Here is a 288,358-nt window from a genome sequence, read left to right as displayed (position 1 = left end):
TGTGATGGAAGGTTATTTCACAATCTAAAGATCATTAGCCATTTCCAAAGTCAAGGTGACTGGCACATGTTTTTCAGTCAAGGTCTGAGATTTGACACAATCACCGCGGTCTCCTCCCACCTAAGATCCACAGTCCACACCTTTCCGAATTCTTTTAAATGAGCGCGAAAATTATGTTGAATTCCAAGGTGCAATAAATTATCGTCTGTCAAATTCCTGCTGTTTTTCTGATTTCCATATTAGCAGGAAAGCAGTGATTGGTAAAGCCGTGTACATCTGGAGTATAGACCGACACCAGCTCGTGGATTCCGACACGTATGTTATTTGAACATTTGACCTTTTCGTCGCTCGATACCAACATTGCTTTTTCTCATAAATCTCATATTTAATCCTTTGAAAAATTTAAGGTTTTATCACTATTCTAATGTTTTTAAAATCACCGGAGTCCCATTAAGTTCATGCAAGACACCCCCGTTCTGCATTGTCTGTACCCGACCAAAACTCTGGAATCTCGCTCTCACTTAATTACTGTCTTACGACCAAACAAAATTGTTATTTTTCAATATATTTTGTAAATTCCTGGTGTACTTTTGTCTTTTAGACAATTTTTGAGAATCAAACAAAGATGCCTCGCTGCCTTTGGCATCGATAACACCTGAGTTATGAAATACGTTTCAGTAAACTATATTTGGAAAGAATAGATCTTCCCGTTTAATAAATATTGGTGTGGTTTTTTTTTTAACCAAATTAGACGGGAAGACGAAGTACAAGAGAGAAAGAGTAAGAATAATAACATGAATTTAAAAACCAAGACATGGTTAGAACAACATTTTTTTGTTGTCATATGTCGGAAATTGTCATTATCTAATCAGAATAATCCGGTTAATATCTTACTGATCGAACACGTTACACGTGTCAACAATTTAGATAATTAATGAACAAATAAAGGAATTATATTATAAAAATAAAAGTTTAAACGCTCATCAATATACTAGATAAAGTTAATCATCCTTTAAATAAAAAAAAATAAGCGTCGCGCTAAAACTGCTAACCCACCGACCCCCAAGTTCACGAAGTTTCCGCTATATCTAGACACCCAATGGTATCTGATATGAAAAATCATACTAAGTATCGGGTGTAGCCCAAAGAAGTAAGGCATTTAAAAGGAATCGGGATCCAGGGGGGCACAGCCGGCCCGTGCCCCCCTTTTGAGAGGCACAATGAAAATTTGTAATGTAAAAATGCTGTTAAAACAAGTGTTTGAAAGTTAAAAGCTCTTTTTTCCCCCTTTTTTTGGCTTGTCAAATTTTTTCGTGGCGAAATCCCCCTTTTTTTTGTTAAAACCCTTATTTATTATTTTTACTTGTCAAATTTTTCCTCGGGGAAAATGTGCCCCCCCCCCCCAACCCTCCTTTCGAAAAATCCTTGATCCGCCCCTGATTGGGGCATTATATAAAATAAGAATACGAGCGGGTGAAAGAGTAAACTGTTATTGGCTTGTAACATAATTTTTATTTGTTGGGCGATTCCTTTGATCTTGCTATAAGAAATATCTTTTTTTTAAAGCATATTATAGTCAAAACGAGGTCAACTGCACCGCTTAAAAAAAAAAAGGTTTCATATTTTTATTGTGGGGAGGGGGACCTAGGTCCCTACCATGAACTATCAAAATATATTTTTCCGATAAAATTGGCAATGTTGAATCTAAATCGAAGTTTCCTGTCTCTGTATAGGCCCTTATCATAATATGAGACAATGAACTGTGATTATTGATGCCATGAACTTTCCTTTTCTAAGAAATGACAGATTTTATTGTGTCGCAGATGGGAATTGAGACTAGCCAATGCAAGTTTCATTTTTTCCCATTTGTTTCAGGAAAGGAACACAGCTCAAATGCCCCCAAATATCAGCGTACACAAACAATGGCTAATGATCATGGCCACAATAGACAAAAGATTAATGAAAATGATACGTGCTGCAATGTGCTACAAAACACATCAAAAAGAAAAGTACCATGACAAGAACAGAAACACATTGTTGGTTACTAACGGCAAAAAACCCGCTCCATTAAGAAAAGCGTTTGCAATGTAGGCCTAATTTGCTTCGTAAAATAATTCGTTTTAAGTATGCGTTTTATTTTTTCAAATCAAATAAAATCACAAAATTTACAGATAATTGGGAGCCATTAAAAACAAATTCAAAAGAAAAAGAAATTATGAACTGAATGTTGAAATAAGTTTAGCCAAGAGGATGTTTCTATGGCGATGGACCTGTGTGAAGAAACAGAAGCAATAACTTTGTAAACATTATTGTTGGAAATAATGAAAAGCTGGGAATATGAGTCTTAAAGGGAGTGAGGGAGTGGGAGTGTGAGTGTGGTTGGGTATTATGAGAGGTATAGTATTGCATTGTATTTATTCTCTAGTAATGGAAAACTTGCAAAATACAAAAATCGGTTATAATCTACCGTACAAAAAAAACAAGTTTTAAAAATGAACATAGAATGAATGGCTGGATGGCCAACAGAGTGGGTGTTGCATGAAACTTGCGATCAATTGCAAGTCTATTTTAGGTCCTGAAATCGATCATATGTCTTACAATTAATTGAAAGTTCGTAATTGATTGCTGATCTGCTCCCTGAAACAAGGAGTGTAATCTGATTTGCTACAGCTAACGTTGATCTATCAGTTGTAAAATTGCAACAGAATATTTGCAATTGATTGCAAATATTTTCTTGCAACACCCCCCTTAGAGTGGTAATTATTACCACTCTGTTCTGCCTAGGGGTCCAAAACATAGATAAATGCAAATGATGAACAAACATATTGGTGTCACAAGCTGGATGAAGTTGAGAAAGAGGAGTACGGATACCCCTTAACCCGGTCTAAATAGGCAGTAAAATGCCTAAATCCAGGACCTAATCGCTGCTAAAACAATATAATTTTTATCGCAGACTGTCAAAGGAAAAAAAACTGTCTACATTCAGATTGAGTAAATCGGATGTTACGGTTAGATTGCTGATATTCATTCTTCCTGTTTTAAAGTGCACCAATTCGCTGAGCTAAGCGATCATTTTCAAAACTCCAATCCGTGGCGTAATTAAACATATCTCTATTCCGCAATAATGAGCGCCTTGACTCGCTTTCTTTGTTTTGTTTGTTTCTGGTTTTAATTGATTGCGAAACTCTGGCAAGATGGTTAATTGCTGTTGGAGAGTTCATGGAGGAACTGGATGGAGATAGCCCATGTCCGGCAAACTTTTAACCCCATCAGCAGGAAAAAATGGACGCGGACGATAACGATTTATGCAGATGACCTTCTCCGCCTTCTTCATGCACATTTTAAAATTTTATGTTCTTTCTTCGATCGTATCGTCATAACATGGGAGGGGTGGTGCCGAAAAAAATTGACATTCCATCATAAATGGAATAGGAAATTGTATATACCACTAGAGATTTCGCTTTATTTATTTCCACATATGAAATCATTGAAATATAGGCCTGTACAAAGCTATATACAAATACAGATACACTCAAAAAAAAGTTTACCTAATATTGGGTAAAATGGGAACATGCATGTTTGTTGGGTAAAAAGATACCAAATATTTTGTAAATTTTATGCAATGTTGCGTTGAAATTTACCCTTCAAACATGCATTTTGCCCAATATTGAGGGAAAAATTACCCAGCAAACATGCATGCTCCCTTTCTACCCAATATTGGGTATAATTTTTACTCTCTGTTTGTATGGTTTAAGGAAAGGAGAGGGCCCGATAGAAGTGTGTGGCATTTGCCCAGTTGAAATTAATACATCGAAAATCACGAATGATTGATTTCAGAAAGTCTGTGTAAATACCAGTCTAAATCATGATAGTGTTTATACATGGGATGTGGGTAGGCCTCCATAAAATAATGAACGGATGGTGATGGGGCATAAAATGATGCATGGGTACATATTTTATTTCCAGGTATTTTATTCTAAAGTCTTAATAATGATGCACCGAAGGATTTAAAACCCCGGATTTTTATTCCGGGGAGGCACGTGGGGTGGGGACATATCCATCATCTATGAAGAGTGACATTGAAAAGATGAAACCTTTCTAATTTTGGAGCTGGCAATGATATGATGCTTTGGATGAAGTTTGAAATATGCAAGTCGGGTATTTTTTATTCGAGTTAGGGGTGCCCCCGCCCCCCCCCCCCCCGCCCCCCCCCCCCTGTTGCAACCACAGCCTTGGACGCAAACCTTATCGTCTGATTCAATCAAATAGAAAAACTGCTGGTATTGCAAGTGAGAATGAATTAATTAAGAATCACACCCGTCAAATTAAAGATTAATTAACAATATTTTTTTATTACTTTAGCTGAATATTACCAAGCTGTAAATTCTGGAGCAAACTATGATATATTCAAATTTTATTTTTAGTTTTTGTGAGAAGGAGCTGGGGGCGGTTAAAAATTCACAAAGCGAAAATAACAAAATAGTAAAATACGCTGATGGTAAATGCGAGAACACACACTTCTCGAATTGGAAATACCTATTACCTATTCCCCTAATCCATTCATAATCAACATTTAATCGGGTGTCCTTCCCCTGATATACATGTCTGTGTCATTAATTCCCGATTCTATAATCTAATGTTTCCTTTATTTCCGTGTGCCTTTATCAGTTGCATGATACTTCCAAATCAGATAACCCCGTTGAATAAATGAGACAAGTCGATGTATAATAAAACCTTTTTGGGTTCAGTCTTATGGTTAGTCATAATTATTGGTATTATACGGGGTGTATAATAATGGTGATGAACAAGCCTACATGAATGAATGGACTAATAAACAGATGAATGATTACATTGATTCACAATGAAACGAATAATAAACTTAGTATAAAAAATAGTAATATTAATAATAATGATATAACATAATAACAATCATGATGATGTGTTGCTACTACTTCTGCTACTGGCACTACAACAGCAACAAGAACATTATCATATTAATAATAACAATAATGATGATAATAATAAAATGATAACAATAATTTTAACAATAAAAAAATTGATAAAGTAGACATATAAAATATAAAAACTAAGATTATAAATATATATAATTATTCAGAAAACACACGAATGAACAATCACAACAAAGCCATTTTGATTCAAGAACGAAGAAAAAACTTTCCCATTTTGAACTTATAACCCTTACCTTGATATGAAATATTCTAAATTGTTTAGATTGAAGCAGAAAGGCCAAATCAAATTTTATTTACAAATGCGGTGAATTTATTTTGGCGTTTCATGGACACTCTCGTTGCAGTAAAAGAAAAATCTAGCTCCATCAATTTTTGAAGAATGGTCTGCACGAGCCTTTGTATATGGGAGTAATTCAATGCCAAACAAAAGTTACACCGGAAAACTCTACTCTCATTGTTCCAAAGTATGTGTATTCAGTTGGAATGATACCGATTCGCTCTTTGATTGATAACATTCTCCAGTCAAACATTTGTAGATGTATATTCAGAGTAGACTTTCGAATATCAACTTAACTGGAGGGGCCGGAAGATAAATATATTATATCCATTACCAAAATAATGATGTTGCAAGCGCCAACGGATCCCGGCAACGGATCAGTAATGATGCCAAAGTTTGAACGTGATAGTGATGGTGGTGGTGGTGGTAGTAGTAGTAGTAGTAGTAGTAGTAGCAGTAGTAGTAGTAGTAGTAGTAGTAGTAGTAGTATTAGTAGTAGTAGTAGTAGCAGTAGTAGTAGTAGTAGTAGTAGTAGTAGTAGTAGTAGTAGTAGTAGTAGTAGTGGTAGTAATAGTAGTAGTAGTAGTAGTAGTAGTAATAGTAGAAGTAATATAAGTATTACCATTATTAATAGTAGTAGTAATAGTAGTAGTAGTCGTAGTCGTAGTCGTAGTAGTAGTAGTAGTAGTAGTAGTAGTAGTAGTAGTAGTAATAGGCCAGTAGTAGCAGTAGTACTATAGTAATAGTAGTAGAAGTAGTAGTAGTAGTAATATTAGTAGTATACATGTTGTAATAGTAATATTAGTAGGAGTGGTAGTAATAGTAGCAGTAGAAGTAGTAGTAGTAGTAGTAGTAGGCTAGTAGTAGCAGTAGTAGTATAGTAGTATATGTAGTAATAGTCGTATAGGAGTAGTAGAAGTAGAATTAGTAGTAGTAGTAGTAGTAGTAGTAGTAGTAGTAGTAGTAGTAGTAGTAGTAGTAGTAGAAGTAGTAGTAGTAGTAGTAGTAGTAGTAGTAGTAGTAGTAGTAGTAGTAGTAGTAGTAGTAGTAGTAGTAATATTCTTACTTTTACTGGACAACTTGTTTAGCAAAGGAGTTTCCACAATATCTTTTATGGAAATAAACCAAGAAATTAACATTTGCAAATAATTTGTACCACATATATTCACAGCTGAATAGTATACGATAATACACCATAACTTTTTAATTCCCATATTGTTGTTTAAGAAATTTTCACATTTGATCAACTATTCTTTTATAATTCCTTCAAATGAAGTTAAGTTATGTAATGATGATGATGGAGCATTATGTAAACCAGGTTATGTATGTAATCTTATACAATTTTCAACTACAAACCTTCCGAATAATCCCCTGTTGTATATAGTTTGCGTGAGAAAACAAGTTTACCACAAGGTTAACAAAAACATGGCGCATGCCTTGATCTTGATAATGAAATTAATTTGATTGGACTGAAGCCCTAACATAACAATTTCAGACGAAGGTAAATGGTAATCCCCGAATATGTATTGTTCTTGTGTCTGAAAGTCGTCAGATACAGCATTTTGTTGTTGACTTGCAATATACTTTTCAAGAACGGAGGCTCGATGTTGGAAATTCTCCCCCCCCCCCCCCCCCCGTTTCTAAACCACTCTAGATTTAAAGAGAAATCGGAATATCATGCAGGCTTGTTATTCATGGTCGATATTGTTTGAAATATTGTTTATAAAGAGTTATTATATGGAGTTATTCTTATCATTTTATCTATGTATTTATATTCACTAATTTATGAATTTATCGAGGGAGGGGTGGGGAGTTGGTACTGAGGGGTAAGCAAGAATAATGGGGTAGGGGGTAGGGCCGTGGGGGTAATGGGGGGAGTAGGGTCGTGGGTAACACAACCAAGTCAGGATGACACAACCATGCCAAAGGAAGGAAATGAATTTTAGAGACGAGCTGTCAAACTTCTTAACATGTGATTTTTTTGCAAAAGGGTAGCATTCGGGATTTAGAAACCCCTCATCTCACCCCTGCTGGTTTGCCTTTCCGCAGGAATACTATGTAACCCTCATATGGGGAGGCCTACCCCCCCCCCTCCTTCCCCCTCATGTAAAGGGATGGTCCTGGCTGAAAATATCTATATCTAAAAAGATAGTGTGAAATTCAAAGAGCAGCATGCTGAAAATTTCATCAAAATCGGATAATAAATAACGAAGTTATTGAATTTTTAAGTTTATCCATATTTTGTGAAAACAGTTATATGCACATCGTCATGAATATTCATAAGGTGGACTGATGATGTCACATCCCCACTTTCATTTTTCTTATGTTATTGCATGAAATCATAAGTGTTTCATTTTTCATACATGTGTAAATTATGTGTCTCCATTATGATGATATATGGCAATAAATGACTAATGCACTTATCCAGTTGTCAATCCAATTGTTTTAGTTCTTGGTAGAGAAATTAGGAATAAACCTTATTTCATATAATAAAATATGAAAGAACAAGTGGAGATATGACATCATCATCCCACCTAATGAATATTCATAAAGACATGCCTAGAACTGTTTCACCGGAATAATGCAAATCTTTATAAATCAACAACTGTGTTATTTGTTATCCAATTTTGATCAAATTTTCAGCATTTTTCTTTGTGAATTGTACTCTATTTATTGAGACATAAATATTTCCAACCTGGACCATCCCTTTAATTGCGAGAAAGGTCTTCGTTTGCTATGTTTTTTTGGGGTTGGGTCCTGGAATAGGTTCTTGGGGATTTCTCTAAGTTTGTCATGACTACGATAAAATAGGGCCATGTATATAATATAATCTCTATTACACCTGGAGATTTTCATGCTTGTTTTATTTTTATAATTGTTTCTTAGGGCTGACCTGGACATTGACTTCAACTCTACATTACATAAAATAATACAGAATGTACAAGCCAATGAACTATTAACAGTCTTGACGTATTTTTGCGTCATACTCCCCCCACGAGAATTTCAATGATGATAATAATAATAATGATGATAATAATAGAAATAATAATAATAATATTAACAACAACAATAACAATATTAATATTAGCAATAATAATAATATTAATAATAAATAAATAAGAAGAAGAAAAAGAAGAAGAAGAAGTAGTAGAAAAAGAAACCTCTGTATTTTCACATCAAACAGAAATAAGCTCTCTCATTTGCACACCGCGCATGTTTTGCATTAAAGTTGCATGAACATGGTGGAAATAAGCAATGATTAAAAATTACATATTATATTTTACCTCCTATTTTGAAAAGTTTTCAATGGTATCTGAATTTTTTTCCTCAAAATCAACTTGTTCGTAAGTTGGGTTTGACCTACAAAAAACACGATTTGTCGATGTCCCTTTTAGCCATGGCCTTATGTGGTTAAAGCGGTTCCCAAAGACCAGTCTCTATTTTGTTTTACTTTTCCGTTTTATTTCCAAAACCAGACAAAATGATCATCAATGTCATTAATATATGACATATATTTTTATTGGATGAAAAGGTGGTTCAGATGCTGAGCTAGGATCCGCTAAACCGATTATAATAATAATAATCATAATAATAATAATTTTATAATAATGATAATGATAGTAGTAGAAATAATAATAATGATAATAGCAATGACAAAAATAATACTAATAATGATAATAACAGTACTACTACTAATAATAATGATAAACAATAATATTGATAGTAAAAATAATAGTACATATAACGCGCTTTATACTGACTTTCAAAGCGGCAGATCATGAAAACGAAAGATAAGAAGCAATACTTGCAAATAAATATAATTAATGTATGACAATCGAATGTTTTTTTTTCTTGAAAATGGTATATTGTATCATTTATTTCAATAACAGTCATAGACAATCTAAACAATATCAAAACCACTGCGATCATGACACATATTAAAGACCTATCATAATGTTAAACCATCTTTCCCGAAATTAAATTATCTAAACAAAACAATGTTTTGAGGGCTGGGAAGTAGGGGTTGTCATATGGACTTGCGTAAATGGTCAAACTTTAATCTTTCCTTTGCAGAACACTTGGCCGAAATATTTCAGGATATGCTTAAGAGTGAAAAGTTGGAGAGCCCCAACAGGGGGTTTACACAGGTCAATTTGATTTGTGAGAAGGTTTCGGTGTGGTAATTTACCAAAGCTTCGAAAAGGGCACCCTATAGTTAAGCACTTAGTAGTATACCCCTGTGTACAAATCGAAATGATATATTGCTCCACATCATGGCTACAAAATATCAGCGTACAGTGGTTCTCCAAAGGTATTTGTGAATGTAAGGTATTCTTGTCGAGTTGTTTCCCCATGACTATAATGAATCAAGATATATAAACAAGTAATATGTATCGAATTAGACAGTACATCAGCGTTATCTAATAGGTTTCTCTCCATAATGACATATAGATTTTATAAGATGACTTGTATGACATGGCAAGATAAAATATCTCACCATTTCGACAAGCAGGGCCCCATTGCATAAGAGTTACATAAAAGTTACCATGATGGTAACTTTGCCATCCATTAGTAACTACCATGATAACGATGGTCAACAGCCAATCAAAATCAAGGAGTTCATTAAAGTTACCATTATATGACAGAGTTACTAATAATGATAACTTTTATGCAACGGAGCCCAGATTGCAATGTAAAGCTTTAGAATACATCAAATCAAAGAACGATAAAACAGTATGACTAGTCGATCTTCGTTCTATTTGAACTTAATAAAGAAAAAAAGCAAACAATAAACGAGCAGAGAATGAATACAGAAACTTGTTCATTAAAGTTTAGAACAAGGTCAGGTTGTGACACAATGATTGCAAAGAAATATATTCATCTATAAATACCACATGATATTAGTATGAAGAGCTGGCGTCTGTCCAACTGCCATTCAAAAAAAAATCGTTTGATGTAATGTGTTCGACGTCATGCAGGTTACAGTTCTCGTCAATAAGTGATGCATTCTCCTCCAAGTCCAAAATAAATACATTATGCTGCATCGCGTTCTTGAAAATATTACATTTTCATGACTAATACTCCACATTTTTATTACAGTGTTACAGTTTGTGTCGTAATCTAAGAGGAAATAAGAAACTATATATAGAAATTATATCTGCAAACAAGTTTGCAAAGAGAGAGAGAGAGAAGAAAAATGAAAATGGATGTTCAATTCTGCATAAACAAGTACAAGTCAAATATGAATGCATCTACATGTATATAGTACCCTAACTAATCTGTGAATTGTATTAATGTCCGCTGACTAAAACAACATGAGAGCAGTAAATTTAGGCCTAATAGTAACAATTTTCTTCTTTAAAATTGCCTTTTATTCATGCTAGTCACTAAATGGTTTCAACATTGTAACCCTGTTGACACGACTTGCTCCTCATTTGAATTATAAACATTTATGTTAATGTTTCCCAATCTCATTTTGTGTTCAGATCATAATGCGAAAAAAAATTACATTTTGTTGTGCTCAGTTTTGTAGAAGTTGTATGTTCGTGTGGGGATAACGAGACAAAATACTACAAGAAAGGAGTCAAATGATGAAGTCAGTCGGGAGAACTTAAGTGGGAGAGGAAAGAGAATGGAAGAGAGAGTTTGGAACTTTGAATGTATACTGTCGAAACCCAGGAATAATTTTAAAGGGATGGCCCAGGCTAAAAAATATTTATATCTAGATAAATAGAGTAAAATTCACCGAAAATGTCATCAAAATCAGATAACAAATAACAAAGAATTTTAAAGATTTGCATTATTACGGTGAAACCCTTCTAGGCATGTCTTCATGAATATTCATTAGGTGGGCTGATGATGTCATATCCCCACTTGTTCTTTTGTATTTTATTATATGAAATTACATTTATTCAAAATTTTCGACCAAGAACTAAAACAATTGAATTGACAACTGATTAAGTGCATTGGTTTTTTTTATTGCCACAACTTATTTCATCATAATGGAGACACACCATTTACACATGTATGAAAAAATGAAAGAATTATGATTTCATGTGATAACATAAGAAAAAGGAAAGTGGGGATGTGACGTCATCAGCCCACTTAATAAATATTCATAATGATGTGCATATGACTGTTTTCACAAAATATTGATAACATTTTAAATTCAATAACTTTCTTATTAGTTATCCGATTTTGATGAAATTTTTAGCATTGTGCTCTATGAATTTTACTCTATTTATTTAGATATAAATATTTTCAGCGCGGACCATCCCTTTAAGAGTGACAATAGTGTACCACACATATCACAGATTGTGCCGATTGAATTCCACATCGCAGATTGCCATGATTGCATGAAACTTTTTTTCCAGTTTTATCACTGATCACCGTTATATTTTCTACATAATTTCCAAAGGGTTATTAAGCTTCAGATTACCTCGTCTCATTTAATAATCAAATCGAATCAAATATTATTGTTAGAAACAATTGAACAAGGTTTGCACCTTTTCTATGCAGGAGACTGTTTGTGACCAGGAAAATGTCTTTGGTCATTGTTTATGCTCCTTTCACCACGTTAACATACATGGCATAATTTTGATTAAGTTTCGACGCAAATAACGTTTGGTATTGATGGATGTGTGGAAGTGGGTTCGGTTGTGGCGAAGTGGTTTATTTTGATGTGGGGGTGGGCATATATTTTTATAAGATCAAGGGAGTAATGCAGGTGTGGGAGAAGGGTTGGATGTTCACGAGGAGGTTAGGGGGTATGGTTTGATGTGTGAGTAGGAGTAAGGATGGGTGTGTTTTGTTGATGTAGGGTTGAATGTGGGTGTGGCTCTAGGGTGTGATGTGTATGAGTAAGGTTAGGGTGTGTGCGTGTGTGTGTGTGGGGGGTCTAGGGTTGAATGTGGATATGGGAGTAGCTGTACGGTTTGATATTAATGAGGGAGTGGATGGAGGAGTACAGTGGGTGTGAGTGTCAATGTAGGGGTTGGAGTTGATGACAGCATAAGGGTGGGTGTGGATGTAGGGTTAGATGTTGATGTGGAGTAAGGGTGTATGTGGGTATGAGTGTAGGCCTGAGGTTTAATGTTGATGAAAGAGTAAAGGGTGGGTGTAGTGTTGGGTGTTGATGAGGAGGTGAGGGGTATGGTTTGATGAGTGTGTAGAAGTAAGGGTGGGTGTAGGGTTTGATGTTTAATGGGGAGTATGGGTGGAAGTGGGTGTAGGGTTTCAAGAGGGGGTGGATAAAGTATGGTTGGTGTGGGTGTGATAGGGGTTGAAGTTGGTGAGGGGATAAGGTTTGGTGTAGGTGTAAGGTTGTATGATAATGAGGGAGTAAGGGCGGGTGTGTGTGTTGGTGGGTGTAGGGTTGAATGTGGATGTGGGTGTAAGTGTGGGTGTAGCTGTAATGTTTGATAGTGATAGAGGGGGAGTATGGGTGGAAATGGGTGTAGGGTTTGATGTTAATGAGGGAGTGGATGCAGGAGTGATATGGGTGCGGATGTAGGGGTTAAAGTTGATGACGGAATACGTGTGAGTGTGGGTGTACAATGTAGGGTTTGATGTTGACGTGGAGTAAGGGTGTATGATGAGTGTGGGCATAAGGTTTAATGTTGATGAAGAAGTAAGAAGTGGATGTGGGTTTAGTGTTGGATGTTGATTAGGAGGTGAGGGGGTATGGTTTGATGAGTGTGTAGAAGTAAGGGATGGAGTACGGTGGGTGTGGGTTGGATTAAGGGGTTAAAGTTGATGAGGGAAAATAAAGGTGGGTGTAGGGTTCGGTGTCGATGGGGAGTGAGGTTTGGTGAGGGTGTAAGGTTTTATGGTGATGAGGGAGTTAGGGCGTGTGTGTGAGGGAGTGTGGATGTTCGTGTAGCTGTAGGGTTTGGTATTGATGGGGAGTATGGGTAAAAGTGGGTGAAGGTTTCGATGTTGATGAGGGAGTGGATGGAGGAGTACGGTGTGTGTGGGTGTAAGGGCTCGATGTTCATGGGAGACAAGGTTTGGTGTGGATGTAAGGTTTTATGTTAATGAGGGAGTAAGGTTGTATGTAGGTGTGGGTGTAGGGTCAGATGTTGATGAGGAGGTAAGGGGATATGGTTTTGATGTGTGTGTAGGAGTAAGGGTGTGTGTGTGTGGGTGTAGGGTTTGATGTTAATGAGGGAATTGATGGAGGAGTACTATGGGTGTGAGTGTGGATGTGGGGGTTGAAGTTGATGAGGGAATAAGGGTGGGTGTGGGTGAGAGGCTCGATGTTGATGGGGAGAAAGGTTTATTCCGGGGGGTTAGTGTGGGTGTAAGGTTTTATGTTATTATTATTATTATTTATTCGACCAAAATAGTACATACACATTACATCAGAAAAAAATGAAGGAGTAAGTGGTTATGAGTGTAAGGCTTGATGTTGACGAATGAGTCAGTGTGGATGTAGGGTTGATGTTGATGAGAGTATGGTTGAAAATGGGTGTAGGGATTGATGTTGATGAGGGAGTGGATAGAGGAGTACGGTGGGTGTCGGTGTGGGTGTATGGTTATGTGTCGATGAGGGAATAAGGGTGGTGTTGGCGTAGGGTTCGATGTTGATGGGGGAGGTAAGGCGTATGGTTTGATATGGGTGTAGAAGGGTGTTTGTGTGGCTGTAGGGTTTGATGTTAATGAGGGAGCGGAGGGAGGAGTAAGGTATATGTGGGTGTGAGTGCAAGGTCTAATATCGATGAAGGAGTAAGGGTGGATGTTGGTGTGCATGGATGTAGGCTAGCTTTGATGTTGATGAGGAGTATGGGTGGAAGTGGGTGTAGGGTTTGATGTTGATGAGGGAGTGAAGAGAGGAGTACGGTTCGTGTGTGTGTGGGTGTAGAGTTAGATGTGGATGAGGGAGTACGGGTGGGTATGGCTGTGGGTGTAGGTGTAGGTTTGGGTGTGGATGTGGGAGTAAGGGCGGGTGTTGGTGTGTGTGTAGGGTTGCATGTGGATGAGGGAGAACGGGTGGGTATGGCTGTCGGTGTAGGTTTGGATGTGGATGAGGGTGTAAGGGCGGGTGTTGGTGTGTGTGTAGGGTTGCATGTGGATGAGGGAGTACGGGTGGGTATGGCTGTCGGTGTAGGTTTGGATGTGGATGAGGGTGTAAGGGCGGGTGTTGGTGTGTGTGTAGGGTTGCATGTGGATGAGGGAGTACGGGTGGGTATGGCTGTCGGTGTAGGTTTGGATGTGGATGAGGGTGTAAGGGCGGGTGTTGGTGTGTGTGTAGGGTTGCATGTGGATGAGGGAGTAAGGGCGGGTATGACTGTCGGTGCAGTTTTGGATGTGGATGAGGGAGTAAGGGCGGGTGTTGGTGTGTGTGTAGGGTTGCATGTGGATGAGGGAGTAAGGGCGGGTATGACTGTCGGTGCAGGTTTGGATGTGGATGAGGGAGTAAGGGCGGGTATGACTGTCGGTGTAGGTTTGGATGTGGATGAGGGTGTAAGGGCGGGTGTTGGTGTGTGTGTAGGGTTGCATGTGGATGATGGAGTAAGGGCGGGTATGGCTGTCGGTGTAGGTTTGGATGTGGATGAGGGTGTAAGGGCGGGTGTTGGTGTGTGTGTATGGTTGAATGTGGATGAGGGAGTAAGGGCGGGTATGACTGTCGGTGCAGGTTTGGATGTGGATGAGGGAGTAAGGGCGGGTGTTGGTGTGTGTGTATGGTTGCATGTGGATGAGGGAGTACGGGTGGGTATGACTGTCGGTGCAGGTTTGGATGTGGATGAGGGAGTAAGGGCGGGTATGACTGTCGGTGTAGGTTTGGATGTGGATGAGGGAGTAAGGGCGGGTGTTGGTGTGTGTGTAGGGTTGCATGTGGATGAGGGAGTACGGGTGGGTATGGCTGTCGGTGTAGGTTTGGATGTGGATGAGGGTGTGAGGGCGGGTGTTGGTGTGTGTGTAGGGTTGCATGTGGATGAGGGAGTAAGGGCGGGTATGACTGTCGGTGTAGGTTTGGATGTGGGTGAGGGTGTAAGGGCGGGTGTTGGTGTGCGTGTGTGTGTAGGTTTGGATGTGGATGCGGATGAGGGTGTAGGTTTGGATGTGGATGGAGGTGTAAGGGCGGGTGTGGGTTTGGATGTGGATGAGGGAGTAGGTCTAAGTGTCGATGTGGATCTGGATGGACGGTTTGATGTGTTCAGGGAGTAAGGGTGGATGTGAAAAGTAGATGTGAGTGCGAATGAGGTAGTAGATGTGGGCGTGGGTATAGAGTAAAGGTGGGTGTGGATAAAAGATGGTTTGTGTGTAGTGATCGAGAGAGTAAGAAAGGATGTGGTTAGAATGTGGGTGAGATGGGGGAATAAGAGTGTAGGCCTTTCGGATATAGATGGATGGAATATAGTGTACATAGATTTCGCTGTGGTTGAGGATGGCCGTGGGTGAAAAAGTATGGATGCCTGTGGTGTGGGTGTAATGCTGTGTTTGCGGGTGTGCATTGGATGTGGTTGGTCAGAAGGAAGAGCATGTGGGTGAGGATGTGAGGGTGTGTGTGTGTTGATGTTTATAAGGGGCAAATGAGAGTGAATAGTCAGTCAGTTTTGAATGAGATGAGGGATTTAGTAAGGGTACGGATGTAGTGTTAAGGAAGACTGGTGTAAATGTGGGACTGTATTTGATTTGAGAAGGGCACGATCTTCGGGTGTAAAGTGTGTGTGTGTGTGCGTGTAGCGTTAAAGGGGGGTACTCCGGGCCGAAAACAGTTATATAGAATGAAATTCACCGAGTAAAACGCTGCATTTTTTTACAAACAAAATGGATAAAAAAAAATAAGTTATTGAATTTTAAACTTAGCATTACTTTGTGATAACATTTATATGCACGCCGTCATGAATATTCAATAGGTGGGCTGATGATATTCTTTCCCCACCTCTTTCTTCCTATGTTATTAGATGAAATCTGAAGTAATGAAACAATTTATCAAAAGAATAAGTCGGGATATGACATCATCAGCTGGCTCATTGCATTTTCATGAATATGTGCATATAACTATTACAACGAAATAATGTCAAACTTTGAAATGTCACAATTTTTTTTAATTCCTTTTCCGATTTTAATGAATTTTTCAGCGTTTTGATTCTCTGATTTTACTCTTTCATATTATTTTCACTGTAGAGTATCCCTTTAAAAATATGATTTAACAACAACGAACATGTTTTATTCGCCCATGTAAAGTCTAAAATAACTTACGAACAACTTCACGCAGCATTTACTGCAAAATTTACCTAGACAAGAATAAGGACCACATAAATATTACAATCTTAATCTGGGTATTATGTTGACAAATCTACCATATGTATCGAGTTTAGTGAGCAATTATCGGCATCAGAGTGGGGTCGCCCGATACGCGGTCGGACAGCGGTGATTTCTTCCCGTGCTTGTGCCCACCAAATGAATAGCCCACATTCCAACAAATAGTCAATGTCATGTACTTGAATTTAAAGGTACACCTCAATTGTTTGTTGTATTACACTGTTTGAGAATTATGGGATGAGTGATCTGGGGGGTTTTTTTCTTGAAAAGTGGCACCCAAAGAATCCAGTAATACATTTCCGAGAACGAGATATTTTGATAGGTTAGGTCAACCAATTTTGAAACTTTAGTAAAATAAAGTAAAATCAAGGCTTTACTCAAATCAAATTGTGATAGTTATTACCACTTAGTCTAGTTAAAAAAAACCAAATCATCTATAAACACCACTTTGGCTAAACCAACTACCGTTTGGCCAAACTATAACTTGGTCTAATAACGATGAATAGTTTTCAATGACAAGAGGCCTGTATACCTAGTTTTTCATTTAGTTTCCAAATAATTTATCTAGTTGCTATTTGGTTTATTACCAGTTAGTGTGCTAATTAAGACTCGTAACCAATTTTATATCAAAATAACGTCCGACGTGACATTTAGACCAAATGGTCATTTTAAACGGAGAATTGAGTAGTACATGAATATTCCACGGGGGGGGGGGGGCTAGATCGTTAGAAAATGAATTCATGTTTGAAGGAGGAAATAAGATTCTAGCCAGGGCTCATTTTTTATTAAAGGGGTACTCCAGCTCGATAACACGATATGAACATTTGATCAAAATCGGACAAGGATTAACGAGTTATGAAAATTTGCAGATTTGCATTTTTTCGGTGATATAGTTCTATGCATGTCTTCATGAATATTCTATGAGCAAATTGTTGATACCGCGTCCACACCTGTTATTTTGTATTTTATTATATGAAATTGTGTTTATCCATATTTTTCCTCCAATAGTTTAAAACATTTGGATGCATAGATATGCATTGCTGCAACTTATTTCATTACAAGGGAGACATATCATACACACTATGAAAATATGAAATAATGAAGATTTCATAAAGAAAAAGGAAAGTGGGGATAGAGCATCATCAGCCCACCTAATGAATATTCATGACGATGTGCATATAACTGCATAAAAATGTGCACAAAATTTTACGGAACTTTAAAATTCAATAACGTCCTTATTTGTGATCAGAAATTTTCAGCATTTTGCTCTGTTAATTTTGCTCTATTTGTTTAGATATAATCACTCTCAGCCCGGAGTATCACTTTAAGAACTTCCATGGTTACAGGGCTCAAAATAAAACACAATCTAGATTGCTATAATCATAATAAAATAACTAATATTACATTTTTATATAACGCCTTTAGCATGTTTAGTGCAAGTTTCCAGAATGGCAAGGGGAGGTCGGGACCGTGAATATTTTACTATAGTATTAATGCTACCAGGGTAAATCAAAATAACACTTCCTACGTAAGATTTATACATGTACATCTTACTCCGAAACGTCTTCTTGGCATCAATAGGAGATCCTCTTCTTATAGAACTACTTGTAGACTTTTGCACTGTCTTTGCACCTACCATGCGAAAACAGCATGCAAAATCAGAAATTGAGGAATTTATCGAGATCTCTGGTTTGCATATGATATCGTATTTTTTCAACTGAAAAGGAAGGTGTATTCCTTAGAAAAAAGAACGAAAAACGAAAATATTCTCTCATCAAAAAGACCTTTCAATATGTAAACAAACTTATATCGCATTTCAAACTGACAATGAGCATAGACCTATTATAGTATGAGCATAGACGGCTAACTAGAAAGTATCATGGATGGCATGTTTGACATGAGATGCCTCCGTCCCTTGTGATATACCCAAAAAAAAGAGAAATTCCCATTAAAAGAATCAATGCATAGGGCCAAATACAAAACCAGTAGGGGCCTATAAAACAAGATTTAACATGAGAAATCTAATTTTAATGCCTATGAACTCAGAGTGTGAGGTCTACGCTTAGGGAATCGGAATGAAAAATGAAATAATACCAGCTTAATATTTAGTACACGCTACAGTTTTGAGGACTTGACTTTGGCTTCCGGTCAGTTAAACCTCAGTCACCCCCAGGTCAATGTCGAACTCATTTGAAGTATCAACCTTCATAAAAACAATTCGCCGGATGAAATTCCACCATTTAACATAATTCTTCGATGATTTATTACAGTGAGATTTCAAATGGCCATCTGTAATCAGTTGCACGTTTATATGAAGGCAAAGAGAGGGCATGAAGTTCCATCGATGGTGCGGAAGACTGTCTTTACAAAACCGGAATGTGAAGAGCTGTGCACCAATCGGTACTCATAATTAGGCCTATATGAGTAATCATATATACAATCACATAGTCATTATAGAGTTATAGCACAATATACTACTGTTTAGACTTGGTGATCTGTGGAAATAATTCTGTTTTGGTCAGCCTTGATCCCTCGTTCGGTGATGTATCAATTTCCGCTCTCAAACTGAACAAACTTCCCGAATATTGCAGGTGTTAGTAGATTAATGGGTTTCCAATCCAACCTCATCGGCACAGGTCGAACACTAACTTGTACCTAAACAATTGTCTATCAATTGTTTTGACCCCACCCCTTCAAAATACAGTAATGAATTTAAGATTTTGTTTCTTTGTTTGTTTTTCCACATGTTTTATCGTTTCCCAGTGTTGTAAAATACATAAGCTGGTATAAAACATTTTCAGAGATTGTTAAAAAAAAATGAGTCGAGTACCCCTGCAATTCTAACTAGGCCAATTTAACAACTTAGTCTTTTGTAGAAAACCACTAAAGTTATGGCTTATCGAAGACTTTATAAAGGTATGGAAATTACGTATGAGTAATTGTCATAACGTTATTTTATTTATTTGTTCATTTCGTAAAATCTTTCGGCATTGGTCCCTTTGATGTTGGTGCGATACTTTCGTCTCGAATGGAACTATGAGGTTGATTTGCATCAATGAACAAGGCAGACAACATTCCTGGTGATGATTGATAGAGTCTAGTCCGACGCCAAGGTGTACGATAATCCACAGTAGCCCGTAGGGTCGACAAGGAGGGAGACAGTCCGAGGAAGAGCGGGCTAAACCAAACCGACCAGGCGGAGAGTCTCGCTGCTTGGGGCATAATTAGTCTGCCTAGTCAGCACCACACTCTTCAAACCGAACGTCGCTTGTCCAGTCCCTTCTCCATTTGTGAACAAGATATATTATTGTTCTTCTATGGTGTTACGGGATGGATTTACCATAGAGACTGGCCAGAAAGGCTAGTCACTCCAGCATAAACTATGAACAGACATGAGCAGATGTCAATGCTATGAAGAGAAACAACTGCAGATACCCACGGGGAATACTTTCTCCCATAGCTAACTTTTCCTGACATGTTTCATTAGTTGGAATAGGGGTACTAGAGTTATCATAACTTTTTTCCTTATCCCATTTGTTATAATTTAAAGCAAATTGAAGACATTCAATCCTTTAACCTGTGACTTAATCGTCATCGCTGTAGAAAATGTCATGTATAGTAAAGTGCAAGTGTTTATCTTGTATATTTATAACTTCCCTCCCTGTTTGGAGTACAAACACCCCTCTAACTAATTGGACGAGTCACATCCTGTTTCATGAATCGCTGAGCTGTCGCACAGAGCGCAAGGTTGGCTGGAGTGGATGTGAAAATTTGTGATAGCAATCAGTGTAAGTGCTCTCTCTGGTCGACAAGTAGCCCTGAAAGGAGGAGTGGGAAAAGGACCGGGTCGAGTGCTGTTGCCTGTTCATCCCAACGGAGTTCTTACTCGTAATCTCGGTGCGCAGGTGTGGTGTTCTACTCAGCCCAGCCCCTCCACCATCTCCGTTCAAACAGCCTGTGTATGTGTGTGAGTGTATCGAGGGAAGGAAAAAAAGTTGAGAGGCTTGCGTGGGCCCCTCCTGTGGAAGAGCTTGCCTAACGGAAGGGCATTGCAGTCCGAAGCTTGGCCGCAATCGAGTACGGGTTGCGTGTTGTCAGCTTTCGGAGGCATAACACCGGGACCAGTTTGAGCCCACTTTTGGAGAGCTAACCCCAATCTAATTGGAACTAGCCCGATTCGCGCTCACCATTGGTGTGTCTTCCAAGTGGCCGTTGAACTTCTGGGTCAATTAGAGCTCTAATTCTAAATCTCCTCATGTCGTAGCTTGAGCATTACTTGGACTAACGCCAAGACTAGAGACAATCATGGATCGGACTATGGGCGTCAGCCTATATTTATTGAAGGAACTGAAAACCAGGGTAGCACTTGTTCTTATTCTAGCAACGCTAGCAGAATGTATAAAGGTTCCATTACCGTTAGGTAAGATCAATTACATGTTTATGGTATGTTTATATACCTTTTTATTGATCGTCCTGTCATATATAATGTTAGTAGTATCTTTTATCCATTGAAGTATATAACATGAGCGGCGATGGAAGCTGAGTGGTAACCTCAGTAATACAGGCGGGAAGTCTCGTGTAATTGGTTCGCCGCGTCATCAGTTTTTTCTCTTCGTACGCTCGCTACATCAGCAGCAAGCCAGGCGGGTGCCCGTTGCCTTGACTCACTGCGGTGAGAGCGAGAGAGAAGAAAAGATTGGACCAGGTCATGGATTTTCCGTAAAAAAGTCACTTTGTCATGGTAACTTTGCGATGATAACATCTCCATCATGGAGAACTACAAACTCAAAGTAAATACTATTCCTCAGAAATGGCTACATTGTTTAAACGTATGAAACATGACTGTAAAAAGAGAAAATACATTTTCATCATTATTATCTTGTAGCAAAAAGCACTTATCAGTGTGTAGAAAGATCTTGAGTGAATCAATCTCTTATCCTGGATTTTATGACGCGTCAGCTGTTTTCTTAAAAACTGTTTATGGTTATTAATGTGTCAAATTAAAGGTCATTAAAATGCTGCCTTTCGTGGGATATGAATATTGGGCTATTTCAGAGGATATGCGGAAATACGCTACAAACCTATGGCTTTATGTAGTTTTTGAAGGAGGGAGGATCAGGAAATATCCGTAAAATCGCGGGATGGGGCATGGTAAAATGGTAGGGGATGCATTGGTAATTAAGGTATGTGTTTACGCAGCTTTAATTCAAATCCCAGCCTCAGTGGCGTATGGGTAACAACCGGTTAAAGACTTGGTAAACATACCGCCCCACCCGATGAAAAGTGAGATGTGACGTGCGGCTAGGTAGATTGGCAGCGCCTTTATCAGAAACATGTGTGGAGCGATCGTCTGGGGTTTTGGATGGTATACACAATGTCATCCATTCTGGGATCTATCATTTAACCCTTGAGTGTCTGAAATTAGTTATTGAACGGTGGGAAGTATGCCTAGAATTGTTTTTATGTCATTATGTCCCGCATTATGTATAACTAGGTCAATTGAATTCTAACTCTTATGAGAAAGCGTGATCAAATTGAATCATGGGAAATTTGTTTTTACTTTCATGCTCCTTGGTATGATACTGCGCGGAACATCTTATGACTTTGAGATTTAGGCAATTAGGGAACGTATAGAGATACTAAGTTCCACAAAAGAGTATACATCAATATGGTATCCGAAATGTGGTAACCGTACTGTAAGAATCCAGATTTGATGCAAGAGGATGGGGAAGTTTGTATTCAGGGTGCATTTGTTCAAACAGTTATCTTGCTATGTTTTATGAATCGAGTCGCAAAGGACTTTATCCACGGCATTTCGCAAATGAACATACCCCCGTCTTTCACAAGAGAGAGAGATAAGAATAATTTTCAATCCCAAAATAAGTCAAAGATTAGTCGGTTTTTCGTTCATTCAAGCAAAACTTCACGAAGAAAATTAGAAAAATGAAATAAGTCAAGGTTGTATTTACTCGGGAATCTAAGATAATTATTCTGATAATTCATTCATGATGTGTTAATTTCATGGCAGGTATGTACTCGGGATTCGAAGCTGTGTTAAAAAGTATAGCCTTTAGGATATGAAAACCATTCTTTTGCAAAGTACACCATGATGTGATTTCGTGTCTTGTTTGTCAGTGAGAACAAGCTGGTAGATGATTGTCTATGTGAACACTGTTCATATGTACTTACCCTTACGATGGGTGTTCCTGTATTCCCTGTGACCTTTCACCTCTGTCTAAGTGCAAGTTCATCCCTCGCTTGTTCTTCCATGCTATTCTCATATTTTCCTCAGATGAAAACCTAAGCCAGGAGCTTTGAAATGAACATGTGTGAGGATATGTCAACCCTGCAAGTGCAAGTCAGAACCAAGAAATAACATTTAATCACCCATTTTTACATTTGACATCTGCTTTCAAGCTGTCCCCAAAAAATCCTTTACGGCTCCAGTCCTCTCACAGATTTTTGCCTAATTAGTTGCTGATTACTTGTAAATTGTAATGACTGACTGTGAATTGTGTAACCAATTATCGCATTTTAGCCGGAAATTAACTGTGGAACTATAACATCACTCTGTCGAAGGGTTCATGGAAATCATTCGTTTAATCGGTCTAATTTCTTTCGCCATTTCTCGAATCCTGATTATGTTGTAATAATAATAATGCTTATTGAGTGTATGATTTGTTTTTAATGAAAATGAACGTTATTAGGTAGGGTACAATATGGCCGTTTGAAGTCGTGAACAATTGGCATACTTACTATTGTTATAAATGTTCATACTTGCTCAGTTTTGCTATATTTCAGTCAAAGGGTAGTTCCAAAATATTTTTTTTTATATCTTTCTTTTTTTCTCGTAAAGATATAGGGCGTACATGTTGGAATGTCAAAGTATTTCTTGTATTGCTTTCATTGGATTTTAGGTGAAAGTTCAATTTTGAAGACAAAATGACTTGTTCAAGTTGTACGAATTGTCCGGAAACTCCCTGTTCACTGTGCAAGCTATAGGACTGTTTGCATCCCCAAAGAATCTGTTATTTACTCTGCGATATCAGCACCATGCAATCACATTCACCACTTTATGATTTTAGATACCTCTCTAATTGACTTTTTTCAATGGCATGAAATCTTTGTATACCAATAGATTGTGTGGAAAGTATACAGGGGAAAGACTAGAATTAAAGATACAGACCCTAGGTCAGGTCAGAACCACCACATGCGGTCTACATTTTTATCAAATTTTCTTGTAGATGTAGTCTATGCACCAAACTTGAAGCATTTTCCATGTCTCATTGGCGCAAAGGTGGCCCAAGAAATATGAAAATTCCTATTAGTATTCTATCAGTATCCAATACAAAACAAACATTAAAGGGTATTCAAATTGTGACATTTTCATTAGAAATGGTAGAAATGTAAAATTTTGTTATTCATAATCGTTAATAAAACATAACCCTAGTTGAATTACAGTTGTCGCATAATCTCTATCAAACCTTATCATTCAGTAATGTTTTATTTCAACATGGATCATTAAAACAGCATCTGCAATATTGGAAATAATTGACAAGAATTCAGTAGCCTTTTATATGCCAAACATGGCGAGGTAAAAAGCCGCATCTGCCACGTTGCTTGATGCTGCCTGAATTCTTGCGATCTGTGATTGGCCCGTCCTGCATTGCACAAGAATGTTACCCCTTCTTACATGTGTTACAGCGTGTACCGATGTAGCTAGGGTCCTCACAGCAGGGCCGTAATTGAGAGTTGGGTCTTCACATTAAAGAGACAGTTGCCAGTTGCATGCCCACTTCCACCACTGTATAAGAACAAAGACGGGTAGGACGTGTAGAAGGTTTCCACCGGGTATAAAGATGCAATCTCTGCAAACTGTCCCGTCCAATTTATCAAGGAATTACTTATGGGAGACGAGTTGTGATCTGTGCAACAGAAGACGAATGCCTTCGATAATATACCCAGTTAGGAATGCGATTTCCTGCTCAGGTTTAGGCTAGAAATACACACACTATACTAGTTTTTGTTCACTTTAATTGGAGAGCATGAATGTAATTTTTCGCATATTAAATTGGTTGCATTGTGAAGCAGAATTTATAAACATGAATTCGCATAGTCATTAAAATGATTAAAGGAAACTACGACATTAGTAATTTTCATGGGACATTTTAACAGTTTTGGTCAGATTGCTTTTTCCTCATTCTGATGAAACAGTAATGCCAACGAAACCGACTGTAGAACAACTTAGTATCAGTTGGTTTGACTTCTTTTCGTTTTGTGTAAATGAACAGTTTTAATGAACGTACGTTTTAACGATATAAGTGATCCTATTAATATAAGATTGATATTACAATAATGTCTTTATCCTATAATGGGACCCCATTGGTAAATAAGCCACCAAACTTTCATCGGTTATCCTGTCAAGGTATTCTTCCCACTTATTGTATCTTTAATGTTGTGATATTCTTGGCGCATATCTCTTAATACAATGTTTCTAAGCGCTGCATAATATTACAGTTGCCGCGGAACAGTTTTGAAAGGGGGGGGGCTGAGCCACAAGTAGGAAGGGGGGCTGACCATGCAAAATATCACAATGAGATGGCAATTTTTATGTTTTTGTACATGGTTTTGGAAAAAAAAGTGCCCCGTCCCCCGGTTCCTCGGCCCCTGTATTACTATTATATTTCATGTAATATATTTATTATGTAATTATTTGATAATGGAAAGGCCTTACAGAATGTCGTTATAATACAATGGAATACAGTACGATTCTGAGCTCCGCCTGGTCCGAAACTCCATTACTTGCTGTGTTTTTTTGTCAAAGTCAGCAAGTTTACCCATTAATCATCTCGTTATGTAACCAACCATTTAAAACAATCATGGATGAAGGATGATCTTTTAAAAGGAAATATGAAGTTCCGATTGTCTAAATCAGCAAACTTTGTCTCGTCATTAGTTTTAACGGATAGACAAATCTATGCTTACTAAGTCAACCATTAAACCTTATCTGACCGGACAGAACAGTTTCCTGTTGCCTGCATGTAGGCCTACTATGTTGGAAATCTATATCTTTGAAGTTTGACAGTGAAATGAAATTTTAGAGGGAAAATGGGTTAAATTAAGAATTCAAACAAAAATACTCCAATTATCATAATTATGAAACGTACCTTGTTTTGGGGAAAAATCTTGTGATGGGGTTCTGAATATTATATGTAGGCCCCTACGTCATAAGCCACTCGCTTGCCTACACTCTCAAAACAAATCAGTCAAAATGACTAGTTAATCGGGTCACTGGGTGCAACTGTTATTCTAGTTATATTTGACTATTTTCTAGTCGTATTTTGCCAGAACAGAGTTATTTCTGACTAGAATATACGTCAGAAAGGTGACTAGACACATCAATTGCACCCAGCTGACTAGTGATCTAGTCAATTTGACTGATTTGTATGTGTATTTTCAGCGCGATCGGCGCTTCCGACGACCGGGAAGTTCACCCTGGCGACAAGTTGATTTTAAAAAAAGGAGAAAGTTTAGAGAAATATATTGGCGAAGCCGTGAAGATTTGATTAAGATCCATCAAAGAAGAAGAGTTTTATGGATTTTAAAACTTTTTAATTTGTGACGTCATATGCTATCAGCTCCCCCATATTATATTCCATAAATTGAATTGTTTAACGGAACACGGTGACTTGAAATATATTTCTTTCAAAATGGGGTATGAAATGATTTGTCTGGTACTATATATGTACATATCCACTGCGAATATAAATTCAAACAAACTTATTATCAGAGTGAACTACCCCTTTAAGAAGATGGGCCAAAAAAGGGCCCCTCCCAGTTTTGTTACCCTTCAAAATGATAAGCCAGTCGTTTTAAAGAGGGGATAACAAAACTGGATTCTATGTACGTGTGCAAAAAATCTTGTCAAGTCAAAGGGGTTCAGTCATTCATCACCTTTTCACTCAGTTGTACAAATCTGTTTATATTTCCCCGCTATGATTTTATTACGGTTTTAGCCAAACACGGGGAACCATGGAAAGGGAATGGGTAAATATATAACATTCAGTGGGAGAGTCGGAAGAAGAGAAGGCAATTTTAAATTCCCTAGTTGCATCTGAAGTAACGTGTGGTCTTGACATAATCTACGATTTCCGGTTGGGAACATTATTTCCCGCGATTTATTCATGAAACCTCCGAAAAGAACACAGTGATAGGCCTTTTATGCACACTGTCATCAAAGGCAGAAGTAGGTACCTTTCTGCCCCCACCCACCCCACCCGAGGTATTAGTATGGACGAGGGCGTCTGGACTTTTCAAGGGTAACATCTAATTATAATGGACGATCAAAATGATTTGTATGATTATACTACATTATTTATTTAATAAATTACCATCCTTATCTTCAAACCATGACCTATCAATAGAACTAGTGATCAGCAAACTTTCCTGTCAGCTAAAATAATTGATTGGTCACGTGAAAAATTTCATCCAGTCATTTGATTAGGATGCTCATCACCGTTCTATGATAATTTATATAACATATAAACATACACCGACTTTGTCGTCGAAAGGTTGCTTTCTTTTAAAGGAGAATGAAACTCTTGGAGCAAGTTAGCTTTTGTGAAAGCAGAAAAATCAAAGAATAAGATCAACAAAAGTTTGAGTAAAATAGGACTAGCAATAGAAGAATTATGAGCATTTAAATGTTGAGATCACTAATGCTATGGAGATCCTCCCATTGGCAACGCATCCAAGATCTATGATATCACAGATGAACAACTCTCCCCTTTTGGACACTGAAAATATACCCCAAAACATCTCTTTTTGCTCATTCTAATCATATGACAAGCGATTCATCCATGATATAATGTTGTGAAACCTCTGTACTTGTCCTCTCATAAAGAGAACACATCACCTTGTGATAGATTCTATAAAAGTGATAATATAAGTGAAATAAGTACTAAAGCAATGAGGGAGTTGTACGTGTGTGACATCACAGATCTTGGTCGCATTGCCAATGGGAGGATCTACATGGCATTAGTGATCTCAATATTCAAATGCTCATAACTTTCTTATTATTCATTCAATCTTCCTCAAACTTTCAACAATATGTTTCTTAGATTTTTCTCTTTGATATGGATTCAGCTGGTTTCAAGGGTTTCATTCTCCTTTAAGTCTCACTTAACAAAAATCTTAAGCCATCCAGGGTTGTTACACTCTAAAAAAGAAACAAACAAATAAAGAGAAGGGGGACGGAAAAGAGCTGAAGAGTGACATCGTTGTTCAATATTGAACGCCGTTTCCCCTCGGTCCTTTTAAAGGGGGAAGTTTTAGAAATACCAGAAAAAACATTGGTGAAGGTTTGAGAAAAATACACCAAAGATTAAGAAAGTTATTAGACAATTTTAGTGTAGCTTTTCTTTTCATGTAATTAGTAGATTTGTCAGGAAGGTGTGTGGGGGATAAGAAAAATAATACTTAGAAAGGGGGCTTAATATTCTGAAATGTGAAATCGATATCCTTACAGTTGAAAAGCGACGACAAAATACCGCACATACACTTCTGTGAGATTGGTAAGTTAGATGATATTCCCATAGGTTTATTTCCAATTCGTTTAATGCCAATTCGTCCAATTGCCAACTCGTCTTCTCTCATTTGGTCTACCATCACCCACCACATTGGTCTACTCTCATTTAGTCTAATGCCATTCCGTCAAATAACCAGTTGGCGCAATAGCCATTTAGTCCATAAACCATTTGGTCTAACTAAACTTAAGTGTTAATTGTGCAAAATGAATGAAAAAAAATGGGTATTTGACCAACTGGTTATTAGACGAAATGGTAATAGACGAACTGGTGATTAGGCGAAGTGATGATTGGACCAAATGGTTGTTAGACGAAATGTTGATGGACGGAATGGAATTAGACTAAATGAAGGTAGACCATGTGGTGAGTGGACGAGTTGGCAGTGGACGAATTGGCAATTTACCTTCCCATATAGGCCCTAATTCAAATTATGGTCAGTTGTGCAGGATTTTTATCAGATGGAAATTTGAATATGTAAACATTAAACAGTCACCCGAAAACCCAACCATTAGTCGCCAGGGAAGGTTCTCTGTAAATATTTAAAACAATAATTTGGTCTTTAAAAAGTAAAAATGGGAAATCTGAAAGAGTAGTTCTTCTTTGTACTGTATTCTGTATATATTTGAAGTTGTGAAGTTAAATAAAAGACGTGTTACCGGAGTTGTTTGAACCTTTTATCCCCGGACATCTTGGAATTGTTTGCGTTGCAGAGTGTTCGCATCTCATGTTGTCGTGAGTGAATCCCGAAGTTATTATTTGAACTCACATTCAATCGAGTACTTGTTTATGATTGGGTAATTGATAATCAATTTTGACAAGTTATATTTCATTTTAAAGTTTATAATGTGCTTCATCAAGCTCAATAAAATCTCAAAATTCATTTTGGACGACTCATAGTTGGTTTTGGCAAGATGGCATGTCACATATTTCGTTTATTCGCATGCTTTTGATCAGTAGGGAATCTATTTCTCGAATATTTCCTTGTTATACTAGGAAATGAATAAAGATTAGAGTGCAATAATAAAATACATTTTTTGTTTGCAATTCATTGTCAGTTTCAAAACTCTGACGTTATGAATAAGGTTATCTATTGTATACAATCCCCACATTTCCTTCTAAGGCAGAAGCTAAATACCTATATTATATTACACAAAGTCAGAGCTAATCGTCATTCACTGACATCGAAATTGCCCTAAAATCATCATAATAAGCATTTTACATAAATACATTCCTGATAGCGCAATCCTTTAATGAACCCTTGCGGATGACGATGATATAAATTATTATTTTCAGAGAAAGTTTTTTTTTTGCATAGAAATCTGTTTTGAAAAATCAATTTTGCAACCAATATGTGCTATTATCCTTTGGTTGGAACATATGTCACTGAAATACCTTGATAGTATGGATTTCACCCTCTCTATCCCATCATTGAATTTGATATTTACTAGTTCGTTTCGCAATGATTGAATAATGGGCGAAAACACTCTTTCCAACTTGCGAAATTTTACCATTCAATCCCGGAGTGTAACACTTTAATGGAGAGGTCCACCTTTGTACATTTTGAGAAAATGTACACTTGGATCTTGGAGCATTTTAATGGTGAATTTTTTAACTTTGGAGACCAGAAGGGGGTACAAGTACAAACTTTGTAAGAAAGCTGCTCTCTATTAAAGGTACCGAAGAACGGAAGTATTCACATAGTGCTTGGACCTTTCTATCTCAGAGTTGAAGTTTGAGCCTATATTTTTTTGTCCAACATGGCGAGCATCCCCACGATTTCATCATAGAGGTTTCCGAACCATTACCTAACCTTCATGCACATGGTTTTATCTTGTCATGTACCTAAAAAAGAGAGTTTCCATCAAAACATTTAGTGCACCATTTCTTATTGGGTTGTTCGATAAAGGTGGTGTTTCCGATAGATAAAGGTTTAATACATGTGCTTAAGCGTAATATGATTAGTTTAAAGGCCTAAATGGCTTATAATGCTATATAATTCACGGTATACATAATGCTAAAATACATTAGTACTCGCATTAGTACTTGATTCGTTGTCCTATGTTTTCTGCTGAATATTACAGTATATTACAATCAAGTTGTTGCGATGGACAAGTGCATCTGGTGCAGAAAATAATTCAAGATTAACTGAATAGCATATAGGCCTATTGTGTAGCTCAATGACAGTTACAAAGCTAAATCAGGAATGTTTCTTGTCTAGACATTTGGAAGAAGGTTCGGGCCCTCCGGAACAAGAAACATACTGACTCGCTCAGTAACCAAAATCCATTGAAATCATCGCACGCAGAGCAGCGAAATTCGCAACAAAGCAGAAATATGAACAGGATCAGAAGACACTTTCTTCATCTTCACGTAGTTTTCCTTATCGGAATTCTGTCTTGTCTGAAAATTTTCTATTATTATTAGTCTTTCTATCGAGACACACATTCTATTTGAATCAATATGGGCTTGCATTTAAAACAGTTAAACGTGGTGATCGATCTGCAAAAGAATATACTTACTGCAACAACGGTTTCGTTGGTACAGATGACAGGAGTAAACTGGTACGCTGTCTCACAATCTAGCACAATTCAGAATACCGACAATTCTCTTGATCTGTACATGGACCTACAACGGTCTGTACAGTATTTTCTTACAGATTATTACACGATAGTAGTGTCTGAGTAAAAGGGAACTGTTTCTGAAATAAGAGACTAGATCATTTTGGGGGGTGAGGGCGCGCGAGGGCCACGGGGCCACCTGGGGCGCTTAGGCTGACCTTCCAGGGCACTCGGGGGGAAAACCCGCTGGGAAAACTCCGTAACCTTTTTAGGTAGACCTTGTGAGGAATTTTTTTTCTGCCATGTACTCCTGCAAAATTAAGGAATGGAACCTTCACCCCATTTCCCAGCGCTGTTTTGCGTATATAAAATGCCTTTACAACATGTGTACTGCGCCTACGCTATCCTACCAAGTAAGAAAACATGTAGGTGAACCTCCAGTAGTACATTATACTCCAGTCACGGTGTAGTCCACTGGATAACGGACACACAAACATGTTTGGTGAAGATTCATGTTATATCTATAATAGAAACCAATTTCTAGATTTTCCACAAGCTGGAAACATTGAGGATCAACATGTCCATGTATTATTACAAATGTTTTGAAAACATATATTTCTTAAAGTTTTCGGAGGTATGAATGTCCCTATATCTTTATAACAATAAATCTTGGACACCACTGAATATTCAACGAATAGTTTTTCTGGACCAGGGTCACACATTTGTATATGAAAAATCTAGAAAGTATGGAAGATTTATAGAGAGTTGCATGATTATTTACATCCTTAAGTTCCAGGCATTACATATCAATGATTATGATATGGGCCGAAATCGGCAACCTCCTAACTCGGACGGTTTGGTGTCATATGTGCACTTTATTGTCTTTGTACAGGTAGACATCAATGAAAAATATTGTGATAATTCAACGTTTCATCATTCCTAGTCGTACGAGTACGTTTTATGAGAATATATTAGAGAATGCATTTCGTGTGAATGTGAATAGTAGGCCTACGTTTGCTTCCAGTACAATATGAATTAGTCCAAATTGCTCTGCTACTTTGGATAAATTGATGATTCATGAATAGGTTTTTAGTTTTAATTTCACTTGGCTTTTGTGGATTCCAGGAAACCTGACAGTTATGGTCTGTGTTCAATCTTCTCGGCGTTGCTCCATGCAGTCGTGCGACTCTATCCTCCCACCCTCATATCACGCACGACCAAAGCCATGTCACCATACCCTAGACCCCGGAGTTCACATCTACAATTGATGGTATCCTTCGAAACAAACTCGAACCAGACATGAGCCCTCGATGAGTACATCATATTTTCATATGAGTGAGAGCATCGTGACTAACGGGCTGATCGTTTCCGAGGAGAACAACTGCAACTTGTTATTCGTAATTGTATTGCCCCTTCAGTCGTAATGATTTTTGACAGAGAAAATACTTCGGTCATTATTGTTATCGACGCATTATTTAGTTTTAATTGTTGGAGGAGACCATAGTGTAACCCTAGCAATTAGCGTGTTGCCCCCATGTTGTTTTCTAAAGACATGAGTATTTTAAAGGGGGATGGCTGAGGAGTGATTAAACCTTCATCAGATCAAGGATTACTGTCGTTAGCGTCTAAGGACAACAATCAATGCAGATTTAAAACCAACCACTGTATTACCAATCTACCACCCGTTCCATAGTAATACATATACAGTTCTGGACTCTGACAGTCTGACTGACAAATATTTGTCGAGAATTCTTCACATTTCCTCTTGCCCTAAAACAGGTAAATTTGATGGCGTTTGATTACGAAAGTACATTCTTCATGATCGTTTAGCTTCAGTACCATCTGCGGCAAGTTGAGAAAAAGTCAACTAATCGAACAAAATGGTGTGATGAACATGACAAAGATTCAGATATTATAGAACAGGGAAAATTGGTGCATGGGATTGAGGACCTACATGGGAGGATAGTCATAGATATAGGGACTGTAGACTATGTAGTCAGGGACAAGGACTACAAGTGGGAACCGTCTTGAAACCATCGAAACTTCTCGAATGTATGTAACGTAAGGTTAAATGGTTCCTAAAGTCGAGCCTAAGAAATCATTCGTCAACTGTGCCGGCGAGAAAAAAAATGAATTGAATATTTTGCTGCTGTCAGCGTTGTTAATTGGCAGCCATCTGGTGCCTTACCACATTGCTGTAGGAGGATAAACGGCCAATAACCACGCCCCTTTTGCCCATCCTACCAGTCCGGATGTTGAAAACAGTAGAACAGTTTACCAATTACATGGGTATGGATAATGCTATGGCAGTATAAATTGCAATTGAAGTGCTTTAAAAGCGAAAGCAGACAAATCATAACCCAATATTTCGGCATATTTTACGACCATTCATGTGCTTTAATGAGGCTGATGAGAATCTGACAGGACATGAATTTAACCAAGAATGTTTGAAGTCCTTTCGACCAATGGAGCAAAATGATTCATTTATTAAAATTTGAACTAACTGAAATTACCGAGAGAAGGCTTCGTAAGTTTGATAGGAATGCCAAAGTTTTCTTGAACATTAACTTTGATGCTTTTAATACGGGTGGGACTTGTCCGAGTAGGCATACATTTGACTCATGCTTGAGTTGCTCATAACTTAATTCCACATTAACCACGTTGTTTCAGATTATGGCATAAAATGTGTGCACAGTGCTTTCTTTTCTACAGTTAAGGGTGAACTGAACTTGAAATAAATTGAAACGTAATTGGTTTTCAAGAACCTAAAACTCACTTAGCTGTATTAATTTCCGTTCACAGAATTTAAGTCATTGGTCTATTAAACCAGCTAACTGATATACTTTTACTCCATGTCAGTAGTTGGTATGAACTGTGTAATCCTGCCTTAGAAAACAAGAACAGCTAAACGCACACAAAAGATCCTGATACTTCAGAGATGTCATTTACCGAATCACTGTTTGCCCCCATTAACCAAGAAGACATCAAATTATCGGCAAATGAAAATTGACTTTCATGTTCTCGATTCTCTTAATTTAAGGAAACGGAAGAACTTTCTTTGCAAACATTTCATGGCTATGTCTGTGTGATTTGTATTAAATTTTGAGTCAATATGTGTAACGGTGTAGCGTCAATATGTAACGATTGCAAATATATAAACGATATACATTTTGTAAGATGGGGAAATAGGCTTGCAAAATCATTCTGTTTCCCAGTGCTTATTGGTAGATGAGCTCCTATTCTCAGTGCAAACAAAATGTGCAATTTGTTATTTATTTCTCTCTGTTAATCCTGGTCTTCTACCTCTCGCCTCTCGCTAGGATGTGTGGTAGGTTTCTTCCATGTTATTCAGATGTGGCTTAATGTCAAATAGCCGATACAGATCGAGACCTCAGTTTAGATAGGGGTAATGCAATTTGTTCTTGTTCACAATGAGCTGAGTGGTTGCCAAGTTTGAAAATTAGATTTCAGCAGGATTCAGGCAAGTGTATATAAATAAATCATACAGAGGTAAACACGGGTTTTCCAGAACTTACGAAGCACGATGCCTCTTCCCATGTTGTAGCCTTTGAGTTTCTGTTATGAGTTTTTATTTGCCTTTGTCATATCGCAGTAAAACGTGTGGTGTTCATCGAGGTGTACACCAGAGAACACATAAGTGTTACATTTGTGATGTTAACTCATTTGGTTGCTCTTTTAACACTTTTCCAGTACTTGGTGTTATCTTCAAATCCAAGGGTGTTATTTTAACACCTTAGCGTGTGGTATTGTATGGACACCCATAGGTGTTAGATTTAACACCCCAATTTTTATAGCCGTTTTGTTTACACATTTGGATAACTATCTAAGGTAGATAGGAAGTAAGTGACACAGAATCACAGATCGATAATCACGCTTATCAAAATGACATATAAACTCGCAAAGAAAACGAAATAGTTGTCCTATGGATCACTTCAGAAGTTTGAAATAAGTCTTATTGTGAGTTTGATTTTCGACAAAATGACAAAAAAAAACCACTAGCCCCGGGGTCTCCACTCCAGTACACCATAGTTCACAGGACTGGACTTCTGAAATACTTGATAGCATGGCACAAAATATAGAATCAACCCACACATTTGCGTAAACACCCGATCTTTAACACGCGCATTTTATCTCACATACACACACACACCAACACATTAACGACACTCACCCACGCACATGTCAGTAAACAGTATCAACTCACGCTCACTGTCAATGCATTCCTCACTTTTAGGAAAACACAAACATGTCATTTTAACCATAAACAATTGTTGTCTGTACTGTATTGTGCGTGAGAGTGTTGTGTATACTACATAAATCTATAAAAGCAACGTACCACGCACTGTACTGTGGGAAAGCGATCATTGCCAAATTTGGTTCGCAGATTGACCCCTTTCTTTCAATGCTAATGAATGAATAAAAGCCGAGGTCGGAAGTGTTTGACATTGCGAGAGACAAGGGAGTATAATTGAAATCAAATCTGTGCACCTCTGTTAATTTTGTATTGCAAGCACAGGTCAGGGAGTATGGTCTAGACTAGAGTATGCACAATGATCAGCAATATTCATAGAGCAAAAATGATATATCAAATATTGAAGAGCAGCAGATAATTTGATAAATAGAATTTGAATTGAATCAAACTGATAAAAAAAATCTAAGAAAATGATCTCTAAAAGTTTTAGAGAAGATTTTGATTACACTATGAAGGAAGATGAAACAGTTGCACTTGTACCATCCATATTTTATTTGCAATTCGACTAGGATGTGTGATGTCACACATGAACACAAACTACTTCTCTACATACCGAAGTCAAATATCCTAGGATTACAGAAATCTATTCCATTTGATGTTTGTTTTGCATATATTCTTGTGTGAAATAATGTCTCGAGTTGGGTCGATTTTTGCATAATCTGTACTGTATTTTGCTCACATTGTCCCTTTTGTCACGTTGTGTTGTAGGTCCATGGGGAAGATAAATCTAAAGGGTAGATCACCACTTAATTGTAACTTACTATTAGGATAAAAATGGACTTTCGATAGAGGTCAAACATTTAATGACTTTATGATTTCATTTTATTTTGAAATATTTTTGTTGCCTGGATCATTCTGAGTTTCTTCTTGTAAGGGTCATTTTCTTCAGGCCTCAGGGTAATTGCTTGAACTTCAGTCGAATCCCCCGATAGTGCAATTGTGAAAATTGAGAATTTAACACCCGCTCTGGTAATCATTGACTTTGACACTTTCCTTGACGCGGTGTGTATAGAAACAAAGATGCCCTTGATAACCTAAAAGTTCAGGCAAGTGTCACAATTTAATGGGTCAAAAGTAACCAAAAGTATTATGAAAAAAAAAAATGCAAAAGTACAAATTTATGATTCTCAAAATGTTGTTTTCATCATCATGAACCCTTTCGTAACGGCATTGAGTCTTTGATATTCGATTACCGTTTACATTTGAGAAATTAATTGCCCTGAAGAAGAAGAAGAAGAAACACTGATAAATCGATTCTTTCCATGAAAGAACGTGGCAGTTGATGAAGGCTGTTGGCAAAATTGGTGTTCCATTTAAAGGGGTACTCCAGGCTAAAGTTAATATGATTTGAACAGATAAAGAAAAATCAGACAAATGAAACAGTGAAAGTTTGATCATAATCGGACAAGGAATAACAAAGTTATGACATTTTAGAAATTTGCATCTTCCGGTGAAACAGTTTAGGGCATGTTTTCATAATTATTCAATAAGCAAATTGATGATGTCATGTCCCCACTTGTTCTTTTGTATTTTATTGTATTAAGTTAGGTTTATTCAATTTTGTTCCTACAAGAACTAAAAAAAATAGATTGATAACATAAAGAAAAAGGAAAGCGGGGATGTTACATCATCAGCCCACCTAATGAATATTCATGACGACGTGCGTATAATTGTTTTCACAATATTGCTTAACTTTAAAGTTCAATAACTTTGTTATCCGATTTTGATGAAATTTTCGGCATTTTGCCCTGTGAATTTTACTCTATATATTAAGATATATATATTTTCAGCCCGGAGCATCCCTTTAAATATATATATATGTATGTGTGTATGTGTTGATAATCTCCACATATTGACTGGATATCCCTCTTCGCACAAAGTGGGGGATCTTTTGAAGGGGTTAGGAGGCGACTGTAGGAAGCAACAATGATATCTCCGAAGAAGTGGAGGGATCAGCTAAGACAGAATAATAGGTATGGTGTCTATTGTGAAAAAGGCGTATTGAAATGGTCACCAGGTGGGTGTAATCAAAGTCACTGCTCTTACAGTTGTAATAATTTTGCTGAACTTTTGCTTTTTGTGATTTTTGTCTCTCAATCACCTACCATGGAGTTCTGAGATAGTATCTCCATGCACCCTTTTTTTATCTTGGACCCACTATGTTTTTTTTTTAATCTAGAGCCTACTACAAGTACCACCTTGTGATAACAACTCGTGTTACATCATTCTGTACAACCTAAGATTTTATTTTTGGATCAACCCCCAAACCAACACAAATCCTAATGCATTTTGTATGCATTTTCATTTCTTAATCAGTATTAAGTAGGTTCACGTTAGAACCATCATGGGTTGGTTCATGGACCTACTAGGTCCATGGTTGGTTGAACAAATTCTGAGAGTATATACCTTTCGTCATTTCTACAGATTTTCGCTTCACATCACAGGAGATTTGTAAAGAATCTCTAAAGATAAAACTGTGAAATTGTCGTGAACCTTTACACCGGGATGCTGATTTGTGGAAACTAGACATTACTAGAATTAAACTCTACATCGATTCGAACCCAGACGACCACATGTCTACTTAGCCCCAGGTCCCAATTCCATCTGGCGTGACCCCAATTATAAAAAAGGAGGATTGTGAAATTGAAGAAGTTATTTTAGCAATTCATGTGTCCAAATCCTCCATACAGGCATACATGGTAGGTCTATATAGGTTCATAAATAATACTTAAAGGAAACCCACAGGCAAAGCATAATCGTCCACGGTTCAGACAGACTGTTGGTAAATTTGAAAGGAATATTTTGATAATGATGTCGTCATTTCTATTTTCTTATCCGATTTTACCTTAATTTCAGCATGATTTTCTTTTGTTTGTGTCGGTGCAGAGAGTATTGGATGTAAAGGTAAAAACCAAATAGACCTTTTGTTGAGACTTGTGAGAGGCATAGTATCCAAGTCCTTTTTGGAAGCGCATAGAGACGCTTTAATCATAATGTGATAATTGTTGAGTATTATTATTGTCATTGTTGCTGCAATCATTATTGTTATGTTAGAGACCAATTTCGTAATTTACTTGGAGGGCTATCGATTCATGAACTGAAGTGGTACTGGTAACACGCAATTTTCTTTTAGTGTACTTCAGATAAAACCTATTGATATTCTCGTTTCACTCTGGCCATCACGGGGTGATGGCCAGATCACCCCGCAAAGTTCTAATTCATCAATAGTTCCAGGGTTTTGCAGTAGGCCTAAATGCCTTAGCTATTTAGTAATTGGGAAGATGTACGCCCCAATCATGAAAATCATTTGCCCTCTCCCCCTCGATAAAATACAGGAAATGGTCATGTCATGCCATGAGCCTCTTTGGTCAGCCCACGCCTCCGGTTCTCCCTTTCTCGACATTCCCGGGGCTAGTAGAGAAGGCTTCAGACGAAACTTAACCTTGTGCAGTAATTTGCTTGGTCATCACTAACAAAAGTAATACATTAGGCTGCAACTGGCAGTCAAACCCGTCAAGGTTAAATCCAGCGCCGACGTGGCCAATAATAATGTTACTCTTGTCGGTCCTTGCTCTTATTTTGACTTTGTGATCTCGAGTCTCGACGACGTGCACTACGTTCATTACATGGGTGCTGCATCTCATGGTCACCCCAGCCATTTCACGAGCAGGATACCACGTGATGAGTGGTTTGGCGCCATCGCAATGTTAGATAATGCACTGCGATGCATGCACGTTATAAGTCCTTCTCAGCTTCAGTCCCGGTTCTAGTCTAAATCTGGGCGTATGTGGTCATGGGGATTAACAGTTTATGTATCGCATGTGTTTGGTAGGTCACAGTAGATATGTGAGGTGTCCACTGATTCACTTTCTCAAACAGTTAATTAACGGACTTCTCAGCGATCTGCATTTGGAGTTCAAACACAGGAGTACAGAAACAACAAACAACCACGACCTCCAGATGTAACCTGGTCCTTGTTCGGTCAGACCCACATCCGCTCACCTTGCTGAGCATACACTGTCTTTTAAGTCCGTTTTACTAATTCTGTATCATATAAATACTTGTTTAATGGGATGGATAGGCCCATGGACCTATTACAATTGTAATAGGTCCATGATAGGCCCTACGTGTCAATACATAATCTACGTTGTAATTTGATACCCGCGCCGAGAATATTTGAAAAATCACAAACTTTCGATAATAAGTAGGCCTATATGACAAATTGGAAAGTTATTCTGACACCAAGCAAGTTACCAATTGGTTATTTCTTTGGGATCCAATTCTTCAAACCACCATGGCTTTCTTGAGTTCGCTCAGAATACTGTTAACTGTTTTAGCAGCGCAGTTGACAGAATCTCTTGGGACGAATGGGGTTCACATGTAGGGCCTACACCTGAGAAAACCACATGGTTTTGGCCTGGATGGAAGAAAAGAATCATACGGTTAGCGAACAACGATTGAACGCAATGATGGCCTTGATCCGAGAGTTTATTTCTAGCAGGTTGGGTCAAATTGTCTTGATTTAGATACATTCTGTACATTTTCGCATCGGATCAATCAGCACAAGATGGTCATCACCTCCATACCTCTTTGAACCTCTCATCTGATTACACTTCAGAAATCCATATTTTTCCCCGAGGGTCCTTATTCTCAACGAGTTTAGTCGTTTATATTCCAACCACGTCTGCTTGACGTGTTATCAAGGAGGCTAGTAGGTGTAGATCATGTTTGGTCTTAGCCTTCAGACAAGGCCCTGTACCTGAGTGATATGATGTGTATTAAAAAAGAAAAAAGTCGCGACTAGTAAGAAGACACTATTTATCGCCAAAACAGGGTAAAAGCGCCAGTTGCTTTAACTGGACAGATTAGTAGGGTCATACCTGATACGATAGGTTAGTAATGTCCGAGTCCCTGCATGGTTGACGCTGAAAATTGTATTTTTTTATCAATGTCACGAACCTTTAAAATTTTCAACGTATATTTTGGTATTGGCAATGCCGTTGACGTCGGAGAAAAAATGATGTCACTATTCGTAGCGACCTGGTTACAGGTCGAGAAAATGATAAGTTGGGGCGTCGTATGCAGCCCTTGTTGTGATGCGGATGTACATGTATGCGTACTTCTGGACCAAGCTTCCAAATACAATCTTTTATTAGTTTAAGCCCTGTATTTTCAGAGTCGTAGCTTACGTAATGAAAGTACTAGCCTAAAGTAGGGAAGGGGATGCATTTGTATTTTATGTTTGAAGTCGATACTCGGACGATGATGCATCTCACCACCTTTTTTTTGCCGTGTTAAAGGGATGCTCCAGGCTGAAAATATTTATATCTGAATAAATAGAATAAAATATCACAGAGCAAAATGCCGAAAATTTTGCAATATTTTGTGAAAACAGTTATAATGAATATTCATTAGGTGGGCTGATGACGTCACATCCCACTTTCCTTATTCTTATGTTATTACGTGAAATCATTTTTTTTAAGTATTTCATACATTTGTGAATAATATGTCTCCCTTATAATGAAATAAGCTGTTTTGTTTGTCTAATTTTTCTTTATATGTTCAAATCATATTTATTTCAGCGTGGAGTATCCCTTTAAGCGTTTACCAATGTATGCTTCCATACTGAAATCTGAATCCAGACACCTGAAATTATGGGCCCAAAACGGGCTTGTTCAAGTGAAAAAAAAATGTTACCTTATTAAATGAGCAAAGAGTGCATGCCTTCGTTGTCATCATGATGAGTAAAGATAGCACGTGTAGTCGTTTCTGGGGCAGGACAAGTTCTATTGGAGGTAATTTAAAACTGTTAAAACGCTTTAAAATGGTGTAAACCTAACGATAAACCTCGAATGCGCTGAGTAAGTAAATAGTCTACGTTGACCCGTGTGACCTGTATGACAAGACCGCCTTTTGGATAGGTATAGGGCCTATGAATGTGCCGTCATATGTTCCTTTAGTTTCTGGATTAAAAAACTTATGACCACCACTGCGGCGTGTTTGATGTTTTGAGGTCCTCCCATTTTTAATTTATTGTGATTTTGTTTCGAAAGTCGAAACATCTCACATTTTTAATTTTAGGAAGAGTAAACAGGGAAGTGTGATGCCTGTTTTGCCTTTATGAAACCAGCACATTATTCAATATTCATGAAGACATGCAGAGAACGATTTCACCAAAATAATGGAAGTCTTAAAAATGTCATAATTTTATCATACTTTGATGAAATTTTCAGTGTTTTGTTTGCTTGATTTTTCTTTTAAAAATATTGAATATTCATGAAGACATGCAGAGAACGCTTTACCCAAAATATTGGAAATCTTTAAAATGTCATAAATTGATACCTTTATGAAATTTTCAGTGTTTTGTTTGCTTGATTTTTCTTAATATATATGTTCAAATAATGTTATTTTCAGCCTGGAGTACGAGAGGATATACAGGATATAATTATCTGGGGGAGCCGATGAATGATTACTCATTTTCCCTGCCAGACAAGACGACGAACGATTCCTACATGTTAGGGTCATCTGAAAACGGGTTTTAACTTTTGTATTTGTTCTGCCTTTTTCTATTCGAAATGGCTTTCCGTTGGGGAGATCTTCACGCCTATGAAAAATATTCTAATATTTGAAGTCTTTAAATTGCACTTGTTTGGTTAGCATTTTCAAGGGGCGCAGCATATTTTGATATCGGGTGCAGCAAACAGGCCCTACCTGCGTATTCTCTCAAACAACGTTAAGTGTTGTACCCTTGAGAAATAAACAATCCTCTAGGCTGGACCTTTTAAGATATTTCCAGAATTATTTTCCAGAAATTTCCCCACCCTTGTTTTGGGCATATCCAGCTCCAAAGCTTATTTGTTATATCTCTTCAGTCTTCATACACGTGCAGTGTTGGGTCGGTTCATCTACACGTATTTCCAGTGATCATTACTTGATTTCATACCAAGGCAGTGTAAAGTGTGTTCTGGAGTCAGATGATATATGATTTCGCACCTTACTATTGGTATTATATTTTTAAGTACCGTTTTCATGTAAACGGAGAATGAATGGACCCACAAGTTTAAACATGGAGCTATTACAGATGGTTTAAAAACCCAGATAACAACAGAAGCAGACCATAGTTACCCTTCCCTACACTATTTGTGTATTTTCCAGCAAAAGACTCCGTTCTGTTTGTCAACGAGTATAAAGAATGGCTTCATGAATGGGCGGCATTTCCATTCTTCGTGACTTCTAACTGGATATCTCAGTTTCAAAAGTTGGCCATTGGTTCTAGATAAGTATTTCTATGAAATATAATATTCCAAGAGTCAAATATGGTTTGAATATGTAAGCCCTTTAATATGATTTTTCGATTTCCATATAGCTCTGAAATATTGATGCCTATCGGGCGATGCGGACTAACCAATATCCGTTTTTAGAATAGGCCTTTAGAGCTTTCAAAAAAGGCGTATAGTCCCCCCCCCCCTCTGCATATGACGCATATCGCGTGCAACATGCTCTTTTCATATCAATTCTATTATATCAAGAATCAAAATAGGCCTCCTTATCGCTCCAAAACGATCTGTCTTCTTCGGTGGAGTAATGGTCATAGTAATCTATTACAGATTCGTGCATGAGGGTGAACTGTAAAAAATATTGGGTAAAATTTTTACCACCAAGAGGGTAATTATGTGTCCAACCAATTTGGGGCAGTATTTTACCCGATGCCGGAAGTATATTGTTCAGTAAGGTTTAAAAATAAGCAGCAATTTCTTTAGAATGGGCAAAGATTTTCATCACACTGGATAAATAAAAATGCCCCAAAGAATTGCACAATGTTGGCATGGAGCACTTTTACCCAATATTTTTTAGAGTGGTAAAAAAGACAAAGGGTTTGGATCTAACATTCCAGCTATTTTTTAGGTCACAGCTTAGACTGTAAATGCATCAAAGAGGCAGGTATTTGCAGTGGACCATATTTTTTTAATTAATCAATGCTTTCCCCATAAAATGAAAAGAACTTGAAAAGTCATTGCTTCATCATCTTTACTTACAGTATATATACAACAGGAGACTTTAACAACTTATTTCCCGATCAACTAACATCCCCCTTTTTTAATGTCAAATACATTACCCGGTAAGGATTTTCTAGAGGTCTAATAAATCTGGTAGAAGTATACACAAAAGAGATATAATGTGATGGACCGTTTTGGCTTTTGACAGTAAGGTGTTACGGACTTTAGGGAATTGGGATATCCCAGATGAGAGTGTTCTTTGGAAGTCGGATTCATTTGATGATGTCGGAACGTTGTTGATAAGTTCAAGGTGCAACTGAGAGTGCGCGAGTCGATCTTATCTCTCCCGTGACAAGTTAAGGGAAGCAGGTTACATAGATGAAGCCATCATTAGATCCTCCAATACCGAGTTAGAAACAATTACCGGACTCCATGCTGTAAAACACTAATGCAATAAACATTAACATGGGTTCAAGGATTGGTCAATCTGTGTTTTGCCGCAGTACCAAAAAAAGCGGGGAAATGAGTGATATCTGTTTCTATCGTTGGAAAATCTCACCTGTGGCACAATTTACAAAAATGACTCTATGAAAAGACTTGCGAGGGGACTCCGTAATCCTCAGAAATTTCGATGCTCGAGCCCTTATGTTTGTACATTCGACTTATTTATATTTAATTCGAATTTTTCATTGTAACGTATCATTCGATTTAATTAATGAAATCTCCACTGCCTAATGATGGTCTTCACCTTACTCATGAGATAAGGACCAAAAAGTGACAATCATTTGTTTATTTTGGGGACGAACTAGGTCATATATAACGAACTAGGTCATATATATGTAGTATACATAAGTTAAGATCCATTTTTTACCGAATAAAAGGGCAAACCTGGAAAAAAAAGTATCGCTGGTATAGACTAGAGTGAGTTTATCAACCTAGTTTGAAAATTAGTTGAGATTTTCTTCATCCCCAAACCAATACTGATTTCTTTTCGTCTCGGTCTATATCCCATTCAAGATTTGTGCAAGGAAAACGACGACACATGACCAAATGAATATTAGCATGGATAGTGAAACTGACAAAGGATTCTAGCCATCCGGATCAATAAGTAAGCCTGTGTGTCGAATTGAAAATCCCTTTGATCACCGGGGAAAACCAGTGGCACAAACTTAAGTCATGCTAGTCCATGCTACTTTAAGAAATGAATGCTGATCTGCGATTTATCAGATAAGATAACACATATTGGCCCCCTTTAGCCTACAATATCATATAAATCAACATTCATCAAAGCTCATGGCTAAAGTCATACTGTCAAAATGAAATGAATAGTCGTATACAAACATACATCTTAAAGGAGAATGAAACTCTTGGAGCAAGTTAGCTTTTGTGAAAGCAGAAAAATCAAAGAAACATATTGTTGAAAGTTTGAGGAAGATTGAATGAATAATAAGAAAGTTATGAGCATTTGAATATTGAGATCACTAATGCCATGTAGTTCCTCCCATTGGCAATGCGACCAAGATCTGTGATGTCACACACGTACAACTCCCTCATTACTTTAGTACTTATTTCACTTAGATTCTCACTTTTATAGAGTCTATCACAAGGTGAGGTGTTCTCTTAATGAGAGGACAAGTACAGAGGTTTCACAACATTATATCATTGATGAATCGTTTGTCATATGATAGGAATGAGCAAAAATAGATGTTTTGGGGTATATTTTCAGTGTCCAAAAGGGGAGAGTTGTTCATCTGTGACATCATAGATCTTGGTCGCATTGCCAATGGGAGGATCTCCATAGCATTAGTGATCTCGACATTCAAATGCTCATAACTCTTTTATTGCTAGTCCTATTTTACTCAAACTTTTGTTGATCTTATTCTTTGATTTTTCTGCTTTCACAAAAGCTAACTTGCTCCAAGAGTTTCATTCTCCTTTAAGAAAATTTGGGAACGGAGCTTTTTCCACAGAGGATCTCGGCACGGTTTTGCCTTCTTTTTATGGAGACAATATTTTGTGATAATAAATTGCATTTAAATACAAACACCTTTACAGAAGTACTATGCCGCGTTCTTGCAAAAGGATCAATATTTTGTTTGTAGGCCAATAGGCCTTAGGATCAACCCTGAACATTCTATCAATTTACCTTTTTTTTCTCATTTTCTTAAAGAAAACTTGAACATTGAGACTACAATTAGTAATACAGAAAAGCGCTCACAGCTCTGAATCCCGACTGAGATTACACAATGATCTATTGTACAGAATTAAGAAAACGAAGGTGTAGCATTACTTAAGACGTACAAATTTTGAACGAAATTTATCTTACTCATTCTATAATATGGAGCTGAAGATAAGTAGTGGCATAGTGTAGCGCAAATAATATAGCCATGTGGCTGTAGCATAAACATACATCACTTTACACGATAACGGTAACCATGGTAATGGGTAACATGGTAGCCTGTAAAAGGTTGAGGGCGATTCCATGCTAGAATAATCAGCAATTTTCAAATTTTTAAACTTGCTGTCGAAACAAACGAGACACTTCTTTCAATTGAATTTGTGGTAATAATAAAGAACTACTAGGTAGTCTTGTGAAAAAAATGACAACCAACAAAAGAATGAGATACAGAGATGGCCCGTACGACACTCAAAATTGTCACGTATAATTCACCCATGGACAACACATTTTTGTTGGTGGTCATGTTATCTCAAGGTTACCCAGTACCAGTAATATTTTATTATTACCAAAAACAAATTCAAGTTCCCTGTTTGTTTGGACAGCAAGTTGAAAAATGTGCCCTTCGAGAATCGCGCCTGTGCTTTAAAATTTCATACAACGTACTTATGGATTATCTATAGCCAAGAAAAATGCCCTAAACTTGGTATAATAATGAGCATGATGAGCAGGCCTACATGCATATAAGCTTGTCATTTGTGTGATTAAAAAAGAGAACACTTCTGTTGCTCTAGAATTTTCAAGAGACTAGAGCAGGCTGCTCTAGTTCTGATACTTGTCTCAAACGCACCATGAGACAATGAATTCGTATATCAGCAGGTGTCGATATAGAAGTCATTTTTATGCACCTTGTCAATTGTCTGCTGCGTTTGCTTAGCAGGAATCATACTAGAAGAGTGCTATATGCTTTTCCCGCATTCCCCAATACTTTGTCTATAAAGAAATTTGAGGATGTGTAATGAAAAGCTGATTGCGCCATCCTTGTGGGAAAGACGCAACTTTTGACAGCAGTCACTACAAGAAAGTTTCTCTGGTTTTCACGTCGATATGGCCCGTGGTTTTCCTCTATTTGCCATGTTCAGCCCGATTCTTCTTCATGATACTTTTCACTATTGATGTCGGGTTCATGTGAAGTTATGCGAATCTCTTCCCCGAGGATGCAGTCGCACTACCTAACCCGATGCCAATCCGATCATAGATATTACGCTGTGTCTAATCGCTAAGCCATTGGTCGGTTAGATGTTGGTGGCGTTGGGTGTGACTGTGACATCGTAAGTTCACACCGGCACTCGATATTCACCTTACTTTGGCTCAGAACCCATTTGCGGGGGCGGTGTTACATGTGGCGGCGAGCATGTTGCCCGATACCAGATGGACGAATGCCTGGCAACACAAGTTTTGAGTAAATTGACATCCTTGAACTTCCTGCTTCCATGGTTGACCTGACAGTTCAATAGCAAATTAGTGTGAACACTGTGTACTCGATTAACTTCCAAGATCTCAGTATATAGCCGTTGCAATGGCTAGCTATCACCTATTCACCGGTTCATCCTGCCATGCGTGAATTCGAGCTTTTCCTCATGGTGTCACGCTGGAAATAGCAAACACATGAACGTCGAGATTCGTTTGTTTCGCCTCCAAAACGAAACCAGTTGTTTCGAACTAAGGTCAACCGATTTACTCCTGCTTTTCGCGCTTAAACTGTTGATCGTTAGTGAATAGAATAGTATGATACCATTATCGCCCATCTTCCTCTAAAATCGAATTTCTTCTCGCTAAGGTCAGCGGATACACATGAAATTCCAGAGTCTTCTTAATATTATTGAAAAACTTATTTTTACACTTAGTATCGAGGAATGTTAGTATATTGAGATCTGTCATATTCTGACGGAATAGACTTACACAAGTATGAAATATTCAATTTTTAGTAGGTTTAAACGTCCATTAGTAGTCTGCCTCTAACGAATCTACAGGCGGACACAGATGGAGCCACTTTCTTCCCCCCCAACTCTCAATGCGTGTCGGATATCTCTCGTTAAGGTGCCCCAACCGCAATATGCTGTGTAGTGTTGCCGATTTAAGAATTCTGAGTCATTTTAACAAAGAGCAATGCCTTTAAAGTATCAGCTGTAGACTGTGTCTGGCGAAGATGCAGGGGATGAAATTGTAAGTGACAATGAAAAGCCACGATAAACAGGTGTTTAAATGACCGGTTTTTAAGGCCATAAATGCTAATCGATGGGTGGTATGTACCGTATAAATACCCTCACTATAGGAAGTTATACAATGCATTGGTGGTGAACATGAATTTTCACCCTGTACGGTTGCAAACCGCCACTTTTGGATTTGGATCTGTACTTCTAAACTCCTCATCTATTTAACCTGGGGATTATTTAGGACTTTCAACATTGCAATTTTGTTTGAAAATGCGAAACTTGGGTTGTTTCGCGTCCGTCAATTTGTGTTTGCATTTAAAGCCTGAAAACAGCAATTTGATTATTTATCATGAAGCTACATTACATATGCAGCAAATATGAGCTAAGGTATAAATCCATGGTATGAAACGTTGGCATCGTATGCAATGTTCTAAATTCGGGATAGCCCAGGACCCGTACTGTAAAGTGATTGCCTTTCCAGGTCTAGTCAATTCAAGCCATGGAACTACAGGGACTCAGGGAGAGAGACAAGGCTAAATGATATGCTGTCACTAATCACAAGTTCATCTTCTCCACGATGATTAACAATCCATCTTTGATATAAAGTATGGTGATTAACCAGCCAGTGATGGTTAATCATTATACTGTTCACACACGGACCTAATGTCACAGACACACCAACGAAGACGGTTCCAAACAGACGTATGGTATGTCATTTGGATACTATAATAGCTTTTTTTTGTTCTGGACACGGTCTTGCGGGTGTAAATTCAGCATTAGTTATATCGTTTAGTTTCCCTTTTTTTACTCAGAGTGAAATTTCAAAAGGAAAGATGTTTTAGCTTCAAATAAATTGCCTTTCTGCCATTTAAAATATATTTTAAAAATTGTCCTTTTCAACAATAGTTTATTGCAGTGGTATTGTACTTCTTGTGGGACAAACGAACCTGTATATTTTTCCAATATTAAAGTTCTCTAGACAAGTACTGTCATGGGTTGATTCATATGCGCCCTTCGATCAGTCAGACGTTAGAAATGGAAGACCCCGTTTTTTGAAGAAAAAAAATGTGCAAGTCTATGGGCACAAACACCTTATTGGTATTAAAAAAACACAAAATAGGAGTAATCAAGTGGCAAGATGAGGCCCAGAGAAAATAATAAGATCTGCAGCACCTACCAAGTCCCTAAACAGGTTCACCCTGACACCGGTCTCACCAGTCGGGTTATGACGATCATATGTAGTCGCATCCTTACAATGTAAAGTATGAAGGGGAAATAGAGACAGTTAGATCGTGTATTTGACCATTTCGTTTGTTTAAGCCGGTCATATGCTATATAGCCAGTGGCCTGGTACATTCATGCACACGTGGTGAAAGAGTTTAAGGTGCAACGACGTCCGAGAAGTGGAGTGTCGTGCGTTATGGATGGTGGCGCCGCTGCTGCAGCTTGCACTCGCGAATCTTCAGTAGATGGTAAGATACCGACGTATGTTGAATCTTGGAAATTCTACCGTCTTGAAAATGTCCTAGCTATTTTTTTTTTCTGAATTCCGATATGTTGCAGGTGGGATACAAGTAATAGGATAAGTTCATTGAATATCATTAAAGAAATTAATTAACCGTAAACAGGAATCAAAAACACACTTGCCTCCCATAGAGTGTGTTTCCCATTATGAACTGATTGACGAGAAGGTTTTTCAATTATTATGCCTGTGCCTTTTATTTTTAACCCTCGCCTTAACCATTTGTAAGACTTGATTCTTTCATTTGATTGTGTTAAATTAAATAGACGTTTGATGAGTCTTTTCTTCATTAATATTTCAATATTTCATGTGCTATTAAGCATAGCATGTGATTAAAATGGTACAATATTTGGAGATTTCTATACTCATTTTGTTTTATTGAAAAAGTGTGGGACATCCGACCACTTGGATTCTGTTCAAAAGAATGTCCAAAAGATTTGCTAAAGAAAACAAAGGTATGCTTATGATAGTATGCCTATTCAAGGAGGTTTCTGGAAAAGATATTTCTTCACGAAAGATAGTAACTTTTTATATCTCAACTTTTTTTAATCCCCGTTTTGGCCCTAATTGGTATAGCGTATTTGAATACAATTTTCAACTCGGCAATTCAAATTATTATTATTTTTTTTATACAGTCAATAGTATGTTTTTGAAATATGACAAATTATGTGGGTCCTTTTTTTTTACTTTGCTTTTTTGAGTTCGGTAGGCCCATGCGTACTGCATGATCTGAACACAATTTTCTGCACGTTTGATACACTGGGAAGAAACATCGAGTATATGCACGACCCCGGCGAAGAGAGGTCAACTCAACAGTTATTAAGTTTTAATAAAATATGGAAGTATTGTTTTTAGTTCATAGAGTGTACCCCAGAATAGAAATGTGCATTTCTAATGATAGACCCTGTTCATTTTGAACATTTGCCCATGCACGTAGGCCTACATGTTTAGAAAATGCAGGTGAAATTTTCGACGGTATGCAAAATTGCTAACCCCAAGGGCAGAGTGTGATCCACGCCCACATTCACTCCCATTCATACGCTAATTTTGCTCGTTCAGACACGTATGTGATCCCAACCAAACATTTGTGTAAAGTCTGTCTACAATTCCAGACGAAGACATTAATTTCATGATGAAACACCGACACTCGTGAGGTGGTGATCCCTAGGTCATGTGAAGTTTATATCTCCCAATTCAATTTATAATCTCCCCTGTAAAGTTCATCTTGAAGTGAACTGAAGGGGTGCGCGCGGGCCTTTTGTGACTCCAGACTTATTCATAATTTATTCACCCTACATATTCAGTTCCCCTTTACACTTTCAGGAGAGCGTTCACTTTACATTCGCCTTCTGACAAGTTGTCAGATCATTTCGTTCATTTTAGATTGGCTGAAAAGCAAAGGTATCTGCATGACCGTTAGTAAGGTATCTGTGGGGGTATACCCACGAAACTCAGCGAAACCAGCCCTCTTCGCTCCGAGGGGTGTTAAAGCATCCAAACGGGTCAAATACCAGACAAATCATTTCACGAAACGCCCCCCCCCCCCTTACGAACTTGCTTTCTCATCGATATTGTTTCTAGCGTTTACACAAGGAACAATCAAAGGAAAACTATTATGTGTATAATGTGCAAGTATGACTTGAATGACGTTTCGACATTTTAATAATTTGTTAATTATAATGTGATACGAAAACACAAGTGAAATATAACTTTTTAAGGAGAACCAACTACATTAAAAATTCCAGAATTCATAATTACTTGAAGATAAGTAAATCGATATGCAAATGCTATTATGCTACACAAAGTCTACAGAAGCAGTGCATTGTATATTTGCTTACGGTTGTCTCATCTTTCTGTAAACGCCTTTAATCAAGAGTACTTTGCTCTCCAGGGGTAGCTAATTGCACATCGGGGGCGAGTGATACTCTCACTTTCACCCTCAATTGGGTTACCCTCCCACCTTTAGACCGAAACCCGAGACCCCAGCCAGCCGCATATACCACGTATATGTACCTTGTATACGACAGCGAATTGGCCCGACATTTTTGCACTGGGCGAGTCGAAGAGTGGTGCTGGGCATGGAGAGTATCTGTAATGAATTTCTTCTGTTTCCAACGGCATTTCTCTTATTTCCGTGTGACGGAAAACATCATCATTCTTAACTTTGAAATTATGCGAACTTGTCTATATACACCCAATCCCATATTGTTCCCGAGACTTAGTGACCCATCTTAGTCGTGTAATTTAATTTCCTTTTTTTCACTAAGTTTGTTTCTCTCGTGAAAACCATTTTTTTTTTCAATTTAAAAATCACAATTTTTTTTACATTGCCGAAACCCTCTTAAACTATGAATTTTATGACGTACCATGTTGGGGTTTCAAACAACAAACACAACGGCCCACTTACTCCGAGTTCACCCCTCCCTTCTCTCTTTCTCTCTTTTTCTCTCTCTCTCTCCATCTCTATCATACACCCTCACATTACACACGCACACCCTCTTCTCCCTTTCCGTCTCATTACACACGTTCAGCCACCTACACTTTAAAATACCAAGGAGCTTCTGTTTGAAGCTCCTTTTAGCCCCTTGAAAATACACACACGCTCATTCTCCATCTTTTAATAAGCTGCCACACTCCCCCATCACACCCACCCACACACACTCGTCCCACATCTCGTAAGTAGAAACACACTTCTCATCCACACTTTTCGTATGGTCTCTCTCTTCTACTTCCTTCCCTTCGCGGTATTTGACGTCACCCGTAAACACAGACGCAGTCAAAACTCAAAAGTTAGACGGAAACTCTGTCTGATGATATTTTCGTGATGAGAAAATCTGTCTTCACAAACTGGCCATGAAATCCAGAAACTTCGTTCATCGGTATTGGGCCGAGCAAAGATCTTCCAAGACAATTCTTCAGTTCATCCAGACGATAGCAGATCAATTTAAAGGCACCCGCACACCTTACGACTGGTCCACGATACGATTTTGGAACAAATTAGCATTTTGCTTATATTCTGAAAATTTGAATGAAAAAGTATCTTTCTCTGTGATGTGCAGATAAACTGTAAGAATAATAACATAAAAATTTTGGATGCTGTAAGGTGTGTGGTAGCCTAAATATTTCTCGAACTAATTTTTGTTGCAATATCGAACGAGCGGAAAGTGACTTGCTATGGGGCTAAAGAGTACTTCAAAATTTCAACGGATATTCCGCTTTGTTTTTCTTTTTAGCGCCCCTGAACAAGAACCCAAACAATAACTCATCCCGGATTTGAATGTGCGGTCAAAACGCAGACACAAACAGTTTATTTTTAGAGACAACTCATGTTCGACCTTCAAACTATTATCATTTTTATCGCAGTAGGAAAATTGACGTTTAATGTCGATTCGAAACTACAGACTTTTGACAGCTCATTTTTTATGGCCTTATGGAGAATGCGTCATCAATAATTTCGTCAGAGTTTATTTTGTTTTCACTTTAGTTATATCATGAAAATTAACCGTCTTTATTGTATTAATGCACTCATCATCGCTTATTTTAGAATTATTCACTTTTACCCACTTTTCCAACTCCTCTATCTTACACGAAAATGTCTATATCCCACACGACTGTTATGATATGCCTTGTGTAAGCATTAATGGTAAAATTTTAGAGCTCCAATCGACTTAATGCGCGTCACTAAATAGTTCAACTCAGCCATGGTTTCAATGCTTAGAGCTTTAAAGGAGGGTCTTGGTTTGCGTCAGCAAGTAGGCCCAACCCTGACCGAGAGTGAAGTACAGCGGTCGTAATGTCGGTACCATAATTATGGGGATGCCTAACTGGCTCTTGAACCTTTGTCCTTGTCGCCTCGCCTGGTTGCCTTTCATCAGCCTACCATGGCAGTTATTTCTGTCCTCCGGGAGTGGGGTTATTCCAGGAATTACCGTTTCCCAGACGGTGTTGAAATTGATTTTAGGTGTAACATTGATAGTCCTCTCCCGCAGGGTTTACAGATTTACCACTGACTTCAGATTCATTGCTTTGATGTGGGTAAGGATATGCCGTTTATGTTCACGACCTCACAATTGAACTATAGACATAGGTTCTAGGACAACTCCCCTGGTGATTGGCAAGTTGTGTTGGAAGACGCGCACTGTGGGGCAGCCACTACAAGAAGAGATGTGATGTAACAGAACGTTTGTTGAGGAATCTTAAACAGATAAGCTGTGCTTCCTGGCTGATTGCTTGTTACGCCAGAGGAGTCGCATGCTACTACCGACATTGTTTAATTAAAAAAAAAACATATTCACACTAATTAAATTGGATTGTAAACGTGATGGTTTGACGACCATACGACCCAGTTATTGAGTCAGGGACCATAACATAACATTAGAATATATATATATGTATAACCTCAAGATTGAAATATTCTAAATTAAAAAAAACATGCAGGGTTGGACGTCTAGAGTAAATTCAACATCAAGCACAACACGCAGACTCAAAATTCACCTTTCCCAATCATAAATAAACACCCAGGCGAACCACCACCTACACCCTGACCCTCTTTCTCGTCATACACCCACCCACACACCCATACACACAATACAGCATTTTAGGTTTTTTTACTTTACTTAATTTACGAATAGGTTATAGCCAATTTCGGCGTATTCAGAACTTCTATTATGCTTACGAGGCACGATCAACTTCACGAAAACCACAAGACGTTATCTACACCGGCCTTATGACGATATTACTTGTGGCAGCTCCTCATTTTCAATTGCACAGCACATTCCTGAGTGCCGCTGACCGCTAAACTGTTGGTCCCATCAGAGAGTAATAAAGGGGATGTTCATGTTGTATATTACATTTTTACTGAAATTAATTTTTTGAAAATCATAAGCAAATGCGGCCTCTATACATATATATAATAAAATGAAATATTTCATTTGAAGGTTGAAACTGGTAAATTATCCCTCAAAACTTATCGAAAATATGATTTATCGAAAGCACTGCGGTAAAGATTTTATGTCCGTTGTCTTCATCGCAGTATACTGTTAATCGCGAGATACAAAACGGATAAGTTTTGTATGTTATTGTTGTTATTGTAGGGGGGATCACCTTGATCGCTAACGAGGCTCTTATGTGTGTGACGCGTCATGTGTGGCCAACGATTGGGCCCCGTAACAGAAAGCTTAGCAATTGATCATGGCGCTGATTTCTACGATTGGTTGCATTGATTGTTGTGTATGATTAATCATAGATATCAGCCTTATGATCAATTGCAAAGCTTTATGTTACAGGGACCAGGGTTGAAGATACGCGACCCTGTCTTAATGGAGAAACTTACATCAGGGGCCCATAACACAAATATTAACAATTGCTTTTGGCGCTGATTTATAATTGGTTGCATTGTCTATTGGGTATGATCAATCGTGAAGTCAGTCCCACGATCGATCGACAAGTTTAATATCACTAGGATCTCAATTCATGCAAAGAACCAGAAAAACTTAAGCAATTCAGGTTTTGAGGGTAACTATTCACAAACCTTCTCTAGGTGCCTATTGTGGATAATAATATTCCATGTTTTTGATACGTAAATATTATTGTCAATGAAGTAGTTGTCAGTGATTTTTTTTACAGACTCAAGGGAAGGGAATAAAGGTTTGCGTAAAATGGTAAGCCACCTTGTCAGCCGATATCCTACTTTGTGGCTTAGGAACTTCCTTGATATCAGTCTTGTTCGTGTCCGGTGGAAATACACCAAGTTATTTTGGCCCAAATTGGAATTATCTTGCAGACGGGACTTATTTTCCTTCACTCAGTAAGGTGTATATCCGTATTGATATAGGTCATTCACGTTGTGCTCTTCCTTGGCCCAGAAAAAAAATGGGGGGAAAAAAACCAAGACATTGTACACATTCTCCCTTTTTTCTAACCTTTTCAGGGTGCTACATAACTTTTTAGAAGCACTTGGCCAGTCGGGCAATAAATCATTCAAATAGTTGGAATATAATTGCCCTAAAATCTATTTCACTTTCCCGAAAAATCCTTGAAAAAAAAGTTTTAACCTCTTCAAAGGAAAGTTTTGCGGTTTTGTAAACCATTGACCTTCTTCTCTCTTTTGACTTGAACTGATCTACCTGCCATGACCAAACTTAGGGTCAATATCATATCATATCGACCCTAATTATGGTTATTCTACTGTCAGAATTTTGCTTGCCCAATTCGGGCAAGTAGTTTTGTTCTTTACTTCAAAACACTGGCCCGACTCTAACTTTTACTTGCCCCGGGTAATCGGGGAAGTGCTTATGTAGCACCCTGTCTTTTTATGTTAAATATATTTTGTCATTATCATTCTTCTGTTATTCGTATGCCATTTACAGTGAACATGAACGTTTGTGAAATATTACAGAAGTGGGGACCAATATATCTTCTTCACTTTTCTCCTCCCCCCATAACTTTAAAGATCACGGTGGCGGTCATCCCCTAACCCCCCTCCCCCATCCTCAGCAACAATCCTGGTATATGGATCATGTAATGGCGTCGTTAGATCATAGAGCTGTAATAGCTCTATGGTTAGATGGATCAAAATATAGAATAGCGTTTACAGAATTCTTACTTTCCTTTGACTACAGGTACCGTGGATTTAATAGGCGAAAATGCGCTGGATTTGCAACAGATAGCAACGCAAGAATCGAGAGGTATATCCAGAGTTACCGGCCGATGTGAAGAAAGACCAGTTGATTATAATCAAGATCCACCTACGAGTAGGACTGATACTGGATACAGAGTACAAGAAGTTTCTCTCACCCGCGGGGCAAACGAATTATTCGGAGGTAAGTACCTTTTTATTTACCGTGATCACAGTAGGCGGTGCTGCACCATCCCGAGTTTGCTCAATCTCGAGATTTTAGCCCGATCAGCCCTCTTCGCGATTAATCTCGAGATTCAAGAAACCCCGTCTGCACCATCCCACGAAGAGCGATTCCTGCTCGAGCGAGGCAACAAGCCCGATATTACGAGCATGCGCACTTTCGGATCTTGGAGTTTCAACGGCCCGCGCTTTTGAATAACTTCCCGCGATATGCAAGCAATGTACTCCTTTCACTAGCACTTTCGCCGAATTCAACCGGTGTTATGCAACAATCCTCTCAGCTCAGCGAGTGAAGAAGTGATGTATTCTTCGTTAAATATGATGGCGGAGTAGGAGGCAACGACAGAGAGAGAGAGGGGGAGAGAAGGAGGAAAGAAATGCTATTTGCTCACATTTTGCGAAGGAAGACAACACTGCTGTCAGTGTTGTTATTGAATATGACCATCGTCGATAAGCGCCTCCCCCTTCGGTCTGGTCTCTCCCAAAATCCATTCACTGGCCGGTGGGACACCATCGTTGCTTATGAACGCTATTCGCATGTATAAAGTTGACTTCCGCACGTGTTTATGTTTTGACCAAGGCGGAAGTGGAACGCGAATTGCATTATGGACTGACGTCATGAATAAATTACCCCGAGTCCAATCTCGAGTGCGTCTGCACCGACGAATTAGCGGGATAATTCGTAAAATAGCGCGCTATTTTGCAAATAAACCCGAGTTGACTTGGGATTGCAATCTCGAGATTAATCCTACGAACTAGCGCGATAATTGCGTCTGCACCGCCAACTATCTCGAGATTTTTCAGATCGGGATAATTTGCCGGATCAGAAATAGCGCGCTAATTTGAAAACTCGGGATGGTGCAGACGGCCCTAGTGGTGTGGTGTCGCAATAGGGAGTTTACGATTTGCTAACGAGTAGCAGTACGAATGTCCTTTCGAATGTGCACTCACTAAATCAACGTGAATCCGAGTTCAGGGAGCATTAACTATAAACTCTGTCATATCTGGGGTGGAGCTCAAAAAGAAGACTGAAAGCACTTATTTAACTGGCCTATGCAATTAGCTAGCTGTGTTATGTCAGTACGTAAATATGTATCCCTGAAGCCAACTCCCCTCAACGTCAATCTTCAGAAATTTCCATAAGAGCCACCACCAAAACTGAACTGGTCTTTACCCCGGTTCTTAAAATGCTTCCCTTGCTATTCTTTGCTCCTTAAGTGTTTTTGTTAAATTATGCCACTGATCACCTGTATGATTACTCTTAAAATAGTGAACTTCAACTTTTTGCCTCAGTGAACTGCGCTTTTTATCAAAAAAAAATATTGTGGCCGTCAGTAAAAAAAATGTGTTAAATTACCAGCCTTCTGCATGAAAAGTATAGGCCTAAAATTGTTCTCTACATGTATAATTATCACGAAAGTACTTTCTCGACCAGGGGCCCGTTTCAGAATCAATCGTAGCTTAAAAATCAAACGCAGCATGATTTTCAAACAATGAAACGTGTACTCGCATTGGTTTTTGCGCTTGATTTCATGTATTGGGTTCAAACGCAACTCTTTCAGAAATGGGCCTCCAGAACTGGTGGATGTTTCATAAACCTGTTCGTAAGTAAAGAGCGACTTTAAGATCGACTGGTGATCATTTCCTATGCGCTAAATAATCACCAATGAACATTTAATGGTGAATATCATTTTCCACAGGAAAAGATCTCCAGTCGTCCTTAAAGTCACTTTTAATTTACGCTTAAACAACTTAATGAACGGCCCCCGGGTGTTCTTTTTGTAACTCTGAGTATCATCTACTTCTTTATTTCAGAATACTTTCCTGCAGACTATTCAATCCTCCTGACGTTAAAATTATTGGGAAATCCGGCAAGGAGCCAACCGCTGTTTAGTATCTATAATGAACGATTAGAAGAACTTCTTGTTGTCAATGTTGGTGGAAAAGGTCGCGTTGGAGTTCTGGGCAGCAATGGACAAATTACCAAGCACAAATTTAACATGAAACTTTTAGGCGATGGAGGGTGAGTATAATTTATCCCCAATCACAATGAAAGTATACAAAATATTGTATTGGATACAAAATGATATCGAACATAATAATGTCGGTATCGGCCAATATCCGTTTTGAATATCTTCTTATGTCTCCTAACCACTCTTGAACGATGCTGTTATTTGTACTGTATATTGCTTACTAGGTGTCCATAACAAGATATTTGCAATCGTTCGCTAAAATACCTATGACAAATCATGGCCATAGTTGCATATGCACTTTGGTTAAAATACTGACCATAAACAAATTAGAGTGGTACTTTCACGTTTTCTATTCATCGCACACCTTTATGTTATCGGCGCGGCGTCTATCTCATGCATGTGCCACGCCTACAAACCGAGCCCGATAACCTTACACAGTTTGACACATTGAACCACACATATCCTGAAATTATAATATTTTGATTACAATACTTCGATCACATTCCTTGTAATTGACAATTGCTGGATTTATAAAGCGCAACTCACCTCAACTATTTTTACCCCGGCATGAGCTCGAGCTTCCGCCTCTTTAGCAGCACTCGGTGCATTCAGGGCCAGGGACTTAATCCTGCCAGGTATTATTTACCTGAACTGGCTTGAGTATTTCATTTGACATTTTTTATTTTACTTTTTGTTTGTATAGTTGTCTTCTCGTTCTTTCTCATTGTGGTTCTTTGATATCATGATCTTGTATAAATATAGTTTAAAACGTTACTGTGAACTATCATGCAGTGATCGCGTTGGTACCATACTCGTTGATGGAGGAATCCAGTTTCGAAATGCCGTGAATCGGAAAGATACCTTGATAATCTCCCTGACCTGTCTTGACCTATTGCTATGTGTGATATTCTGCGATGTAAGTACTACCACCCTATCCATCCTTCTCTTTTAAGAAGGGGAAGGAATTTTCTCCAAACCGTGCCGATTTCACCACCTGGATCCTCGCTAATTTGTCGCTTGTATGTCGTGCGGTAAGCAAGATTTCTTGAATTTCTTCCTTGCTCGTCGAAATCTTTTCTCCAGATGTGTGGCCGCGGCGATGAACTCTGGGGTTCAAAGGTAAGCGTAAGGAATTCATGGCTCTGGATTGGTATCCAGTCCCTCGTCCCCCGATGTGCTTGTTTTTTCCGATCTCTTGAGATGCGTGCACAGATGGAAAATGTTCATCTTTAGGTTGCCTTTTGGAAGATGACTTAACCCCTTAATTTTTTTTTTTTAGAATATCGGGTCACTTTATACGCGAGGTAGAGGGCTCTCTTACGGGTGCCCACTCAAGTAGGTCATGTTTCGCTTCACGTTCTCCTTGTATTGGGAACACCTGGAAATTGTCAATGGTCACATTCTGTATCTGTGAAGTACATGACTTAAGTATTTTCCCAAATTCCAACTTTATGATAGGTATTATCTTTCATTTTAACAGGGTGGCGTTATTTCAAATCGATTTCTTGGCCTACATTTCATAGCCGCCTCCTCCTCCATTGAGGAAATGGTCTGACCATGGAGGTATTATGTGTTTAATAGCTCCATGGTCTGACAGTAAGCATTGATTTTAATTTCCTCAAATTCAAATGAATAATCGGGGCAAGGGATAACTGATTTTTACACTATTATGCCATTATCTGTTTGTATATTTTACCGTGATGGAGGAAAGGGCGCTATGGGAGTGATATTAAACTGCAATTGTAAAGGGGAGATATGGGAGGAAAGGAAAAAGTTTCGCCATAACTCAAAATAATGATAAAGTTATGGTCATTCCTGGATATTAGCTTTGTGGTATAGCTGGATAGGCACCTGTCGATTAGACACCTGTTGTCAAACATTACATGCCACCTCCCCTATGGTGCTGTCAATCGTTAAGGCCAACTTGAATTCATCAATGAACGTGATTGCCACACCCCATTCCATACCGATGCCAGAATGAGTATCAACCGGGAATAAGAGCTCAACAACAAGAATGAAAGATCACGAGAGGATAAATTGGGGAACCAGACCCAAATATTTAGTTCATTCTCGGTCTCACCATACTGGCTTTGGTGCGATTGCAAGAATTCACAGTACTAGCGTAGTAACCCCTTTGCTGACATTGATACCGCTATTGATTCATTTCTGTCATTGACGCACGGACTTGCGCTATGACAACATCCGCATCGTGATAATAAGCGTACCGTAGTATCAGAACTCGGTAGCAAATCAAAAGTCCAAGTTTCCATGTAAGCATGGACCTCCATAATGATAGTAACCGCCATGGCAAAGTTGCGAAGTCTTTTTTTCTGGGCGTGGCATAATTTGCTTGATTGAAAAGGTTACTGTTTCCTCTATTATGGCATGAGTCTTCTGGAAATGATTCCAAATGACATATGTTAATCCAGGACCAAAAGTTGAAGGCCTTATACTTAAAGTCCCCTGTGGTCTACGGTGTCCCTTCTTCTGCACCCAACCCTCCTTTAGGAAGTATCGACATTTTGTAACGGTGTCCTCTCATTATGCTCCCGTCCCCGATATTTGCACATAGATGGGTCCTTTCTGCAAACCACATTCTTACTCCATTTTCTTGGCCAGTGATTGCACACATTATTTTCTTGACTTTAAATTGCTGTAAAATTAACCTGTTTCTTAATGAAACCTGGTGGTCCATGTGCAACCCGAGACTTTGGCTTAGAACTGCAGTACATATTTCAGTGATCAGCAGGGAAGAAATGCCTGAAGTCCTGACAAATTGCCGTGCCTAGCGGTCGGATCCATGAACATTTAATTCCTGGTCTTTTTTTTTTTTTTGAACTCCGGGAGAACTGCTCATTCATTCTGATAGAAGTAAAGATCCTTGTCATGTCCGAACCCTCAAATTTTCTGTTAGCAATGAAATGATTTTAAGAGGTTTTGTTCGTGGTCCCAGTGGAGCGTGGAGACCCCTGGCTGAAATCAGGAAAAATAGGCCGACGTGAGCAAAACTGCAACCAAAGAAATAATATCCGAATGGACCTTAAAATGAGGTCAATGTCAAGCTGGATTCCATATTGATATTTCTGACATTACAGGCAGTCAAAAGGGGGCTTTGGTATGTCATATGTCTGTCTTTTCAAATGAATTATCTCGCGTTCAAGTCGTCATTGGTTTCACGCGCAAGGTTTCAAAAATAGATTGCGAGATATTGCGTTGTTGAAACACACTTTGAAGCTAGTCTGAAGGCACTTACCTTCGGTTTTCGCATGGTCCATAAAACATAGTCTGAATTAGGAGACTACATTCACACATGTGCTGTGACTGCGTGTTTGTAGTCTCCAACCAACACATGGTTGTGTTTAAGTGTCAATTTTGAGTCTGTGCCTGCATTAGTTTAAAGGGGTAATTTGAAAGTGATTTGGTATTTTGGTTTATTGATATCATAACATATTTTCATTTAAAGTAACTATTCTCTTATTTCCTGTAGTTTGTTTAGTTTTTTTTCTTGACACTTTGCAAAATGTGAAACAAAAATGTATATTTCAAGTCTGTCTGTATACCGGCCTCGTAGAAACGTTACTTGGGAGTTTTCACTCGGCGCCGTATATGTATTGAAAATGCCCGTCAAATGAAAAAGGACAGTTTGGAGTTCTTTGTCGAAAATTATGAACCGGAACAGCAGTTTCAATGCTGACGGAAAATTTAAATTTCCTTTGTTGACGGGCACTTGGCAATACATTTACTCCGTTCTTAAATCCTCTGTACTGAAAACTGATCGAAAACTCCCTAATCAATGACGCACTGTAGCTCAAGAATGTTTCTGTGGGCCCGGTACAGAAAGAAAGTTGAGCTAAGTTGCGTCAATGGGGAGTTTTCGGTAAGCGACGTCAGAGGGATTCAAGAACGGAGCACAGGTATCATCAAATTCCTGTAGTTTGTTTAGTTTTTCTCCTGTAGTTTGTGTGGGTTTCTTTTTCTTAACACCTCGCAAAATGTGAAACAAAATTGTATATTTCGAGTCTGTGTGTACCGGCCTCGTAGAAACGTCACAGACTCGGTACACAAATTTACAATTTACAGGAGTTTCATCAGCTCTGAAACGATGACGGAACTGCTGTTCCTGTTCGCCTAAATTTTTGGCAAAACTTCGTAGTTGTTCTTTGTCATTGGCGGGCATTTTCAATACATTTACACTGTTCTTGAATCCTCTGTAGGCTGTGATAAAAAAGCCACTGATACTTTAAAAGACATATCATGAAAACTAGGAGCATCAAATTGAAGCTCCTTAGTGGAAATAAAAGAAAAAAAATATGTGCCAACAAAACCCATGTTGTTTCTAACTTTCTAAAACTTCTCAGTGCTTAGATAGGATATGTTGACTGTAATAATTACAGAAGTATGTGGTAAATTTTAGAAGAATGTGTTGATTCCTTGCTGGGGAATGATATTCCCACAACTTAACTCTATTCCATTTCATTCCTCTGTTGAATGTACACAGAACAGTAGGCGGACGGATTCGCACACATCTTGCGTCGCTACACTGTGTGAGAAACGCAATGCCATTAGCTGACCTTCCTCAGTGTTTTGACCCCGAACAGATGGAAGCAGATGTAACCAACCATTGCCCAATTCAATCAAATCTGTTTGGGATAGTATTTCCCGATTCCAGCAACCTCCGAAATTTGATAAATTGTCAGAAGACACGAGAAATTTTCGACATTAAAGCGACATTTTTGCAATATTGATCAAATCAAGTGGGTTTCACCCAATAAGTGCATGCAGGAATGTAATCGGGCGAACTGTTAGATTGCTGTATGCAGGGCGGTCTTTCAAGTAAATATATCGACTCCTATTAAAAATATATCTTGTGGAGTAGGTCTGTAACTCTTTTCAGGACGATTCTGAAGGGGGAGCTGATGCTGATTATGCATAAAATCACTATTTCATAGTCATTTTCAAGTTTTTGTGAAGCCCCCAGCCCCGGCCTGCCCCACTTCCGTGGGCCCTTTACGTGCTACACCTCCATTATACTTGTTTATGCTTGTTTGAAACAAACACCAGGAGCCTAAATTTTGAAAATTGCCATCGCAGAAGCAAACATGATAAGTCAAGGGCTTACAAACCAGAAAACAACATGTATAATCGTAAATAGGTGGGCGATGAATCTGTCACGCTAGTTCTTTTTATTTTAATGGAATTGTGGGTGCCCATCCAGGGCCAATGTAATATTCCTATCATGATCAGTGAATGCTATACCTAATCGCTTAGTCCGCTAGAACCCGAAAGTGTAAACAGAACGCCCACCAACTTCACGGTGAAAATTATCCAAAGCTCCACGGTCGACGTCGTTGCTTTTGTCAAGGAATGTTTGTGACTTTTTTTCCTGCATAATCTGTGACGGAATTAGAAATATTTTAAATCGTTTAAATTGCTTAGCAGCATAATTTCTTTGGCTTTTTTAATTCAATATTAGAATGGTGTGAACTTATTTTGTAGTTCTCAATATGAAACTGGGCCCAAGATATTCCCAGAATCGCGATTGTCTGGCGGCTTAGACCTTTTTTTACTTTTTCAATGGGTGTCAGAGAGAGAGAGAGGGAACTGATTGGGGGTATTGCCCCGGAGACTACTAGAAATTTCATTCACACCAAAACTGGGCTCTGTACTTGTCATTACGAATCGTGCCTCCCTATTAAAACCATTACCAACCTAATCATCATCATCATTACCACTACAGCGGGTTCATCTTGTCTTTTATTCCCTTCATCTCAGCTGGGCTGTGTAGTCTGGTTTTGCTCTTGACTTCCAAATGATAACAAATATCCGTGGCCCTTGGCGGGGACAGCTTAGACACCCCTGCCCTTGACGGTCTAAACGGGTGGGAGACGGTGATTGTTGATGACTCGGGTAGCCCCTCGACCTCATGTACATTCCGAAATTCTGTGATGGAGCTTTCGTCTGCACCAACAACTGATAGAAATAAGTTTCATCGAGTATGGGAATATTTGATAAAGGATGTTGATGGATGGCGATGTGCTGTATTTTCGATGGATGGTGAAGGTTTATTCTGTCTGTTGATTTTACTCGTCTAATAACTAAACTCAACTAAAAAGATAAAAAGATATAGGCGTACGTGTAGGTCAGGGTGATGAAAATGGTCTACAAGTCAGAGCTTTGAGGTATTTTGTTTCCTTTGCTACAGTATAATGAATGCGTGAATTATCATATAAATGACCAGCCCAGACGACATTTTTATCAACGGAAATGGAAGAGAATATTTACACTCGCCATTGCCGTTATTCGGTATCAATATTGGGCCTACATCTTTTTATCTGCAGGCATCATGTGCATAGGATAGGGGAAGTAAGCCGTTTTTCGACAGCAGTAGCGGCGGCGTCAACCTCAATATCTTCATTGAAATATCAGCAATAACCCCTATTCCAATAGATTTTGACATATTGAATGTCAAATATAACTGGTCACTATCGAAATATTGTCGCAAGATTTAGGTCAAAGGACATTTCAGGTCAGCCAACCTATCATAGGTCAACTTGAGGCATCCGTTGAATTTGGAAGATATTTTGAAATTTTCAGAAGCATGACGAGATCCGAATGCTGAGAAAACGATAGCTCGAACAAAGCGCCATATAAATCCAGCTATTATTTACTATTTATTATTATTAGTATTTTTAATATTATTATTATTATTGTTATTATTGAATATTGATGAACAATTATCACAGTCTGGAGGGGCTCCACGGAGGGAAAGTGAAAGAAAGAGGGATGCCCCCCCCCCCCCAAAAAAAAAAAAAAAAAAAAAAAAAAAAAGTAATAATAATAATAAATAAATAAAAAATTAATAAAAAATTAATTAAAATAAGATGAAATAAATAAATAAATAAAAAGAAAAAGGTGAGAAGGAAGAGTGACCAAACGGGAAGTATGGGTCTTCTGACTCTATACTATAGTACCTTAATTATTTGATTGCAAAAAAGGAAATCTGTTATAGTCGTCACCCCCCCCCCCCCCGTAAATGTACCATGGCGCTGCCTCTGACGATACATCAGTCAATTTAAGTCAAAGGCGATTCCAGGTCAATACTTATTCCATCATGAGCATTGCAGTGGGTTTTTTATTAGAAGGAATTGATGCGTGCTCTAATTGGAAGAACACTATAGTGAATGTGGAAATCGAAAAGTCCCTAATATCCGACAATTCCAAAATAACTCGGACTGATAATAATGCTAAACATAAGTTTACGAAATATTTTTGTAAATCAATGTGATAAGGATTTGAATATATTTGAAGGTTAATGTTAATGAATGTAGACTAAGCGCAAATTTATTTGTATATTTTCTATATTGAGTGTTTCCAAATAGGCCTACTATCCCCGAGATTAGTATATTCTCGTTCAAATTTAAGAGGCCCGAGCTATATATTAAGATCCTTCTTAAATTTCAATTATCTTTTCATCTTTCGTCCGATATGCTTTTGACATTGGTAGGTCTCGTCGTTGTCCGTTATCTTGTTTTGATCTTTCAAGATTTTCATTTGGATGAAATTGATGAGACTATGCTTTTGCATTACTAATAGATAATTACCACGACCTATTCTGATATTTCTGTTCTCTGTCATTATGACTGGAACGTGAGTTAACCCAATCAAATAATTCTCTTTTTTAGATGGCATCGAGTAGCGATCAGGGTTAGCGGAAACCAGGTTTCATTGACCATCAACTGTGGTACCGCACAAAAATGGCAGATTGAGAGAAGTATCAGGCCTCTTTCGCTGGATCAGGGCGTCATTGTCTTCGGTTCAAATATCAATGGAGGAACATATTTTGATGTGAGTATTGACAATTTCAGATATGCCAAATTATTGTAGCTCACCCTTTTGCCAACATTAATAGTAATTCATTTTACAGACAATTGTTTGAGTGCTGTAAGAATTGATTTTAAAATGATGTGACTGAAAAAAAAGTTGATATGATTATACAGTGTGTATCATTTATGCCTTCGGTACACTATGTTTATGGTGAAAATTAAATGGACAAAATAGTGTTTCATGGTGGTGTGGAATAAGTGTTTTGTTTAGTGTTAGAATGAAAAATACACGGATCAACTTGTGCACCCCTTCATGTACTCCTGTATATTCTGGGAGTGATGGGAAAATATGGAAAGACAATGTATAGAATGATTTACGGCAGTGTACACATCGGGTCATGGGGGTCATAGTATTTCTGTCCTAACAAATGACGAATATGAGTTAGGGATCCAATATGACAACGGAACTAGTGGAAGAACAAATCCTAGTTGGCCAATGGTATTTCTTTCTTTTTTCTTTGTAAATAGGCCTGGCTGGTGTAGACATTCATGCACAATTATCCTTCATGGAGGAATCTACAAAATATATGTGAACAAAAATTATCATGTAGTAACTCTTGGGAGATTAAGATATTAATGTAGGGGGTGAAATTAAGATATGTTTCATGTCACTTTATATTTCACTGTTTGAAGTACTAAATGATGATTTGGGGAGCGATTTTTAATAACATGTCACAGAAACAGGGGAAAAGTGGGACCTTGTAGCCTAGATTTTGCAAAAGTCGAATCAATTTTAACCTATGCCTTTAAGAAAATGCATGGTTTGTTCCATTTCTAGCATTGTTGTATCATTGTCTTTTTCCGAATGTTAAATCCAGGTTTAATGGTAACAACATTAGAAAAAAGAAGAAATATAATGGATTCTATAGGCCTGAATATGGCTGTCATGGTTGTTTGACACATTTTATTATTATGAATAGTTATAGTATGCCAATACGATTCAGGAATATAAAAAAATATATACAATAATTAGGTTAATTAGATGAAAGTATGAAACTACATATTTACTAGTAAGAAGTGATAATGATAACGATTTTTCTGCTCTGTATATCTTCCATGTTGTATCGAATGACTGATTTTATTCAACTTGCTATAATTACCATGATAACAGTACTCAATCCCAAAGTAAATTCAGGAATACTGTGGAAGTTACCATCTGAATAGTTACTTTGGAACAGACTTATGTTATTATCTTTACATTCATGATATTTTACTTCATGACATCTAATTCGTATCATTACATTTCAATGAGGTTATCAATAATATAAGTATCGTAATTAGTATGATAGTGATAAGAACAATGACAATAATCAATAATAATTTGATGATAATAATGATAATAATGGTGATACTACTATTACAAATAATGATTATGGTAAAACATGATAGTAAAGATGATAATAATCATATGCAACATTAATACAGCACTTAAGATACATTTTTGTAAGCACTGCTGATTAATTTAATAATGAATTTATGAAAACACTCACCTATACCCCTCAAACGATTATGATTAATGTTCTAAAATGTTTTCTCCTGTATCGTAGGGTATCATTCAACAAGCTCTCATCATTCCTGACCCCACAGCTGCAGACGAGCAATGCTTAAAATTTGATCTTGATTGTGGCATGCCTGCCAATGTCTTATCGCTGGGAAAGGTAAGAATTGTGTTGTCTTATTAAAATGAAGATTTTTTTTATTTCAAAATCAGATGGAAAATAAGAAAGATCTGACTTATTAAATTCTTGCTTATTTTGAAAAAGTATATCACATCACATGCTCACATTTCTGTTCTTACTTTCTACAATAATATACAAGATATTGTCGATTCCTTATGAAAAATGTGAAATCTTGACTAGTAGCTTATTGTTGTCATGGAGATCCTCCTCCTCAAATTTGTATATATTTAAAAAAGAATATTATAGGAAATGCAGGATTGAAAAGAGAAATATAATTTATGATTATTAACAGTCATTTCCATTCTATATTTTAAACGTCATTTTGCATCAACTTATTTAGTGATCTGATTGTTGAATACTAAAAAAAAAATCTTGTAGATTGCTTTGCTCACTCTTAGAGATTTTCCAAAATGGCGCAGTTGGTAGTTGTTTTTTCTCATTATGAAGGAGGGCCATAATGTTTCATGCGTCTTTTTATACTGATTGCCTGTATTTCCTGTGCAAATGTTGAACAAATACTAGTAGCGAAACTAACTTGTTTTCTATAAATCAGGATGTCATTGGAAATAACTGCTCAAAATACATTTATCATGAATCTGTTCTATTGATTAGATATTTTATCCATCTCTTATATCTTGTTCACCCCCCCCCCCCCCCACTATTCCACTTATCCGTTTCATCTCTAGAAATTGCTGAAAATACTTATCATCACTGAATATACTTACAATGAAACTAAGTGATTTTCTACAAATCAGGATGTCGTCCGAAATAACCGCTCAAAATGCATTTGTCATGAATCTGTAATAAGTTAATCTATATTAATTAGATATTTAATCCGTCCCTTACATCTTGTAAGAACGCAGTGTTCCACAGTGTCATACAGCGTGTTCACATAGTGGACCTTGTGAAAATATTATTCACACTGTCAAAAAGTCAACACACTGTGGACACCTTGACAGTGTGACTGGTCACAGCGTGTTCACATGGCCGACTATGTGAATATGTGATTCACGCTGTTGAAATGCTCAAATTTAACAGTGTGAAGGAGATTTCACATTGTATTCCACACTGTGAACACACTTTGGCACACACTGTGGGACATTGCGTTCTTTCCAGCAGAGTATATTCCCTAAATGTGTCTGAATAAATAATGATATTGTATAATAATCATAACAAAACAAACAATTTTTTATGGATATGGAACAGGCTCCTGAGGTCACTCCTGGTGAGCAGGTCAACGGTCAAGTGGAATTTTATGATGGATCAGGAGCCTCTCAGTCCAGTGACCACTTCAGCTATCACTATGATTTTTCAGTCGTTGACCCAGCGCTGAAGGTCGTCGTTGCTGGTGAGGGTGCTGGCCCCATCAGTGCCAGTGGTGATAGGGTGAGTCAAGGCCTGACTTAGTATTCAATTCAGTGCATTGATTGACTTTGTAAATTACTTGGCTAAGCAAAATGCGTATTCCCATATTCACATCACTTCTGTGTATTTTACTTAATAGTATCAAGCAAAATACTTTGTCACATTGTGACATCATGAATTCTCAGCAAAATAATGCACATGTGCACAGAATGCATGGCTGAGCGTAATTATGTTTTTAGACTACACGCAAGCCAGGCTTAAGCCAGGTAGGGAGCTTACTCTGGTTTAACAAAAACAAAAAAAGACGTTTGAAGACCAACATGGACATCTATGTCACTTCAGCAGAATATTTAAAATATTTTTAATTCTGGCTCAATTTAAGTACTGCTTTGAGTACCACCTCAGGGCTCATTTTTTGTAGTGATAATGATAACATACAATTATAATTTAGTACATTTTTAAAGTAATTAATCACATAAAAAAGAAGGAAAACAATAGTGAATTCTAATTCATCATCGTTATAACTGTGTCCGTAATTTTCACTCCAACCTCATACTCAATTTGAGTTTCAATTTTTTTGCTTGCAGGGAAACAAAGGACAGAAAGGGGATAAAGGAGAAAGTCGAGTTGTAAGTAACTTGTTAAGATTGTTTAATATATTGTATAATACTTTATGTGTCGCACACCGAGATGGATTTTGATAATGATTATGTTTTAATATGAATTTGACACTGATGGTATGAGTGGAGTCCCTTCTTTAATTTGAGACCAAGAACTTAGCATATTGTTGTCACATGACTTTTTAAAAACAATAAACATTGAAGCATATCAGAGATGATTTGTGCAAGAATTCACGCATGAATCTTAATCAAGAATAGAGATTAGTGTCAGGACTAAATAACAACATCAAAATAAATGCTAATAAGTCAATAGTCGAATAAACATGGTCGTCATATTGCTAACCAAACTTGTCCATTTTTTGTGCAACCTGATTTTTATATTTAAATTTCAAACTCGTCTTGCTCATTATAGGTCTCATACTAGGTATCAAACCATTGAGGAATAAATGAATGTTATGAAGATGTAAATGAAGTATCATATTTCACTTGCCCTTGGAGAAAAAGGGCCATGGAAATCCTGGTTTCCTATTATATGGCACATTCTGTATAATGAGCAACTGATTGTAGACGACATGAATATAAACCTAGACGTGGAAAATAATCATAATTATAAAGATGTTTCCCAACATAAGCAAGAAAACATGCCTTATTTTTTTCTTGTCGTTCTTATTTATACAGGAGTACTACGCAGGACCAGTTGGGCCACCAGGGCCAAGGGTAAGATTTACTTTGTATGGTACAAAAAAAAAGCATTATCAGACCACTTATTATCCATGTAAAATATGAACCAGCATGTTGGACCTACGGTTAAATCAGTAATTGTAGAACGGTTATATTAATAATAATATTCATTCATTTCATTCATTTTTCAGCATTTCAATTGTAGCATAATATTGTGATTGTACCAACCCTTACCATTGACCTTTTCACGTTTTCGACCAAATTTGCGAAGTATGCTTCTCAACTGTTTCGAAAACTTTTTATAACCATTTTGTATTTCGTATATTGCTTTTCATCTCATCTCTGCCTCATATGATCATAGAGTATAATCTCATTCCCTCAAGATTGTAAACCTATAGATTGGTACATGTATGTATATATATTTAATTATCTAATAATATTTAAAAATAAAATATTTTTAACAAAAATAATATGAAAACAAATAGGGTTTGGAGAACTTTTAAATCTTTTTATAAGTGACTCTTCAGATTGGATCCTGAATGGAAAATCGGGAGAAAGAGAGAGATGAGGAAAAGATAGATGATTCAACACTGGAATTTAAACACAGATTAATGTGTTTAACCTCTTGGAATCTGTAAACTTTCCAATCCTACAATTCTGTAATTTTGATTGGCTTTGTACAGGAAGGGACTGTCAGGGTTTGAGAGGCAAAGGGTTGATGATGATGTCATACTGTAATTGTGTTTTTTTTCACAACAGGGATATGCTGGACCACCAGGACCTGATGGACCAAGAGGCACGGCAGGTCCTAAAGGAGACCGGGTGAGTATACCCATTTGATAGAACATATCCCCCTATAGGCCTACACATTTTATCCGTCACATTTTACAGTGTACACAGAATGCCTTTCTTCAATAAAAAAAAAATCAAAAGTTATTGTGAGTTGATCAGCATAGTCCATGCCTAACCCCTCTTAAAGCATGGCTCATACCTTTATGTGCTTTGGGCTTGTACCCAGCTGCAGTTTTGCGATGGTGTCTCTCACCAAATTCTTATGATTTTAAAGATAAAGGAGGTTAATTTATTTTAGGTATGATAATTTGAAAGTGATGTAAGAAATTTGTGGGAAAATATGGACTTTGTACAACAGACACTTACAATTGAAGTAAGCAGATATAGTTTGGCTAATTACAGATATGAATATAGGGATACGTTTTATGCATACTTGTTGATAAGTGATCCTTAAAATTGCCACTCTTTGCATGACTCTTGAGTAACAGTCAGCTCATCTCATTTTTTTACATAAATTTAGGGTGGTGGAGAGCTTGGTAGGTACTGTGTGTTATTTCTATCCATTTCGGTGTTCAGACACTTCCAGTTGCTTAATAATTGAAGTCTTGTGCTTGAATTCACATGTCAGGGCAGGCCGGGGCGAGATGGAGTTGACGGTGTGTCTGGTTTAAGAGGACCCCCTGGGCCAAGCTTCATTGTTCCGGTGAGATATATTTCTATCTTTGACCACACTTTATGGACAGTCAACTTTTTAAACCATAATCCAGTATTTCATATAGATCAGTTTTGTCCTTGGAATTGTTAATTTTTTCATAATTAGATGATTAAATATGCATATTATTTTTTTTCATATGATTTTGCAAACATCTTTACCAAATCCTCCAGAACATATAATGATTGAAACAAATTGAAACAAATTGAAAACAAATTGGAATTGAATATAGTGATTCAGTATAAGTGAAATATATCAATTTTTTTTCATTTCATTATTTAATGTTTGCTTAACTGAATATTATGTATAACATTTTTTATATATCATAATGGAGATAATTACATCATGATGCTTAAAGTTAATACAAAGTAAAGATTTTTGTGTAAGTACATTAATTGCTGAGTACATCATCTACTGTACTTTGGTGAATTTGTATAAAGCACAAAGAGTTATCGGTAGTATTGTTGTTTTTGTATAGAGTGCCAGTATCCTACTTTCATTTTATATATTATATGCTTACTGAGTTAACTGTGGAATGGCTGACCAAGTATTAAGTCACAATTCCAAAGTATTCTATAACACTTTATGAATTAAAAAAATTAAAAAAAATTATTATAGAACACAGATTCTGCAAAAACTATATGCCTACCTACTTAACATTGACATTATATTATCTGCACAGATATAGCCATTATAAATGTTTTATCACTGACATAGATTTTTATTGAATGTGATAAACATATATTTTGTATTTATTTTATTTATTAAGAATCAGATCAAATTACATGTTTAGCAACATTATAATACATAACACATTTGAAAATTGATATTGCACATTTCCTGAGAGTTTTGGAGTAAGAATAGTCTAGTAGAGATTCATATTTTTACTTTTTTTTCTGACTCCTCGTATTGATCATCTACTACAGTAAATAAGTACCAAGGGCGAAAACACCCTTACATGTGAAGACTTAAATACAGATACTCTGAAAAACAAGAATTGCATTGAGAATCATGGTATAGAATCAACTGTTACCATGTTACACACAGATGAGCAAGAGATGATGCAGATCATTTGTATAATTCATTGCAAAATATGAATAATGTAATCCTAAATGCTAATTGTTTTGTTTTGGGGAACTATGGGTGTTTCCTAAAGCTGTTTGTAAGTTATAATCTACCTTACAAGCGACTGGAGATCTTTTCTTGGATCTACATCAGCACCAATAAAAATCTGGTGTGTATCACTTACCACAAGATAGGATTACCAGTCATTTGTGTAGTCACTCGTATCTTACAAAAAGTTTTATGAAACACCCACCGAAACCACTTTACACAAAGATTTGTGATCAATTGCTAAACAGCAATGACCAATCAAGGTCTTCGTAACAAGAGCATTTTCTTCAATACACTTGCGATCCATTGGTAAACTTTGTGTTATGGGTCTTGGTCATAAAACCGCATCACATTGGGAAACTAATGCAGCGTTGCGATGAAATTGCAATCAAAATGTTAGGTTTCTACACTAAGTAGAATTCTTGAAATTGATAAATGGTTTTCTGTTTGAAAGAAAAAATATAAGATTTATCATTTGTAAATGGGATTTTTTTTTTTTTTGAAGGATGTTTTATTGTATTCTCTCAAATCAAAATAAACATTCACATTCCATAAGCAAGTTGTACAAACTATTTGAAACATGATTATAAATTATACAAAAAATCCATAACAAATATAATTATACAAACTATACATCAAACTTCAAAGATACTATAAATTAATACTAATGCGTTTTAGCAATTACAAAATGAAATATTAACAAGATGTATGAATGATAAGAGAGAAAAAAAAAAGATAAAAAGTGTTGTTCTACCTCCCCCCCCCCCCCCCGTCCCTAGGTTAGGAGCACCCTCCCCTTTTTATGCCTATACTCTACATGAATAATATGTGTAATCGATCACAAATGAGTTTCTTACAACTCACCCTAACTGTGTTATGGGTCTTGGTCATAAAACCGCATCACATTGGGAAACTAATGCAGCGTTGCAATAAAATTGCAATCAAAATGTTAGGTCTCTACATTAGGTAGAATTCCTGAAATTGATAAATGGTTTTCTGTCTGAAAGAAAAAATATAAGATTTATCATTTGTAAATGTGAATTTTTTTTTTTTTGAAGGATGTTTTATTGTATTCTCTCAAATCAAAATAAACATTCACATTCCATAAGCAAGTTGTACAAACTATTTGAAACATGATTATAAATTATACAATAAATCCATAACAAATATAATTATACAAACTATACATCAAACTTCAAAGATACTAGAAATTAATACTAATGCGTTTTAGCAATTACAAAATGAAATATTAACAAGATGTATGAATGATAAGAGAGAAAAAAAAAAGATAAAAAGTGTTGTTCTACCTCCCAACCCCCCCCCCCCGTCCCTAGGTTAGGAGCACCCTCCCCTTTTTATGCCTATACTCTACATGAATTTTTTTTTTTTTGTATTAAGTAGTTTTTATTGACAACTTCAATTCATATACAAAATAAAAGATATATAACAAATAGAAGTTTGATGTCTTTACAAATTGATAAATACCTTGACAACTTATGAATTTAACATCATTTTTTTTTCCTTGAATGTTACAATAAAACACAATCATATCAGACATCTTTTAAAACATAATTATAAATAACATTGATAATAATAATATGCATTAAGAATAAACTTCTACAATAAATTCAACATATTGAAATTTTTTTTTTTTTTTTTTTTTTTTTTTATAATATGTGTAATCGATCACAAATGATTTTTTTACAACTCACCCTAACCGTGAAACACGGAAATCAAAGTTCTGAGTGTTTTTTTTGTTGGCTTCAAGGCAGCAGTAATGTGAGAGCATTTACTGTAGTAAGTTTTGATTTATCATTTGTAAATGTAAGTAATATTTGCAATCGAACACAAGTGAGTTTCTTACAACTCTCACAACTTTAAAACACGGAAATCAAAGTTCTGAGTGTTTTTTTTGTTGGCTTCAAGGCAGCAGTAATGTCAGCCATGTCTGATGCAGCATCAAGCAGTAAAGGTCCAGGAAGTCAGGCCAACCTAGCAGCCATCAGGCAGGTCTTGGAGGAACAGAGGGTGGGTAACATTTCTTTATTGGCCTTACTTACACTAACTTCCCTTTGTGTCTGCCTACTCCTTTTCTTTCATCCCCTTCACTAACCTGATTGGTCTTCTCTACTCACTAATGCCCCTTTTGTCTCCTTGTTTCTAGTGTTGCTGTAGCTTGTTTGTGGTATATATTATGGTTGTTCCACTTTATGTGTTTGTCATTTTGCCTCCGACGAAGATTCTGCTAGGATCGAAAGCTTAGGCCCCTTTTTGACTTTCTAATTTACTCCATTGGCTCTCTTTTATTAGATAAGCAGTTTTCAGCAGCTTCTTTTTGCCATTTCTTTATTCCAGTTGTTTTATACATTTTTTAAAGCCACTATGGGTGATTCCACTCTATGTCATACCGGATATTTACAGTTTACATCTTTGAACATGGCATTATTTCTTTATTGACGGTTCTCCTCAAAGAGTACCAGAAGGGGAACAATTACCGAGACAAACCACAAAAAATAACAGAATGAACAAGAACGAAAAACGACAAGAATTGATTTGCCCTTATTCAGTTTCAATACAATTAGAACTTATTTGTTTTCATAGTTTGAGTTCTTTTTAAAATAAAAGGATAGTGATAGATGTGGTCAAAATTCCAAGAACGATTTTTTAAAAGTAAAAGTTACAATTAGATTGTTGGAAATTACTAATTTGGTTCCTCAATCTGTTTGCTAATCCCTCTTTGTAGTATAGCACAATTTTTTCAGAAAAAAAAAATAACAATAATGGATTCTCAGGGTATCGCTTACTGATATACAATAACTCAATTATTTTGTGTAATTAAAATAATTCTGGGAGAACAGGTTTGTACTCGGGATTTCCACATTTAAATTCAGTGACGACGTGTGTTTGAATTTGAATATGATTGAAACAGTATATACTCTGATATTTTTTTTCTGTCAGTGTTACAATCAACATCAGTTGAATATCCTATCATATTGATATCATTTACAGATAGCAATGAGAGGAGAGAGGGGTCCTCCGGGATCACATGGTTCGAATGGTCCAATGGTAAGTAAAAACTGTCTTTGTACTTTTCCAGGGGTCATGGATCATGTCATGCCAGTATGTTTTGATCGGGGCAAAGATGCCCCAAAGTGGGATAAATTTATTCCTTAAAATAGAATTCTATATATCGTTTAGTAACATGACGATTCCATCCCTTTTCAATGCTTTTCATATTTTCTTTATTATCCTTTGCCCTTTTCTTTATAAGTCTGGGGTGGGCTTCTATGTAGCAGGAGTGGTAACCTCTTCCCCCTCCCCCTGTTAATATCAAAATTCTCTGGCATTGCTCTTGATATAAATTCTCTAACTAAATTGTCTAACCCTGGTAGGCAAGGTGTAACACACTTTATTAGAATAGCTCATGTTTCATCCAATTGCACATTTTGCAGTGACGTCCACACACTTGCTCTTGCCTATACCTTGGTGAATCTTATTCTGTCCATCATTCACAGAGGTCCTCCATTTCCTTCTATCCGGTGACCAACAGTTTGAATCCATTAAAACAAGTTCAAACTTAGGGCCTGTAGGCCCTATATTGTTTCGAGGAATGTTAGGACAGGACTTGGCATTCAGCAATTTGAAATTGTTTAATTCTTGTACTTTTTTTCTTCTAGGGACCTCCTGGTCCAGATGGGCCTAAAGGAGACCCAGGTCCATTAGGAGACTTTGGTCCACGTGGTCCCGCAGGAACACCAGGTCAGCCAGGACGTTCAGGCAAAAGGGTAAGCGTAAAGTGATTCAGTTACTTTGTGGAGGTTTTCCAAAAATCTGAGCTGGAGGCCCTACATTACCACACAAGGACATGGAAAATTACCACGGGTGTTACTGTGGTAACTTACATTCCTGTGGTATTCTGTGTGGTAAATATGGGTACCACCCAGAATTACCACATAACATTTTTGTAAGGGTGAGCAGGGGGCCCTACATGCTGCCAGTGCTTATAATAACATTTCAAAGGAAACCCTGAAATTTTTCTCTGAGAAGCATCATTACTTTTTTTTCCCTCCATATATTGCTGTGTTAAATTAAGTGTACCTTGGGACCTTTATGACTACTGCAGCAATTAAGCGACCGATTAGCTCCAACAGTTCAGTTGACTCCTGTCTGATCTAAAGGTTTGCAATATGTTTACAATAATAGTTGCAAGAGAAAAACAAATTAACGTAACGTGTATTCCCTTTAAGATTCATATTCTAAGAGTCAATTTAACATAAGGTTTAGCTGGTTAAGGTAGCATTAACTATTTTAAGACAAATCTTATTTGATCTTTTATTTTGTGTAAGTTGAATATGAATAGGGTTCTTCAATTTGGTTTAAAACTCAACTTAGTTCAGTTACTTTGACATTCTGCATCTGGGGTTTCATTTTGTGTAGGTTAATAAACGTCTTTCTGTAATAATATTTAAAACTAAACGTAGTGCTGTCGCTCTACCTGGGTCAAAAAATGAGAAGGATTTTTATGATGTTTCCAGTTTGCTGCTAGAAATGTATTATACCAACACTTGAATAGTAACTTGCACTTGAAGACAATAATTCAAGACAATATATTTAAAAGGGGGAGATGAAGATAAATGCTTCAGCTACCACTTGGAACAATGCACTCCTGTTCTAAAGGTTGTAGGCTACTGTATTAGTTCGAGGTACAATGTCATATGATTCCTTCTACCACTCTCTCTAATTGATTTGATTGTTTCTTTTGGCAGGGTCGTCCTGGTAAAGATGGAGGACGAGGCCAAGCTGGTCTTCCGGGTGAGAAAGGAGATCGTGGCTATGATGGTTTGCCAGGGCTACCCGGTGTGAAAGGAGCCTTTGTAAGTCATTTAGATTTTAGATTTAGATTAATAACCTAGTGTGAAAGGGCCTCTGCAAGTCATTTAGGTTAACTTATTACCATTTCACATTTCCAAAATATAACTTCTATTACAGGTAACAGACATTGTAGCATAAGTGATGTCACATTCGATCTTCAGTAAGTAATCAGTAATTTAGCCATGTTGATACAAAATAAAGATGCTAGTTGATTTGAATACAGAAAAATGAAACTGATGGGTATTTGCAAAAAAAGAAAATGTTGTCTGGAAGGCAAGCTCCAAAACTTTATCTTACCTTAAAGCTGACTTTAAAAAAAAAATCATAGTAAGAACAGCAATGAATAGGTAGTGTTTATGAAATATCAGCAGTAGAAGTCGTTAACATCACGTCTGTGGCTTGTATGAGTTCTTGTGTATGCCCTGTATTTGATATAACAGTGTTAAAAAAAAGCAAGAGAGTAAAAGGATGTCAGTTTATTGAATGAAATGATCGAGATTATTTGATGCGATTGTCAGATCTATTCAATACATCTATGTGAATTGGTTTCTTTTCATTTTTTTTTCTCATCAGTAGGTTTGGGAGGATGCAGTATCATTGAGTTTAGAGAGGGCTGGGTGGAAGAAGATCAAGAGGATAAGAGAACTCCGGAAGAATCTATGATATATAAATATTGTCCGTTCATCTAGCTTACTGATTATTTCATAAAAAAGTGGAAAGATTAAGAGCCCTTTCTCTTCTTTCTCTCTCTTTAGGGGCGATCCGGAGACACAGGACCTCAGGGAGATACAGGACCAAAAGGAAGAGACGTAAGATTTGTTTTCTTAAAGCTTGAGCAGATATTATTCCTGTATCATCATTCGATTTGATGAAATCAAATTGCAGTGTTTGGAGATGCAGAGTGCATATATAAAAGTTGATAATGATATCCAGTGCACTATTATAATATGCAGTATTACCTCTGTGGGGAATTTTCTTTGCCTCACTCCTTTCTAACCAGCATTGGTTGTGTAGTGTAATGAAAACTGTTTTATTTTCAGTTTCACTTATTCATACACTTATGGTGGCAGCGGCGGGATGGACCCCATGCAAATCAAATGAATTGTAACACAAACTATGGGAATGTTTCATGAGAGGATATTTCATTGAATTTCCCCAACACGTGTTATAAGCTACCGCAAATAAGTCAGTGAAAAATTACTGACATAACTTTTTATGAAATGTTCCCCTGAGCCGTAGATTCTACTGGTTATGTAATGGCAAATAGCTGTCAATTCGATTGACATAAAAATCTTAGATATGGTTTACATCATATGTGATTCACATCAAAATGAAGTTAGTGTGCCATTCAAGGATATGTCCATAAACAAGCTCAATATTTCAATGGGTTTTTCATTTCACTATTTCATTATGTTTATAATAACGAATTGAATTTTTAAAAAATGAATCGAATATTTGTTACTTTAATTTAAATTTTACAATTTTTGCTGGTTTGAGTTTAAATTAAGTGGAATACAACAATATAAAAAGTGAAGGCATTGCACTTACTTGAGAACATCTTGTCCAAATATGCAAGCAACCAAACAATTTTTTCATTTGTTTCTTTTTTATGAATTTAATGTAAATATTTTACTTATTTTCATTAATAAACTTTTGTTAAAGAAGCGCCATTCTTTTTTATTTCATTGACTCAGACTTATAGATTTACATTAGCATAATAGTAAACTTTGAGTGATTAATTATTATTGAGCAATTACCTACCGAATCTTTTTTACAAACCCAGTTCAAGTTTTCTTCTCTTTAATATGACCAAATGCAATCTCCCTTGTAATTTTACATGCTCTCTCTTGTGTCTTTGTTCCTTACAGGGAGAGGAAGGTCCTTATGGAGACCCAGGACCATCTGGTCCTCCTGGAATCCGAGGGGCACCTGGTATGAGGGGGCCATCTGGACCCCAGGGTATAGCTGTAAGTATCTGCTTTTCAACCATTGTTATTGCATGTTAACATTTGCCGTGAGTGCTATTCCTACATTATTGTCAATATACATCAGCTTACTGTGAACGGAATAGGGTATTTATAAATTATTAATTTTATGATTACGAACATAGAATCTGGTAGGGGCGCTGTCATAAACACCATGAGAGATTTCTACGAAAACAATGTACTATTGTAGAACTCAATCATCTACTTGAGTAATAATTGAATAAAATAATTAATGTGAGAAATTGTATTATTTATATAGAAAAAATGTGTGATGATGGATTAATTTCACTGATTTCTGGACGTAAAATTAAAACATATTATATGTTTATTATTTTCTTCATAACAGGGACTTGAAGGAGAACCAGGCGGACCTGGACCCAAAGGCCCTGTTGGTCTTCCAGGTGTCCCTGGAGGTCCTGGACCAATGGGCAAACCTGGATCTGTGGTAAGAAGACTAGGTCTTAACTTTTTAATTTATTTTAAAGGAAATGTTTTTCTCTTGTCTAGTAGACAAAAGTCATCTTTTGCTTTTGCATTGAATCATATATGTAGTGAAAACGACTGAGAATACCGCTGTTCTTGCAGCATACTTTTATCATGAATGATTTCTAAAACATATATATATATATAGCAATTCCTATTTAGATGAAAGTGCAGTCCAAAACCTCTTTCTTTTAATGTTTGGACGTTTTCTTGATCAGTGAAAGAATCTACATATTCATCTACTTCTTTTTCACATGTATTTAAACTTCTCTACCTCATTTGTAAATCATGATCCTTTCAATTGTGTAAACTTCTCTTGTAAAAAAAATCAGTCACTTGTGTTTGTCATAAAACATGGTAATCTAGCTATTTATTATTTATTTAAAATCAACAGTATCCTGATTTCTTTCCAATATCTCTTTCTCCCATATGTTATTGGCACAATTTAGGGTGCAATGGGCCCTCAGGGACAGAGTGGGCCACCTGGTGTCCAGGGTCCTATTGGAAAGCCTGGTATCCCTGGTGTTCCTGGAACTGACGGACCTGCTGTAAGTATCCTTTCTCTTTTGTATGCTTGCAATTCTTTCTTCATGATAGCTACCACTTGGTAAATGATAAACAGGGGCTGTAGGCACCTTTTTAAAAGTCAGAGCCACATCTGTACTGCGGGAACCAAGGAAATGGCTTCTCTGTGCCATGGATGTCATCACATTCCAAATAGACAAAATAATAAGGAATGCGAGCAGAACATGAAAAGATGCATTACACCTTTATAGTGGAGTTCTTGCCAAAAGATGTTGTACTGACTTTTTATATGTTGCATGAGCGTTGAATACCCTTTGACTTCAATTAAATCTTTTATCTGAATCCGATAATGTTTTAATATTAATTATCAATTAGTAATCTGTGCTTTCTTTTCTTTTTCTTTTATTTTCAGGGACACCCGGGACAAGATGGACAGTCTGGACCAAAGGGATCCATGGTAAGATTAAACGATGATAAATAGAGTATTATTATCATTATTATTTTTATTTGGCAAAAGAACAAAACAAAATACACTTACATATGACAATTGAAAGAATGCATTCCCCTTGTAATGCCAGGGACAGAAAAAGTGAAATTAATACTTATGGCAATTGACTTCTGTCCAAGTTCCAAGGGAACAGTAACATAACAAGTAAAAACATGAAAATAGTTAAACATTGTATGACAGTGACAGTATTGGTCTAAGTCTAGTGCAAAAATGAATGTAGAACTCTGCTCTTCAAGTGCATTTAATGACGGACTCTGAACGTATAGGTAGTGAGATTGTTTTTGAAGGATTTAACTGAATTACATGAATGGGTTGTTCACGGGGAGACTTTTCCCGATGCTTGGACCAGTAAATTTGTATGTTTCTTTTCATTTTAGCAATCGAACTACAAAAGGGCTTTAAATCTTCAATGTTTTGAGTTATAGCTTATAGTACTTGAAATTTCATGTAGTGTCATGTTATTAAAGGTAATTGAAAAGACTGAGAGTGAAGTATTAATAAGACAGCCATAAAGACGAAGGGATCTTGAGTAAGTAATGTGATATTTTCCTTTATGCGAGTGTGTTTTCATGATTTTTCTCTATATTGTTTTCTATTCTAGGGTGCACCTGGTCCTATTGGTGTTCCAGGCTATACCGGTCCAATGGGAGTGAAGGGGGCTCGAGGAATCTCTGGAAGTACTGGTCAGAAGGGTGTCCCTGTAAGTACAGCCAAATTTCACCATAACATCAATTTCTCTCAATAAAATGTGTATGTAAAATGTGTGTGTGTATGTTATGTCTATTTATTTCTTGACCTTGTATATCACGCCCAGCTTGGTCTTGCACTGAGGGTTATAATCCATTTTCTTCGCTCCTTGCCCTTTATCTGTTTGGCTGAATTTTCAGAACTTCCTATTTCTTTCTCTCTCTCTCCCTCTCTCTTGATTACAGTAAAATTACTGTACACTTGTCAATCTGTAGTATAGCTTTCACGCTATTTGCCATTTTTCTGTATCTCATGCTATGTACCCCTGACACTACGCAGTTTTTCTGTCTCTGTCTCTTTCGATCACTCTCCTTTCACACCAATCCCTAGCTTTAATATTTCCTCCATCCTCATTTCTCAGTAAACTTATTGACCTCTCACTCACTCAGTAAATCTTTTTATGATCCATTTTTTTTCTGTAGGGTGGTGATGGTCTGCCAGGATTCAAGGGAGAACTTGGATTGAAAGGAGAAAGGGTAAGATGGTAATAACTATTGCACATGCTGACAAAGTCAAATTTGCATTGCTTTTAGGACTTCAGTCATAGGTTTGAAATAACGTCCACTCAGGCATGTTTTTTTTGTAAGATTTCTAGCAAGTGCAAAATCCAATACATCCATCATGGAAATAAACACTTAAAAAAGTTGCAAAATAAAAATGTAAATTAAAGATTTAAAACGAAGAGGAAAATTGCAATTATTACTTTGACATATGGTTAGGGAGGTCCACTTTCCACAAAGATATCCGTCCTTCATTTCCTACATAAAGAAAGTATGTATATATATATGTAGACAATAAAGCTATTTCTCTCTTTTTTGTTTCCAATACACTCTTAAAAAATAATGGTTGGAAAGAGGTAAATGACCCTTTCAGAGGGCTGAGGAGTAACAGGATGTTTAATAAGGGTAGAAAACACTGTCAATCCTTGGCCCTTTTGCACCCTTTTTATCTTTCCTGTTTTAAGAATGTATAAATCATTGGGATCAACACATTCATGAAATATGTTTTCTATAAATATAACACTTAAGATGAAGCTTCATGGATGTTTTGTTTTTCAATGATAGTGATTAGCACTATGAGAAATGGCACATGTGTATCTTCCTCAAGGAAATCTATTGGGATTACAGAAATCTCTTTGACATGGACAAAATATGACTTTGAAAATGCAAATAACACCCGTTCTTCCTATTAAATTAGAAAAAAAAATTTTACTTGAGTGAATATTTGACTAATGGAAGATTGAATTGCGCAGACTCTTTACAATATTGTTTTTGTCGGTTATCAAGCATTTAAGTATAAGGTAGTGTGAGAAATTAAAAATTTATGTCGTAGGCATGGTGGTTCAGTGGTAGAGTTCCTACCCCATGAAGGGTAGGTCATGGGTTCAATTCCTGCCGAGTCATTCCAAAAAGGCTTGCAAAAAGGGAACCTTCTGCCATCTTGAATTTAGATTCAGGAAGAGTGATAATAACATATACAGGAACCGCTGGAAGACCAGTTTGATAACTGAAGTGACTATTCTGGTATATTAAAACATGATTATTATTTTTGTTTTGGGGGTAGTGGTAGTACTTTTGGTATGTTCTCTTTTTTTTTACAGGGACAGCAAGGAGTTCCTGGACCTCGAGGATCTGAGGGAATCGCTGGACCAAAGGTATAGTTTATATTCTCAATCAAACTCTTAGGCCTGTATTCTGAAGTCAGGTTTAACTTAGACCATGGTCTAAGTCTGTGCTAAAATTATGGGGAGCCAAAAATTCTAACATTCTGTTTATAATGTACGTTTCTTATGTTTACTATTTTGTTTCCTTTCGCTTCCATAATGATGAAAAATAGTTCAAAATACTTCAGTTATCATTCCCAGACAATTTGAGTGTCATATGAGTGAATAAATTGGATGTGTACTGTTAGGGATTTGTGCCCCAATTGGCTCTCCATAGTTAAACCACAACTTTAAACCAGGGTTTAAATTAAACCTGAGTTCAGAATATGGGCCTTAGAAATCAAGATTACGATGATTGTGCCTAAGTAAATCTCTTCATACCACAGCTAAACTTTACTTTGATAAAATATGACTTAGAAGATGTAAAAAAACCGAGTGAATTGCATATTCTGGTCAGATATCATTTTCGATTACTTGTATATTTTATTATTGCTTTCTAAGAGCAAGTTCTTCTAAGCAGTATCCTGGTGAGCATTCTATGAGTTAATAATCAGAGATTGTCACTGACATTTGATATACATGTCATGAGCTACTGAAGTCCATGAGTTTGGTTGGCGCAAAATAAATTAGCCACACTGCATCAGGCGAATAGTGTAAGAAGAATTCTAGGCAATCATCTTTTTCATTTGATATTACTGCATCTTTTCAATGAGCAAATATTGATTTATCATCTGATACTTCCAATTAGTATATAAAGGATTGTGCAGAGTTCTAAATATCAATGTTTATTTTCATGGTAAACAAAGTTCTGAATAATAAATGTTCATTTTTTTCTCCATAGGGTGAACAAGGTATGCCTGGTGAAGCTGGACCTATCGGCACACATGGAGATCAGGTGAGTGTTGTATAGCCTCGCTCTCTATCCTTTTTTTCTCATTTTAATTCTATCATATCTTTCTCTTTCTTCTTCCTCTGGTGATCTGTTTTCCCCTTCTATATGTCCCTGACATATGTCATAGTAGCTAGGTCTGGAACAGTTTATCTCATAATCTAGACAAATATTGTTTGAAATTTATCTTAAATTATTAATTTAAAGCCACCCTCAATCGTACTATTCCATTGACATTTGCAGTTATAACAGAAAAGTAATGTAATTGTACTATAGCTGAAGTATAGGAATGTGTAAGTGTCATTATGAATCATATGCAATGTCTATGATTTTGATATTTTAAAGTAATGTTTAGACTTCTTATTCCTCACACCTTCCAGCCTAAATAATCAACCATCAGTATTGATTGAAGAAAACACATTGGAAACATGATTAATTGTTTTAAATTCACAAATTCTGTTTGAAAGAGTAAAGCATGATCCCATAATCATTGTACACACTTGCTATGACACCTTCTTATATCATTTTAGTATAGATACATTGTTGTGTTAGATTTGACATGTGAAACTGGTATTAATTTATATTTCCATTGTGAATGATTATTTCAGGGACCACCAGGCCCACCAGGCATTCCAGGTTACCCAGGAAACGTCGGTGATAAGGTAAGAACATGGAAGCAAGCTCTATGGGATCTTGATACAAGCTACTGAAATCCATGCATCTGATTGGCTGAGAGAATTGTCAATCAAAATTTCCTTTACTCAAACATATGTACTTGAACAAATTCACAAATTTATTTTAATATCAGGTTGGGTGTCACAATCCGCATATTTAAATAGTTTAAAACTTAAAATGAAATTATCGATGAATAACTCATAATGATCCATCAAAATGCAATTGGATATAATTTCCTGCAAAATCATCAGATTATTTGCAATACCACTTCTTCTGTTTAATTTTTTAATAAAAATCTTTTCGATACAAAATGTATATATCTGATAAAAATTGTATTTCAATATTTACATTGCAAATGTACAGTTCATTTGGATTATCATTTGTCATAATGGTTTGTAGTACAGATTTTCATGTTAATTGTCATATATGATATTGTGTACTTTCCTTGCAGGGAGAGTTGGGTCACAGTGGCAAGCGTGGAAGGACAGGAAGGAAAGGATCGAGGGTTAGTATTTATACACATATATAATATATATTACATATATATTATATATGTATGTGTTTCTTTGTATATAGATAATATTCATTTACAGCATAAGGAGGTATTATTACATTACATAGCTCAGAATCGAATATATTTTTTTCTCTGGATAGGGCTAACAGTGCATGAATCATGGATGAGTGACCATTACTGGAATCTCTTACAGAAAAGCCAATCAATATCATTTTTATTATTTGTGATGATCATTGTTATTTGAGCTGTGCAAAACGGCACAATATTGCGTATGAAGTTATGTATATTACCCTATATTGGTATTGCTTCAAAAATTGATTTGATTTAGAATTAATTTTTTTTCCTCATTCCTCATGATGCTAATGTTATTAAGTGATATTAATTTACCAATAGGTCGAAGTGTATAACATAATTTCTTGAAACAGCATAATTATAAAGGATTAGATTATTCAATACTTCTTTTCATGTTTCAACTGAGAGACCTAAACCTCTTTGTGTCAGCAAAGTAGAATCTGATGAGTGGGGTATTAATATATCCATATAAGTCCCACAGAAAATTTGATAATCTCATAATATTGAAGTATAAAAGGCTGATAATTTCACCACTTCATTATTTTTTCTCCTCATAGGGTCCATCTGGAATGAGGGGTCCAATTGGACCATCTGGTCCAATGGGTGGACCTGGAACTCGAGGTCCTCAGGGTATTCAGGGAGTTGCTGGTGAATATGTGAGTATGGTTTCATGTTATTAAATAATTTTTAGCTGATTTTTTTTTATTATGTTTCATATTATTTGTTTGACCAAATCATAAAGAATGTGATAAAATCAGATGATTGACACAGTTTTTTCCATCAGTAAAACAATATTTTGTATATTTATAATGCAAAAAAAAACGATAAATGGACTTAATTGTGTCTTTGTGGGGCCTCAGGTTTGATTCAAGCCTGTCAGTACTTTGTTCTGGTATTACTGATATATTTCAAAATTCAATGTCTTTGCCTATGAGCCTATTTCTTCTTTAGTAGTCTATAATCAACTTGGCCTTAATATGTAAAATTGTTAATTAACATCAAGTTATACTATAAATGCTACAAGCATCTGCAAAATGTGTCATTTGATCAGCTGAGACCTAATTCGTGTTATAATTGTTATGTGACACAAAAATTATCTCTGTCACAAACAGAACTTTGAAAAAATTGCATAGATTTAAGTACAAATTCAGATGCTTGGTAGAAGATCAATCTAGGAGTGAAATGAAATCCATATATTAATCTTGATGAAAGTACATGATTGCAGTAACTGTAACATCACTTAGGCTTTATTATGACTCCTTTCTTCAATACAGGGAGAGCAAGGAGAACGTGGACCCCCAGGACCAGTTGGAGACCAGGTGAAACAGCAGCATTACAAGTGTTTCTTTATTTTCATTCTTTATTATTAAGATTAATATAGTATTTACAATATTATTTACAATATAATATATAACAGTAATATTACATCAGAGATTAACTAACATGAATTTTAGATCCTCATCCATTGGAATATGACATTAATCAAGCCATATTAGTACATTTTGTGAACTGGGTATATCTCATAAAGTCCTAATGCAATTCACCAACAATGTCAAATCTGCAGTTTGACATTTGATGCGGTGATAATGCTGTGTTAGGTATATGATTTCAGAAGCTACACTTTTGCAACCATGTTTTCAGAATTGAGGAAACAAACTGGAATATATGTACCAGACGTAGCTACTATTAGGCCTATCTTTTTAATAATATTGGGTCAACTAGTGAGCGTCTCCATCCCACGTATTCAATAACTCATACATACACTGGAGAAAAAATTTATTATCAGTCCTAAAACTCTGGTACGAATTGCTCTTTCTGGTATGAGTGTCTCCGTCTCCAACTACATTTTCAAATGCAATAAAAATCCACTTCGTTAAGCACTTAGTGGTTTCAAGTTTGATATTTTACCATTAGTATCCCAGATTTGATTTATTGTAATTGGGCTTCATAGGAAGAGTTTAATTTAAAGATAAATACCAGTTGTGGTAATGACCTCAAATGAGTTCGAACAGAATCCAATAAAATTTTCACCCAAGTGTTTGTATGCGTGAATATAAAAAAAGTGCCAAATGACTCTGGAAGAAAATGTGTGATTGCTAATATATGAACAAAATTAGCACAAAATTCCATCAAATTTCGAGTATTTTTCGAAACAATATAAATACACTGTCCGACATATGCATTTCTGTATTAGTGATCATCAGTATTGTTGCTTTTGAGCTAAGATTTCATGATTTCACAAAGATAAGTTTACATTAATTTACCAGATCTAGATATATGATGATATTGTGACAATTAACCTTGATTTAGAAGACTTTCTCATGAAATAATTGTTTGCTGCAACTACTTTCTTTTACCTTTAAGCAGTAATAATGATAATAATTGTAACATATTTTGAATACTTCTTCCTTCCTGTGTAGGGGCCACCAGGAGCACAGGGACCTCGTGGATTCGCTGGAGGAAAAGGACCACCTGTGAGTATTTACTTGATATATTTGCTTTTGCTCAATTTGTTACTTAATCGTTCATCGCCATACATGTTTGTTCTTATTCGTACTTTTCCTCAATTTGTTGAATCTATCATTCATCACCATTTTCAGTGGAGTTCAATGTAATATGAAAGTGACTTGTATGTCATATTATCATGATTGGTTTTGAAAATTATTAATTATGAATAGGAAATGATTGATGTTGATTAGTTTCTGCTCTTTAACTGATTCTTCATTAGAAATATGAAATCAAATCATACAACTTCTACTTACATATATTTCATTGTATGTAAGTAATTTTGGGGTATGCATGACCAAACAAAAATTAAAGCCTGGTTTTCAATTTTTACATGTTCCAAACTGATACAAAAGTACAGTAAATCACTATATTTTATAGTGGAAAAGCTGTAGTATATCCTGGTTCAAACTTGTAAAGGCAATATAACTTCCTTGAAAAAAAATCTAAGAAAGAATTTGCCTTCTCAATTGAAAAAGATGGGTTTTCAATAATTTCTCAAATATTTCATCTGATTCTACCTACATTTTTAAAAGTGTTAGAAATAGGAAAATGGCAAAGACCACTGTAGCACAATTACTCATTTTCAATGAAACTCATATGATGGTGACTTAAAATATGTAGTTATCATTTGTTATTATGATGACCTTTGACCTTTGATCTACTCTTTCAGGGACCACCTGGTCAAGATGGTATGCCTGGATTCCCAGGATCTCGTGGAGAGTCTGTAAGTAGCACATTTTCTTTAAATTCTATTCATTTTTGTTTTCTCTTTCCTTCTATTTCCCCATTTTATTTTTTTACATGATGATTGTTTTCTTCCTTTTCTTCTCCTCTTCTTTTTCCCTTTTTTCTTCTTCTTCTTCATTTTCTCCTTTTTCTTCTTCTATTATTCTTCTTTCTCTTCTCCTTCCTTCTTCTTTTTCTTCTTCTTTTTTCTCCACCCCCTCCTTCCGCCCTCCTCCACCTCCTCCTTCTGCTTCTTCCCTTTCTTCTACTACAACTACTTCTTCCTTTGTCTTCATTTTCTCCTCCCCTTCTCATCTCCTGAGCTTATGACTATTAGAAAAATAGATTGTTTAAGTGCTTGAAAACAGTTTGCTTGTTTGTTACTGAGTGTCTTATTTCATAATTATGATATCACAATCGAATGTAATATGAGATATGCAAGTTAATGATATTTATGAGTCACTTCTTCATACGATAATTTTTTCAACTGTTACTTTTTAAGATGTTAATCACTGAGTTACAATTTGTGTCTTCTTTTGCAGGGACAGCTCATTCGGGTTTCTACATAGGATAATTGTTTTAATTAATACTTTTCGTTCAGTAGGAGTTTATTTCGCTATTGAAATTATTTGTTTTCTTTTCTTTAGGGTCTTGATGGAGAGGCTGGAACGCCAGGACCGGGTGGTGTAATTGGACCTCAGGTAAGGACAATTTGATATATTCATATACATTGGCCCGTAATCTAATTCAAGCTCTACGTAATGCCAAACATTTATTATATGAAATAGAAAATATATACATTTTTTTATTTGAAAGCATGAGACCTTGTTATGAATGAATCATGAGTTTGGATATAATGGCCATTCTACAAATTCTAGCTGGAGTAAAATAGTTTTCTAGTTGGAAAAACATGCAAGTATGCATTTCATTGAGAAGGTATTAAACTGATATGAGGATGCGTCATTGTGTAGCAGTTGTTACTCTCACCTTCAAATGGGAGAGTATAATGTTTGAATCACACAAGGCATTAATTCTCACTTTGCCACTCTCCACCAACAATTAATTGGATATCCAATAGGATGCAAACAACTATGTAGTATGCCTAGCAACTGAGATCTGAGCTCTTGTCGAAATGCTCCCCAGGGAGTGGAGAAAGTGCATTATTTGTGTGAGGACATGTCAGGATCCGATGAACCAGGTAATAATAATTATTCCTAAAGTACTGAGAAAACAACATATAAAGCGCTCAATAAATGTTGATTATTATTGTTATTATTATTATTATTTTGATTATGCTTGCTTTTGTTTGATAGGGTCCACCAGGAGAGCCAGGATCAACAGGACCCACAGGATTCCCTGGCCCTCCAGGTAGCCCTGGTGAGGCTGGTCTTCCTGGAAACGATGGACTTACAGGTCCACAGGTAAGACCAACTCTTTTCACTCTTCCCGTCTGCTAAGGTACACCAGGTGGATATTTCACAAAGAATTAAGTGTGGTTTAGAGTTACACTTATATCCTCAGTTGCACACAGTATAAAAGGCATCACTACTTTTGTCCAATCATGCTATGAGGACATGTGCAATAAGATTGCATGTTGCATATCATTTGCATGTCAGAATTAAAGTATGACGCTAAGTCACACTAAAATTTTTGTGAAATGCAAACCCTGCCACCCCCCCCCCAAAAAAAAAAAAAATATAGAAAGTAGTCAGCTCTGACAATTTCAGTGACATGGTTCTTTTTTTATTGGCTGAGAAGCACTGATCTCAGACTGTTTTTTTAATTTTTTTTTCGAGAGATGAGAAATAAACTGAACCTGAAAACTCAAGTTTACTCTTCAATGGAACCTTTACTGTAAACTTAAGGGATTTTCTTAGGAAAGGTGATATTTTTAGTCTGTATAATGAATTCGAAATATAAATGAATTATATAATTTGAGGAACAATGATAGAGGTCTCTGAAGATAATTGATTTTGAATGTCCAGTGGTTTACAAGCATTATTATACTATATATCATGCTTAGAACCATGATTTCACTGTATATTTCTGGCTTTATCACTGGTCACTGGTTCCGGGTCCACGTGATTCATAAGAGTGGCTGATAATAGTTTGGATATTTAAGTTTTAATTGGAAGGTTCTGTGTTCAACCATTATTGTGTTTATTTTTGAAATTGTGATTGGATTCATGATTTCACTTTACCTTTTTCATTTTATCACTGATCTTTTACAGGGTCCACCTGGTCCCGTTGGTCCACCTGGTCTCCAAGGGCCTGAAGGAACACGAGGTTTCTCAGGAGAACGTGGAATGAGAGGAGAACAGGTAAGATGCAGTCTGAAATTTTCACCAAAGGAGTATTTCATGAAGAGATCTGTCAGTGATTTATTGTTATAAGCCATGGAAATCATTGCATCTGATTGGCTAAGGGCTAATTAGTCAGTGAAAATTACTCACGAGACTCTTCATGAAGTACTCACCAGATACTATAGTTATGGTTATATGCATTAATTATTTAAGCTCCCTAGACTGTTGTGTAAAGCTATTAAGAAGCTTCTGACCTATCTTGTCAGCTCTTAGAGGGGAAGTCCTCCACAACAAATAGTTGATTTTGATATAAAGGGTACCATCGAACCAACATAATGCTGAAAATTCCGGGAAATCTGATGTAAATTAAGTTATGGCATTTCAAATTGTTGCTTATTATAAAAAAAACAGTTTTGTGTACAATACTGCGATATGCACATTATTAACCCTTTCCACGCGTACTTCGCACCAATTAATGCACACTCGGTGCCGTTCGAACTTCGCATTTCACACTCAACAAACAATGCATTGTTTCCCTACCTGAAAATAATTCAGTACAGATGGGTTCATGGTCCAGCGCACAAAGAGTTAAAAGCATTTTGGGCATTAATACTTCTTTTCATTCGAAGTTTAATTATCATTATTTTACTTGTTTCATATTTTTTAACTCTCTGTTTTGCAGGGTATTGAAGGAATGAAGGGAGAGGAGGGACCTCCTGGACCATCGGGACCACCGGTAAGTAAAAATTCAAATACTTGATCAGTTTAATTAATATGAGCATTGTTTAATTAATAAACACTCTTTAGAATCAATGTAATGTACATTATATCTGGCCATTTGCAATGGCATTTACTGCAACTCTTGTTGGATTATTTGGACATCCGGATTCATCCTATGCATTCATTACTTTGACATAAATCAAATTCCATAATTCAGCAAAGATTTTTTCCTGATTATCCAAGTGTAAACAATATACCACGTAAACATGGTATCTTATTATTTTGGAGAAAATATTGTTTCAAGGCATATACAACAGCTATTTGATTATGACAAGAAATTTCATTAATTTTGTAAGGGTTTTTTTTACTCACTAGGTATAGATGCATGTACCTATGATAGTTCAAACATTTGATATAAAATTAAATAGAAATATAGATTCATTTCACCAACATGTTTAATCAAGCTAAGTTAAACCTTTGTCTTCTAATCTTCACACTTCACAGGCAAATTTCATTCCAAATATTCCAAATATTGTGTAATTTTTTAATGCTATCTCACTAAAAAATGTTTATGGTTTTTTTTTGTGATTGTAGGGTGTTCAAGGTCAACTTGGACCCCCAGGACCACCAGGAGGTGTTGGTCTACCGGTAAGTGTACCCTTTTCTCTACTCTTTATTGTATGGTTAAACCTTCAGTTTCTTCTTTCAGGTTCTATATTAAATGTATGATTAATGTTTTACATGAAATATTACTTTCATTAACAAATTCAAGTTATTTGACCTTTTATGAATATTCATCTCCTAGAACTAATTACTTACAGTTTAAATGATCTGAAGGTTATTAGGAAGGTAAGCTGTCATTGTCAGGTTTCCTATGATATCAAATTCAGGACAATTCATTCTTGGATTAATTTATGATGTAAAGATATACCAGATTTTATTAAGTATATAAATTCAGTTTGTATTTAACTTTAACATATGAATATTCATTAGCTTACAAACCTAAATTTATGTTTAGTACGTCATAATTATAGCATAATTATGAAAATACATTAGCTTTCTGATGATTCTGCTATATTTCTGGTATTTGTTAAATTCAATTTCAATTCAAATTAATTCAAATGTATTCAAATTCAATCCAATTCAACCAACTGAATTATATTCTATTCATTTCAATTCTGATAGGGCCGACCAGGAGATCAAGGATCGATTGGACCTTCAGGAGAAAGGGGTGATGCTGTAAGTATTATTATATTAGTTGGTTATTAATTATGCAAATGATATTAAGAATTACATGTACAAAGTGCCTTTGGAGCAATTCTAGCACAGTTCTAGCCCACCCGAGGCATAACCAATGGAGTTTGGATGATTTCAAAGACAGCGAGTGTGTGTAATTATTCTAACGCAAGAACCAAATTATGTGTATTATATTTTTCATAGAATAGCGATGTGGATCATAGTATTCACTAAATCATCCTCATCTTAAAACCATAAGTGATTAATCAAACTAGTCATTACCATTAGTACCAGTCATTTGCACAGTTTCCTGTTAGCTCAAATTAGTATGAGAAGTATTAGTATAAGTGGTCAAATTATAATCATTATTTTTTTCTATGTAGCTAAAATTAAAGTTGGAATATGCAATAGCAACAAATGTTATGAATTTCTTCAGTACCATTTATTAAACTTCACTCGTATCACATGGCACTATGTCCTTGATCCAATTTCCCATATTTTTCTTTTTATTCTTTTGAATATATTCTTCCATTTGAATAAATGAATGGATTGATGAATATTAATGATATATCTTTTTATTTTGCAGGGAGAGGAGGGTCCTATGGGACCTGCTGGTCGAGATGGTCTGCCAGGTCCAAGAGTAAGTTTTCCATACTACCTGTTCATTTAGCAAGTTTTGATTGATTTTTCAGTTGTTTAAGACGTTTGTAACCAGTAAGAATTGTGAGTGGTTGAATTTCCAAGTGATTAGTGTACATTGAACTTGCTACAGAATTCTGTTGAATGCATGATTAGTGTATTTGATATTTATATTGATTTGTTCTCTGATTAATAATGAAGAAGATGATTTTGATTTTTTTTTTCTTGTTAATGAATCACTATTTTGCTTAGAAATCTTGAAACACTGAGCATGGATATTGGAACTGAAATTGATATCTGAAGTAAAAGCAACTCTAGGCATCTTTAAATTTGTTTACAACATGCTCCTTTGTTGAATGGTATTAATGTATGAATAATATCAACTGGTCTTGAGAGAAACATCAAATACATTGCCAGCAATAGGCTCATTTAAGACAGGTTGTCTTATACACATAATAATCATTTTATGCTATCCCATGTTATTTTAATGATCATAACCATTAAAGAAAAAAATAGAAATCTTGAATACATGATTTAAACATAGAATCAGCATAAAATCATTCTCTTGTCCAAACCAAACTACTGTTGTTTGATGAATTTGTCAGCATGAAATGGTCAAGCAATGATTTTCTTTTCCATACAGGGACCCCCAGGACCCATTGGTCAGCCGGGCCCACAGGGTCCTGAAGGAGAGAGGGGAGACAGTGGACCCATCGGAATCAAGGGAACAAAGGGAGAGCGAGGCGAAGGAGTGAGTCATCCTCCAAAACATTCTTCGAAAGTTTATTTTGTTTACTTATTGATCTTATCTCGCACCATTTAGTGGGATATGGTTATTTTTAGCTCTTATCAAATTAAATATTATTTTACATAGTAATATGAATTTACTATTAGCAAAGGTGCCATATCATATGCCAGCTAGTGAATGAGCTCAAACTTAATTGACTAAAGTTTGCATTCACTCAATAAGATATCCCATGTACCTTTACTCCAGGATCAGTTGGTATTTTGCAAGAATTTTATCATCATAATATATGATAGAGTCCTACTTATTTCTACTTATACTTCAAGCGTACATTATCCAATCAAAGTAGTTATAAAAATACAGAATATGATCTAAATTATGTTACAATCACACCAACAAAACAGACTCAATACCGACCAAAGTTATGTCATTGGAAATGACATAGTAGCTTTTGTCGGTCTGGAGTTCGTTTCACCAATGTGACTGTGCTATGGTGGCAGCGGTGGGATGAAATCCCAAGCAAGGATTTTCAAGTTGTTAATGGAAATCGATGTCCATAATTATGTTTCCATTTAGTACATGAGTCTAAACTGGTCCACTATAAATAACTAAAGCATAAACAAGTCCATTTAGGTGAATGGTTATATAGTTGGTACAGAAAGAAAAATCTGTGAAACTTTATCCGAATCCTGGTAACAAAGATAAATAAAGAGAGAATGAAATGGAACTTTAATTGCAATTTATGATGCTATTTTGAAGCTGAATTAATCAAAGTAAAAAGATCAATGTGAATTTAAATTATGCCAATGGATATATACTTCAAGACATCCGTAATATATTAACATGAATTATTTTTAATGATTTTTATCAGGTTTTTGTTAATGTTAACAAGCTTCTTCTTTTTAGGTTCATCCTCCAGGTATTTTAATTATCATATTTATTGTGTATGGAATAATATATTTGTCTAGTCAGCATCCTAATTATTTAAGCATATAAAGGAATATCAATTTGAACTTCATTTTGGGGGTTAAAATTCTAATTGTAGGTTACTAGTGTCAGTAAATAACATTAGCAGCTTTTTTGTCTTCTGAAAATTATGTGGTTTAAAGATCAACCATCCCAATGACTTCATGGCTTTTATTTAATTTTTCTTTAAAATCTATTCATCTCAAATGGAAAGTAAAAATCTAGAATAGGATATTCCAGCCTTAGGTGGACACTTGTCATTTCTTTGGAAAATTGTGATATATGATTTGAAATCTGAGTGGCATTAGTTTCTTGGAGTGAGACTTAATTACAGTAGATCATTAGGGCTGATCCAACCACCCGTGAATGTTGAAAAGATGAAAAGCAACCTACTAATTATGAACTTCTTTTCTTTTTAGGGTCCACCTGGTCCTCCAGGCGAAAGAGGACCCCTCGGAGAGTCAGGACCACCGGTAAGTAATTTATTCACTACCTTTATTCTCTTTCCATAACAATGCACAAAAATTAATTCCTGGCGGACTGTTTTATGAAGTTGTCACCTGTGACAAGTAGTCATTATCCGACATTCGCCATAGTATAACAGTCTGACACCTGTGCCTCTAAGCCAATTAAAAGCAAGAGAAGTGTTTACATCTAATGGATTGATCAGGTTTTCATGACTTATGAAATTATGAGATATGAGTAATGATTATTCAATCTTAAAAAAGATACATTTGTGGATATGGGAGGTCATGAAATGTATTAAATATACATCTAGGTTAATCATAATAATTTGGAGGTAGTTGTTGACTAAATATTTGAAAGTGTAGAGAGGTGTGCTAATGATAACTTTACCTGGTGAGCATAATTTCATCTTAGGAAGTTCATGCATAAAATGAGTTTGATTTGTATTCCGTTTTTGCAAGTGATATGAAAGTCTTTTTATCTGTTATGTTGTTTAGGGAGATGATGGAGAACAAGGTATCCCAGGACAGTCAGGACCCCGTGGACCGAAGGGAGAGGAAGGGTCAGCAGGAAACCCAGGTGCTCCAGGACCTATCGGTCTACAGGTAAAAACAGAATAATACAGTTCTCACTTACATATCTTATAAGAATATCCATCTATTTAGTTTGGTCTACAGATTTTTTTTCTATTTCTTAATAAGAATATCCATCTTACTAGTTATTTATCCACAGGCTCAATTTCTACAATTACCTTTCCTCAATTTCATTAATAATAATAGTAATAAATCTAATTTTACATAGCACTATATCTAACCTTATACATTTTGAACGATGAAACTTTGTAAGAAATACATAGATAAGCATTCTGACCATTTTACAATAGGAAACCTGTATAGTGTGTAATCATGACTTTATTTAATTTAAGATAAAGTTTATGTTGATATATATACCAGGTCCATGCTTCTATTCTGAACACATGTCAGGTCCATCACAAACATACAATGCATTAGCAGTATTATAATCATATTACACAGATATAACTTATTATACACAAGATATTCATTTTTTTTTTCTTAAAATTAATAAAGATCGCAGACAAGGAAGTCGCCTATCTCATTTAAGCTTTGATTGTATTCTACATTTCTGATTAATGTCATTGAAACTTTCAACAATAATATGTATTTCATCATTTCTCCTTTTATTTCCTTTGTAGGGTATGCCTGGTCCTTCAGGTAACAAGGGAGAAACAGGGGATTCCGGTCTAACCGTAAGTACTGCATTTCATCTTCTCGTAAACAGTCCTGTTTCAGTTTTAAATATATAAGTTGGAAAAAACCTTGTTCCCCTCCTTCAAATTCTTGCATAATCCCTCCACGTATGTTTGCCAGTTGTTAAGGGCTTCTATAAGCTCTATATTGATGGAACGATTGGAAGTGTTACAGGAAAACCTGCTTTTTTCTGTTCTGATGATTACATGTAGTTTTATGAAAATCAAATGAAACTTTATTTTAAACTAGTAAAAAAGCTTGCATTTTAGAGTCACATTTGATATTTTTTATTTGCCTTTCTTCCAGCATGAAAATCTGCTTATTTAGATTAAGTGTTGCTTTGGATTTATTGAAGATTCTGTGATGCATTCATGTTATTTCTTGTATCTTTGCAGGGAGCTCCAGGTCCACAGGGTGTCCCAGGTAAACGTGGATCTCCAGGAAGTCAGGTGAGTTTTCTCTTGTTGATCACATGATTTACCATGTGCCAAACCTTAAAAGCACGGCTGTGCTCTGCAGGTATGTAACTATGTGTAAAAGTTTTTCAATCAGAGGGGATTTTTAGTTATTAGTTACTCTATAGCTAACATTCCAAGCTTAAAGAGAATAGTTAACTTTGTATTTTAGGTATGCACAAGCCATGTAATTAAGTTTTTTGTTTGGTTCATAGCTGATGGGAAATAAATTGAATTTGTATCTCATGTTGATAACTCTAGGATTTGTTGTTATTGTTGTTTCATAAATAGATATTTTGAAGGCTGATAAATCTCATATTTTTGAAAAACTTTAATCCTCCTTATATCATTGATATGCTATCCTACAATTTTTGAAAGAAAGAAATAGCTCACATTCTTTATAACATTGCCAATAGGGGATAATTAGCATTCTTTGGATAATTGCAATCATTTTGCGGAATATCTTATGTACGTGTCTGACACATACGCTTTCACGTAAAATATTTGATGATTGTTTTGGTTTCAGGGTGTCGGAGGTGCACCAGGTCCTCGTGGAGACAACGGATCACCTGGATTGAAGGTAAGAATTCATATCAGTAGGGGATGTACCTTTCCATGCAGGTTGACAACTCTTCCTTGATGGCATTATGCTGTGGATTAGAATAAAAACTTACAGAAATGCTTTACTGGGAGATGAATCAAAGGCACAGAGAAGAATAAGAATTAATCAGTAGACCTAGCAGTTGCGATACCAGGAAAACTATTAGACTCATAGGAGAAAAACACAATAATAATTTATGGTGTTGAAGATACTAACGTCAACCTAACACACTTATGTCTCAGGACATATGCAAATTCGTTGACATCACCATTTTAATCGTCTTTTGTAACTCTTATATGACTTCAAATGTTGTCTAATTTGTGCAAAAGTTTTGTGCATCTGATTAATGCTACATACATCCCTCTGAAATTCATTGAGAATGTCTTCTAATGATGAATGGTAACAAGTCTACTAGTTCCATTTTTTTTTGGCTGGAAAATTTCAACAGACTTTGGAGTTCGATGATATTTATTATACCCATTCCTCAATGGCCCAAGTTTTTCCTAATGTTATAGTAATTTTAAATACCATATAAATTCCCTCCAATGATAAATGTATATCTCGTGGACCTTTAAGTATCCTTGTGAAACATATTTGGCATACGTTATTAGGAGCTCTGTTAATTTTCATATGGTTATGTGGTGTTCATTTATTCTTCTCTTTTTTCACTTTTCTAGGGAGACAAAGGAGACCCAGGTCCACCAGGAAGAACAGGCAGAGATGGACCAAGGGTAAGTTTCTGAATTCTTTACTCAAGATGGTCAAATAACCCCATCAGGGTATTATTCAAAAATCCTTTTTTCATGGAATTGAGTGTATAGTGTAATTTGTACCATCAAAAACGAGCTTCAGTTGGAGATTTATGGGAGTATTTCTTCCTTTTCCGAAATATTACCATTGGAAATGAAAATTCATCTGCAGTATTATGCAGGTACATGTCTTTCCATGGAGTTAAAAATTATCAGCCATTTGTAAAAGGAATTCAAATAATTCAAATATGTAACATGTTGATGGTGTTTGTGGGATATATGCCCATGATATACTCTAATATGTGTCATTTATCATGGCAGCGGTAGGATATATGTCTACGATTTTTTGCACCATAGGCCTACATGGATTACAAAAAATGAATTACTCAAAGGAAATCGTCTATTGAGTGAAAATTTACATTTTTGTGGCAGCGATGGGATATGAACGAAATCACCTGGGGAGTGTTTCATGAAGCAAATATCCAGTGATTTTCACTAATTTGTTCTGCACCAATCGGATGCAAGGATTTCAGTAGCTTGTAACAGTTGACAGTGAAAAATCACGATATGTTTCATGATATGCTCCTTGGAACTCATTTTGTTACCCATGGGTGGTTGACTATCCCTCAAGGTTAAGAATATACATTTTTAAAATGAAATTGTGTATGTGATATTTCAATATTTCCTATCTCTAATTTCATTTAGAACTTTACTGTCACTCAAAGAAATATAATTTTTTAATAAATATATGTATGTGATTGTTCAACATATCCTGGCTATTATTTTATTTCATAACTTTTGATTATTTCTTGTAGGGCTTCAAAGGTGATCCAGGACCAAAGGGCGAACCTGGTTCTACTGGTGTCCCCGGTAACCCAGGACCACGTGGTATTGAAGGACCAATGGGACCCAAAGGAAACCAGGTATGTGAAAACTTTCCTTCAAGTAACATAATATACATATTGAATCTGTGGTGTTTTTACAATATCATGATTTGTATGTACAGCATTTTTCCTGCTGTGTTTTTTCCTGTTGTGCAATTCATCTTCAAATCCTTGAAAACAAATTGTAGTTTTTATATCCCCATCTGATGTAACTTTATGCCTCCTCCTCCTGCTGTTGATGGGTGTTGAGTGCATCTTCCAAGAGATCGTCTAATCTCCTGTAGATAAGCAACATAGGAATTTTCCCATTGATATGCATGAAATGCTTACTATCATGTGTTTTGATCTAGAGTTATTGAATTTTCGAACAAATACCATTTGCTTCACATACTTATTTTCATTTTCTGATATTTTTTTCTTCTTGTTACAGGGTCCACTTGGATTCCCAGGAGAGCTTGGTCTGCCAGGACCAGAAGGAATACCCGTGAGTAGCTAAGACAAAATAAACTTGCATACGTGAAATGAAAAAAAAATTATGTTTCTTCCCAAAATGTCTTTGCTTAATATTTTTTCCAATGGAAGTTATGTAACTGCATGTTATTTTATATATTATTGCTTACATGTATATCTATGTAAATTATTCTTCTATTATGTAATCGTCACAATTAGTAATTCTTTCATTTATTTTTGTATTTCTATATATTCATTATGATTACTGTGTTTCATATATTTTCAATGAATGCAGAAACACCTGCAAAAAAAAAAACTCTGAAAGATGTAAAATTTCAGATTGTGATTTGGACATCTTACAAACAAATCTCTTGTTCTCACAAAGGAAAGGAAAGATGTTCACATGGCTCAAATAATTGTGCTAAATCAAACAGATTAATGGAGCAGCTTTTTCTTGCTATTGTGCTCATGCTCTCTCTCTCTCTCTCTCTCTCTCCCTCTTTCTATTGAATCTAATTGATGTTAATATTACATTATAGTATTTTTATTTACTATTTTTAAAGGAGTAGTATCAACGTTTATAGGAATGGTATATATTTCTCATTATTCTATTATTTTATCTATGTATTGTCCTGTTTGTCGTCCATTCAAGTAGGGTTTATATTTTGATGGGTTTTTTTTTTATTTTTATTTGTAGGGAGGTATTGGAGAGCCAGGAGCATCAGGATCAGATGGAGACCCAGGACCAATTGTAAGTCTTTTTTCTCATATGATGTGTAAAGCTTTGGTAACAGGTTAACAATGTGAATTACCTGAATATTATCAAGAATTCCAACCTTAAAAAGTATGTTAGCCATGGAATGATCGGCTCTCTGTGAAAATTTGATTTGGGAATTTTTTAGTTATCTAGCACCCACTCATGTTACTGTTTTTATTTCCTTATTTTAAAATGGCAATCTGAGCACTCCTTTTTTTTACAAATATGATAATATCAGAGACCTACAGACAAAGATTATATCTCAAGCCCATTCCATGCGTAAGAAGTACTAGATGTTTTATACCAAAAAGGGATAATTGACTAGATAAAGATTAAGTTAGAGAAAATATGTTTATGACCAATATTAGGCAGTTTGCAATGATAGTTTCATGGTACTAATAATAGTCATGAAAACTAGGCCTTTAATGAAGTTCACTGTAATGCTACCAATGCTGATAATGGAAGAGCCTTTTCAGTTTTTAATAAAATTTTCTTGTATTGCTATTTCTTTAGGGTCTACAAGGACTGCCAGGAGATGCAGGCAGACCAGGACCACGTGGAAGACCCGTAAGTCATTACTTTCCCTGCTTCGTGGATATATGTCCTTTTAGTTCTGCAAATTTGCATTTTTCCATATGAACTGATAAAATAAAATATCTAAGATTGCTTTCCAACAAGAAATGAAATACTGCATAACTTCAATTAACCAATTTAATAGTTATTTAGGATCTTGATATCAAGATCTGTTTAATAGTCTACCTTATTTAACTCTTTGCACGCTGAATTAATTTTGGAGGGATAATAATGTCAATCGTTTCCGTGTTATTTCTTTATTTCAAGATTTCGATATTGCACCATTGATACTTATTATTATGTAAATGTTTTTCAAGATCTATTGCCTTTTATTAGCTTATCTAATTAGAAGGTAGGGGAAAAAACTAATTATTACGATTGTTGAATTTAATTGTATGAATGTGCAAAATTGCAACATCAGCATGCAAAGGGTTAAAGAAAAATGTATCACTTCCTTCTTAATTACCAGTATTGTACTACTTTATTTCCAGTTCCTAAAGTTCTTAGGTTCTATAGGCATGTCTATTTTCTGCATTATAACTTACAACCAATAATGAAATTATATGGATTCCGTGATACCATAAAGTGTATGTAGGTAAACAATTAAAAAGAGAATTATGAAGCAATTTACTTTTTTAGAGAGATTGCAGTTCATAACAAGTACTGATAAGGTTCACCATCTGATATAAGTCAATAAATGTTTCATCACTTATAAGCACATGCATGCTCTGTAATTTTCCTTTGATACTGTGTGTGTGTATCAAATTACATTAGTTGTTTTTGTAAATACTATATATCTTTCTGTTCCAGGGCTGTCATGTGTACAAGCTATAATTATAGTGGCAACCCCTGCAATCTTTTTTTTTTATCAATATGTCATATAAAACAGCTTTGCTCATTATTTTGTTTAAATTAAAGACACGGTTTTTCAAGTGTCTCTTTGATAGAAATCAATATTTTGTTACATAACTCTGTATTTTTCATTTTATTTCGTTTATTTCCATCCCCAACAATTACAATTTGTTACGTACATTTTGACATACAAATATCAGCAATAAAACATGTTTCAACTCTCCATGTACTAAAATTATAATCAAGATTATTATTGCATGAACAGGTTGGAAATGGAAAAGGCTGCTTCTTTGTTTGGTTATGAAAAAAATGCAGAATATTAAGAAATGAAAATGAAAATTTAGTTCATTAATCACTCTGGCATGTTCCAATCTTTGTTATCAGGGTACCCCTGGTTCACAAGGTCCACCTGGAAGGGAGGGTCCAAAGGGAGATCCCGGTGAAGATGGTCCACCTGGTCTACGTGGAGATCCTGGTCCAGCTGGTGAAAATGTAAGTCCACTTTGATATTTCTGCTTCATCTTTTCAGTGTTTTGATATGATTTGATTTATTGATTCCATTTCACAGTTGTATGTAGTATGATAAACACAACATAAAGTCAATATATTATAAGACATGATATTATATGTAACATAATTATAAATTTAAGGAACGCTATTCGACAATAGAATTACTTTAGTTTGTTATTGTATTTGAAAGTAAAGTCGTCTTACCATCTTGCAAAGGCATTATTTCTTTTATATCATACCTTTTCTTCATTAACTGCTCTTATATGGAATCAGGTTCTTGCCAGTGTTTGATTTTAATTAACAAATAGCATGAAATTACATGTACATGGTGAAGTTGTCTGGTTTATACTCAGTTCATTTGCATACAGTATCGCCAAATATCATACATCTGTTCCTTTAGAATATAATTATTCCAATATTGGGGACAGGAAAATTGCCATTTAAACCCAGGTGTTCCTATTCTGTGAAAATTTCTGAATAATTCCTATTTCTAGAGCTTGTAGTAAGTAGCATTCTTATCTTTTAAAATGAACTGAAGATTGATACAGGTCTATATGAATACTCTTACATGAGTGTTTATATATTGATAAGTAATGTTTTTGCTCTCATTTATTGATTTTTTTTTGTCTTATTTTGTACAGGGTCCACAAGGTCCTCAAGGCCCGCCAGGATTGAGAGGTCTCCCTGGACCTGAGGTAAGCATAGCAATAATAATGATAAATATTTCTTATATAGCACATATCACATTATGATATATTGGTCTCAATGCGCTTCTAAAGGGCTTGGATATTATTACACAGTCTATAGCTCAATTGCCTTTCACATGTAGCGTTTCACATAAACTAGAAAAATGCAGAAAATCATTTTAGAAATTAAAAAGGGAATTGAACATGCATACTTCACAAAAAGACCTTTAGGAAAATCATTTTCTTCTTGCCTTTAATTCTCTGTCTCCTTCTTTTTGGCAGCTTGTCAAATGTCTGTGCAGCAATCCTGTTAAAAAAGCACTATTTCATAGCCTCTTTCCCGCAATCCCCATTATTTTGTCTATGATGAAACATGAGGAGCGGTAATGAAAAGCTGCTTGCAAGAAAGACCCAGCTCTGTCTTTTGAGAGGTTCCTTGAATCCCTTTCTCCTTTGTATCCATTGGTTGTGTTCATCCGCTTTATCTTTCGCCTTCTATTCTTGTTTCTAGGGCAACCCAGGAGAACCAGGACCCCCAGGAGCACCCGGAGCACAAGGTCAAGTTGTAAGTATTACCAGCCGTTATTTAGAAGATGATTTAAGTATGCTGTATAACAAATTATTGTGAAACCACCAACACAAAGACACACGTGTGGGGCTACGTGGATATGTATATATATAACTCAAAATTTGTTCATCTATGTTTGGAATTGAATTTGCTTTTATTCGTACAGGGAGGCTGGAAATGATTGGAATTTTCATTTTAGTATTCACAAGTTTGATCGTTAAAATATTGTAGGGTTTAATTTTCATAAGAACCGCTTTTACAATTTCTTTGAAAATCGTATTGCAGCAGATTGCATGCAGTTTGTGCGAGGCTTAAGGCTACTGACAATTACCTTAAAAATGGTTGGTTGTTGGCCTATAGGTTGTTCATCATTTCAATATCACAATTCCGTATTGCTCAATTTGTACCCTAACTTTTTCAGTTTCAATAAGGATTTTTTTTTCAGATGAGTTAGATGCCAACGATTTCTAAAGAACATATGGATTCTTTGCTGTTGATAAATCAGAAGCATATTAGGTCAACTTCAGGTTTCACAATGTTAAATAAATGGTTATTTTGGTGATGCTTTGTATTTTCTCTTTCTTTTTCCCCCAGGGAATCCAAGGACCTTCAGGACCCCAAGGTGACCCAGGTCCAGTTGGACCTAAGGTAAATTGATTTCAATGTCATTTTGGCCCGTAATCTGAACTCCAGATTAATTCAGATCATGGTCTAACTCTAGGCTTAAATCATGGGAAGCCACAAGTATCAATTTTTTACAGTGCTTGTATCCTAATTTAATTGTACTCTTCCTTACTTCTTTAATGATGACAACAGCCACATTTTTTTTATTCTTCCCAGAGAATTACAAATGATTAAGAATGATTTTGCTGTCAATTGAGCTGAAAAGTGAACATTAACTGTAAGAGATTTGTTGTGTTTCAAATGGTTATCCATAGTTAAACCCTGTTCTCCAACATTTTGTTCTGTTTTGTTCAAATATGTTTAAAACCTGTATTAACAGGGAGATCACGGTTTCCTGGAGGAACTGTAGAAGTTTGACCTTATAGTTTTGATATATTGTGCTATTTGATACAGGAATTATTGATTTCCAACATTTTGGTGCTAATTAATAGGGAAATATTGATCTCAAACATATTGTTCAAATATCTTTAAAATGTTTTTTTTTCTGAATTAACAGGGAGATCGCGGATTCCTTGGAAGAACAGGAGAGGTTGGAATTATGGGAGAGAAGGGAGACAAGGGAAGTCAAGGAGAATCAGGTCCAGTAGGACCTAAAGGAGACCCTGTAAGCATTTATTCAATTTCTTCAATTTCAATTCAATTTCAATTGAATTTATTTATCTCAGCACAAAAACAAGCAATACAATATAGCGTAAGAGTACACTCATGATACATATCAAACAGTAACAGAAATAAAGTGTGTAGACTGAGAGGATAACACCCAAAAAGGAGTAAACCTTATCTAAGGCTGACCCAGTCTGATTAATTTGTCAAGTACAAGTGTTGTGGCTTGGTGGATAAGCCTCTGGACTTTGAACCACAAGGTCCAGGGTTTGAATCCCACCATGGCACTCTAATCCTTTTGCAAGGCGTTAATCTTCATTTGCCACTCTCCACCCAGGTGTAGTAAATTGGTAACTGGTAGGAAGGAATTCCTTGAATGCTTGAGTGCCCGATCAGGGTAGTCATACTAAAGCCTGGGCGATAGTATGCAGCACTTAGAAACATTGTATTAAGTGCAATATAAATGTTGCATATTATTATATGATTGATTTGTTCTGTTTTTGTTTGTAGGGTTCTGAAGGTCCTCGTGGTGTCATGGGACCAGAAGGTCCACCTGGTCTTCCAGTAAGTAAACATAAAAACTAATATTCCCTCTTTTACTAATAAGATCTGCTTTTTAAATGGAGATACACAAATAATTTTTACAAATTACATTCTTTCTTAGCTTTCCTTAAAATCTCAGAATCTCTGGGTTTGAAGTACCATAGAATCAAAGCCATAGTTTGATTAAGAAAACCATTCCTGGATATTTCAATTTTCACTAGAATAATTTTTTGTTTCTAATTGTGATCTGACTTTGTCTTTTTAATGTGAAACAATACCAAATGTGATGTCATGAATACAATGTTGTAGTTACTGGTTATTATTAATGTTGTAGTGTCATCACGATAATATTCTCTATTGCTCTATAATTGTTATTTAGATTATTATTAGTACATATATTCATAGTGATAGTATTGTGGTCGTTAATATTTTATGAGAGAAGTTTTGTCTCTTGTGGAAATTGTTTAATTACTGTGTGTTGATGATTGGAAGTTTGCCTTCTTCAAATTATCTACAGAGAGTTGCTCTATCATCACAAAATATAATTGGTGTGTTCCTTCTATTTATTGACAGGGTAGAGATGGATTGCCCGGTCCCAAGGGAGAGCAAGGAGACTTTGGTATCAAGGGAGATAGGGGAGTACCGGTATGTATCATCCATCCTTTTTCATTTTAGACCCATCAATCACCCCCCCCCCCCCCACCACAATAAGTTATCCTGGCACATTTTTAATAATTGTTTCAACATAATTCATCATTATACTTTGATAAACATAAACTGTATGGCATTTCCATTCAAAAGAGCATTGATGGTGAAACAAGCATTTCACTTGGAAAATGAGCTTGCATTTATAACAGTTCAGGGGGGTTCATAATGCTGTTCATAAAGTTGTAGTAAAGTATAGTATATTATTTATTTACCGTACAAAAACAACAAAAAATACAAAATGGATGGATAGCCCATATTCAAACTTGTCAACATGACAAAAGTGTTCGTCCATGGGGTCCATAGGAATTCACGCATGACTGGTACATGTTCTTAGGTGCTAAATCAGCTACATAGAGGTGTTTCATGTGCCATAAGGAAAATGTACTATGAAATAAAGAAGCATCCTTGTGCCACTTATGGTCTTTCAACATAGGAGTAGAGCAAGGGTGACTTTCTTGATTTCAAAACAAATGTGAATCACTTAATAAGAAAAAAAAAATATGTGTTTACTTATTTTTCATGTCGATGTATTATTGTCTCAATTGTCATGTTCTTCCTTCTCCTTCTCTCCATTTACACAGGGTTCTCCTGGACAACCTGTAAGTATTTGTTGTTATCATGGGAATTTATTCCCCCCCCCCTCCCCTTCTATTTTCTCTCTGATCTCTTTCTCTCTCTTTCTTTTTTTCTCCCCCTTTATTTGGAATTTGAAGAATTAAAATTATCATGAGATACTGTATAAACTTGCCATTTAATAACAATGAATCTCTATTTGATATGTTTGGATAATTGTTATGTGATTGTACCTGTACCTCTGTTCTGTTGTAATTCAAGTGATGTACACTTGCTATGTCTGTATTTCAGATTGTTTATTTAGCATTAATTTATACAATGATGTATTAAATTATACCTTTCCATTTTCCTTTCTCTTTTATATAAACAGTAACCACAATTTGTTTAGAAATACTATGTCTGTATTTCAGATTGTTTATTTAGCATTGATTTATACATTAATGTGTTCAAATTTATCTTTCTATTTCTGTTTCTCTTTTCTATAAACAGGGACCACCAGCAACAGCAGAGGTAACATTTGATATATTTAGGCATTTTGGGTAGATTTTGTTGCTTTTCAATGGCTTAATAATGAAGATCATACTGGGATTTTTATTGCTTTTCATAAGATATTAACAATCGGGAAGATGATACTACAGTAAATATGACACCTTTACATATTTCATGATCATTTCATTAATGATTAAAATTGAATTTTTCATTTTGTAAACTTCAGGGGAGAATCATGAATGATTAATTCTTATAGAGATCCACACTTATGAAAATAGCCTTCAAGGGTCAGATGAATAAAATTCACAGGGGATTTTTGACAATTTAAACAGATTCTGGAAAAAAATAGCTTTCTTATTTTTTCATCAATTTATGCAACTCTAATTGGCTAGGTTGGTACTGCCATCAGATTCCGATGCATTTGAAATCATAACGGGGTCGGTTTGAATTATTTAATGATTTTTCTGTGCAGTATCTCCAAGCCATGTTGGACCGTGGCATGCTCACACTCCGTCCAGATATGTATCCAGACTTCGGCGCTGGATTTGGAGGTGCTGGAGCCGGTGCTTCGACAGACGGTGAACAAACCTTTGAAGCTGGCAGCAGCAACGTTCCCTTGTCCGCCTCCAGTTCCAATCCCTTTGGGGGCACCAAGAGGAGAAAGCGACAGGTGGATCCCAATGATCTACCATCAGATAATGACTTCCTGCCCATCGACGAGCTTCTGGGTAACGGTATGCAGGGTATCGATGATCTACCCGATATGCCTTTCAGATATGTGCCTGGCTTTGATGAACTCCCTCTCCCCTACGTCAAAGCCATGGAGGTCCTCTTTTCATCACTCGATCAGCTGCAGACGGATGTTGAGGGCATCAAGAAACCAAATGGAACCAAGGATAACCCTGCTCGTACCTGCAAGGATCTTCTTATGTGCCATCCGAAGACTCAAGATGGTCAGTATAGCCGATTAAGATGACCCATTGACCCCCTACTGACATCATTCATGACTGATTTCCTTATGATTACCCCTTTTCCTTCCACCCCCTTCCTAGCATCATCTTTCTCCATCACCTCTCCCCCCCCCCTTCCCCTTGCTTATGACAGGCACCCTTTCCAGTACTATTTGGTTGCAGGTTATCTGTTGATCTCAAAATATGATTTAAGTATCTTCTTTAAAACGTTCCACATAGATATCCTACAAGCACTGAACATCAAAATGTTAAATTGCATTTTTGGTGTGTGGTTATGAATATTTTCTTTGTATGATTTTTTTGACAGGTTATTACTGGATTGATCCTAATGAAGGTTGTCCTGATGACGCATTCTATGCTTTCTGTAATATGACGGCTGGCGGGGACACCTGCCTAGCCCCCGACAACACTACCAGTCATGTAAGTTAAAATAGGTGCAACTCAGTGTCCTCTATTTTTCATTCTTGTAGCCCTCAGTAAATAATTCAAAGCAGCTGCTTTAGAATTTATTCGCTAGAAGCGCTTTCCCTTTGCCAACCCCTGCTTTTAATTACATGCTGGGAAATCGCCTACAATTTATTGAAACATTGCTCAGGTCTCTTGTCATTGATCACAAAAATACCTGCAGGAGATTAATATTATGCTGATTAATTAACGCTGTATTATCATACTATTTAATGCCCATGACATTTTCTTTTAAAATGCGAAGATACTTTTAGTTATAAATGAGCTACAGTAAAGCATTTTATTTTGAACTTGAAGCATTATATTATTTAGTTATATGATTTGACAATGCCATTAGTCCGATCTTTTGGAATTTTCAATTAGTTTTGCTTGTAAAGCTTTTCATGTGTCATTTATTTGAAGATCATCTCATTAAACCTGCAATGATAGATAAAAATGTTCCCATTCTTTACAAGCTTTGCAGTTCCCTTTTACATTTTTTGTTCATGATAAAAACATTTCCAAGATGCTTGAAAGCCTTCCAATCATCTTTATGATATCTGAATAAATTCTAGTATTTGCTGTAATCTTTACTAAATTCTCAATCGAGAACTTCATATTCCTGATTATAGATATCTAGGATTATGCAAGACCTAGCCCTAAGTTTTGTTTTATCGGTTTATCGAGCTTCATGGTAATTGCTTAGAGAGCCAGCATTATTTTAGATGATATATATATCATTTTGTAATGTTGTCAAGATTTTGTATGTGTTAACAACCATTACCATTCTTGCATTTCTTCTGCTTTTTCCCCTTGCATTTGTCTTATTTATCCACAGCTGTTCTACAATTTCACGGAAGAAAATTCGGTATTTTGTACTTACAAATTCTAATATCAATGTTTTTTTAATGTTTCTTTTCATGTCTATATGTATTTGTGTCATATTGCATTCTTCAGCTATTTTTTTCTGCGCTTATTCTAAGCTTTGTTTGTTGAATGTAAAATATAAACAGTTATTGAAGTGTGATTCCAATGCTTACAGTATAACAAAGAGTAGGGAAATTCGTTCTCTATTTATTCTTTGGAATCGATGTGAAACCACCTCTTTACATCATCAAACAAAGTAAGGAAAACTCTACCAAGTTATTTTTTCCTTAATGATTTTGGGATTAAACATATTGAACCATTTATTTGTACATTGACTAATAATTCATACATTTGTTACATATGTTGTAAAACGTGTTTAATTCAAGTTAAAGTTTGAAACAACTACAACATATGACTGTCATGAACAAAGCAATTATTTAGTTTAGTTTATTAGAATATAATGTTTACCGTCATAGAAAGAATAAGGCCTTTTGATGTTGTCATCTTTAGTAAGATGTATAAGTTAATGAAACAGAGAAAGTTTCCATCCATTGACTAATTACTATCACATGTGTGATATTCACATAATTAACAAGTTATCACACATAATTGGAACAATTATTACAGTGTCTCTCTTAATAACTAACACATAGTATACAATTTTTTAAAATATATAATCAACTGTCCGTCTATTATTTCAGACCGTCTAGTTAGAAATTTTGATAACCACCATGACAACATATGACATGAAATATAATTTCGCCCAGTTCATATATCATTAAACATTCGGTACAATGTTAATATTTTCTGTTTAAAAGAAGGAAACAGAAGGAACACAAATCAGACAAAGATATATAAATGATTATGTCAAATGGCTAAAGTAGCATTTTATGCAGGTTACAACAGATGCATCACCTTCAGTAATAATTGTATTGTGAACAGTGCATTTTTTTTCTTATGCTCTTTTTTGTGTGTGCGATTTAAAATCAACGGCTGGTTTTTGCGGTATTAAGTGGCACTTTTGTTTTCATTGTTGCGAAGTTTTCTTTGTGAAATTAGTGCAATTATTAAGGTAGCATTGTAATAGATTTAAACTTGCGTCTTGTGGCAATGAAAATCTACCAAACATAGCTGTTCATCATCTTCACAGATAATAAAAATATATACAGAAAATGATTGAGAAAAAGTGATCTGCTAATTCTATAATTATCTATTTTATGTTTTATAGATTTTATAGAAAATTATTCTTAGTTCGGTCATTTGTTAGAGCAGCAATTCTGAACAGCTTTTAGTCTGGCCTAGACAATGCTTGAATGGCATTTTTATTTTTTGCTGGTTTTAGTGTTGTGTGTTCAACATATTTCTAGAATACCTTACACAATACAAAGCACTGTTCTAAGTGACATAGTTTGAGTAGTAGCTGTATTGGATGTAAAGCATTGCTTTAAAATGTAAAATACAATATGATGGGACATCCAACTGCTGCCACTAAAAGTGGCAAGACCAAAGACCTTTGGCAAATTTTCAGTTTTAAAAAAAGAAATTGTATATTTTTACCCTTATAAGAAATCCATCATTTTTTTATTTGGATTTGAAATATTGAATACATAATTTTATAAGGACTCCTTCTCTTTTAGGACCACACTTCAATATTTTTTATAAGGTTTTAGAGAGACTGCTAGGAACTCCATCATGAATTTGATATAATGAGCAACAATTTCTTGGATACATTAATTCTTTCTTAGACTAGTGTCTGTATTTTGTAAAGGGAGAAGAACATGCAGGGGGGCTTAAGCAAAAGTCTTAAGAGTTCTTAAAGTTCGTATTCATTTCACCATAATAACAATTCTTTCATTTCACGAGAATAACATTAGGAACATCCACTCTGCCTTGTCAGTAATGGTGTGACCACGGAAATTTGATAACATTTTATGTAAAAAAGAAATGTGTTATGTATGTTGATCATAATTTAGTCTAACTTGGCCAAAAGCTCCTACACTTGCACATATTTCATCTATTATGTTGATTTTTACTGTGTTTCAGTCATTTTCATAATTTTCGCCTCTGGCTATGTAGGCCATGATTGAAATGAAATGCATATGTAAGAATGAGATTTTGCAATAGAAACTTTTCTTACTAATGCACATAATTGGGCCATTCTCTGTTTTCTATTATTTTAGATCATTCTTTAATCAATTATGTATAGTATGAGGGTGAAGATATCAAAATATTTTACCAAGTGGTTGATTATTCTGATAAAGCAATGTGGATGTTCCCTTACAGGTATCTGTCCATTATTAATTCTCAAGCATGTCTGAAAACACAACAGTAATGATGTCACACGTATTTAGGATATGCATGCAATATAACTTGTAAAATATCAATACATCACAAAAAATGATATTGGCTGTGAAGTCTTGTCTTTATAGATGATGCAGAAAGATTATCTCTGAATACTTTAAAGAATGTTGAATTCATGCGCCTCCATTTTTTCACCCATTGCAGACGGATACTAAAGGATTCCGAAAAGCAGTTCCAGGAGAGTGGTTCCTGGAGAATTTACGAGGAAAAGAGGTCAGTTGATTTATCTAGGGTGTTTTAGATGGAGCGTTATGGCCCAGTGGATAAGTCTTCTGACTTTGAAACAGAGGGTCGTGGGTTCGAATCCCAGCCATGGCGTAATTTCCTTCAGCAAGAAATGTATCCACATTGTGCTGCACTCGACCCAGGTGAGATGAATGGGTACCCGGCAGGATGAATTCCTTGAATGCATGAGCGCTGAAAGGCAGTTCGAGCTAAAGCCGGGGTAATAATAACAACAACGCGCCTCAGAATAGAACATATCTAGATAGATGGCGCTGTATAAATGCCTATTATTATTATTAGATGGTTGGGAAAATGGGGTCTACCGCCAGGCCCGGATCCAGCCGGATTAGACAACACCATTTGAAGGGCCATAGTGTTTTTGCACAGTAGTCGGTCTCTCAAACTGTTGTGTCTAATTAATGAATACTTATCTCCCACGTTGATGATTACTCAAACTTTGACATATTCTTTTTTTTCTCCTCTAGCTGCTCTCTGCATATGAGGAAAAGAAATGGATTGTAAACGTATACCCAAAACAGTTCACTGGCTTGCATGCCTTCTCACTTCTTTCTCTCTTTGTAATTAGCTGAATCCAAAGTCAATATCAGACTGAACTTTCCTTTGTTCTTGGTCCCCATATTCACATATGTTCTATAGACTTCGGCCTATATGACCTTATATTTGTATTTTACCTGAAGAAGATTAAACTCAACAAGTTGGTAAACTTTACTATGAAGGTTTTAAAATCGTGGAAATTGTTTGGTGTTATGCATTGATAGAATATAAACGGCGTCATTTCAGGTGTTGGAAATTGTTTTTGTAGACATGTATATGCTTCCAGTACTGATGGAATAAAGTTCAATTCAAATCAAATTCATATTTTGTTTCAATTTCAACAGAAGTAATAAAGTTATTGTAGCATTACCATTTGGTTTATTAGGTCCCTTAATTGGACACCTCCTTTTCATTTCCATTTTCTGTATTTTTATACTGCTTTTCTTTAAAATGTCAATCTGTTAATTTGTGTATGATTTGAATTACTTTGTAAAATGTTTGAATGGAAATTAATTAAAGAATTGAATTGAAAAAATAGAACGGAGATCAGATGAGAAAAGTATACAAACATAAATTATTGCTTCATTTTTAAACAAAAGTTTATCAAAAAGTAGGATTGGCATTTAAAGACAAGTTGCTTTTATAAGTCTGTATTGTTTTGCTTAATATTTATGAATGACACATTGGTTTTTTTTTTCAGTTTGCCTATCAAGGAGGTATTGTACAGCTGACATTCCTACGTCTGCTCAGCTCCAAGGCAACGCAGCAGTTCACATACGAGTGCGTGAATAGTGTAGCGTGGTACGATGAGGCGGAAGACAGCTTCGATCAAGCCCTCAGGCTTCTTGCGGCCAACGACGAGGAGTTCACATTCGATGGCCTCAACCAACCAAAGGTCATCAAAGACGAGTGTCAGGTAGGTTGCTTGTCCTCTCAAACAAATGCTAGAAATAGGTGACAAAAGTACTCTCAACTAATGAAAGTACGCCATTTCAGTAGGTCATAACTTGGTGAAACTGAAAGTTCAGCCAGGATGAGTGTAAGATAGACCAAATGTGGCCCTTTTGCAGAAAACCTATTCTCAGATTCCTTGCTTGTGAGTACCGGTTCCCCAAATCAGAGATACCCCAAATTAAATTTCAGGTTTTATCATGTTGTTCAGCGCATATGGGGCTTTAAAGCTGATTTGCAGAGTTGTGTTTACTTAAGATATATCTATTAGTATAAGAAAGATTTAAGTTTAGAAAAAGACAATATGGCAAGTCATTGTTAACACACAAAGTGTTATCCCTACAATATTTTGTCTGCTCAAACTTTTTTCAGTTCTAATCATGACATTCGCTCAGGCAGTTCCATAAGTTAATTTCTTAGACTCCTTTTTTTTGGGGGGGTTGCTTGTCAGATTTCTTTTGAAAGAAAAATGGGCCCTTTTGAGGGCCTCCTTCCCAGAGAATTCTTGGATCCGACACTGAGTAGAGTCATGAACTGAAAAGATTTGTCCCCCGGATGTCAACCTATACAAATGCCCACCATTTTGCTAGTTTTATTCATAGGCTAATACAGGCATTTTCAATTTGTTTATCCTCCTACTATTTAACAGAGCAAGCCCTCGCGCGGTGAAACCGTCTTAGAAGTAAATACATCAAAGCTTCACCAGCTGCCAATAGCTGACTTCGCTCCTCTTGATTTCGGGAGACGCAACCAGAAGTTCGGCTACACCGTTGGATCCGCGTGTTTCAACTAGAAGTAGGGGCCAGCAACACGTGCCTGGGAATAGCAGACCCAGGACACCTCAGCACTGGGATAAAAAGCAACGATGATTTTAAAGAGATCGGTACCAAAAATCCAAGAAAAGTATGTTGCTTTGTTGAAAAGAGAGAATTTTAAAAAAGGGTTTGGTTTCATCGGTTTCAGTAGTAGACCTGCAGCTGCGCCTGGATTTCTTCCGGGTTACAACAACACTCACACCCCCTTTCATACCGAGTGATTTGTTTGTATTATTTTATATAATTGTATCATTTTTTAAGTGTAGTTGACGGATCCTGACTCCCGGACTGACAAGATAGGGTCCTTATGAAATGGTGCTATTTTCTACAGATAATTATCATCTGTATTTTTTTTTAATCTGAAGAAAAAAAATGTGATGATTTTTTTAAAGAGTTGTGAATAACATTGTATTGATATTTTTACACAAATCTTTTTTTTTCAACAGGAAAATTTTATAAAGAAAAAAAAAAAGGCTTTGTAATAGTATTTTTCAAGCTTCGTCTGTTAATAAGTAGATGTAGAAGTAGACCACATTCATAGTTATTGCTTCCTTATCCTACTAGCATTTAGTAGATCTATTTCTTTCTCTCTCTGCTTATGTGTAGATGACACGTTTTGTTTTCTTCTCGCGTTGTATATTATTACTGCTGCCAGTATCTGTGTTGGAGTTTTCATTTCTATTTTTATAGTAGTGAGGAGTAGATAGTGAGGATTGTAATTACCAGCAAATGTAGACGTTTTTAAACATGTATGATTATTTCAGGTAAAGTGGGGGAATTTTTCTATAAGTTTGTGTACTGTACAGTCATATTTAGGCACGTTTTTTTTCTAGTAAAATTTGGTGGTTTGTTGTAGGTTTACTAAGTCAGTTTTATTTTTTCTCTTTTTAAAGTAAATATAACTATCAAATATTCAGTATTTGATGTATAGCGTCTTTTTGTTTATATATCAGCCTATGTTTGAAAGAATAACTCTTGTTCTAGCTGTAAATCTTTCTGTGCCTTGCCTGACGCCGCTGCTGCTGTGTGTAATGCCTTATGCTCATTGAAAACGAATAAAAGTAAAATATATAATGAAAACTTTGGTTATAAAAAAAATGTCAGTATCTTTAGTCATCCTTTTTTGTATTAAAAAAAAATATGCCATTGTAGTGCATTATCAGTATTTCACATGATACCATAACTGTATCCAGCTGCAGTACTATAGGCAGAAACATAAAGAATTGATGTGAGCAGACATTATTCGAGAAGGCTCTACCTCCAATATAAATGACGTTATAGACTTAGCATCTACTTGAGAATTTAATTCGGATACTATCTTTGTGGGAAAAAAATAGAAACATTATTTTATGAAGTCTTCCAATACTCCTGTCCCGACATAGTCTTTGGAAGGGAAACTTGTAATTCAGAAGTTGTAAACCTTCTATGCTCAATTTGATTGGGATGTGTTGAGTCATATTTTATTACCTCATCGTTTTATTGTTTCTTTTTTTTCTGCTTGAGAATATGTTGGGGAGAATATGCATAGGAAGGTTTTTTGCCTTTCCCATGGGGAAGATTAACAATCGCATTTAAAGAATGAGTATGAACAGGATATGATTTTGGAACTGTGTTGTTTTTCTAGATGGACAAGTTTGTGAATAAATTTTTGTGACCAATAAAAGCCTTGGGAATTTTCTGCCCCCTTAATTGAACAACAATAAATGTGTGTTGGATAATGTTTTTATTCCGACTAGTATTGTTTATTAAGCCTTCTGACACAAAGATTTGCACTTCATCCCGATGTCCCTGTCCAGCCAATATCTTCTTGTTTGTTGCAAGGGTAAATTGCCAATTCGTCTACTGTCTACTCGTCCACTATTTACATGGTCTACTTTCATTTAGTCTAACGCCATTCCGTCCATCAACTTTTCGTCTAATAACCATTTGGTCCAACTTCGTCTATGACCATTTCGTCTCATAACCAGTTGGTCTAATATCCATTTCATTTTCATTCATTTTGCATAAATTAACACTTAATAGTCCAATTAGGCCAAAGGGTACATGGACTAAATGGCTATTGGACCAACTGGTTATTAGACGGAATGGCATAAGACTCAAGTCTGAAAGTAGACCATGTGGTGAGTGGACGAACTGATGGTAGACCAGATGATAGTTGACGAGTTGGCAATTGGACGAAATGGCATTAGACGAATTGGAAATAAACCATTGCAAGTGCTAAAATTACATAATTTGTGATTTCTTGCAAATCTTTGTGTCAAGGAATGCTGATGATGGTGGTGGTTATGGTGATGATGATAATGGTGATGATGATGATGGTGGTGGTGGTGGTGCATGGCGGTGATGATGCTGATAATGAGGATGAAAATGATGATGATGATGAAGATAATGAGGGTGACAATGATGGTGATGATGATGATTATAAAGATGACGTTGAAGAAGATGATGATGAATATGATAAATTACAAAACGACGGCGATGATGATGATGGTGATAATGAAGATGATGAATTACAAAATAACGACGGCGATGATGATCATGGTGATAATGAAGATGATAAATTACAAAATAACGACGGCGATGATGATGATGGTGATAATGAAGATGATAAATTACAAAATAACGACGGCGATGATGATGATGGTGGTGGTGGCGGTGATGATGCTGATAATGAGGGTGACAATGATGGTGATGATGATGATTAAGATGACGTTGAAGAAGATGATGATGAATATTAAATTACAAAACGACGGCGATGATGATGATGGTGATAATGAAGATGATAAATTACAAAAAATAACGATGGTGATGATGATGATGGTGATGATGGTGGTGGTGGCGGTGATGATGAAGATAATGAGGGTGACAATGATGGTGATGATGATGATTAAGATGACGTTGAAGAAGATGATGATGAATATTAAATTACAAAACGACGGCGATGATGATGGTGATAATGAAGATGATAAATTACAAAATAACGACGGCGATGATGATGATGGTGATAATGAAGATGATAAATTACAAAATAACGACGGCGATGATGATGATGGTGATAATGAATATGATAAATTACAAAAAATAACGATGGTGATGATGATGGTGGGATAATGATGACGATGGTGGTGATAGTGAGGATGGTGATACAACACAGGGCCGCAGAACGGTTTTGAAATTGGGGAGGCTACGTACATTCAAAAAACACAAAAACGTTTTTGTACATGGAAGAGTTAGTTCCAACATCACTTCATTCATTCATTTATTTATTCATTTTTACAACAAAATTTATAATGCAATAATTACAATAAATAAAACATAACATCAGAAAATATGAATGACATAAATATTCAAATAAACCAAACATACAGAATATACACCTGGTACAGAATATAATATTTCCAAATTGATAATAACAAAATGCAAGATATGTTGGAAAAATGGAGTGGCCCACTGAAAAGCAAAGCTTGTAAAGTGTGGCCCCTAGCTTTCAAGAACAATGGTGTTACATGTAGGCATTCTTTCTGATGATGGCAACAGTGGTTGGTTTTTTTTTATTCAAAATTCACCTAGGCCTATGTAGGTGTACTTGAAATGTTCCACAAATAGTCCGAAAACTAATAGTGTAAGTTACGTGATCCATGATGATGGTGATGACGATGATGACGATGATGATGATGAGGATGATGATGATGGTGGTGGTGGTGGTGGTGGTGGGGTGCAACCTATGAGAATAACACACGCAGCACCCTCCATAAAAGTCTCGGGGATGGTTCAGCACCCCTGCTTCCAGAGCCATTGGTCTCAGTTTGAAACTTGATGTTCCGCTATTTCAGAAAGTTTTCCTAATACGATCATTGTACAGTCCGACGATAAATTCAGGAAAATAGATTGGGCAGATAAAAGTCATGATGTCTATAATCAAATGATTTAGCAAAACTATACCACTTTTTAAATCATTTAGGTATACCCCAACCCCTCGCCGGTACGCCAATTGTGATGATAATGGCGGGGATGATCATGAATATAATGGCGATATGATAATAATTATGATAACGTTCATTATGACTGTGAAAGACAAATGGAATAAGAAAATGATAGAGCTATGGCATTTTACAACTCGACCTTTTTAGATTAGTCTTACTCTATACATGAGGATGATGATGTTACACATTTTATTTTACAGGGTAGTACATCTCAAATTCGACTATTTATGAGGCATGTGAGGAATAGAACAGTCTCTTATTATAGGCCTATATACTGTTGGGAAATGGAAATATTTTATTTATCAAATAACAAAATAAAATAAAAAAATAAGTTAGTGAGTCTTTGACATAATTGGCTCCCTCATTTGCAAGACCGCCAATTGTACTTGGCCTACTACTTTATAAAAGTATATTTGAAGAAAGAAACTTAAAGAAATTGACTCAAATGCTCTTTTTTACTTCCGAAACAGACAAACAGTCTATTTGAAAGAAATACTAAATACTATTTGAAAGAAATACTAACACATGTGTAAGCAAAACCTCTCACACAAAATATTTTCCACATCTCCTCATTTGCTCATTAAAGGGGGAATTCACAATTACATTAAATTGATTTCAATAGAAGCCAAAAAAAGAGAGGAACATATGCCTAAAAAGTTTTAGCGAAAATCCATAAGAGGATATAACGAAATTATTATTATTTTGTTGTTATTGTTGTTGTGTTTGTTTTTATTTTGTGACGTCATATGCGAGCAGTTAATTCTCCCCTTATGAGCATCTTTTTATGATGGCTACCTGCGCATTACAAATGTGTGTACTAGTAATCGATTGTTCAACATATCATTTCATAGGCCTATCGGCTTCTATTTTTACTGAAGAAAGAGAAGGAAGGAAGTAGTCGTGGGCCATTAAAAATTGAAATTTATATATATTGGGAGCTACTCGCACATGACATGACGCTAACATTTAACTTTTAAATTATCGCCAACTTATGAGTGAACCCCTCCTTTGATGAACGAATAAGACAATTCATACGAGAGCGCAATAAACTGGTATAGTATCATCAGCCAATAGCGTAATGAGCCCCCCCCCTCTAAAAAAAATGAGGGGGCAACATAATTTACGTGTAACAAAATTTCTTAAAAGTCGTGAGCGAGTGAGCAAATGTTTGTCCTTTTAAAATGACAATCTAATTTTGCGATAGGTCTATATAGTTTGAAATATTTTTTAGAAAATAATACTTCATCTGAACCTTCTTCCTTTATGTTCCCTTTTTCCTACTTTGAACTTTTGGGACCCCCCCCCCCTCCCACACACACACACTCACTCACACAACTGCAAGCCATGACAATAGCAGAACAATATATGAACAAATTAAATACAAAAGATTTACCAATTAATTGTAATTTATATATAGGCTTAATTAAAATAAAAATTTGTAAAAAACGTTTATTCATGTGTTACCATTTTAATTTTAACCGGGGGACAGGAGGGGGCTCTAGCCCCCGCACTTTTTTTCCAAAACCGTGTACAAAAACGAAAAAAATTACCACCTGATTATGATTTTTGCATGGTCAGCCCCCCCCCCCCCCCCCCACGCACGTTTTATTCAAAACCGTTCCGCGGCCCCTTTATATATATGCCTATAATTTGATTCTTTTTTTTTTTGCCTTTCATTTTGCATTTTTTATATTGAATTATAATGTTGTCCTTTATCGAGATATTGTGTGATTGTCATTAATTTTAATAAACTGCTGTAGGATGACACTTGAAAATAGAGATACATGTCACTGTAGTATTAAACAAAAGTATTGGAGTAAAAAACCCTGCACCGGCCTCAATCCAATACCAAAGCTATTTTTTTAAGCAAACACGTTGGTATCAATCATTCACAAAGCATTTTCATTTATTTGATGCAAGATAGAAGAGTTATGTATCGAAATACGCCTCGGTCAAGGGCCGTACCGGGTATCGAACCCCGGACTTTCATTGTGTAGTCGGGTACCTTAGACCACTCGGCCACGGCACCAAGCTATTTTTTTTTTTTATAATATTTTATTTTCTTCCTCTTTCAAATCAAGTTAATCACTTCGTATAAATCAAGATTTTGTACATATATACGAGACAAAGAAATATATCAATATCAATGAGATTACAAATTTTCAGAATTATTAGAAATGAAGTTAACTGCCCAATTTCTCTTACATTAAAAAAGCAGAGAAAAAGTATCATCAATCGACAAATAAAAAACAGACTTTGTAAAAGGTGACTTTTTGCACTGCAAAACAAGAGGTCTAGCGCCATCTACATTTCATAATTGGGTAGTGTCGTTTCGGTCGCTTTTTGGAGCTCATGACTGGCAAAAATTGAGATTGAGACCAAAAAAATAATCGTTTTATTTGTATATTTAAAGACTATTTGTTGAATTATTTTGTGCCAAAATAAAAGGAGGCCAACATCATGCAGGGAATGCACGAGACCGTCCCGAGTTATCATCCGGTGGAACAACAGAGATTCAATCCATACACATTCAATGGAGGGTAAGGTTACTCGTCTGTCCACTTTGTCAGTTTGTGCAGCGCTGTCCCTCCTCGCCTAGCCTCAGCTCCGGCGGCTCGCTCGCCAAGGAGGGAGCTAGGCGGTGGAGCTGCCGCGTTCATGGCAGCCAGGATCAGCTCACAATTCACATTCTGAACGCTAGGTTACTCTCTAAATTTGCGCTAATGCAGTTGGCTCTATCGTCATCCAAGTCACTGGGGACAAACTTGAGACACACCTTTATCAAAATATCAGCAATCTTTCTCTGGAATAACGCCTTCTTAAAGAGGTTTTCAAAACCAAAGTCTTTATTAAATAGAAATCTAGACTATTGTTTGCGAATTGCGGCGTGAAGCTTCTGAAGTCTGAACAGGGGCTTTCTTCCACCACACGTTTTCCTATTGACACAATAACAACTGACTCAGACACTTTTTCAAACAACAAAAAATAGTAATCTTCTTTCTTTTCTCCTGAATATTCTTCCAAGTTGAAACAAAAACACGAAATAAAACAAAATTAATCACACTAAAAACTAAATTTTAACTGCTCGTGATCCCATAGCATAGGAGGGGACTCGAATAACGATATGCTCGTCATCCGAGTCCCCTCCTGTGGGAAATTTGCAGTTAGATCTAAATAGTATTTTTAATGTGATTTTTTATTGATTTTAATGATTCTTATTATCGAGGATATTCATTTATCATCTCTAAGAAACTGTCTAAAGTGGCAGTTAAATAGTTTTTTTTTTTAATGTGATTTTTACTGATTTTAATGATTCTTAATTTCTTATTATTGGAAAGTCAAAAAGGGGGCCTAAGCTTTCGATCCTAGCAGAATCTTCGTCGGAGGCAAAATGACAAACATATAAAGTGGAACAACCATAATATAGACCACAAACAAGCTACAGCAACACTAGAAACAAGGAGACAAAAGGGGCATTAGTGAGTAGAGAAGACCAATCAGGTTAGTGAAGGGGATGAAAGAAAAGGAGTAGGCAGACACTTATTATTGAGAATATTCATTTATAAGACTGTAGGAAACTCTCCAGAAGTGGCAGAGTGGTTTTGAAGAGGAGGGAAATGCAAAATGAGGGGTAGATGAATATCAACTTGTTAATTGCCGTTTTGTATTTTAGGAGAGGGGACTTGGATCACGAGTTTCAGTAATAGTATTCCTCGTTATCCAGTGAAGTCCCCTCCTATGGGAAATTGGACAGTCTTTACACAGGAAGGGGACTCGGATCACGAGGAGTAATTAGACAGTTAATAAGTATTTTAATGTGATTTTTATTGATTTTAATGATTCTTATCGAAAATGTTCATTTATCATCTTTAGAAAAAGTGTCTAAAAGTGGCAGAGCAGAGTGGTTCTGAAAAGGAGGGAAATGAGGGGTAGATGAATATCATCGGGTTAATTGCCGTTTTATTTTAGTGGGGGGACCTGGATCATGAGGAGTAATGACACATTTTTATAGTGTTTTTAGTGCAATTCTATTGATTTTTAATAATAATTCATATAAAGAATATTCATTTATCATATCTCTAGGAAACTGTCTAAAAGTAGGAGTGGGCTATACATGTAAATGGGTGATTTTTTGTTTTATTGTGGCAACAGTTTTTTTTTGTTCCTTAGCAAGTAGCAAGCAGCTTTTATAGCTATATTGCCTTAGAGAAATATATCTTATCAAATAAAAGAAAGTTTTATAATCCATAGGGGCTATACGGTACATGTATACAATGCACTGGAGACTGGACATACACTACACTGCATACAATCATCTAATTGCTATTCATTTCATTTGATGTTTATTTTTTTATCTCTTGTATAAGACAGAAATAACCATTGTTTCCAGGGATTTATTCAACAATTTCTGAATTCTTACTATCATCCCATTCACCTAACCAGGAGGCTCCTAAAGAGTAAAAATCATTCTCTAACATGAGCTTACCTCCATGGAGCCAGGGCATGTGCCTACATGTATATCTTGTCTGTAGTGGCTGGGCTTTTTTAAAACTTTTGCCCCTGTGATTTCAACTTTCCCTATAAGAGTTCTAGCCCTAAGTCATGTTCATGTAAATGGGCTAGCATAGGCGGATCCATGGAGCCAGGGCATGTGCCTATATCTTGTCCGTAGCGGCTGGGCTTTTATTAAACTTTCGCCCCTGTGATTTCTACTTTCCCTATAAGAGTTCTAGCCCTAAGTCATGTACATGTAAATGGGCTAGCATAGGCGGATCCAGGGGGCCGCCCCCCCCCCCCCTATTGGCGGAGCAAAAGAAAAAGAAAAAAAAAAGAAGGGAAAAGAGAGAAGAAGAAAAAAGAGGAGGAAGAATGGAAGATGAATGAATAAAATAACATGAGGGGAAGACTTGGAAAAAAAAAAAAATCTTTCATGTCATATAAAATTTTCGCTCGTGCTTCACGCTCGAATTGCCTGTTCGAATGATACGTACATGTATGTAGCTTGTTCAGAAGCCTGATATACATGTAGAGCTTAAAATATCAAGTTTTTAAGTCAATAAGCAAAACGTATTTCAACATGGACATTGATCTTTTATTAATTTGCTTGATTTGCCAATTAATTTGAAAAAAAGTGCTTTGTAAAATGTCTGTTTTATTATCTGAATATCAACATTTACAGCTCACGCTGCGCGCTCGCATTATTTGATTTGTCAAGTACCTATCCTCTTCATGCATTCCATAAAGTTATAAAAAAATATATATCTTGTCAGGTCTGATTATCAAAACATATCAACTAGCGCTGCACACTAGCATTTTGATTGAGTTATGTGTTCTATAACAAACTTCTTAAAATCCCCTTTTGACAGTTTATCAATATATTCGGCTTGTAATTTGCGCTTGCACCATTTGTTAAAAATGCATCCTATTCATAATTACAAAAGTGCTTAAAATGTCAAGTTTTCAGGCCTTGATATCAATAAATTTTGTGCTCTTATTAGGCTTATAAGATTAATAAATGAGACAACATTTTTATGAATTCCTATGATAGTCAAAGTGTCCCCTTTTTTTAGAATGGAATATCGGCAAGTTTCATTTCGCGCTAAAGGAAGAGGAATAGGAAGATAGTCATCATTTTCATATGATGACGAATGTTCTTAGAATGTCCCGGTCCTAGGTCAAAATATTTGATCGCATCATTTAGGTGCAATCCCTATCCACTTCACAATTTTCCTACACAGTGCTTGAAATAGTGTATAAATTGACCCTTTTTCATCTAAACATTAAATATTTTCAGCTCACACTTCATGCTCGCATTATTGATTTTCATGATGAAAAATATATTTAGAATGCCCAGATTATTCTAAATCTAAAACATGCGCACGCATGTTTATTGAGATACGCAGATTATCCAGTTTCAGATCAGAATATCAATAACTTTCTGCTCGCATGTGATATGTAGGAAGATACCCAATTGCACAGTTTTCATGACTTACAAAGCATGATTAGAGTGTCCCTATTTAAAGGGCCCAGCCACTGACAAATCATGGGGAAATTGAATCAATACGAAATTTGCAAAAGGCCAATTGACTTGCATAATATAATCCGTCCGTCATGAGCGCCCGTCGGACTAATGCGATAAAAGTTCGGACAGCACAAATTTGACCGAACTCGTGATGGTTATTTACTTCGGATCATCGCAGTTCCAGTTTCCAACAATCCCAATTCCTAGACTCATAGCAGGTCTCTTGATTGCTAAACCAAAATAAATAACCTCTGTGAAGTTTAACATGTTTCAAAGTGAAAACACGCAGTTTACTTCTGGTTGGTTAGTCTATTAACTATTGCTCTCCGAAAGACCTCCCAGACATGCAGGCGTCTATTACATAACACCCCCAGCCATGCATCCGAGTGAAAGACTGGAATCCCTTCTCTGTTCTGAGATTTAAGCCTTGATTTACCCATGATTTGTCAATGAAAGGTCGCTTTAAGTCTAAATCTCTTTTTTTTTCCGCTCGCGCAATTGTTTGGTTAAATACCTATCCTGTCCATGATTACAAAAAATGCTTAGAATGTCAATTTTTTAGGTCAGAACGTCAAAAAAAAATTCAGCTCGCACTTCGCGCTCGCATTATTTGATAATTGAAATATGTATCGTCTTTATGGCTTACTACAAACAGTCCTTAACAGGTCCCTTTTTGATCAGGCTAGAACTTATATTAAGAACATTTGAAGTGAAATTGGGTATTAAATATGCAAATAATGTTTTTTTTTTTAATAAATTTGCATATTTTATTCATAATGAATAAAAAAAATTTAAAAAATAAGAATATTTTTTAATACTAGCTTGTAGTTTATGTGGTAAAGAATTAGCGTGCCAAATTTTGGCGTGATAGCGCAAACTGCGGCTGAGATCAGAAGGGGGGCATCATGGATTCCCCCCCCCCCCCCAGTCCTCAATACATCTCAAATAGCCCAGTCCTTTTAGGGTTAAAGCAGTCGGTGTTTACATGTATAAATTCTATTTACCTGGTTTATATTTTCTTTCATCTAGAACCATCATGGCTATGGCTGGTGATGACTATGCAATCATTGCTTCAGATACAAGGCTCAGTGAAGGTTTCTCAATACACACCAGGGATAGTCCAAAGACCTATCAATTGTGAGTACATGTTATAAAGGCCCAGACAATCTTATTTAAATCATTTTTTGTAGAATTGATTATTGGAATTCCCATTTGATCAATATTTATTTTCATGTTGCTGAAATATCCATCATTCATTGCTGAATTTGAATTTAAAAAAAAAAATTTTAATGAAAAATTATTAGAGATTGAAAAGAAGAATAGTTTAAGTTCAAACTTTGCCAGATTGAGTGGAAAATGAATTTCTACATTATCACATATGTCCACATTGCAAATTCACTGGGGCCCATTTCATAAAGGACTTCCAACTGTTGTAACTTTGCCATAATGGCAACTACCATGGTAACAGAGCTCAGCAGCCAATCAGAATCAAGGTTTCCATGGTAGTTGCCATAATGGCAAAGTTACAACAGTTGCAAGTCCTTTATGAAACGGCCCCAGATGTTAGATCTTGTAATTTTGAATCAATTTTTTAGCATTAAACAAATGATACTAATGCTTTGCAGAATATCTTCTTACATGTATATAGCTCTTCATCAAAAGTAAGGTCAAATGTAACGTATTTAATGGGGTGAAACAGGGTAGTTTGTCATTTAATGAGTGGGGGGGGGGGCTCCTAAAAGGAAAGGAAAAAGAAGGCTGATTCAATGCTAATTTGCTGTTTCAAGTTATCTTTTGCTACTGCCGAGCTTAATCAATTTTATAACATTGTCAAACTCGTACTGTTGCCAACTGCTATTTAAGATTTTAATTGTTGTTTTCCATGAATAATCTTGAAGGTGCAACTCTAAACTGATGCAGTTGTATGTACCATTTACCATTTTTAAGTCCAATAAAAACACATTCAGAGCAATCAATTAAATCCAACTATTTCATTTCAAAGTCATAGCAAGGCTGACTCATTAACTTGTTGCAAATCCAATTTTTATAATCAGTTGAATAGATTTATCGTGTAACTAATGGCTGTGATGTTTCATTTCTTCAGAACTGATGGTACTGTTTTAGGATGTGCTGGTTTCCATGGTGATGTTCTAACATTGACAAAAGTTCTTAGTGCAAGACTGAAGGTACTTATAATTTTTAAAAGATGTTGGGAATAGTGAGTGTGTGATGTCATCGGCCCACTCACTTACATTCCATTCTGTTCTAGCTTTATTTTTAAATGCCATGTCTTTCTTATTTCATATCTACTACTTTCCAAATTTTGCTTCTAGTTCTACACTTGTATGATTTATTTTACTTTTATAAGTGTGATTTTATAATATTCTGGGGAAAATATGAAGAAATTATTTTTAGGATTATTGCTTTCACGATTCTATTTAGGATTTGGAAAAAGATGAATGCTAGCTGGTACTGATTTTTTTTCTTTCCTTTTAATATTCACTCTGACAATAGATGTACGAGCATGAGCACCATAAGAAGATGTCTACCACAGCAATAGCAGCAATGCTTTCAACGATACTGTACTATCGGCGATTCTTTCCTTATTACGCCTACAACATTCTAGCCGGGCTTGATGAGCAAGGTTGGTGTTCTTATCTTTACCCAGTGGTGTGGAGGGGGAGGAGGGGGAGATTGTCACTCTGCCCAATGTTGTGGGGTTGGGTTTTGATGGGGTGTTTCTACAACAATAGCAGATAACATTATGCTATCTACACTTTACTCTACTATAGGAGATTCTTTCCATATTACACCTACAACATTCTAGCCGGGCTTGATGAGCAAGGTTGGTGTTCTTATCTTTACCCAATAATGTCGAAGGGGAGGGGGTATGATGGGGTGATTGGCACTCTGCACAATGGTGTGGGGGTGGGGTTTTGATGGGGTGTTTCTACAATATTGTTATCCACAATACTCTACTACAGCTGATTCTTTCCATATTACACCTACAACATTCTAGCCGGGCTTGATGAGTTAGGTTGGTGTTGTTATCTTTACCCAATAATGTGGAAGGGGGAGGGGGTATGATGGGGTGATTGGCACTCTGCTCAATGGTGTGGGGGTGGGGTTTTGATGGGGTGTTTCTACAATAGCAGCCATGCTATCCACAATACTCTACTACAGCTGATTCTTTCCATATTACACGTACAACATTCTAGCCAGGCTTGATGAGTTAGGTTGGTGTTGTTATCTTTACCCAATAATGTGGAAGGGGGAGGGGGTATGATGGGGTCAACGTTCTCGCCAGGTTCACTCTGACGCTTGGCGGCGCGAAGCGACGCAAGCCGCGCAGCGGCCTCGGTGCGTGCATAGCACGCACGGGGGGAGGGTTCGGGAGGGGGGTGTCCCCCCTCCCGCGCAAAGCGCAGTAGCTATCGAAAATATCAATATCGACGAGCTTAGATTGCCGCTAAATGCACCACATTTTATGTTTATTTAATGCTTCTCCGGCCACACTGCCGTAACGGTTGCGCGAATTGCGATTGAAGCAGAAAGGCAATTACTGATAACTTAAAAATTGAAGTTAATCTCATTTTATACTTACAGTTATAGATTATTAACATCGATAAATGAACTCCATACTTTCCAATGTTCAGATCGATATCGCTACATCCTTAGAAAGTGCGATTAATTTTGTGAATGCGTGTTGTTTCTTATGACAATGCCCGACTTCATCTACGGACCGCATGCGTAGCCCTTTGAGCTTGCGCTGCGTCACGCCCTTACTAAATCCAAAGATTGTTCCGACTTTATACCTCGGTCACATGTCTACGGCGGCCGTACGGCGAGTCGAAAACAGCCGTTTTAACATTTTTTGTACCAGCTGAATATAGGTGGTTTGAATAAAAATTAATAAAACGGCTGTTTTCGACTCGCTGTAGAGCAAATGTGACCGAGGTATTATTTGGAAGCCTCGGAAGTTTTCTTCTGAGGCTTCCAAATAATAGGCATCGGTATTCATGAGACGGGGTCCCCAACTTATATAATTTGCATGGTTTTTTGTTTGGTTTATTCGAAACTCACTGAAACTATAACTCTCATAAGACTTCTGTTGATGATGTTTATACTAATAATTTCCAATCGAGATTCTTTTATCACTGTCAATTATTGCTGTGTTCATTTGTATTGTTCGTTACTCACCTATAAAATAATGAATGTGCTGTGCTTCATCACGAGCGTGAGAAATATTTTTAGTCATTCGTAATACTCTAATATTACGAATTTGTTGTTCTTAACTGCGATTTAAAATGTTTTGAAAGTATAGGTTAATTGACAGGAAATAAGATTTCTATTTTTACATAATACATTATGTAGGCCTACAAATACAGCGTGTGTGAAGGAGAGGAAGAGGGGTGAGGTTGTAGGATGGTCGAAGGGAGACAGCGATAGGGGAGGGGTCGTGGCGTGGACAATGACAAGGGGATGTTGAGATCGTGTGTGTGGGATTGGTGAAGAAGTCAATATTCGAAGCGAATACATTTTTATAGACGTGTCTATACTTCTACCGATGATGACGGCCGAATAATCTTTCTTTACATGTATCTTTTGGTGAATTTAAAAAATATTTTCTTCCACCATGAGTGGGATGATCGAGGTACGTGATTCAATAAATTGCATCACAATATCACTATAGGTGTAGTTTGAAAATCACGAACAGTTTATTAAAAATGAATAAAAGAGAAAGATCTTCTTAATTTTATAGCCCCCATCCAGCGTAAACACTATGAAGAGTTTTTGAGGTCACGAAATCAGCTGATTCGCACTCAAACAACAGGTTAACAGGTCACACCTGTGGGACACATTCCAAGGGCGGGAATTCGGGGAAACCCGTTTTCAAGCACAATGATTGGCTCAACACAGAAAGTGAATACTAATTAGATCACGTGCCATCGGCTTTGGGGCGTCTCGTTCACATTCCAACTCATTTCATAAATATCATCCACTCGCAGTATAATTAGGCTAACGACGTTGTCAAGATATAACTCGTATATTAAAAGCACAATTCCGATATAAAACATAAAGACATAAGTGAACTTGAAAAATTCATCCAACGATATTCAAATTATACTAGCAACTCATTGTGGGCGTGAAAAAACGATATACATATCCGATATCCTCTAAAACGTTCACACATATCAACTTCAATAATTCGTACTTGAAACGAATATCTGTGAATGAATTGCCAATTCCACTTTGTTGAATGTGTACTTCTTTCGAAATCTATTGAATCACGTATCCCTCCCGACCCAAGGTGGATTTTCCAATCGCCATAAAGATTATGAAGCCACAATCACAGTAGACACATCCATAAATGAATATCAATTTCATTCGCTACGAACAATCCCTCCCCACAAAGTCACAAACATCCCATCATTTTGATCTACATTGCCCACGGCCACCCCCCCCCCCCCATTATTCTCTATTTTCCCTTAACACAAATTAATTTCAAATGATATTTTATTTTAAATCGTAGTTAAGCAATTGTACAACAAATTCATAAAGCATTCACTGTGATGACTAAAAACATTTCTCAGGCCCGTGACAGGTGCGCTCATTATTTAATTGGCAGGCAAAGAGTAATAAAGAACAATACAAATGAAAATACACTGTACGTATAACTCACATTCAAAAATGAGTCGTAGTGATAAAAAATGTGAATAATATTAATAAATATTATTAATTATGAAAATTATAACAGATTGAATGAATATATGAAAAAAATCAAATTAAATTAGTTTTGGATCCCATCTAATTTTGGAAGACTATCGGATCCCTGGATCAAGGATTTTGATGCCATGTGCGATTTGTATTATGAATGTGACCGTTGCGAGCGCAAGTGCAGTGGCACAGAACTTGGTAGACACGCCGTCGCGAAATTAATCAACAGTTTCAAAAGATCGATGTAGAGATCAAGACTTTGGAAATAACGGCGTAAAATCGGAATTTAAATGTGAATAAATCATTTTGATGTAAGTAAATGAGTTGGACATTATACTGTATCAATCCATTCCATTGGCTTTGTCATTATTAATGTGATCTTTGAATAGTTTTCTCAATTCGCTCTACGGCAGTGTCATCAGAAATGCATTCAATGAATTCATGTAGATGTAGCTATAAAGGCTGGGGACTGGGACGAGATGAAACTATATTTCGATCGAATTTTGATAGTAATTTTGACACACTTTATTTTTGATATAATAAGTGACAATATCAACTGAAATTCATAATAATCTAAATTACATTGCCCAAGCCAGTAACCCACGATACCCCTCTCCCCTCACTTGTTTTTGAGCGTATTTACTACCATTTTAAAGACGTCAATAATGTGAGCAATGCGATACGCAAATGCGAAGTAAACATCTTCGCGCTTCCCACAAAAGAGATTGGGCCTCGAGTCGAGGTCGTATCGTATATAGCGCACTAGTAGTAGTGAGTGAGTCAAAGAAATCCCGGGAAGAAATCGTGGACGAAATAATCGACAAGTTTATTTCAGGATCTGAAAAGCAGATTATTTTTTAAATATATTATTCAGTTTTTGTGTAGATTAACGGTTAACGGTTGGCGGATTTGCCCTGAAAATTTTCAGGGTTGGCGGCGCCCGCCAACCGTGACGCGTGGTAGCGAGAACGTTGGATGGGGTGATTGGCACTCTGAACAATGGTGTGGGGATGGGGTTATGATGGGATGTTTCTGTAACAGCAATAGCAGCCATGTTATCCACAATAGTCTACTATAGACGATTCTTTCCACATTACACCTACAACAGAAACAGAATATTCTAGCCAAGCTTGATGAACAAAGTTTGTGGTCTTATTTTTACCCGATGAAGGTGGGGAAGATTAATGGGTGGGTATGATGGAGTGTTTCTTATTTAGCCCAATTTGATTTGGGGATGGGGGTATGATAGAGTGTTTCTACAACAGATAGCAGCTATGCTATCCTCAATAATTTACTCCAGGTGATACTTTCCGTACTGTATCCAGGTCAGTTGTAAAATTCATGCATAAATTAACAGCATCTCTATGAAAACCCCCAGTTGACACAATTTTGACTTGGACTAATGTTCATTTTCTATTCTCTTCTCCATAACCATTTTGCAGGTAAAGGTTGTGTTTATAGTTTTGACCCTGTAGGTTCATATGAACGAGAGACGTACAGGGCTGCAGGTTCATCTAGCGCCCTCTTACAGCCGCTTCTGGACAACCAGGTTAGTTTTCTTACCTTGAGATTTATAACCCTTTGGTCAGCCGAACAGAATGTGTTCCTCCTCACAGAAGAATGGTCAGCCTATTCCAATTTAAGATTTCAGATTACAAATTTGTAAACTACATGTAAGGTTTTCAGCTTTTCCAAAGTTTAATATAGACTATACTTTTATGGTGTGTAAGTTGCCAATGCATTCATCAAATACAGATTTTGTATTATTTTTTTAGTAAGTGATTTTAAAATTTGATTTTCGCAATTGAATAATTTACTTTGAATTTTCGATGCATCTTCTTTATCAAGAATATTGAGAAGAATATGAAGGTCGGCATTCCATAAAATTGATGCCTCATTTCTGTTGACTTGTTCAGGGAAACATTACCAAATTTTTTTAGACATTTTCAGACCCCGAGATATATTTTCATGGATATCACTGATAATTAACATTACCATTGAATTCATGTTCAAGGATGTTTTCATCTTGGCAGCAGAGCACATCAATTAATATGATGTCATAATGATTCCATTGTAATGACATGAAGTTGTCTCACCATTTGTGAATGAGTCTTTATCGACCACTTTCAGACCCTGAGGCCGATTCTTACTGACATCACTGATTAATATCATTGCTAGTTAAGTCATACTGTTGTTTCACCATTTCTCATAGATCGGTGGCAAGAACCAGGAAGGCTGGGTGAAGGAGCCGATTCCGTTGGAGAAGGCCGTCGCACTAGTCAAAGACGTCTTCATCTCGGCAGCAGAGCGCGACATCTACACCGGCGACGGGATCGTACTTCACGTTCTTACGAAAGACGGCTGCAAGGAGGAGAGGTTCCCTCTAAGACGGGATTGATCCCTTTTCCTTCCTCTTTGTAATTACATGTATCTTGTTTGTACAGTGTAAATTTCTCAGCATACTTTTGTTTTGACTCGTACAGAATTTAGAAAATGTCACATGATGGGGGGGGGGGGGGGATGATCAGAGAGAGATCAGAATTTTAAAGTATGGGTATGCCTGTGATTTAATTCCCAATATTTGAATAACTTTTGTCAATTTGGTATTCATGGCAAGTTGTGCATGAAATATGATTTTATAGAAAATGCTCACCCTTAAGAATCAGATTATGGGAACGGGAGGAGGAGCTATACAGGCTGGCCCCGAGATCCATATCACCTGTCGCCCTCAATGATTTCCAATGCTTAACTACAGTAGAACTTGGCAGACCCTGTACAATGTATATGGGGTTTTGCAAAATCATTGTTATTAAGAAAGAGCCATGGTATTGTTTTATCTATCCTAAAAATAATAGGACCTAGTCCTAGCAATCGTGACATCAATGTTAACTTGTATAGGCCTACTGGTAAACATGTTGGTGATTTGTATTATTGATTTTGGAAATATCTTCACAAAGGCTCCACACTAACTTTTTTTCTTGGTGGCCCGATTAGTCCACCAAAATCATTAATTTCATATTTTTGGTGGCCCGCAAAGCAAATTTGGTTGCCCTATAGCCAAAGAAAGCATTACAATTAATAAAGACTTTGGTAGCCCAATCAGGCCACCAAGTGTGGGTTTTTACAGAATTTTGGTGGCCAGACTCTCATTTTTGGTTGCCCGGGCCACTGCTGATGTCGAGCCCTGTCTTCACTTTGTAATGCCATCTGAAATGTGTGCAAATAGGTCACTTAGTACATTGTACCTTGGCATTTTTCTAGTTCTGCAATCTTCTTTCTTTATATTTGCGTAAGGTTTTGGTAAATGAAATACCCTACAATGACTTTTCAGTTAATTATTTAAAGGCATTCATAGCCTTGTCCAGGATTCAAAGTCAAAATGTGATTCAGCCATTAATTCAGTTATGATTTTAATCCTTCAGGGCCCTGTCTTACAAAGAGTTGAATTGATCTGATCAACCACAACTATGGCAAGCCGGTAACGTCAGCATCTGAAATGCATGTTTATTCAAATGTTTTCTACATTGATGGTGTTTACTCATACGTTCTTCTTCTAGTCTGGTACAGTCCACCAATGACGTATTATCGTATTACCTTTTACCACTGGCGTTTTTATCATTGTTTACACATTACATTGTGCAAATATCCTGTAGGAATGTTATGACATTGATAATAATAATGTTAATAATGGACAGTTTTTGTATAGCGCATAACACATCACAAATAAGTCTCTATGCGCTTGAGAAAATAAAGGAGAGGAAGAGAAGTGTTGGTGTGTTCATTTTGTTGAGGCTACGTACAATTTCAATAAGTATGTTTTAAGAGCTGTTTTGAATTTGTTGATGGAATCGATTGTTTCCAGGGAATTTGGAGTTTGTTCCACAAAACAGGGGCTGCATGGATTTCCATGGCATTGATGTTGATTGGATCAATCGCAACTCTTTGTAAGACAGGGCCCAGGTCAGACGGGATTGGCCAGAGCTTAAATACAGGACATCAGGGTCCCGTAACACAAAGGTTAGCGATTAATCGTACTCTTGATTTTCACGATCGATTGTACATTGTAGTAAATGGAATCGATCGCAGAAAAATATTCTACGATCATTGCAAAAAGCTTTGTGTTACTGGACCCAGGTTATCTGTGGTTCCACCATTCTTTCCCAACAGGCATGGAGATGCAGTATACGTCTCAATTCTTCATTGCGAATTTACCTACTTTTAATAAATGTTCATCAACATCAGTTTATTTTAGATTGAATACTGATGTTTTTAAACATAATTGAGAAAACCACCTGGATGGCCATATTCTACTCATTAGGTAAATTTTGGCATAACTGAATGAAAAGCTTTATGAAACGACCCCCCTTGGAGTCATTTCACAAAGAGTTGAATGTGACTAAGAGTCGCCCTTAAATTTCAGTTGCACGCAGTTTATGACGCATCACCGCATTTGTCAGATCATGCGCACATCCGTGCATCCATGTTAAATAACATGTGCATGTTGCCATTAACGGTTTAAGGATGACTCTTCACACTCAACTATTTGTAAAACACCCCCCTGAACTAGTGATCCATGTTAACCAGTCGAAGGATGGAGACAGGACATGACATTTCCTAATAACATTCTAGATTATTTAATGATAATCGTTGTATGCACGGACAGAATAATAAAGAGAATAAGTGTGAAGACAAACATATTGTTCACTTTAGCTCTCATTTCAAATGTGAGAAATCAAGTAAATAAGTGTTAAAGAGAGAGGGGGACTGGAAGGGGGGCGGGGTGAATGAAAGACTAGAAGAGAAAATATGTCTGAATTTCATGGATGGAAGCTTCAGGCATTTCCAAATTATATTCTTGGATGATTATCTTTGTAATGTAAGCATGGACACAGCGGCGGATCGAGGATTTTTCGAAAGGGGGGCACATTTTCCAAGGAAAAATTTTACCCAAAATAAATCAAGGTTTCAACCAAAAATAAAGGAGATTTCGCGAACGAAAAGTTTTGACAAGAAAAAAAAAAAGGTCTTCACTTTCGAAAGGGGGGGGGGGGGGCACACTTCTGTTTTTTACATAACAAATTCTAATTGTACCTCTCAAAGGGGGGGGGGGCACAGGCCAGCTGTGCCCCCTGGATCCGCCAGTGCAGACTGATTAAAAACAAGAATTTGTGTGAAGACATGCATATTGCATTTCACAGTAGCTTTCTTTTGACAGGCGAGAAAATAACAAGAATTTTTTGCAACTGCAACGGGAACAGATTCTAAAACAGAGTAAATGCATTCAATGCAATGAACAGCTGAGAGGTCTGTCGAAAATTGGTGAACCATAACAGCAGATCGTCTTTAAGATTCAGATCTGACAAAAAGCTGCAAATATGTCGTATATCCAGAGTTGCAGACAAAATTGCTGTTTTGTTTCACATTTCGACCAAGAATGCTTTTGTCATGAAGGGCTTTTGACAATAGATTCTCTACGTTCCAGAAAGCGTCTGCATAGTGGTTGCAAAATCTACCTATTGAAGTGAAATGAATAAGAAAGAGTGAAGAAGAGAGAGGGGGTTTGGGAAATAAAAAAATCGAGAGAAATTTCTCTTTCATGGCGTTTTAAAAAGCTAGGCTTAGTCCATGACTTTTATTGACCCAGAATTCAGAACAAGGGCCTCAAGAAAGTATTGCACATTGTATACCAGTATGTTGGTTTTTTTTTCAGATATATAGATATTTATTAAACAATCTAGATCTATATACAAGTATATTTATACATATTGCAGATGACGATATAGTAAATGATAAGAAGCAAATCTTGCTTAAAGGAAACTGGACAAGTAAATATTTTCTCAAAATCTCTGACACACGTCAGCACAGTTATTCAAAATTACACGCAAAGTTAATGTTTTCATTACTTAGTGAAATCTTAATAAAATTCTTGAACCTTCTCAAGCTTTTTCTTCATTTCGTAAATGAAATTCCTCTAGAATACACCATAATTCGAGAGCAAAAGTTTAAAAAAAATTAGTTTAAGATAAATACCAGTTGTGGTAACTATCTCAAAGTGAGTTCGAACAGAATCCAATGAAATTACCTCTAAAGTGTTTGTATGTATGAATAAAAAAATATGTGCCAGATAGCTCTGGAAGAAAATGCATTATTGCTGAGAAATGATCAAGATAAGCACGGAATTCCATCAAATGTCGGGTATTTTTCGAAGCAATATTGATACACTGTCCCACATGCTTTTCTGTGCTAGTGATCATCAGAATTATCGATTTTGAGCTAAGATTTCATGATTTTACAAAGTTAAACCTGACTTTAGAATATGGCCAAAGAGTTTTATAACTGATTTTCACTGACTCATTTGCTCTGAACCAATAAGATGTAAGGATTTCAGTAGCTTAAAACAAATAGTCTGCAAAAATCACTTATCGTTCCATGAAATGCTCCCCAGTAAATGTATGAAATATACCGTTTTTTTTCTTCTTTGGCTCCCCATAATTTAAGCACAAATTTAGACTGTGGTTTAAGAAACCACAGTGCAGAACTTTTGACATGAACTTTTGACTTCATGATTTCCGAAGAGGGGAAATTCTCATCTCGTCTCGGAGCTCCTCAATGGGTGTCTCCCAATGTCTCTCAAAATAGATGTTGAGAAGCAGCTTGGACTGGGGAGCCATCTTGAACACTTTGGGGATGTAATACTGGATGAGGTCTTTGCGATCACTAAAAGAAATACGATTAGAGAAAGTTTTAAAAAAAGAATATAAGGCCAAAAAAAAAAACAGAAACAAAAGGAAAGAGAGAAGGTAAAATATGCTTTCATTTTCTGAATATTGTGTAGAAATCTATCACGAAATTGGATTGTGTAATAAAAATATCAAAATTTGTGATCCTGCTTTGCTCGCTCGCAATGGTAATAAATTTTATGCGATACGCTACATTTGGCCCCCTCATTCCGCCACTGAAATCAAGCTAGCTTGTGAAAAATCTCTTGAAAGAAAACACATTTGGAAATGTATATTTTGAAAAATTGAGTACAATTAGCACCTCCTTTTCTATCCCCATTCCCCACATTTCCCCCTCTGTCTTTTAAATTTTTTCTTTGTCCCCAGTCCTCTCTTATTATTCCTTCACCTTTTCCTTTCTCCTCTCTTCTGGTCACCCCTCTTCTTCATATTCTTCTTATCCTTCTCCCCCTTATCCTCTTCTTCTTCTCTTACTTATCCTCCTGTCTTCTTCTCATCCCGTCCTCCTCCCAACTTTTTCATGCTTTGTTGCTAATCATATAAATACAAGCACATTCAGTTGCACTTAAATTCTCTACAATAAAAAAAAATCCCATGATCATGAACAAAGATATGTACAGTACAAGAGGAACCATCACTAAATATACGCACCTGGCTGATAACCGGACCGGTCCAAAAATGGCGCCCAAGGCACACATGGGTAGTCTGGTCTGGATAACTTCAAACCATTTGATGACGACCTCCCCCATGTAGTTGGTAGGCATGTCTAGGAGTGTATGGTAGAAATCATGCACCTCTCTATACCTCTGGAGGACGTAGGCCCAGTCTGGGTCGTCCACAAAGCGTACAGGGTCTCTGGTGTCGGCCGATATTTTCTGAAGAACAATAAACACAAAGTGCGCACTTTGTTTGTTATGATGCAGTTATATGTAGGGGCACACACAGCCTAAGTCTCAAGGGGGTGGAATCTGCACCCCCCCCCCCCCCTGCCCCCCTCCATACAGCAGCTAGGTAAAAAAGCCCAGCATGGGGCCTATTTCTTAAAGAGTTACAACTGTTGTAAATGTAACTTTGCCATTATGGCAGCAGCCAATCAAAATCAAGGTCACCTTGGTAGTTGCCATAATAGCAAAGTTACAACAGTTGCACCTCTTTATGAAACAGGTCCCTGGTTAGGGTTAAGAGATAATAAATATATAATATCAATAGTGATCAGGGAAAATAAATTTTTTTATTAAAAAATAAAATGACTCCAGATTAAATTAATGACCAACAAAATTTATTCAGAAATCATTATTATTATCATTTAGTTGGCAATTTCAACAAAAATACAACACTAAAACTCAATACAATAGAAAATCAGTATGATGAAATCAGGAATGGAACATTATCAGAACAACTTCTAGAGTGCACAATTCAGCTGCCTGGGAAGGAGAGAGTAAACTGAAACATTTTAATCTGAATATTCCTCCTTCCTGACCAAGTTTGGCACTCTTGCGATAGTAGTTGGAAAACTCACATTTTTTGTCATGAAGTCGTGATATATCTTCCCAAAGGTCTGGTCAGGCAGCTGAGCAAGATAGTTCATATCCACTGTATCACTGTTGATTCGCGGCCTCTCCCTGTAAACCATATTAAAACAAGTTTACGATTAATACATGCATTTGTGGATCCAGGAGGGGGGGGGCACAGGGGATACATGTTTACACGTTACCCATTGATATTGTTGCCTCTGCTTTTTTGTGAAGACAGTGATATAGAGGTTTTTCTTTCTTGCTCTCCATTTTTATGGTGGGGGGGGGGGGGCTTGGAAGATGATAAGATTCACACTCAGATTCTGATTTCATTTGTGCCCATTGATTGACTGACTTATGATTCAGAAGAAATCTGTTCACTTTCTTCGACCATAAGGTTTGTGAATCCTGGCTCAAACCGGATAAATGAGGAATTTTCGTCAAACAGGGGGAAGGGGAAAGGAGAATGAATTGAAAACAAAGTAAGAATTTGTGGGATGAAGAGGTTCAAATGCACCTCAAGAAATATGTAGGTTAGAAAAGCCAAATGGCTTCTTGTATACCCATCCCACCTCACGGTTGAACACAAAACAGGTATACATACTCAATGTATACATGACTGATTCTAAAAATACCAAATTTGGAGGTGGTATACATGTTATAACAAAAGGATACCCCCTTCCCCTTCTGTCAATCCATACTGTAAAATACAAAGGAGATTGAAGCTATGTCATGGTTAAGTAAGCACACTAATAATTACTTCAAACATGCTATTAAAAAGCCTATTATAGTTGTCACATTTATGTTGGTTTTTAGTTTTTACTCAAGTAAGTTTTTAAAGTGAATGTATCGCCTGAATGAATGCTAACTCGTACATTACTTGAAAGGTAAAGAATTTTCAATACAGATTTTCCTGTCAAATCATTTTATGGTATTTTGGAAAAGGGGGAGTTATTGTTTTTATATTATAAAATACATTTGAATGTAAGAATGGTGAATTCATTTCCTTAAGTCTCAGGTCTATTAAAATGAATAAATCTTACTCGAGTATTTGTCTCCCTACTTCATCTTCTTGCATGAGTCTTAGAAGTCTAGGCAGGGCTACAGAACCAGTGGTTTCTCCTAAAACAGCTACCATATCTAGATATAGTGAAATTTAAGAACAGACATTAATTGAATTGAATTTAGTATGGGGTACTGCCACTTATACTCCTTTTTAAATCTAAATTATTCACAAAATAACTAAAATAATTAAGCCAGGCATATAAGTAAAAAAATCTGAGGGAATGAATTTCCCAGCGTTTGTTTAATGCAGACATTTGGACTATCTCTGCTGACACTTGACTCAATAGACCCACTTCAGTCTAGCACATTAGAGAATATATTGATAAAGTAATTTTATGTTCAGTTCAAGTTCAATCAAAGTCTATTCAAATCTACTGTCATCCTCAGATAGAGCTCCTTCCCCCTCCCCCTCTCTCTCTCTCTCTCTAATACCCCCACATAAAATCTGAAAGATATTTCAAACCATCTAACTACAGTATCAAAAATATACAAGTAGGCCTATCCAAGAGCCATTAAGAAGAAAACTGCATTCTTTAAAGTAAATTTTAAAGTCACGAGACTAATCTATTCTTTCTTCTCAGTTCACTTTATTGCCAGTCTGATTACTGCTACAATCATTCACATCAATGAAACAGACTCCAAACCGACCAATGATTTGTACTTCTTTTGTCGGTGTGGAGTCGGTTTGAGTGTGGCAGAACTCACCATGTCTGTACGGGTCATATAGAGACATGAACGCAGAGCCTGCCGTCAGTAGCACCTTCTGTAATGGAGTAGTGGGAGTGTGCTGTTCGTACAGTAAACCATCAACGTTTGGATCACTTCTCTGGCCATGGCTGCCACCAAGTGGTGTACCTGGAAAAACTGATAAGGAGAGAAAACAAAAATCCCGACAACTTTTCAACAAATTTTTTTTTTAAAGGTTGTCAAAGAAGAAAGTCCCTGCCAAGAAGTTGACACCCAAGGCGGCAACCAAGATGCCAGTAGCCAAGAAAGTGAAGGTTTTGAACCCAAAGAAACATCTGACAGGAACTACAGTGCTTCTATCTTTGTAATAAGTTACTGGTTATTAGGCCTACTGGTTATACAGCGTTCCTACATATCATATGGTAAAAAATCATTGAAATGTATTTTTTTTCCGAAAATTGGAAATGGTTTTTATTGTACCTTCGATTTATATCAATAGACAAATCATTTCACCCCTGTTCCTAAAAAAACAAAAAATATCACGAAACATTAAGAAAAATTAAATTTATGCATTTTATCTTACATAACATATGGGACAGCTGCTTATATATCACATCACATATCCAAAACTTAAAGGTCAAGTCCACCCTAGAAAAAAGTTGATTTGAAAAATAGAGAAAAATAAAAAAAGTACAATACTGAAAATATCATCAAAATCGGATGTAAAATACGAAAGTTATGACATTTTAAATTTTTGCTTATTTTTCACAAAACAGTTTTATCTATGCACAACTCGGTGATATGCAAATGAATGAGACAATGATGTACCTCACTCACTATAACTATTTCTTTTATTTTTTGTTTGAATTTAATTCTATACAATATTTCAATTTCTACAGATTTGACAATAAGGGCCAACTTGACTGAACCATAAAAGGATTTTTTTTAAATGAAATGTGCATATATGTGCAGGGATGAATGCCACTTTGTTTCATTGGAAAATAATGAGAAAATTAGAATATTTCAGATAATAAAAAATACAAAAGAAATAGTGAGTGGATGACATCATAGGTCATCTCATTTGCATACCGACCATGATATGCATATAACTATTTTGTGAAATTAAGCAAGACTTCAAAATATTAAAGACAATTCCACCCCAACAAAGAATTGATTTGAATAAAAAGAGAAAAATCTAACAAGCGTAACACTGAAAATTTCATCAAAATCTGATGTAAAATACGAAAGTCATGACATTTTAAAGTTTTGCTTAATTTCACAAAAAAGTTATATGCACATCTGGTTGGTATCCAAATGAGGGAACCAATGACATCTGTCACTCACTATTTCTTTTGTATTTTCTTATACGAAATAACAAAAATATTCCTATTTTCTCCTCATTGTCCTGCGAAACAAAGTTTTATTCCTCACTGAACATGGGGAATTACCATTGTTTAACATTTTATTGTTTAGTCAAGTTGGTCCTTATTGTCAAATCTGTAAAAATTGAAATATCGTATAATTCAAACAATAAAAAACAAAAGAAATAGCGAGGGACAACATTGATTCTTTCATTTGCATGTGACTAAATTAATTGTGCAAAATTGTGATGAAATTTCCAGCATTATGATAAATCTGATTTTCCTCTATTGATTTAAAATTTAAATCAACATTTTTTTTTTGAGGTGGACTTTCTTATTTTACATCCGATGATGAAATTTTGCCGATTTGATTTGATTTGCCGAATTTCAATCTCGTCCACTCCTTCGATCGAATGATGAGGTGTGGTGTATTGTGGGTGACCGTCGACGGCTAGTTCTCAAGGTACCCGTGCGCGAGGTTTACCGTGATTAGAGCCGTCGATCGGCAGCGCATCGATAGAACTTGATGAGCGTCACGATACGAACGCGAGCATATTATTATTGGAAAGTGCCATGGAACATGCAGCTAACAAGACAAAATAAAATAAGTTATCAAACACGAATTTATTACCAACATCTGCTCAGATTCGATATAAAAAAAAGCAAATAATACTTAGAATTTACTCATGATATGATATAAGAAGAAAAAAATCAAAAAAATTTGTTCTTACATCATTAGAATCAAGGATATCTTTGCCCGTCCGGCGCGCGTCCGGAATCATGATGTAATTTGTCGCGCATGAAAATAATTGTTTTTCGTGGAGGGGTATGCGGCAAGTGCGATGCAAAGAAAATGGTTGGTAAATATAAAATAATTTTATCATATTCATAATTTTCATAATATTTGGAATAGCAAGTGTGAAAATTTCTTGATTGTATTTCCTCTAGTTGTCATTTTTAAAGCACTGAAATAAAGGTGTCCGGTAATAGGATACACTGCCATACTAGAGTAGACCGACTGAAAAGGGGAACAGCAATAGTTACTCTTTTGCACCTTGCCCTTTGTCTATGTTTTCAGTTTGTTTTGTTTCTGCTTCATTTTTTTTTTTACTTTGTTTCCCTTATCTGCATATCAAATATGAATTCGTATGTTTTAAAGATTCAGAAAATAAAATCATTTTGGATTGGATTGAAATTGATTGAACGTTCACCGGGCCCACGCTTTTGTCCGCAAACGCACCAGCCGAAGGCGAGGCGCTAAGCAATAATTCGGCGCGAGCTTGCCGAGTAAGCTCGCGCTCAGAGAGCGGGCGAGCACAATCGGGGCCGGGGACGCGGCGGGCAGCAGCCGCGGCAGTAGGCCGTTGGCGTTGCGCGTTACTTACCCTTTCGCTGATTTTGATGTAAATTTCGAAAGATACTCCAAGTGCAATTCCTATTTTTCTTCATCCGCGTCGTCCTACTGAACCTATTGAACACAGTAGGTCTATTACAAATTGTCAAGGCCATTTATGTTTTAATAGTATGTGTTTGATGAGTGACATTCATTAAACGGACTCCAGTCTCAGTAAACTCGAAAGGTACCGGTATACAACTAAAGTTATCGATTAATATAGAGCTGTATGTAGCTCATCATTGCGCAATAACGTTTACAAGTCAAGTACTGTATGATACCATGGACCTACTAGCTAGTAGGTCCATGATGATACCAAACTTACCAATCAACCATAGAGATGTATACTAATTACGTTATTAGTATATATCTCTATGCAATCAACAGAGATAATTATATACTAATATCAAGTACCACACAATTAAAAGCAACGGGGGCCGGGAATAAAATAAATCAATTCACTTTTGAAAATAAAGGATAAGATCAAGATGGCTTTATTTCATTTTTCAATAGTAGTAGCAGGCCTACTCATGAGGAGTTTGGATTTAGGGGTCAACTTGAACATATATGCATGCAGCAGCGCTGCCCCTAGTAAATAAAAATAATAATACAAATGCCTTTCTCCAAAATCCTCCAGAAATTTAATTTTAAATGGAAACAAAAGCCTTGCAAAACATTATCGTTTTTTCCAGTTTATATATTGTCATATCTAAAACTTCACTAGGTGATATAATCATGCATAACAGGGGCGGCGATCCTGGGGGTGTGGGGGGCACGTGTACCCCCCCCCCCCCCACTTTTTGAAGCACTGAAAGTGTCCTTTTTACGCACGAAAATGCCCCCTCACGAACGTGTTCTGTGCCCCTTTCACCTGAGGAGGACCCGTTTTAGGTGCAGTGCCCTTTCTCGTATAAGTGCCAATCAATTTTTTAAAGCAAAAATGCACCCCCTTGAACGTGTTCTGTGATCCTTTCACCTTAATAGAAAGACCCGTTTTATGTGCGAGAAAGTGCCCTTGCTTATGTCCCTTGACTATATGGCCCGTTTTATGTGTGAGCAATTAAGTGCCCGGCCCTAGAAATGCCTTCTTGTAAGTGCCCTATCTCGTATCAGTGCCCCATGCACACAAACATGTTCTGTACTGCCCCTTTCACATGAGATGGATTTTAGTTAACGATCGATTGCCCCTTTGAAACAAGAAAACTATTCTAATTTTTGTTTATATGTATATGTTTATATACAAAACTTGTAAGGATAATCCTACGTGCCTTAAGCTATGTGAGTGGCAGTGGCGTAACAGGCGGGGGCAGGGGGCGTATACAGGCCCGGGGACGGAGGGGGGGGGGGGTCTTGGGTCCACACCCAATAGGAAATAAAAGAAATGATATGATACAACGTATTATGAAATGAATGGAAGCAATGAAATGTGTTATTTGCTGAATATAATGGAAAAATCGCAGCTTCTTATAAATTAACGTGATATATCTAGCCCCCTCAAAAATGTTGCCCCATTAGGCTGTAGATGAATCATTTTTATTTGTTTTAAGAGAAAAGAAAAGGTGCCTTTTTCCCCTGTGCCCCCTATAACTTTGCTCCACCACCCCTAGTGCATAAGCAAAGAGATAATTCATTTTTGTTTTCATTCAAGAAGTTAATTCATTCGGTCTTTCATATTTTCGAATAAGTCAATTGAATCAAACTAATAAACAAATAGATTATGAAAGCAAAACAAATAAAAAAAACTTAAAAATGAAGTCAAGCAGTATAGGTGCGACGCCCCTCAAATTTCTCAATTGATGAATAATGGACGTATAGCTAAATAAAACATTAAAGGGGAGAGGGGCCTGGGCTGGGACCGATTTTCTATAAGAGGGGTTCTGCTTCTATATTAAGAAAAAATTGACAAGCAAAAAACAAAACAAGAAACAAAATGACTGTAAAAAAACGCTGTTTAAAATTGAAAGCACTTTGTTTAAGCCCGTCACTCTAACAACCACTGTTTAAACTTTCTAAACAAGTTTTGTTAAAAAGTTTCAACAATTAACTTGTTTTTAGAGTGACTGACAGGCTTAAAGAATTAACGTGGTTTTTTTTGTAAGAATGAAGGTGAATTTGGTCAAACCTATTGTGATTATCGCTTATTATGTGTCAATTTGGTAATAGAAGCCTAATGATATACATTATACCATACCAACTAAATTTACAGAAGTGCTGCAATAATAGTGTAGCACGACTCATATATACTGTTCTCCCCTGTTCTTTGGCCCAAAGAGACTTTGGCAAGCATTAATCAATCAAAATAGGGGGGAAATCCATTTGAAATCTTCACAGCGAGATAAAATTTACTTAAAACCTAACTGAAATTTATGGAATCGCATTGACATTTCTGTTGATTTATTTCACTTATTTTACTTGAGCATGATTGACAATAAATTTGAATAGTTTTGACTTGACATCCACACTTCAGACGAAATGACTCCTATTCGCGATTGAAAGATACCAATTTGCTGCTGTCATATTAAAATTGTCTGCATGTTCAGTTGACTAGCTCAGTTAGTTAGGCCAGTACGTTTGACCTATTTGTGCACGAAAGTTGGGAAGGAAAATGGCAATATCCATCACCGCTCCTCGTGAAAGACGAGTTTGTGATGAATTTACAGAACCTCAACGATTAGTAACACCAGGAGCAACCATTACAGCCGACACAGATTTTATGAGGTGATGAATTAATGGACCAGTAGTAGCGACGGGAACGGCCATGACGGCATTCCCGTGCCCGTGGGTGGCCGCCGCGCTGGGCCATGTGGGGGCATGGCAAAAGTCGAAGTTCCACCGCCGGCGCAGCGGCGGAGTTCAACTTCAAGAGTAGACTAGAGCCTGAATGTGGCGAATACGCGTCGTGGACTTGTCTTGCCTTGGGGAACGGGTGTTTTTGTTTTGTTTTGTTTTTATTCTCTTTTTTTAGCCAAATATTTAAAGCAAGGCAGAAGTTTGGACGTAAGACTTTGTTTCTGAACTCGCATGACCATGTTCAATCTTCAAAATGCTACCCAACATGCCCAATTTTGATAATGATTGTAAATTAGTATTTTTCATTTTTTGTCAAAACAAATTGTGATCCATTATGATTCACCATTGTCATTGATTGGAAGAAAAAAAAATAGCCAAGCCTGTTCAAAGACATAGCAACATAATCAGTGTAATTATGTGTAACTGCACATACCCGGCCCTGAATTTGTCCAACAACAGTTCATTTGAATAAAAAGAATAAACTAGGGACTAGCTTCTAACATAATCTAAGACTAAGTTCAGAAAATAATATGGTTAGGTAGGACAACGAAAAAAACAAAATGGCATTTCTACTAAAAAAGCATTACCTATTAGCATCATTGTCAAAGACATTGCTCAAAACTTACCATAAAATTTCCTACATAGTGAAAAATAAGGCTTAATAGTTAAATGCCCTATAAAATGTGTCTGGAAATGCATTTTGGCCCATCCCCATATTAGTTTAGCCTAGGCTATAAGCTGTGTGGGCTAGTGGCTGAAAATTGGCATTTTTAAGTCTTTATGCTGACCTAGACTGTTTGAGCCTCTGTGAGCTGCCATGGAAACATGTCACATTGATAGATAAACCACTTGGCTACCAGAAAATGTGAAGATGTTGCTACCAACGTTCTCGCCAGTGTAGAACACACGCGTCGCATGCGACACACGTAAATTCCACAAGCTCTATATGCGTCACGTGCAAAACGCGAGCGACACAGGCAAAAAAATAAATTAAAAAAAATTTTAAAAAATCATAAAAAGTGGGGAAAAGTCATCGGAAATAATTGTTGCATCATTCATCATCAATCCTCAAAAGTAAAGGATGTTTCAGAATCATTTCGGCAACAGACAAACTACGATGTTATTATTGATGACCGGAAAATATCCATGCGTAGAAACTGGCGCATTTCCACTTCCAGCCGGCCGGCGAGCCAGCCAGCCAAGCCTGAGCAGCCACACTAGCGTTGCCAGCGCGCCTAGCTGAGCCGGACATGCATGCTACAATGTATGTTAGAACTGAATTGTCCGCGGTGCGACCTGGGTCCGACGTAGCCTTTCATTTTTACATGATACCGTTTTCTGATAGTTTTCAAGAAATTTTTATCATAAAATGAATTGTTCCTCATAATTTTCCCGCTAATTACTTTCTAAGTAATATTCTTAACGTTCATTCTCAATTTCTCATGTCATCTGCTGTCATGTCACAAGTTACTCACAATGAGTGTTGGCTAGCTTGCTGGAAATGGGGCTTAGGGCGACACGTGTGTGCATGAATTTGTCAAAGGAGAAAAACAAGATCCCGGGCGCGGGAGCGAGATGTAAAGTTAATGTTATTTGTTTGACGGCTAATTGCTTGTTTTTAACGTTTATTTTTCATTCTTTCATCTAAAACAGACTATAATTTATTGTATTGTTTTTTACATGTGTGTACAGTTTCTTCTATTGATTAATAATCTAGTGGCGGGGGGGGGGGGGGCATGAGACCGCATGATCGACACATCGATTAGAAATATCTAAAAATAGATTTTTTAGGTATTTCTAATCGATATGTCATGCCAATGTGTATTTGGAAAATCTCTTTTTCATGTTGATATTTGACACTGGAAAAAATAAATATGTTGAATTTATTGTAGAATTAGTTTTTATTCTTAATGCATATTATAATCATCATCAATGTTATTTATAATTATGTATTGGAAGAGCTGACATTGTGTTTTATTGTAACACTAAAGGGGAAAAATGGTGTTAAATTTATGAGTTGTCAAGGTATTTATCAATTTGTAAAGACATCAAACTTCTATTTCTTATATGTATTTTATTTTGTATATGAACTGAAGTTGTCAAATAAAAACTACCATACAAAAAAAAACTCCCCCGCCCCTAGATCCTGCATCGTACAGATCAGAAATATCCCTAAGACTTTGCAACATCTTTCTAAAGGGAATTTTAATTGCAAAATGATGAAAATGGTCAAAAACACTTTTTCGAAGTCTCAATTTTCTTTAAAAAATAAACATGGTAGAAATAAACGATAAGTGATTTTGCAATTTCCAAATTTTCCCAACTGAAAACACGTTCATGATACGTAGGTTTCATTTCCAAGTGACCAATCATTAAAGGGGGAGTTCACCCTGACAAAAAGTTTATTGTACAGATAGGAGAAAAAAAAGATAAATATTGGTGAAAGTTTGAGGAAAATCCATCAAAGATTTAAAAAGTTATTAGAATATGTATTATTATTTTTTATTTGTAAAGTCGCTGATTAAAAAAAAAAATCAATGAAATGTCCATCACCACCCAAGGCAATTGCTCGCGTGGCTCATGTTTTAAAATCACTTCAGTGGCTGCCCAAATGAGTCCCAAGAGAAACGATTTTTATCTCATGTTTACCTGATTTAATGGTTCAGCAAATCTCGACAGATTATCTCAATATGTTGTCGAGTGTCTTGATGACAGACTTGGCCCAGCTTGGTCATCCAAGGTATTACGTAATGTACCTTATAAATGTCGAAGGAGGTATCACTTGCTTTGGCTGTGAGCTTCATTTTGGTTTTCGAAGAATGATTTTATATCATAAATCATGTCGTTATCACATCAAAACTCTTTACAAATATATTATGAATCATCAACAATTTTATTAAAGACTATCATTTATATCCCGGTTTATACCTCCCTATCAAGCCGAGACGCTTCACAATCTAAGTGATCTGTTTAGTGATATGTTTGTGAATTCTGTTCTATTTTATTTACATTTCCGCTGTTGTCAGAATAAATGTGTCATTTATATTTCTTAGAGAGTTCATATATAGCGAAAGGTATATAAATATATTTCAACTCGTATAGGACCTCAAAAACAATTTTAAAACATTCCCAGGTCGATCATTCATTAATCTGAGATGTTTATGACTTCTATTTTGTTTTATTTTCTTTTCCGCCGTTGTAAGAAATTTAAGAATAATGCGTGATTTATATTTCTTCTCGGAGAACGGGAGTCCGTAACGAAAGGTATATCAAATATATTTTAACTCATTAACACTTTAAAACAATGTTAAAATGTCCTGATATATCGTTCATTAATCTGACTTCTATTCTGTTTTATAATCCTTTCCACCGTTGTCAGAATAGTGCATTTCTTAGAGAGGTCATAGCGAAAGGTATATAAATTTATTTCAACTCGATCGTTAGGACCTCAAAAACAATTTTAAAACATTCCCAAATCGATCGGTCATTAATCTGAGATGTTTATGACTTCTATTTTGTTTTATTTTCTTTTCCGCCGTTGTAAGAAATTTAAGAATAATGCGTGATTTATATTTCTTCTCGGAGAACGGGAGTCCGTGACGAAAGGTATATCAAATATATTTTAACTCATTAACACCTCAAAACAATGTTAAAATGTCCTGATATATCGTTCATTAATCTGAGATGTTTGTGACTTCTATTCTGTTTTATAATCCTTCCCGCCGTTGTCAAAATAGTGCATCATTAATATTTCTTAGAGAGGTCATAGCGAAAGGTATATAAATATATTTCATTTCGTTAGGACCTCAAAAACAATTAAAAAACATTGCCAAATCGATCGTTCATTAATCTGAGATGTTTATGACTTCTATTTTGTTTTATTTTCTTTTACGCCGTTGTAAGAAATTTAAGAATAATGCGTGATTTATATTTCTTCTCGGAGAACGGGAGTCCGTAACGAAAGGTATATCAAATATATTTTAACTCATTAACACTTCAAAACAATGTTAAAATGTCCTGATATATCGTTAATTAATCTGAGATGTTTGTGACTTCTATTCTGTTTTATAATCCTTTCCACCGTTGTCAGAATAGTGCATTTCGTAGAGAGGTCATAGCGAAAGGTATATAAATTTATTTCAACTCGTTAGGACCTCAAAAACAATTAAAAAACATTGCCAAGTCGATCGTTCATTAATCTGAGATGTTTATGACTTCTATTTTGTTTTATTTTCTTTTCCGCCGTTGTAAGAAATTTACGAATAATGCGTGATTTATATTTCTTCTCGGAGAACGGGAGTCCGTGACGAAAGGTATATCAAATATATTTTAACTCATTAACACCTCAAAACAATGTTAAAATGTCCTGATATATCGTTCATTAATCTGAGATGTTTGTGACTTCTATTCTGTTTTATAATCCTTCCCGCCGTTGTCAAAATAGTGCATCATTAATATTTCTTAGAGAGGTCATAGCGAAAGGTATATAAATATATTTCATTTCGTTAGGACCTCAAAAACAATTAAAAAACATTGCCAAACCGATCGTTCATTAATCTGAGATGTTTATGACTTCTATTTTGTTTTATTTTCTTTTCCGCCGTTGTAAGAAATTTAAGAATAATGCGTGATTTATATTTCTTCTCGGAGAACGGGAGTCCGTAACGAAAGGTATATCAAATATATTTTAACTCATTAACACTTTAAAACAATGTTAAAATGTCCTGATATATCGTTAATTAATCTGAGATGTTTGTGACTTCTATTCTGTTTTATCCTTTCCACCTTTGTCAGAATAGTGCATTTCGTAGAGAGGTCATAGCGAAAGGTACATGTATATAAATTTATTTCAACTCGTTAGGACCTCAAAAACAATTTTAAAACATTCCCAAATCGATCGGTCATTAAAGGAGAATGAAACTCTTGGAGCAAGTTAGCTTTTGTGAAAGCAGAAAAATCAAAGAATAAGATCAACAAAACTTTGAGTAAAATAGGACTAGCAATAAAAGAGTTATGAGCATTTGAATGTCGAGATCACTAATGCTATGGAGATCCTCCCATTGGCAATGCGACCAAGATCTGTGATGTCACACACGTACAACTCTCCCATTTGGACACTGAAAATATACCCCAAAACATCTCTTTTTGCTCATTCTAATCATATGACAAACGATTCATCAATGATATAATGTTGTGAAACCTCTGTACTTGTCATCTCATAAAGAGAACACCTCACCTTGTGATAGACTCTATAAAAGTGAGAATATAAGTGAAATAAGTACTAAAGTAATGAGGGAGTTGTACGTGTGTGATATCACAGATCTTGGTCGCATTGCCGTTGGGAGGATCTACATGGCACTAGTGATCTCAATATTCGAATGCTCATAACTTTCTTATTATTCATTCAATCTTCCTCAAACTTTCAACAATATGTTTCTTTGATTTTTCTCTTTGATATGGATTCAGCTGGTTTCAAGGGTTTCATTCTCCTTTAATCTGAGATGTTTATGACTTCTATTTTGTTTTATTTTCTTTTCCGCCGTTGTAAGAAATTTACGAATAATGCGTGATTTATATTTCTTCTCGGAGAGCGGGAGTCCGTATACGAAAGGTATATTAAAAATATTTGAACTCATTAACACTTCAAAACAATGTTAAAATGTCCTGATATATCGTTCATTAATCTGACTTCTATTCTGTTTTATAATCCTTTCCACCGTTGTCAGAATAGCGCATTTCTTAGAGAGGTCATAGCGAAAGGTATATAAATTTATTTCAACTCGTTCGGACCTCAAAAACAATTAAAAAACATTGCCAAGTCGATCGTTCATTAATCTGAGATGTTTATGACTTCTATTTTGTTTTATTTTCTTTTCCGCCGTTGTAAGAAATTTAAGAATAATGCGTGATATATATTTCTTCTCGGAGAACTGGAGTCCATAACGAAAGGCATATGAAATATATTTTAACTCATTAACACCTCAAAACAGTTTAAAACATATCCAGAAAAAAAAAATAGACCCCTAAATTCTGAGATAAATAACAACTTAACATTCCAATATTTTCGCCGATATCAGTTTTAGGTTGGTGTCCGCCGCCGATTAAGCAGCATTACATCATCTATTGAACTTCGCGGATCGGCAATGAAACTTGACTTTGGATCGGATCAAAGCGCAGCGCATGTGAAAATCAAAACATCACGTGCAAATTTGGCCACCGCCGATTCGGCGGGTTTCCGACACGCGTAAGAAAAATCCTGGCGAGAACGCTGGTTGCTACAGTACATTCATTGACATTTCACTACATTGTGCACTCAAAATAGAGAATGAAAATTTGAGGCAAATTCACCCATTGACTTATTTGACACATGTCTACAGCACAAATCTGGTGCCATTGCCCACCATAAATATGGCATGCTGAAAATTTCATCAAAATCAGGTGTCTTTGTTATAATGTCAATGTGGAATAAGAAATTTGTAAAATTCAAATAAAATTTCTGCTTAAATGTCACAAAACAGTTCTTAATTTATGCACATTCTGATTCCTGGTCGGGATGTAAATGCGGAAATCAATGACGTCATCACCCACTCCATAATATTTCATTGTATGAAGTATTTTCATTTTCTCATTTTAGTGTTATAGATTTATTCCTTTCTGAATATGTGGAATTATCTTTGTTATAACCTATTCTATTGTGATTTGATAATGAGTCTTAAATGTAAAATCCACCAAACATTAAATTTTGTATTTAAGCAATAAGATACAAAGATAGTGCACGAGTGAGTGACATAACTGTATAGACTATAGTCTATAGCATGTATTTCAAAAGTAAGCAAAATTTCAAAATAAAATGCCATAACTTCCAGTTTTTATGAAATTTTCACTGTTAAGCTAATATGATTATACTATTTTTATTCAAATAAATTTTTGTTAGGCTGGACTTGACTTTTAAAGTTTGAGCAGGCAAGGCCATGTTTTTGTTGAATTGTCATCCTGTACATTCGTAATATTGAACATGCGCGTAAACTTAGTGAAACAATGGCATAGAGTCAAGGGAGGGGGCAGCCCCTGGGCAGAGCCTCTAAATATTTTGTTATATAGATATAGTTTTTAGAAAAATACAAAAGGATTGTTTAACAATCAGGGTATGTGACTGCCAGAAGTTATGAAGGACACGAAATCCAACATAACATGGTTGATGAAAGTTTATTTCAATCAGAGCCGTGAAAATTTGTTGGGTGAACATGTAGGCCTATAACTTTTGGCAGTCAAACGTAGACAATAAACAATAGGATTAAAGGAGACTGAAGGAAAGCCGCCTCAAAATCAAATCTATGGAAGAGTGACAAAAATAAAAATGAAAGAGTTTGTTTTAGTTGTTATGGTTGCGCTAATAGTGCAACCACAAGGGGCGCAGGATGCTGCCGAAACCAGGCAGGGGGCAGCCTCAGCGTATGCTATCCTGAAAAAGAAGTGTGTGTACTGTATTCTCAAATCAACATTAACAAGCTATTGGACACTGTAAGAGCAACCTGCAACAGAAAAAAAAAATCTGAAATACTTTTTTTCTGTTTGCTTTTCTCATAGCTCATTTTCTTACGACAGTATTCCATGCGCTCCTTTCAATATGTACCTCAAAATGAAGTTCGTTATCGCTGTACTCTTGACTACAAGAGAGGTTTGCAGATGGCAGTTTGCTGCCAATATTCTAATTTTGTCAAAGAAATTTTTCAAAAATGTTTGGTCAATATTATTTTTACTTTTTTGCACTTTATAGGGGCCATGGAACTTATATGGAAGAAGATGAACTTATAGCATCTGTGGCAGGAGTGGTAGAGACTGTAAACAAACTCATCAGTGTCCGGCCTCTCAAAACAAGGTTCGCTATTGTCTGTTTTCTTCTCTTCTTTCAGTCATATCGCTATTAGAGAAAAGGACACAGTTTTCAACAACATGAAGTTTACTATGTAGGACTTGTTTCTTAAGTAAGGTATCCCCCTAAAAAAATATAAAGTTTTCTATACGATCCACGCAATGATAATATGTCATGAATCTATTTAATAGCTAGTGATGTATATTGATTTAATTATTCAATGTTTGCTCAATCTTATTTATCTATAATTTTAAAAAGTAAATACTTTTTGATAGACATAAACTTTGGATTGTTGTAGCAGAGTTTACTATTTATGTCTACATTAATTGACTGCAATAATGTTCTTGCTTTCTGGGCTTGATTATGAATATACATGTATTAAGTCCCAATGAAAATGGTTTATGTTGTGTATTTTATCATTGGTTGTATCGTGTATTATCGTTGGCAATCTGTTATTATTTTCAACAGATACAATGGAGAAGTCGGTGATGTCATCGTTGGAAGAATACAGGAGGTGAGTATGTAATCTTTGCATTAGATTTAAAGACTTGAAATACCATAGTTGAGTTCAGTCTCACAAAATGAATGGTTCCCCTTTATTCATATTCGTATAAAGCATTATAGATTGTTGTGAAACCCTCATGCATGATATTATCCTGTGATATTCTTATAGGTTACATGACATAAGTGTTCCTGTCAAATAGGAATATTCCTATTTTGGGGAAGAGAAAATTATTTCAACCCATCGCCAATATTTGTGTTTGGTTACTTTGAAGCAACCGTATGATTGTGTAAATATTAGCCGGCATGTTCAGCCTAGGCCTTGTTGAATAAAGGTGTTCATTTTGCATCCCAATCTGATGTGGTAATTTCTTCCTTTTTATTGTCGTGGTGTCAGCGTTAGGTTCGTTCCCTGCCACATAGGAATTTTTAGGCCAAAACTGGGTCACGCATCGACAGTTTAGGACTATAGCTGTAGTGATTTTTGCAATTTGAACTGGCTGATTCATCGCTCCATCAGCGTTAGCGACACACAGGTACTAACGCTTTGATAGCCTCACGTATAGTACGATACGATGACGCAGTCAGCGGAAGCGCCCGCACAGTTGCGCCGGTTGAGTCGGTACGAGACTCCCGAATCTTTCCTAGAGTGGAAGCGTAGTTTATTGATGGATTTGCGTTCATATACTGATTTTTCGCCTTTTCTATTTGAGGGTGTTTCATGGCAAAGGAAGTCGAAGGCAAATACCTTACGGGGTTTTGTTGATGATCCCTTTGACGTTGCTGGCGGTAAGACAGCCGCTCAGAAAGTTGTGGTTTTGGAACTCATGCTGGGGCAAATTTCAGCTTCTTGCCCGATTATCGCTAGAGGTTCTATTGTAAATAAGTCCACTTCACTTGCAGACATATGGGATCTTGTTTGCATACATTTTGGTTTCGACAGACAAATACTAGCCAAAGACAATTATCAATATCATGTTAGACACACTCACAGTCTTGATTGTTGTGAAGATGAAGATAGGTTGGATGACAATGAATTGAGACATGATGAAGGACGTGAGAAAAATAATGTTAATGAGTTCAGATGTAATGAAAGAAGTGATAAAAATAAACATGAAGACAATGATAATGAGTTGAGATTCAATGAAGGATGTGATGAAAATAAACATGAAGACAATGTGAATGATAATGAGTTGAGATGTGATGATCAAGGAGGTGATGAAAATAAACATGAAGACAATGTCAATGTGTTCACATGTAATGAAAGAAGTGATACAGATGAAGACAATGATGAGTTGAGATGTGATGAAAATAAACATGAAGTCAATGATAATGAGTTGACACGTAATGAAGAAAGTGATGAAAATAAACATGAAGACAATGTCAAGGATAATGAATTGAGCTTCGAAGGTGGTATCTCCTATCGTGAAGTTGATGACATTGCTTTGCTAGAAGATGGAAGAAGTAGTCATGACGTGTTTCATTATGAGTGTAACATTGGAGTGACAGATGTAGTTGATTGGAGTAGGCCTATTCACAATAGCGATACTTCGAGGTTTGGTGTTGAGATGGATGGGTCTATATCATTCTTGGATTTAGGTTTTCTGAACCTTGTTACACAGTATGATAGTCTTGATGATTGCGCTGCCAACAACTCAGCAGTGCATGTTGCTCGTCGTAATGATCATGGGTCTCACAATGATTTGATGTGTAATCCGGGTATTCCTCCCGATGATGATTGTTCATCGGAGCCTGATTGTTTCCAAGGTCATGAACTCACTGTTGGACTGGGATGTGATCCCCCTTCACTTGATATGTTATCAGGCACTTGCACACTTGGTGCGAGTAAAGTTCAGTTGGATTTCTGCGTTGATGTTGATAGCAATGTTCGCTATGTTGGTTCATCAGAGAGAGATGAAACGTGCAAAGACTTGTCAATTATCCCTGGCAGTACTCCTGGTTTCCAGATTGTGCCAACTTCTACTTCCATCGACGGGGCTGATAGGCTCTTACGCTCTGATACACTGTTCACTCATCACTCGCCCGAACAGTGGTGCATCCACCATTCACATACAAGCGCTCGTTTTCGATTCACACATTCGAATGATAGGCTAGCCGTTCTCGATCTCGCTATCGGCCAAACTAACAATACCGTGACCTCCGTTCGGTTCGCATGTTCGAATGATAGAATAGCCGATCTTACTATCAGCCAAGCTAGCAGTACCTCCGTTGCCATGACAACACATCAACTGCGCCTGTATATGCTCAAGCCATCGTCTCGCATTCAGTTATCTCCAGATAACCCAACTCGAGCCATTGGGCCGTATGCATAAAAACAAGCAATTGCTTGTGCTAGCCTTTTGCTTGAATCGGTATGCACACAAACAAGCAATTGCTCATAAGCAAAAGCTTTTGCTTACAAGCACAGACAATTGCTTACTACTCGTAAGCAAATGCTTACCAAACAAGCAATTGCTTAAAACCGTATGCATAAAACAAACCTTTTACTTGTCTTGATAAGCAATTGCTTGCGTTTTTTCAAGCACCTCCAGACCAGCTTGAGCTCTTGCTTACTCATGGCATTCTCGTTTAAGGAATAACCTTTCATACCGTTTCAAGCTCCATATTCCAGAGGTTATGTTGTGATTTCATATCTAATCAAATTCCTGTTATTTTAGACTTTTTACGGCAATTTTTGTCCATCGATCTACACAGAAACCCCCCCTGATGCTCTGCGCTGTTTTCCCCCTATTTGCGTAATAAAAAATACTTCTGCCAGGTCGGGAACGAAGCGTCGTTGTCCTACTGTGCGATGTTCGCACAACCGTAACGATCCTTTGTCCAACACATAAGCAATTGCTTAGGCAGTGCAAGCAAAAGGTTTCAGCACAAGCAAAAGCTTGTGCATACGAATTTAAGCAATTGCTTGAACTTGCCCTTTTGCTTGACCGGCTCTTGCTTTTGCTTAAAGCATTTGCTTATAAGCAATTGCTTGTCTTTATGCATACGGCCCATTGATCCAGGTGCTGATCGGAAGTTCACCATGGACTGCTTTGAGCAAAGTACCATCCCTGATCTACATCAGGATCCACCACATTCTCTTCAGCTTGAGGATGCCCTGGTCTCCCAAGGACGCCCCCCAGATGTCCATCTTTGCCAGCATGATGTTGCTCACTCCAACTCCTTTGTGATTGATGTCATAGCAACCACTGTCCAGGATGAGGAATTCCATTGTCCCCTAGACCGGCACCATGATGTCTCCACCTACCAGCCTGCGAGGGATGACGCCTCTGATGTGATCCCTAGCCTGGGTACAGTTCTTATGGGTACCAACATCTCGGCTCCCATGGGTCGACCCCCTGACGTTCAGCGTGTTCGCGATGTCTCCACTTCATGCAGCAGTGGACCTGCCCGAGATTGTCATCACACCACCCTCAAGATGGGCCCTACTACAGGAATTTTGATGGCCTCACTACAACTCGCCTATGGACTTTCGCGATCTTGGTTCTACACGTCCGCTGCTCTCTATAGTCCTCCAGTGATTCAGAGCAGCGTCAGTTGCCCAGACATAGGCCCAGCCATAGGTCCAGACATAGGTTCAGACATAGGCTCAGCCATAGGTCCAGGCATAGGTCCAGACATAGGTCCAGACATAGGTTCAGGCATGGGTCACTATGCACCGGATGTTACCTCACTACCCTCGGCCCCACCTTACCCCTGGCCTGTCCCCTGCATCAGTGTTTTCTAGTTCGCAGCAGCAGCCAGTTATGTCACATTGCATTCTACGCCGCAATATCTGTTGAACTATTTTTCCAGCGTTAGACTGCTGTACCTTTCATTTGGACATTCACAGTTAACTGACTATATTGATGACTAATTTCTTGTCGATTTGTATTCTTTGTCTTTATATCTTTATGACAGTGTTTTTATTGTTTATGTATCATGTTTTATCAATGCCTTGACCATATGGTCAGTTCTTATCTAACAGTTACTTAATGTTACAGTATGCCTTTAGTTGTAAGCGGATGATTTAATTTTTGTACAGTTACTTCAATTGGTTGTCGTTTTTTTGTAACTATTTGTATTATTTCTTACCAATAGCCAATTTTGTACAATGTTGTACATGCAGGTTTTTTTTGGACTTCCCACTGAACAGTGAAGTTATGCTACATTTTTTATCTGAATATTAATTGTGCTACTTCCATTTGGAGGATACTACTTGTTACACCGCATGCTTATTGAATAAGGGAATTTTTATGCTTTTGTTTGATACCGACGGTATAGATTCCTTCTCTATGCTGCGATTTTTGGAAAGTAGTTAATGGTTTTGAAAATACATGTATTTGATCACTCTTTGTGATTTCGTGATGCGGTCGCCCTTTTGTGCATAATTTTGTCGTGTTTTGCAGATTTTTTTACAACTTAATTGTTGTTATTACAGTTCCAGGTTTTTATCCTTACAGTTTACAAGGAATTTTCTTGTTTTTAGGTTATTACACATTACAGGGTGATTGGTTTATTTTTAACTTAGGAAGGGAATAGTGTATGTAGTGGTTAGGTTATGATAAGTGCATGAGATTGTTCAATGTAGATGAAGAGGTTAAAGGAGACAGTTTTAGATGACCTGGTAAATTAAGGGTTTAAATTTAGGTTGCAGTTAGCTACAATGTATGTCTTATTTTTATTATGCTTTGCTAGTTATTTAGAGGTACTTTTACAAATCATCATTTTCTTTACACAAATGAAGAGAATAACTTGTGTTTGATATTCATTAGTTTAATGGTTTGTGTAAATGTCATGGTACTGTCATATGTCATTGTGAGTAAATGTTGGTTGATATTGCAATACCTTACTGATTGAAGTGTTAATATATTTTAGTCAGCTAGCTTTTGATAAATCCTTTGTCATACATGTACTCGCTTATAATTCAATAAGAAGTTGATGAGCAAAAGAGCATTGTGTGTTTAATATTGATGTCTTTAAATTTACATGATGGTTTCATTGTGTAACTGGCACTTCAAGTTGTATATCTGAGTTATAATGCATGTATGCCTTCTTGATTTTAACATGGTAAGGTTATGTAGTTCTGCTGTTTGTCATGTTTAAGGCTATACATGCAATACGTCCTTAATTGTTTATAGTTTTATATCGGATTTCTTTTGAAGTGATTTACATGATTTTGTTCAGGAATTGATTATTGATCTACAGGTTTGATCATCTCAGAATGTTGTGCTTACATTGTTTAGTGGTGCACATTGTTTTTATAGTTTACATTCCAAAGATGAAGAAGGAAGAAAGAAGAATGTATCACGCCAATATTTGTGTTTGGTTACTTTGAAGCAACCGTATGATTGTGTAAATATTAGCCGGCATGTTCAGCCTAGGCCTTGTTGAATAAAGGTGTTCATTTTGCATCCCAATCTGATGTGGTAATTTCTCCCTTTTTATTGTCGCATGTGTTCCAATATCTGTGAAAAACTTTCATGTAGTATTGAATATGAAATTCTAGAATGTTCCTATTTCTTGAAGTTTCTCAGTATTTCTCTTCCTATTTCTTAGCTGTCACGGTTTGCAGGCATGACGTCATTTTGTCATAATCCTATGAGACACAATATATGGAAGATTTTGTTTTAAAAACCTGTTGCGTCTTATTATCCTGTGATATTCTAACAGGTTGGACAGAAGAGATAGAAGATTGCCTTCTAATACTGAATTTCATTCTCTCATATCCCAATAATTTAGACAAGAGAAATAAAAGATTGTTTTTTTTACTTGCATGATATCATACCATCAAGTTCCTAGAATTAAGCAAGAGAAATAAAAAGATTAGTTTTTAAATTCTTGCACAATTACAGAGAAAAGAGAAATAAGGATTGGTTTCTTAATTTATTGCACAATATCATTCTGATGTATATTCCCAGAATTGGCATAAGAAATAAGAGATTTTTTCTTCTTGCACAATGTTATTCTGCCATCTTCCTAGCATTTAGACAAGAAAAATAAAAGGTTGTTTTCTTCACATCTTGCACATTATCATTCTGTCATATTGCCAGCATTGAGACCAGAGAAATGAGGATTGTTTCTAAAGTTCTCGCTTGATATCACTCTGACATATTTCTATAGGTCGGACAGAAGAGATGGAAAGTAGATGTCAATTCCCGTCTTAATGCCATCTTGATGCTATCTGCCGTCAACCTTCCTGGAGGAGAGCTCAGGAAGAGATCGGCTGAGGATGAACTAAAGATGCGTCAATACCTCACTGAGGGAGATCTTATTAGCGTATCCTTTGACCAGCCTCATGTTTTTCTTTTAGATAAAAGTGACCAAATACACACTATGTAGAATGAAATTTGGTACATTGCCACTTAATTTACACCCGCTGCCTTGTATTCTCAAAACAAGTTTCAATTGTAGTATGGTACAATACCAATGTTTATGTGGATTTGTGTCCATAATCACACATATCTTATCACGTTCATTACGAAAAATTGAATTGCATGTGAGCTTTTGGCAAAGGATGGTAAAAGGGAAGCACAATAATACTAGAAATCTGCATAAACCATGAATTTGTACAATTGAAATCTCTTTTGAGAATACAAGCCGCTTTGTCTACTTTCCGTTTGATTTCGTCCCACACGGTCTAATCCTAGTTCAGCTACAAACAGTTTGTCGATGAACAGTATTGTCTAATTGCCATTTAGCCTATTTACAATTTTGGCTAATTTCCAGTAAGACTTTACATACTGTACACATTTTATTCTTATATCCATATGGTCTAACAACACCACATGGTATGTATGATTACGTGAACTGTTTATAAACCAAATTTTCATTTGACAATGTGCAAAACTTATAGACATGTGAAAATATATTTCATAGATAATGTGTGATATCTTGTCAGAAAATGGAAGAATAAAACTCCTTGACAGACACCTTACAGGCTGAGGTCCAGTCTGTATTTTCAGATGGTGCCCTCTCACTGCACACAAGGAGTCTCAAGTATGGGAAGGTAAGACCCTTTTTTTTGTACTTTCTTAGTCACAGGGTTGCCACTTTTTAGAATGAAGTCTGAATGCAAACCTTTACAACATATTTTGGCTCTAGAAATTGCCATTTTCATGATTTTGGAACCTTTTAATCAATTCAATGTGGTATCCCCGTAGTCAGTTTGATGAAATTGAAAATAATAGTGGAAAATGGCGACCAGAACAACAGAGAAGTTTATGAATACAGTATGTAATTTTCCTGGGATTACCTGAGATACACTGTACATTATTAACCTGTTCGAGGTAGACCTCAAGACTTGCTAACCAATGATGGTCAGCAAGAACCCAAGTTCTCAAATACACGCTCTGCTTGCAAAATGTGCAGAAAGTTTGAGTATGTTAGAATTGGTATATAATTGCAATCTATTCATAAACCTTCATTTTTGTCCACCCCTTCCTCTTGTCTTAAAGCTTTCCCCAATCTCAATTGCTGAAAGGTTAAGTCCACCTCAAGTAAAATGTTGACTTGACTAAATAGAAAAAATCAAACAAGTGGATCATCCAACAAAATTCATCCAAATTAAATACAATATGCTGTAAAGCGATTTGAGCCGTATATGGGAAAAGTGCTATATAAAAACTGGCTATTATTATTATTACAAGATAGTTGAGTTGGGGCATTTTCAAATCTTGCTTGTTGTCACAAAAAAGTAACATCAATGGACCATGGGCCTGTTCGTAAAGACTTAAAATATTAAATACTTGCCATTATGGTGACTACAATGATGGAAACCTTGATTTTGATTGGCTGCTGAGTGCAGTTACCATGGTAGTTACCATAATGTCAAAGTTGCTATAATAGTAATTTTTTTTAAACAGGCCCCTGGTCAGCATACATGATCCCTTTTAAGCTAGATCACTTGCAGCTCTTGGGATTGTGTAAAATACCATTCGCAAGTTCAGCACGTTTAGAACAGTATTCACTTTCTAATGAACCAAACTTTTCTTCTCTTCCTATGGCTACAGCTGGGACAGGGTATCATGGTGCGAGTGTCGCCCTCTCTCATCAAGAGACGGAAAACTCACTTCCACAACCTGACCTGCGGAGCTTCCATCATCTTGGGTAACAATGGCTATGTCTGGATCAGTAGGACACCAACAGAAGAGGAGGAAGCACCAGATGGGGGCTTCATTCAAAATCTTGAAGTAAGTTGTGTCCTTCGAAGTCCTTAAAGGTCAAGTCCACCCCAGAAAAATGTTGGTTTGAATCAATAGAGAAAAATCAGGCAAGCACAATGCTGAAAATTTCATCAAAATCGGATGTAAAATAAGAAAGTTATGACATTTAAAAGTTTCGCTTATTTTTCACAAAATAGTTATATGCACAATTTAGTCACATGCAAATGAGAGAATGGATGATGTCCCTAACTCACTATTTCTTTTGTTTTTTATTGTTTGAATTATACAATATTTCAATTTTTACAGAGTTGACAATAAGGACCAATTTGACTGATCTGTAAAATGTTAAACAATGGTAATTCCACATGTTCAGGGAGAAATAAAACTTTGTTTCACAGGACAATGGGTAGAAAATTAGAATATTTCATATAATAAAATACAAAGGAAATAGTGAGTGAGTGATGTCATCAGTTTCCTCATTTGCATACCGACCGGTATGTACATGTAACTATTTTGTGAAATTAAGCAAAACTTAAAAATATCATAACTTTCTTATTTTACATCCGATTTTGATGAAATTTTCAGTGTTGTGCTTTTTTTATTTTTCTCTTTTTATTCAAATCAACTTTTTTTGGGGTGGACTTGTCCTTTAAAGATTAAGATACATTGTATGTTTTAATCCTGACATTAGAACTGATAGGAAGAGGTGGAGACTCCAGAATCTTGAAGTAAGTTGTGTCCTTTGAAGTCCTTAAAGATTAAGATACATTGCATGTTTTAATCCTGACATTAGAACTGATAGGAAGAGGTGGAGACTCCAGAATATTGAAGTAAGTTCTGTCCTTTGAAGTCCTTAAAGATTAAGATACATTGCATGTTTTAATCCTGACATTAGAACTGATAGGAAGAGGTGGAGACTCCAGAATATTGAAGTAAGTTCTGTCCTTTGAAGTCCTGAAGGATTTAGTTATCACGTTAGGATACCATCGGAACAGGAGGAGGAGGCACCAGATGGAGGCTTCATCCAGAACTTTGAAGAAAGTTCTGTCCTTTGAAGTCCTTACAGATTGAGATATGGTCTTCATCCAGAGTCTAGATGTAAGTTCTGTCCTTTGAAGTCCCTAAGGATAGAGATATGTTTTAGTCCTGACATCAGGACTTCATGGAAGGAGGAGATGGCAACAGATGGGGGCTTCATCCAGAATCTTGATCCCTGAAGATAAGGATAATTAAATGATGTTAATGCTCAGTTTTTAGACATTATGTTTAGAAGGTCATTTGTCTGTACTAGTTTTGTTCTTGCAATGACCAAAGTTTGTTAAGTTCATTATCCCTTGCGTAAGCTTTCTCAGCAGTAAACAATGTCGATTTTAAAGGACAAGTCCATCCCAACAAAAAATTAATTTGAATAAAATAAAAAGAGAAAAATCCAACAAGCACAACACTGAAAATTTCATCAAAATCAGATGTAAAATGAAAAAGTTATGACATTTTAAAGTTTTGCTTAATTTCACAAAACAGTTATATGCACATCCTGATCGGTATGCAAATGAGGAGACTGATGACATCATCCACTCACTATTTCTTTTGTATTTTATTATGTGAAATATGAAATATTCTAATTTTCTCCTCATTGTCAAGTGAAACAACAATGAATTCTTCCCCGAGCATGTGGAATTAGCGGTCTTTATTGTCAAATCTGTAAAAAATAAAATATTTTATAATTCAAACAATAAAAAACAAAAGAAAAAGTTAGTGAGGGACATCATCGACTGTCTCATTTGCATGCCACTGATATGTGCATGTCACTGTTTTGTGAAAAAATAAGCGAAACTTTAAAATATCATAACTTGTTTTACATCCGAATTTGATGAAATTTTCGGAATTATGCTAGTTTAATTTTTCTCTATTTATTCAAATCAACATTTTTCTGGGGTGGACTTGACCTTTAATTTCCAATTTCCACCAATCTTTGCAGTGTACTTTTATTGGTATGTGTTTGTCTTCCAGCCCGTCCTTGATGAGGACCGGAGGGTGTTGGCACGGTTACGGAACTGCGTCTTAGGTCTGGCTGATCACAGGATGATGTTGTATGACACCAGTGTCATCTATACCTATAATGCCTCAGAGGAATATCCAGTAAGTTCTAATGTTACGTGTAGGCTTGTGGCATGTACACAACTATATGGGTGTATGTACACATCCATTCATCAGTCATTTTATTTATTTTTTTTTTTCATATATTAAAACATCTTTATTCAGAATAACATATTCAGATAATGTACACTTTTAGTTAGATAGAGCTCAGGACTTACATTGAGAAACTCTTGCAATCTGAGACATTTGGGTTATTTCGAACAGTTTGGAATCAGTTGGCATGGGGATGAATAGTTGTGACATCACACTTCTAAGGGGTGTCTCTCTATAAAGATTTTGAAGTCTGAATACCGGTACCGTAAACATCACACTTAAATTTCAATTTTGCATGTGTTGGTAAAGTCTGCCAATAGTATGTTTTATGCTAAAGGGTCTCAGAATGTACTTTCATTCTTCATCTCTCAGGTTGCCGATCTGCTGAACCCTGACGTCATGAAAGAAGTCATACTCTTGGTACGACAGAAGCTGAGTCAAGAAGCAACGTAACAGATCCTTCAAGAACATTCCATGGCTCAGGCATGTGCTTTGATTAGATTCTCCTGGCAGAGGCCTTCTACATGTACATCGCATGGTCTGACCAGAGACTCGGTCGAACCCTGCTACCATATGATCTGTCACTAAAGTAAAACGTATAAGACATGAAAAAGTTTCCAGGGTCAGACGCAAAAATTGATAAGGTTCTCCTGGCAGAAACCATCTACATGTACATCGCATAGTCTGACCAGAGACTAGGTTTAACTCTTCTTCTGTGCGGTCTGTCACCAAGTGAATCAGATAACACATGAAAAAAAAAGGCTCCAGGGTCAGATGCAAGGATTGACAAGATTCTCCTGGCAGAATCCTGGAGAGTTTATCATGAAGTGTCTTGTCAGTGATTTTCACTGGCAAATTTGCTCTGAGCCAATCAGATTCAAGGATTTCAGTAGCTGATAACAAAAAGTCTGTGAAAATCACTAACGATCTATTTCATGAAATGCCCTAGGGTAGGTTGCATCATGATTCATTGATCGGAGACAATTCTCCTCTCTTGTGGCTAGCCACTACAAAGCGAAGTAAAGAGGAACAGGCATATCAAAGGGAGGAATGGAGAAAGTGTACATATATGTGGGCATGTGGCTGTAATTTAACTACTGGTAAACCTTCTCAAAGAAATAAGCAAGAACCAGAACCTGATCTGACCATTAGCCAGCCATTGTCTCATGTTCTTGGTGGACTCAATTTTTTTTTAAATTACATTGAATCAGATTCCAACAAAGAGCACCTGGAACAAACGTTCAGTTTTGGTGCTTCATTGAATATATTTGAGCATGATCATGATTTTAATGCAAGAAGTGGAATTAGTATATAACTCTGATATATTTTCACACCGATTGTATCAATACAATTTCATAGAATAGTATCATCGATGATGCATGTGACACTGTGCTGATTTTGGTCACAGAAACACATTTGATTTACCAGATTGTGACTTACTGGGGATGGGGGCTACCATCCCCTCGCCCCCTCCCCAAGTCAGAGAGGTGCTTGAAATAGTCCAGTACAGAACACAAATGAAAATCTGATTAACAATCAAAATTTCATGAATAATGGTGTCGTGCCATTTTCAACAGGAAATCTCAAATGGTGTCCTTGATGTCTCTGTTGCAGTACTGGTATAATTTATTGCTGCTGTGCTGATGAAACCTTGTATCTCAAAATTTAAATATTTTGATGACAGCTCAGAATAAGCTAGATTTTTAGAGTTATAACACAGGTAGCAACCTTCTTTTGCCTCAAAAGAGTTCTTGTATCAGGAGAATGTTTTCGGGCAATATGAGACTGATATTGCTATATTTTTAAAATTCAGCCTTTTCTAAGCTGTCCTCAAAATTTCTACAAGGTTGTCTTGGCCCAGCAGCGTTATATCATATAAAGGAGACTGTAGATAGGATGGTTCATTGAATATTATAATGCAAGTACTAGAGAATGAGCTATATGGTTGTCTAGGATGATCAAGTGATAGTAATATGCATGAGTGGTGATGAGATTACCACCTGTTTATAGCAACCAAGGGATAACATAGAAGGATAATGAATAACATTATGCCTTAATTGATCAGCTTATAATCTTCAAATTCCTTCTTTGCCACATTTTTATTGTTATATTTTATGTGTATTGGGAATATACAGATTGATAATCAATATTTTACAAGTTTAAAATTTATTAATTTGAATGTGAAAAGGTGACTTTAAAACTTTGGTTTCAATCACATCGTCATTTTAAGGATTTTGGTGATCATTTTCTTTTTCTTTTTTTGCGCTATTGAAGGAAAGGTACTGATGCATTAAAATTGGCCAAGTATGTTTATTACTTTTTCTCATGTGAATTTCTTTTTTACAATATTCCATATTCATACTTGCTTTGTTTTTAATTCTAAGATATCAAATTTGCTTTACTGTAGTTTTACTTGATGATAAAATCACTGTATTATTACAGTCTGCAGATAAAAAGCACTTACAAGTTGAAAACACTGGTATGAAGTGTATGATTGAGAATATTTGTGATACCAATTTGCAAATAAAATTACTGTAAAAATACACAAAAACTGCCAACTCCTTTCTCTGACCTACTTTAAATTTGTGTAGTTCTTTGTGTAAAGAAAAAAAAACCCTCTGGATTACTCAATGTATATGCCAATTTTTTTATTCCATAGTTGGTAAGTGAGTGTATGTTTGTGTGTGTTTTGTTGTTTTACTTTTGTTGCTTGGAGGAGGGTGTGTCTTAGGGAGTGCTCCAAACAAATTATATGCATCGATTGATTAGTTTTAACTTCTACAACGAAGTTTGGATAAGACGGGCTTCCATAAGTAAAGAAAAAATACCTATTAAGTTAGACCTGTCTTGTACCTCTACCATGTCAAATTTTTGCCCAAAATAAAAACAAATGCTGCAGGGGGGGGTAAGGGCAGAAATCTCTCCCCAAAGTTAGGGGGACCAGGGGCTGGAAAATTGACAAGCAAAAAAAATGAAAAAGGTTATCACCCCAAATGTCGGGTCATTTCGACCAAAATACATGTTTTATTTTTATCTTGAATGATGTATTTCTTTCCATCATAAAAGAACAAAAATAGTAGGGGGACATTTGATATTGTGTCCCCCTTACTATTTTTGGTAGGGGGATGCATCCCCCTGTCCCCTCTGGGATTTACGCCCATGGGGGGGGGGTCATCATGCTTTTTGTAACTTCTACACAACTGGAATGTTATTGAGTGCCAAATCACATTTTTTCAATCATACAAAATTCCTGTGTTGACAAGAATTTTAGTGTAATTTTGTTGAAATTGATTTGGTCTTGGCCTTTGGGAAAATTCGTTCTTACACCTGCGGAAGTTTGGGGCTTCTTATTTAACATGACAAAATGTTTATACTCAGTTGATCTACAAGTAGTTGGTTTACTTCTCACAAAGTCTAATACCACAGTTTCTATTAAAAACCCATTTGCTCTAAATAAATTCCATGATATTGATAAACATTTGGGGAGCAATTTGCAAGTCACATTTTCAAATTCAAATATAAAGTTCCACTCCCATTTTTGAGAGCAAAACTAGGAGATATTACAAAATACCATGGAAAGGGAGGAAAGTGGAATTCAAAAATGTGGTTTGAATGGGAATGAAAACCATGGACTTTTCAAATTTTCTGGCAGAGGTACGCTTCATGAAAGATTGATCCAAGGATTCCCGGTAAAGAATGCACGTGTTTGGGAAAATCCACTGGATTTGCACTTGTTATGGTTTTGACAATGGATTGATAAATTGTTCATTATTTTAATGGCATTATCAACACATGGACTAAAGCAGACCTGTATAAATGGTAATTTGCCAGAACCTGTATTGTGGAAATCTAACACATTTGTTAGACATTCCTTCTTCACATGACTCATTTGACTACTACACATGCCTTCTTCACGTTTGATTTCTTCATTTGAAGATTTTAGTTGCGTATATGCGAAATATGGCATACCTACAGTGTTTGCCATAAAATTTGAATAGTCCATGGTTATCATCTTTGCGTACTCCATCCATGAATTCTGCATCATTATACACCCACCCCCCCCCCCCCTTTCACCATGTTCCTCATTCTCTATTCTTTAAGATTTTTAATTTTCTTCCATTTTCTCTCTTTGATACTGTATAAATCTCTCTCACACGATATTTCAGTCATCATTGCAGCCCCCCCCCGTCTCTGCTTTAAATCCAAGCATCACTAATTTAAAATTAGGGCCCTTTAAAGGTATTAATGAGACAATTTCAAGGCAAAACATGGACTGAAACGCAAGATACTCTACAGTTAAGAGGGACCTATTAAAGACTGACAAAAAGGGGGTGATTCACAAAGGTCGAGCCTGACTAAATCACATTTCAATTCCCAGTTGTGAGTGGTATATAACCAATCATTGGTCACATCAAGTTCATTGTATCAGCCAATGAGATTACAAGTTAACTAACATGTGCATGTTAACACTGATAACTTTTATTCAACCTTGAGTCTGTGTAACACCCCCCCCCCTGGTCAAGTAGAAATAGTTTCAATCAAACTATCAAATGTATTTTTATGCTCATTGTCGTAGACACGTCTTTCAACCCACTTTCTTTTTAAATGATTTAAAATTTATTAGTTGACCAGCTAGCATGTAAAAACATATTGAATGAATATTGACAATTTCAACTCAAAACAAACAAGAAAGGCAGGAGAAATTATAAATTGATAACATTTCATATTCTCAAGTATGAATTTATTCCCAGACATAGAAAATTTTCATATTGTGCAACACAAAAACATAGATAAACTTTTCAAGAAAACTAGTAAAAATATCACAAGTACATGTACATTGTGTTTACACAATATGGTCACAAAAGAAACAAAAAATATTATCTCATCTATGACATAACTTAAGACAGAACTTTTTTTTTTTTAAATTTTACTATACTCTACATCAAAGGTGTACATGTATGGCATTGAATATTAAGCCTGGCCGAAACTCCACACCATGAACAAGAAAGAAATGAACGAAGAAAGAAAATAATAAATTACAAATTATGACATCTGTTTTGGAGGTTATGGACAAACACTTAATTGTATCACTTCAATGAAAAGTTCCACTTCACATCAATTTCCCGCAGAATAAATTAATTTAGGCACACTACACCATGAAGAACATAGAAGTGAAATAAGGGAAAACTTGGATATTGGAGAATGGAATTGAGATGGTTCGGCAAGACTGAGTGCCTGCTGATTGCTTAAGATAGCAGATTAAGAGTAGTTTAAGATTGACCAATGAAGTAAACAATAGTTTCCTCCTACTTGTAGTTTCAATGTAAAGAAAGTATTGTCTAACATTTGAAGCAGTTTGTTGTAATTGGAATTGCATAACTGTGCTTAAAATCTCTCATTGAGGACATGAATAAATTTGTTTTCAAATATGGAAATCTTGAAAACTGCTGATGTTAAACCACACAAAAATTGTAATAGGTGATAATTTCAAACGACTCAAATGGTAGTCTTATTTCACCTTTTCCACCTCCTTTCTTTTTAAACAATAAAGAGGAAAAACAATTTAATGGCTCAGAAAAGGAAAAATCTCACATGGCCTTACACTCAGTATTTATAAAGAAGCAAAAAACATTGATGAAATGTGCATGTGTTTTAATTTTAAATATGATTTGGTCTTTGGGTGAAAATAGAGAGCGAGTGTAACGCCATGTGAGAATGATATCAAAATAGAAGTAATTGATTTTCTACACCGATATCATGACAGAGGCAAAAGGATTGCAAAGTCTTTGAATTCTTCATCTGTCGTCGGCAATCCTTTCGTCCCCGAAATAACAAAAGGGGGAGTTGGTTTCCCCCTGAACTATAATTGGTAATGTCACTATGGCAACAGTTCATGAGATGTTAGTAGCTGTCGCAACAACAGTCATTATTCTCACACTATAACTCGTCGTGATCTTCATCGTATTCTTCATCGGCGTCTTCGTCTCCACCGGGTGGGGGAGCCCCTGCACCGTCATATAATTTACTAACTATAGGATTAACAACAGCTTCAAGCTCTTTTTTATGCTCTTGGTATTCCTCGGTATCTGCATCAGGATTTGCATCTAGCCATTCTATTTGCTCATCGACTGCGCTCATAATGGTGTCTTTTTCATCATCTGATAATTTACCACCGAGCTTTTCTTCGTCATTGACCTGGTTTTTTAGCGAGTAGGAGTAGCTCTCAAGCTCGTTCCTTGCCTCCACCTTTTCCTTCGTCTTCTTGTCCTCCTCGGCGAACCTCTCAGCTTCATTCACCATCCTCTCGATGTCCTCTGGCGTCAGGCGGTTCTGATCGTTTGTGATGGTGATCTTTTCTTTGTTGCCGGTGCCCTTGTCTTCGGCGCTAACCCTCAGGATGCCGTTGACGTCGATCTCGAAGGTGACCTCGATCTGGGGGACGCCACGGGGTGCAGGTGGGATTCCGTTCAAATCAAACTTTCCTAGAAGATGGTTATCCTTTGTCATGGCTCTTTCACCTGAAGAAACAGCAAAGGGGTTAAATTTGTTAGAATGGTTACTGAATAGAGTACAGGATCTCTTTACCCTGTGACACTAAAGGAAACAATTCATGTGATCAATTACTATTCTTTTTCACTACACATGCACTACTGATATCAATGTTAAGATTGATGGTATCTTATATATCACAGGGCAGAGAATAAAATATCTAATCAATACATGTGGATTTTGACTTTGGAGCATTAATATTTGTGGTGTATCATTGCCAACATCTCTATACCATGGGTCACCAAATAATTCATATATTCCATACAGGTTCAAATAAATAATGGTATAGAGTACCAAAGTGTGATATCTTTCACTTTCTTTTTGTTCATTTCTGCATTTTGATGATATTTCATGATAAAACCTCCACACATAGAAGGAAATTATGTGATATGATGACATATTTCATGAAACAAATAGTTATTTTTTGCTCTTTATAAGCTACTTTATAAGCTAATCCTTGCAGCTGATTGGCTCAGAGCAAATTATGCTTCCTGAAACATTCTCGACTTAACGAACTCACCTTCAAAGACCTGGATGGTTACAGTTGGCTGGTTGTCGGCAGCTGTGGAGAAGATCTGCGATTTCTTGGTGGGTACAACGGTGTTCCTGCCGATGAGCTTTGTCATGACGCCTCCAACGGTCTCAATACCCATGGTCAGGGGGTTAACGTCAAGAAGAACAAGGTCACCTTCATAGGAAAACAGAGACACAAGATGATTAGATCACTGGGTCACAGGAGTGCACTACGTATGACCACTAAAATACAGCCATTGATCATAGATTGATTTCAAAGGCTGACTGCATGAATTTGCCAATGCAATCAAGCACGAAAATCGGTCATATGTTCAATAGTTAAGCTCTGTGTCATGGGCCCCAGTTAATAAATACATTCTATTCTTAAGTAAAGCAGGGTAATTCCATAAAATATGTATGTCCGACCCCCTATATGTGGGCACTTCATGAAATCTTCTGTGTCTTATTTCTTGTTCTTTTGAAAGTCTGTAATGTTCTCAAAGGACCATGTCTTGGTCACTTTATGAAGTGAAGTCAGACTTGAGAAAAATTGGGGTCGGACGTACAAAAAGGTTGATCATTTTATGGAATTGCCCAGCAGTGAAATCCAATCGTCATACAATGTTCATGAAACAATAAGATATTCTTTGTCAAGTGTTAGAGTCGAAGAGTTGTAATTCAAGACATTAGGTACTTAATATGATCGAGCCAAAGCATGAAGAGTTTGATAGACTGAGGGCGACATTACACCATGTGCCAAATTTAGATTAGTACCTGCACATTAGATAACTTTCATGCTGATTAATTACTCAGTGCATTTCTTTACATAAAATCTCCCCTCTTTCTTTAACACATGAGAATTTAACAGATTTATCAAAAGTGTAAAACTGATTTGGTAATCTCTTGTAACCCTACATATTCATTCCAAAGTGTTGGTGAACTTACTTGTCTCTGCTTCTCCGCTCAGCACACCACCTTGAACTGCGGCACCGTAAGCGACGGCTTCATCAGGGTTGATTCCTCGGGAGGGTTCCTTGTTGTTGAAGAACTCCTTCACCAGCTGTTGAATCTTGGGGATACGGGTGGAACCACCGACGAGTACAATCTCGTGAATTTCCTGCTTCTTTAGACCGGCATCATCCAGAACACGTTGGACTGGCTTCATGGTGGAGCGGAAGAGATCCTGAGAGACAAAAGGGAAGAGTAGAAAATGTGTGCTAAGTCACAGGACTGATGGCGTGTTTCATAAATAAAGCACTATACCGTTTGTAATTACCAGAATACACACAACTTCGATTTACTGCATTTTCAAGAAAATATATTTCCATTTCATATCTTTAGGTAAGCATGTTAAACTCTCCAAGTATTTATTCTTCCATTCACAATTTGGTTGCCACACCATTTTTCATTTGTTATATTTCTGGAAATTAAGACGTGCAAACACAAACAATGAAAAATAATTCTTCCAGGCCTATCCAATCACACTAATTTTTTTTTTTAAGAAAAAAAAATTAGCACATGCGAAAAATAGCTTACCATGTTCAATTCTTCAAATCTGGCACGGGTGAGAGTCTCTGAGAAGTCTTCGCCATCGTAGAAGGATTCAATCTCGATACGAGCCTGGTGCTGGGAACTGAGAGCCCTCTTGGCCTTCTCCACCTCACGACGGAGCTTCTGGACGGCCCTGTTGTCCTTCCTCACGTCCTTGCCCTTCTTCTTCTTGTAAAGCTTGATGAAGTGCTCCATCACGCGCTGGTCAAAGTCTTCACCGCCTGTGGTCAAAGATTTTTAAATGTGGAAAATGTCAAGTTTTCTGGCAACCTTTATGAAATTATTGCTTTTGTTTGTAATTTGCTAGAGAAAATAAGCTGCAAGAATCATTTTATCCCCCCTATGAATAATTGGCAGTGTCATATCATCTCCCATAATAAATCTTAGATTGCAATTCAAGAAATTAATGTAAGAATTCTCTTCCACTGTACATAAAAACACAAAATACTTGGAAATCTTAAATAGCACAAAAGGTCACTCATGCATGAGGTTGTGTGTAACTGGTCAACACATTCATGACATACAACCATGGATATTTATTCACCAAGTTGGTAACTTGTGAAATATCAATGAGCTTTCCTTACCAAGATGAGTGTCTCCATTGGTTGAGATAACTTCAAATACTCCATTATCGATGGTGAGGAGAGAAACGTCAAAGGTACCGCCACCAAGATCAAAAACAAGAATGTTCTTTTCTCCTTCCTTCTTGTCCATACCATAGGCAATAGCAGCAGCAGTACTGTGAGAGATTAAATAAAAAAATTAAAAAATAGGATACATTTTTCTTTCTTATCCAGCTTTTTTTTTCAGCACAATATTTAAGTCAAGCGACTCACTTCAACTATGTACAGAGAGATTTATTTCCAGAAAATAAAGCAAATCTTCAAAAATTGATAGCAAAAAATGTTTATACATGGATATCTTTGATACTTCCTCTTTTCTCTCAGTAATGCTTCAGAAAAATGTACACAACATTTAGCTTCAATTCTTTTTAACCTCATTCCCCATGTATCAAGAAACTCCCAACTCTTCAAAACATTACCTATTCAAACGTAACTTGAAACACAACTTTATTACAAATCTGAACTCACTTTATGCTTATACTGCACTCTGCGTCCTCTGGAAAAGGTGCGATATCAATCCAATCACTATTATAAGAATTAAATACTCACGGTTCGTTGATGATTCTCATAACGTTGAGACCAGAGATGACACCAGCATCTTTGGTTGCCTGGCGCTGGGCATCGTTGAAGTAAGCAGGAACGGTCACAACAGCATGGGTAACCTTCCTACCCAAGTAAGCCTCAGCAGTTTCCTGCATTGAATAAAGGCGAATAGAACATTCATAAACCCTCCAGTGTGCCTGAACTGAACAATTATTTGTGTTCAGAAGAACTCTGAAAGATACATGTACTCTTTGAAATATAATTCTCGAAGTCTGATGGATCCATGGACTTTTCTCAAGTTGCGAGCCTAGTTTTGCTAAACATTATTCATGTTCTGAAGACCTCTTTCAATCATTAACTCTTCTAGATCTCTGAAATATAAGTTTGATTGATAAATTCAGTTATGTATACATAAACTACGACAGACCTTTATATTTTTACAAGTCAATCTTCATCTAGGGCACAATTCCCTTTCTTAAGCAGGAACATTTTAATCATTCAAAAAACGAAAGAGGCAGTATTCACAATCTCTTTTCAACTGCCGCAATTAGGCTTAGCCGCAATCATCTTTTTTGTGCTACCTAAAACATACATATATACATGTGAACTACTCTAGCCTAGGGTCCTATCATAACACTTGTTATATTACATGTTTCCAATAGCAGTTTACAAAATCACTCAAATGGATTGGCCTATAGTGAACTTGTTATATTGTGCATTTGTTAATACGTATAACAAGTCTTTATGAAACAAGACCCTGATCTGTATTAGTGTCCAACTTGTCTTACCTTCATTTTGGTGAGAACCATAGCGCTGATCTCCTCTGCAGCAAAGAGCTTGGAGTCTGAGCCAATATTGACACGTACATGAGGCTTGCTGTTCTTGTTCTCAAGCTGGAGTGATTTAAAAAAAAAGGGAAAAAAAAATTTGTAACCACAATTGTGGAAATTACAAGTGCATTGATCCTCAAATTAAAATCAATTATGTGATCACAATTCTTTGCCACAGTTGTATATTGGTAAGCTATCACAGGCACGTGGAGTCATGTCATAACGATTCAGGTAAAAGCAGTTGAGTTCCAATGCTAGGGGAAAGTGCATGTTTCTCCCTCCCAAAATGCCTGCAATCAGTACCAAGTTTGTTATTCTCCGACATTTGGCGATAATGATTCTATGAAGAATTTCATTGGATGTCATGCCATCGGGAATATGCAAGATCCGACTAGCCTAGACTTTATGATTTAGCCCCCTATTCCTTATAATATTTTGAACCATGAGCCCTTACCTTGACCCACCAACCCCGGCCAAGCTTAAACAACCCTATCATGTATTTCAATACATCCAAGACATTTAAGCAAATGTTACGTCACCATCTGGGGATGGGGGGGGGGGGGGGAGAGAAGGGTGGGGTAGGTTCTCAGCTCACCTTGAAAGGGAAGTATTTGAGATCATGTTGCACAGAGCTATCATCCCAGTTCCTGCCGATCAATCTCTTGGCATCAAAGACAGTATTTTCGGGATTGCTTGTCAGCTGATTCTTGGCTGCATCTCCGATGAGACGCTCGCCTTCACTGGTGAAAGCAACGTATGAAGGTGTGATTCGGTTTCCTTGGTCGTTGGCAATGATCTCTACACGGCCATTCTTGAACACACCCACACTGTAAAGCAAGAATTGGAAAGAAATGAAAATGCATTCGTAAATAATAAGCCATATTAATCTATAAAGCTGAAAAAATAGGAAACGAATTCCAAATCAAATTACCGGTACCGTACTCAATATTTAATGCATTAAACTTTTAAAACAGAACCAGACAAGCTTTGGAGCCGATAGCATGATTTGGTGTACGTAAGGTAAATTAGACCTAATCTGATCAGAACCATACCGTTGCCTGACGAATGAAATTAACAGGTGGTTCATTAAGGGTATTTCAATCGTTAACCTTACCATGAATAGGTTGTGCCCAGGTCGATTCCGATGACAGTTCCAACTTCCTTCTTGGCATCATCATCTTCGTCAGCATTAACTGCGAGAGACGCAGAGAGTGCCACAAGGCACATGCACCAAACAAGTTTCCTCATCTTGATTTTATTTCTTTCTGTAAAACATTCAGGAGAAAAATAAGTTTAAAGTTCCGACTTTGACCCTAAGTTAATGATTTCCAAGATCGATAATGCTTTAACATTGCTATTTTAACTTAACGTTAAAAATTGATTGTTGTTTTTTGTCAACTCATATAAAATTTAAGTTAGAAGTAGTACTTTAAGTTTCATGTAAAAAAGTTAGATGTCCATCCATGTCTTGCATCTGCAGGTCATGACATGTGTCGGTCACTGAGAAACGTTAAGAAATCTTTTTACATGAGAAAACCATGGAATAGTCTCATTAATGTCAAATGAATTATTTAATGCACCCAGTGTCTACAGCTTCGAGAACGGACTGGACAAGTATTGGAGAAGTGAACCAGTGAAGTTCAACTGTTCAAGTTCGACGCTGACCCACCAGGACATGATCCGGCCAACCTAGAGAAAGAATTTGGAACTGAATACAGAGTCATAATGACTTTGTTCAGTAGGGCCTATATTCCCTCAGTCTTAGCCTAGTAACAAAAATTAATGATAGGCCTAATAGTACGTCTAGGTCTAGATCTATTCAGGCTAAGTAATATTTTATAATTCATCACTCATTTAAATGATGCATATCATGAATCTGTGAATAGGGCCTAACGTTTGAGCCTTTTTAGATGTCTACATTACTCATTAGGCTTATGAATTATAATATAGGCCCCCTAATAGGGGCCATTTGGCTTAGACGGGGGGGGGGGTGAAACAAGTCAGGAGTCCTGACAAATTTATCAGTCGAACTCAAATTATAAAGTCACGATGGACACACCCACTCTCACAAAACAGCTACAGAAATCTGCTTAAACTACTTTCTAAAACAAACTTCAATTTCGTTATCACGAAACTGCAAACATAAAGTAACATTTTAGCGCAATCAATTCGATTTGAGAACTCCTTTCTTCCCAGTCAAGACTCAAATCTCCCAGCTCACTTCTCCGACTGATCATCTCAATTCTCAATCTCATTCTGATTCTCAATCAAGTCAAAAGCACTTCCTGTTCTTCTCATTAAACATGCACAAGAAGCTTGAATTCTGAATCAAATTCAACATATTTTGTAATACAACATGATATCCAATAAATACAAATTGAAATCTGGTGTATACTTACATTTCTCAAGTATAGAACACGGTAAAAATAGACAAAAATCCTGAAAATCTCGGATATATTCACGGAGTATCACAGTGGCATACGAACAGCTGATTGCACGTAGAACGAATGATAACTTGTGTGTTAACAATTTCTAGAGTACACGTGTGTAAAATGAATAGAAAGATGCTGTTACGAGGAATCACGTTGATTTTTACGTGTGCGTAGCTGATCGTGGCCAACGCTGATTGGCCAGCTACCGGCAACATGGCCCGCCGTCATTGGTCAACTGTAGTGACACGTAAACTTAGTCAATAAGAAAAGTTGATGTCATACTATCTGACTCAACCCCATCGAAAAAAATTAGTAAAAATCAATAAAGGAAATAGAGAATGCCTCTAGAAAACTAACGTGTCCTTTCTAAAATCTGACGTGGCGTTTTAATTTCATGCACAGTTTAGTAAGCTAACACACGTCAAGTGATATTTAGGGAATTCACCTAAAAGTTCACCCCAGTTCACCCACAAATTTCAACATAGACTCAAAAGACAAAACGCTGTAAAATTTATACAATTCTGTTTACATATAACCTTGCATGCTTGAAATACTATAGTCGTTTGACAATTTAAACAATCATGCCTAATTTATCTAGAATCGAATGTTTAAAAAAATCAACTTTGTTGGTAAAGGTTTTTAACACTTGCTTAAACATGTTAAACATGTGTGAAAAATTAAAATGACATTTTTCATGTTATATACGAGCAGTTGCCCCATATGCTATCATATAAAATTTATAATGGTTCATGATGACTAAAAATTGTTTCTTTCAGGAGCGGATGTGAAATAGTTTGTTGATATAGGCCTAGCCGGGCTATTTAAAGGTCAAGTCCACCTCAGAAAAATGTTGATTTGAATCAATAGAGAAAAATCAGACAAGCACAATGCTGAAAATTTCATCAAAATCGGATGTAAAATAAGAAAGTTATGACATTTCAAAGTTTCGCTTATTTTTAACAAGATAGTTATATGAACGAGCCAGTTACATCCAAATGAGAGAGTCGATGATGTCACTCACTCACTATTTCTTTTGTTTTTTATTGTTTGAATTATACAATATTTCAATTTTTGCGAATTTGACGATTAGGACCTCCTTGCCTGTAGCATAAAATGTTCAAATAATGGAATTCCACGTGTTCAGGGAGGAATGAAACTTCATTTCACATGACAATGATGAGAAAATCAAAATATTTCATATTTCATATAGTAAAATACAAAAGAAATAGTGAGTGAGTGATGTCATCAGTTCCCTCATTTGCATACCGACCAGGATGTGCATATAACTATTTTGTGAAATTAAGCGAAATTTTAAAATGTCATAACTTTCTTATTATACATGCGATTTTGATGAAATTTTCAGTGTTATACTTGTTGGATTTTTCTCTTTTTATTCCAATCAACTTTATGTTGGGGTGGACTTGTCCTTTAAGGTAGGCCCTATAGGGTCGACAGTAAAAAAAAAACAGCTTCATGATATTCCTTTTTTTTTAATTCACGATACATCTGCTCACATGAAGTCACAAATTAAAAAAAAAGCGAAATATTATAATAACTTTTTAAATTTTTGTTGGATTTCTTTCAATTTTTCAAAACTAAGTATTTTTTTATGTAATGTATGTGGAAAGAAGGCCTATTTATGAATTCCTTGATAATAAAATTGATACTTTCTTATCCAATCGTGTGTAAAATAAAAGCATTCTGTGTTCATTCTCATTTCATTTATTTTCCATCATACATAACAAATAACTCATTCGAATATGAAAGAGTATAAACGACCATAGGCACTACATTAAATGTAGAATACTAGTAAAAAGAAAGCAAAAGAGCAATACATTTTAAAGTGGTACGACCCAATATGAAACCAAGATGTTGTGCGTAATATAGGCGTTGGCGGTACGTAGGCCCTTAACAAATTAATGAAATGCCTACATTGACATAAGAATAGAGCCAAGAAAATTTTGAAGAATTACCGGATTTCGATAGGTTCCTATTTAGGCATAAAACGCCTCTGATCCATTTAAGTGCCCATACAGATTTAAAAGTTTCAGCCCCGCCACAGGCAGAGGCGGTCACAGCCATGGGGGTAAGACGGTCTATTCTTATTTTTTCTCAATCGAACTGAGTGTTTCTATCCTCTTCACTTTTTTTCCTCCCTTGCACAATTCTAACGCTACTTGTCTCCTAATAATAATGTCTTGCCTACTAATTAAGGCCTTCATTATTAAAATATGTAGTCGCTCCTTGGTCGCCACTGGCGTACAGATGGGAGGATGCATGGGGGGGGGGGTAAGATCCTCCCTCCCCAGTGGCGTACCTAGGATTTTTCACAGGGGGGTCAAAACCGTCCGCCACAAAATTTGACAAGCAAAATAATTTGACAAGCAAACAAAAAAAAAAACAAAAAAAAAAGGTCTTCGATCACAAATAAAGGATTTTGTACCAGAAAGAAATTGACAAGCAAAAAAAAAAAAAAAAAAAAAAAAAAAAAAAAAGGTCTTCAAGCTCGTCAGGGAGGGGGGCATTGAAGGTCTTAAAGCTCGTCAGGGGAGGTAAAAAAAGGTTTTTCAAGCCCGTCAGGGGGGGCAAAGATACGTTTTTGCATGGGTTTTGACTCGTCAGGGGGGGGGGCAGAGTGCCCCCCCTGCTCCCCCCGTAGGTACGCTAGTGTCCCTCCCCCTGGCAATTTTTTCACGACCAAACAAAAGTTTACAAGAAACCGGACTCATAAATCACTCTTAAAAGATGTTTTGAATTACAACCATTACATGTAGGCATGTATAGGCCTACAATTTTGAAATTAGTGAGTCTCGATCGAGTTTATATAGCATCGATTTGCCTTTATGGATATGCCTGTAAATTCCGAAAGTTAATGCAAACTTTGGACGAATATAACTTGCGATTGACATGTAGGCATAATAAACATGATTCAAGAATTGTATTTTCTCTATCCTGAAACCCCGGCCACCACAATAAAATTCGACCCCGTAAACAATAACTGAAATAGGCCCTGTTTCAAATTTTAAGCCTCAGTAATGACAGTATGTTCCAGGAGAATTGCCCTTGTAGTCTTTTCTTTTTAAAATGGGCGGAAATCTCTCCCCAAAGGGGGAGGGGGCACATTTCCCCCGGAAAATTTAACAAGCAAAAAAAAAAAAGGTTCGACCCAAAAATGTAAGGTCATTTCGTCCAAAATAAATTTTGACAAGCAATAAAAAAAATAATAATATCACTTTCAAAGGGGGGGGGGGCACACTTCTATTACACATTTTGAATGATGTATAATAGACCACAAATAGTAGGGGGACATTTGATATTGTGCCCCCCTCCTTTCAAAATGGTAGGGGACGCGTCCCCCCTCTCCCCCCTGAGATTTCCCATGCTTTTTAATGAAAAGATCACTATACACAGCATTAAAAAAAAAAACGACACTAACAGCAAGAAAAACAAACAAACAAAGTTAACGTGTCACTTTGATATTAAAAACAGCAGACTGAGACTCGTGTAGGCCTACGGTGGAAAAATTGAAACAGATAATGAATCAGGAAAACTATATGAGCTTGCAAAGGCCTGTGCCCTTATCATGTTACGGACCCCTAACATTGTTAATTTTCGCTTTAAATATTTGGAAATACAACACCGATTGTTTAAAATAGCTCCTCCATTTGCAAAGAGGTAGAACCTGGATAGTCAAATATGTTTTGTGAATATATAAAGCAAAATTAAAAAAAAATCTTACATTTTGATAAAAAATTTGTTTGATTGATTTATCCTGCTCCCCCTGAAACAAATTGAAGTTGAATAAGTTACCGAGAGTTACAGTGGAGTCTGGACTTCTTACTACATACGTGCAGTGGCTGCATGTAGCATGTGAATTTTCCCATGTAAATGTGCCATTCATTTTTTTTTTCAAATTCAAATGCATCATTAATTTTATTTTTTCATATCTTAAACGGCCTACAATACATAGGCCTAAGGCAAGATTGATACAGAAAATAACAAAAACTAATTAAGTTAATGTGAGAAAAAAAACAAAAAATAATTGACCTATTACAGCTACATTCTGAATTTACAAAGGTATCATGGATCGTACTATCACCTATTCACTTTATTCCAATTTCTCGGGAAATTTGACTTTTTAAGTAAAAGTTTTTTTTTCTTCAAATTTGCATCTACTGAAGTTTGAGAAAAACCGGAAACGACCCATGCAGCAAAATGGATTTGCGCCATCTACGGGAAATACAAGTCCAATCAACCGCGCCATTTCACGGCCATTTTACACGTGGTGGAGCTAGGTGAGTGACGTGTGAGCACATCCCTCGTCGATTTTAGGGAGTTTTAGGAATTTTATTTCATTCGTAAATGGTTATGTTTTATGGAAGTAGCTTAATTACAAAACTCTTATTACATTTTCGCATCAAAGGGGAGTAGTTAGAAATTAAAGAAGACCCTAGCCGAGCCAAGTTAGATGGGAATCGGGATGTTTTCTGCGACTGTGTCTGTGAGTGTCACTGTGAGTGTGAGTGTTTGAGTGGTTGGGTGAAATTGAGGCTTGAGCGAAATTTTCTGATGGGACACGCATGGCCATGAGTGTGGCCCGTCATGGGTGTGGTTGTGTTGTCCAAGTTGGTTTCATGTTGCAAGTCTGTATTGGTGCTTGAATTTGATGTGTTCATTTAATAATAATAATAATAATATGCAGCTTTCTGCATTTTTTCAGTACAATAAGAATAATCATACGGTTAGGCCCCTAATAATATAATAAGATTCTCACGGTAATGTAGGAAAGTTGTCAAATTCGGAGATGTACTAAAAAAAAAAAATTGAAGATAAAATAGCAAAAAAATAAGCATAGAACTAGAAGTTAGAACCAAAACTAAAGTTAGTCTTGACTTAAGACTTTAATCTGTTCAACTTCAAGGGATGGTCCAGGCTATCTCTGTAAATCATTGTAGGCCCTAAATAGAGTAAAATTTATAGAGGAAAATGCTGAAAATTTGATCAAAATCGGATAGGCCTAGTAGTAAATAAAGTTATTGAATTTTAAAAATTTGCATTATTCCGGTGAAACGGTGAACTTCTAGGCATGTCCTTATGAATATTCATTAGGTGGGCTGATGTCATATCCCCACTTATGTATTTCATTAGGCCCTAGATGAAATTAGAGTCTAGGTTTATTAATATTAAAACATTTTCTTCCAAGAATTAAAACAATAATTGGATTGACAACTGATTGATTTAGTTATTTATTGCCGCAACTTATTTCATCATGCACATTTACACATGATGTATGAAAAAATCACTCATTCAATGAACAAGGTTATGATATAACCTTGTTCTCAGTTACATCTCCATGTGTGGCAAAATTAGGGTGGCAATCTTTGGCTTATTTTCTCTTTTTCTTTGGTTTGGTTGGGACAAATGCTTGATTTTTTTACACTGACAGTTTCCATTACACCTATTAGTCATACAACTTGGCTCTAAAGTAAATTTGATTCTTTAAATTAAGGCGCGATAGCTCGGTCGGTAGTAGAGCGGGGGTTTCGGATTCCCAAGTGGTGCGCTAGTGCCCTTTGGTAAGGCACTTATCCTCGTGCATTACCAGGTCCCTCAGAAAGGACCTGAAAGCCGTTGGTCCCCTGGTTGCTTGCTCGCAGGCATTCATGCTTAGCAGTCAGGTAAAAAAACCTTGGTATAAAAAAAAAATTGGTATAAGAGATTAAAAAACAAAAATTTTCTTGCCATATTAGTTTTTTATTACTTTCCACCAATAGAGGGTGTATACAAAAATATGCCCAAAATTCAAGTTTTTGAGCGCTCTGGTGAATACGAAAATTATTCCCAAGTTACTAATGAAAAATAAATTGCAACTCTATGGAAATTAGTAATTTTGGTCTCAAAAGTGATATTTTAATGATTTTTTTAAGTGTGTGCTCTGTACAACATTGGCATACCATAGTACCTGTAGATTCCCCACAGGCAGGATGGTTGCAGTGAGCTAGTGGAAAAAATGAAACATGATTTCATGTAATCACAAAAGGAAAAGGAAAGTGGAGAGGTGACATCAGCCCACCTGATGAATATTCATGACAATGTGCATATAACTATTTTCACAAAATATTGATAAACTTTAAAATTCAATAACTTTGTTATTTGTTATTCGATTTTGATTAAATGTTCAGCTTTTTTTTCTGTAAATTTTACTCTTTATGAAATTTCCAGTCCGGACCATCCCTTTAAACTGGGACAAACCCAATTTTCTGACCTGCACTTGATCTACTGTACTGAAAGTAATTTATTTTGACATTTCTTACAAAAAAATAGAAAAGAAGGCCAAAAGTATAGGTCTAAATTAAAAACCATATAGGGACTGCCTCACTCAGTTTTCAAAGATTCCTCCACAAGAAATCTAGGAAAGCTCATTCACCTGTCAAGTGCACTAGTCAATGTAAACATATCAGGTTTCATAACAAGGTTATTGAATGATGGGGCAAAAAGACGGTTAACTGGGGGGGGGGGGTGGGGAATTGAGGTCACTGAATCTATTTTTGATACTGAATCCCCAAAATTGCTGTCTATGTCCTGCAGGGGTAGGCCTAAGTGAAAAAGAAAACTGTTCCCATAAACAAGGACAGTCTCAATTTATCAAGACATAATTTGTCTTGGTTTATGAGGATATCCTAGGACTGTGGGACAATCCCAGTTATTGTACAAGCGCCTTGTCAGGGTTATCAGCGCCTACTGTTAATATTTTCACAAACAATTGATTTATTCTACAAATAATTTAACTTAATCGGTTAAGGGGTAGGCTAGATCTAGATCTACTTGAGGACAAGGCTGAGAGGACAAAGCTGAAAGAACAGATAGTAAAATCGGACGTACAAAGTGGAAACAATGAAAATTTAACTCTATAGTCAAAGTAATTGGACAAGGAATATGACATCTTCAAAGTTTTTATTATTTTCCTGAAACAGTTCAGATCTATGCATGTCATGAATATGCAGTGAGCATGCTGACAATGTCATATCCGCACTTATTCTTTTGTAGACCCCTATTTTATTTGAATTTTTGGTCCTCCAAGAATGAAAAAAAATTGGATTGACTAGTGAATTACATCATGTAAAATAGATCTCGGTCCAATGATCACAGCTGCAAATCCTGATGAAATTGATTTCAACTTATTTTGGCTATAAATGGATACAACTATTGTGAAATGAGTAGGACTTGGTCAAGGTCTTTTTTTAGTGTTCAAGAGTTGATGTAGGTGATGAAAACATGCACCAGATTCATGAAAATCAATGATTGTATCTGAAAAAGTTGATAGACCTGATGCATCAACAGAAGCAGGGATGTGATTGAAAAATATTTTCATAAAAGGTTGTTTTTTACATTTAAAACATTCAAAAGTAAAATTCAAATCCTTTTTTTAACCATTGAAGCATTTTTTTTGCTAAAAATAAGCATGTGCTCCCTCTTTGTTTGAAGTCATTTAAAAAGACTTGTTAAAGAAATTTATGTATTTACTATGTCATATATCTAGGGCCTAAAAAAATATTAGAAGACTACTTAATAAGAAATGTTCTTCTTTCTGCCCTGAATTCACAGATTACCTCTGCAGTTACACCGTGATCTTCCACGTTCCTACAGCATATTGAAATGTAAGTATGGCACCTGTGACAGAATTTTAGTTTTTACAACCTGATATGCTCTGGAAATGAAGGACAAAGTAGTAAAAAAAATGCTTAAATTGGGAGCATTTGAAAAATAATTGATTCTGGGAATTTATCTTTCACAAGTCTAATATTAATCCAAATGAAAGCAAATTTTTAAAAGATATGTGTTAGTAATTTACCTGTAGTCAAACCTATGTCTGTTCCGGGAGGTAACTTGTGTAGAATGACATGAGCAGTTGTAGGGCCTACTTGATATTTTACTACGTAAGCCTCCGATTGAGACTACATGTCTCATCGGGAATAATATGAGATCCCGCTGATCACGTGCGTGTCAATTCGTTGGCGCGTGTTGTGATTGAGCGGAAAAGATTTTTCACAGCGTAGAAAAATCCATAGAATTTCGCAGAAATTCTAAAACTTGGAATAATCAAACTTATTATGAAGGATTTAAAGGATAAACGTTCCGCAGGCGTGGCCGTGGAAAAGGAAAAGGACAAGAATTCCGACCGCGTAGCGGCGGAAATTTCGAGTATGGAGTTGGAAAACGTGAGTCTGGCTGACCGTGCTGCGGCGGCCAAGGGGACGACAGGATCGGAGCGCACCCGGGGAGTTCCGGCGGTGCAGAAGTCTAGCGATCGCTCGGCGGTCGCGACGGCTCGGCCGAAAACGTCTAAGTCGAAGGATGAAATTGGAATGGTGAACAATCGTCTCGACAGACTCGAAGGCTTACTTTGCCAATTTATGGAGGCTCTTCCCAATAAACAAGATGATATGGCAGGCATGGGACATGCACAGCCAGAGCGACATTTTGATCTTGGTCGCAGTGAAACAGCCTCCACCGCAAGTCATAGAGAGGGAATTATGGAAGTTGAAGATGAGAGCACAAGTGCAGAGTTGGAGTCTTGCACGGAGATGACTGAATCACTAAAAGTTCCAGCTTTTGCTGCTAAATTTGCGGTAGCATCAGACATTGGGCAACCTCTTGAGGAAGAATTGGCTAACTCTGTGAATTACTTAATGAGCCATCACTTGGAGGAAAAAGTGCTGGATGAGACCAGCAGCAAATATCCATGCCCGTCAAACTGCAGAGTCATTGACACTCCGAAAGTTAATCAGACAATTTGGGACAATTTGTCTGCCTCTGTCCGTACCAAGGATGTCAAACTTCAGAGGGTCCAAAAATCTCTTACGAGGGGCATCTCGGCTTACGTCAGTCTTCTTGATCCAAATAACATGTCCTCTGAACAACAGGATGTTTTGGCATTGTTATGCAATGCTAATTTTGAGATGAATGCCCTCCGCAAAGAACTGATAAAGCCAGATCTTAACACAAAGTTTACTCATCTTTGCAAGCCCACAAATCCAGTAACAAAGTACCTATTCGGAGATGATCTGGGCAAGCAGGTGAAAGACTTGCAAGACCAGCATAAAGCGGCAGCTGGAGTTATGAAAGGTGGTTATAAAAAACCGAAACCATCATATAGACCTTATCCAAGCCAAGGGCATGAACGTAGATATAAAGAAGCTGGTTGGACGTCGCGGACATCCTACTCTGACTCACCAGGCAGTGCATCAAGACCTTTTTTAGGCCAGCGAACCCAGTGGAGGAGAAGAGCTCCACAGGTCCCTCACACATTCACACCGACAGCAGCTCGGGAGGGACATCAAGCCCCACAGTTCAGAAAGTCCAGCCAAGGGCAGGGCAGAAAGTAGAGAAACTACCAGATTTTGACAAGGTAGGAAAGACTTCCAATCTACCTAGATCTACACAGAATTATGATTTTCCAGTCGGAGGTCGACTGAAGCTTTATGCTCATAAATGGGGAGAGCTTACATCTGATTCATTTATTTTACAAGCTGTACAGGGTTACAAGCTTGAATTTGATCCACTAAAATTTCCCCCTAGAAGGGAAAAACCCCTTCATGAGTTTAAAAGAAATTCAGAGGAAACAGCAGTGATTACAGAAGAGATAAATAAACTGCTGGAGAAAAATGTTATAGAATCATGTGATCATATAAAAGGGGAATTTATATCGAATATTTTCACAAGGCCAAAGAAAAATGGCGGCCTGCGGATCATATTAGATCTGTCAGAATTGAACAAAAGCATTTCATATTGCCATTTTAAGATGGACAATATTAGAGCAGCTCTACCCCTCATTTCTCAAGATGATTATTTAGCTTCAGTCGACCTTCGAGATGCATATTTCACGGTACCTATTCACCCTGAGTCTAGAAAATATCTGAGATTTGTATGGCAGGGAAAATTATGGCAATTTCAAGCATTACCCAATGGGCTTAGCTCGGCACCAAGGCTTTTTACAAAACTGCTTAAACCTGTCTTTGCGTCGCTCAGGGAGAAAGGCCATATTGTAATTGGATATCTAGATGACACTCTTATTATAACCAAAACTGCTAAGAAATCAGAGGCAGCAGTTAAAGCAACTACTACATTGCTTTCAGAGTTGGGTTTTATTATTCACCCTGAAAAGTCTGTTTTAGATCCTACTTGTGAGATCACCTTTCTGGGGTTCAATCTGAACACCCGAGACATGAGTGTCAGGCTTCCAAGGGAGAAGCAAGAAAACATTAAACAATCTTGTCGTGAATTGATGGGTAATCAGAATCCGCAAACTAGGAAAGTTGCAAGGGTAATTGGACAATTAGTAGCATCTTGTCCAGCTGTACAATATGGTCCTCTCTTTTACAGAGCGTTGGAGAAAGACAAGATATTTGCCCTTGCAAAGAACAAGGGACATTTTGATAGGCAAATGACACTATCAAGAGAAAGCATCTATGAATTGCAGTGGTGGATATTTAACATTGATTCGCAATTCAACCCCATGCAGAGGGCAAAACCAGATGTGGAAATTCATACAGATGCTAGTGGAAAAGGTTGGGGGGCAACAGATCTCTCCTTTTCAACAGGTGGTAGATGGAACAGTGAAGAAATGGCACTGGCCAATCAAAATAAAATCAATGTGCTAGAAACAATAGCTGTTAGCCATGGGCTGAAAGCCTTTTGCTCAGAGAAAAAGAACATTCATGTACTGGTAAGGACAGACAATACCACAGCTGTAGCATACTTGAATAATATGGGTGGCACAAAGTCGCCGGAATGTAATAGAGCAGCCATTAATATTTGGAAATGGTGTATCAATAATGACATCTGGCTTACAGCTGCTCATTTACCTGGAAGATTGAATATTGAGGCAGATCGTATGTCACGGAAATTCTCTGATAGTACAGAATGGATGTTGAATAAGAGGATATTCCAAAAAATAGAGAGTTTGGCATACCAGAAATCGATTTGTTTGCCTCCCGCCTGAATAAACAGGTTAACAGTTACATTTCTTGGAGGCCTGATCCAGAGGCCTTGGCCGTAGATGCCTTCACTGTTGATTGGGGCCAATGGGAATTTTATGCTTTCCCTCCTTTTAGTATGATACCTTTGTGTTTGCAAAAGATTCAGAAGGATAAGGCATGTGGGATATTGGTTGTACCGAACTGGCCAACACAAGTTTGGTTCCCTGTTCTTAACAGTATGCTGGTAGAGGAACCCATGCTGGTTCGAAAGAATAAAACATTATTATGTCAGCCAGTCACAGGTACCCCACATCCTTTGTATAATCACTTATCACTTTTATGTTGCAGGCTTGGAGCGGACTCTATGCCAAACAAGGCCTCACACAAAGGACAATAGATGTTATAGCAGCTTCGTGGAAAGGATCCACCAAGTCACAGTACCAGGTGTACATAAGGAAATGGAAAAAGTTTTGTGCCAAGAGACACATTAATTATTTACAAGTCAAAGTTTGTGATGTTCTTGCCTTTCTCACATTTATGTTGGACGAAGAGAAGGTTGGTTATAGCAGCCTAAATACAGCTAGAAGTGCCCTATCCACATTTCTTATTGTGGATGATGGATGCCAACCTCTTGGGTCGCATCCTCTTGTTAACAGATTTATGAAAGGAGTCTTCCATCTGAGTCCGCCTGCACCCCGGTACTCTTCTATATGGGATGTCAAAGTGGTAATGAACTATCTCAGGAAGCTATCTCCAGCTAAGGCACTTAATCTGAAGCAACTAACGCAGAAATTGACTATGTTGATAGCACTTGTTTCTGCACAAAGAGTGCAGTCTCTACATGTCATTCACCTGGACAGGATGAGGTGGAATAAATCGTCAGTTGAGATTGCGTTTGAAAATACACTGAAGCAAAATAAGCCTGGAAATACAGGACTCAATGTAACACTTAAAGCTTACCCTCCAGATAGGAGATTGTGCATAATGAACTATATGAAAGAATATGTGCAACGGACAAAGAATCTGCGGGGCATGGATAGACACTTGTTAGTAACATGTAAGAAGCCCCATCATCGTGCTACAAAGCAAACAATAGCACGTTGGATCAAGACTGTCATGCATGAGGCAGGTATCGACACAGAGTTATTTCATGCTCACTCTACGAGAGCAGCTTCTACTTCGGCAGCACAACGAAGTGAGGTACCTGTATCAGAGATTATGTCTAGAGCAGGTTGGGTGTCAGAGAAGACATTCCAAACTTTTTATTGCAAACCTTTGCAGAATACTGGTCAATTTTCGCAGGCAGTTTTGAAACATTGACTTCACAAGGTGAATTAGTCTTGAACTACATTTGTACAGGTACATGTAGGCCCATACTTTTTGGGGAGTTTTTCTGTTGTTGGATGCCTTGATAGGCTTACAGAGGTATTACTACGTACAAGTCTACAGGGCTTTGAAATCTCATATTATTCCCGATGAGACATGTAGTCTCAATCGGAGGCTTACGTAGTAAAATAGGAAGATTAAATGAGAACTTACCTGTTTGAAATTTAATCTTTATTTTATAAGTAAGTCGTAGAGAAGAGACTACATCCCTCCTCTCCCACCCTGCGACTTACATAGTTTTATTTAGGCAAGTTCTCAACATCTTCATCTTCCTATAATTCACCAGTAGCCTTGTACTGCTTTAAAGATTGACACGCACGTGATCAGCGGGATCTCATATTATTCCCGATGAGACATGTAGTCTCTTCTCTACGACTTACTTATAAAATAAAGATTAAATTTCAAACAGGTAAGTTCTCATTTAATCTTCCTATTTTGAATCAAAAGAAAGAAGTGCAGGTTATCAAGTTTTACCTGAAAACGTGCTAATGGCTTTGCATGCGGTGAAAAAAGAAATTATGCTACTATTAAAAACTTTATTCTGCTTTGAAGTTATGCATTCGATAGCTCAAAAGAGAAATATCTTGGGCATGTAGTGCAGAGTTTTTCATATTGATCAGTGAATGAGCAATACAGATGATGACAAATCTGATAGGGACAACTGATATAATCTATGATTATCAACTCAGTTAACAATGGATCGATAGGACTGATGTGTTGCTCAATTTGTTTTCTTTTTCATTTTCTCACAGTACTTACACATGTAAATGTCAATACCGGTACTTTATTTTTTTTCATATTTACAGATTTACATATTTGGCTCGGTTATGCGAGTGACACACGTGCGAGGTGAGTTTATTTATAGCAGACTATAGGCCCTACAAGATATTTCTTGGTTCAGAACCAGCTAAAATAACAAGAAAAGACATGATACTTCACGAGTAAGATGTCACAAGAAAATTTGCTTGAAATATTGAAAATTTACTTTGCTTTAAAGTTATTTCTTATTTCTGTTTCAACAAGATATTTGGCTTTTACTTTTTAGTAGCGAATTTTTTCCAAATGGGTTAGTGAATGAGCAATACAGATGATGACAAATCTGATAGGGACAACTGATATAATCTGTGATTATCAACTCAGTTAACAATGGATCGATAGGACTGATGTGTTGCTCAATTTGTTTTCTTTTTCATTTTCTCACAGTACGTCTACATGTGATGTCGATGTCCATTCATTTAATTATTCTTTTCTTATTACAGATACCATGGCTCACAGTTACCCTAGTGGCACATGTACAAGGTAGGAGGATTCTTTGCCGATCTAGACATGATAAACTTAACTAATAGTAATATCTTGATTCAGAACCATCTCAAGTTGAATGAAAACACATGCTACTTCAGAATTAAGATGTCGCAAAGAAAAGTCTGTGTATTAAAATTTGAATCTGCTTTGACATTTGAAGTTATTCATTATTTGTGTTTCAACAAAGAAAAGTGGCTATTGGTAGTGTTGATTTTTTTCCCCCGATCGGGTCGGTGAATGAGCAACACAGATGATGATAACTCCGTTTCTGTCATGGTAACTCCCGTAGGAACTCGGCAGGACAGCTTTTTGCTTGTATAATACCAAGCTGGTATACAACCAATGAATTACCTAGGAAACATTTTACGTCAAAGTTAATCAGTCATAGTGGCTGACCTTATAGACGACAGAAATTACTCTCTGGTCTTTCAATCGGAGGACTGATGCGTTGCTCAAACGATGCTTTTTATTACCTCATTAACTCATTTTACCACAATGCTTCTAGTTCTACAGGTAGATGGCTTTCATTTTATTTCATTTATTCGTTCATTACAGATACCATATCAAAGCTCCACTACATGGCATGCATCGCAGGTACATGATGATATCTTCAATTATTTCTTGGTTCAGTATCAGTTTTATGCTGCAGTTGCTTTGATTGTGTGAGTTATTGTAGTTCATGTTATACCTAGATTTCTAACTTTCAATGTACTTTATAGTCATCAAACTGACTCAGTGTAACTTAACCCTAGCCTTTAATCCTCATTATATACCTGCTTGAATAAGTGTGTCCAGGGCCTTGTCTTACAAAGAGTTGCAAGTGATCCGATTAACCTCAACTACATGTATATGGAAATCCATCAATGTCATAATTTCTTTTTCTTCAGGAAATGTGCACTATGTCCTTTGTAAACAAAGAAGAGCTTACTGAATTGTCTAGAAAACAATGAATATATGAAAATACTTAATATCTAGAAAACGTTTTGAAGAAATGGGTATTTTATATGTTGACGATGTTGGCCTTCCATAGTTGTGGTTGATTGGATCAATCGCAACCCTTTGTAAGATGGGACCCTGATGTTTATGCTTGTACTAATCGAGTGCAGTTTAAGCCTTGAAATTGATAGGAAGAATGTTCTGATTGGAAATGATGAATGCATGTATCCGCGCTTCGACTGATGGTTTCTTGCCAGTGTTGAGAATGTGCATGCTTTCTACTGATCCAATAAATATACACAAGTCATTTGTATTTTGCAATATGCCCATTGTATCTGTTCATTGCCGTCTGGGGAGGTGGCCCTTAAAAGTATTTGTGTCAAACTTTAAATGAGCTAAATATAAGACTGAAGTAATGAAATCATCATAATTATCAGTAATGTTCTTTAAACTGAAGAGTCGCATGTACTGAACACAGAATGTATGGGACTACATAGTGGTAAAAATTAAGGGGGTTCGCCAGTATCGCCCCAGAAATGCTAAAAACAGCCCTGGAAAATTCCCATTCACTGCAATGTTAAAGCTTCTCCAATGTTGTAGATTCATCCAGTATGTTGGGAAAAAATAGCCCCGAAATGATTTTTAAAAATGCCTGACAAATGTTAGAGCCCCACTATTTCAGCTGTTCGTTTCACTTGCAAGATCCGTTTCAAACACGTATATTCTAGATATAAAACTTCATTATGCACTTAGATAATCAATGCCAACATGTAAATTTATGTCACCACTTTGACCTTATACCATTTCTCAAATTAATTTTTTCTACCATTTTCAGATACGACAGAGAAATATGATCATGGATGAATAGGGTAAGCTTCATATCTTCCCCTCTCTGATACATTTGAATTCAATTAAACATATATATAATACTATTTGACATGCGAGAGCATTGCAGCATCGGGCATCATGTTACCTGTTACTGTGGTAATGAATGTGTTTCAGTGTTGCAGATATCAAACTGGTTATTGGGATAGAAATGCTTGCCCTGATCTTGGGGTTAAGAATCTTTCTCAACAACCTACATATTAATATTTTTTTATGAATAAATGCATGATCATCATTTTAGAGATGCAGCCCTTATTACAAAGGGGTCATATGTAGACAATTTACAGATGACCACAACTCACGAATTCTCGTGGGCTTGAAGATGGCTGCATCCAATAAAAAATTCATAGTCATTTGTATTTTCTCAATATGCTCATTGTATGTGTTCATTGCCGTCTGGGGAGATGGCCCATAAAAGTATTTGTGCGAAACTTACATTGCGAATAAGCGTATACTTAAAGATTATGGAATCAAAATGATCAGAAACATTTTTCTTAAACTGAAGAGTGACATGTCCTGAACACAGAAAAGCATGTAAGGGACTACATAAAGGGAAAAATTGAAGGGGTTCGGCGGTTTCGCCCCAGAAATACCCAAAAGAGCCCTGGAAAATTCCCATTTACTACAATATTAAAGCTTCTCCAATGTTGGAGATTCAGCCAGTACGTTATGAAAAGAAGCACCAGAATATAATTTTATGAAATACCTGACAAATGTTAGAGCCCCACTATTTGAGCTGTTCGTTTCACTTGGAAGATCCGTTTCAAACACACGTTTATTCTAGATCTAAAACTTCATAATGCACTTAGATAATCAATGCCAACATGTAAATTTTATGTCACCACTTTGACTTTATACCATTTCTCAAATTTTTCTACCATTTTCAGATACGACAGAGAAATATGATCATGGATGAATAGGGTAAGCTTCATATCTTTTCCCCTCTCCCCTGATACATTTAGAAATTGATAAGAAAATTATAATACTAGTTGACATGTGTGTGCATTGCAGCATCGGGCATCATGTTACCTGTTACTGTGGTAATGAATGTGTTTCAGTGTTGCAGATATTAAACCGGTTATTGGGATAGAAATGCTTGCCCTGATCTTGGGGTTTAGAATCTTTCTCAACAACCAACATACAAGTGTTTGTAAGGAATAAATGCATGATCATTTCAGAGATGCAGTCTATATTTCAGAGAGGTCATGTGTAGAAAATTTAGAGACGATGATGATGATGATGACCACAACTCACAAATTCTTGTGGGTTTGAAGATGGCTGCATAGACCTGCCTTTGCCCGAAAAAGTCAGGTGCAGTGTGGACAAGCAAAAGCTAGAAGAGGGGCAAGCACAGCGATGATGCTTGCTAAACCTCGTTCCATTGCACTTATTTCTATATAAGTATTTGCTACATGTATTTGTGTAATTTTCAATAATCTCAAACTTATCTATTAGAATAACATGAAAATCTATCACTTTATTTCTCAAAAATATGCATTTAAAGGGGGTGATTTACTTTCATTCTAGAATGCCATGTTGGTCTTAATCTAAAGATCCTTTATTTTCATTTTAATCTTCGTTTGTTCTATTGTGTTACATGTATGTGATTGATAATTGAACATTTATTTCCTAATGCTCTCAAGTTTAGTAGCAAGCTCTTTGAAAATAAACAATGCCCTAATGTTTTTCCTTTTTAATTTACAGGAAAATTTAAACAATCCCGGCAAGATCCTGACTGATGTGCATGACTGAAACACAAGTTCACTTCTGATCTCTTGTCAAGGTATCTGAATATTTTGTTGTATTATGAACTGTGTACATTTCTTGTTTGCTAAGTTATCCTGCATGAAAGCATTGGGCTTTGCAGTGTTTAAAAACAGAGTGGGTGATTAATGTGCTAAGGGTTTCCTTTGTTTAGTTTACTATCACTGTCTTTGTCTTGCACCTTGTATTCGGGTCCTGTGTCACAAAGGTTGATGATAAGACGTATGCTTGATATTCATAATTTATTGTACATCGTACTCAATGCAATCAATTGTAAAAAAAAAATGTATATGCATGATGATTAGTAAGCTTTGTGTTATGGGCCCCTGGTTTGGTAATTGTTTAACGTGTATCGGTTGCATGAAGTTTGTGGCACTTGGTTAACGTTGGAAATGATGAATGCATGTATCCGCGCTTCGACTGATGGTTTCTTGCCAGTGTTGAGAATGTGCATGCTTATTACTGATCCAATAAATGTTATTTCTAATTCTATTTACCGGTAAAAAATATATATATATATATATTTCACTGCATTGAAATACAGTATATTTTGATATTTATTTCATATGATCAGGGATATGAAATATCTGACAAATGCCCAAAGTTTTCTGATGAATTTTAACTTTCATTCCTTCATATAATCGATGTATGATCCAAAGAGTTCCATGTTATTCACATAAGTGTACTTTTGATAGCTATTAAAGTATGAAATCTCAAGTGAAATTTCTTTTTATTCTCCACAGGCAAGCTGCAACTTACATGGAACATAAACACACACTATTGAAGGATTGCTTCTTTCCAGGTAATTAGATGAATAATAAATCACATGAAATTTAATATTAGCTTGAGTCAATAGTGTGTGCCACAGTGCCTTTTACAAGTCCTTTCTGCCAGTAATCTTTTAAAAATGTGCAGTTGTATAGCTAATTGTCCCACAGATCTCTTTTTAATGTTCAGTGAAGGTTACATTTGTTAGTCCATTTGGCAATCAATTCATCAATAACTTTGCATCAATAATAACTAAAACATTGTTCTTAACCATTGAAGCTCAAGGAAAGAGCACAGTCCACAAACATAATTTAAACAAGTTGGTGACTTTTTCAGTTTCCCATGATTGTGTTGCGGATTAAAGGGGTGAAAAAAAAACAAAACAATTTTTGATGTAGATTTCTGGTCTAAGGTTACAATGATGCAACATTTAATTGTGATCTTGGAACAGTGCACCTTTATTTCATAATAAAATAATATCGTCAAATTGAACCAATACTCTATTCCAATACTTTTATTAAATAAAGACACGCACACTGCTGTGTGATGCATTATCTATGTGTGATGCATTATAATAGAACAAAGAAGTATTATGATTGTTATTATTAATGATGACCAGGCCTATGACACAGATGATGACAAATCTGATAGGGACAACTGATGTAATCTATGATTATCAACTCAGTTTAACAATGGATCGATAGGACTGATGTGTCGTTGGCTAATTGGTTTGCAATGTTAGGCTGATGTGGTATTACAGTACACAATAGAAACATATGACTCATATTTTGTCTTGATTTCATTGCTTTGCAGGTGCTGTTGGAAGAAGCAGGTATGTCAGTTGAAGTTTTATTTACCCCCAATAATATATAAATAAAATCAAGCTTCCTATGTTATGTAACTTAATACATTGCCATTTAATGGTGTTTCATATTCAAATAGTGATTTTTCATTTGATACACTGCCAATTTTATATACTCGCCCAGGTTGGCAGTCTGATTATTTTAATCGATTTATACATTCTTTAGTTTTGAATAACAGAAGTTAAGTCATGTATTGATGTAGATTTCTGGTCTAAGGTAACAATGATGCAACATTTAATTGTGATCTTGGAACAGTGCACCTTTATTTCATAATGAAAAAATATTGTCAAATTGAACCAATACTCTATTCCAATACTTTTATTAAATAGAGACATGCAAACTGCTGTGTGATGCATTATCTATGTGTGATGCATTATAAGAGAACAAAGTATTATTGTTGTTGATTATTATTAATGATGACCAGGCCTATGACACGGATGATGACAAATCTGATAGGGACAACTGATATAATCTGTGATTATCAACTCAGTTTAACAATGGATCGATAGGACTGATGTGTCGTTGGCTAATTGGTTTGCGATGTTAGGCTGATGTGGCATTACAGTACACAATAACCTATGACTCATATTTATATCTCAATTTCCTTCTTGCATTGATTGGCAGGTGCTGTTATTTGGAAGAAGCAGGTATGTCAATTGAAGTTTTTATTACCCCCCCAATAATATATAAATAAAATCAAGCTTCCTATGTGATGTAACTGAATACATCCATGACTCCATTTTTCTCGTATATCATTTTGCAATTTAATGGTGTTTCATATTCAAATAGTGATTTTTCATTTGATACACTGCCAATTTTATATACTCGCCCAGGTTGGCAGTCTGATTATAATCGATTTATACATTCTTTAGTTTTGAATAACAGAAGTTTAGTCAGGTATTGATGTTGATTTCTGGTTTAAGGTAACAATATGCAAAATTTAATTGTGATATTCGAACAGTGCACCTTTATTTCATAATAAATTAATATCGTCAAATTGAACCAATACTCTATTCCAATACTTTTATTACACACAGAGACATGCAAACTGCTGTGTGATGCATTATCTATGTGTGATGCATTATAAGAGAACAAAGTATTATTATTGTTGATTATTATTAATGATGACCAGGCCTATGACACAGATGATGACAAATCTGATAGGGACAACTGATATAATCTGTGATTATCAACTCAGTTTAACAATGGATCGATAGGACTGATGTGTCGTTGGCTAATTGGTTTGCGATGTTAGGCTGATGTGGCATTACAGTACACAATAACCTATGACTCATATTTATATCTCAATTTCCTCCTTGTTGCATTGCTTTGCAGGTGCTGTTATTTGGAAGAAGCAGGTATGTCAATTGAAGTTTTTATTACCCCCCCAATAATATATAAATAAAATCAAGCTTCCTATGTGATGTAACTGAATACATCCATGACTCGATTTTTCTCGTATATCATTTTGCAATTTAATGGTGTTGCATATTCAAATCGTGATTTTTCATTTGATACACTGCCAATTTTATATACTCGCCCAGGTTGGCAGTCTGATTATAATCGATTTATACATTCTTTAGTTTTGAGTAACAGAAGTTAAGTCATGTATTGATGTAGATTTCTGGTCTAAGGTAACAATGACGCAACATTTAATTGTGATATTCGAACAGTGCACCTTTATTTCATAATAAAATAATATCGTCAAATTGAACCAATACTCTATTCCAATACTTTTAAGACACACAGAGACACGCAAACTGCTGTGTGATGCATTATCTATGTGTGATGCATTATAAGAGAACAAAGAATTATTGTTGTTGATTATTATTAATGATGACCAGGCCTATGACACTGATGATGACAAATCTGATAGGGACAACTGATATAATCTGTGATTATCAACTCAGTTAATAATGGATCGATAGGACTGATGTGTCGTTGGCTAATTGGTTTGCAGTGTTTGGATGATGTGGCATTACAGTACACAATAGAAACATATGACTCATATTTTGTCTTGAATTCATTGCTTTGCAGGTGCTGTTATTTGGAAGAAGCAGGTATGTCAGTTGAAGTTTTATTTACCCCCCAATAATATATAAATAAAATCAAGCTACCTATGTGATGTAATAAATACATTGCCAGTTAATGGTGTTTCATATTCAAATAGTGATTTTTCATTTGATACGCTGCCAATTTTATATACTCACCCAGGTTGGCAGTCTGATTATAATCGATTTATACATTCTTTAGTTTTGAACAACAGAAGTTAAGATTTATACAAAGCCTTATTGTAGTTTTTGTTTTGACCGAGTTAATCACATTACCCGTCCCGTCTTGAATTGATGTACCTTTTTTCTAATATACAAATATGCTCTTGGGCGTTACTCTGAGATTTTTCTTTAAAAGTTCCATGTGCTAAAATTCTAATAAGCTAAAAATTGAGCTGCTTTAAATTATTTTTATGTTCCCATATTTTTATGCAGGGGGGTGGTGGTGTTTGTAAGACTTTATATTACAGAAAATCAGTCTATTTTTCTCAAGTGCATTAATCGTGATTTGCATAGGAATCCTTTCGGGGTGTTTGTATGCTATGATGATTTTAAGCCAAGATAGGGACTCTGAGATAATCCAATGACGAGTGTCTATGTGACCACGGCTACTGATGCATACCAATAAGGTACCTTGTCAACAAAAATCTTCTGGCGGGAATCTTGCAAATGGCCTTTTATTATCAATTCTCACTTATCATAGGCAAAACAATGGGGAATGCAAGAAAGCTGTTATGAAAAGACGCTTAGTGCCTTTATAACAGGATCCCAGCCGAGTATGTGGCACGGACTCTTGACAAGGTACCGAAGTCCAATGGTTGTGTTGGTTTGAGATTTTTGATGACATTTGGTTGACTCTTTGTTCTCTTTTCTTCCCTGTTAACTGCCTCCAGGACTCTCTGCATCAAATATACATGTAGATGGTGAGTGACCAGTTAAATGTTTCCGTACTACAGTGGTTGATCACTGTCACCAGCTGCACTATTTGCTTAGAACTGTCTAATAAAGATGCCACTAATCATGAACAATATAAAAGCAGTGTTGATACAAATGTTTTCGTCACAAATATATGTATATATGCCAAAATATGTATGCTGTTTGGTATTAACACGGATATTTTGTGTGTTACAATCATTCTTTCATTTGATAAGGTTGAAATTATTGAAATGTGTTTTGTTTCATGACAATACAGACAGAGTCTGTATTAGTTGAATAAAAGTGTACCAATGATGACATTATTTGCTACTCTTGACTTTCAGAGTGACGACATACAAATCACCAAGATCGCTGAGATACACTTGTCAGGAAAAGAAAACTTTCCATAAGAATGAAATAACTTGGTTTTAATCTGAAATGGTTAATTTTGTATTTCTGCTCAGATCTCTCCCTCTCGATGCTGTTTTGAAAAGAGGATTTCTCATCCTAGCAAGTGTAAGTTACATATTAGAAAATATTTTGTTTTTCAATCTGTTTACATTTCCCTGCAAAAAATGACATACAATACTCTGGATAGAAATTTTGAAATTGCCCTCATTACCATGCCAACGCTCAACAATACCCTGACAAAAAATTTGTTAAGATTTAATATTTGTAAAAAAAAAGTCACAAAGTTTTCTTCAGAGTTTGCAAAGTTTGTTTATAAAATTTAGTTGGATGGTTTTGCTTTTTTGGTTCACGTGGCGTGATTCTTCACATCTTCATAGTACTAGGCACATTTTAATCTAAGGCCATGGCTTTTGATGCCGTATCAATAGGCCTTAATTTCCCCCTCATTTGCCATGGAATTTTCCTATGCCCTTCCGGTTTTTCTCCCAATTTTGATGTACATGTAGATATAATACACAAATGTGCCCCCAAATAAATAATGAAGGCTTGTAATATGGTAATGGTGTATCAATGATGACAATATTTGCTACTCTCGACTGCAAAGAGTGACGACATACAATCACCAAGATCGCTGAGGTACACTGTTATTCTATGAGAATCCCTACTATTTTACAATTTTGTACTCTTCATTTATTGTTTGGATGGGAAAGGGAGGTGATATCCCCATTTTTTTTTTTGAAGTTAAATTTTTTCACAGATATCTCTTTCCATTGGTCTTGCCATATTCATTATCCAATCTTTGAAAGTACATTAAATTCTGTTTTACTCCCTTTTAGATTATCCTTGATAAACAGAGGAGAACGATTTGTTTGACCAAGGTAAGCTTGATTTAATTTTTCATCAAAGAAAATTATTTATTCTGTAGTATTTTCTCTGATTTTATTTTCTCTCCTTATCTCAATTGAGAATATTTGTGGTAAAAGTCACTTTCAGTTGATCAGAGAGAGAGTTGAGCAATTTCATGAAATATGAAGTCCAGCCCCTTATATAGGACTTCCTGAAATGAATTTGTTTCTTTTTTTTCTTGTTCATATGAAACATAATGCTCTCATATTATCTTGGTTTTCAAGAGCAGTTCATAACGTGAAGGAAAATGGAACCCCCCCAAATAAAAGAATGGGGCTGGATATCAAAGGATGATATGTAATTGCCCAATTCGCAAATTTAAAAGAAATTTTTTGATTCGAAAGTCTTGAAATGATGAGCCTACAATTATGGTTAGTACTGATGTAATCATGATTATATACACAGTGTAGCGACTAGGGCGGACTGATCTAGACTTTCCTCAAATCTTTTCTTCCCGTCATCCTGCATCGTTGCGTGACTCGACTAGATATACATCACTTCTTTTTTCTTTCACTTTTCTTCGGATATCTTCAAGTAGCATGGTCGTTTCAAAAGATTGGTAAGTTGATTCAATTATTCATCAAGAAGTGTGTATGGAAGAACTGGCATGTGGGGCTGTTACAGAAAGATTTGCTATTAAACACAACTCTAAAATTCAATCGCAACTCTATTCTCAACGAATCAAGAGCAAGGGTTTGAGACTTGTGATTGATAATGTTACTTGCATTTGAATGCAACTCTTTATGCAGCTGGGTCCAGGAATCTCAACCTGGGCCATGGAACACAAAGGTTAGCGACTAATCACTAATTTGAAAGAACGATTCTGATTGGTTCGCTGTCAGTCTACTAAGCAAACTGCGCATGCACCGATGATCTTGATAGACCATTTCATTTAGCAATTAATTGCTAACCTTTGTGTTATGGGGCCCAGCTGTATTGTACAACGCCTACTTAGCTTGTTGTACGCGAGCAAATGGGAGGCTGAATGTCAAACATTCGTACCGTTGCACAAAAGACGTACCATCCAAAATGTACCGTTGCACGGCTTTAGGAGGTGACGTCACAATACGATTTAATTCATTGCGCTCGGTAAAAATGAACAATACGCGTATAAGCCAGCTGGCTTAATGCGCAAGGCTGCCCAAGGTCATGTGCGCTTGTGGGATTTTGCTGTCTGCTTTCGGTATTTTTGCTCCCTTTTCATAGATTACTATAGGGATAAACTCTTTGTTTTTTCATATTTTCGCTATATTCCGAGGCGTTGTACAACACAAATAGCGAATATTCTTATTCGTGCAATGGTGCGAGATTTCGCATTCAGTGAAAGAAAGAAACGCTCTATTCAACTCGTCTCACGCCTCGTTGAATAGAGCATCTTTCTTTCACCTCATGAGAAATCTTGCACCATCGCACTCATGCCTATTCGCTATTTGTATACCAATCAAGTTTGCGGAGCTTGATGCCCACGGCTTTGAGATTAATGAATTCTTAAATGAAAATTTCGAGTTATGTCTTGTTTCTATAGTGTATTGCACGATTTGTAATAGAGGAAAAAATATCTTGCTGATTTGAGAGTGTTCATGAAATTTTTTCAAGTGTTATTTTGTATCAATATTTTAGCAAGTATGATTGATGTTTGAATGTGAGAAAATTGAGAAGAAACAAAAAGTCTGTAAAATGATGAGACTACATGATTATGGTTAGTACTGATTTAATCATGATTATATACACAGTGTAGCGACTAGGGCGGACTGATTGCAGACATGTTAATATTTACCAAATGCTGAAAAGTGCAATTTAATCGTTCAGTCACTTATCGTTATGTTCCATCTTCTTTTTCAGATGTGATTTGGCGATGCTACCAACTGGGTATTGACCAGAGCTGCAGCAAATTTTTAGTGAGTATTTTGCCATGATTTGGTTTTGTTTTCGGTACTAAGTCAGAAAAAAGAAAAGTCATGAAAAAAGGAAAAATCCTTTGAAAGATTCTAATCAGTATTGAAGGAAATATCAAAATGTGAAATAACTTGTAGAATTTTGACTTGCAAAATGTCTGTAAAATGATGAGCCTACAATTATGGTTAGTACTGATTTAATCCTGATTATATACACAGTGTAGCGACTAGGGCGGACTGATTGCAGACATGTTAATATTTACCAAATGCTGAAAAGTGCAATTTAGTCGTTCAGTCACTTATCGTTATGTTCCATCTTCTTTTCAGATGTGATTTGGCGATGCTACCAACTGGGTATTGACCAGAGCTGCAGCAAATTTTTAGTGAGTATTGTAGTTTTGTACCATGATTTGGTTTTGTTTTTGGTACTTTCATGAAAAAAATATTTTGAAAGATTTAATCAGTATTGAAAGGAAGTATCAAAACGTGAAATAACTTGTAGAATTTTGACTCGCAAAACGTCTGTAAAATGATGAGCCTACAATTATGGTTAGTACTGATTTAATCATGATTATATACACAGTGTAGCGACTAGGGCGGACTGATTGCAGACATTAATATATTTATTTTTATCGAATCCCAAGATATTACAATTTGGTAATTTGGTCACTTTGTGTTCTTTTTTTCTTCTCAGACGTGATTTCGGGATGTTTATTATCGTCCAGAGCTGCAGGCAGCTTTTGGTGAGTATAGTTATTTGGTTTTCTTTTTGGTAAATACTTTAATCCTGAAAGATTTTCGGTAGCAAGGAATAACAAAATTTGAATACCTAGTTTTGTAGAATTGTGGCTGGCATAGTGTCTGTAAAATGATGAGCCTACAATTATGGTTAGTACTGATTTAATCATGATTATATACTCAGTGTAGCGACTAGGGCGGACTGATTGCAGACATGTTAACATAATAATATAATAAGTTCTTAGAAATCACAATTGGACATTTAGTCATTTATCTTCCATGCTCACTTGTATTTTCAGATATAATATGATGTCGGCTTATTGTCCAGAGCTGCAGCCAACTTTTGGTGAGTATAGTTCGTTGGTTTTCTTTTTGGGCAATTCCACACAATATGTACGTCCGACCCCCTATGTGGGGGAACCTTCATGAAATTTTCTGTCTCTGATTTCTTGTTCTTTTGACAAAGTCTGTAATGTCCTTAAAGTACCATGACTTTATAAAGTGAAGAAAGACTTAATTGGGGGTCGGACATACAAAAGGTTGATCATTTTATGGAATTGTCTTATCCTGAAAGATTTTTGGTAGCAAGGAAATAAAAAAAAACTTGATACTTTTGTAGAATTGTGGCCGGCATATTGTCTGTAAAATGATGAGCCTACAATTATGGTTAGTACTGATATAATCATGATTATATACACAGTGTAGCGACTAGGGCGGACTGATTGCAGACATGCTGAACACAACGTAGTTATATCTGGGGAGTATTTCATGATACATATAGTCAGTTCAGTTTCACTGACTATTTTTTATAACCTACTGAAATTCTTGCATCTGATTGGCTTATAGCAGAAAAGTCAATGAAAGTTGCTGACTAAGCTTATCACAAACTGCTCCTCTGACGTACCAGTTCATTTTCTTTTTTAAAATATCTAACCTTCATAAATTATATCAATTGTATCTTTTCTTAGGTGTGCACATTTGGACACATCTCTCTTTAGAAGGTAAGATTCTGGAAATCTATGTGTAAAGTTTATGTTTATTCAATATGTTGTAATAAGCCCAGTCAGTTCATAATTTTTGCCCCCACAAAACATCTGCATGAAGTCCTTGTGCAAGAAAAAAATATTCTTCACTTATTCTGACATGGGAGGGAGTCTTATTTTATATGAAGGTAGTGTGGACTTCTTCTTGAAACAGTACAGGCCACAGCCTGGTGTATTGGTGTACTGGAATCTTGTGACATACCTAACAACTGCCCCTATTTAATAAGGAAAGTCCATAGAGCCACTGTTTACTGAAACCGCAGTGTCCTTATTTTATCCCCTGTCATCCCATTTGTCCCACTTTCTTGGGGTTTTAGGGTTGACAGATTTATAATGGCAGTGTTATGTTAATCAAAATTATTGAGTATTGCGAGTGAAATGATGATGATAGCATAGTTCAGCTGAAGAACTTTGACGACATTCTTTGAGTATCAAGTCTTTCGCTCCTAGCTGATGCTTCACTCGAACAATTTAATTTTATTTAGATTCTTGTGATTAATTGAAGTTTTAGCTCTGAAAAGAAAATGTCTGCTAAGAGCTGTTGGGGTAATAAAAATATCTTTGATATAAAACGATTTGTCATTTTGCTGCTGTTTTTCATTTTACTTCCAGGTCTTATATATCACCAGAATTGAGAACATGTGATCAAAGATTTAAAAGGTGAGTAATTGCTAATTATTGATCTGGTTTAGGACGGAAAACCAAATGTGATAATTTGTTTTACTATATTGCCACAAGTTCATAAAGCCATAACGATTGTATGAAGAAGTCTTTAAAATCAAGGATAGTTGTCAACATCATTTGTCTAGATCTTGTTCATTTGCACAAGTTACTCTGTGAAATCATGCAGTGCTGTTAGCTGAAAAACCATCACCCAGAAGATTACCAGCACAAATAAGCATATGTGGGACATTACATTTTTATTGCTTGGAGAATGACCAGACGTCCGGCTGGAAAGCCATACTTATTTTGCCCATTTCTAACCATGTACAAATTTTTTACCATAATTGTTTTAGACACATAATTCTATTTACACATACAAACACCTAAGTAGTAATTTTTGTTTTCTGTTCGAATTAATTTTGTGTTGATTACTGCATCTGGCATTTATCTTGTAATTTGTATAATTTACCGGTAGTTCTTTACTGTTTTGTACAGCGCATAGTCTCTTGACTTTTATGCGCTATATAAATTTTTATTATCATTATTTACACGTATTGAGTGAAGTGATGATGATAGCATAGTTCAGCTGAATATCTTTGACGACATTCTTTGAGTATCAAGTCTTTCGCTCCTAGCTGATGCTTCACTCATTTGTTATTATAGAATTTATTTTTATCAAATTGTATAATTTTTTATTTTATTTTGTATATTCGCAAGCTGAGCAATCTGTCAAATAACATTAAAAAGTAGCTATTATAATCAACGATCCTGTTAACTTTTTGTTCCTAGACCCAAGCCTGAGCTGTGAGATGACTTTATTGTGGTAAGTCGGTTGATGCAACTAACAATTTAAAATAAATTACTATTTCTTTGTTGTCTTTTTGGCATCCATGACAAAGTGCATGTAATTGAACAGTGAAAGAATTCATCAATTTGTAAAGAATTTGAATATACAATTGTTTTCTGTGAGTTGTACGTGATGACTTAATCATTCTCAAGGGACGTAATTCTGATATTTCTGATGTGAGAATGTACTGATCCACTCCAGAAACCCATTGACCTTTGATGAATTATAACATTTAGTACATGCTTTAGAAAAATTTTGTTCCTTCAAAATTAAGTTTGTTTGCTTTCTTTAGTTCATACTTGTTTTTGTCAATAAGAATATTGCTTCTAGTAAGCCATTTTGTCATGGAACACCAAAATTCTTGATAAAGCACAAACAGAATTTCGATTATTAAAAACAAATAGTTTGTGTGAATAGTACTGTAACTTTTTCATATTTTACAGGCCTTCAGCCAAAATGGGAGATACTACATTCACATGCACGATCTGGTGCGATTTTGTTGCCACGCCCTACTTTGCCTTGCCAGCTAGAGTGTGGAGTAAGCCTACCAATAGCTGGGTGATGCCGATAACTGTTGTATTCCCAACGGTCATCCAAAGCAGGGTATTCACTGTAAGTTGCTCTTAAGAAAACATGCTTCTTACATGTTTATGCTAATTATTTATATTTAGAGGAGGGACGATGCTCTAGAATATGACTGTCGGACCCCCCTCCCACCTGGCGTCTTGGTGAACTGATTACTGCCTTTTTTCTGGTTCATGTAAATAGATTTTACATTCTCTTAATTATGGCATGAGCAATGGTGTAGTGGAGTAAGAATGGAAAGTGAAATGGGGATTAGATGTAAAAAAAAAAGGGTTGTTTATTGTATGGAATTGCTCAGGAGTATGTTGGAATACATCTCCCTGATTCCTCACCAAGTTTTAGTAGATTATTCAAGATCATCATCGTAGGCCATGTTCAAGGGATGATAGTGTTTTTAACACAGTAAATCTAATGAAGGCAACATGATGCCAGAATGTATTAGCTCTATCTGATGAACATTGGCTATCCAAGCTAGGGAGAAAATTCAGTATTTTTTTTCTTAAGCTGTTGACCTCAGCAGCCCAATTTTGTACAATCTAGCTTACAATGGATGCTATGGGAATTTCAGGGTCTCATGAAGTTTTCTAGGGCTCTGGGGGCATTTAGGGGGAAATTTCCCTGATCAAAGCTGAGATGACAAGTCTTGGCTTTTGCCTTATTTTAAACCTTGACAAATGGAACACTGCTTTAGGATCAGCGAAGCTCAATTACTGTATGTGCAGGTCCTGCACATTTATTGACCTGTCATGATACTTCACCTCGCTATTAAATTTAAAGTTCAGCGAGTTAACTATCTTGTTGATAATTTTCCTTTCTATCAATTCAATGCTGTCTTATTTTTCACTCGTTTCTTGCAGGACAAGGAGCACTCACTGTCTGCCCTTGTAAAGTCAACAAGGCAAACATGAAGGTATGCATAGGGTTATCAAAGCAGCTTTCCTAATGCAATGAAGTAGTTCTGAGGCTCTGTTGTATTGAAGTGAACTGTTCTTTATTACCTTGCCATCCAGTAGTAATCACCGTGGTAACCACCAATCAGAATTCCCATGGAAGAAACATTGTACAGAAAGTTATTTGATTAAACTTCTATACAACAGGGCCTTCGATGACAAATAAGAACATATGCTTCTTCCACAACGTGTTTTATATTTGATTTATTTCATTTGACAGTTTCTTTTCTTACAACTTTTTTAGTTTGTCAACTTTTTATACAAATTGTAGGAATGAAATGAAATTATGTGTCGGATCAGACTTGATTGTAATTGATGCAGTCTAAATACATCCAACAAAATCCACTCCATTCTCTTCAAAGACATGGATATGGTCCTGAAGTTTGGAAAATAAAACTGAAATATTTCAGTTACATTTGTAGAGCAATGATGAAAGTATCGAATGTCCCCGTATGACAAACGGTGATTATTTTCGTATTACCCTCTTTTAACTGAGCTCTACCTCTGTATGATAATTACATGTACAAGAATTTCAAATCAATTGCTAACAACTTCTAAGGTATCTCTGTTTATTAATATATTGATAATACTACAGGATATTTGTATTGTGCAGATATCCACCTTGTTGGGTGCTCCATTATTACCCTGGCGAAACTAGTCTACCGATTCTGGTGCTCGAAGCTTTTGAGGAATTACTTTCGGTACCTATTTACCTCACCTGGGTTGAGTGCAGCACAAAGTGGATGAACCTCTTGCTGAAGGGAATTACACTATGGCTGGGATTCAAACCCAGGACCCTCTGTTTCAGAGCCTGGAGACTGATCCACTGGGTCACAATACTCAGAGTCTTAGAGAAATTTTTCTGTGTGTTAAAGTTCTCCCATTGAATTTCTTGAAGGATATTTAACACAAGCATTTTTCTATTTCTTTTTTCAGATGGAAATGTCCTGGAAATGACTTGGTGCTCCCACGGTACATCAAAGATGGTAAGTTTCAATACCCTAACAGGAACTCTGGAGGTTTTTACAAAGAGTCACTGTCGAATGCAAATTGAGTTTGAACCAATCAGAATCACACATCTGAAAATTTGTGTTAAATTTTTTTTTTTTAGTTGAGATAAATTACAACTTGGTCTGAAATAGCAATTCTGATTGACAAATACCTAACGGGGGAGATGCTTTCATTTGCCATTCCATTTTTTTCAAGATTGTTCCATTGTAAATAATGATTGCGCAACACTCTTTGAGGATTATTATTTATTTTTCATAATCGAACATGTAAAGAACATATATAAGCAATAGGAAAAGGGAGAGTAACATGGATGCCAGAAAACCTGAAGGTCTCCTCTCCAGTCAATGTGCCTTCTTCAGAACCAACAGAATGGTGAATGGTAAAATGCAGTTACAATACTTGAAGGTCACAGAACAATGGAATCAAACAGGATAAATCGTTTCTCTCTGCAAGTGCTACAATTCTGGGACATGCAACTTTTTTTGCCAATGTGCACAGAAACTTATAGAATGGTGGAAGCATAGAGATGATGATATACCAACTTCAGGTCCGTGTTTTTGATCAACCGTGATAGTAATGAAGTTCTGATCTATGCCCATGCTACTTATACCATAAGCAGGTATTATGCCTGGGACCACATGTGGAATACTTCTATGGTAGGGTTTATTAAAATAATTTCCTTTTCTTCATAGGGCAAACAGCTATAAGACGAGTGCGAGATGTCCCAAATCAAGGCTGCAGAATCGATGAGGACTTGCTGGACTTCCTGAGGCAGGCACTTTGCAGGTAAGTTTTCTTTGTACTAAAGACATATGAATGATTTTTTTTGTATAGGTTTATGACTAGTACATTGAGCATGTGAAAGAAAGAGAATGGCGGTAGCATAGAGATGATGATATACCAACTTCAGGTCCGTGTTTTTGATTTACCGTGATAATACTGAAGTTCTGATCTTTACTGATGCCATGCAAGTTAGCCTTGTGCTAAGTTCAAATTGAACTGATTGGCATGCTCTAGGTGTAGATTCTGTAATGGATAGATGATCTGTGTTATGGTTAATCAAAATCTTGTTTTTTTTTACTGGTCAGATCCCTACAGTACGAGTGTGAGTTGGCCTGAATCAAGACTGCATATCGATGAGGACTTGAGGCAGACACTTATCAGGTAAGACCTTTTATTACCAAGGTGTCTGATTATGGTTCGAAGACATTAAGCTCCGGCAACCATTGCTCCACTCTAAATTCCACACGCTAATCGAATGACCAACTTCAACACTAAACCGAACATAAAACCCTATTGCAACCCTAACCCTACATCTTAGACGAAATTAAGCCCGGAGCAATTGTCGCAGGAGCAAATGAAGTGTCACCCTGATCATAGACCAATCTGGTTTGGAAGCTGTTTTTACGCTAATTTCCATCTGGGTGCTCCAACAATACCTTACAAAATATGAGTAATGGACTGCCATAGCAACACCTAGCTCGTTGCGTAATCCATTGACAGTGCTTTTGTTTAGAAGCCCCGTTGTCATAGAAACCATAAGTAATGCTGCTCTGAAGTCATGTCGGAATTGTTATCGTCTGATAATTACTACAGTATCAGACACATGTGCCTATTGGAGAGTTGTCGGCAGACAAATGGTGACGAAACACTCCTCGTCTATTTGGCTTGGGCAAACCTTATTAGTGTATATGATGATGACCATCCTAGTGGATCCTTCTGAGTACTCTTATTCGTGAAGAGAACACTTGCCCTCTCTGATACACTACAAAGACCGGGGATGGAGCCGAGGCCAGATTTGGCTGGCCTTGGCATTTACCCGAGTCACATGTACAAATTCTATGGTCGGTATTCTGACTGGAATACCAGCTTTGAATCCTTCCCTGTATGTGATCCAGTATGAAAAAAAGAAAATCTTGCTTTTGTTGATCGATAATAGGGCATATAATGCTATGATTTGATTAGATTGTTCTGTTCTCATGTTCTGCCTGATTTATATTTTAATCAATGTTTTGCTTTTCTCCAGTTTTTATAGAACGTTAACAAAGTGACACCTGCAAGAAACCTCGGAAGTGAGAAGATATATGTCAAGGTCAGTTTTAAATTTATTTCCTTTCATGACTGCATCGGAATCAGAAGAAAAGAAACATGTACATGTTTGCCTATTTTTAGTGTATCACTACTTTTCATTCAGCGCTATAAAAATTGTTTTAAGGAACTCTTTTCACATAAGTCTTGATTTATTGGCATATTTCTATCAATACAGTGTAGGATGACCACTCTTTATTTATGTTAATTTAACTTTGAATTGAAAAAAAAACTATGAAAGCAGAACTGATGTTTGCCAATTTCAGGAATGAAAAGTGATCACGAATAAATAAGTTATAAAACAGGGTTGCTATCTTTGTTTTGACGAATGTTCAGAGTGTATATGATGATGACCATCCTAGTGGATCCTTCTGAGTACTCTTATTCATGATGAGAACACTTGCCCTCTCTGATACACTACAAAGACATTTCCATTATAATTGAGATCCGGGGATGGAGCCGATGTGCAATAATTTGCTGGACCTAGTCACATATATGAAGGCTGTGGGAGGTTTTCTCCAGCTGTTTTGTGACTGAACTACTGGCCTCGACTCTATGAGGCGCCGAATGTACCAATATTATATAGAACAATTATTTGTTATATAATCATTATTTATTAAATAATAACTATTATTTATATATAATTTACATTTTATTTGTAAATAACTACTATTATATAAAATATCATTTCTAATTATTTATATATAATTCCAAGTAATACTTCATTATTTGTAAATGATAATAGTTCGACATTCCATTATTTATAAATAATGATTATTTGTTTTTCATTATTTATAAATAATGATTATTTGTTTTTCATTATTTATAAATAATGATTATTTGTTTTTCATTATTTACAAATAATAATTATTTGTTTTTCATTATTTATAAATAATGATTATTTGTTTTTCATTATTTATAAATAATGATTATTTGTTTTTCATTATTTACAAATAATGATTATTTGTTTTTCATTATTTATAAATAATGATTATTTGTTTTTCATTATTTATAAATAATGATAATTGGTTTTTCATTATTTATAAATAATGATTATTTGTTTTTCATTATTTACAAATAATGATTATTTGTTTTTCATTATTTATAAATAATGATTATTTGTTTTTCATTATTTATAAATAATTTGTTGAGTTTTCCATTATTTATAAATAATGATTATTTGTTAAATAATGAAAACGTCTACTTCATTATTTATAAATAATTTTTTCGAGTGCACCATTATTCTCATTATTTATAAATAATCATTATTTAATGTTCGAGTTTTCCATTATTTATAAATAAAGATTATTTGTTAAATAATGAAATATCTACTTCATTATTTATAAATAATAATTTTGTTTCAATATCCCATTAATCATTATTTATAAACAATTTTTACAGTTTGCCATTATATACAAATAATCATTATTTATATACAAATAACCATTATTTATTAAATAATGCCATTATTTATTAAATAATGCCATTATTGTAATATTGTAATATTCATCGATTGTAATATTCTTCATTTTCTATATAACTTCGTCTTCGTAGAAATATCAAAAAGTGTAATTTTATACGATTTTTCCTACAGTTCACAATCCCCATAGGCGCGCGTGTACGGTAGGGACAACCGGTGAATCGACGGAGTGCTCTTCATCGAAATACTACGTTGGTTGGTCCCCGGAAGTGGCGGGCGGAATTTAGCCCGAATCCTCGATGGAAGTCGATCAAGTGCATATGAGCTGAGAGAGTGAAATATCAGTGTACTTGTACAGGCCCTTCTACTTTTTATAAATATTTCTTGTTGCTGTTTTTGTTAAGTTAATTTTTCCTGGTGTAGAGATAAGTTTCAATTCTAATAATGCACTTCAAATACATTTTGCCTTTGGAGTGTCTGTTTGAGGCGTTTGGGGCGATTTCACCCTGGCCCCAAAATGCTCGCAACGACAATACGGGGGCATGATGACCCCTAAATTTTTAAAAACTTATTTTTCTATTGAAAATTATCACAAAATTCACCAAAAGTGTGCATGAAAGCCTTCGTATTTCACTTTTAAAACTCCAAAAAGTGCCCAATTAAATGACAAGCTTGGTCGCTTCGCTGTGTCGCTTTCAACTTGAGAAAGTTTACGCGTCTGCTTCCCCCCCCCCCCTCCTCCGAAAGAAATTATGTATACGGCCATGCTCTAAAGAGCCTGGCACATTGATTTATGTATACTTCATTTTCATTATTTTTATCTCATTATCATCATGGCCTTACGCAGAATTTTTTCCGGGGGGGGGGGGGGGGGGGGTGGGGGGAGCAGGACGCGCGTAAACTTTCTCATAAAAATCTTGAAAAAGTGAAGCGACCAAGCTTGTCATTTGAGCTTGGTCGCGTCGCTGTCTCGCTTTCAAGATTTTTTTGAGAAACTTTACGCGCGTCCTAGCTGCTCCCCCCCCCCCCCCCCCCGGTAAAAATTCTGTGTAAGGCCATGATGATAATGTGATAAAAATAATGAAAATGAAAAGTACATATAAATCAATGTGCCATATGCTCTTTTGAGCATGGCCGTTCACAGAATTTCTTTCGGGGGGTGGGGGCAGACGCGCGTAAACCTTCTCAAGTTGAAAGCGAGACAGCGAAGCGACCAAGCTTGTCATTTGGGCTTGGTCCCGTGGCTGTCTCGCTTTCAAGATTTTTTTGAGAAAGTTTACGTGCGTCATGCTCCGGCCCCGGCCCCCCTGGAAAAAATTCTGCGTAAGGCCATGTTGATAATGAGATAAAAATAATGAAAATGAAAGTAGACATAAATCAATGTGCCAGGCTCTTTAGAGCATGGCCGTATACAGAATTTCTTTCGGAGGAGGGGGGGGGGATATATCGAAGCAGACGCGTAAACGTTCTCAAGTTGAATGCGACACAGCGAAGCGACCAAGCTTGTCATTTGGGCACTTTTTGGAGTTTTAAAAGTGAAATACGAAGGCTTTCGGGCACACTTTTGGTGAATTTTGAGATAATTTTCAATAGAAAAATAAGTTTTTAAAAATTTAGGGGTCATCAGCATGCCCCCGTATTGTCGTTGCGAGCATTTTGGGGCCAGGGTGAAATCGCCCCAAACGCCTCAAACAGACACTCCAAAGGCAAAATGTATTTGAAGTGCATTATTAGAATTGAAACTTATCTCTACACCAGGAAAAATTAACTTAACAAAAAAAGCAACAAGAAATATTTATAAAAAGTAGAAGGGCCTGTACAAGTACACTGATATTTCACTCTCTCAGCTCATATGCACTTGATCGACTTCCATCGAGGATTCGGGCTAAATTCCGCCCGCCACTTCCGGGGACCAACCAACGTAGTATTTCGATGAAGAGCACTCCGTCGATTCACCGGTTGTCCCTACCGTACACGCGCGCCTATGGGGATTGTGAACTGTAGGAAAAATCGTATAAAATTACACTTTTTGATATTTCTACGAAGACGAAGTTATATAGAAAATGAAGAATATTACAATCAGACCATATCCCTAGAAAATTGCTTCAAGAAATGTCATTATGAAGAGGAAATGGACAAAAATTTGTGAAGAAAAATCACGAAAAAGGAAATCGCATCATGAATATTCATATCATGGGCGGTCCCACATTTGCATGTTATAGCGAGTTTTCCATTATTTAATAAATAATGGCATTATTTAATAAATAATGGCATTATTTAATAAATAATGGTTATTTGTATATAAATAATGATTATTTGTATATAATGGCAAACTGTAAAAATTGTTTATAAATAATGATTAATGGGATATTGAAACAAAATTATTATTTATAAATAATGAAGTAGATATTTCATTATTTAACAAATAATCTTTATTTATAAATAATGGAAAACTCGAACATTAAATAATGATTATTTATAAATAATGAGAATAATGGTGCACTCGAAAAAATTATTTATAAATAATGAAGTAGACGTTTTCATTATTTAACAAATAATCATTATTTATAAATAATGGAAAACTCAACAAATTATTTATAAATAATGAAAAACAAATAATCATTATTTATAAATAATGAAAAACAAATAATCATTATTTGTAAATAATGAAAAACAAATAATCATTATTTATAAATAATGAAAAACCAATTATCATTATTTATAAATAATGAAAAACAAATAATCATTATTTATAAATAATGAAAAACAAATAATCATTATTTGTAAATAATGAAAAACAAATAATCATTATTTATAAATAATGAAAAACAAATAATCATTATTTATAAATAATGAAAAACAAATAATCATTATTTGTAAATAATGAAAAACAAATAATCATTATTTATAAATAATGAAAAACAAATAATCATTATTTATAAATAATGAAAAACAAATAATCATTATTTATAAATAATGGAATGTCGAACTATTATCATTTACAAATAATGAAGTATTACTTGGAATTATATATAAATAATTAGAAATGATATTTTATATAATAGTAGTTATTTACAAATAAAATGTAAATTATATATAAATAATAGTTATTATTTAATAAATAATGATTATATAACAAATAATTGTTCTATATAATATTGGTACATTCGGCGCCTCATACGACTCCTTGATATGAAAGTAAAAGGGAGTGCTGTTAAAAAACCCTCTGAAAAATTAGCTTAGCATAGTCGAGTAACTACGTCTTTTCATTTTGAACCCTCTTACAAGTGAAGTCATTTGATTTGGCTGGTTGTTTTTTTGTTATGTCATGTTGCTTCTTCTATTATGTCCTGTTTATGATTAATATTTTGAAGAAAATGTTTTGCTTTCGTTGTGTTTCTGTAGAATATTTATGAGCTGGCAGAGTGGAGACCCATCAAAAGCAAGAAGGGTGTAATTGCAAGGTCAGTTGAAAATTCAGTTTATATCGTTTTAAAACTACTGCAATATTCACAAAAAAAATATTTCAAGGGAATATGCTTTTCATGCCTCCATGCACCATAAGTTCCTCATTGGTCTGTCCTGTTTTTGTCATCAAGGTAATCTAAAAACCATCAGAGGAATCAATGTTGGTGGGGAGGTGGAGGAAATTTGGGGTTGAACAGATTGGGATAACCATGGATTTAAATAATGAAGTCCTTTCAGAGCTGTGATGAAATTATCGAATGTCCCCGTATGAATCCAGGGTGATTATTTTCGTTTACCCTCTTTTAAACTGAGCTCTGTCGTATTGCAATCTCAATATCTTCTTTGAAATCAATCTGCCTGGATCATAGATTTAATATTCTATTTTTGTCATTTCCCTTTTCTTTTCCTATTAGTGATCAGTACTTGATATATTTGAGGATGCAGCCATAAGTGAACCACTAAGATGTGCTATTTTGAACAATGGTAAGTTGCATTTACAAGTCTCTCACACTGTCTTGAGCTCTTTGTACACAATTAAGTTCTACCACCGGTTTCTGATATTTGCTTTTATCTATAAATTCCACACACTAGTTGAATGAGTAGGTCTAACCCTGGATTTGACATGACACTACAAAGTTTTGCCCGTCTCGGCTTCCACTATGGCTTATTCCTCATTCCTTATGTCTCTGTGGAATGCTTGTATATTGTCCCTATGACCTGTGATGTAAATTTCGAGTGATCCACCTGATTACTGTTGATGAATACTCTTAATTATCTGAGGTCAGTTACTATTTTTGTTGCCGATCATACTACACAACTGCAAATTGGCAGCCCTGAAAGTATCATTGCCTGTCTTCTCCTCATTGCAGTTGGATGCATCCGGTACCATGAAGTGTGAAGCTGTAGTAAATTTTTTCTTTTTGTGCTTGTGATTCATATTTTGAAGAAAATGTCTTGCTTTCATTGTGTTTCTATAGAACAGTTACGAGCCGGCAGAGTAGAGACACATCTGAAGCAAGATGGGTGTGTGGCAAGGTCAGTTGAAAATTCAGTTTATCTCCTTGTAAAACGACTGCAAGATTCACAAAAAATATTTCAATGGAATATGCTTTTCATGCCTCCATGCACCATAAGTTCCTCATTGGTCTGTCATGTTTTTGTCTTCAAGATAATCTAAAAACCATCAGAGGAATCAACTTTGGTGGGGAGGGGGTGGAAAAATTGGGGTCGAATAGATTGGGATAACCATGGATGTAAATAATGGAAGTGCTGGCAGAGCTGTGATGAAACTATCGAATGTCCCCGTATGAATCCAGGGTGATTATTTTCGTTTACCCTCTTTTAAACTGAGCTCTGTTTTGCAATCTCAATATGATCTTTGAAATTGATTTGCCTGGATCATAAATTTACATTCTATTTTTGTCATTTCCCTTGTCTTTTCTTATTAGCGATCAGTACTCGATATATTCGAGGATGCAGCCATAAGTGAACCACTAAGATGTGCTATTTTGAACAATGGTAAGTTGCATTTACAAGTCTCTCACACTGTCTTAAGCTCTTCGTACACAATTAAGTTCTACCAACGGTTTGTGATATTTGCTCTTATCTATACCTTCCACACACTAGTTGAATGAGTAAGTCTAACCCTGGATTTGACATGACACTCTACCAAGTTTAGCCTGTCTCAGCTTCCACTATGACTTATTTCTCATTCCTTATGTCTTTGTGGAATGCTTGTATATTGTTCCTATGACCTGTGATGTAAATTTCGAGTGATCCACCTGATTACTGTTGATGAATACTCTTAATTATCTGAGGTAAATTACTATTTTTGTTGCCGATCATACTACACAACTGCAAATATGTGTGCAAATTGGCAGCCCTGAAAGTATCATTGCCTGTCTTATTCTCATTGCAGTTGGATGCATCCGGTACCATGAAGTGTGAAGCTGTAGTAAAAAAGAAGGAAAAAGGTAAATAATATCAAGTAACTAAATCACAATCCAAACTGGCCCTGAAATAAAAAGCTTAGTGACCATTAACTATTGCAAAATTACAGGTAACTGTGTTTAAAGGCGAGTTGCAAGAAACTTGCAATCATTTGCAAATCAATTTTGGGTCACAAAATCAATCCGAAGTCTTGCAATTAATTGTAACTTTGCACTTATGTGCTGGTCTGCTTCTTGCTACAAGCAAAAAAGAGTCACTTTTTGTTCTATTTACAATTGATATATCATTTGTAAATTTGCATATGAAATTTGTAATCGATTGCGCAAATTTTCTTGCAACACCACCTATGTTGAATTTCATGGGACAGTAGAAATTTGGTTTGATAATGGAGAAATTCAAACTCAGATGTATCACATATCTTCTATCTGGTCCCCAAAATTACTTCGACTTTGGGAAAATTTTTACTTGAGGAAGGTCAGCCTATGCATTATACCTATAATTGCACGCAATGATCAATGTGATGAATTCCGAGAATCAGTCCCACAATCATTAGGTTTGGAGTTATGGTGGTCCATGTTTCCCTTAGGCTTGCGAATGATGACTTGCACAATGCAATGGGAATCTCTCTGATATAATCATGAAGATAAACATTGTCGGCATGAACATGCTGTTCTGACTCGAGCCAAGGCCGTAGGGACATGTTCGACCTGCACGAATGTTATGCATGTATAATGGGACTTGGGAATTCTCGTTATTGACGATATCCAGAAGTTGCCGGGTGTTGCTTGCTCCGAATACTTCTGTAACCCGGTAATTCTGGCGCTTTATGGTATAAGAGTAGATAAGGAGAGGGAAAACACGAGTAATTAAGTTTCCTGTTTGAAATGTGAGGAGAGACTGAGAACGCCGTGCAAATGCGGTGCAAACGCAGATGCGACTAGACTAGCGCTAGCTATGGTACGAGTAGACCGGAACTTGTTGGGTCGCACATCACTGAACAAGAATTTCTTGTTCATTGTGCAAAGTGAGTGGCAAATTTACGCCGTACAATACATCTGGGAACTTCTGATCATTGTCCGTAGCGAGAATTGATTGAGTCATAGAAAGTCGTCTTTGCTATGTTCATTATTTTGACTTGGGAGGTACAAATTTACATGGATATATAAATTTCATGAATTATTTCTAATACATATTTCACTTGTTTGATCCAACAGATGTTCCCCGAATGTTTTTTTCCAGAGAAAAGGAATTATACTGCTATTCGGTAAGTTGTAACGAACACATTGCTTGTACTCATTATATTGAATGAGATTTTGTATTTGAATTGCAAATTATATATTATTGGGGACTGATATGAAGGGCTTTGATATTCCGATGATGCTTGATTCTGCCAAATGAAAGCCATAAGATGGCCTTTCTGATTCCAACATACCCGTTTCGCTAATTCACTGAGGAATACCATCAACAAATATACATGGATATATAAATTTCATGAATTATTTCTAATACATATTTCACTTGTTTGATCCAACAGATGTTCCCTGAATGTTTTTCTCCAGAGAAAAGGAATTATACTGCTATTCGGTAAGTTGTAACAAACACATTGCTTGTATTCATTATATTGAAAGAGATTTTGTATTTGAATAGCAAAGTATATATTATTGGGGACTGTTATATATGGTTTTGGTATTCCGATGATGCTTGATTCTGCCAAATGAAAGCCACAAGATGGCCTTTCTGATTCCAACATACCCGTTTCGCTAATTCTCTGAGGAATACCATCAACAATCCCCCATGTGATCTTGTAAGATTTAAAACCTTGTTCCCGCTACCGTGTGATCATTTACGAGTGCCGCGATTGGCCTTTCGTAACTGATCACAAAAATTTTTGAACCATACAAAATATTTGTCTATGATCAATACAATTGCCACAACTGATCTGATACGATCACTACGAATATTCCATAAAGATCACCGTTTCAATCGTGCAAATTGTGACAGTAGAAGATAGGTATAGTGGGGAATGTGGCACCATTATGATGTCAATCACCCAGAATGGAACAAGATTTATGACCAACAGTCGTGTGTAATTCTAAACTAATTGACTTACGTTGGGATGAATTTCTTACTGGTACTGTGAGTTTGCATTTGCTTCCCCAAAGAAGTATCTGATAGAGATAGTTCCAATGCTTTTCATGAAGTCTTGGGTCAGCAAACAATGATCCACTCCCTATGAAAGCTAGCACCCACATCACTAACTTTAATGGTAAATCTGCCTTTTATAAATGAAACTTCAAAATCTAACCCTAACTGCAATTTTAATCCTCAAATCAGCCACGAAAGTCCTCTCTTTGTTTAAAAAGATTCTTAGAATCGCTGTCAGTAATAGGAGAGTTCTGAGAACAGTAATGCAGTTGAGATGGGCACCCAAAGAAATCGCCTTCATCGATTTCATCCTTTGGTGTAAATGCAAGCCACGTGTCATATCCTGAATATTTTTTTTCTCACACCTTTTGTCTGTAGTAAATGTTGGGTTAACTCGTAGACATCTATTAAGAGAAAAAATTATTCTTTATTTCACCACAGTAGGATGTTCAAGAGCTCGATCTTAACAATGCTGGGGAACTGCCCAGGGCCCTGTCGCATGTCTTTGGATGAGTAATCATCAGATAATTCATTCTTTTCTTCTCGGCCAGAAGAAGCCACATCTCTAGGGACTTATGGGACCTATGCCATGGATCCAAAGGACAAGGTATTTACATGAACACGCTCTCCTTTGTTGGTTACTGCGGTTTACTTTGATTCATAACTTAGTTGCCTCAGAATGATTTTGTAGATTTGATGTAAAGTATGCACAACTTAAATATTTTTTTAAATCAGATTATGCCGAACATGCCTTGAACATGTATCTTCTCAGTCAAATTTCACCAAAGGCAAACAGATTTTTGTGATCCCAACAGACTTGACCAAGACATTTATCTATAGTTGATGCAATAAATGGATTATAAATACTTGATGATGGGATTAATGTTCATTTACAATTAATTTAGTTGAGCTGTTCCGAGAACGTGATGATTCTAGTTTATCCTCTTGAACTCTCTATCTGAAGCACCCTAGTGCATGGATGAGATTCTTCAATCTGATTCTTGTAACAGCCCTATTCATACCAAAATCAACTTTAGTTTCATGAGTAATCAGGGATGGGGGCACTTTAGCCTGCAATTCACCCAGAACATAAACTGTAATATTGATTTGGTTCCAAAATTTGCATGACTTTTACAAAGATGACAAAACATTTGCTCTTGTGACAATTGCTCTGGGCTTAATTTCGTCTAAGATGTAGGGTTGAGTTACAATAGGTTTTAATGTGAAGTTTAAGGCTAGGTTGAAGGGTAGGGTATAGACGTGTTAAACCCAGGGTTGAGGTTTGTCATTCGATTAGTGTGTGGACCGGAGCAATTGCAATTGCAATTGCAGATGGAGCAAATATCATGGATGTCTTGCTTGCTTTTCTTGTTACAGATTTATCATGGAAGTATGAAGGGTTTAGGCTAAACAAGCCCCCCCCCCCCACCCATATAGAGTAAACACCAATTTAAATTCCTGTATTTGAAATGTTTCTTCAAGTCAGAGAAATCAATGACTCACAGGACACATGTTTTTGCATTTGTCTAAGTTTAGATATTTTTGCCAAGTGCAAATTTTTTGTTTGCTCTGCCATTCATATTTGACATTTTCTTATTTTTCATTACTGCAGGTTCTTCAACATCAATCAACTGAACTTCTACATAATTGGAATACCAGGAATCCTTAATTTCATTGGTTTTTGTTCTGTAACAAGCGATGAAATGGAAAAAAACTTAAAAGACACTACGGATCTCCAGAAGACAGCACCAATGGCATCCCTTATAAATCAAAGTCAAATCGAAGGAGTATTAGTCTCTAGCTCTAAATATATAATTCTCAATCGATCTTATTCAAATCGATATAACCTATAACAATTTTCGTCATGATTCATTTTTTGATGTTCATTTCTTTGTTTTTTTCAAAATTTTAACTTTAAAGAGGCGGATTTGAATATTTGTGTCAATATTTCATTGAGCGCAGTGGCGAACGCAAGTGATTCGGGGTACAGATGTTCAACCCCCTTTATTTTTTTGAAAATCACTTTGTACACAGGGGTTCAACCCCCCTCCCCAATTTTTTGTTTGTACAAAACCTCAAATTTTTGTTGAAGATTTTTTTTTTCACTAGTTCACTTTTCATTCAGCCTGAACCCCACACCCCCTTCAAAAATCATGCGTTCGCTACTGCTTGAGCATGACAATCTAATTTTAATTTTACTTAGAAGTAGATCTATGCGTTGCCCCATGTTTTCATGTTTGGTCCATGTGTAGCAACATTGGCACTGAAATAATTTATTTCTGTGAGCATTGGTAGCAGATAGATATATGATGTGTTGCTGATAGATTGAATAAATACAATAAAAATAAAAATGAGGTGTCTTTGTGTTTCAAGCCCCTGGTTGGTTTATTGCAGAATGGCGATGATCATGATTAGATGGAAGCTAGTTGTGTGGAATTTTTTGCAGAGGATTGGTGAATGAATTCCTGATGGTTCTGATCAGAAAGAGAGAAGGTGCGAGTAAAAAGACTTGATACAAATGGATGACAGTTTAAGAATGAGTAATGAGACAGTGAGAACATACAGATAGTAAAAGAATGTGAGGAAAACTATTTCAAGAGGGGAAAAAACGAGATGGCACTAATAAAGCGGCTGGGATTCCTAATGAATATTGCACACACAAACTAAGGGGAAGTTCACCCGGAAAAAAGTTTTTTGTAAAAATGGCAGAAAAATTTTTTTTGAGGAAAATCTGCGAAAGATAAAAAATTAACAAATTTTTAGCTTGGTCATGATTCATTTAGAATTTGAAATTCATGCAATTATATTACAGGACATATGGGGCAGTTGATCATATATGATGTCACAAATAAAAAACTTCACAATTCTAATGACCTAACGTTTAATGCATTTTCCTCGAACCTTCAATGTATTTTTTTTATTACTTCTGGTATTTTTGCAAGAGTACTTATCGGGGTGAACTTCCCTTTTAAACAAGCCATTTTTTTTTACTTGGGGGAGGGGGTAGTTCACCCTGATATCACAAAAAATGACGATTTTCAGTCATTGATTGAAATTGTGATATAATTGTGTGTGCTTGGCACTCCTTTATATTTCTTACTTTTTGTTCTTGTGTTCCTCTCTTGCTTTCTCTCTCATTTATCTTATTTCTCTCTATACAGTGCGTCCCACAAAAACGAAACCGAGATTTAGCGATGATTTATCATAACTAAATCATAAATGCAATAGACAAATGACCTACCAATGTAAAGCTTAGAATCTCCTGTTTATTGAAATTACGTAGAATATTCCTCATTCACGCATGAGCAAAAACAATTTGAAGAAAGGATACCAAAACTCATTTGGCAGGGGGTATCTGAATTTCAAAAAGAAAATCACGTGCATAAAAAGTTCAATATCTGCTCTTTCATTTGATACCTTAATCACAGAAAATGGTCGAGAAGTAAAAAAGTTCTGTTCCCTCGAAACAATGCTTGTATTTCCATAATTTCATGAAATAAACGTGTTTTCACAGGTTTCCCACCGAAGCTATTGCACGGTTAACAAAAGACTTAATGCATGGCTGATCGTCAACAAAACGGAGTCTCGAGTGTGTGGACGATAGCCTGTAAAACCTCTTCATTTTATGAAATTGTTGAAATTCAAGCCTTATTTCAAATAACCAGAACTTTATTTCTTGACCATTTTCTGTAATTGTATCAAAAGAGCAGATATTGAACGTTTTAAAAATGTGGTTTTCTTTTTGAAACCCAGATACAGCCCGCCAAGTGACCTTTTGGTATCCCCTCTTCAAATTGTTTTTGCTCACTCATGCGTGAAGGAGAAATAATTTAAGTAATTTCAGATGAAAGAGGAGATTCTAAGCTTTACAATGGTAGGTCATTTGTCTATTGAATTTGAATTTATTAACAAACTTCATTCATATGGCATGAATATTTTGTTTTACAATATATACACTGATAACATAAACAAAAACATTCATAACTGTACATGTATGTCGTATAAATCAGTAATACATCAATACATAGATTTCCAATTATTATAAAGATATACATCTATATATACAAATAGAAATGACGAATTGAATTTGTGATTAAGTTATGATAAATCATCGATAAATCTTGGTTTCGTTTTTTGTGGGATGCACTGTATTGCCCTATCTTCTCTCTTTTTCCCCATTCTCTACCTTCATCTATTATTCTCCCTCTAATGTCTTCTCTCCCTCTTTTTCACCCCCTTCCCACTCTTTTCACCTCTTTCCTTTACATGTGCAATTCCAGGAAATATGTATGCCCAACAGGGGTGGATCCAGTATTTCCCAAAGGGGGGGGGGGCACATTTTACCGAGGAAAATTTGACAAGCAAAAAAAAAAAAAAAGGTCTTCACTTTCAAAAGGGGGGAGGGGACACTTCTGTTTCAACGGCATTTTTACATTACAACAAATTTCAATTTGGCTTCTCAAAGGGGGGGCAAGGGCCTGCTGGATCCGCCACTGATGCCCAATCCAATATTATACATGGGTCTGCTAACTATCTGCCTTATTGTTCATATAGAATTTGCGATGCTCTCAATAATTATGAAGTGATGAAGAAGGGGGAAAAATGGGGATTAGATGCACAAGGAGTTGTTTATTTTCTGGAATTGTAGAATTGTAACAAAATAAAAACCCGATTCAAGTTCCATGGTCTTAAATAATATTTATTAAAAAGCAAAAGTTAAAGTACAAAAATGTATTTCAAGGATATATGACTGGATTGATTATTCCTATCATAGAATACACTGATCTTACCAGATTAAATGGTGTGAAACGTCCAACCTCTGTGAAGATAAATCTAACTTCACGGGACAAGTTTTGACTTAAAGTTCAAAGAACCCTGGTATATACTAGAACAAAAGCTTCAGTCTCTGTATATTGGATGTTCCGCTGAACTACGTTGGCTCCACTCACTAGTAAAATGTCAGAAATTGTTAAATAAATCCCCAGAAACGATGGTTATTCCTGTGTACATGTTTCAAAAAGCACCTGAGCATGTGGTGAAACTGTCCACAACATTTCTTTCTTGTGAGTGAATAAACACTACACTCTTGACGATTCTGAAATCACGTTATGGATTGAGCACAGGCATGGATCCAGCCGGATTAGACGCAAAGCCATTTCAGGGGCCATATTGCTTTTGCACAATAGTCGGCCTCTCAAAACTATTGTCCAATCTGGCTGGATTCATACTTGGTTGAGCGTTGTGAGTCTGAAGCCAGGACTGCAATATCAACCTTCAAATTTCGAAATACATGTACATGTCACCGACACAGAGGCACTTCTCATGAATTATCCTGAAATTGGGAAACTTTAATCTTTGATCAAAATACTCCTGGTTTTGATATGGAATGTTAAGTTTTCAAAAAGCATTACTTTATATGCTATGAAACTGTTTATTTTGCATTACAGAAACACATGTATGACTAAGTACCCCAATTTAATGAAGCTTTTATTATCAATGGAAACTGATCTCCTGTTTGCATCAAAGGAGATACAACCGGTTATGAGGATAAAGATGTAATCTTGATGAAGATTGTTAGCCAAACTTTCATCACCTGCAACTACAGAGGAGTTCCTGCACTAACGTTATCATCAGGGCATGTTGAGAGCCATGCGTTACCTCAAAAACCCTCTCGGCCTAGAGTAAATCCACACCTCAATGGCATCAACGGAGATGGAATTTTTCTGGATAAATTATGAGTTAACTCGGATATAGGCAGATGATGTGACCTTCGGGAGGGTGATTAAGCACTCTCATCACCTGCAACTACATAAGAGTTTTTGAAGTATGGTTATCATCAGGGTATGTTGTGGGCATGTGTTACTTCTAGACCTCTCACAGCCTAGAGGAAATCAATCTCTCACTGGAATTTGGTTGGATAACTTATTGGTGAACAAGGATATAGGCAGAAGATCGGACCTTCGGGAGAATGATTAACCACTCTCATCACCTGCAACTACATAGGAGTTCTTGTACTAGGGTTAACATCAGTGTATGTTGTGGGCCATGCGTTACCTCCAAAACATTCTCGGCCTGCATGAGAAGAAGAAGAAGGATAGAAGCATTACATCAAATACAGGGCCTGCCCTCTTTGCCCAAAGAAATCTGCTCGACTTGGGAGAAGACAGACACATTTTGCATAATCTCGTCTGAAAATTGCTTAACTTGACCCTCAGTCTCGGGGGGGCCACTTCCATTGACGAGTGGATACCATGCGCGACCATGGGGTCTCGAAAAGAACCCTAAACAAGTATTTTCCATATTCTGAAAATGCACCCCTTAACAAGTATTGACATGTGAAACCCTACCCTTAACAAGTATTGGAAACAAAACGATACTCATGGCAATTATTCCCTGAATTGAACCCCTAAACAAGTACAGCGATATTTTAATTGTTATGTCACGGATCGACGTCAGTCGTTGGTTTTACCTTTACCTACATCATTAGGTTTAGTGCAGCCCACCTCCCACACCTCGCGCAAATCGTACTCCAAACACATAGTTTTGACTGTTGGGGCAAAAAGTACATCATCTATAAAACATTTTAATTTTTTAAAACCCTCGCAAATTTGACCCTAAATACGTAGCTTTCCTAGCGAAATAGATACCCTTTTTCCATTATTTTAGTGTTTTTGACACCCTTATTACGTTACGTATGTAACGTGCCCTATCTTGAAAAAGACATCCTTTTTACGTGTTTTTTGGTCGCGCATGGTATCCACTCGTCAATGTAAGTGGCCCCCTGGGCCCTCAGTTCTCTTCACTACATGCTCACTATCAACCCTGATAATCTGAGAACATTCTGAATGTTCTTTATATGAACTGGACAAGAAATCCTTTAGGAAAGGTCCCACACATATTGATGGTCTTGCCCCAAAAGTGAACTTTTGAGATGTCAAAATGATAAATTTGAATGATAGTCTCAACAGTTGACCTAAGTAGATTGTTGTAAATTGTAAATTTTTATGATTTATACCTCAGTATGCCATTTTTTTTCAATACCCAATACCGATTTTCTAGTCTCTATTGATTCGACTTGTCTAAATTTGAAAAAAAAGAGGGGGGAGGGGGAGGGGAGGATAAACTTTCTTATATTATTAACTGGCCCTCTAAACCAGAAGCAGGTGAAATGACATGGAGCGGGGGGGGGGGGGGGGGGGGGTCATTTCATCAACATGCTTTTTATGAGCAGTTGTCACATGTGAAAAATAGGGTTTTGATTGGCTGAGTGAGAAGCAGTTGTCTGACTGTTACTACAACAGATAATGAAAGTTACGGACATGTGCACAGACATGGATTGGGGAGGGGTGCACACTAATATAAACAGTTTTAAAAGTACCAGAGACCAAGGGATAAGAGAGAAGGAGCAAGAGAGAGAGTGTGATGAAGGTGAGAGTAAAAAGAACCCTTGATATAAATGGATGACACAAAGGGACACATCTGTTTATCTGATGTAATGAAAAGAAATTATTGATCTACAACATCATTACAAGCTACTGGCACGATACCAAGGCTATTCATTGTCATTATGTCAATGCCCTCAGGGAGTAGATCAAATCCCTTTATTATTGATTAGGACCTTGTTCATCCATTGTCCTAACTAATTCAAATCAAGGTCATGCTGACACAGTTAATGTTCTGGATCAGAATGTCGAGTACACATTGAACTAACAAGTGTTTTGTGTTTCAGGTAGTATCAATTATCAAGGCAATCATTGACAGAGTACCAAAATGTTAATCAAATGCATCCTTTTATTTTCACTGTATATATGTTATTATTAAAACATTTATTGGGCTAAAAGTAATCAATACAGTAGAATAATGAGAAATACTTTTACAGCTTTAATTGCCTTCTGCACAAAAAGTAGCCCTTGGAATGTAAGAAATAAAACCTAAAAAATCAGCACTGGCCCAAACATGGAAAAAGTAGCCCTTAAAAAAAAATCAACATTGTTTCCTATCCTGTAATGATTTTTTTACCTCTGTAAGGTATTTCCTTGCTTCTTGGAGTCTTTCAAGATACAGTAGCAGCTTACCCATCTTTAGAAGGTGTATACCTAAACTGGGGTGGTATGGTCCATAGTGATGTCTGCAAAATAAATATAATAGAAATACATCTTTAGAAGGATTCTTAACTGCATGTAGCCGTAAGTCTTGCCTCTGACCAAAAAATATATTACACACACAGCTTTTAGAATTTTACTTACAGGCGTTGTTTTGATGTATAAAATCAATGCCGAATATTATCCTTATTACAATGGAATGGAAAGGGAGCAAATTAAAATTGTAACAGAGACATATTGATTGTTGTGTTAGGCCAAAGTTAGTTCTGTTTTTTAAAATCATTTTTCTTCCTGTATACAACCACTTGGATTAGCCTTTGATAGGCCGTTGTTAAATTCAACACATTTGTATTCTCTATATTTGTGCAATCTTATGTGTCTATTATATCATTGTAATTGTACGTAGAAGTCTTTTTATGTATATTTCAAATAAAATGAATCAAATTGAATTCTCACCTGTATGGTTCTGTATTGAGTTGTCCGACCATGGCAGCCTTCTCCCATGCTTGCGTGTCTATACAAGCATCGAATGCTTTATCTCTTAGCTTTACCAGAAGATGATGATTGGCTGGAAGACCCTGACTGGAGGAGTCCATAGGCTTCAGGTATGGCTCACATAGCAGCAACACTTTAGACCAATGTAATCATTATGTCATTACTAAGGAAATCTAAACTAATGAGAGTTTCAAAATAAGAGTATATTCCAACAAATATTGAAAAGAAAAGCAAATACAAAAATAAGATAAGAAAGAGGGAGAGAGGGGGGGGGGGAGAGAAAGATAGAATCATTCAAGTTGAAGAAAACAATGAAGAGAGATAAAAGAGGTAAACAAGCAAGGATTTTTTTTTTCAGGGGAGATGCAAACAAAAATTTATACACACAGAAAAGAGACAAATAAACTGTATACATATACTATGAAAAGACACAAAGCAGACACTCAAATATTGAAATATCTTAAATTTTTGCCTTTCTCTAATTAAGTATTCATATAGTACTATAGGTAAAGATCCCCCTCCAAATTCAACAATAGGGGGGGGGGTTAGGCAGGTGCATTGATAACCATGTAATGCAGTTTAGACTATCGGAAAAGCTAAATGTGTTTTTTTTGCAATTAAAGGATATCTTGTGATTTCTCTGCATCTTGTATTGTCTCCAAGGATTTCTTCAGGCCCTCAACTCTTTCATCCAAACCATCGTCTGGCTCCAACGCCTAACAAGGAAAAAAAAAATATTTTGGCTGTTATTTGATGGGAACATTTTTATACCAAAATTGGAAAGTGCTAAACATCGAGACATCCATCAAATTATCAACTCATTGCATGATATATGAAACAGGAGAATGATAGTTTTTTTTTAATTTAAACAGTACAGTAACTTTTTACCTAAATCAGACAAGTCAAACATTTGTCTTAGTTGACAGTAGCTAAAAATGAATTGTTCTTTACACAGGAACTATATGAAAAATTGAAATATTATAGATTGATGCTTATAAAAGATAAACTTGCCTTTATTTCATCCATACATTTCACACAGTTGCAGGTAAAGTGATATCTTTCCTCTAGTTCAGCCTTCCTTTCTTTAACTGGGTCCATGATATCAACATAGCTGATTGTACACTAAATTGAAACAAATAAAAAAAAAAAAACACATTATTATGAACATATCATTTTGAAATACCTACAAAATATGATTTGAAATATCAACAACTTGCGGGGAGCGTTTAATGGAAGTATTGTCAGATGTTTTGTTTGACAAAGTCTGTTTTATCTGACAGTTTCCATAATAACAGTCAGTCCCCTAGAAAGAGACTACTCTTTGGAGCGTTGTGGCCCAGTGGATTAGTCTTCGGACTTTGAAACAGAGGGTCGTGGGTTTGAATCCCTGCCATGGCGTAATTTCCTTCAGCAAGAAACTGATCCACAGTGTGCTGCACTCAACCCAGGTGAGGTAAATGGGTACCGGTAGGAAGTAATTCCTTAAAAAGCTGTGTGCGCTATGAACGCCTAGCTTAGCCGGGTAATATAGGAGCGCCATGAGCACCTAACAAGGTGGATATGTGCGCAATATAAATACCCTATATTATTATACTCTTAGATCTGACAGGTAACTGTTCAATGATAAAACAGATTTTGCCTGACAAAACATTTAAAAAAGAATCAGATTAGCTGCATTTACCAACTTGAACAATGGGCCTTTCTAAAATTAGTCTATTAACCCTAAAAAGACTGGGGGGATGATGGCCCCCCCCCTCAACGCTTTGCGCGATATTTTCAAAACGCAAAAAGGTAGCATAGCAAAATTTTATGACTCTTTTCTTTAAAGTCTCACACAACTTTTGAGACCAAATTCGCGGCATATGGGTATATAGCATCGCGATGCTACGTGACTTTTTACGAGACAATGTCATGCCGAAAATGGCTCATTTTTATACTTTGTGTACAAAGTCTTTATGGGAGATGAAATTCATAAAAGGGTGATTATTTTTCATTGTAATTGGTCTGCTTAATTAATCTAGGGTTTAATTTAGTTGTTAAATGGTCTATAATAATTTATATTGAAAAAAAAAACAATGAAAAACAAAAGATGGAAAAATAAAGAAAAACATAGGAAATTCTAAAAACAAAGAAATACAAAAGGAACAAATTGGCTTTCACAATTTTTCTTTGTGGAAACCTTTAAATTAGTTTACAAAGATACCATCTGGAAAAAAAAGAGAAAATGAGAAATGAAATTGGGTGTTAAATATGCTAATAATGGTTTTAACAAATAAATTTGCATATTTTATTCATAATAAATAAAAAATAATTATTTCCAGAATTTTTTTTATACTGGCTTGTAGTTTATGCGGTAAAGAATGTGCATGCCAGTCCTCAATAGGTCTCAAATAGCCAAGTCCTTTTAGGGTTAATACAACAACACTTCCAATCAAGTCTAACAGACACTTGATACAAAAATAATGTTTCTTAAAACATGCTAACACTTCAAATCCATCCCATTCGCATATTGGCATAATCTTAGACCAGATATTTCAATGATTGGAATATGAAGGTGATAACAAAACCAATAAAATGAAATATTATTGTTGTCTTTACCTCTTCTCCTTCTTTAACATCTTTGATAGTCCTGAGTTGAAGTTTTCTCCCATCAAACACCACTACACAGTTAGGATCACAAGAATGATTTAACATTGATGCTCTGAAAAAAAAAAAAGATATCTAAAGTTTGAAATATACTTTCACAAATGTTACAATAGAGAGCCATAAAACATGGAAATGAGGGCATAAGAAAAGAAAATATATATATATTTGAATCTAAGTGAATGAAATAAATCATTGAAAAAATTCTTCATAAAATGCATCCAGGGTCTCATTACTTAAGAATTCTTTATCAAACTGCCATTGGTGTACAGATAGGGGATAGGGGGAGGGTTGGGGGTGTCTCCCTATAAATTCCTCGACCAAGAAAAAAAAATAACTAGAAAAAGTAAGAAAAGGAAAGTAGATAATAAGATGTGATGCTCTTTTCTGAATATTATGTCAGAATCTATCATAAGCTAGATTTTAATTATAAATAGTTAAAACTTTTGGCTTACTCGCTTAATTTGCTCACTTGAAAGAAATTTTTCAAACAGAAGCCAGTAATTGTCCGCTAAATTGTTTTGACACATTATGCCGACTACCTCTATGAACCTTGGAACTAGTGTTGATATGTACCTGAAAATAAACTTTTCCATTAGCTTCCAGCTTCTTCTGCTGCATGTGCTTCTTTATACACCTAAAACAGAATAAATGTGAATGTTCTTTACCTCAGATAAATACCAACCGCTATTCCATTCAGATCGTTATCACATATTGAGAAGCTATTGCAGATGATGGCCGCAAACATCTTCAACAGGCTGCTTGGCTCCGGCAAGACCGCCCCTTCCATGCACTGGTTCAAGACAAACAACAAACTCTGAAAGTGATCCTTTCTTGCATCGCTCAACTTATCATGGTGGGATTCCAGCTGATCAAGGGAAGTTGGGAAATGATCCTCGTCGTCCGAAGGAGGGGGTCTATTTTGCTTTCGGATGATCTGCGAGAGGAGCTGAGCCAGGTCCGGAGGTACCCTTGGATGTATCCTCTTAAGTGTTTTGCAGTCTTGCTTGTGGCATCTCTTCCAGTCTGCTTTCTGCATGAGGGAAATCAACAAAAATTATAGGAACACCAATAATAAACCAACATTTTCATCTTGGTATTGAAGTTTAGTTCATTCAATTCATATCAACAAATCAGTTGGTAAATTGATTTTTCCTACAGGTTGCCAAGTCACCAACCTCTCCCAAGAAAATATATCGAATTTGCAGGTGTGTCCAAACCTGGATTAATCATAAAAGCCCCCATAAAATCTAATGAGGTAGTTCCAGTTGGCGTATGGGCAGGCAAGGGGGGGGGGGGGGGCTGGGATAAGGTGCAACATATCACAGAGGCCACTACCTGAAGAGGGGGGGGGGGGGGAGATGCAAAAAGTAAGAATAAGAACAAGAAGGGGGGTGAAGACAAAATGATGAAAAAGTATCTAAAAAGTATAGCAAAGCTGGAAGGGGCTGGACTTAAAGGCTTTCTGTTGGCGTCATAAGCTTGGAAGGGGTGATTTCTTTGCACTTGTGCTATTTTCCCTACATTGGCATTCAGTATTTCATTCATTTTTGTCAGCCTTGGCAAACTATTCTTGTTCTGATGAGGATTGGTGGTCGCCACCATCCCAAAACCTACCAAAATTATAAAACTTTTTAAAATCGATACTATCCTTCAATGTATTTCAATCCAAGTATCCAACTGAAATAAATAATTTAGGCACATCAACATCTATTATTCAGAGTTTCAGACAAAGACTACTCTAATATTAAAAAAGTATGTCATTCAAACGGAACATCTTTCAAATTATAATTCATATATCTTTTACCTGACAATGTCTACTGCAGTACCTCACATACTTGCAACTGGAACACCTCTGAAGATCAGAACTGAAAGTGAGATGAAATAAAATTTAAGTATTATCAACCACAGGGAACTGATTCTGATGTTATCTGAAACAAAAGTAACTAAATATCAAGAAAAAAGGCTCTAATGTGATTAATTTATTCAGAGCTTGGTACTTGGTATGATGTTCCTCCGAAATACTCCAAAAAGAGTTTTAACTGGAGCTTCGGAGTGAATTCTCTTCTTGGATTCATCTAAGTGTTGGGAAATTAAAATAATCAGGTGTTTAATGAAGTTAATTCTAGAGATAAAGAGGCACTTGTCCAGATGTGACAGTCCTGCCTGGTAAAAATAGCTGCTTCCCACTGGAGACATTACATTTGGTTTGGTGTTACAATATCCTTCCAGTAATTAAAAATGAAATTTTTGGATGGGTCGTCAATCATTTTACTTCTAGAGTTGTACCACGGAAATACCTTTTAAATATCTAAGAAAGTTGTTGAAATTCCAATTTTTTAATCTTCATATTCATACCTTTACGTAGAATCTACATCGTAAAACATGAACAATTTTCTTTTATAACGGAATGGGAGGGACCGGGCATTTACGATTCACAAACCCCAACAAAACACCCTTCCAGGAAACATCATAAAAAGTTAGATGTCTAATTATAAAAAAAGATAAGTTCCGAGTTTGGACCTCTATCGCTTAATTTGAGTCTTATTCCTGTCTCTATCGTGATTATCTTGGAGATGCAGTCCTTGAATTTCATATGGCTAGATTCTCTAGACCTCCCTTAACCCAGGGAGCTCCGGCCCGCGAAGCGGGCTGGAGCCCAGGAGTCCACCGTGCATTTAGACATAGACACGGGACTTGAGTAGATTGGGGTCTCAATAACTTACTAAAAAAAATGTGAAAAACAGAAATTATGCACTTACCATGATTATATGGATAATGAAGGTCTATCGTGTGACAGCATCCTGACATTGTCATTGAGGCACAGACTGGAACCTCAAAAACACGAAAAGTTCTGTCGCGATACCTCTCCTAAATTCTTTCAAAATTCATAACAAAAATAAAAATGGCCGATCGAGACTGGGGTAGGCCGTAGGAGAGGTATCGCGATAGAACTTTTCGTTTTTTTGAGGTTCCAGTCTGTGCCTCGATGTCAGATGCTGTCACACGATAGACCTTCATTTTCATCCATATAATCGTGGTTAGTGCATAATTTCTGTTTTCAAATTTTATTAAGATTACTATTGAGATCTAGTGTCTCCCTCGTTTTGCACAGTCAACTCCTGGGCTCGGGCTAGTCTTGAGGACGCAATGATGATGACTTTAAAAAAAATGAAATATAGTAGTATATACTTCTTCGTCAATGACAATGCAATGTCAATGATGAAGAAGTTTATTTCATTAATTTATTTTAAAACTCAGTCATCATCATTGCGTCCTCAAGACTAGGCAGGCTCCGGCCCGCTTCGCGAGTTACCAATAATGTATGCTAAAATTCACCAGAGTAAATTGCACATTGCACAGAAGCGACATCACATCTAGACGATAGCGCTTCTAAGACTAAGCGATGTCTGGATTACCCTTTCTGAGATTCATTTAAAAATAAAGGACACATAAAATGGAGTATGTGGGACCAGTGTGAAATTTCAGCTGAAAATAAATCAAAATCCATACCATTGTTTGAGGCAGAAGTCACAGAAGAGTCCCCTTTTCTTATTGCACAATAAATACAAATATGGAGATTCTTGAAAGATACATTTTCTAGTGGAAAATTTAGAAGCGAAAACCAATTTTCGCCCAAAAGCTGATTTGATAACACGCACAGTTTCAATAGCAGACTCCGCCATTTTTGTGCAACACAAGAGGGCGCAACATAACAATTGGAAATAATTAAGCCGCGAGTTTCGATTGATCTGGCATTATTATTCTATATTTTGACAGTTTCACACGTCGATAATTTGTCAGAATGGACCATGCTGACCAAAAAGAAGAAATTGAGGACATTGGTTCAGGGAAACCCATCAAACGCCGTCGCTTAGGACGTTCATTAGGTAGTCGAAATTCCAGCTGGGTTCCACCGTTTGCTACCCCACCATCTGCCCAGAAGATTGGGGGACGGAGCTCTGGAAATGCCGCTAACCAAAGCACCAGTCCGACCGCGACATCCGCAGAAATTGAAAACTCCGCAACAACTTCATTCTGTGAATCCAGTCCAAATGGAAAAAGTGTAAAACTTACCCCAGTGAATAGTACACCCAGGTGAGATAATTTAGCCTTAGGTGCACATTCATATTGTTGGATTTTGCTCGTGACAATAACTTAAGTGAATGATGTGTCAGTGTGTGAATCACTGACTTGACTGATGTCATGAGTGATGTGATGATATTGTCTGATGTGATGATGATGATGATGGTGATGATGCCGATGACGATGATGATGATGGTGATGATCAATGATGGTGATCGGGCCGGGGATGATGATGATATCTAGACTGATAAATCCGCTGTTTCGGAGGAGTTTTTCTCAACATTTTCTGATTGATTTTATTTGTCCTCCTCCTCCTTTTGACGGAGATGCCGCGGAGCCAGACGAAGTCTCAGCGGAGCCCTATCAGAGATAGACCTACATTGGTCCAGATGATATCATGATGATAATGGCAATTAATGCTGATGAATGATGATAATGATAATTCTATGATGATGTTGATAAGTGACAGGCGCGTAGCCAGGGGGGGGGCGGTGGGGGCGGTCGCCCCCCCCAAACGTCCCCTAAAAGAAAAAAAAAGAAGGGAAAAAAGAGAGGAGAAAAGGAAAAGGGAAGGGAGGAAAGGGAAGAAAGGTAGCTTTGTGTTTTTTTTTCTTTTGATTCTTTTTTTTTTCTCAAAAGAGAAACTCCTTCATTCTTGCTCTAGATTTATATATGAATTTTGCTTCCGCGCTGCGCGCGGTTAAATGACAATATTGAAGATCTCCATTGTTCCCCCCACCCTTTCTCTAACCTTGTTTTTCCACCTCAGCTATATGTGTTTCTTGCCAGTTAAAGTTCAAATGTATACATAAGGGCATGGAATTAGGGTAAGGTTAGGCCGAAGTATATGAAGTTATCTTTTTTTTTTATTGATCGCGCAACTTCTGGTCGGGTCGGCTCCGGGCGGGTGAAATCTTTATATCAATTTCTGCCGTCACCTCCATAAAGTCAACTTCTCCCGCTTTTCAGCTCATTACTAAACAACCATAATTTTGGGGGCAAACAGGTTCCTAATTTAAAAAGAGGAAGGTATAAAATTCGTATCGTATTAATAAAAAAGTACAATATTTTTTATCAAATTCTATTAAACTTCATGTCTTTTCCCTGCACATTCATCTCCTGTCCTGTTTTGCGCCCTCAGTTTGAAATTTTGAATGACACTAAACTTTCTATATAATTCAAAATGAAGCGCTTCAGGATAAGTCAAAGAAATTAGGTATCCTTTTTATATAATTTCAATAAATCACTGAAGTTTCAACTTTTGCGCCACTATTTTCCTTGTAATGAAGTTCAATAATCTTAGAAAATAAATTGAATTAGAGCCGATGGGGTATTGGATATATCTGCATTTGATGAAACGTCCGCCCTTTGAAATTTCAGAGTTTCGTTGTTCTGCGCGGGGAGGAATATCTTCCCGGCATGATACACTTCTTCTCCTCTGTTTTGCGAGTTAAAGATATGCACTGTCGCTAAATTGTTTGTAATCAAATCTGATCTTTCCAAGTGAAGTATTCAATATGTGTTTGAGAATACCCTTTTCTCCGGACCCTTTTCATGGCAAAAAAAAATGATAAAACGCTTTAGTTTCCGCGCTTCGCGCGGGGTTATTATCATCTTAATTTCCTCCATTGTATTCCTTTTTGTGCGTTCACAATCTTTTTTGAAAACAAGGTTCAAAATCACAATATAGTCAACTGAATTGGAGCTGATATATAGGTACTAGAGACAAGAGAGACGGCTCCTTTTCATTCTAATTTATGAAACACCAAAAGCTTCGCGCTTCGCATGGGAGGGGGAAACTCCCCCTCCCTGCACCCACCCCCTAGGGAGCGCGCTTCGCGCGCTCTGTAAGTGTTGGCACGCTTCGCGTGCATTTACCGCCCCCTCCAAAATGAAATCCTGGCTACGCGGTTGATAAGTGATGCTGCTGCTGATGATGTTCATCTGATCAGGGAGGTACATGTAGATGATCTGATGACCATTTATGTGGTGTTTCGAAAGTGATGTAACTTCTAGCTTTGTCTCTGAAAGTGGTTATCTGATAATCACACAACATAGGAAAATGTTGACATTATGTCAATATCATTTAGCAAAGTCTCTAAAAGGAGTGTATACCACCCCCACATACAAATACATTATACATACCAAGCAATCCATGCTATGTTGCAACTCTATATGATATGAGAGGAGAAAATTACAAAAGAGAAATTTTGTGAAATAAAAGATCGGACAAGTAGTAAAGAAAATTACGGCTGTTTGGAAAATATCATGACTATTTAAAATTGACAATTTGATGATTAGTAGACACAATACAGGTCATGGATCTCTTTGTATGTTATCAGGACTTAGAGGTTTCCTCTAGGCACCTTTCCTTAAAGGAAGTGATCAAATTTCAGAGATATATTGTTTCAAATCTTGATGAAAAAAAAGTAGAAAAAGATTATCGATTTGTGTATTCTTATTAGTGAATATAGTCCGTACCTTACATTATTTGACCAATTTGAATTCAGATATTTTTAAACTTTTTAAAAAAGAATCATATCTTCTCATTGAGATGTCATAAAAAAAATGAAAACACTAGATCTGCTTCTCTGATTTTTCTTTTTTCCCCTTTTAATTTAAAACAACTGTCAATTCAAGTCTTTTCCTTTGAAACTTTAGGAAGTACATTGTTCATAGTCAAACTAATATTGTGTGCGCCTACATGTTTTGAAGTGATGACCCTAAAGTTTGAGAAAAAGTGAGTGACTGCAGTTGTACCTGAAATTTATGTCAATTCTTTAATGTACTTTCATTTTGAAATAATTTGTACATGTCTTAATCAGGTCAAGCCACCCAAGATTGTTGGGCTCATTGTCATCTCGAAAACGAAGCAGAGGAGACTTCAAGTCACCAGTAAGTATGGCATTTCAGCAGAATTACTTGGATCATTTCTATTTTCTAGTTCAGTATAGAAATATTAACGTTTTATAATTACTTGTTATTCATCTTTTTGGCAAGAATGTTCCTTTCTTTTGTGACATATATATGAGAAATATCTACAAAGTAAAAAGCTGTATTTTTTTTAATCAAAAGGCAATTTGATTGTCTTCCCAATTCAAGGATTTAGAGGCTTACTTTTACTAGTCATGAAATAGATTGGTGCAGTATCAGCTAATATTTTTTTTTACAATTTTCAATTTAATGACATTTTAGCCTTTTTACTTCAGGTAACCCAAAACCTTGTAAAATATTTCACTTTCATAAAGTTATGCCTTATTACTCTTTGTTTTACAGATGAGAAAATTAGATGAAAAGAAGCAAGCTGAAACCCCAGAGTCCATTGAAAAAGAGAATGACAAACTGAGAGAAAGATTATCAGAGTTGGATAAAGAAATATCAGAACTGAAAGATGAGTAAGTATAAATATGATAGTACAGTGTACTAGTGATTGAAATGAACTATAGAAGGATCATCTTCATTATAGGAATGACAATGACCTCTTAAGTTATTATTGGGGTCATGAGGTGAAAGTTGAAAGGTCACTCAGGTTGTGCCGTTGCTATTTATTATTATTGTTATTATTGTTTTTATCTTGACAGTGATCATTATTATTATTATTGTTATTGTAATTATTATTGTTATTATTACTATTCTTTTTCTTATTAAAAGAAAATATTTTGTCATCATTAAATAATGTCATAATCATCATTGTTATTATTGTTGATATTATAATTGTAAATTTTTTATCTTGCTTCCATCATTTTCATTACAGAGGTTTGAGTGAGGATGAGCTCCAGCTTCATATCAAGAAGATACATGAATACAATGAACTCAAGGATATGACTCAGATGCTTCTTGGGAGGATAGGTAAGGGGAATAATGCATTCCACATCCTACTGTGTTGACTGTTGACCAAGGATATAGTCGAGGCCGGCCTCCAGGCCGTGTTTTGCCGGCCTCAGCCGCGGCCTTAGTCACATGTAGAAAGTCTATGGGAGAAGGTTTTCTCCAGCGGCTTCATGACTTGAGGTACAGGACTCGGCTACATCACTGGTGTTAACCCATTGGTTGATTTCAAGTACTGTGTTTGGTGTTGGTGTTGAGATTGGCAAAAGGCTGCTGAACCGAGCTCCAACACCGAGCTGGGTCAGAAGAACGATCCCGATTGTGTTATCAATAGCTCATGACGCCATGCCTCTGCGCTGTGCTGCTGAAAATCTGAACTTTGCGCGAGAACTTCTCGACGATGAAAGTGAAATCAGAGAGAAATGCGTTAAATTCTCATCGTACAGAACTCCAATGCTTTTACCAATTCAAGAATCCGAAAGATTAAACATTATTGTTCAAAATATATAAAGCTCAAATGATTTGTACTCATCTTAAATGTAAAAGCTAATTTTACTGGGATTTTTCATCGTGTTTGCCGCCTGTTTGCAAGCTTGAGATTGCCAACACCAACACCGAACTTGAAATCACTATTTTCCCAATCCCTGGGGGTTAGTGTTGGTGAATGGGGAAATTGCACATAGATCATCAACACTAGCCGCAATGCTGGTTTCAGCAGACGACATTCAACACCAGCCTTCAACATGAACTGCTGGAAATATGTCATTTTCCAACGTCAATCCCAACACCAGCCTAATTTCAAGCACACTGTACTTGAAATCACCCATTGTGTGCAAAGAAACTAATGTCTGCTTCCTTTACCAAAGGTTCATATTCACTTGAAATTGCTCCAAGAAAATGTTTGCAATCAATTGCAAATTGATTATTCCAATTTACAATTGATTTTAAAATTGATTAATAATTGTAACTAGAGCACATTGATTTTATAGGATTGTTACAAGAAGCAATCAAGTAAAAATTTGCCATTAAATGTGAGAGACCTATGATTGAATTTTGGGACCTGACTTGCAATTGATATGCCCTTTTGGTCTACAATCAGTTGGTGTACCTCTCAGATAGTTACATACACCCGTATTCTGAAGTCAGGTTTAACTTAGACCATGGTCTCACTCTGTGCTAAATTATGGAAAGCCAAAATGTCAAAATTTTCCTTACATTGTATGTTTCTTATGTTTACTGTGCTCTTTCCTAAATCATGAATGGTGAAGAAAGATATCTTTTTATCGTTCCAAAACAGATAAGAAGTATTTGAGACAAAAATGAGCTGATACATTGAAATTATACTGTAAGAGATTTATGCGGCTATTGGCTATCCATACTTAAACCACAACTTAAAACCAGAGTTTAAATCAAACCATACTTTAGGAGGTTCATTTCCAATTCGTCCAATTTCCAACTCGTTTACTATTATTTGGTCTACCATAAGTTCGCCCACTATCCACATGGTCTAAGTGCCAATTCGTCCACACACCATTATGTCTAATAACCAGTTGGTCCAATAGCCATTTAGTCCATATACCATTTGGTCTAATTGGACTAAGTGTTAATTGTGCAGAATAAAGGAAAATGAAATTGATATTAGATCAACTGGTTATGAGACGAAATGGTAATAGACGAAGTGATGATTGGACTAAATGGTTAATGGACCTAATGGTTGTTAGACGAAATGTTGATGGATGGAATGCCATTAGACTAAATGAAAGTAGACCATGTGGTGAGTGGACTAGTTGGCAGTGGACGAATTGGCAATTTACCCTTCAGAATACGGGCCATAGTCTAAACCGATTTGGTCTGCCTTCATTTTGATTTTAGTCTAATCACTGTTGATAGGTAAAAGTAGTTGCAGCAAAAAAAAAATCATAAAAAGTCTTTTAAATCAAGGTTAATTGTCACCATATTATCATAGGTCCAACGTTAGATCTGCTACAGTACTGTAAACTTATCTTTGTGAAATCATGAAATCTTAGCTCAAAACCGATAACTCTGATGATCACTAAACACAGAAAAGGATACGTTGGACAGTGTATTTATATTGCTAGGAAAAATAACCGACATTTGATGGAATACCATGCTTATTTTGCGCATTCCTCAGCAATTACACATTTTCTTCCAATGCCACTTGGCACATATTTTTCATTTATAGAATTTTTTGGATGGTAATTTTATTGGATTCTGTTCAAACTGATTTTGAGATATGTTACCACAATTGGCATTTATCTTTAATCTACACTATACTTGGTTTGATACCCACTTTATCTAATCCTCATTCATAACTTCTCCCCTCCAAACAGCAATGCTAGAGGGAGTAACGACAAGAGAGCTTCACGAAGAAATGGGACTAGGGGAAGACTGACAAACACAGAAAACCCACAAAAGGTAAGAGCTGTCTTCAATACAAAAATTGCAAATTCACTTTCTTCAATTTCAATTTCTTTTATTCTGCAGTGAAATGGATTGTAAATTCAAATGTGGAAAGTAGAAATGAGTTTTATATCACATCTAGCGCAGCGATTTCTTGAAACTGGACAAGTCGGCCCTTATGCATAAGATACTGGACAATATTCAAAATTTCCAGCCCACCCTGTTTGTGTTTTGCAAAGATTCTTCATCTGCTGCATATTTCATGAATTGTTTTGTTTTATGAATCGTAGACAGCAATTTTTTCCCCAATCTTTGGCAGTATTTTTACAAGTTGTCTATCTTTTGTCAAAGAGGGGCTTTGTTTACTCATTTTACATTGCTATAATATCCTAACTTAAAAAAATTGAAATATATATATATATATATAAGAAAGGAGTATGACAAAATCGCAGTGCCCTGACTGAAATTAGAACCCGGAACTCTAGCTTGCATTAGCAGTGATTATTTTATCAGGGAACAATACAAAGGACACAGAAATATTTCTTGGTTCTTCAAAGATATATATTTGTGCAAACATACAAGTAGCAAGCACCCAGTGCTTTGAGCCGGAAAAAATAATATATTTACAAAATAAAAAATAGGTTAACATAAGAATAAACTACAAATGTTCACATAACATATTCAGCCATTAGTTACCCATTTCCAAGCACGAAGAGGAGTTTAAGATCCATCTGTTCCATTAAAAAATCACTGAAAACGCTTCAGTAAATATAATTCCGTGATGAGATTCAAAGAATAATACCCTCTTGTAGCTTGGAGTTAGATATCAGCCATGTTAATAGTGATTTCAAGGTGATGTAGTTAGTGATGACATATATGCTACAGATTATGCAGCATGTTATAAACAAAATATAAACATATTAGAAATACAATATACATACCGGTATTAAAAAAAAAAATCAAACAATCGTCATTTGATATGCTTTATAACACACACATATTATAAGCTAAGTAAGACGCTTGCTAGTTGCCTCAGCCTGTTTGCCTTAGATGTTCCTAGAACATTAACAAATGTTATTCATCAAAATTCTTCACCATGGAATTACTCTTCAAATCTGGTGTTTCATGTTAACCCTTTGATGGTAGTATGGAACTAGCGATCAGTGGTACATGTAGATCCAGAATTATCTTTATAGGGGACCTACTCCTTTCCAAATTCAGTGACAAACCAACAGAAAGAAAAATGGCACTACCCTTTTTGGGAGGACTGTCCCATAAGAATTTCCATGTCATGAAAGATCATCTAATCAATATCGGCTGGAGAAGTATCAAGTCATCCATATTAATCTCCATTCAAACATGGTATAATATCAAACTGGCAGAAAAATACTTAGCGAAAGTCGAGTGAATATGCTCTGCACACTGAAATAAGCCAATAATGCATTCGCAGCATTAAAATTTTTAAAAACTTTTTTTTCTTCAAAATCCAGTGTCTGTATTGTTTTTATTTTTTATTTATGTTCATCTTTCCCTAATTGCAGTGTCTACTGACCTGGAATTTTCAATGGGGGTTTGGTACACATGAAATGCATGAAGATTTATAATTTAACCCCAAATGTGCTCATTTTAAATTTAAAATTAAATTAAGTGATGTGCAATGTAATATTGATCTGTCGTTCACAGAAAATATTTGTCGATTTTGAACTTCCCAGTGGCTTGCTATATCGCATTTGACTGGATGTTTAAAAAGAAGATTAAAACAGTAAATGGCATACATACATGTAAGTAATACTTTACAGAATAAAACAAATGCGGAAGATTAAAATATTTCAGAAAGAAAAAAGAAGACACACTCCAAGAGAAGAATCTTTGGATCAACCAAAAATGAAAAAGATAATTGAAATTGAGATCATAAGTATCCATGTATAATTTATTATGTTTTATATACAGTACTCTACGATGTCAACACATTTGTAATTACTTTACATTATTAGTTTCCCCCATCAATGTGAAAGTTAAGTACTAAAATTTAGTCACATTATACCCACATATAGTATGTAAGTCACACGTCAGGAATCATATACATATGTTACCAACTGCAATTTCCCAATGGATGGAATATATTCAAAATAAGCACTGGCAATGCCAGTGACATCTTATATTATAAAACAAGTAAAAGTTGTAGAATTAAAAACCACCATTTAAAGAAGTCCACCTGCCAAGCTGCTTTGTAATAATACAGAAAAACAAGAGAAAGATATCAAAAGAAAAAGTTATGGATTTTTAAAATTGACTCATGAGCTGCGCTTTGATATGATATACATCATTAATTTGCATAAATTGCTGTTTTTTGTAGTTCACAACATATGTTCAAGAGTAACTGACTGCCCCAAATATACAACTTTAACATAACCTTGCAAACTTTTGATTGATTTCATCAAACCTTTTTTTCTTGTACATCGATATCTCTCTCTCATGTTTCTGCTTTATCATTGATTTCATCAAACTTTTTTTCTTGTTCATTGATATCTCTCTCATGTTTCTGCTTTATCATAAAACCAACGTGGTATCGGGTGGAATTCCTCTTAATAAAGAAATGACTCATTTCAAAATCACATTAAACGTGACATAGTTATCTTTAGATATTTTGGAAACATTTATTTTAAGTGAAAGTAGAAAATATCAAAAGTTATTTATGCTGTAATTTAGTCTAATGCTTGCTTTCAAAATATGTACAAAATTTCTGTTGGTCATACATAAAATTATCTCGATGGTAGAAATGCATTATCACACAATAATCATATTTCCTAATTGCATAAACAAAAATAGCTTTCAAAAGTTTCAAACTTATTTCTCTTGAAAGGCTTGCTAAAAGATTGAGATGTTTACGCTAGACACAGATTAACAAAGATTTTGAAATGAGAGATGATCTAATCCCATTCAGGGTGTATGGTGAAGTGGCGTTGCACGGGTTTATGCGGCTGGGTGAACAGTCCAATGGTGTTGGACACGGGGCCGCGGTGACGGAATGTCGGTAGATGGTGCCACGACTGCATTTCATCCTTGTGTCGCCGTGTGAACGGGGACAGGAGACGAAGGCGGCGCCTGTTGGATTCACCGGGCCGGAGGTCTTTGTCACTGCTGGAGATAGGCCCTCCGGTCCTGTAGGGGATGAAATAACAGATTTTTTCTATTAAAGGAGAATGAAACCTTTGGAACAAGATTGGTTGTGTGAAAACAGAAAAATCAAAGAAACAGATCAATGAAAGTTTGAGAAAAATCGGACAAATAATGAGAAAGTTATGAGCGTTTTAATATTGCGATCACTAATGCTATGGAGATCCTCAAATTGGCAATGCGACAAATATGTGTGATGTCACTTGTGAACAACTCTCCCCATTACTTTAGTATATGTTTCACTTAAAGTGCCTCATTTATCGCATCTATCAGTAGATCATATGTTCATTTTATAGGAGGGCATATAATACAGACATTTAAAGAATACATCATGGATAAAGAGTTTGCATCACCACAAGAAAAAAGCAGAAAGCGACAATTTGAGGGTATTTTATAGTCCATCAAAGGGAAAGTTGTTCACATGTGACATCACACATCCTTGTCGCATTGCCAATGTGAGGATCTGCATAGCATTAGTGATTGCAATATTCAAATGGTCATACTTTCTCATTATTTGTCTGATTTTTCTCAAACTTTCTTTGTTCTTATTCTTTGATTTTTCTGTTTCGACACAAGCCTACTTGTTCTAAAGGCTTCATTCCCTTTTAAATTTGATCATAAACCTTTATCTGATGATTCAAAATAGGGTCTGTTGCAATTTTGACGATGATGACAAAAAGTAAGCACTCACGTTTTCAGGACACCCAGAACATCCTTGAGCCTCGTTGTATCACAAACGTTGCAGGGGGCGCTCTTCTTAGATCTTCCCTCTGGTGATGCCTGGTCGCCGCCCATGAGCTTCTTGCCAGCAAGAGAGCCAAAAAACTGGAATGCCAAATCACGCTCTGAAATAAATGAAGAAAAAAAAAATAGACAGGAGTTCAAAAAATGTTACATTTATTAGCCACCTCCCCCGAAAAACCTAAATAGCCAATATGAGAGTTGAAACATAATCTAGGAAATGACAAAATATGATTTATGAGGTCAACTTGAAAAGCATTCACAAGTGTCCTTGACTCCTTGTCATAGGAAATCAAACTGGTAGTACCGCTGCATCTTCCAATAGCATTGAATGACATAGTTGTGCATGCAGTTTCGGGGCTACGGTGGAGGGGGGGGGGCGACAGTCCCCTATGATTTTGCACGTATTAAAAACAAGGAAAAGGAAGAGAGGAGAAAGAAAATCATGGAAAGAGAGAGGTATGGGCATCATGTTTTTCTGTATTACCCTTGTAATTCAATTTTGGAATGATTTAAAGCTGTCTCACACCCCCCTCCCCTCCAATAAAAAATGGCCCCTGTCTGCACAGGTTGAATAAATTAGGCAAAGATAAAGTGGAGGGATAAATAAAAAAAGGTTCATTCTGAAAGAAGACAAAAAATATTAAGTTCTCTGTGAAGTGCATGTAGTTTTTGTGTTTTATTATTATTTAATGACTTCAAATACTCATCGGTCAAGCAGAAATGTTTTCACAGTTTGATGTTAACTGTTATCAAATAATTATCACAACGCAACAGAATTCCAATCATTTGAATGCAACAAGGATTTTAAACAAGAGACTTTGAAAACCGTGTTCTCCTACCTTTGTCACTTGCGGATTCAAGCCACTTGTTGACCACCTTGGATGTTTCGGTTTGACTGGGTGCTTTGTTAGCCTTGGTGATGTAATTCTTATCCTCCTGTGTGATATCACTCCTAATCCTCCCAGACATGGTCACAGCGTTGTTAGGGACGGGCATTACCCCAGCATCGCGTGGCCGCTAGAATCACATTTGAACATATGATTTCATAAATGTTATAACCAATATCAAGTAGTAATAAGAATTTAAAAAAGAAAACCCACCAATAATGAAAAGTGATTAAGTAAAATGTGTAATCGTGTAAGAATGATTTCACCTTAAAATAATCTATATTTTCCTTCGAGCGAAAATATGAAGGCTGAAATAATTGCCATTGCCCACCCGACTGACAATCGAATTAAAATTTTTGCATAAAAAGAAATAGCCCCCCCCCCCCAACACCAAAAAACCCCATTGCATTCATAACAATTTGGGGGCTAAAAGTATTAGTCACTTAACCTGCTTTTAAATTGGACTATACATAATATTAGCTCATAGGACTAGGTGATTCAACTTATTTGGTTTTATTCTTTTCTTCTCCTCCAGGACTTTAAAAATCACTTTGTTATTCATTGAAGTAAAAAAATAATTTGAAGACTTTTGATATCTGTGTGATAAATTGTCATTGGTCACACCCTTTATGAAACAGGGCGCTGGAAAGGTGTTTAAACTTGACTGGGGTGATAACTGATAACCCTTTGATTTTTACTTGTCAAAAATTTGTGTCTTGGGAAAATGAATCCTGTGAGTGGTGACAATTTTTTTCTTGACAAAGTATTTTCGGATTAAGAATGGCCCCTGCCCATGGTCAATTCTGGATCTATCCTGACAGGATCCTTTTTATGATACCACTCTAGATTTTATCATTTTTTTACAATATGCCTACAAAGTATACTTACATCACTTGTTTGTTTCACATTGAGTTTTGCCGATAGCATTGGCATTGCAGGGAAGCGTGTGACTGTTGGGGGAAAAACATGCATCATAAGAATAAAACAGAAATGGAAACAATCGATATAAGTATTATAACATATCATTCTTTATTAATCTATATTTATTACTGATACATAAAATGTAAAAGGAAATTGTAGCAAATATGTTGGTGTTTACATGTACCTGCTAAGAGGAAGAATAAATAAATTAATGAATGAGTTTATTACAAAACACAATTCAGATTTAATTGAAAGCAGCTGATTGTTTCACATTTGTTTCAGAAAAGTATTACAGAAATAACAAATTTTGCTCATGAATGACCTTTTGTGCAACTATGCACAATACACAGTGACAAACACACTTCATACATTATTAAAAGGCATTGCTTAACATTGATTTGACTTAAAAAACTCAGAGCTGTAACGTACTATTTCTGTGATTGTAAAAATGAAGCCCTGAAAATTTGCTCTTGAATAGCATTATTAGATTCTTCAAAAAGTGAAAATGAACAAAGGGACTTGAAAGAACATCCCAATTTATCACATGTATACATGAATACCACAGGTCTTGCATCATGGATACAGGCCAGTTTTAGTCATTGGGCCTGAAACGAAGGCCAGTAAAAGTTTTTTTTTTCAGTCATACATTTCAGGGAATTGATTTTTTGTTTTTGTTTATTAGTGTTTCTTTATAAATCTATTTGAACCACACTTCAACGCACACCAAAGCTCAGTTAATTTTTTTATTCTCCAGATTTCATGAGAATTGGTTAAAAATTGAGGAAGTAGTTTGAAGCGCAAGATCTGTAACCGACTGTACACTGATTCCTACATGTACAAATCTGTTGTGTTATGTCTTTAAGTGTGATATAGCAAATTGGCAATAATAAAGTATTGTCCCAAATACGATTTTTCTCTTACTTCTAGATGAGGGTTCCTTTGGTTTCTGTTTCTCCATTGCGTATTTCTCCCTCATGATCTGTTCTTCCATCTCCTTCTCTCTCATCTGACGAAGCATCCCTTGTTTCGGGGGAAAGTGGGTCGTCGTCGTGGGGTCATGGGTCTTCCGTGTCAGGTACGACGGCGGGATCTGACCTGCAAGCTTGGACACTTTTCTGTGATCTGTGACTGAATGAGGAATCAAAAGAAAAGCAATACATGTATTTGTATATTTTGCATCCATCCTGTAGAAAGAAAGTGACTTTGATTCTTTTCTATGATCGTGACTGAGACATGGACACATATTAAACCTATTTGAAGGACTGCTTGTAATTAAAATGAGAACTGATGAAAGGTATTCAAAGAATGAACATTGCCATTTGTGAAAAATGAGAAAGGTATTGATCACAAGCATACATGGGGGGGGGGGGTGGGGAAGGGAGCAAGCATTTTGAGTATAAATAGGCAAATTGAGACCTGCTAAATCTGCCTGATAGAGCAACAAAGATTATACTTTGTTTATGCACTGTATCACCTGCTTCGAAGATGAAATCCATGTATCCACAGATTCGTTTCAGATTCTTATGTTTATTCTATTTTGTCCCCATACTTTGAATGGTGAATGAAACAAGATAAGTTTATTATTCCAAGGCAGTTGATTTCATAGAGAGCCAAATACATTATAAATGAACCTGTACTCTTAGAAATTACATCACAATTGTTTTGTTATGTAGTGATACCACAACCTTAGCTCAGATTTTAAATCAACCAGACTTTAAGTACCTGTTTACTAAAGACTTACAATGGTGGGAACTTTACCATTATGATGGTAACTACCAGGAAACCTTGATTTTGATTGGCTGCTGAGCCTTATGACAGTGGTAAAACACCAAAATGGCAAAGCTACCATAATATCGTATATCATTTATATAATAAGACCCCAGAATATGGGCCTGTAGGTAGTAAGTAATCATCACCTATTTCTGTAAAGAAATGACGCGACTTACATTTACTATAGCCTGTCTTGTCTGGAGGTGTACCAGCCAGTGCAGTAGTAGTTGGATCTTGGTTGTAGAGGCGAGAAGGAACCTTCCAGTTCATGAACATCTGCATCAAGAAAAGGAATATTACTTTCATCATTAATATATTAATAATCATAATGTAGATATGATTATAATAATACCATGGCTTGAAATAAGGATTCAAAGGTCAAGACCATTTTTTTTAAAGGGCACTTAAAGAAAAGAGAAGGTGTTGCTCACTTAAGGGAGGCATAAAGGCCAGTATAAAAAGGCATCAATAGTAAAATGTATTTTTTAATGGGACACATGCACTGGATTACTACAGGGCACCAAGGCCACAGGAAAAGTGTATTTGGAAGATCATTGGATGGCCTTGGCCTTGGGTTAATTCGAGCCCTGTAACAGTGTAAATGTGTAGAGTGCACACACTGTCCAAAGACATTCATGGCACTAGTCCGGCAGTAGTTCTTTTGCACGTAAACAATCTGCAAATATAAACAAATCTAAAAATTGAGAAATTATAAACATTTGCGAGTATATCACTCATCGGAATTCATAGCTCCATCGTGATGGGTTTATTTTAATAGTTTCAGGCTAGTTCGAGTTTGTGTTGCTCATTCAAATTACATGTAGCTACTTTCAATAAAGCAGATTCTGTGAGTCCCAAACACCATACTGTGCACCCTAGGCATTCATTTGAATTCAAATTTCACCTTCTAGTACATGTCCACTCCCTGGGGAGCATTCCCTTGCTGCTGAGTTAAAGCATATAGTTTGAAGTCGTACACAATATGATTCACACCATTCCATCAAATGGGTGAAGAGTGGCATATGTAAATTACAGTCTTTCAAGGAAAAATAGTGCCTTGCAGTGCACAACCTCCACCCCATGGGGAGTATTATGTAGGGACCTGCTGCACGATAGTACCGGTAAATATATGCACATCATTAATATCCTGCAAAAGGACATTAGTGTCTTGCAGAGCACAACTTCCACTCCATGGGGAGTATCTGGTGGATACCTCCTACATGTATATGATAGCACTGACAAATTCATGCCTGATCATGTTATTCATATCACTCTAACACCTGGCTTGAGAACAGCAAATGTAATTTAATGTCTTGTCAATAACATTAGTGCTATGTGGGATTCGAATCCCAGATATTGTGATTATTTCCAGAGGACTATCCCCAACACCTGTTCTGTAGATACTTGATTGATATGTACATGTAGATGCAAACATCAGACCCTGGAAATATCCTTTATTTATAAACACATAAATCCCACCCTACATATTCTGTACAATAAACATATACATGTATGAGCAGGGGGGGGGGGGGAGTGAAAGCTATTAACTTTTAACTTCTTCCATAAAAAAATCATTGATGTAATAATGCAACAGGATGTGAGAAAGTAATTTTTTTAAATTCAGGTTAGCAAATATTTAGTTTTAATAAAGATCTAATTCTGGTTGGATATTAAGTCTTTTTATAGATGGGTGTTTAATTCTCATAACAAAGTTCAAATACCTCTGTATAAGGATGAATTGATATGCTTCTAATGTGATTTATTGATACATTGCTATGGGAACAATTGTTTTTTTTAAGTTTTAATATACAAATTTATCAGTAGTACTGGTAATATAAACAATATTGGTTTCCATTTATGACTTTACCATTTATGACTTTAGATGTTTATTTCTGAAATAATTTGTTAATTTTTAATAAGACAGTGAACGTCATACTGTTAAAATGTTTCTGCTTGTCTCATGATCATTCAAAATTATATTTCAGTTGTTTGATTTCACTTATCACCACTCCAAGATATATACTATTCTTTTCTCATTCATTTTTTTCAAAAAAAAAAAATTGCAAAAAAAGGTTTCTCGTATAAACTTCATTGTGCCCGACACCTAATTTTTTTTAAAATTATTATGTTCAAATAATACATTTTGTATTGCCCCTCTGTTTGAATTGCATTTGATTACTGATCTTTGTAAGCATGGCACTATTTTGCATTTGAAAATTATATAAGGTTTATGTTCATAATCATATACATTGATATTACTTGTTTTTTTGTTATAATATTCTCTTAATTATAAACAAACATTGTGACATTTTGACATTTTTCATTCCATTACAGTATATGATTTTGAATACACAAAAGTATATATTAAGGAAAACAGCTTAGCTTGTATTCCGTAGTATTGCTTAACCAACTTTGTTTATTTTACATATTTATTATTATTTCTGACTATTCCTGAATATATCCTCTAAGTTTACCTCTCACATATTCATGGAAACATGGATATAAACACCAATCATTCACAGATATAGCACATTTGCACCGGCGGGAAAGTCCATAAAGTTTACAATTGACCCAAACAGTATACTACCATCACCTGCCAATGGTATATGGGTATACAAACAAATATGGTAAAACATATGGCATATATATACTCCCCTAATCCAAATACTTTTACAAACCGTTTGAGTTGATGCCATGGTAGATTCCTACTTCGTGCCTCGACCCAGAAAGTGTCCAGAAAATCCTGTGCTGAGTTCAGGATTTGTCAGCCTTGGAAAGGATTCTCCATGGTTTTAGAACGATTGAGCACAGAACTGGTACCAGCTCATTTTTATTCACAACATGCTGACACCCCGTGTGGTATTATGGAGCGGGACACTGTCTCGGTACCAGTGGTGCGTGTCATATCACTCTGGGTTACTAGGCAACACCAAGCCGTGGGGCCGGGCGGTTCGCTTTCTCTGTGATCGTATGCTCAAAGAGCGTGGGGTGGCGAACCGGGTGGACAATACAAGCGAACAATGTATATATTCTTTATTGACAATGGACCTAAATGATGAGCGTCGTGTGGGACAACAAGATTGGACACTGAAAGGAATGCCAGTGATGAAAAGCCTATTGAAAAACGGACAGACCTAACCCATGTTCAAGTGTAGCGTAATTATGATATATACTCGAGAAGGAACTTAACGCGATAAAAGATCTATTCTACTGTTTATAGGAAACGCTGCGAACTTTTGTCTACCACTTGCTGGTTTTTTAGACATGTCTAATAGGGGGATGTATTAAGTAGTCTAATGGGGGATGTATTAAGTAGTCTAATAAGGGGTCCCGGGTGACCTCACAGTGCATTGAACACTGATCTGTGGGAGACTCGCTCGATACCCCCCCCCCCCAAAAAAAAAAACACACAAAAAAACCCTTAAGGAAGTCGTTCCCATCACCGAAATTAGCCTCACAGCCATTTAGGAGATTTTAATGGAAGTTGGGGGGGGGGGGGGTGTTGTTAATTCCTCCACGCAGTACCCCGCTCCTATCTGCAGAATACAAACATCTTGTAACTTTATCACTTTAGGCCTCTTGCCACTGCCATTCCATATAACCTCCTGGCCTTGTATTACATATATTTTGTTGTAAGATGATTGATGACAGTATAGGCCTACATAAAATATGCACAAAGCGTGCTCAGTGGCGGTTGTGGACACCCCTCCCTCACTCCCCTTTGATGATGGGGGGGGGGGGGCAATTATTGTATTATGGGTTTCAAAATAATAAATTAGAGTGAAAACAGTGGCGTTATGAGCAAAAAAAAGGTTGTGGGGAACAATATGGCATGTGTAGGAAAACTTCGAAAAAGTCGCAAAGCGGAACTTGTTGCCCTTATTAAATGAAAATATGATTCTATGATAGATTATGACATAATATTCAACAAAATAACGTTTCACCCCCTTCCTTTCATTTTATTAGTTTATTTCCTTGCTGTTCCTTTTTTATGGTTGAACTTTTTTTCGGGGGGGGGGGGGGGACAACCCCCAGCCTCCTAGATCCTACGCCAATGGGTGAAAACGCATATTAATGACCTTTCATTTCCAGTTTACCCAAATACCGTGTGTATTAAATAGTAAGTTTCAATAGTTGATGTAATCATTTCGTGCTCGGTCGCCGCGCCTATTTTCATGTTATATGGTGCTGCTTGTCACAGATTTCGATCCACATGATGAGAGGATCCAACTTTCGCCAGGGGGGGGGGGGGGGGGGTATTTTCATACAGAATTCCCCAGATTATTTTTGAGGGGGTAGTCCTAACTAAAAATTGAAGTTTAAGGAAATATCGTGACATTATTCTTACCATAGATCCATGTTCTTACAAGCTAGATAGGTATCTCATTTAGCCTTAATAAATATTGTGAGCACGATCTCGGGTTTTTGAAATATTACATGTTTTAAGGCCTGAAAATTGAGTATTCTGAGCATTCTTTTTTAAATTACGATCAAGATTTTTATCTAAATAAATTTTGAAATTTATATACTGACCGAAAACTTAACACATTTTAAAGCACATTTTTTGTAACCAGGACTATGGTACTAAACAACTGATAAGAGCGCGAAGCGCGAGCTGAAAAATTTCGGAAAAATGTTGTTTGATATAGTAGAGCCGAAGGGGGGCTGACCACGGAAAATAAATTACAATCAGGGACACGTTGCACTAAACTTTTGCCATAAAAAAACTCTGGCAAACAGAATTATGCCATTAAAACTTACACATTTAAAAACTCAGGCAAAAAATGTCCATATAGTTTTTCTTTAATGCATGCATCAGGGCCCTGGTGGTCACGTTAACGTTTTTAGCCCTCCAGCCCGGTTGTTCTGTGGCTCTTGTCATGATCATTCTGGGATTGAGTTAAGAACGACAATTTCATCCATCCTATGTTCTCCCGATTATTATTTCAGTCGATAAAGACAATGGACTTTCATTATCTCCATCCAAGCAAAGATCGCTTAGATGGTGGCAGCAACCGTGTTTCAGAAAATGTAACTAAGGCAATGACATTGATCACGGACACGTGACAGACAAACAGAATACCACAAACCTTTTTGCTAATCAACAGAAAAACGATTTTGGTCGCTTGTTATTCTTTTCCATCTGCATCCATGCCACATTCCTAGACAATGGTTAAGCATGATCTAATCAATATCAAAACCTTGTCTTGTTCATCATTATTAGCGCTCCAAATGATTTGTCGATAATTTCACGTCGTCTAAGAGCTTTGGGATGTTTTGTTCTCTACAAAGGTATCATTCAGATGTTAAATGTTTTCTTTGAGGCTCAACTTTTATTATTTTTTCCAATAAAATGAAAAGAAACGTACCCTTTTCTGCGTTCATGCCTCATAATATTGATGAAAGCTTGTAATATACGAATTTAGCAATAGAATGTGTTTTGTTAGTTTTCTTCAGTGTCCAGGCGAAACTCATGCACACAAAAATAAGATAACACTTTAAGATATTTAACACTACACTTTAAGATGTTAAACTCTACACTTTAAGCTGTTTAACACGAACAGTCTACGGATAGCTGTTATTAAATATTTTTTTATCGACAGTAGATGAATGATATTGATGATAGATATTCATAACGAATCACTACTCTGTGTTTGGACACAATCATGAGCAATTATTGAAGGGCGGCAAATTTTCCCCTTTTCACACGCTGACCGAGGTGGGGTGGCAACGATTCGACCATCTAACATGTCTTATGCACTTTCGCAAAAAGTGGCAATTAAACGCAATGTGCAAAATGCAAACCAAAAAGAGACTGACCTTGGGGGGGGGGGGGTCGAATAAGCTTGTAATGAATTAAATTTAGGTATAACTTTTAATGCGTGCAAGCAGGCTCATGAAATGAGAATGAAGATGAAAATAAAGCAATAGAATAAGGGGAACTAAAAGTTTGAAGTTCGGTATAATTCGAATTAGGGCCGAGGGGATATCGTAAGCGCTTAAGAACTGCCATAAACAAATTGTTACAAATTTAGATTAAAATTATGGTTTAAAAGTTTAAACATTTGTTAAAGTGACGGATTTTAACTTCGTGCTTAAAATTTTAACACCTTTTTTTTTTTTTTTTGTAAGATGTGTGTCCAGGCAGATTGTGTGTCCGGATAATCAATTTTGAACAGTCATTTGAAAAAAAAATAATAAGCGAAGTTTCATCAATATTTAGTACAAAATATTAGGTAATATTACAGAGAACAACATAGAAGACGATTACAACTATTGAATTCATATTTTTAGTGTAATCCAAATACAAAAAATAAGGCTTCAAAATCATAAAGACAGTGTCCGGACACCCGATCCCCCTTGCTACTTACCACGGACGGATGTGGGTTGTTTCTAGGAGGAGAGATGTGACCATGGTAACCTTGCCACACCCTCCATATCGTCGCTGGGACATTGGCCGATTTCCCGGTCTTGGGCTTGATAGATTCCAAGCTGTAATCTTGGGCGTACAAACTCCCGTAGCGGTCAACGCCGGCTGCCTCGTCTTCGGGAAAAATCTCCCAACTGTCCTCGTGCTGGTTTTTAATTTCTTTTGCAGCGCATTTTGCCCCCGGTGTGGGTAGCATGTGAATGCACGCTGCTGCCATTTCGGTTCCTTCCGCTTAAAATATTAAACTATTGTTAAAATATCATTACTTTAATTTAATTACTTAACACCACCTTATCCGGGGAATGTTTTGTTTACTAATGTCCACTTCATGAACTTGTCGCGTCGTAATGACCATTGTCTTTGATGCATTATGTATACAACTGACGTCACAAAAGAAAAGTTTTGCGCGCACGCGCGTGTAATTAGAGGCTCATTATTGGTCCATTTGCCTTTATCACCTGACATTGGTAATTAGTCACGAGGTATTGATTTATAGTCTGCTATGCCATTGCGGTGGTTGAATGCACTACCAGTTGTATAAGTTTCTACATTATCATTAATGATTTAACGATCATGATTCCCTTTCACCCAGTATTGCTGTGGGTGATAAAGCGTCAGAAATTCAATATTTAGTTTCATTATCAAAGACTGTGTCCAAAAAAGACAACTATCGTATCACCTTGTCCAGGATTAAGTTTAGGCTTATGCTAGCATTTGGTTCTAATATCTTTTTGTTTTCATGTCGTGAATGATGTCCTTTCATTTTAATGAAAACTTTAAAATCCATTAATGGGGGATAATCTGCACTTTTTTTGTGCTATCAATATCCCCTCTTGAAAAAGAAAATATTTTAGCTGAACAGTGTGTTTGTTGTTCCTTGTCTTCACCAGTTATCAATGTGACATTCTCTCACAGTGACAGAAAAATACATCATTTTCTTTGTATTGTTTCAGTGTTCTATTGGAGGCATATCACTATACGGTATATATACATTCCTACATCCATATCCTAGTATCGTTTATGGTGACAAAACACCCCAATAACTCTCCCTGATTAACAATTTATAATCAAGAGCCTCCGTATTCCTGTCTAACCAATCCGAATAACATTGCCCATCATCATGGCCAAATTAAGAACCCACTTTGTATTTGATACTTTTGCCATGTATTTTTTTTTACTCGCACTATTGCAGTGAAAAAGCTGTACACTTTGGACCTATTAAAAAGCACAACAGACAAAAGAAAAAAAAAAGGGGGGGGGGGTACTCCTAATTAAGCCGCCTCCGAGGGGCCAGCTCAACATTGATGTGGTTTAAAAAAATGCCTGTACCAAACCCCACTTGGGCCGCGGAACGGTTTTGAAAGGGTGTGGGGGGGGGCTGACTATGCAACAAACCACAATCAGATGGTCATTTTTACGTTTTTGTACACGGTTTTGGAAAAACAAAGTGGGGGGCTGTGTTATCCGCGGCCCCCGCAAAGCTAAGTGTACGCTTTCGTGAAATATTTCAGAAAAAAATGAAATATGTATTATCGTCCATTATCTATTCTGAGTTTCTTATACGTTATAGCTCTATATACTCGCCCTGAATATTTTTTTTTCCGACGAATTCGGCGTCAGCGTCTTTGCGCGCATATTGGTCGCAGCTGGCGCTATCGACGATCGGCAGTTGCTACGGGAAACGTGCGACAAAACAGCCTTCGTCGATCGCAAGCTCTCGTTTCGCGGATTTCGTACGTGTACAATACACGGGAATCCAATACAAATTTTGTGTGTAGATTTCCTATGCAGAGCTAGCTAGCTAGATTAACGTAAACAATCTTCACTACGAAAAGATACATGGACTTGGCAGCGAGATTTCTTTGAAAAAGACTTGTTTCTGTTGATATTTTTACATCTTTAACTTTTGGTGAAGGACAGGAAAACTCACGAAAATGCCGGGTGTCGGCAAAACAAACAGCAACACTCCGATTACGGAGCAAATATCAGAATTGCAGCGTAAAATCTCCTTGTTGGGTGAGTAAAAAAAAAAATCATTTTGTGACTTGTCATGTCATGTGCAATGTAAATTAAATGGGGATGTAGAAATTGAAATAAATTGATACGCCCAGATCTAGATGACCATGACGTACTCTCATTGGTAACACTTAATGAAGTTTTTTTTCATAAACACAAGGGGCCATATTAAATTGGTAATGCAATGATAAAGTTTGACTTTGAGTTGAAGATGTTCAGAAATAAATGGAATCTGGACTGAACAGAACAGTGTCAAGACAAGCGTGAGTGAGAGAGACTGAACTGAAGTCAGTGAGATGTTATTTGTTAGGATCTATCAACAAAAATAAGCTAGGGCAGGTATTAGTCTATTTGAGACGAGACCAAAGTCAATGATCAAATGGATAAAAGGTCTTGTTGATGATTAAGTTTGGCAGAGGCCAGGGTCGCTGGCACATGTGTGACTGACAGTTCAAAAGCAGACTTGTAAGGGCTAAGCCTAAGGCAAGGATGGTTGTTCCAATGTTATCGACTACGACTACGTGGGATACAGTCTGGGGAGGGTAGGCCTAGTACTAGTAGTAAAATGAAAGAAATTGTGAAATAATCAAAATTGACAAAACGTAATGTTAAAGTCCTAGGCCTACTTGGTTTCCTTAGCTTAGCCTTAATTAGGGCTTTTAGTTAGGCTTAGATCTAGAATCTACATGTAGGCTGTAGCTGAATCTGTCTGTTTGGAGGAGTTTTTTGTTTTCACCTCCATACATTCTAACACATGGTCATGGAGGATGTGTAGTGACTAAAAACATCCAACGGAATTGGGAACCAACAACATCTGTTGCCATGTTGGGTTCCTGGTCCTGATCCTCAGGTGGATATTGATTACCAATAAAGAGAAACAAAAACTTTTGGTCTAGGAGACTAGGTTCTCTTTGACACGCTTACTATATTGAGGATGGTAAAAATCAGATAGGTCTATTGATCTTGGTGTCAGGAATTGATAAATAAATCCACAGAACAAAAGTTACATGTAGAATCTGTTCAGCATATTAGATGCAAAGATATTGGTATCAATTTGAATAATTTTACACATTGGATCTAATACTAGTAATACGCATCTGACTACATGGTTAAACTGGTTGATGAAAAATGGATGCCATGTTTATTAGAGTTTATCAATATGATCATTCCATTAATGATGTTTAAAGTCATATGATTTTTTTTCATATATTGTTCCATGTACATGTACCTAATTCAGTTCAATGATTATTTTATTTATTAATATTTGTTTAAAGATGGTGACAGGAAAGCATATTACGAGAGTTCCCAGTGGACCATTAAGCAGAACCTTGAAGTCATCCGTAAGTTGCGACAGGAAAACAAGACCCTACACAAGCGGCTAGCAGCAAGCAAGGCGGGAGATGACCGGGTACTGGATATTGCCTTCAAGAGTCGAGAGGTGGAGCGCGCCTCGCTCAGAGGCAAATCTGGACGGGTGGGTAACTTAAATGTTTCTTAACCCATTAGGTGCGAGTATATATGGGCTGCCGCTGGAGTCTATGGAAAACTTGTTATAGCAAAATCATCCAGTCTGCAACGGGTTAATCTTTCATGAAGTCATGAATAACCTTTGCAGCTTGGTAAAATAAAAAGGAAATCAGAAAAAAAAACCTTTAATATTGATCTTAATTTTGTTTTGTTTTTCAAACTACTCTAGGAATCAAACACCAGTTATGTACATGTATGCCACTATTAATTGATAACCAATGTTGTTGATAACTTAATGTTTTGACCAACATAAGGTATGCTAGTAAAACGTTATTTCAATTTTAATCTAGAGGAGAGTTTGGTCCTTGCATACTCCTAGTCTTAGTTTGGTTTGTTCAATCAGAAAAGTACTTGTACAGTATGATTATGAGAATACATGTATGATTTAGATTCAATTATATTCCTGTCTACCTCTGATATTGTGGTTATACATGTAAGTTTCTTTGTGTGTTTTTTTTTGCATATTATTATTGATAAGAATATCAGCTTAATAGATGTATCAGTTAAAGCTTTAACCGAATATTTTCCAGGGAAAGGTTTATAGTAGGCACATGCTGATAATTATACCAAGGTTTAACCCTAGTCTAACTTTAAAGTAGAATTTTAACCACACTTCTATTGAATGCTGGCTTCATAATATTTCTTCCATATTCATGGCAACTGTATTGTGCCAATCACTTCATTAAAATTCATTATATATTTGTATTTTCCTATTCACCCCATTTCAGTTAACTTTTGAAAACTTTTTTTGCAGCAGGATGAGAATAATGTTTAATTGGAGAATAATAAAAACTGGCACTCCATATAAGTGTGGTCGAATGCAACGCAGGTTTAACCTAACCATGGCTATAGAAATACATGTACCTCCCATATTGTTCAGTTACTGTCAGTGGGTCAGTGGTATTTTTAAAGTTGATCTCCCTCTTCCTAGTCTTTTTTCTTGAATTAGACATTCTTATGTTTGACACAGATGGGCAGGTATTTATTTCAATTATACCTTTAAAGAGAGTACATGTATTTTGTTTAAATTTGTTAGTGATAACAAAATATATCCCTTTATTGTGGCTTTACAGGAAGCAATCCGTATCATGGACCAGAAGGCGTGTGAGGCCAAGAAAAAACTCAATGCAGAGAAGTCCCAGACCCTGAAGCGATTGAAGAATTTTGCCGAGCTTGAGGTCCAGTATGATCAGATGATCAAGGATGCATCGGATGCAGAGGCTACCACAGCAGGGACATCAGAAGATGCCACAGTAAGTGAAACAACCATTTAGTTTTGTATTGTTTGAATTAATATGGTTTTCTTAAATTGGCAACAATTGTAATTATTTTTTACCAACTTGCATTGTTTAAAAACATAAATTTATAGATTAACTTGAGTGAAAGTGAATGAATGTTAATTACACAAACTTAACATCTGCAATGCAGTGAACTATGAAAGATATTCGTTTTAGCATAAAATGGTGACAAAGAAAGAATTTGAGATATTTCATATTATCATTATATAGTCAGGCGGCATGTTTGGGTTCCGTTCGGCCTGGTTTAGCAATTATTTTCTGAACTTTGGTTCGATTCAGGGTTCGGCATTTGTATGACTAAATGAATTACAGAAGTATTAAATAAATGATCGTCAATCCTAAGACAGCCGAACATCCGTTCATTACGAAGGTCTGTCATATAAAGCAAATTTCATTTTTAAAAAGAATGGTTATAAAAATTGTTGTTTAAGTTTCTTTTACTTGTTTTATTTTTTAAACAAAAATAGAAGTCAATTCAATTTATTTAAGTTCATAAAGGATTTTTTTCGGGATTTACATATATACATTTCATGACATCATCTAAAAATACATGAGTGAAATGTCCTCTCATTTTATGAAGAAAAAAAATAAATTCATGTTTATGAAAATTTTGAAATTGATAACAATTCAATCAAAGATGAGGTCGAAGCTTTTATAGTGGATTTTAATTTTTTTGTGTGTGGTATTCTTTATTGTGAACAATCATTAACAATAAAAATGTTTATTATTTGATACTTAAATTTATGGAGTCTCTGCCAAAATTAGATAGGCCTAATGTTAAAAATTACTTAGTAAAATTAATTTGCTTTGAATTTTTATGTTTTTTTTAAACTATCGAACCAAGCCTTTGTGCTTGGTTTGTTTCGGTTCGGAAATGCAAAGCTTGGCGAACGTCCGTTTGGTTTTGATACAGCACTAATTTCATATAAAGACCTCAAAATACAGCATCCCTCTTTATAAAAAATCGTAGAATTTTGTGTATATAATTGATTGGACGTGCAGTCACAGGACACCAATTTTTTTTTTTCAAATTTAAAAATGCCAGGCTCTGGTTTTCCATACAAAGTCAGTATGTTTAGTGAATATTTTGATGAGTTTATTTTGACACTTGACAATATAAAAAACAATATCAATGAAATATTTTTTTTGACTTTTAGAGAAATTCTTGTTTTATTTTTAGACCAATGTTAGGTGTTGCTAACATAGGGTTAGTGCGCCCATTCAGCTGATCACTGATTTTCGTTTGGTCTCAATATGTCTGTATTTTTTTCATTTTGATAAAATTAACTTGAATTTGGACTGATTTGATTTTTCATTAAATCTCTCCAGACCCTACGCTCGCTGGAGAATCGTCTGGACAAGGCCAACCTTAAACTTCATGAGGCTGAGCACATCAACCGAACCTATCTGGCCATCAAAGAACAGATGATCAGGGATAGTTTGACCTTTGGCAATGACCTTGACGGCGAAGAGAACGAGATAGATCATCTGAAAGAAGAACTGAAGGAACTCCAGGCCATGAACAAGGATGCTCAGATTGCACGAGATGCTGCTAAGGTACGTCCGCAGGAAGTCTTTATTTAAGTATAAGTATTTATTTATTGTTCATTAATGAAATTCTTCTGTTTACATGCCATGCAAATACCTAACAAACACAACATATTGTATACATTTATACACATGTATTAAACATGAACGATATAATCTACTTTTCGAAAATGACAATAAACATATTATTACTTACATATACACTCATAGCGGGTTTTTAACGCTTCCATGATGGGATTTGTTCTTTAACCTAAATAAAATAAGTTGATAAATTATAGAGGAAGAAAGCTAAAGAAGGAGAAGTATAGGTATATTAAAGGAGTCAGGAGCAAGTTAAATTTGAAAAAAGAGTGAAATTGCTCAGATTGCACTATAATGTTGCTAAGGTACAAAAGTATGTCCATGGGAAGTCTTTCATCCTTCCATGATAGGGATTGTTCTTCAAACTAAATAAGATAATTGTTTTAAAATTATAGAAAAAGAAATAAAGAAAATGAAAATGATAATGATTTGGCTTGAAAACATGAGACATTGCAGGACAGGGGGGTGTTTCACAAAGATATAAGTATGACTTAAGTCGCACTTAAATGCCGACGTGTACATGATATGCAACATGCGATCTTGTTGATAGATACGCAGTAGTGCGCGTCCTCATGACACGATCTGACCAGTGCGGTCAAGCCTTTCATACCGTACGCAACTCGGTTTTTTAAGTGCGACTCTAAGTCAAACTTAAATCTTTGTGAAACACCCCCCAGGTGTGTTCTTTACTCCCTTCTATATTTAGCTTTCCTAGAATAACAACTCTTAGATTGCGGATAGTGATTATAAAATGTAGTTGTAACTTGCATTATTCACTCCGATCCGTACAAGTTTCAGGTGTTATTTTAGATTCTTAGTATTTTAGATATTCCTTATTTACTCTGATTTTTACAAATTGATTAACATGTATGCCCTTTAATTCCTGTTTATCCCATCTATAGGCTGAACTGAGCAAGCACGAGGAGACGGTTTACAGGGAGAGACGAGAACGAGAAGAAGCGCTAGCTGTACTCAAGAAACAGGCCGAGGAGAAGAAGGCGCATGCTGAACGGGTGGAGAGAAGGGTGAGTTGTGTTTTATTTCTAAATCGTGTTCTAGTATGGAATAGGAAATTTTTTTGCATATTATTCAGTGGGGCCTGGAATGTCTGATTGGACAAAGCTAAGGAGGGGTGAACCATTGTACGTAAACAATGGCTCGACCCTAGGAAAAAACTACAAGGGGGGCAGGGGCACTTTCTCCCCCTGAAATGCTCGAATTTGAAATGAAATAAAGAGGCCTGGAAAAGCCCTATTTACTGCAAAGTTAAGGCTTATTCAATGTAGCACATTTTTTTTCTGTAGGTTGTAAAAAGTAGCCCCTGAAAATAAAGAAATAGATTTATAATTGCTTGCTCGACCCAGAATTCTGTGGTCTGATCCAATGTTGTGGCACCGGTGGTGCAATTGAACACTGCCATTCCTAGAGACTGACAAAGACTGAAATGGGATGACAAACTTTATCGTTAAAAATAATCATTACATTGGATGGGTTTTCTTTATGGGGTTTTTGAAATATATTTTATTTGTTAGGGTCAGTATTGCAAGGATCTCCGATTCGTGCAATAATCCCAATTACAATGGTGGGAATGTCTTTAGTATCCCATTCTGTGTCATCCAATGACTATGAACCGATTTCACATTTTCAGTTTTGAATGAGTAAATGTATCAATGTTTGTGCATGAATTAATCTTTACAGCTCCAGAGGGCGTCTATCCAACATGATGATCTCACACCAGAACAGAAGCAGTTTGTCACCGGGGAGGAGGAAGAAAAGAAGATCAGTACCTTCGAGGAAGCATTCCAAGCAATGAAGGAAGCTACAGGGGTATCGGATCTTGCGGTGAGTCCCTTTAAGATCATTTCCTCAACTCTGTTCTAACTAGAGAAGACACGGCAATGATCATTCATAAACTTTACTCTGTACTACAGAGGCAGACATTTATTAGAAAATCACAGGTCAAATTTCAAGGCATTTCATGTCAAGGTCTTGAAATGTAGTCTTCCTTAAAACGAAATTCCAAATCGTGTGTAAATCAAATAGGTGCGCAGGCATTGGAAGCTAGTCTGCATGCACAAACCCTGATTGAAACTTTGATTATCAAGTGGGTCTACACACAGAGACTAGCACATTTAAAACTTGTTGTTTCAGGCCTTCAGTACACACGGCATTATCGACTTTTTGAATGTAAAAATTACTGACATTTTCGATGAGCAGACATAACGCCCCCCCTTCAGAATGTATACTAAACTGCTATTTCTAACTGTTCATTTCTGATTTACAGGAGGTTGTTAATAGGTTTGAGAACCAGAACTCTACGTACCAGCATCTGACGGAGCTGAAGGAAGCGAATGAGAAGCAGGTGGTGCGTCTCAAGGAAGAGAAATCTAGACTCAATACAGACTTTGAGGAGATGAAGTATTCCGGAGAAGCCAAATTATCAAGGTAGTGTTGTTTTGATATCAATGCTTTGATTCCGTCATGTATTGGTGTTGTGGCTCTTGTGGATAGCTCTCTGGACTTTGGACCACTAGGTCTGGGGTTGGAATGCTACTGCAGCACTTGTGTACTTTGAAAAGGCATTTATCTACATTTGCCACTCTCCACCCAGATGTAGTAAACGGGCACCTGATTGAAAGAAATTTATTGAATGCTTTAGCGCCCAATAAAAGTAACTGTGCTAACGCTGGGGTAATAGTATGCAGCTCTTAGAAAAATTTCATCAAGTGCTGTAGAAATGTTGCATATTAATATTATTATTCATATTTGTCAAAATCACACCACAACACTCCTGTATTTTGGCAAGGCATTTATCTAAATTTGCCACTCTCCACCCAGGTGAAATACTATATTGGCACCTGATGGAAAGGAATTCTCTGAATGCTTGAGCACCTGATCAGGGCAGTTGTGCTAAAACTGGGCTTATTGTGTGCAGCACTCAGAAATGTTTTATTAAGTGCTACATTAAAGTTGTATATTATTATTAACATAATTTTTATTGTATTTTATTAATTTATGTGTTCATGTTTTCCTGATTGTTTGTCACTATATATGTCAAGGCATGCTTTTACTCTGCAAATTATTAATTCTTGAAAAAAACGGTTACTGTTGGTTACATGAATACAAAATTAAAATGTTCTCAAACCTACTTAAAACATTTCAATGAAAATATTTATTTTAATCGCAACCCTGAATCTGTGCCTTTATTTTCAGTGGCCAGAGAATGTTGGAAGAGTTCCAGGCCCATCTTAAGACTGAGCAGGACCGTTGTGACGAGTCCTCTGAAAAGCTTGATAAGTGCAGCAAGATCCTCGTCCAGGTCAAGGCTGGTGTAGCCCATCTAGCTGATAAGCTCCAGCACATCAAAGCAGTAAGTACTGTACTCTATGTGACCAGCCACTCCAAAACCAACAATAAGACTCCAAAAAATAATTTTGAGATATTTATTGAGTTGAAAAAGCACATCCTAAACTTTAAAATGATTCATAACTTGTCAAAATTGATCAACAATAATCCACACAAATACCTGATTGAATGCAGAAGAAACTAAGAGAGTGCTTTCAAATATAAGGAGAAAACAACAATCAAGGTTCAGGGTTCACTACTGGGCAATCCCACTGGAAGTTCCAAGCAGTCTACAAAAGCTTTTGTCAAGGAAATTTGTGTATCTTGTTTTCTATTCAATTTTACAACTTGAAATTTTGACAGTGTGTAGAAGAAAAATCACTCTTTCAGATCACTCTTTTTTTGGTTTTTGAAGACCATAGTACTTACTTGTATTTTTTGCTCTTTATGGAGAACCTCCTCTGTCGACTTATTGTTGGTTTGGGTTGACTGGTCAACTACATATAATATTTCTTATTACACTTATCATGTTTGTTGTGTCAACTTGATTTACCACATATAGTGTTTCTGATTCTGTTGAAGTACTTCCTGTAGGGACTCGGCAGCGCAGCTTTCCGACGCATTAACCACAAGCTGGAATACTAGTAATTGCTGTGGAAACATTTTAGATCTGAATTAATCAGTCGCAGTGGCTGGCTTTTTGGACAACAGAAACAGAAATTACTCTCGGGGGTCTTGTTTGGACAGTTTGGAGATAATGCAGAGAGCTTGGATTCAAACTCAAAATCTTACGATCATAAGTCCGGTGCTCTAACCAATAGACCACACAACCTGCATCAACAATGTTATTATTGCTACAAAACATGTCTGGGGCCCATTGCAGAAAGAGTTGCAATCAATCGCAACTCTAAAAATCATGCGTAACTTTATTTTCTACCAATCAACAGCGCGCATTTGGGACCTGCAATTGATTGTTTTACTTGCATTTCATTTAAATGCAACTCTTTCTGCAACGGACCCCTGGTCATTTATCTTTTTTTTTTTTGGGGGGGGGTGGGAGGCGGGGGCTTAGTAGGTAACAGTCGGGCACTATTTTCTTCCAGCAGCTGTTCATAATTTCATAATATTCCATTTTGATTGTGTTTCTCAAATCAAATTATTTTTATATTTTCATTAGAACAAGGGCCACGTACCCCAGGCCCAGCTGTCCTCGGAGGCTGACGAATACGTCCTGGATCTCCTGTCTACCTGCGAAGAGAAGCTTCTTAAACTCATGGAGGAACTGGATGGTTTTGATGTACAGGGGACGCTCAAACAGATGGAGGAAGAAGAGGTATGTTATCACCCTCCCCCACCAAAAGAAAAAGAATTGTTTGCAGTGTAATCTAGCAACCCTTTTAACACCTGCTGGTTTTAATTTTTTTTCAACTGTGGAAAGAAAATGTGCTGACCGAACCTTATTTTCATTTTATAAATTTTTTTACTCAAAACTTTGACAAGACTGATTAACCGCTTGGCTGCGGGCCACGTAATATTACGTGCTTACAACACTGTCCGATTTAAGTGTCAGCATCGCGCTGTAATACCCCTATGGTGGAAACAGCACAGGACTATCAAAACTGCAGATTTGGACAACAGATGGCACTATAACAAAAAATTCTCAGGACTTCCCCTGTGATTTATAGAAGCTCAAAGCCAATTGCTATGTAGTGAAATTTGAGTGTGTATTAAATTGGCTCAGCAAAGAGGGATTGTATACACATTATGGCAGTCAGCAGGCAAGTGGTTAATGGGACCAGGCAAAACATTATTTTTTTTCAAAGAATTTTTTTTTTTTTTTTTTTTTTTTGGGGGGGGAAAGGGGGGGGGGGGGGTGGCTACTTTTCACAACCTACATGTACTGCGTTAACCTTCAACAATGGATAAGCTTTAACATAGCAGAACTCTTTTATTTTCCCGGGCTCTTAAGAATTTTAGGAGGGAAATTGCCTGAGCCTACATGAATTTTTTTTTTTCTCAAGGGGACAGTCTTGACGACCGTAGATGTCCATCGTATGTGTATTTTGCATTGGCATGGCTGTGATATATTTTGCCAAGAGTCTCCATCACATACACACACACAAAAAAATTATGAGCTTTCATTCATAAAGTTATTTATTCATACCTACAATAATGACTATACTAAGATTGTTCTAAAATATAATGGACTTTCTGTTAGTATGCCAAAATATGACTGGTTGAAACCAAGAGGGGTTTCAGACGAGCGCAGAATGTGTCATGAATTCTAAATTGTAATGATGCTAACATTATATTCCAAATTCTGCGGTTTTACATTCCGCATCGATAAGAGGAGGTGTGGCTTCTTTTGGGTACCCCATCAATCACTCGTGCATAGCCAAAATTTGCCAACAGAGCAGAAAAAGCATGTTTTTTGCGGAAGTGGTTGAATGATTATTCGAATGACGCAAAATGCAAGCGTGTGAAACCCCCCAAGATTTCTGTTGTGAAAGTTGATGAAATCTTGGTGATTCTCTTCATGATATTGGCATTTCCTGTTTTCGTTATAGACTACAAATATACTGTATGGAAAACAATGTAAATGGACCTTTGAGAAATAATTAATTTGTTGGAGGTTAATCTACAAATATCAGAGGGTGATTATAAATAAATAGAAACACTTTCAAGGAATTTCTCCTGATTGAAATGTCAGAGGTGTATGTAAAAATAAATGTATTGTAGATAATGATGTTTTTTTCAATTTCCTCTCTCTCAATGTTATGAAATCTTTTTTTTTCAGTTTCAAGTTGGGATTGAAGGATCGTTGCCAGCGCAAAACACTCGTATCAAGCTACCTACCACTCAGAGGGATACAACTTATGATGGTGAGTAGTTGTAGTAAATAAATTCCATCAGTGGTAGCGATATTAAAATGAGTTTGAACAAATTCCAGTAAAATTGGCACTCAAGTGTTGGTTTGTATGAATCAATTAGATTTATTTCCTTTTTGATGAGAAAGTAAAGAACCGATAAAAAAGAAATATATGAATATTGCATTGTCACAACAAACAAATTGATAAATGATAAGTTACCCCTGTATCTTACAGTGCAAATCACATGATATGATATCTTATGCACTACATTAGAACTTTTGATACGTTGTTATATGGGCCTTGACTATGGCAGCCAATAAGTGACTTCGTACCAGGTATCCACTCTGAAATAAAATGCCGGTCAAGTACGACAAATTAATCTCAGTATTTCATGAAAAGATAAATACCAAGGTGGGGTTTGAATCCCAGACACCCTGGGTGGTGTTCTGATGATTAAACCTGGGTTTAACTCTAGTCTAAATTAGAATTTTAAACTACACTTCTACGAAATGCTGGCTTCTTAATGTTTCTCCCACATTTGTGGCAATTATGCAGCATCAATTGATTCACTGCAATTCATTATCTCTTTGTATTTTCATATTCTTCCCATTTCACGACTCAATTAATTTTTTTTTGACAACCTTATACAGCAGGATAAGAATAATTTTCAATAGGTGAATAATCTGAGAACTGGCACTTCATAAAGGTGTGGTCTAAGTTAAAGTGATCATTTCACTTTGTTCTGATTTAAAACAATCTCATTTAGGTTTTTGAAAATGGGCTAAACATTAAGCTTATAGTGTTAAAATACCATCCCTAAAGTTTCAAAGTATATTTACAGGAACTATTTTAAAACTTTAGAGTTGTAAACCAAAGTTTGAAAATAATTGGGGGTTGGTTTCAATGACTATGTGTATACAGTGAATCTGTGCCCCACAACACATACACTAAAGATGAACACATCATGACCTACATACAGAGTGTACAAGGTACACTGAATGTACAGTGCAGCTAATAATAGTGTGTGCATACACGTAGGAGATACACACAGCAGAAGGCAGTCAACACAACCAACAGACTTTTTGAATTGGAGTAAACTGGTCATAAGCTAGACCCGTCTTGCAGACGGGTTCTCAAAATCAGGCTAATAAATTGCTACTTGTGTCTAAATAAGAGCTTTTCATCCTATATGGTGGTCTGTTTGAGGTTTTTTTAGGACAAATACAGGCACTCGTACACGTGTTTTATCTCATTTTGAGAATTTGTTAAATCAGCTGCTCACAAAGTGAAATGGGGTTTAACTAAACCATGGTTTTCAGAATATTACCCATAACTTTCACAGCACTTTATCCACTGATCCAAATCACTTTGTGGAATACATTGCTTATGATTCTCTTTTGTGTCTTTACCAGATGAGGATAGTGGTGATGACGAAGACATCGTTACCCGGAACGCTCTCAAGAAACAGGCTCAGATGCTTGTGGATTCCAAGACCAAGAAGCACAAGGTCCGGGCCCGCAAGAAGAAGGGTGTCAAGTAAGACCAGGTCCAGATTCCAGATCCTGGCCCAGCATGGATGGAAACCTGGGGGTCATTTTATTCCTGTGTATACATAGATTGTGTATAATGTGATATAACGCTAGTATCATCTTGAGTTATCATTCATTCTAATCCCCTTCCATGATAGTCCGCAAAGCAGCGAGCTGTTCTTGAGGGAAATTGCTAAGGTTTGCATGGACTTGATCTACAAGCAGTTGGTCTAACTCTCAGGCGGTCTAATACCACATGGGCTTAACCCATTTGGTCTACTTCCCAGGTGGTCTAATACCACACAGGTTTAACCCATTTGGTCTACATCTCCGGAGGTCTAATACTACATGGGCTCAACCCATTTGGTCTGTTATCAGTTTGGTCTAATTTCTCTTTGGTATACAACTGTACTTGGTCTTATATCCACTTAATCTAATTGTCCTAAAGTCTTCTGCCCAGTCAACCTTTTTCCACTTTAAAAGGGAAAGGTTAGAAAAATGAAATGGGAATTCATAAGCAGTTCAACTAATATAGTGGAAATTAAACAAAATGTTTAATAGACCAGATGGTTTCAAGATGGACTAGTTTTAGATGAACTAGTATAAGAACATTGTAAGATGAGACCAAATGGAATGTAGATAATGCAGGAGGTAGACCAAGGGGCAATTTACCTATCTGGGACTCTCCTCGTATGGTTTGGCTCCGTCTTTTTAGTAAAATGAAAAGTTGCAATCCCCTCAAATTATCATGGCATGAGCAGTTCATAAGCTGAAGTAAGAATCTAAAAAATGGAGGTCGGATGTACCAAAAGGTTGATTATTTTTATGGAATTGCCCCTAAGTCACCTTGATGTTTGTTTTGATGTGATGCAGCAGTCTCTACAGGTTTAAGTGTGTAAGTCATGGTAAAAAGGGTTAAAAGCTAATCACTATACACCAATCATATTCATTAAGTTTATTACCAGGAACAACTTTTTGACTTCAGCCAAATTAGTCTAGACCGATCTTACCTGTACAGTAGTACACATCCTGCTTCAAACCAAAATGACATGGTATTATTAGTAATTCTTGGGGAGTTTTTCATTAGGCATGTTTCACATCTGAACGGGCATTGAGGCTTCGAAATAAGGTGTGTGATGGGGGTTAAATTTCTGCTGACTCATTAAAAAAAATCGCACATTCATCTTTAGCTAAAGAACTGTGCTTTGAGAGCAAAGTTGTTTTGGGTTTCAGACTCCTCAGATGTGTGGAATTAATGTACAGATGGATTTGCCTATTTAAAAAAAAACTTGGTACCACAGTATTCTTTTCAACTTGAGGAAAATGGACTGAGATAGAGTAAATAACACATGATTTGCCTATTCTGATCTGAAAATTTTCTTGACCCAGGGATTATTCAACTTACAGAATATCAACCTACACATATATAAGTGTGTATTGTATTTATGATTACTTTGAAATGTGAAGATACACATTATAGCTGTGGTAATGTCCACGTGATATCCGTCCATACACTATTCGTGTAAAAAATAAGATTGTTTTGACAATATATTTTGTTATCTATCTCCTGGTTCCGGTCTTACAAAGAGTTGGGATTGAAGTTAAATTGAGTACTGTATTTGCATATTCCCTTTTCATGAAATATATTAATACGTCATCAGAATAACACAAATAGAGTTATCTTATTTATTACATAATGTATTTGGAAATGTCACCAACTGTATTGAATTTAAATGCATCACATATACTTGACAATAACAATTTGATGATGAAATTTGTGATTTGATTATTATTTTTTTTTAATATTTTTTTTTTCCAAAGTAAAGATCATCATTGTAAATTATATATTTACTTGTTTATAGAATTGGGTGAACTGCTCAATTTTTTTTATTTCCAATTATGAAACTGAATTTATTTTCCCCATTTTATTTATCACAAACATCTGTGGTTTTCCAATTGCCTCCATTCTTTATGTTAATCTTGTGTCTTAAAATTTGCTTTGTAAACTACTGAAACATGTATATAAATATGTATTAATGGAATGATTTTTTTTCTCTGCAGAAATTAGAAAATGATTTTGTACAGATGTTCATATTTCATATTGTTACCTGTTACCCCTGTGAATGAAGATACTAAAGAGAGAATTAAAATATTGCTTTTAATATGATTTCATTTTTGGTTTGTCATGTTTATTTATGGAGCAATACTGATTTATAATACTAATTAGTTTTAAATTACAACGTTTTATACTACAAATAGTTCACTGTAACATCATAGAAAACAGCTTGATGATGAATTGTGGGGAAGTGATAGGAGATGGATAAAAAGAGAAAGAAGAGGGAGAAGCTGGAAAAATGGGGGACAGAGATAGAAATCTGGAGGGCAATTCCATGAAAGATGTACGTCCAACCCCCTATATGTGGGACCTTCATGAAATTTTCTGTCTCTGATTTCTTGTTCTTTTTTCAGTCTTTAATGCTCTCAAATCACCATGACCCATGACTTGGACAGTTTATGAAGTTAAGTAAAACTTGAGAAAAGTGGGGGTTGAACATACAAAAAGGTTGATCACTTTATGGAATTGCCCTCGAGAGAGAGAGAAGGGGGAGAAGTTGGAAATATCAGAACGTTCGATAAGAGGGGATATCGTGAGAGTAAGAATCTGAAGAGGTCGTGTAATGATTGTTTTACCATGGAGCTAGTAAAGCTTTACTGTACAAATTCATAATTATGTTTGAACTTTGAAGAATTTATTGCATATTTCTGCAATGCAGATTTCATTCAATCTCTCCTTTAAAAGGTGATAATGGAAACAAAACAATTCCAAACTCCTAGTAAGAGCTAGTGGGGCTTAAAATCAAATCGTGTTTCCTTGAGTTGCCCCATTTACTTCCCCCCAAATCAGCTGGCAAAACTACTCGAAACTGTTGCTTTAGTGGGGCGCCAGCTATGAGAAACAAAGGATATATATACTGTATAAAGAACAGCGTGTCACACAGGTCGCAGGAACTGTTTCTTGAAATCATGACGCGCGAAGTGCCGGGTGAAATCGCGCGAAAATGTTCACCTGCTTCGATTTGATTGCTTGATTACAAACGAAAATGCGCGTGCTTAATCGAAGGTTGCTTTCAAGACGATAAAAGACAGAAAGTTTCGAATGCCCCAAAGGTGGGGGAGTACACCCTATGTTTGTACTAAGTTGAGTATAATGAATATAAGAGCTTCATGAACTCTTAATCTTTGCTGCTATAGTTTTTCACTTTTCTTGGTTTGTCCTGTTTTTGTCGATTGCACTCTGGCTACGTTCTTCACATTTCGCGTTGGACCCCGCCCATTTTCTCTTATTTCCATAAACCCAAACCCTATCCGTGTACTGTATTCCATGATGAATATGCATCTACAGTAATAGTAGTTTTGGTGTCTCTTCTAGGAAACCCTTTTTTGTTGGAGGAGGGGGTGGGGCTAAACTAAAACCCCTTCCCCTTTCTTAGTTTGTCTTCCCCCTTTTGTACCCCTCTCTTTCTCTTGGTCTTTCAATCTCTGACTTTTGTCCCTTCCTAAATCATTATATTGACCTTGATTATGGCCTTACGTGGGGGGGGGGGCAGTTACCCCCATGAAGTGTTTACTATTTCTTTTTTTTTCACAACATTTAAAAAAAGTGTGCACGAAATCCTTCAATTTAAAATGCAAAAGTACCATATAAAAAGCTCTGCCGCTTCGCATCTCTCGCGTTTGAGTAATTCTTCGAAAATTTGTATATGTCGATCTTGCCCCCCCCCCCCCCCGAAAAAAAATATGAGTACGGCTATGACCGTGATGTTCAGATATCATTCCGCACATAATATCCCCTGTTCTCCATTCGGTCAAAGGCCTAGATCATTAATTTTCAACGACCTCAACATTCCCGCCATGCTCGTATCACACTGGCAATTCACACATAGCGCACAGGTGTACTTCGCCGTCCTTAATATCCACCTTGACATACCTTGCCCTCTATTTCCTCCCAATGTAATTATGCTCTCTCCACATTTCCACTTTTCCATAAGCCTCAACAGCTCATTAAAGCTAAATGGAAACCTGACGGGGGAGAGAATTACCTCACACGTAATGTAATCATTTTGATTTATGTTCGCCATGTTGGGGTTTGACTCGCTTCCTTTTCAGCTCACACCGGGGATGTGTTCCCCGGATTAGCCCAGCCGTGTCAGCTGCTTTGGTTGATGGTGGGGGTAAAAAAAGATCTAGATTTGAATTCACCAATTATAGGGTTTCACACCCTGTTTCAAGCCATGTCGTGCCGCCAACCAACCGTCGAGACTCATACAGCATAGCATACACTCACCAACGAATTCGCAGACAATATACCGATAAATCTCTTATATAAACTTTTTGTGATTTTCATTTTTTTTTTAAAGATACTTGCCCTTTCTCACAAATTTTTATGGAATAATAATTATGTTTTGATCTTCCTTACCATGACTGTATAAGGTATGGCATGTGCGTAAATTTCATGAGGTTTGTTATTTAAAGACAAATGTCACATTGTGGGGCACGTTAGGGCGCTTACAAGGGGAGGGGGGAGACCGCCCCTTATCATCAGTACGCGTTAACAATATGAACATCAAAATGTGAAGGGGCGGGGACGGGCGCCGGCGCCCCCTGCCCTTCCCCTCTTTAGCACTGCTCCTGTACAAAGATCATCAGATAGTGAGGCTGCATATCGTCATTAAAAACATTGACTTATCATGACTGTATTGAATGACACAGGCTTAATCACCTATAGACATTTGATTATTATTATTATTATTATTATTACTAGAGCGCACTTTTTAACGACGAGGAGGACTGAAATCCGGCTATGCTCCGGCATATTTTGATTTGATTTTACATTTTATCTTCTCTTGGCTTTTATACTCGATTTATATTTTGATTCACATGACTTGCAACATTTTCTGGATATCGGAAACTCACTGTCATCTCATACTCCACCTTTTTCCAAGGCGACACCAAACTAGTAGCGTATAATGAGCAAAGATTTCGGAAGACCCGAACATGGTTGCGCAACAATTAATTCTTAAAAAAAAAATCTCGACATTTTTAGAAATGAAAATCGAATTTTATGATAGATAAAATCTTCACTGGTTTGGTAGTCTGAACGCTATTCTTCTACGATTTAATACAATTGACTTTTTTATGACGCTTCACGCTGGTTGAGTGGTGAGAAAGAAAATTGGAGTGGTAATGACTTGTGTGTTTATTTCGACTCCTTTTTATTTGGTTTCAATCTCATGTCGAGAAAATTAAGTTCTTGGATTTTTCAACTTCCCAGAGTATGTTTTGTAATGTCACTTCAAGTCTCAAGTCACTTCATGCAAACGTGAGCCTCATATTAATTAGCATGTACAAGTTGACAAGTCAAAATTAAGTCCCAAATCATGAAGTTCTTCAGACATATGAGTGAGTGAAAAGCCTACACTCAATCGTGACTCGAATTCGAGTCGCTCGGGTCGAGCTTCAGACGAAGAAGCTGAGAACCTTGCCTGACATTGACGCAACCCTCGTTTATTTTTATTGTTTTTCATCAAATTAATAGTAGTATTATGCGCCGCTTTATTTTATACAAGGTTGATAACAATGAGTTGTTGAATTGAAGCGCCATTCCACAAAAAAAAACTTCCGCCCCTGGTTATCTCTGCTCCCCCCCTCTCTCTCTCTCTCCCCTCTACCATGTCTGCTGTCGTTACTGTTGTATGCTCTCTACGATTCTATCACTCTCTTCTTGTCTCCCTCTCTCCGTGTCTTCTTCCCTGCCTTCTCCTTCCTCTTGTTCTCTTTCTCCCGCTTTCTTCTCTCACCCTCTCTACGTGTCTCTTTTCGCATCCATCTGCACATCTCTCCATTCTCTCTATTACTCCGCTCTACCCCCTCTGCCGCTTCACTCCCCCTCTCCGCCGTTCGGGGGCCGGTAATTGGGCAGATGATGTTTCGAGAGGTCCGAGTGGAGTTGACGCAAATTGTTCACCTGCCCAATCTTCGTCCTGTGCAAACCCATTCCATGAAATTAAACTTGAGTTAAAGACTTTCTTCCCCTCTGGCATCGCTTCTTCCTCATTATACTCAATTCGTCATCATCATTCAGGCTTTGTTTCTTACGCGTCGCTTGATGATTGTCTTCAAGAAGAAATAAGTTCACCATGTTCAGTGCCACTATATCCTAGATTTAAAAGGACAAGAGTTTTCAGAACTCCCATGGCTTCCCATCCCCTCTGTATTAAGTTTCGCATCCGTTCCCTTTCCACACTCATCGGCATACTTTATTTTCATATCTAATTTTTTTTCACGGGATGCAGCTCCGGACCCCAATCCTAGGTTATATCGAAATAAATATTTTTTTCGAAATCACCCTTAGCTTCAATGTATGTATGATGATGTCTAGGTATTTTATAAACTGTTGTAATAAAAACAAGTTTTGATATGAATTATTGTGCCCTGCATGCGCATATAGTATTAATTTAAACTTTGGTCAGGCGGGATTATTGAAACCATAAAGGCAGTAATGAATGACGTCAGCGAAGCAGTAAAATAGAATAAAATATACCTCAAAATAGTCGTGGTAACATGAACAACACTTTAATTGCAAGAAATCTCTAGCGAACTGTTTATGTAATTTGACTGGTTCTTGATAAATAATTTTATGAATCTTGTAGATAATAAAATATTGTGTGATTCTGAAATTCATACTTGCAATAATTTTTTTATTTCATTCAGCTTTTAATCATACTATACTACAAAATCCAAAGAAGCTTATTTTTTAATCTGGGAAAACGATGAAAAACTGAAAATGAAAGGGGGAGTTAATGCTTATAAGTAGTATTGTTTCTTTCAGGTTATATCTAAAAAGAAATCTTTGATAACGATGAATAACTGAAAACGGAAAAGTGGAGGGGAAGGTGGTTATGCGTCTATAAGTATGGTTGTTTCCTTTATATGTCATGCCTTGTATTTTATTTTTTTCACAATATGTAAATCAAATTTGTAAAATAAACTTTCATTATATTCAACGATCTCACGTTGAAACATTTTGCTTTATAAAAAAAACTCTGGAATAATTATGTCGTTTTATTTCAGGCATAAACGCACTTCTATGAATTTCATATATTGACCTGGGGGTTTCTCATCAATATTTTCGTCCGACAAGTTGTCGGATCTGACCACTTTTCATGACTTTGATTGGCTGAGAAGCACTGTTACTATGGTAACTGTTGGATAAAATGGGAATTGTCGGATAAAAATGTCCGACAAGTCCTTTCATGAAACGCTCCCCCGATGTAGTTCCTCTATCTTTATCATGAATTGGTTTTAATAATGATAATTATATTGATGATGATGATGATGATAATGATGATGGTAACAATGATGACGATGATAATAATAATAATGATAGTGATAATATTAACAATAATAATATTGATAATAATAATGATAATAATGATAAAAATGATAATAGTAATGATAACTACAATAACAGTCATAATTATAATTATGATAGTGATATTAATATAATTGTTAATGATCAGAAACTATAGCAATCATTTCACCACTAACCAATTCATTTTAAGCGGGCTTGTTTGTTACAGAGTCACGAGAATTGTGGCAAGTGTCAATTTAATATGATTGCTTATTAAAAATATATAGCACATTAATCAAATTCTGTCAGAAAGAACCCGAAGATTGACACATTGCCATAAACAACTTCAAAGTGAAGATGCGTAGCAGATGGTAACCCTTGATGAGCTGCAAATTGGCAACACGTCAGGTATCGCTTAGCCGCCCCACGCGGCACGCTGTGAAGTAACAGAAGAAATTGTAATTGAGTTCCTGGCGGGGTCGGAAATATGATTTTATTTTTGTTTTTCGAGTTTTATCTATTGCAAATATTTCTTTGATTATGTTGAACGAAAGAGAGAGGGAAGAGGGGGGGGGGGGAGATGACGAAGACGCTGAATTGCAAATTATATTAATCTTTATATCAAATGTATTCATTTAGTAAATACTTTAGTTGATTGATTCCAAAATTTAAGAAAAATGAATAAAATACCGAGTGATTGAAATACAGTCTAATGAACCTACAACTGTATTCAAAGAGTTGGGCATGTAAATTTGTTTAGGAAACACATGCACATTAACTTATTGTTTCTATTTTGATTATTTTTTCATAATTTATGAAAGGTCAGGTCCACCTCAGAAAAGGTTGATTTAAGTCAATACATAAAAAAAGGCGTAATGCTGAACATTTCTCAAAAATCTGATATAGAATAAGAAAGTTAAGTTAGTTTTGCTTATTTTTCACAAAAAAATAATGTGCTCAACTCAGTGATATACAAATGAGAGAGTCATTGATGTCACTCGTAATTTCTTTGTTTCTTATTGCGCGAATTATATAATATTTTAAAATTTACAGATTTGACAATAAGGACCCTGTTGATTGAACCACAAAATATCAAATCAATGGTATTTCCACAATGTACAGAGTGGAATAAAACTTTTTTTTACATAACAATGAGGGGAAATTAAAACATTTTATATTTCATGTAATAAAATACAAAAGAAATAGTGAAAGGGTGACGTCATCGGTCCTCTCATTTGCACACCGACCAGGATGTGCATAATACTGTTTTGTGAAATTAAGCAAGACCAGGGGAGTGTTTCATCAACATTTTCATCCGACAAGTTGTCAGATCTGACATCTTGCTCTGATGTTGATTGGCTGAGAGGTACTGTTACTATGGTAACTGTCGGATAAAATGGGACTTGTCGGATAAAACGCCCAACAAGTCCTTTCATGAAACGCTCCCCTGAATATCATAATTTCGGAATTCACATCCGATTTTGATGAAATATTCAGTATTATGCTTGTTTGATTTTTCTGTTATTATTCAAATCAACTTTTGTTGGGGGTGGACTTGTCCAATTAATTTATCCATTCAGTAATGTATATTGTCTATTTTATTGATACATTTTAAGTTGTTATCTATCTAACTATCTATCTATGATGTATCTACCTATTTTCCCCCTCTCTCTCTCCTCCTGTAGTACTTTCCTTCCTTTCTTCTTTCTTTAATCAACGATTTTATATCCCTTTCCTTCTCTCCATCTTACATAGAGGGCTCATTTCCCGATCATTACTCGCCCGCTCGATCAAAATAATCTCACTATAGACAAGACTATCGACACACTCACCATAAACAGCAATGAAAACCCCGCACCGATCAAAGAAAAGAAGACCGAAGGGGGAAAAAACGAGCTGAGATGCTTTTAGGGACCCGTCGGATCGTTCTAAACCTTCAGCGCGTAATTATTAAATCTTCGTAACAACTCTATACCCAATCAATCATATAATGTTTCTGGAAATTAAGAGGAGGGAAGAGTAGAAAGCGCTGCGACTCAATCGAGATTGGATAGAGCACCTGTCGGAGAGTATAGGTGTAATTGCTACCGTAATTAACTCTCCCGGCAAAACTTCGCGCTCGCTCACGGTCCGTCTTCTTTTCATGCTCAATCGATTTCTCCCCGTGAAGCTGTCTATCTTCATCTATATTATAGTTCTATTTCTCTAGTTCACATTCTTCTCTACTTATTCTCACCCTCTCTCTTTACTCACACTTCTCTCTCTTTCCCTCTCTTCCTCTTACCCCCTTCTTTCCCCACCCCCTCTCTATCTTCCCCCTCATCCTCTTCACCCACCTCTTATCTAGTTCTCTTTTAGGTTCCCCTGAAGAAATTGATATAAAAAAAACCCAAAACAGACTAAAACCCCCAATACAAAGGTTTCGCTCCAAAATGAAGGTGATTTTGGTATTTCCAATTTCTGCTATTTAGCATATACCTACCAGATTTCCAGGGGGTGCTACATAGGGCGAATCTTGGGAATAATACACGCAGAGGGAGCACCCCCGCTTCCGAGGGCCATGTATAAGTCGAGCCGCCTCCGACGCCGATCTCAGTCCACTTTCGCGTCACGAAACAAAGCCCGGAACAATTATTGTCGCAGGACAAAAATATCGTGTCATCTTTACAATTTTTACAACCCATACATTCCAATCACTATGTAAAAATGCAAATTAACCTATTGACTCCTGAATTCTGTCCTCCCTATATACTTTGTATAGGGACAATCCGGTTCCTGCACGGAGATGGTTCAGAAAGGAAAGGCGAACGTCGCGATGGTCTAAAATTGAAAACAAGATAAAACAAGACAAAACAATACAAAGACGTACAAGACAGATATATTTTTGTTTAAGAAGTCGTATATAGTTAAGGAATAAAATGCGTTGTGGGTCTTCATGCAATTACCATGATTACTGTTTTAATTAGAAATCGCATGATTACACGAAAATAGCTGTTTTGGGATGTGTTCGGTAATAAATTACATGATTAATATGATTGATGTAGAACTTTTAAAGGACAGTGAACAATATTTGCAATAAGCCTTCTCGTGATGATAAAAAAACTTTGAAAATTAAGTTCAAAACTAGACATGGCAAATGAGGTAGTCACTCCATTCATATTTACACTATCTTAGGCCCCGTAACATAAAGCTTAGCGATTGACCTTGGAGTTGATGATCTTTACGATTGATCATACACAATATTCAATGCAATCAATCCTAGAAATCAGGCCCCATGATCAATCGCTAAGCTCAATGTAACAGGGTCCTGATGTAAGTTTCTCCATTAAGACAGGGTCGCGTATCTTTAACCCTGGACCCAGTAACATACAGCTTTGCAATTGATCATAATTATGGCTGATATCTATGATTGATCATACACAATAATCAATGCAATCAATCATAGAAATCAGCCCCACGATCAATCGCTAAGCTTAATGTTACAGGCCCCTGATGTAAGTTTCTCCATTAAGACAAGGTCATGTATCTTCAACCCTGGACCCCGTAACATAAAGCTTTGCAATTGATCATAAGGCTGATATCTATGATTGATCATACACAATAATCAATGCAATCAATCGTATAAATCAACTCCATGATCAGTGCTAAGCTCTATGTTACGAGCCCCCAGATGTAAGTTTCTCCATTAAGACAGGGTCGTGTATCTTCAACCCTGGACCCCGTAACATAAAGCTTTGCAATTGATCATAAGGCTGATATCTATGATTGATCATACACAATAATCAATGCAACCAATCGTAGAAATCAGCGCCACGATCAATCGCTAAGCTTTATGTTACATGCCCCTGATGTAAGTTTCTCCATTAAGACAGGGTCTCGTATCTTCAACCCTGGACCCCGTAACATAAAGCTTTATAATTGATCACATGGCTGATATCTATGATTGATCATACACAATAATCAATGCAATCAATCGTAGAAATCAGCGCCACGATCAATCGCTAAGCTTAATGTTACGGTGCCCTGATGTAAGTTTCTCCATTAAGACAGGGTCTCGTATCTTCAACCCTGGACCCCGTAACATAAAGCTTTATAATTGATCATAAGGCTGACATCTATGATTGATCACACACAATAATCAATGCAATCAATCGTAGAAATCAGTCCCACGATCAATCGCTAAGCTTTATGTTACGGGGCCCTGGTGGGTGTTTCATAAAGCTCTTCGTAAAGTTATGCAAGACTTTACGAATGACTGGTGACCTTTTTTGTGCCACACTATATATCATAATTATGTAGCTCACTTAGCACTAAGAGCATGTTCCAGTCATGCGTAAAGTTGTGCGTAACTTAACGAACAGCTTTATGAAACACCCACCAGATTATAGGTTTCTCCATTAAGACAAGGTCGCGTATCTTTAACCCTGGACCCCGTAACATAAAGCTTTGCAATTGATCATAAGGCTGATATCTATGATTGATCATACACAATAATCAATGCAATCAATCGTAGAAATCAGCCCCAATATGAATTGCTAAGCTTTGTGTTACGAGCCCCTGAATAAGTTTCTTTTCTAAATATAGCATTCGGGGCAACTCAGTAACATGGGGGAAGAGGAGGGGGTTGTATAAAACAAACAATGCACGCATTCTTGTGCATATAATGAACTCTGTGCTCGACTCGCCAAATGGATATACCGCACTCGGTCCCGGGACCACGGTGCGGTATATCCATTGGCTCTTCTCGCACATCGTTCATTTTTTGGCCCTGCATGCACGCGCTTACGTGCATTATTTATATACTAATAAAAATAATGCGAGCGAGAAGCGCGAGCTGAACATTTCTGATAATCTGTTCTGAAAACGGAAAATTTTTAGAAAGTTTTTTTTTTTTTTTTTTTTTTTTGCAGTGCACTGCATGGTTGACATGGTCGGTGGCTTATCAAGGCGGGGGGGGGGGGGGGCACAGCCGGCCAGTGCCCCCCCCCCTTTGAGAGCCATAATTAAAATTTACAATGTAGATATAGCGTTTTTAGGCAAGTGTACCAGAAAGTATTCCACAACAGCTGGGAATGATGCACTCCAGGTAGTTATGTATTTGGATCTTTCAGGGTGTAGAAGATATCACCTTATAATTTACAAACCTTAATACTTCACTCTTATTACTCATGGCTTTAATCGTAATGGCGAATGTGTATCCTTGACCTTTGGAATAGAGTCTTATAATTCTAATAATCAATTCTACTTCCGCGACTCCTACTTCAATTCAAAATCATGGATTTGAAATTTAATACAAAAGGAAGTAAAAGAGAACTGCGTGATTCATTTTCCTCCCATTATTTAAACTTTAGAAATACCATGGATTGTGAAAAGATTAAGGATTGCTTATGGGTAGTCATCTTACTTTGTTGATTGACAGAGACCTATGAGATTAGGTGTCATAAATATTTCAATGAATAATTTACTTATTTTTTGTTGTATTTACGTATAGGTGAAATACTTATCAGAGCATTATACATGACATGGAAAAAATGATGTTAGATAAGTTAGTGAGGGCTATTTATTAAATTCAATTAATTACCGTATATTATGATAAAAATCCCTGGACACAAGGTCTGAAAACTGAACAGAGTCAACGAGTGTAAGCCTTAATTATGGATTATGATTATTGTCTGTTGATATCTTGACATTTCATTTCCATTTCGTTCCTTATGTTTAGAACTCTTCCGGAATGTTTTCTCGTTTCATCTCGCCTTCTCTTCTTTTCTCTTATTTTCTATTCTCTCAATGCCTTTCCATAGCATTCCTTTCTATTCTATTCTGTTCTATTCTACACAGTAAAAACGCTGTTTAAGATTTTATACAACACTGTTTACTATATGAACCTTACAGTATTTGTTTAACTGTTTAAACAATCATGTTTAATTTATTGAAGATTAGATATTGAAAATTAAACTTTGTTGCTTAAGATTTAAACATTTGTTTAAACTGTCTAAACAATTACTGTAGGTTCATAGTAAACAGCGTTGTATAATTATTTTTTTTACTGTGTATGATTCTGTTCTGTTCTGCTTTATTATATTACTAATATTATGCTACTATACTCTCTGTTATTCTCTTTTCTTTTCTTTTTGTTCTCTTCTCATCTCTCTTCTTTTCTCCCCCCCCCCCCTTTATCATGTTTATACCCTCTCTTCTATTCCTTTTTGCCTTCTAACTTATTCACTATTCTCTTCCCTTCTCCTCTCGTATCTTCTGTTCTCTTTCTCGCTCTCATTTTTAGATTTTCAAAACCTTTCTTTCTCCCCCTTCTGTTTTTCACTATCCCATATCTTATATTCTATTCTCCTCTCTTCTCTTCTATTCCATTAATTTATTTTCATTTAATTTCTTTTCTGTGTTTGTTTTCTTTTCAGTTTCATTAATTGCAATCCATCCGACCACCCATGCATTGTCGGAGAAGAAGATTGCAATGAATAATGATGATGAGGATGATAATAATAATGATAACACCAACACTAACGTAGACAACAACAATAATGATGATGATGATAATAATGATTATAGTAATAGTAATAATCATAATAACAATTCAGATTCAGATTTATTTCCATCAGAACATAATACAAATTATTTTCATACATTTATAACAAACATTTACAATACGAATAATTTTCATAATTATATTCAATAACATCAATGATAATTAACATATAAAGATATTTACAAAATATTGTAAATTTTGTAGACAAATCATAATATATAATTTCAATAGACAAAAAATATAGTAATAATAATAATCTGTACGCCAGTGCATGTTTTTTAACCAGGCTCCACCGTATAATATCTCATACCGTATGCAACTTATATATAAGATATGAGGAGTCTTTACCAGGGAGGCGCCATATGGTACTTTGAAAAACTGAAATAATAAAGTCGCCATTTAAAAGGGCCGAGGACTGAATGCGTGCTTCAAAACGTGAGATTCACACGTTTATTTTGTTGTAGAATCAACTGTTATAATGCTTTAAACATGTTAAATCTAAACATTATTCATGTAATGGGGAAGTTCACTCTGACGAAAGGTCTGTTGTAAAAATACCAGAAAAATATTTAAAAATATTGGTGAAGGTTTTTAAAAAATTCTACCGGAGATTAAGGAATTTATCAGAATTTTAATTTTTTGATTTGTGACTTCATAAAGGAGGAGCTACCCCAATATGAAATGCATGAATTTCAATTTTTTTTAATGGTCCATGATGACTTATGAAAGGTGTTTTTTTCTGAATGAGCGGGTGTGAAATGATTTATCTGTTGATATACTGAATGTATAACACTTACAATTTTTTAAAAAGAAAAGTATATTTCATTTATGTTTTAAATTCACGATACATGAAAAGCTGCTCGCATATGGCGTCACAAATAAAAAAAACTTATAATAACTTTTTTAAACTTTGATGGATTTTCCTCAGACTTTAACCAATATTTTATTGTTTTTACTGCTATTTTTACAATAAACTTTTTGTCAGGGGGAACTTCCCCTTTAAATCTTGCATGTTCAAATGTATGATTTAAAATTGTGAAAATATGATTACTCGGCGCTTTAAATGTTGGTTTAGCATATCGTTCTTTTTTTTTTTGGGGGGGGGAGGAGGGCTGGTGACAAAAAGATTACAACAGTATATTTCTAAATTGATTAAAAAGGATATAATAGTGTCGAAAGACCAAGGGCCTTCTGTCGCTCCCCCCCCCCTCTCTCTCTCTCTTATATCCTTTCTTCCCTTTACTCACCCTCTTTTGTTCATGATTTAAAAATTCATGAACACTGTCGCCCCCGCCCCGTTCCCCATTTTGAGGCGCGCCGAGGCTTTCACAGTGTACCGACCCTGCACTGGAATGCAGCCGATCAAGTTGCGATCGCACTTCGATGTCGGCTATCTAGTAGACTTGTTAACTGCAAAAAAAGGGGTGAACGCTGCATTTTTTAGTACAAATGTCCCACTTGGCACAAATGTTCCTTGAGTCAAAAGAAAAGGATTCATCCAAAGAGACACGCTGTATCTATGCAAATAAGCAAGTAATTTGCATAAATTTGAATATTATGTCGATATAGTAAAAACAAGTATTTCAGAATATATTTTTAACCAGAACTGCCCTAAAATTGGAAATAAAGACTTAGGGTAAGAAAGGAAAGAAAATTGTCATAAAATAATTGGGATATCCTTGTTTATTATTACCTAATTTACATAAATTATGCAAATTATAATTTAAAACAAAGTATTTTTTTCATGAATCCTGAACTGTTTTATAAATAACAGCAATTAATACACAATGTCAACATTCTACATGGAAGAGAATATATTAGCGAAAACATCGATATGCTTCATGACAGTATTAGTGTCTTAATTTGCTTAGAAAGAGGGCAAATATGTCAAAATGTATGACGTGATATTGCGCTAAAACGAGACCAAAACAACCTCTATGTCACAGTCACACTCACGAATCGGACAATAAAGCGATCAATGGTATGTCATTCGAGATAACACAATCTCAACACAATAGCTTCCATCGGCTTCTCGTATCGCTTTTGTTGGTGTGTCTGCCACACCGTAATCTATGGTATATACGGGCAAAATGCATTTCGGTATCGGTAAAACACTATTAATTTTGTTTTATTTGTTTCTAATTTGTTTCTCTTGGAAAATTTACAGGAGACATTGCTTTGCAGGTTACTGCTTTAATGAAGCTCTGGCACATGAATCATGACGAATGTACCCCACCTCAATCCATATTTTAACTTTATTAAAATATATATCTTTTGGAGACCCCGAAGTGGCAAAACTGCATTCCCCGCGGCATTCCCGCTACTTTACAAAACCAGTTTGACTTGTATTATCGACTTGGAAAAGACAGATGTATGATACATCAGTTAACATGTTTCCAGAAGATATATATATATATTTTTTATTTAAGCCTACGTCCATGGGAGCCCTCCGAATTTACCCCATCCCCTCTCTGTATTTCGACACTAAATTAAAAAAAATATCGTGTTTTAAAGCCACCGGCAAGGCAAATTGCGTTTTTGGTATAATAAAGCAACTTTTATATCTATATTTCATATTTATCTATATTAATATTATTATTATCATTAATATTATTATTATTATTATTATTATTGTTATTATTATTAGTATTGTTGTTGTTTTGCAGTTTGTAATAATGCTCCAGCACAGTAAAGGCTATAACCCAACAGGAGCATGCCTAGGATACCCTTTCCCCTTTTGGTTTTATGTATTCAAAAATAGTTTATTGTCTTTAGAACTCATATCTTGGAATAGATTGAGGTGAAAATACTCTACAATTGACATGTAGAAGAGTTGTGGTACATTGAAGAAAAGCCACACGTAAGCTCTAAAATACCCCTTTATTGATTCCACTCTATGTTAAATTTAAATATTTTTAGAGTCCATTCGGAAGAAAGATACATTTCTACTACACACAGTAAAGCCTCTTTACTTTCTCCTCTTGAAAAAAAAAACATAGAAGGCATTGTTTTATATCGCATAAAATAAATTCGTGTACATGACGGTGGCCTGTCGAAGTTGCCCAACCCTTTATTTTGTTTTGACAATATATATTTAGAATATCGTCTAAATGAAGCCCTCATCTGGAAAAGGGCACTTATTAAAGGCAGCACCTACATTATATAGAGGAGGCCCTGCTGGTACTTGGAAGCGGGGGCTGAAGCACCCGCAAGATTTTTCTGAAGGGGGGGGGGGGGGGACTGTGCTGCGTGTGTTATTCTCCATAGACAGCACCCCCTGGAATTCCGGCAGATGTGACAAAACGAAAAAAAGAAACGTTACCAAAAAAAAACCCCTTCATTTTGTGGTGCAATCCATTTTGTTTATTTGCTTGTTAAATTTCTTGATGTAAATTTGAAAAGCAAAAAAGTTTCAATGTAAAATTTTGGTCCGAAGAAATTTAACAAGCTTCAGCCCCATCTTCCCAGTGCCAGGGCCTCCTCTATATAATGTAGATGCTGCCTTTAATAAGTGCCCTTTTCCAGATGAGGGCTTCATTTAGACGATATTCTAAATATATATTGTCAAAACAAAATAAAGGGTTGGGCAACTTCGACAGGCCACCGTCACACGAACTTTTTTTTATGAGATATAAAACAATGCCTTCTATGTTTTTTTTTTCAAGAGGAGAATGCAAAGAGGCTTTACTTTGTGTAGTAGAAATGCATCTTTCTTCCGATTGGGCTCTAAAAATATTTAAATTTAACATAGAGTGGAATCAATAAAGGGCTGTGTGGTTGTTCTTCAATGTACCACAGCTCCTCTACATGTCAGTTGTAGAGTATTTTCTCCTCAATCTATTCCAAGATATCAATACAAACAAAAGTAATCTTTTAAGAGTTCTAAAGACAATAAACTATTTTTGAATACATAAAACCAAAAAGGGAGAGGGTATCCTAGGCATGCTCCTGTTGGGTTATAGCCTTTACTGTGCTAGAGCACTATTAAAAATGGCAGAATAATAATAATAATAATAATAATAACAGTAATAATAATAATAATAATAATAATAATAATATTAATAATAATTATAATAATATCAATAATGATGAATGTAAATATAAAAATATAGATATAAAAGTTGCTTTATTATATACCAAAAAACGCAATTTGCCTTGCCGATGGTTTTAAAACACGATATTTTTTTATTCAAAGTCGAAATACGGAGAGGGGATGGGGTAAATTCGGAGGGCTCCCGTGGGCGTAGGCTTAAATAAACAAAACAAACATTTCTTCAGGAAACATGTTGACTGATGTCTCATACATCTGTCTTTTCCAAGTCGATTATACATGTCAAACTGGTTTTGTAAAGTGGCGGGAATGCAGGGGGGTGCAGTTTTGCCACCTCGGGGTCTCCAAAAAGATATATATTTTAATAAAGTTAAAATATGGATTGAGGTAGGATACATTCGTCATGATTTATGTGCCAGAGTTTCATTAAAGCAGTAACCTGCAAAGCAATGTCTCCTGTAAATTTTCCAAGAGAAACAAATTAGAAACAAATAAAACAAAATTAATAGTGTTTTACCGATACCGAAATGCATTTTGTCCGTATGTATCATAGATTACGGTGTGGCAGACACACCAACAAAAGCGATACGAGAAGCCGATGGAAGCTATTGTGTTGAGATTGTGTTATCTCGAATGACATACCATTGATCGCTTTATTGTCCGATTCGTGAGTGTGACTGTAACATAGAGATTGTTTTGGTCTCGTTTTAGCGCAAT

The 288,358-nt window shown here is 36.3% G+C and overlaps 11 protein-coding genes and 7 non-coding genes across 41 annotated transcripts; 14 read left to right on the top strand and 4 right to left on the bottom strand.

The window, feature by feature from the left end:
• The first annotated feature begins 14,142 nt into the window (after positions 1-14,142).
• Positions 14,143-15,417, top strand: LOC129277251 (isoniazid-induced protein IniB-like). Its single transcript, XM_054913455.2, has one exon. It carries the CDS (start codon positions 14,143-14,145, stop codon positions 15,415-15,417), a length of 1,275 nt encoding a protein of 424 aa, XP_054769430.2.
• A 40,052-nt stretch (positions 15,418-55,469) lies between these two features.
• LOC129277741 (collagen alpha-1(V) chain-like) lies at positions 55,470-116,609 on the top strand. 2 transcript variants are annotated; one of them, XM_054913891.2, is made up of 61 exons: positions 55,470-55,666; positions 57,520-57,727; positions 65,360-65,522; positions 67,108-67,218; positions 68,446-68,625; positions 69,192-69,233; positions 69,903-69,941; positions 70,665-70,727; positions 71,326-71,400; positions 74,449-74,550; positions 75,532-75,588; positions 76,200-76,307; positions 77,289-77,396; positions 78,150-78,203; positions 79,263-79,361; positions 79,726-79,824; positions 80,312-80,410; positions 80,800-80,844; positions 81,497-81,595; positions 82,065-82,118; positions 83,243-83,296; positions 84,147-84,200; positions 84,803-84,856; positions 85,321-85,374; positions 86,013-86,111; positions 86,730-86,774; positions 87,876-87,929; positions 88,634-88,687; positions 89,337-89,390; positions 90,003-90,110; positions 90,921-91,010; positions 91,675-91,728; positions 92,307-92,360; positions 92,898-92,951; positions 93,535-93,588; positions 94,231-94,338; positions 95,718-95,771; positions 96,261-96,368; positions 96,977-97,030; positions 97,427-97,480; positions 98,013-98,066; positions 98,765-98,818; positions 99,652-99,759; positions 100,151-100,204; positions 100,868-100,921; positions 101,441-101,494; positions 102,737-102,844; positions 103,504-103,557; positions 104,060-104,113; positions 104,711-104,764; positions 105,297-105,404; positions 105,914-105,967; positions 106,520-106,591; positions 107,236-107,253; positions 107,717-107,737; positions 108,189-108,669; positions 108,995-109,107; positions 109,970-109,999; positions 112,504-112,572; positions 113,840-114,055; positions 114,740-116,609. In XM_054913891.2, the coding sequence occupies exons 2-61, from the start codon at positions 57,705-57,707 to the stop codon at positions 114,881-114,883; spliced, it is 4,908 nt and encodes a 1,635-aa protein (XP_054769866.1). In that variant the 5' UTR covers positions 55,470-55,666; positions 57,520-57,704; the 3' UTR covers positions 114,884-116,609. The 2 variants fall into 2 exon arrangements, with proteins under 2 accessions (XP_054769866.1, XP_054769867.1); XM_054913892.2 differs by lacking the exon at positions 109,970-109,999.
• Positions 116,610-121,187: 4,578 nt separating this feature from the next.
• LOC129277740 (proteasome subunit beta type-1-B-like) lies at positions 121,188-135,321 on the top strand. Its single transcript, XM_064110133.1, has 6 exons — positions 121,188-121,428; positions 125,940-126,047; positions 127,015-127,096; positions 127,425-127,554; positions 132,071-132,177; positions 132,841-135,321. Exons 1-6 carry the CDS (start codon positions 121,349-121,351, stop codon positions 133,024-133,026), a joined length of 693 nt encoding a protein of 230 aa, XP_063966203.1. The 5' UTR covers positions 121,188-121,348; the 3' UTR covers positions 133,027-135,321.
• On the bottom strand, positions 135,242-143,583 carry LOC129278325 (ubiquinone biosynthesis protein COQ4 homolog, mitochondrial-like). Its single transcript, XM_054914523.2, has 6 exons — positions 143,381-143,583; positions 140,653-140,811; positions 139,926-140,022; positions 138,888-138,990; positions 138,020-138,243; positions 135,242-137,345 (listed from the first exon to the last, which is right to left on the bottom strand). Exons 1-6 carry the CDS (start codon positions 143,502-143,504, stop codon positions 137,189-137,191), a joined length of 864 nt encoding a protein of 287 aa, XP_054770498.2. The 5' UTR covers positions 143,505-143,583; the 3' UTR covers positions 135,242-137,188.
• Positions 143,584-145,853: 2,270 nt separating this feature from the next.
• LOC129278324 (exosome complex component RRP4-like) lies at positions 145,854-167,465 on the top strand. Of its 2 annotated transcripts, XR_010295869.1 has the most exons (9): positions 145,927-146,106; positions 153,956-154,057; positions 154,520-154,565; positions 160,676-160,831; positions 161,493-161,561; positions 162,565-162,744; positions 164,728-164,856; positions 165,280-166,560; positions 166,732-167,465. XR_010295869.1 is itself a non-coding variant. In XM_064110433.1 (8 exons), exons 1-8 carry the CDS (start codon positions 145,994-145,996, stop codon positions 165,358-165,360), a joined length of 876 nt encoding a protein of 291 aa, XP_063966503.1. In that variant the 5' UTR covers positions 145,854-145,993; the 3' UTR covers positions 165,361-167,465. The 2 variants fall into 2 exon arrangements, 1 of the variants encoding a protein (XP_063966503.1); XM_064110433.1 differs by having other exon boundaries at positions 145,854-146,106; positions 165,280-167,465.
• A 2,145-nt stretch (positions 167,466-169,610) lies between these two features.
• On the bottom strand, positions 169,611-178,454 carry LOC129277250 (endoplasmic reticulum chaperone BiP-like). The gene is made up of 10 exons (XM_064110432.1): positions 177,916-178,454; positions 176,631-176,781; positions 176,112-176,343; positions 175,475-175,579; positions 174,693-174,835; positions 174,105-174,259; positions 173,506-173,741; positions 172,915-173,152; positions 171,977-172,144; positions 169,611-171,425 (listed from the first exon to the last, which is right to left on the bottom strand). Exons 2-10 carry the CDS (start codon positions 176,762-176,764, stop codon positions 170,845-170,847), a joined length of 1,992 nt encoding a protein of 663 aa, XP_063966502.1. The 5' UTR covers positions 176,765-176,781; positions 177,916-178,454; the 3' UTR covers positions 169,611-170,844.
• A 3,743-nt stretch (positions 178,455-182,197) lies between these two features.
• Positions 182,198-222,268, top strand: LOC129277738 (uncharacterized). 19 transcript variants are annotated; one of them, XR_010295801.1, is made up of 40 exons: positions 182,221-182,243; positions 185,554-185,606; positions 189,276-190,256; positions 191,120-191,162; positions 191,573-191,612; positions 192,171-192,209; positions 193,387-193,420; positions 194,324-194,357; positions 195,141-195,219; positions 195,944-196,002; positions 196,782-196,800; positions 197,456-197,478; positions 198,167-198,189; positions 198,869-198,891; positions 199,776-199,805; positions 200,262-200,313; positions 201,045-201,086; positions 201,653-201,673; positions 202,957-203,012; positions 203,337-203,392; positions 203,704-203,752; positions 204,047-204,093; positions 204,716-204,748; positions 205,403-205,450; positions 206,243-206,276; positions 206,744-206,912; positions 207,743-207,795; positions 208,772-208,821; positions 209,539-209,632; positions 209,935-210,010; positions 210,873-210,938; positions 215,760-215,818; positions 216,236-216,305; positions 216,800-216,857; positions 217,271-217,340; positions 217,741-217,795; positions 218,987-219,036; positions 219,307-219,356; positions 220,359-220,524; positions 221,530-222,268. XR_010295801.1 is itself a non-coding variant. In XM_064110087.1 (2 exons), exon 1 carries the CDS (start codon positions 186,060-186,062, stop codon positions 187,332-187,334), a length of 1,275 nt encoding a protein of 424 aa, XP_063966157.1. In that variant the 5' UTR covers positions 185,960-186,059; the 3' UTR covers positions 187,335-187,357; positions 189,276-189,359. The 19 variants fall into 19 exon arrangements, 1 of the variants encoding a protein (XP_063966157.1); XR_010295794.1 differs by lacking the exon at positions 189,276-190,256 and having other exon boundaries at positions 182,198-182,254; positions 192,171-192,277; XR_010295799.1 differs by lacking the exon at positions 189,276-190,256.
• On the top strand, positions 200,104-200,177 carry LOC129278431 (small nucleolar RNA SNORD24). The gene has a single exon (XR_008586263.1). It is a non-coding gene; the product is annotated as a small nucleolar RNA SNORD24 (small nucleolar RNA).
• Positions 200,774-200,847, top strand: LOC129278430 (small nucleolar RNA SNORD24). Its single transcript, XR_008586262.2, has one exon. It is a non-coding gene; the product is annotated as a small nucleolar RNA SNORD24 (small nucleolar RNA).
• Positions 202,792-202,873, top strand: LOC135156917 (small nucleolar RNA U43). The gene has a single exon (XR_010295972.1). It is a non-coding gene; the product is annotated as a small nucleolar RNA U43 (small nucleolar RNA).
• Positions 205,159-205,252, top strand: LOC129278437 (small nucleolar RNA snR60/Z15/Z230/Z193/J17). Its single transcript, XR_008586269.2, has one exon. It is a non-coding gene; the product is annotated as a small nucleolar RNA snR60/Z15/Z230/Z193/J17 (small nucleolar RNA).
• On the top strand, positions 206,008-206,104 carry LOC129278436 (small nucleolar RNA snR60/Z15/Z230/Z193/J17). The gene has a single exon (XR_008586268.2). It is a non-coding gene; the product is annotated as a small nucleolar RNA snR60/Z15/Z230/Z193/J17 (small nucleolar RNA).
• Positions 209,368-209,438, top strand: LOC129278432 (small nucleolar RNA SNORD18). The gene has a single exon (XR_008586264.2). It is a non-coding gene; the product is annotated as a small nucleolar RNA SNORD18 (small nucleolar RNA).
• LOC129278433 (small nucleolar RNA SNORD18) lies at positions 209,731-209,801 on the top strand. Its single transcript, XR_008586265.2, has one exon. It is a non-coding gene; the product is annotated as a small nucleolar RNA SNORD18 (small nucleolar RNA).
• Positions 222,269-224,600: 2,332 nt separating the features above from the next.
• On the bottom strand, positions 224,601-235,368 carry LOC129277249 (histone-lysine N-methyltransferase SMYD3-like). 2 transcript variants are annotated; one of them, XM_064110671.1, is made up of 9 exons: positions 235,235-235,368; positions 232,965-233,025; positions 231,826-232,190; positions 231,113-231,215; positions 229,526-229,636; positions 229,143-229,230; positions 228,476-228,659; positions 227,937-228,045; positions 224,601-225,989 (listed from the first exon to the last, which is right to left on the bottom strand). In XM_064110671.1, the coding sequence occupies exons 1-9, from the start codon at positions 235,363-235,365 to the stop codon at positions 225,903-225,905; spliced, it is 1,239 nt and encodes a 412-aa protein (XP_063966741.1). In that variant the 5' UTR covers positions 235,366-235,368; the 3' UTR covers positions 224,601-225,902. The 2 variants fall into 2 exon arrangements, with proteins under 2 accessions (XP_063966741.1, XP_063966740.1); XM_064110670.1 differs by lacking the exon at positions 235,235-235,368 and adding an exon at positions 234,671-235,159.
• On the top strand, positions 234,852-243,317 carry LOC129277737 (DNA repair protein SWI5 homolog). The gene is made up of 5 exons (XM_054913889.2): positions 234,852-235,255; positions 238,069-238,138; positions 238,520-238,638; positions 238,998-239,092; positions 241,423-243,317. The coding sequence occupies exons 1-5, from the start codon at positions 234,963-234,965 to the stop codon at positions 241,482-241,484; spliced, it is 639 nt and encodes a 212-aa protein (XP_054769864.2). The 5' UTR covers positions 234,852-234,962; the 3' UTR covers positions 241,485-243,317.
• On the bottom strand, positions 242,976-255,920 carry LOC129277736 (uncharacterized). Of its 2 annotated transcripts, none has more exons than XM_054913887.2 (7): positions 255,363-255,920; positions 249,168-249,267; positions 248,143-248,349; positions 247,189-247,250; positions 246,253-246,430; positions 245,361-245,514; positions 242,976-244,654 (listed from the first exon to the last, which is right to left on the bottom strand). In XM_054913887.2, exons 1-7 carry the CDS (start codon positions 255,636-255,638, stop codon positions 244,423-244,425), a joined length of 1,209 nt encoding a protein of 402 aa, XP_054769862.1. In that variant the 5' UTR covers positions 255,639-255,920; the 3' UTR covers positions 242,976-244,422. The 2 variants fall into 2 exon arrangements, with proteins under 2 accessions (XP_054769862.1, XP_054769863.1); XM_054913888.2 differs by lacking the exon at positions 255,363-255,920 and adding an exon at positions 251,670-252,236.
• A 1,166-nt stretch (positions 255,921-257,086) lies between these two features.
• On the top strand, positions 257,087-271,802 carry LOC129277735 (outer dynein arm-docking complex subunit 3-like). Of its 2 annotated transcripts, XR_010295778.1 has the most exons (12): positions 257,087-257,437; positions 258,712-258,911; positions 260,038-260,217; positions 261,592-261,819; positions 262,794-262,916; positions 263,590-263,733; positions 264,176-264,336; positions 265,105-265,261; positions 266,414-266,569; positions 268,034-268,118; positions 269,519-270,764; positions 271,116-271,802. XR_010295778.1 is itself a non-coding variant. In XM_054913886.2 (11 exons), exons 1-11 carry the CDS (start codon positions 257,356-257,358, stop codon positions 269,644-269,646), a joined length of 1,644 nt encoding a protein of 547 aa, XP_054769861.1. In that variant the 5' UTR covers positions 257,087-257,355; the 3' UTR covers positions 269,647-271,802. The 2 variants fall into 2 exon arrangements, 1 of the variants encoding a protein (XP_054769861.1); XM_054913886.2 differs by having other exon boundaries at positions 269,519-271,802.
• Positions 271,803-288,358: the final 16,556 nt, after the last annotated feature.

Source organism: Lytechinus pictus, chromosome 15 (assembly GCF_037042905.1).
Source record: "Lytechinus pictus isolate F3 Inbred chromosome 15, Lp3.0, whole genome shotgun sequence".
Lineage (NCBI taxonomy): Eukaryota > Metazoa > Echinodermata > Echinoidea > Temnopleuroida > Toxopneustidae > Lytechinus > Lytechinus pictus.
This window is presented reverse-complemented; position numbering and strand designations above follow the sequence as displayed.

Excerpts from the sequence above, each read along its gene's own strand:
- LOC129277251 (XM_054913455.2), top strand. The coding sequence starts at position 14,143 with ATGGCTGTGGGTGTAGGTGTAGGTTTGGGTGTGGATGTGGGAGTAAGG.
- LOC129277737 (XM_054913889.2), top strand. The coding sequence starts at position 234,963 with ATGGACCATGCTGACCAAAAAGAAGAAATTGAGGACATTGGTTCAGGG. Across the intron at positions 235,256-238,068 it reads CCAGTGAATAGTACACCCAG|GTCAAGCCACCCAAGATTGT; the intron begins GTGAGATAATTT and ends TGTCTTAATCAG. Across the intron at positions 238,139-238,519 it reads GAGGAGACTTCAAGTCACCA|ATGAGAAAATTAGATGAAAA; the intron begins GTAAGTATGGCA and ends TTTGTTTTACAG.
- LOC129277736 (XM_054913887.2), bottom strand. The coding sequence starts at position 255,638 with ATGGCAGCAGCGTGCATTCACATGCTACCCACACCGGGGGCAAAATGC. Across the intron at positions 246,431-247,188 it reads ATGTGAAACAAACAAGTGAT|CGGCCACGCGATGCTGGGGT; the intron begins GTAAGTATACTT and ends ATGTGATTCTAG. Across the intron at positions 245,515-246,252 it reads TGAATCCGCAAGTGACAAAG|AGCGTGATTTGGCATTCCAG; the intron begins GTAGGAGAACAC and ends CATTTATTTCAG.
- LOC129277738 (XM_064110087.1), top strand. The coding sequence starts at position 186,060 with ATGAAGGATTTAAAGGATAAACGTTCCGCAGGCGTGGCCGTGGAAAAG.
- LOC129277735 (XM_054913886.2), top strand. The coding sequence starts at position 257,356 with ATGCCGGGTGTCGGCAAAACAAACAGCAACACTCCGATTACGGAGCAA. Across the intron at positions 258,912-260,037 it reads TCAGAGGCAAATCTGGACGG|GAAGCAATCCGTATCATGGA; the intron begins GTGGGTAACTTA and ends GTGGCTTTACAG. Across the intron at positions 268,119-269,518 it reads GAGGGATACAACTTATGATG|ATGAGGATAGTGGTGATGAC; the intron begins GTGAGTAGTTGT and ends TGTCTTTACCAG.
- LOC129278325 (XM_054914523.2), bottom strand. The coding sequence starts at position 143,504 with ATGGCCTTGACAATTTGTAATAGACCTACTGTGTTCAATAGGTTCAGT. Across the intron at positions 140,023-140,652 it reads ATATGACCCGTACAGACATG|ATATGGTAGCTGTTTTAGGA; the intron begins GTGAGTTCTGCC and ends CACTATATCTAG. Across the intron at positions 138,244-138,887 it reads ACGACTTCATGACAAAAAAT|AAAATATCGGCCGACACCAG; the intron begins GTGAGTTTTCCA and ends ATTGTTCTTCAG.
- LOC129277250 (XM_064110432.1), bottom strand. The coding sequence starts at position 176,764 with ATGAGGAAACTTGTTTGGTGCATGTGCCTTGTGGCACTCTCTGCGTCT. Across the intron at positions 176,344-176,630 it reads CTGGGCACAACCTATTCATG|TGTGGGTGTGTTCAAGAATG; the intron begins GTAAGGTTAACG and ends CTTGCTTTACAG. Across the intron at positions 173,742-174,104 it reads CAATGGAGACACTCATCTTG|GCGGTGAAGACTTTGACCAG; the intron begins GTAAGGAAAGCT and ends CTTTGACCACAG.
- LOC129277249 (XM_064110670.1), bottom strand. The coding sequence starts at position 234,843 with ATGGCGGAGTCTGCTATTGAAACTGTGCGTGTTATCAAATCAGCTTTT. Across the intron at positions 228,660-229,142 it reads AGATGCAGAGAAATCACAAG|ATTGGTCTAAAGTGTTGCTG; the intron begins ATATCCTTTAAT and ends CATAATGATTAC. Across the intron at positions 228,046-228,475 it reads CTCAATACAGAACCATACAG|ACATCACTATGGACCATACC; the intron begins GTGAGAATTCAA and ends TTTATTTTGCAG.
- LOC129278324 (XM_064110433.1), top strand. The coding sequence starts at position 145,994 with ATGGCAATATCCATCACCGCTCCTCGTGAAAGACGAGTTTGTGATGAA. Across the intron at positions 154,058-154,519 it reads GTCCGGCCTCTCAAAACAAG|ATACAATGGAGAAGTCGGTG; the intron begins GTTCGCTATTGT and ends TATTTTCAACAG. Across the intron at positions 160,832-161,492 it reads CTGAGGGAGATCTTATTAGC|GCTGAGGTCCAGTCTGTATT; the intron begins GTATCCTTTGAC and ends GACACCTTACAG.
- LOC129277741 (XM_054913891.2), top strand. The coding sequence starts at position 57,705 with ATGAAACTTTTAGGCGATGGAGG. Across the intron at positions 100,205-100,867 it reads CAGGACCAGAAGGAATACCC|GGAGGTATTGGAGAGCCAGG; the intron begins GTGAGTAGCTAA and ends TTTTATTTGTAG. Across the intron at positions 105,968-106,519 it reads AAGGTCCACCTGGTCTTCCA|GGTAGAGATGGATTGCCCGG; the intron begins GTAAGTAAACAT and ends ATTTATTGACAG.
- LOC129277740 (XM_064110133.1), top strand. The coding sequence starts at position 121,349 with ATGCAGGGAATGCACGAGACCGTCCCGAGTTATCATCCGGTGGAACAA. Across the intron at positions 126,048-127,014 it reads AGTCCAAAGACCTATCAATT|AACTGATGGTACTGTTTTAG; the intron begins GTGAGTACATGT and ends TCATTTCTTCAG. Across the intron at positions 127,097-127,424 it reads TTCTTAGTGCAAGACTGAAG|ATGTACGAGCATGAGCACCA; the intron begins GTACTTATAATT and ends CTCTGACAATAG.